This window comes from Tauraco erythrolophus, chromosome 18 (genome assembly GCF_009769465.1).
Source record: "Tauraco erythrolophus isolate bTauEry1 chromosome 18, bTauEry1.pri, whole genome shotgun sequence".
Classification (NCBI taxonomy): Eukaryota; Metazoa; Chordata; class Aves; order Musophagiformes; family Musophagidae; genus Tauraco; species Tauraco erythrolophus.
The window spans coordinates 12,721,532-13,009,889 of NC_141482.1; the positions used below are offsets into that span (position 1 = coordinate 12,721,532).

The 288,358-nt window shown below is 39.2% G+C and overlaps 5 protein-coding genes across 6 annotated transcripts; 3 read left to right on the forward strand and 2 right to left on the reverse strand.

Moving 5' to 3' along the window:
* The first annotated feature begins 77,240 nt into the window (after window positions 1-77,240).
* Window positions 77,241-189,249, forward strand: PHACTR3 (phosphatase and actin regulator 3). The gene is made up of 13 exons (XM_086623164.1): window positions 77,241-77,343; window positions 136,251-136,412; window positions 137,290-137,367; window positions 141,573-141,755; window positions 146,201-146,404; window positions 150,307-150,568; window positions 151,544-151,791; window positions 158,523-158,676; window positions 178,648-178,703; window positions 182,881-182,942; window positions 183,803-183,943; window positions 185,685-185,761; window positions 189,072-189,249. The coding sequence occupies exons 1-13, from the start codon at window positions 77,241-77,243 to the stop codon at window positions 189,247-189,249; spliced, it is 1,908 nt and encodes a 635-aa protein (XP_086479290.1).
* Window positions 189,250-189,818: 569 nt separating this feature from the next.
* On the reverse strand, window positions 189,819-220,837 carry SYCP2 (synaptonemal complex protein 2). The gene is made up of 44 exons (XM_086623165.1): window positions 220,814-220,837; window positions 219,983-220,123; window positions 219,612-219,740; window positions 218,567-218,671; window positions 217,978-218,002; window positions 216,943-217,028; window positions 216,028-216,116; window positions 215,434-215,468; window positions 214,652-214,794; window positions 214,523-214,575; window positions 213,456-213,501; window positions 213,133-213,228; window positions 212,599-212,659; window positions 211,869-212,017; window positions 211,457-211,531; window positions 210,849-211,004; window positions 209,690-209,789; window positions 208,411-208,529; window positions 207,350-207,422; window positions 207,193-207,250; window positions 206,327-206,460; window positions 205,910-206,010; window positions 205,529-205,647; window positions 204,762-204,792; window positions 204,091-204,155; window positions 203,926-203,983; window positions 203,231-203,286; window positions 202,652-202,700; window positions 202,356-202,530; window positions 201,892-201,959; window positions 200,296-200,472; window positions 199,313-199,499; window positions 198,625-198,875; window positions 198,340-198,510; window positions 197,433-197,523; window positions 196,713-196,874; window positions 196,286-196,413; window positions 195,524-195,618; window positions 195,337-195,436; window positions 194,517-194,575; window positions 194,098-194,176; window positions 193,608-193,664; window positions 193,191-193,261; window positions 189,819-189,912 (listed from the first exon to the last, which is right to left on the reverse strand). The coding sequence occupies exons 1-44, from the start codon at window positions 220,835-220,837 to the stop codon at window positions 189,819-189,821; spliced, it is 4,341 nt and encodes a 1,446-aa protein (XP_086479291.1).
* An 8,036-nt stretch (window positions 220,838-228,873) lies between these two features.
* On the reverse strand, window positions 228,874-230,190 carry PPP1R3D (protein phosphatase 1 regulatory subunit 3D). The gene has a single exon (XM_009982729.2). The coding sequence runs from the start codon at window positions 230,175-230,177 to the stop codon at window positions 229,254-229,256; it is 924 nt and encodes a 307-aa protein (XP_009981031.1). The 5' UTR covers window positions 230,178-230,190; the 3' UTR covers window positions 228,874-229,253.
* Window positions 230,191-232,514: 2,324 nt separating this feature from the next.
* FAM217B (family with sequence similarity 217 member B) lies at window positions 232,515-235,760 on the forward strand. Of its 2 annotated transcripts, none has more exons than XM_009982753.2 (4): window positions 232,515-232,713; window positions 233,876-233,987; window positions 234,078-234,163; window positions 234,557-235,760. In XM_009982753.2, exons 1-4 carry the CDS (start codon window positions 232,619-232,621, stop codon window positions 235,746-235,748), a joined length of 1,485 nt encoding a protein of 494 aa, XP_009981055.2. In that variant the 5' UTR covers window positions 232,515-232,618; the 3' UTR covers window positions 235,749-235,760. The 2 variants fall into 2 exon arrangements, with proteins under 2 accessions (XP_009981055.2, XP_086479106.1); XM_086622980.1 differs by having other exon boundaries at window positions 233,882-233,987.
* A 925-nt stretch (window positions 235,761-236,685) lies between these two features.
* Window positions 236,686-254,819, forward strand: CDH26 (cadherin 26). Its single transcript, XM_086623166.1, has 16 exons — window positions 236,686-236,745; window positions 241,268-241,438; window positions 243,141-243,263; window positions 243,720-243,881; window positions 245,131-245,278; window positions 246,599-246,765; window positions 246,936-247,064; window positions 248,430-248,615; window positions 248,767-249,035; window positions 249,611-249,753; window positions 249,998-250,231; window positions 250,767-250,994; window positions 252,174-252,298; window positions 252,712-252,786; window positions 253,834-253,917; window positions 254,610-254,819. Exons 1-16 carry the CDS (start codon window positions 236,686-236,688, stop codon window positions 254,817-254,819), a joined length of 2,514 nt encoding a protein of 837 aa, XP_086479292.1.
* Window positions 254,820-288,358: the final 33,539 nt, after the last annotated feature.

Genomic DNA, 288,358 nt, shown 5'->3' on the forward strand with positions numbered 1-288,358 from the left:
GAACTGACTAAACAATTTGGAAGTGCTTTAGTGTCTTAGTGTTTTCTTTGGTGTTCCAGGCCTGGCAATCTGTATTGGTCAAGCAGTGAGCTGCCTTCACTTACCAGTGCGAGCCCTTAGCTATGCAAATACTTTCCGTGTAGATGTGAAGAGAGTTGGAGCCTCTTGTCATTAAAAAATAAATGTGCAAACTATTGAAGCAATATAAATATATATTGAATGGCTAGTGGATTAGGTGAACTACATAACCAGAGTAAAGCAGATGTAAAAATCAAAGCCCAGAGGCTCTTTTAGAAAATTCTTGGAACTATGCATGTATTTACGCAATTCTGATACCATTAAGATGCAGTTCCCCAAATAGATTCTTTTTAAGCCTGTACTTTGTTTCCCTGTATCTATCACAGAAAAGAATTCCGTTATTTTCACAATGAAGCCAGTTTACAGCTCCTTCTGATGTCAATTTGGATAGTCATGGGTCAGCTAAGGGTCATGTTTTCAGTGTTTTTAAGACACTACCATTAAGAACCAGATTGAACTGAAGCATTTGAACTCTTAAATGTAAATCCTTTATTTATACAAATCTGATAATGAATTAAAACACCTGTGCCACATCCTGAGATTTGTCTTTGATTAGCACTCTTTCTTTAAGCAAAAAGACTGAATAATTTAACTCTATATTTGGAGGAGTACAGAAGAAAAAAGAAAGGTTAAGGAGAGGAAATCCTGCATTAGAGTTTAGTAACCCCCAAATCATAATTCTGATTCTGCTACTATCTCATTATGGGATCTTGGGTAAATTACTTAGGCTCTTACTGCATACACTAGCACAAGAGCAAGACCAAAGGCGTGGTCCATGTTAAGATCCCTACAGGCCCAGCCCTAAGCCATGTTTCTCTACAAAGAATTTTACTTGTAAGTGCTCTGGTCGTGTTAGAGAACACGTGAAGAAGGATCAATCTGTTTTGGTGGCATTGTCACTTTTACCTCTTTGAACACTTTCAAGGAATTGGTCACCTGTTGCCTACCAGGAAAAAAAAAAATAAAAAAAAAGAGTCTACAAAACATTGCCATACTGTACCTAGAGTAGCATGCACACATGAAACTAAGTATTTGGTTCTGGTGGTCATTCAGAATAGAACTAAGGCACATAGAAAGTCTGAATAGCTCTTTCCTTTGGTTACGGCTGCCTGTGCACTCAGGTGTATATTGGTTGAACTGAAACAATGCTGATATTGCTTTGGCTGGTTGGTTCCAGTCCCCATGCATGCTTCCAAACAGAAGGGTTAGAAACATTTTTAAAGGACAGCTGACATGTTATTACCATTATCTAAAATGAGGAACTGTAGTACGAGATAGAAACCTAAAGAAAACTAAGCAAGGGGCTTGAGGTATTTGATGAGCAACTCACTGGCAATGTATGTTCCATGCAAGAATTTCGGTGAAAAACAGTCCAGAAAGTAAACTACCGTACCTAGTGTTCACTATAGCAGCGTGCTCAGAAATGTCTCAGTATTGCAACATCTGTTACTAGTACCAGTGATATTAAAATGTACATCCTAGTTGTCCCACATCCAGCCCCTGAGGTACAACTTTGTGTATGATCCTGCACATGTTCTTGAGCACAGCACACAGTGTAGCATCAGGGAAGCCGTTCCACTGTGTGCTTACTAGAGAAGATGACAATGTGGGCACTGGGCTCTCTGATCTTGATATACAGAACTATGCTACCCAGGCAGAGGATTCCAGAGGAGTGCATTTTGCTGCAACAATTATTTATTTCACTGATGTTGCCAATGTGTTCTCCCAAATACCACAGAGCAAACTCAGTAAACGTGTTTTGCCAGTCACGTGCACTGTCTTCATAAATAGTTCTCAAAGCATTTATTTCCACATATGCAGCACTATCAGTAATTGTTTTCAGAAGGCAGTGCCTGCTTCCAAACAGCTTCTACCATGCCTGCCTCACTGTGTGAAAAGTATCCTTTTCAAAACACTGCCTATTGGAAAAATGTTAAGTTCCAAACTCCCCTTTCCATGTTTTCAAGAAATGCTGATGAAGAAAGGACGTGGCGCAGCTACAGTTGTCTGGAACAGAGAGGCCTCCAGCATCTGTTGCCTCTGCTGCAGAAAAAGTAAGTTCAGTACAATCTTTCAACAACTCTTTTTTTTCCCACAACTGCCAACATTTTTGATAAGTGTGTTTTTTCTCATCTGGCCTGAATAAGGTATGATTTAAAAAAAAACAACAACAACAACAAAAAAAACCCCAACAAACCAAACCAGTTTCTAATAGCACTTTCATAGTTGAGTTGTCTTAACAGTATGAATTGGGACTTTAGCCATCCAGAAAGTCCCTAAGTTAGTCAACTTTTATTTTTCAAGTGTTCTTCTGTTTATACACAAAATAGACACTACTTTTTGCGTTTCATCTGCTTCTTCTACTGCAGATTCCACTGTTTGTAGATTTCATTTATGAAAAACAGCCTTAAGATGTGCTTGGTTTTCACTTAAAAGCCACAGGAACATTCTATGTTGTACAAAACACCACATCATCACTTTCTTGAAAAATTCCTCTGGAAATTCTTAATTTCTGTGTCAAACATGCTTATCTATTAATGTGCGTGCATCCAAAGGATCTTCTTAAAAATCTCGTTTCTATCTCAAAGATCCTTAACCATCCTCCTCACACTGCTTTGTATTTTATACAGCAGGGATATTAACTCAGTCCCTCATGATTAAACAATTACCTTACTGAGGAACCTCACTTGATATGTTGTTAGCACTTGAAATGTACTTGTAAATAATCAGCTCTTGTAGACATAGAACTGTATTATTTATTCTGTTTTCTGTTATCAGCATCACAAGAATGGTATTGCAAACCAGTTATTTTTCCAGTTTCTCAACTACAAAACATTTTGTTCTGAACTATACAGACAAAACTAATTCTGCTAACTGTCTACTGCTGCATCATCCCCACTTCTATATAGGCAAAGAGAGACCTCGTTCAAATCCAGGCTAAGCATCACTAAAAAAATGCCTCACAGATAACCAAGGTGGGGAGGAAATCCTCAGTGACATCACTCAAAGTTCATCTGTTACAGCAATCTGAACACTAAACCATTAATTCTATGAAAACAGATCAAAAAGTCTGACATCTTATGGATTTGTGTTTTTTAAAATAAGCTTTGAAATGTAATTGTACACAATTTTTCTGTTAATTCCTCACACACCTATACAACTCTGTCCTTTTGTCCCCCTACAAAAACCCTGGTTCTTCACAGGATTTCAAGGCAGGCTGCCTTGAATTGGTAGATGGGTCATTAAGGACAAACTTGTGAATGAACGTCTGTTGCCTGACGACCTGCTTACCCTGAACTTGTAGGCATTTAAATGTATCTAAGATTATTAACTTCTCCAGCTATCTGTCAAAAGTGACAGTAAGAGCGGAAAGTTTGAAAAGTTGAAACGCTCACAGCATTTATCTAAAAGGCAAAGGTTTGCTTTCTATAGAAGTTAGTTAAAATGCTTGGAATTTCAGAATTGTCCCAAATTAAATATAAGTATATATAAAATAGAGGTATAACATATTACCTAACTAAATAGCTTCTTACACAGTCCTTCCCTCCTAAAGATAGTAAGTGCATCTCAAAACCATAATAAAATAATTTTTATTTCATGAAAGACAGCAGCTCGATCAACATAAAGGAGGAAGTTTATGGTTAAGAGACACTTTCAAAAAAATCCAAGATAGATGTTCTTTCTGTAATGCTATTGAAGTGGCAGCTACCCAGAGACTTCAGTCTTGTAGTTGTCCATAAATGACATTGCCACTTTCACTGTGTGACCATCTGTATCTTGGCATTCTCACTCTACACCTTCCTACAGGTCAAGCATCTACACTGGCGTTTTCCTTATTGCAAGACAGGCAAAGTTTCCCACAAATGAAGTTCCTGTGAGAGATATCTCATTGACAACAAAAACTCCTCTATGTGGCAGCAATATCAGAAACGTTGCAAGATGTCTTTGCTGTTGCAAAGTGTTTCATTTGAAAGAACAATTCGTGTGAATATAGTTTAATTTCTGTACTCCATTGTCTCTCTCCTCTGACACCAGCACTGCAGGCTAGTGGCAGTCCTGGGTTTGATTATGGAGATTTATTTATTATACCATGGAGAAGTCCTCATATGGGAATGATCTGTGGTCATGAATGATCTGATCTGGACTTAATTGATTTAGAGGTCAGTCCAAGAGTATCTGTACAACTATCCAAATGCTTGTGCAAGTTGCTTTCACATATTGTTACATACCACCTCACACATTCTGTTACATTTTTGGCATGCAAAAAAAGCACTGAAGGTAATAAAAATTCAGTTAGATTTAAGACAATAATATCTGAGCTAGGCAGGTCATGGTCTGTAGCTGTCTGGTAATAATAGCATCTCAGTACTTTTAAGCCTTGATTTTACATAGCAAACTTTTGGTACACCAAAGTTACTAGCTGCATTGCCTTCCACATCTATATCTTTTTCATCTAAGGAAATTAATTTAAAATTTGTGACTTTGTTTTTGAAAATCTAACTTTTGCGGTAATTCTTGAAGTTTTAAATGCAAATTTGGAGAGTGGAAAGGGGATGTTAAATACTAAAATAACCTCTATGATCAGTATTTAATTAAAACGTTTTTGTCAACATGCAGTTTTTGGTCCATTTGAGATTAGTCTCTAGAACAGGACAAAGATCATGACTGTATTCCATTTTTCTATTAAGGGCGATTATCTTCAATTACAGTCATATAGTTTATCCGACCCTTAAGGCTTCACTCATTAGTTTTGTAGCACACTTTACCCTCAAAATACTCAGTGCTAATCATGACATCCATTGGAAGCAATAGCACTACTCCAGTACTTAAATATCTTTTCTAGCAGACAAAGATACACAGAGGAAAGCAGAAATGGTTGTGCACTTCTGAAACATTGCCAGAAGTGAACCTATTCAGCCTCCTTGAGGACTGCAGAGATTCTACCGTACAGGCTAGGAGAACAATACTATCCCATTCTGACATGCCATAATTCACCCACAGCTCTCAAAGCAATTCACAGAAGGCAGTATCTTCATTTCTGTTTCACCAACAACAAACTGAGGCTATAAAATGGGCAATGCCTTTCCCAAACTCACCAACTGGAAATAAAACCCTTCCCCCATAAAGCTCTGTTCACCTCTCGATCTGTGAGGCTATCTCAGCAGTCTAGGGATCAGATCCATCTTTCTATTTTTTGATTATGTAATATCTTGCAGAATTCAAGTTTGCTTTGCAAATACTTCTGTATTTGTATAGCCTCGCTTGAATGCAGCTAGACAAGGGCATGCTCCACAAATACTACCAAAGCATGGGAAAAATGGTGCTCTTGAGACGTGCATTTTCAGAAAAATAAACAATAGCATGTAATTACTCATCTGCAAAAGCAGTGGACAAAGGCAATGGGAAGTAGCTGTCCTCAACAGTTTTGTTGGCTTCCAGAGCAGAGCATTATGCCAGCAAATGTTTCTCAGACATGCAACCAGTGTGGCACTGTACCTACAGCACTTCCACATGGACTGGGATTACAGAGGAGCTCAGAAGAAAGAGCGAACATTAGCAAAGCAGTAATCAGTCTTGGACAGAGCTTTAGAAAGAAAACTTAATAGTAAACAGAAAGGGAGCTCTATTTCACATTAATATTGCAGAAGATGTTGAGAAAGATAACCAAAATTTAATTATACTATCCCACTCAACTCGCATTAGCAGAGACTCCTGTTGCGTAATTTGGAGGGATGTGAAGTTGAATATGATTTCACAGCTGCAATGAAATCCCTGAGACAATAACTAAGGATTCTGGAATTCAGATTTAAGGTCAGTTTTTAAAGTCCTTTTCTCATTTCCTAAATACTTTTCATTTATTCTGAATAATCTTTAATCACTGGATCTTGGCTCTGAAATTCCAAAATTGCACTGAACTTGAACACACTATCTGAAATTCTTACACCGTGCTGCTGTCACAAAGAGGTAAGTACGAACTGCAAAAGGTACATTTCTACCTTAAGAAACTTGAGAGAAAAGAATAGTGGTCGAACGGCTGGGCCTGTGTTTCATGAGACTAGAATTCATTTTCCTCCTCAGCTACAGGCTCTGCAGGTGACTGAGCTGTTTGTGCAGCCCAAGGCTATGCACATTGATAGTTTCTGATAGTGTTACCTGCTGAGGCTGTACTGGTATATGTCCCTGTTCAGACGATGGTTTTAGCAGTTTTGGTTGATTCTTGATGCCTCGTTTAATCCAATTTCCAAATCATAAAACAATTCTTAAGCAACAAAAATAAAGCAGAAAGACTCTCTCTCACTAAAAAAAAACACCAATGCCCATAAATGGAGTGATACTTGAATAACAAGAGTGAGTTAAAATTCAAACTTTTGCTTAGGTAAGGAAATTAAAAGTTCTCCTTAACAATTTTTGTATAACCCTTGTTCAGTATTTTAACTGAAATTTAGCACTTGATTATGTTGTGCTAAAATGGGAATAAGCTATTTGTTTATTCACAGTGACCAAACCAATGTACTAATGGGACAGAAGTAGATATTGATTTAAATGATTAACAATTATAAGTGCTACTAATATAGTTAATCATGGTACCTTGGCACAAATAGTAGAAAACTGATTAAAACTATGTTTTATAGAAAAATAACCCTGTAGAATTAACTGGAAAAACATGCTCACACACTTTGTTTATGAAAACCTTTAGTCTTACCTGGTGACATTAACTTTGTACATCGTAAGAAGTTCTGAGGGCAAATACATTCAAGAAATAGGAGCTTAGAGACTACAGAAGAAAGGAAAGTGCTGTGATGGCACAAGGGACAAAGAATAGCCATGTCAGTGTCATCAGTACCTTGTATTTGTGTTGTTCAGGAAATTTTTCCTTATTGGTGATTTCCATGGAATAATCTTTCCAAATACAGGAAATATCAATCTATATCTACTGTAAGGAGTTCCCTCAATCTTCAGTAACAATAATGTAATTTCTAAGGCCAGACACAGAACCTTAAAGTGTTTTCACTGAACATAGTAAGATTTAGACATCACTAATAAATTACTTTCCTTAGCAATCTTGACTAGAAGCGAGGACCTGTGTTTATAAAGACTTGATAAAACAAATACATTATCTCTCATTCAGTAGGAGTGAAATGACCCTTCTGGAGGAATTCTAAAATGAAGCAGATGAAATTGCTTACACCCCTTACACACTGAGTACCAAAATTTATGTTCAGGTTCAGTGTAGACTTAGGAATTAGTAGCCAAAATAAGAATCCAAATAAAATTAGAAAAGAAAAATAAATGCATAACTTGTCAAGATCTGGAAATTGTGCATTTCCCAAAAAATAGATTACCAAACCCAAATTCTTCATTTTCTCCTCTTCCTCTATCTAGGAAGATAGCAGAATACAAAATTTGATTGTATATAGTATCTTTTCATGAGTTGTTTTTTTTTTTTTAGGAACATGAAAGGAAGCGAGCATTTCTGTTCTTGTTTTATGTTAAGAGAGAGGAGGAAAAAAAGGTAATTAGTAATAATTAGTGATTGATTAGTAATATGGAAACATGACAGGGGAAAAGGGCACATCATTCCATACGCAATTATGCTTATAAAAGCATTCAGACTGTCCCCAGCATACACACACATTCCGAGAGACTCTTTGGTGTCTACTACCTCATGAACAAGATGACTAGCAGCAAAGATATGCAGATGCACATCCGGGGGATGGGCCTAACCAAACAGTCCACAATACGGACTACTGGAAACAAAACTACTAAAGCCAAAAGCAAAATTGTGTTTCGATCCTGTAGCTTACTAGCGACGTTACCTTGTCTTTTAGACAACCAACCTTCATTGGTACCTTTGAAAAACCTCTCTCAAAAGCAGCAGTTACTTCAGGCTCATTGCCACTGGACGGTTACTCTATTAGCCCCATGACTGCACTGTGCAGACTATAAGCAGAAGCGGTAACAGAGGAGAACGCATACTGATCGTACTCCCACTTTCTGTCATTCCTGTTTCTACCGACTCATTCTCTTCCATCCTGGCTTGGGCAAGGAGTAAGACATTGTCTTCCTTTACTAGCACATGGGGATAAATAACCATTTAGCTGCATCTTTCAGCTGTACTTCTGCTAAGGCTTGATTACTGGAAGCATCACTCTTTGTAGTGCTAATTTTAGGGACCACATCAAGCCCCAAAATCACGGATAATCGGAAGAGCTACCAAGTTTAAAGCAGCTTTATCTTAGTGTTCTAGCACCATAAAGCAGCTAGTCCACTCCAAAGTGTAATGCTCCCAGGCCTGCTGCTGCCAATATTCTGTGGGTTTTTTTGAAAAAAAAGAAGTAAAAACTCTCAGGAAATGGCTACTTCATCTGCTCTTCTGAGTCACTCTCTCTTTTTGGCTTTTCTTTAACCATGAAAATGAGAGAGGGATGTGAAAAATGGGGAAAAGAATGAAAAAAGTTAATCATACACAAGAATGACTATAAACTGTTTCTATTAAGGAAAAAAATATTTTTTATAATAAGGCTGACAGTTTTTCACAGCTTTTTTTTTTTTCTTTTCTGTTCAGTCATAGGCACTTTGCCACAGAGCTTTTAGTTTTAATAGCAATTCAGTCTACTGCTGAATCTTATCTAAAATAGAAAATCACAGCATGATGCAGGGGATTGTATTCTGCTTTTGATTTATTTTGTTGTAAAGTTAAAATAACTCTACAGATTTTAATAGGACTGCATTGGAAAAGACACTGGGAATCTCTCTTTTCTATGATGATTTTATTTAAAAATAAATGATCAAAACTCTGTTTTGGAGCTTGCATTTGTGCAAACTGCCAAAATGAACGCACTTACAGTGAGAAAAGACAGCCAGCAAACAGACTCCTGAAGATGGCTTTCCCTCACTGCATTTAGATGCAACAACTTTCAACACTTCTAGAATTTCATCTCCATGAGGATCAGGCATCAATGTGACTTTTATATTCACGTCAAGTAAATTCTCTCAGAGACACAAACTAGGGAGAAATCCTGCTCTCCTCCATAAGGAACAGCATTAGAGCAGACTTTTGTCCAGATGTAAACATTTGCTACCGTAACAGACAAAAGCACAGGCAGACAACATCCCAGCACGGGTTTATCACAGACCATACTCATGGGTATACCAGTAAAGACATCTGCAACATCAGAGTTTAGAAATTATGTTTTTGAGTCACATTGTAGGCTTTTTAGTGGGTTCTATTGTTACTTAAGAGAAGACTCCACATGTCCTGCATTGAACCCTAGCTTATTAAAGTCCAAAAATGACCTAAAGGCTGAACAGACACGCTTTGATTTATTATTGATTTATTATTTTTTTTTAACCCCCCCCCCCCCCCCCCCCCCATATTGGCAATTACTGGCTTTTAGTAGTTACAACAGTGGGGTTTTTTTTTCAGGTATTTCCTTATTTCTGCAAGAATCTCAATGAGTTTCCTCACATACCTACCTACATGTGCATTCCATATGTGCTTTCTTCCCTTCTCAAATGTAATTACTGCAGTAGTTTTTCTGTCTTTCCAATACAGAGCTATAGGATTACAGATTGCTGCACTTTTAATTAAGATGTAGGTACTGATGTGATTGACAGAATCATGACAAGGAATCATTTATCAGAAGCCAAGATTAAGATTTTGATTTTTTTGTATGAAAGCTGGGACATAGACTTTTGAAGGTGATCAGCCTGGCCTCTGTACATGGCACTGATCTACCATATCATTCTTGACTTTCCACGTCGAGCTCTCAGTCCCTAGATGCTATCCAGGTTTAAGCAATTAGTACAGCACAGGATAATCTTGGTCTGATCTCTTGTTCCTATACAGTGTCCACTAAGAAAGTGATCCATAACTGTTAGTGCTGTGGCAGGGCTCTTGGCACAAACAGTCAAGGACAAATGCCAGAACTCTCACTTTCGATGTGTGCAGCATCGGAGCCTATCTAGGCGGCTTCCTTTGACTACTACTTTTCTTCCTTTCCATCCTGATATTTTTTTTCATAGTTTACTACCTCTACAGCTGTGCTTATGCAGCCACTTGTGGGACCACATGGTGAACTAGATCTGTAGAAGGAAGACCTTTTTAAAGATACTTTATCATGCATTGCTGACATTCGAATTGTAAAATAATATTTATTTTAGAGGAAACCTCTGAAGATCATCAAGTCCAATTTCATGAATAACTTCAAAGTTGGAGAAAATGCCAAGTTTAGATCAGGTTGTTCAGAACCTTATCCAGTTGAATTTTGAAAATCTCCAACCTTCCACAACTTCTCTCAGGCTCTATTCCAGTGACTGAACACACTCACTTGGAAGAATTTTTGTCCTTCTACCTAGCTAGAATTTTCCCTGCTGTAACCTGTGTCTATTGCTGGTCATCTGTGTGTCTCCAAGAAGAATGATAGTCAGTTTTCTGCATAACCGCCCATCAGGTCACCACAACAGCCCCTGCAGCCTCAGCTCCAGGCTGAACAAACCCAGCTCTTTGAGGCTCTGCTTGTATGTTTGGTACTTTAGGTCCTCAAGCAGTAGCTGGCCCTCTGTAGGAGTTCATCAGTATCTTTCTTAAGCCTGGGATCCCACTCAAGCCCCTAGATGTGATCTAAAAGTGAATATATGGGAATAAACACTTCCTTGACCCTCTGGCAGCTTTCTGCATGCAGACAGCCTTCAGCTTCATTGACAGAAATGAAGGAACAGTAAAATTCAGATGTGTAGGGATGCCTAAAATGTAAGTTTCCACTGAGACTTAATTCAAAACTTATTGAAAAATAACACAACCTTTCCTGACTTTACCCAGCGTTCATTTAAATCCTCTCCAGGGCCAAATCCTGCACACCCTAGGATTTATCTGCATGAATGCATTTAACTCAGAACAAGATGCATCAAAGCAAAAAAGTATTTTATAACTGCTTTGATCAAAATGTGTCGAAATGAACCATTGGTCTTCACTTTACCACAAATCCTGCTTCCCCAAAAGGAAGTGAATTTTTCCCTAAGGACATGAAAGCACTGTAAAAGGGACAGAACGGATTTCTGCAGTCTTTTGTGTTGCTACCACCTCATGAGGTGGGAAATAATTGGGCATGTTGGTGTACTACAAAGGAGAATCTGGAACTGCACCTGGTCTCAAGCTGAACCTGAGACAGACAACATCACACTTGCACCAAAACAGTAATAGTATTGATAGTTTTGGATGATGGTATTGCTCAAAAGATGCATGAAGTAATCCTTCCTCTTCTGCAGTGCTGTATCTAAAAAGAATGCTCAGCATGTAAAGAATGAGCCCAGAAGAACAATGACGATGGTCTAACATCTTTGCAAACACAACTTCAAGAGCAGAGTGAAAATTTGGAGGTGTTCCACCCATGCCTTTTCACATTGTTCACATGTTCAGCTAATCCTTATGCGGAATTTCTTGGATTTATTGTGCACTGTTCTCATACTAGCCTCCACTTTAAATCAAATAAAAATTAGACAAACCTCTAAGTAATTTAAGTTTAATTAATACTGTTCATTCCTCTCTGCTTTGCTTGCATGCATATGAATATGTGCATATCTGGTTTAAAAAAATATTGTCTACACAGGTATTTCACAAACTGTCTGCAGGCAGAGAAAAGCTGGTTTAGTGTAAAGAATACACAATCAGGGAAGGACACACATGGAAATAGTCCTCAGCTATGTTTAAGCTACTGCAAAAAGAAAGGCAGTAATTGTTTTCCATGTTGGCTACTAGAATGGTTTTTAAACGACAACAAATCTTATTCATGTCGAATATTATTTCAAGGCTTCTCTATTCTCGTCAACCTGGATGCCAATAGCAAGCGAGCAAGAAAGCCAAGTCCTAGGAGGATGAAGATAACAGAATCACTATGATGCTCTAAGAAACACTCTTTTTGGTACACCTTCATTCTGTGCTGTGCTGCTTCTGGGTCTGAAAAACAATGTGGCCACCATATGTTATAATGCTTGTCCCACCCCATGAGATTAAAAACAGTTTTTCATTCATGAGATTTCTGAACCATATTAGGGAAACTGAAGATATCCGTGTTGTTGTGCCTTCCTCCTGTATGAAGCCCGAGTTCATAAATGGAAAGGAAACAGTGATTTCAGGCTCTGGCTCATCATAGTAGGTTTGTTAATCACAAAGCAGCTTAGTCTAGGAACATTTACAACACTAGAATTTTTGAGAAATCTCAATATTCTTCCATAAAAAACAAGTAAGACAGCTTAGCAGCAAGCCATACAGTACTACAATTACTTGTAAGCAGATTTGATTGTAAACTTAAGAACTAAGTAGAACTGCCATGATTAAAAAAGCCTTTGTCTAGACTTCTGTTTCACACCAGCTGCAGGGTGACTCAAGTGTGACAGTAGGGACTGAAACCGAGAAACAGGGTGCCTAATGGAACACCTGAAATAACGGGTCAGTATCTGCTACGTGTTTTAATGCCATGTTTGCAGAACATCTGCAGGAATAAAGAACCTCACTGAAAAGCAGGAGAGCAGCTTTCAGTCTGGTTTAAGTATTCTAAATGCCATGTGTGGAGGCTCCTTTTTCGTCTTAAAAGAGCCTTGTTTGGTAGAGCATGCAAGGGTTTCTGGCTGTGTCATGTTAATTCTGCATGCTTTTTGGTCACCTGATTGTTTAAGTGCAGCAGAACCCAAAAAGTAACTATTTAGGGCTTCTCTATGATGGACAGTTTGCTACTAGAGCAAACTAGAGAGTTTTCTATAGTATGTATAGATGTTTTCTTAAAAGTGAGGTACTGTGTTGTTTTAAGTTCTACTTTTGGAAAAGAGCTAGGAAAAGAGAAGGAAAAAGGGAGGGGGACAAAGAAGCTCTTTTTTCATAATTCTTAGGTAAGTAACTTCACTTTATGGACCCTGGCCACATAAATGCCTGTCCTAATATCAGTAATCTACTTCAAACACTTCCCTACTGTTTCTCCTTCCCTGTGAGACTTCGCAGAGTTTTTCGCTGCTTAGGAAGCTTCCTTGGTAAGAACTTTGACTTTTGTGCTTCTCATAATCTTTGTGATCTACTTGTGCTCCCAATTTATCTATCTAATCTGACACTTTTTCCTTCCATGACCATCTGTTTATTGTATGTGTTCAGTACAGGTAAGTATTAGTCTACTGTGCAGCTGAAGGCTCTACAGCAAAATAACCTGGCTTTCTTATTATGAGTCCCTGTTACGTGATGCTCTCACATTTTCTGTGACAGATCATATCTTTTCCATATATATATTTTTAGTAAATCTTTTTTCTCTGAATTAGTAAGATTAACGCATAGAAATATATCAGTACAGAAGCGCTGGATGATCTTGGTTGTAAATGACATTTATTTTCCTGTTTTGTTTTTCATAGTGCTTTGATCCTACAAACATCCATGGACATACTTTCTTCATGTGAATAGTCCTGTTGAAATCAATAGGAATAGCTTCACGTATGAAGTTATGTACCAGCCTGTGTATTTGGAAAATGAATGCTGAAAGATTCAAGTTGCCCAGAAGTAAGATGTTAAAATCCACATATGGCCTCTTTGAAGAGACTAAAGCCATGTTTTAGGACTACTACAATTATTTTTATTTTCAAAATGTAAGCAATGACTTCTGGAATACAAAGCTCAGTTAAAATTGAGGTACATAAAGGTACACGGATATATAGAAAACAGACAGAAACATTTCAGACTTACAGCTCAAACAAATATACTCTTCATGCCTCCGTACCAAAATATATCTAATCTCAAATATTTTTGCATGCTTCATTAAAAGCTGCTGTTCTCAGCAAATTTCAGCATTGCACAGGTAAATTCCATAAACCCATTACTTCCTTGGCAAAAAGTTCAAAGACAAGATAGGGTTTTGTTTCTTTGTTTCAGGTCAGACTGTTTCACCTTTCATCTCAAAAACAGATTGGAAAGCTGATAAATGTAATCTGCTGAAGGAGTTATTTGTAAACTTTTTTTCCCCTCTAAAGCCACTGGAAGGTTGCTTCTTTTCAGAAGCATCATCATGTACCTTTTGAGGAAAAAAAGAAACTGTACCTGAAGATGTTAAAATGACAGGCACTTCAAAAGTTGCTTAAAGAAAAAACTCCGGTTATAGTAACGGCAATTTGTTCTTACACCATGCAGTCACTTTCGAGACCAAGCTGCTTTGTGATTAACAAACTTAAGTTTTCATGCCACCTCTCTTCTGCCCACAGAAATTTCCCAGGAAAACATCACAGCATCTACTAGGCAACCACAGAGGGCTCGAGTGCAGCAAAGAGCTACCACAGCATACTTATAAACAAGGCCAAGGATCACCACAAGTAATTTTATAGAAATACAATAAATTAAATGTTTCAGAAACTGAAACAAGATAAGCAAAGACACAAAGTAAATCCAGAGATGACCCCAGCCCCAGATGGCTGACGTGTGGTAATGATCATTTTCAATACTCAGCAGTAGGGCAGGCTCTCTTTACCCGGCAAGTAGACATTTGATTATTCAGTATTTCATCTCTAGTTTTCTTTAAGTTCTGTACTTTCAGTTTGCTTACAGTGCTGTCTGCTTTTCAGCCTAGGGATGGATGAATTAACCTTAAAATTAAAGTTAACTAGCTCAAGTACTGAAAGTGGCTTAGCCACAGCAACTCCATGTCAGACTGCTTGCTTGCTTTCTCTGAAGTGTTTCGTTTTAAATAACGTATTGCTTTTCAGAAACAAGAAGTGTAGTATAATGCTGCAGAGAATGGAACTGCAGGTGTTGACCTGACCTGCTGAAGGAGATCACAGCGAACAACAGAGGTTTAGAGCCTAAGGCCTCAGACTGGAACGAGCACGCTACAGAGCTCTGTACCAAGAAAGGTGATGGCTGGAGGCTTAATGGGGCGGCCTGAGAAAGACCATGAGCAGGGTCAGGGAGGCAGTTTGTTTAGGAATTGTCACACTATTGATCAACATTCGTCAGAGGGTACGCTGGACTCGCCACTGGTTTGGCAATTCAAAGTCTCTAACGTATAACACCACTTCCAAACACTCTCCTGCCTTGCGATCGGCATGCTGTCAGTGCGAAAGCATGACAGGAGACTGCCCTGCGTGATCTGCCTGTATAGCCCACAAAAAGCAATTTTATGGAAAATCGATGAAGCATTATAATCAAATTACTAAGACTTCTTTTAAATTTTACAGACTCGTCACAGGCATTGGCATTATATCAATTCCAAGCCATCATTCTAACAGGACACAGGAGAATTCCTCAACAGCTTTGTTCTCATCAAGATGTTCTTTCCAGCATTTGGTTGCCACTGTGAACTCTGAAAAGTTGATTAGGTTACAGGGTATAGATGCATTTCCCACCCTTACATCTAGAAAAACAACTCGTACCATAAAATACATTTAAATATATATAAAATGGTAGATGCAGCTGCCAACACTTAGTTAATCATTTTTTCTTTGGAAATTAACCAAACCCATCTGTGTTTGTAACATTACCTGCCCCTCCTAAAACCGTAAGACTAGCTGTAACTCAGAACTGAGAAATGCATTCATTAAAAAAAGCAATAAGCAAGAGCACTTACAGAAGATTAGATGCAATATAGTGTAATGATGAAAAAGTACCGCCTTACATAATAATCTGACAAGTCTGTTGAAAAGTGTTTTGTTATTTTTCCAATACCTGATGTTGTAGAATATGTAAAATGCAAGGTCTTGCTCTTTCGTACTTACAATCTGACTTCAGATTAGTCTACTGGGAATCACCAACAAGCATGAGCACATGAGAAAAGCTATCTGTGTGAATGAATGCAAAATAAAAAACGTTTTCCAGTACTTGGTACTGAAATGTTTTGAGTGGTTATGACTAATTTTGCAGGAACAGACACTCGATGTTTTAGAAAATTCCGTCCAGAAGATTATATCCAATCATACACTCTGTTAATTGCTCCGGATACAATTACTATTTTATTCAGTGTACTTTATCAGGATGTTTTTCACTGTTAATTACTACTATATCCCTAGAGGCACTAAATGACTAATCTTGCAGACTTCATTGAGACTCCTTGTACTATTCATTGAAAGGAAGATTCTCAAAAACTAACCCAAGCATTATACTCTGCAAAGTTCCTTCTATTTCAATAGGCTTCGGATCAGAACCTGAAAACTAAATAATTCTCCTCTAGAAAACTCATAGTTTAGTAACTAATTTTAGTTATTTTGATATGTGGTCTTCACCCAGGTCCACAAAGATTTTCCTGTGGAGATACCCACGTATATTTGCAGATCTTAGTTAATGTTTTTAATTTAATTCCAGAAATTTTCTGTACTTTTTCGTCCTCTTCTGCGCTAAAGGGGTCCATTTAATCCAAATGATGGTCAAGCAAGTATCCATCCTTACAGTCAGGTTCATACATGCAATGTAATTTACAAAAGCAGCTAAGGGACTTGGGAGCACAAATTCCTTGTGCTGTTAAGCAGCTAGAAGCTTTGAAAAGGCCCTCCCCTGAAGCCAACCTTACCACAACATTAACATCATAAATAAGGCAGTGCCTAGAAGTTCCCTAGTAGCAGCTTTGAAGGGAGTCTTAAAAACCTGCTGTATCACAAGAGCAGCTGCAGGAAGATATTTTTAAAAAATATATACAATATCTGTTCACTCTATAAACACAGCTTATTACTGTGTCAAAAAACGTGGACATATATTGCCCAACACAATTACTACCGTTTTCTGTACGAGAGATTAAAATCAGCGTCTGAAGACAATTTAAGGTGATTCAATTATGTTTAGTCATAACCTTAACAAAAGTATGAAATGAAAATATTTTTAAGATGTTGCAAAGGATTTCAGAAAGTTTGTCACAAATGTAAAAAAAATTAAAATTTTGTATTTGTAAAGAACTTGTTCTCTCTCATGCCAGAAACGTCAAACTCTTTGACCTGATAAGAAAAGAAAAAATTAAGATTAAATACAAACCCTCAGAATAAAATGTTACAGCATGTTAGCATCTACAGCCAACAATATCAGTGATAGCCTGATGGATGCAACCAAAGAATAGCTGTAGAGAGTTCAGTACCACTGAGTCTTTCATGTGAAGAACATAACACACTTCATAATCACTGATTCAAGACTGAGAATAATCTGCATTATAATTTCTAAATACATTTATGGTATGCTATTCAAAAACATTCATTCAGAGCTTTAACTAAAGTACAGACGTGTCAGTAACACATGTCCATAGTATGCATGTGCATTTGGTGGAAAAGAAGGGTTTTGCATTTTTGCCAAAGGAAAAAACAGAGCAAATCGATTATCTCAAATTACACAGTGGGATTAACTAAAAAATAAATAATAATGAAATAGAAGTTTCAGACTTGCTGCCATTGGCCAAAGTATTTTTCAAATCCATAGTAGTATTGTAATAGTTTATTATCCCATTTCACAGAACAAATATCTACAAAGAATCCTCCCCAACACAGAATTTATGCCTTATGGGGAAGACTTTTCTCAGGAACCAGTTCACTTCAAACCAAAGGAGGAAGCAGGAAATTAGGATCAGAAAATTATAATAGGACAGAAAAAAAGAATGCTGTAACGTAGACTGCATACCAATAAAGTTATTACAGATGGATCTAAACAAACACTCAAGGAGTTTATCATTAAATGTATTGGGAGATCAAAACCAAAAAGTCCTGCCACATTTAAACAGACTTTCCACCCTGACAGGAATCCTGAGTAACATTGCTGTTGGAAAGTGCTCTGTAACTGCTTTCAGAATCCTAATTTTGCTAAAGGTTTGGGCCTAGTTTCTCTGTGAGAGCTGCTGCTCTCACTGCTACAAGAAAATAATTTCCTTGGCTAACCACACACATCTTATTTTCTTAATTCTGGTATTTTTGGCTACATCTCAACCTTCCTTCTTCTCTCTGACTACTGAAGGTAATGTTATCCATCTCAGCTTAACAGCAGTGCAAGAAAAGTAAGAGAATCTGATTAACAACATAGTGAAGCCTTTTGTTCAAAAGTTATTTATTCTGTGGAAAAAACAGGGCTCAGTCCCATAACCTTTGTATAAGTGGGATATTCTGAAGGCTTATGTTAGAGTACAGATAATCTCTTTCACTTCAGATAAACAAAAAAAGAGTATAATAATTAAAAAAAAAGCTAGACAGGAATATTAAAAGCTTGCACTACATTACAGTCACTTTCCAAGACTATACATAACCTAAGGCAAAAGTTGTTACATAATGAAATCCAATGACTTATTTGCATTTCAACAAGACAGGTTTGTTTTTTGCTGTGGGAATATTTATGAATGATAGACACAATGCAGAGTAATACTTGGCATACTGATTCAAGGAGAAAGAATCTGCCAGAGAAATTTGATTAAAGCTTAAAAGTCAGAATCAGTGTTAGATGATTCACTTAGTTCATCAATATCTCTGAGAAGCCTTGATACAGACTCACCTCACCTCAATTAGAAATGTAGTAATGCCCATACAACATTCAGCAGAATTTTCTCTAAAATCTGGACCACAATCCAAAAATTGGAGAATCCACAAAATTCTTTGTTTTTGAGAATATGATATTGGATGAGGTGCCTTGCCCAAACAATCCTCCAGTAGGATTTAGTGGTAGAGAGGAGGAGGAAAATCAGTTGGTTGTGCTTAGCTTAAAAAAACCCAACCAAACACACCATCTTTTATTTTAAATCTTAGCTATCCTCACAGAAGATTGACACAATTAAAAAAGTGAAAATTAAAAAAATTTGCTATCATTCCAACCAAGTCCTAACAGTTGTTTCTCCATTTGTGGGTTTCATACCTGGCTTTTAGAGAAAATTTGTCTCTTTTTGTGGTGGGAAAAAGGATTTTCTATATGCTTAAGATCTTTAATTCAGCCTTACTTTGGCCAAGCCTGTTAATTGCATTATCTTTATTCGTGTTTAGATTCTGATTTTTCCTCACTTTTTTCTTTAAAGAATCCTCTCTCAAGAAAAACGTCTCATTACTAATGAAGTATTTGCAGCACATGAGTCTAAATTCTTTTTTTCCTCCCCCATTCCTGTCAGATCAGAAGATTTCTGACATCTGAATAAAATATTTTCTTTGAAAGTAAATGCTCTAAGTTATGCCAGTGCTGGGAATATTCCTGCTTACAGCTGTAAGAAATCTACCTAGTGAAGACTGGGGTATGCATCACAGAAACAGCAGCTGGGGCAGGGGCTTGTATAAGGTGGCCTACACAGTTTGCTGCTCTGAGAAGAGTATTTCCAGAGCATTCTGATATTTATTTTTAAATCCTCCTCCCTTAATTTTAATGGCAACCCCTTTTGCTTACTTTCTTCAGGCCCAGTTCCTTACTGAAATATTATTCTTCTCACTCTGATGGATTTCTACAATGAATGAACGTGGCCATTTCACAAAGTCTGGATGCCTTGTATGGAGAACTGAGCAGCACATTTTATCTGCTGGGTGCTGCAGAGGCTGCGAGTGCTGATTGACTTTGCATCACCCTCATTTGCATTGTGTTGGTCTGGACTGACACTGCATGTGTGCAACACAGACACGGGCACTGACCACAGGTATGACGTGTACGTGGTACTTTTAACGCCGACACAACACATTATTCATCAAAGCAGTGCCCATCTTTCTGAATACCTGGCTGCCAGGCAACCAGGAAAGCAGCCAGTTGGTTTTTTTCCATATTTTCACGACGTTACATATGCTTTTTGTAATATATGTGTGCCCTCTGGGTATCCTCACTGGGTGCCGAAGTGCCTTCCTAATTTTGTCCCTTTGTGTAATACAGGAACTCCCATGCTGCATCCTAGCACTAGCTGGTGGGTCACACAGCCTCTTTAAAACGTAGGCTTGGGGCCAGGCCCTTGCACTTATTGAGTTTTGTAATTTTTGCAGTTCCTTAGTCAGCTCATCCCTTCAGGCAGTTCAAACATGTTCAGCTCTGCCTGTCACCAAGCAATTACCTCCAGTGCTCTGAAACAAAGCAGTCTTCAAGTGCTGCTCTGTGACCGTGGGAAGAACTAGGTAGTAAGCCATCAGCGTCTCTTGAAAATGAGCTACTGCTTGCCAAGGAGGTGCACGGAGGACTAAGTCAAGTGTGATTGAAAGTACAAATGCACCTGCAGCAATAGTTCTCTCAGTTTTATTACCATCATCAATATTGCTCAAAGTTGACATATTCAAAGAACAGAACAGGAAAACGTCTTACAAGATGCAAAACGGCAATAGGCTTTTCTGGGAGAACATGCTGGAACAACTCTATCTTTCAGCATGCAAAAATTCATGGGACGCAAGCCCTGGAAATGTCAAGGTACGGTATAGTGATACAAAGAATTTTTCAAGAGTTGTTTTTTGTTTGTTTGTTTTTAAGCATGCACCCTGATAGATGCCACAAATTAAGGATTAAGGAACTAGCCCAAATCCAGTTAGATCAATGGGTGACTTCACAAGAGTTTAGACCAGGATTTACATCTCAATTCAAGACAGCTTTAAAGTGTGAGTTTAGCTTTCGCAGGAGAAGTTCCACCATCTGTAGCAAACATCTAAGGTGACCTTGCTGAACTGGAAGTCATGCTAGGCTATGCTGCCAGAAAGGACTGAAAAGGTACCTTACAGCAGCTTGTATATTGTGTAACGACTACATACTGAAGACCTCTGCAGCCACTACGCAACGTGAACTCCCGCACTGCTTTGTCTAATTCTTCACGATCGACTTCAGCAGCCAACAGACCACCCACCGGGCTGAATCATGGGCAGGGCAGAAGGAAGCTCAGGAAACCATTCAGACACTTCTTTTGCAACTCCTTTTTCATAAAAGCCGAGACTGTTCTAGGTTGAGTCTTGGTTTAACCCCAGTCGGCAACTCAGCACCACACAGCTGCTCGCTCACTCCTCCCCAGTGGGATGGGGGAGAGAATCAGAAGAGTAAAAGTGAAGAACTCATGAGTTGAGATAAAGACAGTTTAATAGGCAAAGCAAAAGCTGCACACACAAGCAAAGCACAACAGGGAATTCATAGATTTCATAGATTTCATAGATTTCTAGGTTGGAAAAGACCTTAGAGATCATCGAGTCCAACCATCCCTAATCCCCATTAAACCATATCCTCAAGTAGCTCATCCACCCTATTCTTAAACACATCCAGGGATGGGGACTCAACCACTTCCCTGGGCAGCTTATTCCAGTGGCTGACAACCCTTTCAGAGAAGAAATACTTCCTAACATCCAACCTGAATCTCCCCTGACTAAGCTTATGCCCATTTCCTCTTGTTCTATCACCCATCACTAATGTAAAGAGCCCTTCCCCTACCTCCCCACCATCTTTTCTCAAGTATTTATAGGCCGTAATCAGGTCTCCCCTCAGCCTCCTCTTCTCCAGGCTAAACAGCCCCAACTCCCTCAGCCTCTCTTCATAAGTTTTATTTTCCAGCCCCTTGACCAGTTTAGTCGCCCTTCTTTGGACTCGCTCCAGGAGCTCAATATCTCTCTTAAAGCGAGGGGCCCAAAACTGGACACAATATTCCAGGTGCGGCCTCACCAGTGCCGAGTACAGGGGCAGGATCACTTCCCTGCTCCTGCTGGTCACACTATTCTTGATACACGCCAGTAAAAGCAAGCTGCTCATCAAGAAAAGATGGAAAACTGCCAGTAATGGAGTGACAAAAAAAGAGTCTACTCATTAAAAAAAACAACTATATTAAAGCAAGGCAACTAACATGCACAAACTTTCAAATCAATTCTCAAGATTTGATCCAAACGCACTCCTGCAGCCCACTCCACTGCCACCGCCAACCTCCAAGTGCCACCTAGCGGGCCGGCAGCTCCCACCACCCCCGTGGAATCGGAGATGTATCCGCACAACCTTAAGGTTACAATTTGACAGGCTAAAAAGTCAGGAAAAGGGCATCAGAGATTTCCGTAAGATAATTACACCAAATAAAGAAAACTGAGTTTTAGGTTCAGACACAAGCATGCGATTCCCACAGAATCCCACAGAATTCACACTCCAATCCCGCTGTTTGGAGCTGTACGAACAAGTCGGAGAACTGAGCGTTGTACAAGAAAAGCACATTTTGCACACTGGCTCTGTGGTGAACGCTTATGGTCTTCAACTTACACACAATAGGGATGTCACCTATAGCATAGTTTACTATAAAAATCTCAAGTTACAATGCTATCCTAGAAACAAGACTTACTGAGAACTAATAACATGGAATTCTAAAATTCATTTTCCAAAATACAAAATAGTCAAATTTTTAAAAGTGTGAAAGAAGTCACTATTGATTAAAACTCTTCTCAGTCTAGTCATACGTCATTAATAAAAACACAATTATCAGGAAAGTTGTTAATAACTAGTGGTACCTTGCAGTTTTGGAAACTCATGATTACCAACCCAGAGAATTTCTCGTATAATTCCAGGTCGATAGGCAACCAATAATGCTGAAGACATATCACTACTAATACTGAGGTTTTACTTGAGATCTGCTTCCTTCTCATATGGTACTTTCCATTAAATATTTGACCTCATCTTGATCACCTGTGTCCACCTTCAGAGCCATGTTAAGATTGCACCATCCTTTTCTTAAACAGGAATTATCTGAAGTAAAGGCAAAAGGAAGGCTAAATGAAACAAAAAAACCCCAAAAAGCATCTTAAAAAAAAGCCAAGAACGAACTCTCAAATACCACTAGAATAAGGAGGTTTATCACAGTATAGGCTAAAGATGAATTACTTGGATATTCACTGCACATTTTACTGAAAGTCCTAGAAATCTAACAGCCAGAGAAGGAAAATTCCTTCTGTACTACAGAATTCCTTCTGTACTAGGAAAAAACTGAATCTCTACCAACAGTATACATAATTAATAGTATACACTTCGGGACAAAAAGCAGGAAAACAGTAATAATTTCTTTTTTATTGTGTAACAATGGGAATAAAAGTGCATGTGTTATATGTGTTACAAAATTTCCAAAGGAAGAAAAAAATTCTCAGAATCAAAACAACATTTGAGCTCCATTTCCTCCACTGGAATCACTGTACAGGAAATGAAACGTTTAAAAAACAAAAAATCAGTGAAGTCATTTAGGCTGTTCTTAGAGATGGTTGTGTTACCAAAACTACTTTTACCTCTATATTTTACTAGATTTCCATTAGAACCTCTTTAACATTTACATACACTTATTTTACTCAGCCTGTTCCTATAAGCAGCACAATAACTTTGTTTCAGCTTAAGAAATGAAAAAGAAATACTGAATTGTGTCAGAAAGGAAATAATATAACTGGAAAAGATCCCTGATTCTAAGCTTCAAGAGGACAGAACAACTACACAATGTGGAAGCCTGCATATACTGAAGGGTGAAATAATCTGGAGTGGGAGCAGAAAACAGAGTTTTCCTCCCAGAATCACATTTGCTTTCTACTTTTCCCTAGTTTTTCAGCCAACAATACTTGTGGAAGTAGTTTGTAGTGAATTCTTCATAGAAATGATTTTGCACGTGGTCGTTGCCAAGCAAGTGCCTTTGAGACTAATTCACAGTTGATTAGATATATGACCTTAAATGGGTCGATAAAAATATCTCCATTAATATTCTTTAAATCTATCCAGGGTTTCTACTTACTTAATTTCTGAGCACACTACCTAAACTATCAGCCCTTTGACTTCATCTTCCCCTCCTCCTTTTCTGAAGATATACATAGATTTTTAAACAAAGATGACTTATGTAATCATAAAAACAAACAAGGCAAGCAACCTTCATTATATTTGAGATAGGCATTTAATTGGTAAACTCCATTATACGTAATGCATAAAATATTTAAGATCAGGAAAGAAAGCTATAGCCAGCATACTGTTAGCCTGATTCTAGAGTCCATATAAAATTGTAAATATTCATCTAAAGTCCAAGTCAGAGAAATCATTGGTGCAGTTCAAAGGTGTTCTATGGAGTCTTTTGGAAAATTACTCTTCTTCAAAAAATAGACTTACAATAAAAAAACTTAAATATGAATCAAAATCTGATTGTTTTTTCATTTGCATCAGTTTTCCACCAGGAAAGAAAACCGAGCATTTCAAGAAAATCAGAATCTTCAAACAGGACCTTTGACATACCTGAAAATCAAATTTTCAGTGGGAAAAAATGTTACAGTGTCAACCTGCATTGGTTGTAAACATCTGGTTTGACTTGTTATTTGATGTGTGACACATGACTTGGAACATTCAAAAAAGCTTCCACTCAATAAATCAATGTTCCTACTTTAAGAGTCTCAGAGAAAGTCCTTATCACATTGGGTTAATCATGCAGGTCTAAAGTCGTCAGTGTCATCCTGCTGAGAAAGTAACATATCAGGAAGAGATACATGTCACATCTTAATTGCAAGGGAATTATCTGGATACACCTTTTTCTCTGCACACAGTGTTTTTGGATTAAAAAAACCCAATAAATCTTTTTCTCTTTTTTAATTTAAAGTCTGTTACTTTTTTTTAGAATTGAGAATTCTAGGCCATTGCTATAACATAGTCTTGTGAAAAACACTAAATTCTCTATATCAGCCGCAAAAGTCTGTGCCACTGCACAGTTTAAGACCATTTAAAAATAAACCAGTCCAAACATCACAGATTAATAGCACAAAAAATAGGCACTACTGTGTTTGTGAGACAAGAGCTGACCAAATTTCTCACAATTTTTCCACAGCAAAATGAAAACAAACAACAAAAGCTCTAGCCCAGAACTCTGATAATGTCACTGACCATAACCCATGGCGGGGGGCGGGGAGGGGGAGCGGTGGTGGTGTGTGTGTGGGGATCTGTTAGGATGTTCCAGGGTTTTTTCCTCCCCTAATCAAAGTTTTTATCAGCAACAAACATATTAAACAGCATGAACAAACCACACAGTAAAGTGATTATACAAATAATTACTTAAAGTTATGAAGTAGTTTAAAGAAGGTTTGGACCTTAGTTTTTGGTACATGTTGAGAAAATACTTTGCATAAATAAGTATGAATACTTAAGAGTCTGATAAATGGATGGATGTTTTCTGATCACTGCCACAAAAGAACAGGAAATGGTGTAAACTTTGCAGTAATGTCAGTAGGACGGAGGAGAGGGCAGAGCAATTCTTGTACCTCTGAAAATAAACTTCACCTAAATCCTTTGTGAACTCTATACAAGATATGAAGCAGCAATTTTGGAAAAAGGAAACCTACGCTTCAATATCCGCAATTTTTGCAACCCTCCTGAATCTATTTCTGTTGATTAAATTATTTTAAAGTTGTTTTACTGATTTTGAGTAAAAAGAGAAAATATATTATAAATATTTACTGTGTGTAAATGTTATTACACTTTATTTCTAGACTTTAATAAAAACTTACTAGTTTTCTTATCAATCTTGTATTTCTGTGTGTGATAACTCTGTCAAAGATTCTTTTAGCCTTACTGGCAGATGCAACTAGTTACAATATTAGATCATTGTCTTTCATCAAAAAATAGCTTTAACGCATAATTCTAGCTGTATTTAAAAATCTGAAATAGATAGATAAGCAACTTGCATAATACCATATGAATACTCCTTGTATGAATTTTTTCTGAATAGGATACAAGAACTTTTCATTTTTTAGGACTGACTCCACTGTAGAAGCAAAGAAGATTTTATTTCTGTTCTTGAGTCTTTTGCTTGAAGGGTCACAAAAGAATCAGCTAGCAAAGTATAATCACCAGATGAGTAAAAATAAACAACAAATAACTTCATTATGACTGGATTCATACCATTGACTTCAGGGAGAATACTCACGAGTACAAGTTAATGTAAATAAGATTACAAAGCCAGATTTGAAACATGCAGTTTTCTGACTACGCTGTATTTTTGGCACAGTAAAATTCTAATACAAAATGACAAATTTATCACGTAGTCTAACACAAAAAGCATATCATTGTGTATCAGCCACTCTGCAGTAATGCAAGGTCACTTAATCTTTCCTTCCCCAAGAAAAAAAGCTACTTCAAGTCACATATTTATCATAATACTGTGGGGGAGGAAAAAGCATCAAACAGAGAATAGCAACAGAGACCATTATACTCAATAACTTGTTTGTTTGTAAAGATTTAATTCCTGCATCTTATTCATGCATCATTTTACTTTCTGAAGGCACTGTGCAATATAATGCTGTACAGATTTGACATTTCAGTTAGACTTATACTATGTATTTACACAATTCTAAACTCCATTTCAGAAGGATACAACGATAACCAGCCACGGATCACACAGATCTCAGAGCAAAAAATAAATACCCTTTTCCAATTTTTACTTTCACTGGCCTGTCTTTCTTTGTTTTTTCTAGGATAATTAAATCTAGTAAGCAGTTGCTTGAACTAGGTAGTGTTAACAGCTGACCAAGCAAAGCAGCAAGAAAGTGAAATGAAGGCTGCTTCTCTCACTGCTTGTATTAAGTCGCAAGAAGGTCAGGCAATGACAGCCTCAGCACACCTCCTCCTCCTCCTCAGGCCCACACTGCAACCCACAGTGGGCACAGAGACAAGAAGCAGTATTAAACTCTCTGCATCACATACTGAAAGCCCATACCTTTTCTCCTGCAAATCCACGATATGTGGGCCAGCATAACTAGCTATTCACATGATCATTATCTTATGCCATTATTGCTCACCTATCTCAGATGAGATTAAAGCTGCATTCCATTATATTCCATATAATACATTCTATGTATTATAAACATAGAAAAAACCTGTTTTGCTTTTTGCAGTCTAGAGACTCACAATAACAGTAAGTGTTTATTTCACTTATGTAAAACTGCGGCTCAGAGAGGTGAAGTGATCTACTTGCTTGGAACCTAAACTGGAAACTAAAGCAAGGCCTCGAGACACATTCCATTGCTTTAACAGTAAGGGCATGTCCATTCTTGTTGGGTTCTCCTAATAAATGCAGGAGGTGATTTCCAATTGTATCATTTGGTCCTTAGTTAGTTATTCGTTATTGCAGCCACCAGAATGGACAGAGAAAAAGGAGCTTTCTGAGCATCCTGAAACTAAGCCAATATAAAGTAAGTGGGAAACAGAAAATTAGAAAATCTGACTATGGTATAATGTATATACATTTATACTTTGGAGCACTAAGCCCCTTCTCTGAATTCTCAGCTCTCCCTCAACATTGCATTTTCAATTCCAAACTTTAAAAAGCAGCAGAATGTCTTGTTTAGTGTTGAAAGTTTTTCAGTTCTATAAGTAAATTTTAATACAAAATAATATTCAGATTGGAAAAAGGAAAAAAAAACCCACAGAAAAAAAACCATAATAATAAATCACTCTCCTAGCCATTACCTTGATTACCAAGGTTTGGATTAATTTGGAAACATACTGGACCAAGAAGCACTTTAAGCATTCTCAGTTAAGCCTGAAAAAACTGAAAGCCAAAAATAATAGGTAATGATAGACCTTCTTTGGCTCAAATTTGCTTTCTACTCTGTCTGCTTTACAGGCTGTAATTGCTGACTTTTTCCACCAAAGACCACTACTGATCCTTATTTTTCAGTCTTCCTGGAAACGTGTGTTAAGACACTAGGGACTTCTGAAAGCTTGAGGGAAAGCTCAATGTTAGACAATGTTTGCTAATGAATTTCCAAAAGGTACTTAAAACATCTCATCATGCAGTTTTCAGTCTTCCTTCTCCACAGTGCTTCTCTGAACACAATCCTTTGTTCTCTCTCTGTAGCTTTTATAACAGATACATGTTTATTAGGGAACCTAATAGACTTGCATAACAATCCTGCCCTTCGTAATCATTTACCATTCCACGAATCATTGTGCTGCACAAAGGCTGTTGACACTAATTCTGAAGTTGCTCATGACTGGCACAGCACATCCTCAGAAACCACAGGAAACAGCTGAGTGTGGGCATCCCCCACCCCAACAGTCTCTTCCCCTCCTGGAAAACAAACTGCTTCTGCCAGTTCTGGAAACTACTGTCCCTTTCCACTCCTACCCCCCATCACTGCTGGTGGTGACAGCAGCAGCAAACACCTATAGACACCTATAAGGCCTGATCAGCAGGAATAATAATTCAGCCATTACAACAGCAAACACAAAATACAGAGAAAAATCAAACACGTAAAACCTACAAACATTTGAGTTTTACTAAATGCCTACAAGCTGCACAAGCAGAGCTGCTGCTCACAATGTAAACAAAAAATTGGCTACAGACTTTTCAGAATACTTTGAAATGCAATATATAATGCAAGATGCATACGGAGTTATTACAAATTAGTTTGCATTATTTGAAATGTTTAATTTCCTTAAAAACTAAGGCAAAATTTAATACCATCTCCTTTTTTCTTAATAGATTGCTACTTCACTAAATGTCATAACTGAATGGCTTAAGTGCTGAGTGGTGTAGGAACTGTGCAATACGACATTCTTGGCACCTATAAGCACGTAGCAATTTACATATAAAATCTATTCACTCATTATTATCTTTGATTCTAAAGTGACAGTTGCATAAAACGTACCTGAAGTTTACCAAAATTATTCTAGGGAAAGGATTTCATGCTGGCTAACAGTTACACAAATTCTTTTCTTGTTTTAGGCAGTAGGCCCATATTGGTACCGTCTCTCAAATAACTCAGTGCACTTATTTCCTCTCCATGATCTCAGAAAGGAGAGCTTCCCACTCCAGATGATAACTCCATTAAAGATCATGAGGGCTCTGAACGCCCTGGGTACTGGGGCGCTTCAAGTTGCATGCGAGTAGCGCCTTCCCTTCTTGGCTTTGCTTTCTCCAGTTATGAAATGCTTCCTTCGCATTTTGTTCCACAAAGTCTGGAATTCTCATCACTGATAGGCTCACCCCAAGGATAAACACGTATAAAACAAATATAAATAAACTCAGTCCAAAATCAGCAAAGTATTTTTGCTGAAGACCGAGCTTCTTAACCAGACAAAGAACTGGATCTGCATTTTGGGAGTAAATGGAAAAATGTGAAGGGCTTTGTTTTGTGGGTTTTCTTGTTTAATTAATGAAAACATAGACACTGGGTTTCATCTGCTTTTCAGCTCCCATAAATATGCTGCTGGTTTATATCTAAAATCAATATTTTTTTATGGTATTTTGACAGTTCTTACATTAGGATATTAATTACTTCAGATTATTCATTTATGTTCATTTCTAAATAGATGAAGAGTTAATGCAATTAACACTTAGCAATTTTATCTAGTTAGCATCAACTACAGTACAATACCACTCAGTACTACACATTTCAGAATGATTATTTAATTGTACTGCAGAAGCTCAAACACTGCATTGTCCAGATCTGTAGCAATAAAATATTCTGCCTCTGGCCTGCCAGACAGACTTGAGAAGGTTATTTCACATTGCTGGACCAGAGTTATTCCAGGAAAAATGGCAATGCTGATACAACAACATAATGAAATGCTTTGAGACCTACATAGGACAGGCATCTCCTAATCAATGGATATTTTTATTTATTAATTCACTAAGGATGGATCGAAGATACAGTAGTTGTATATCAGACTGAAAAGCTATTTCTCACAGAGAATACTTGTTCTTGAAGCCCTCATTTGTTCTGTCTATTTTCTGACGTGATCTACTTGATTAATTTGTTATTCAAATGTCAAACTACTTTTAAAATACTTCATGCACAGTGTGGATTCCATCTGTTAGTAAAAACATCGTGTTTTCATTTTTTAAAGCTAATACAACATTAACATTTGCTTTTATTTTACTATTATTACTGGTGCTTTTAGACTCATAGTATGGCACATAAAAGTAAGAAAACTAAACTCATACTAATCCATGTGTCCCTTGCACTAAAAGACCCCCATAAACTCCACATCAAAGCAGAAACAGCATCTTTACCCATGTTTGAGAAAAGGCCTGACTCTTTAAGGATGACTTCGATTAATCAGAGACCTGGAATTAAAAAAGTGATGCCAAGAAAAATATGCAAGTAATGAGACAGATTGTAACATGAGCCCAAATTCACTAGCTGAACAGGGAACAAAGACTAAATCTGCATATCATGTAAGCTGATTTAGCTACTTTGCCACCAATGACAATATATGCTCACTGAATATTTGGCCCTAATTAACATACAATCTCTTTTTTGAGCAACCTTTTCGAAGACTTGAATAGTACTACTATAAAATTGATTTAAGTAAGAGGCAATAGTGTTGAGAAGGAACTGAGAGGGGATTTTGGGACAAGGCCTCAACTACAAGAGCAAGAACAGGCTAGGAACTCACTGGCCAAGTAGCAGCTCTGCAGAGAAGGAATTTTGGGTCCCGGCGCAAGACAAGCTGAACAGAAGTCAGCAGTGAGCCCTTGCTGTGGCAAAGGGTAACCACGTAAGTAAACCCATAGCCAGCAAGTCAAGGGAAGTGATTGTTCCCCTCTACCTAGCACATGTGAGGCTGGATCTAGATCTGGAATATTGTTTCCAGTCTTGGAACACTCATTACAAAACAGAGGAGCAAACCAGACAGTCTAGCAGAGGTCACTAACACAGTGAGGGGACTGGAGAACATGAGGTGATGTGGCTTTAGTCAGCCTGGTAAACAGAGGCTCAGGAGCAACCTGCAGTCTTCACTGCCTAAAACGGGTGGGATAAAAACAGTTTGGCTCCAGCTTCTCTGTTAGAGGTGCACCGTGAAAGGACACGACACAATTATCACAGGTTGCAGTAAAGGAAAATTTGATTTGCTACATGGAAACAAAAATTTCAGGCTGAACCTGATTAAGCACTGGAACAAGTCTCCCAGAGAGATTAGAATCTCCATCCTTGGAGACTTTCAAAACATGACTGGACACAGTCCCGAGTAACCCGATTTAACTTACCAAGTGGCCCTGCTTTAAGCAGGAAGCTCAAAGCCTGGATAACCTCCACATATCCCTTCCAGCCTAAATGTTTTTAGGGTTCTGTTATTTCTGAAGAGGGATTAGATTTCAGTAAATATATATATACACAAGAGATCCTTGAAATGCAATCATAACATTGTTGCTTTTACATTTGAGGGAACTAAGAGCCAATTAAAACATACAGCCTTTCACTGTATGTGAACTTAGAATGACCAAACATACTTCTTTATAGGTAAATAATCACTGAAATTCTTTTAGAACACAGTGTATTCAATTATTTTAATAAGAAACAATACAGCACCTTTCTTCTGAGCCTTCATTCTGGCTCTTTCTGTTCCTGTAGACCCTGTTGATAGTCTAAAATTTACAAAGGAAAAAAAACTTCTGGGGACTAAATAAGGTAAAACTAGAACAGAACACATTCGATATGCAGAACTATCACGACATTGAGCTGAGAACTTGCTTGGCGATCTGGCTGCCTAACTCCCAAGAACCAAAGGAGTTCATGGGTCACCTTCAGTAGTGTTACACCAGGACCACAAGTAAACCTCAGCTGGGTGGAATGCTGACTGGGAACTCCTCTCTCACAAAACAAGGAGTGAATGCATCCCACTTAACGATTCAAAGGGACAAGAACTATTGTCCTATTAACCTCACCTTTACATAACTGATGCTCACGATTTTGGAAAAGCATTGGCTTAAGGTCTTTTTAGAGAAGGAGATGTTTTGCAGTTCCATATACAGGTGGGAAAATTGTTTCAGCACAACCCATTCTTCCAGGATGGACACACACAGAGGTTCTTGGCCATATACAAACTATTATATAATCCAGGCATGGAGAGAACAGCATATTCCATTTCTTCTAACCAGGAAGATGGAGCTATTGCGTACAACAGGGATGCAAATTGTATTGTGGATTGACTCTCCCACTTTTCTTCTGCACTAACAACGGAACAATTTGATTGAAATTACACATAGAAACATGCAGAACATTTATTTCTGTTCTTTACCCTTTCCTATGAGTTTTCAGGGCAAAAGTACAACGCGTGAGTAGAGAAAAGTGCTACATGAAAGCACATGCCAGCGTGTTGCGCTTCTTCATAACTGAAAGTTACTCAAGTTCACTGATAGCAAATTTAGAGGAAATATTTCTTTTTATTAACATGCTAATGTGTTGCTGTTTTCTACATAAATTCTTACTTTGTCTAAAAGCCAAACTCTTTATCATCAGCCTATTTAAAACATTTATGTTCATCAGGTCAATACCTTGCTGAGACTGATCTACAGAAAACTCATTAGTTTAACAGGTTTATTTTTATTACACTTCAGTTCCTAAACTAACAGTGTTTTCTCTGTGTGAAGTAAGTAGCTGTGGTTAGGTAATCAGAACTCAAAGAATTATTGCTGGTATGTACCACAGGAAATTAGTAAGATCTGGATGGTTTCTGTGCCAAAAATCATTGCTAATACAAATGTTTCTTCATTCTGGGACATGAAAGTAACATGATAATTTAACAGTACGGTGTAGCACATACATATTATTGGAAACTTTCTGTATAATTCGTGATAACCAAAAGACAAAACAAAACACCTATAAAAATCTTTTAGCTTAGCTCTGTAGATAAACTATTCCAGATTACTGTTCTACATGATATGTATATTTTACGTATATAAACATATACATACACACATATATGTACATAAACGAAAACGGCTAAATGTCTCATGCTTTGAGAGAGTTACCTATGCTAAGAGTTAGTAGTTGTATCAGTTTACTCCTTCCTTACTTTAGAGATAGAAACTACGAACAGAATGTAAAGTAACAGTGAAATGTATTTCACAAAGCCACTGCCATCTCTCAGGTGCCTCATCAGTTAGCATAAGCCTCCTGGTAGGGCAAACAAATCAAAGATATTCCATTATGTGAGCTGAGAAGGGGATAAACACATGATAGTAGAGAACGTAGCAGGGAATGTAAGAGGTAAAAGACAGGAGTACTGCGAAGGCAAATGATGAAACATCATATTGTTAACTCAAAAAAACAACCACCCCAAAACCACTGATGAGATTCTGTATTACAGGGAACTCATTGCCAGCCACTATTGTGAAGTCTAAATATAAAAGAATGAAATAAACTTGAGGGTACTCTTCAATAGGCTCAGTTGAGTAAGATTAAAAAAAACTAAAAATATTCGGGTTTTAACACTGCAGTACTGACAGATATGACTGAAAATTCTAGCATTTGAACTGCAGAAAGACAATGTATACTTTTAAGACAAAACTCTTAATAGTTATTATTCTAAATACATATAATTTTAAAGAAAATACATTTTTTTTTCAAGTCTTAAAGAAGCAATTGTGTTTTGTAATGTATCTTTTCATCTTTAAATTTCCAGTCCAAAACAAACAAACAAAAAAGTGTACCTAATCATGCTGTCCACATATATCACCCACAAACTGCCTTTGATTTTTCTGGCCAACTTTATTAATTCTAGTTAAGTGGTAGAGTTGGTTTTTTTTTTGTTGTTTTTTTTTTTTTTTTTAATGTAACTGTTTCTAAAGGTTTGCAGAAAATAGTTTCTGGTCATCAGTGCCAGAAATTAGTGCGGTCTGTGTGTGAACGGGAACACACAGGTATCTGTAGGTCAGTCAGAATATAGGCAGCGTGAACTAGAGCAGTAAGTGCTCATTGCCCATCTGCTAGTCCAGGAACTCAGAAAGGAGCTGTGGATAGAGTGGGGATATTTTGTGGGTACGCAAAGAAAACTGGAAGGCTTTTGGTCACTGAAGTGAAAAGCATTTAATAATGAGAAGCCAGGGAGATGGGTAATGCCATTAATACAGTCAGTATGGAAATGAACGGAGTAAAACTCCACAAGAAATGAGACTGTAGCAGTTCCACTTTCTTCAGAGCAATTCACTGCTTGTGTTCACCCTCGTGTGATTTGGACTGCAAACCAGAGAAGTGTCAACAGAACCAAAAATAGTTCTACTGGCAGGAGGTCTGCTACACAAAATTGGAGATCTGCTAGAGAAATTAAGATCACTGACTGATAAAGTGGCCTTCCAGATCTCCTTAGAATGCAACTTTAGGAAATCCAAGTTCTACAAAGCAAGCTTACTACCTTTAACTGTTCTCTTGTTAACACAGTTTACCCTGTGCATAGCCCAGTAAACTAAACCTTACCTTTGCAAATTTATAGAAGAGATTAGTATTTTCCTGCTTTTCATTATGTGTTTTTTTTTTAATTTCTGTTTTGGTTTATGCACACGACAACCTGGCCTAGGCATTGACAACAGACATAGACAGTTCTGCAATTCATCATGTCAGTAAACAAATTTTTAAAAAGTTCTGGTTGGCCAATTTAGACAATAAAAAGTCCAACAGTGAGAACTGAGCAGAGCTTAATTTATATGCTGTCATATCATTCATCACAAGAACATTAACCTTTAAACTATGGCTAAAGCAATTCCAATTTCATTACTCCCTAGAGGATTCACCTTAGTAATACTCTGCAACCCCTCTAGGCTTTTCTGTGTAGATGTAGGGGGTCTTCCTTTGATCTTTGTCCTCAGTCGTAGAGAAGAGGCAATAGCCAACTCACATTTTATGACTGACTTACAGCATTAAGCCCAAGCTAATTCTAGGAGCATATTCTTCCTTGTATTATTATTTTTAATCCTATTTCTCATCTCTACCTCCTCTGATTCACTTCTATAATTTATCTTTATCTCCCCAAAGCAAACTGAATTGCATTTTCCCAGTGAAAAAAATGGGCTTAGAAATTCTTACATTACATTGATGGCAGCAAGAACAATGGAATAAGATTCAACATGAACAAGCTTCCTTTCTGAAGCTGGTTAGTTGCTTCATTTCTCAGTGCATATAGGAAAAAAAAAAATCATCTCGCAAAGGGGATGGGAGAATACAGCTGGCATGAGGGAGCTTCCTCACTTCCTCATTTGCAGCCCAAGTCAACTTACCAAAGCTGGCATTTCATGTTTACAAATAGGCAGCTGTCATCAAAAAACTGTTTTGATGGCATCAAATGAGCACAAGGACTTCTAGCACTGACTCAAGGTTGGGTAAATTGATCCTATACATAATCTTTCAAAATATAAGAAATGACAAAACTGACAAGCAACTCTTTTAAGACTCCAACGTATTAAAGCGCTGTTTTTTGAACTTGTTTCTTGATTCATTGCAGTGGAAATCTGGATGATACATTTCATAAAAAAGTACTGAATTGGCAGTTTGCAGGTAAGAAACATTTACTGCCTTTTTGCCATATACAATGCTTTGAGACCATCTTCTGGATTCCAGCAGTTTTCCTATGTAAATTAAGCCTAACTTACAGGACTCATAATGCAATCTCTAGGACAATAAATCGACTCTTTTCCTCAAATTCAGGAAATAAAACATATGGAGCATATTCTCAGATACATGTCTTTGATAGTTCACCCAAATGACTGCCTTGAAAATCACTATGCATGTTCTTAAAATATTCAATACATTCACCTTGTTCGAAGAATACAGCAATCTAAGGTGTTACACAAAAAATCTTTTAAACTTTTTCCTTCAAAAGTTTCAGACTCCCCGTAAGACTCACTCACATTTGTATTTTCTGTAAGGGCCAACTGATTTTTCTTCTGTAAATTGTAAATCAAGAACTGGCTGTCAGCTTGGTAGCATTCTGGAAATCTTCGAACAGTAAGATTTAAACTCAAGAAAAGATTAAGGTTCTGACAGTGTTGTTGTCTTGAAACCAACTGTCTTATCACACTCTGCCCCTAGTATCCTCACCCCTTTGGGGCCATACCTGCATATGCTTTTATATGCAACCACCAGCTCTCAGAAGCAGCAATGAATGTAAGTGTTCACAGAACTGTACCCTTTGAAATGAAAAAACATGTCTGGCTTGATGTTGTTAGTTTCTTACTCTGCTTCAGGAGATGTTAGTGACAAGGATGGTTTGAATTAGATCTTCTCGAAAGAATTCAAGTGACAAAGATCAGAGTTAAACATCACACCAACTGACTCAGCCTCATTATAAACATGCAAATCAAGAACAAGTGCACTAAGCCTAGTAGAACTGCTCTGGATTTATCACTGTATTTATTCCTCTTCATTAAAAGATTTCATTGGTTAGAAATTTTCAGTTAATTTTAGCATCAGTTTAAATTTGACATCACCCTAATGCTGAAGTTACAGTGACGTTAGAAGCTGCCACATGTAATCATTTTTTTTTACAGTGCCATAAATATCTAGTGGCTAGAAAGTACATGGCTTGAACTTACACTTAAATTACCTTGCATTGATCATCCCATTAATAGCTTATGTACATAAACTCTTAAGTTATTAATGCAACACACCACTTTTCTAATAAAAATGTATTCAAATAAAATAAATCTAAAAAGATCAAGTCCCAGACGGATATTGCTGTTGCTATCAAGTTTGGAAAATTTAGCAACTTAAGGTGACTCTCCAGGAATCTTCCAATGCTGAAGAGGAAGCAGCAAAAACGATTGCTGGAAAGCAACTCCCTTAGACATGTACAGGACTTTTTTTTTTTTTTATGCATGCATGGCAAGCCCATCCTCTACTTAATGGTGCTAATGAGTAGATGCAATCCTCCTTAGCTTCCCAAGGTATCTCTTTCTCATAGAGATCTCCGTGGTCTTCATAATAGTATTCTTTGAGCATCTCTCATAGCTGTCAAAACATTGAGCCTCTGATCAGCTTGGGAGAGATTTGTCGTTGCATCTATTCTGCAGATCAGGGACTAAGACACAAAGACTGTCTACTGTAACAGAAACTGCAAACTCAAGAGCAGATTTATGCAACCCAATCTTCTTGATCTTAGGTGCTTTCAGAATACATTACTCTTTGTAAGTGTGGCAGAGAAAACACCTACATCAGTTGTAACAAAATCTGAGCTCAGGATATTTGCTTGGAGACTGATTTTTTTTTTTTTTCCTGCCTGCTCTGCAGTCCTGCTTTAGTCCGTTTTCCCACACATGGCCAAAACTTCTGCTAAGGCAGTGAGCGTACTTAGACTTCTAGAAGATTGCTGGATTGAGCATGGCAATGTAGTTCACAGGGAAAACTATGCCTTGAGAGCAGTTAAACAGCAATACGTTCAGAGATGCTTGACTATGAGTGTAGAAGTAGCTCCTAGTGTAGACACATGAGCAATGTGCTCTGCACAGTAACTAACTTGCTCAGAGTGAGCTACCAGAGTGCTCGTGCAGGGTAACAGAGCCTTGCCCTGTCCAAGGTAACACGGGTTCTGTGTAATTTGCTGAAGCCATGAAGAAAGCCACTAGATTTAGATATCAAGACCTTAGAAGAATGGCTATAAGCTCCTTGTTACAGATATCTTACAGGATTTATTTGCCAAGTGTAGCATGATGTGACCCACTCTGATGCTAATGTTAATAGAAAAAAACCTAACCCTCTACTGCTGCAGGGGTTGCTTATATTTCTCTTTTTTGGCTCAACAGATAAAACTTCACTTGTGAATTTTAATTTATTTCCAAAGGAGCGAAAAATTACTTGTGCACACCTGAGTTCCCAAGATCAGGTCTGAAGTTTGTTTAAGTTTTATAGTAGTAGCCATGATTTCAGTATAATTAATATGTCAGAGAGAAGTTCCATTATTTACTGAGACTAAACATGCCAGATGCCTTCACTTAACTTCATTCATGGAAATATTAAAAACAGTGAAAGGTTAAACAGGATATTAAAACTTTTCCTCTCCTCAAACACACAAGGAGTTCAGTCATGTGATTATGGTAATTAAAGTGACAAAGAACAGCTGAGCTCAACTGAACTAGTCTGGAGTATCCCACTAAGGAACAGATACTGAAAAAGGAACATCTAGTAGAGACCTAGAAGCAAAGCAATGCTTGATTTCAGAAACAGCTTGTTCATTTTCTTCAGCGTTTAATACAGCCCTTCTCACACTTCGATGCTGAAAATACAATCCTAATTAACTTCACATCTGAATCATGATTAGACTAAATATTCAAAAATTTGAGAATGAGCCATACTGTAAGATGCTTCCAAAATGCCACAAAGAGTTCTCATGCTATATCAGACAACCAGAATCCAGAAGCAGAAAGAGTTTTGGTTATGGAGCCACAAACCATGAAGGTGAACGTCACAGGCAACACACATTTCTGAATGAGCTTCAGTTACTGTGCATCATAAACACAGCATTCCATATCTGATTAGACTGAAGTTAAGTGCTAAAGTATTTGATACTAGATCTTAAAACTCAGCTTTGTCTTTACAGGACTGAAAGACACAACTCCCTTTAGCTTTCTCACACAGTTCTATCTGCGAGTAGAAAGAGAATATGAATTTACCCTGCAAAGGCAGTTATTGTATTCCCAAGTGCATAGGCGATGTTACGCTATTTTCTCCACTCCCTGAGTGTGAAGTATCAATGATGGGCAGAAAGGAACACAAAAGGACACGATAAAAACCTGAAGATTATGTTCTGGCAGAAAGAAAGTAAATTGACTTTTCCAGTCAATGTCAGTTACATCCAAACAGAAATTTTTAGAAAAAAATAATAAATGTAGCTTGAAGACACTTTCTTCTTTATACTCAAGCATAAATAAATCTTAAATCTTAGAAATGAAAGTACTTTTGCCACTCTTTAAATAAATAAATTGCTAAGTGGCACAGGTCACATCTTGTCCACATTGAAATTGCCAGCAAAATTTCTTCTGACTTGAATGAATTTAGGAACTAGCTTTTAAAAAACAAGGGTGGGGAGGAAAAATAATCAGAAAGTATCTTTGTAAATCACAGGACTAAAACTGGCAGCGGTCACTCTGAAAGCATCCTGCAGCAATATACAGAAAAATGAAGCTGCTGATATTATGAAAAAAATCCCAAACTGCAGAAAATGGAGGTTGAAGGATTGAAGAGTGACACTTCCACTCTAAAATGAAGCTGCAAGAGCCACTCTACAAGTGGCAGAGAATGTTTCTGCCACTTAAGATCTTCCCTTGAAATTAATTATTGCTTTCATATATGTGTAACAGTCAGATCTTTGAAGGACTCTAGCTCATAACCTATAGAAAGAGAAAATATAATTTCATTTAGAAGAATCATGTGTCACAATCACTGTTACAAGTTTCTAATTTATTCTAAGTCCTGCCAACTGGATGGAAAAGCTTTGTAAGGTTTCTGTACTTACTACACATTTGCACAATTTCAGCAAGATTCATAAAATACAGAAATAAATCTGATTTAGTTAAACCATGAGAACTTGGACCAACTATCAGTTGTATCATTATAGACTTTTGATTTAATTATAGGAGTTACATGTTATACAGAGTCAGTCTCTTGAATTTTCAAGATCTTCAATATGTGACTTTTTAAAGTCAGGTTACAAATTCTAGAAAATTGGTAGATTTGTGCATACCAACAGCACCAAACTCTCCTGTACTCTAAGTTGCACTCTATGTTGGACCAGAGAACAAACAAGAAGATTATTACAGCAAAAGCCACAGGCTGTATTGTACCTATTAACACAAAAGTTACTAAATATTAGCAGCATTGTTGTGAAAGGAAAAACTGAACAACTGAGTGGCTACATAGGCTGGAAAGTTACACAACTGGAACAGAAAGCAAGAATTCAAACCAAAGAGAAACACAGGGCAAGAACAACTCAAAAATTAAAACCATTTAGTTACCAGAGCTGTAACTTACTATGTTTGAAGAAGCAGCAGAACTAATTTAATTTAGATGAAACATGCATAACATTTATCTTAGTTAGAAAGCATCTTAAATAAAACTAACAAGAATACAACTATATTGCAGGTTGCAAAGTTACACATTATCTGAAAACTGCAGTAACCACTAGTATCCTTAAAAAAAAGAAAAGTCAGCATCTTCCAGGAAAGAAGTATGAGATGCTGAGCAGAAAACAAATGTACTGAGTTTTGCTGAAGTGCTTAAAGAGAAAGAGGTAGAAGTTGTGGAAGAAACTTCAATGCTCTGGCTGGACTGACCACAGGGGACTTGTGGCAAGCAAAGACCATTTTATTAATTATACTAATACCGAACAGGGTTCTTAATACTTTAGAAAGGTTCCTGAAAAAGTAGAAAATTCTAAGATTAAAAAAACTGAGATTAAGCATGTAGTGGAAGCAAAAGGCATCACAAAATCCTATTCCATGCTTATAGTAAGGAACTCCTAAAACTTGTAGTGTGGGAAATATACTACTCTAACAACAGACAAACATGTAAATGACAGATTTGATAACTTTTCTGCCTTCATAATCTGACTAAAGAGCAGAGAGATTTTTGTGTCATGTTTTAGTTAAACATGTATTAAAGAAAGTGCCATTACATATGAAAAAGCATTCTTTTTGAAGACTGATATTTTACCCAAACAAAAGGAAGAATATTTCGAAAGGGGAAAAAAAAAATACTTTGATGGGCTAAAAGGTTTGAAAATTTCTACTTGTGAAAGTTTGCATTAAGGAAATGTTACAGGTTTTCAAGTAAAACAAGAAATGCTTTTATGAAAAAAAGAATAATATAATTGAAAATTTAATTGATTTAATTTTAATTGATAAACAGACTCCAAGAAGCTGCATTGAAAAAATACAAGAAATAAAACCAGAAGGATGCTTCCCTTTGCATCCATAGCCCAGCATGTTATTTGCCATTGCAGAAGGGATTAGGCAATTTTGCTGCAGCAAAGCAGCCATGGGATAAATTTGTAGAATAGAATTGTAGAGAATTGTAGCAATTGAAGGCCTGAATCGTACACCTAGTAGCGTGCTTTCACACTGGGTATAATTAGATAACTACAATTGGTGCATTTGCCATCCTTCACTTACAGTTTCTAAGACAACTGTAAAAACTCTAAAAGGCAAAGCAATATTAAGGTAGAATCAAGAAGAGTTCCTTTGCCACGAGTGATAACAGCAGAAAATACAGAAAGTTTTCACTTAGAGGGAATGGACACGTGGCCCCAGCAGCCTGAATTGCTGAAAGGTGTGTTGGGAAGAAGATGCCAGGCTATTTCAATCCACTGTCTCCAATTGTGCTGTAGCTCGTTTGGCAGGACAGTTGTTTGGCTGCCTTCAGCAATTTATGATCTTAATTTGTATTTATTAGCAGATCCATCAAAATGTTCATCTCATTTTCTAGCATATGTATTTTCTTAGAAACAAGCTGTCTAAATATTTAGTCAACTTGTACTGCAACTGTCATGAGGACAATTTGGCTTTTTGATTTCCTCTTGTCTTAGATAGTCTTGAAAGAGGAGAGATTGAAGGGGTCAGTAAATGTTTGCATTTTTTTTTTCCTAGCAGAATTTATGTATTGAATCACAATTATTTTATTATACAATTATATTGTATTCTTAACAACTACCACAAATGAAACTTGGACTGTGGGGAGATGCCATAGCACATAAAACCTTAGTAAATACTGAGTTACATATCATTGCACAGGAAAGAACAAGTGAATCAACCAAACATAAAGCCAGCAACCTAGCCCAAAGTATAACACAGACTAATGTTCATGTAAAGAACCAGGAAAAAAAACTCTCAATGCATTACACCTACGTAATTAGAATTGCATAACAATTCACAAGCCAGAAGACTTTTGTACTGTGATTTTTCCAGAGGTCATTGAACCAACAGCCTGTAATTCAGTTGTATACAACAACATAAATGGAAAACAGTTGCTCAATTTCATGTTCTAAAGTTTGCCCTCCTGTATTTCAGTTCTACAAAACTTGAACTCAGAAAACTTGTCTGTTTGTGTATTTAGACCCTGTGACTGTTTCATGAAATCAATTAAGCCAACACTATTTACCAAGATATCCTTGTCCCCAATAAAACATGCACTTACGTTTTAAAATAACAAATGCAAAGTTCAAAAGGACTCCTGTGGATATACAAAATAAGTATAGGATTTATGAGAAATTGATGGGAGGAAAAGATGTTTGTTTAACTATCATAGGATGAGATATTAGCCTGTCAGCTATGCATGTAAGACGACTAAATTTAATCAAAAGAATAGCTCATTGCGTTTTGTTACTTTATAAAAAGCAGTATTGCAGATGATTGAAGAGATATTTTAAACAAGTCAAAAGCAGCAGTTGGAAAACATTATAATTAATAAAATAGGTAAAAGCACACACTGTTCTTGTGAAGCATTAGTAATCACAACAAATAAGATACTAGGTTACTATCATAACATAAACTAAAGCAAGTACTACTAGGATACATTTAGCAATATTTTTGCCCTTGTCCTTACATTATTAAGGAATATCAGAGTCTCCTTTATTTTGTCTTGTGAATAAGAGGCACTAGAAGGCAGCATTGGTTGTTTGGTGCCTTCAGGAAATCTGGTTAGCTTTAGATGCACAATAGCATCTTGGGAGGCAAGAATGCTGGTTAAATTTGTAACTTCCATTATGAAGAAAATCTGAATCAGCAGCATTATCTCCCTCCCAGATAGACTAGAACACCTCCTACCACCACATTTTCAAGTCAAAGAATCCAACATGAGAAATACTGTTTCCAAAAAATCCAAATATTTCAAATAGTTTTTTATTTTTCAAAAAAATAGACAGGCACTTGTTCTAACTCCAGGCAATGACATGTGCTGGTCCCAATTCTGAGAATAACTTCGGCTGCTCAAAAAAAGATAAGGACATTCTACAAAGTCCTCTTAAATTTAGGGCAAGTGCTATCAGGGAGCATAAAATCCCAACATCCCCACTTCAACCCAAAGGTGCCAGGCCTATCAAAGTTATCAGCCCTTGAAACGCATGGCGGAGAATCAGCAGGTCCCATGACCCTTCACTTCAGGTGGGGCTACTTGCACTTCCAGCTTTGAGAACAGGATTACGGAATATTTACGGTATTCTGGCAAACAAGCCACCAATCCTGAAAATCTACCATTTTTAGCACCCTACAAGATAAGCAGGGAAGTTTCTGACAGATACATGACTGATGATTAGTGGAAGTGTGTTAAAATATGTACATTTTTCTTCACCAAGCCAGTATTTTTCAAATAAAACTCCACCTATTTGATTAAAAAATTGCCAAGCTACCTACTCAGAATAAGTTTTGCTGTATCACAAGTATCTTTGTTTCCAACTCTTCAACAGATACACTTCTGCAGTTTCACATCAGCTCTCACTAAACTAGATTTCCAGTGAGAACTCAATTGGCCCAGATATTTTCCAAACAAAGAGCACTGATAGATTCACGCATTACAAACCTAAATCCAAATGTTACTTCCATGCAGAAAGTATTCTCTCCTAGTGTCACAAAACAGATGATGCCATCTTCTCCCAAAGAAAAGCGCAATTCTGCAGAGACTGAGAGGAGTTTCCCAGTGGTCACCTTGAACCTGTTTTCTTATTTTGTACATTGAGTGCTATGTTCTGCCAGGTGTTTGCTACCTCCCTCATCAGTGAATCTTCACTTGTATTTTAGACCTTCCACCTGGAACAGAAGTCCTCTGAAATTCCCAGCTGCCTTGCTCTCCATATTCCAGTTTGTCCTAAGGTCTCTCTCATTTTCTCTCTCCTGATCTTAACTCATCTCATGACAGAAGATACAAATACCTGGCATAATATATAAATTCCTTTGCCAGTTTAAAAGCAATCATTTTTCAGTTTATCATCCTCTACCCAGAAGTCACTTAATTTTGAGATTTTTTTGTTTTGAGGGTGTGGAGGTGCGGGGTTTTTTTTAATATTATTATTTTCCTCCACTCTAGCCAAATTAATAATTTGATTTTAAAGGTCATTCTGGAAGACTATGTACAATAAAAATAAAATTAAGTATGTCTTTAAAAAGTAGAGTTCAGACCTTCATATCTAGGACTGATAGTCAAGAAATTCTTACAGCAAGTTCCTGATATCCAGTATCAATTTGAATCTTCAAGTGTTCAAATATTACCTTTGCCTGGCTCCTGTATTAAAAGTCTACAATCATGGCCCAGCATTCACACATAATCTCTTCATACAGATTTGTGTTGCCACTGACTTTAAGATAAGACACTTTCTGATAAAGTTGTGTTCTGTCCTCTTTGGGTTTTTAACCTTTTGAGTTGGTGCCTGGCTTTCTAGAATAACTGGTTTTGGATACTTGCTACAAGAGGGGAATGCAAGTCAAACTATGTCTTACAAAACCAACATTCTTGCACAAAGGGTCCATACTGTTCCCCTGTGACTCACATGATCTGGCTATTTTTCTATAAAGTCTCTTAAAACACGAGGGAGAAACCTCTCAAATTGTGGCTGAAGCATGTTGGTCACAGTCCACATTTTTATCACCTTTATACACGCTTGGTTGTCAAAAGGAAAAGTATCAGGTGATGACTACTTATTAAAGCACATGCAGCAGCATGTTGGGCATGAAGACTTTTCTCAGCTAGTTAAGATGCTGCTGACATTGGTCTTTTATCCCCAGTTGCCTACGGGCTCCCTAATCAGACTCTCTTCCCCATCATTTACAGCACTAGCTAGTCACACCAGTAACAGCATGTTTAAACTATTTTGCTGGGGTTTAATTATTGCATTTGATGACACCTGCATGATACAATTTCACGCTGTTATGAAACATTAACCGCTTTCTGTACTATAGAATATAACACATATTCAAGAGTTGAAAAAATAATGCTGTTACTGTCTTTATAATGTCTTTTTTAACCAACAATTTTAGGTTATTTTCCACACTGTAACTAGCTAGCGAAACAAGTAGCATCAATTCTTTGCCACGTTTTCTACACTGTCCTGGGCTGAAATTTGCTAACGTCAGCCATATATACAAGCAGCAGACATCTAGTGTTCAGATCTTTATCTCCTACTGAAAGTTCCTGATTCAGTTTGGAAGGACTGGATGGAGGTCTTGCTCTTCTGAGATCAAATAAACACATCACCTCAGTTCACAATCTGCATGGACCTCGGCTGTACCTTGCTTGGAAACTATACTAACATGATAAAATACATTCTTAAGCTTTTTTTCCAGGAAATTAATCTCCTTCTTAAAAACTGAAGTAGGTCTATGCACATGTATTGCAAAGCCACATGTTAAATAGTGGGTTGCTATGATCAGTAGAAATAGTGGTGCTTGGTTTCCTAAGGTGTTGTGTCTTACTGGAGTGCAGACTGATGGGCAGCTTTGAAATTCCACTAAAGAATTCCCACTGCATCAGTATCAACTCTCCTACCTTGTCTTCTACAGCTCTTCTCCTACTGCAGTTGCTTCAGCTTCTAACTAAGAGGGAACATTCTTTTGGAAAAATGAAGTACTGATATTATGAAAAATAAATACTTGTCAGTGCACATATGTGCATTTAAATATGAAAAATACACATCAATTGCCCTAAAATAAAGCAAGTTTAATATTCCAAGATTGAAGGGGAAAGGGCAGATTCATATAACACATTTGGAAACAGATGGGTAGTCAATGCAGATTACTGTAGTTTCAAGACTGAAGAATTAGTTTGATGCATTTTTTAGCCTCCAAGGCATTTATTTCTAAGATAAAGCGGATGAACTAGTGACAAGCATACCTGGGAAGAAGTATCTGGAATATTTTCCTTCAGGGTTAAGATGCAATCTATAAGGCTTTCATAGACAGAAAAAAAGAGGAGTGTTTCTCAGCCAAATACAAAAAGGCTAAAAATCTTAGTTATACTGGAACGCATGTGAAAAATCGTATGCTTTGAAAAAAGATGCAATAAAGTAAGCTTAGATCGAGTTGGAAGGAAGTAGAATAACATTGCAAGTATATAACTAGAAAATAAATTAAAAAAGGGTTAGGTAATCAGACCAAGGTTATGTAACTCGTGGATTAATTCTGTAGTAGTTGCTTTTGCTAAATTTAAAGTACTAAACAAAATGTTACTGACTTTTCTCATCTCTCTTTTCCGAGTGGGTGAAAAAATAATCCTACTACTAATTCCAATACTACACACACACACAAAAATTCTTGCTTCATTCAAAAATAGTTAAGAACTTCACTGTTAATCTTGATACAAATTTTTATTTGTAGGTTTTTCCTATGAGAGTAAAAAACAAAAATATTTTCTTACCAGAAATTAATTTAAATTTGGAAGAAAATCAGTTTAAAAGACTTAATCTATTGTAAAACAGAATTTCGATTCTCTTCCAAATTAGATTAGTAATATCCTTGGAGACATGTAAGAACTCCAGCCAGAGGCAAGCCGTGTTGGGACAGAGAGAACAGACATTAAAAAGGAATGCTGCCATCCCACTTCAAATAGAATATTTTTCACAGTGAGAATTTTGTTTTAAGAAGAACAGATACAGACAGATGAGAGCTGTGAAAAACTAGACCACCAGTCAAGTAAGGAAATCTTACAGAACAAGCCAGAAGATATGACTCAAGGAAAAAAAATATAGAGAAGGAAAAATTCCGCATGTATCAGAGGATAGAATCAACCCGTTATGGATACCAAGGGAAGGAAGAACACTGACAGACATTTCTTCCAAAAATGTTTCCACTTAAGATAAGAGTGGTAGCCAAGTTGATAACCTTGCCAATAGCAATTTACAAAACACAACCTAAAATGCCAGCTTTGTTTTATGGTAAAATCAAATTTAAAAATGATGAACAGAAGCCTTCCTCAGATAGTAATCTAAACAGTTTGTGAAATACACTGAAATGCCATGGCTGCGTTGACTAGAACAATAACCTCTTGCTACCTTATATCTCAATTATATTTGAGACATTTTCCAACACTTAACAAATTAGCATATTTCTTTCAAGCTTAATAATTACTTCTGATGTCTATGAACAGCACAGGCTGTAATTTAATTCTCTGATAACAGACCAAAAAAGTGCTCTCCTCCTCCCCATCCCCGAAAAAGTGAAGTTTTCCACAAAGGAAACAAATAAGAGATTATGTTACTGTCTCAGAATTTCTCTGAGAATTTCTGAGTGAAATCCCTTCCTTCGCAGTCAGGTTGACAATTCTTTCTAACCCAAATCTTTTGGCTATAAAGCAGAGGAAACACAAAATATGAAATTCTATAGATATCATTATCTTAAAGTGCTAAGAATATACTAGCATCATTGAGCACACAAAAAGCAGGAAAGCCAAGTTCTGAAAAGCAATCAGCACAAAATTAAAAAAAAAAACATGTTGACGTTAAGTCTCCATAAGATGCTATTCTCATTTGCAAAACAATTAAATGTAACTGGTTTTATATTCTGAAGAAATAAACAATTTTTAGAGGTCAGCCTATAATGAACAGCTTATAACATTCCTTAAACCAATGGATCTCTAAACAATATCCAATTCCCAGAGTATTAGGATAATATTTTAAATCCCTTTTTGATCTCAGCAATTGTTATATGCAGCTGACCACAAAACAAGTACTCAGGAAGATCCCATAAGTGTCAAGATGTGTCAAAATAAAGAATTTTGATAGAACTATGTGACAGGAAAAGGCCCTGAGGAACCTAAGCTAAATCTGAGGTTGAATCTAACTTCCAAACAGCTTTGAGCAGGGGTTTGGACCAGATGACTTTCACAGGTCCCTTCCAATCTAAATTATTCAAAGATTTTGTGTAAACTCAAAAATTATTCCCAGAAATTATTTTTAATAGATTACATTTCTGTATGATGTGATGGTTTCAGAAACCTAGTTCCACGCATAATTATTTTAAAATATTGAGATATAACATGTATTTTTTCTATTTTGCTTCTGCTAGCCATTTACTAAGAACTGTCTCTTCACTAAAATAAATCAAGGCCTTAGGGAGTTATTCCATTGTAAGTTACATGGCATTATTGGCTCATCTTCATATAAAAGCCTCCAAATAAACCTCTGAAGGAACTATCACTGGATCTCATAAACCTTCCCTAGACAACAAGCAGCTAAATAGAACAAGGGCAAATTGTTTAACATGATTGAAGTCTATTCAACTTTCACTGCCATCAAGTGAACATTCACATTCTGGATTTCATGTTGCTGCCCCTCTCACAACAAACAGTTCAAGACACTATTCAGTTAAAAAAAAAAAAAAAACCACAACCAAACTTAACTTTAGACACTAACAGACCATATTTTAAAATATTGATAAATAGGAAGACTACATAAGAGTAAAAAACGTATTTTAAGACTCCTAATCTGAAAAATATAGTAAGAAAGACTAATGATCAGTAGTTACTCATCTGCACAATCTTTCCAGGAGAAAAGCTTGCATTTTTCAAGACAATACATGCAAATAAATCTGGAGCATGAATTCTGCAATCTGATGCAGTCACGGGCTAATCTCATGTCTCTAGGTTCAAAAACTCACAACTATTTCTGAAATTCAAAAGATTCACCCTCCAGTTCCTAGGTCAAACTCAATTTTTCCTTTTTTTTTTTCAGTCCTAAAACTCTAGTGTCTAACCTGTGTTCCACTTCCACTGAATCATCATCTTGATCCCAAGTACTGCCCCTGCCATAAGACCAGGGAGCAGGTTCCTCTTGTGGCACGCTTACAGAAAGCAAGCGAGCGTGGTGTGCATGAACCATGCAAATGACAATTTTTTTCAGTCTCCCGGAAAAACAACAATAGTTCCACAACAGTCACTTCCATGACACCCCTGCAGAAGTGCCAAATATAAAACCAACAATAATAAAATGTTCACATGTGATTAAAATTAAAATGTCATTCCTGGTTTTTAATATTTAGTAGCTAATATTAAAAATATCCCTTGAAAAATAGAAATACAACGCTACAAATTTTAAAAAGCCTTTCATCTTATTCATAAGAAAGTCCAGCTAAATAGAATGAACTCTATTTTTGTGAGGACAAATACCTGAAGAATCAAGAAGAGGACAGACCAGTTTGAATAATTGTAAACTGTCAACAGGGTTTAGTTGCAACCAGTCACTTTAAGAAGATCCGTTCGATTTAATTATTAGTCACCCTAAAAAGACAATCTGATTTAGGCACGATTTCTGCTGCCTTTACTTTTTCAGTCATAGCAATGAAGACTTAAAAATGTAGACAGGAGAAACATAATACGGCTGGATTAAAACAAACAAACTACACCATTCATCCCATTTTTCTTTTGAATTTAACAGAAATTACCACAGTTTCACACTTCTACAAAGATACACCTTTTAACAATAACTAGAAAAGACTGATTGTGCCAAATTGTGCTTCTGCATAGGTAGGTTCATTTCTAGGCAGTTAACTTTACCACATTAAAGCTTCCAAATTACAAGAAAGTGCTGAGAATTTATAATATCAAAGTAAGGTTTCTTAAAGGAGCTGAATACATAGAAACAAAAAGAAAAAAACCTTCTTTGGTTTTAAATCTTAATCAAGTTATTTATAAGTGTAATTATTAATTCTCATTTGGTTCAAATAGAAACCAAACAAACATAAAATAAACTTAAAATGGAACAAAAACCCCACAAAGACAGCAAGCATTTAGATGCTTAATCATGCACATAATCAAAAGCTAAGAGCAAAAACATCAACCACAATGAAGTCAAGACGTGTTAAAAAAAATTACCATACCTCAAATTCTTTTCCAGGCTTTGTGTGCAGGTTAGTTGGCCCTCACATAAACTCACCCTGAAGCTCAGCTGTGAGAAAGAATATTTGATGGCGTGCACCAGGCCTCCCCAGAAAAGCCCTGCTCTATGCAGGCTCTCCTGCCAGCAGAGCCATGGTCACTTTCCCAGTTAGCATGGCTTGTCTTATGCTTTTCACTAGCTCTTCCAGAGTTCCTTTTCAACATATTTTCAAATTCACTTTGCAGGAGACTCTTTTAGTTTTCTCCTCATGGTTCTTCTTTACATGTGTATCCTATGCCCAGGGCCATGGTATGAAGACTTAATTGCCAGATCCAGGTGCCACTTGAAGCAAATGAGAGAGCTGATTAGAAGCAGAAATACAGCTGGCCACATTCACAATGGACAGCGGGATCCTCATTTACAATCACACCGACAAATAATCCCAAACCTGCCTTAAATTTAGGATTTCAAAATGTTTAGCATTTGGTGAAGCATTTAGATAGAATGATGGCATTCGCACTTCTGTTTTCAGAAAAACCACCTCAAAACCTTTATATTGTGAGAACAGTTTCCAGCTTGGTGTGGAATCACTGCTGTTAAGACTGTATTATTAACAAACTGCTTGTTTTGGGGGAGACTCTCCCTGCCTTGAGAATTAGGAGCAGCCTTGCCATGGCAGGCTCAAAAAAACCCTCTCCTTGCCAACATGTTTTTCTGCCATAGATTTGCCAGTTCGTCACCATTTACAAAGCACATATAATGGTCCTGCCAGGAACGGCTGTCAGTATGGGAACAACACCTCCTGCCTAAGGCAGCAGACTGCTGACAGCAAGACAGGCCTTGGGAGGGACTGTGTCCCACTTCACTTGTACTGGACTCCTGCAGAACCTGGATGGCATCTTTTGTCTCAGAGGAAAGGGTCAGATCATACTGGGTGGCAGTGACGGGGGATGGGAGGAAGAAAGAGAACTAGCCCTTTTTTCTTTATTATTATTTCCTTTCAGCAGCACAATTTACTCACCTACCCAACCAAGCCCCACCCGCTGGGGTGATTAGTGATGCCCTCAAGCTTTGGATGGCAACACTCACTTTTGCCTGCACGGCTGAAATTGTTTCCCTGTTACTACTCTAGACTGCGCTCCAATAACAAAGCCACTGTTTGTCCGTAATGCTCTTAAAGGATATTACTGAATCTACCTCATACATAGGAGGTGGATGAAAAAACTCAGAGAGAAAAGAAACCTCAGGAACCAGGTTGTCTGTAAAATCCCTGTAAGCTGCGTCAGTCTACACCAGTGAAAATTTACGTTTCTTTAAATGCAAGCCAGGTATTCAAGGAAGATTAATGCTTTTGGCATTATCTTAGAAGGTTCTACTGACCATTTTTCTGCTTTGTGGCTTCTCTCTTTTGCGAAAAATAACCAGTTAAGATCAGTGCAGAATACTGATTCTTCCACTGATCTCCTCAAAAACATAACACTCTTCTCCTCGGAAAAGGTAGGCAAGAGGGAGAAAGTTGAAAAGGTCCAGCAGACTAAGATATGTTATGCGTGCCCCTTTTACCAAGCCATCAGTGACCTGGTATAACATGAAATCTGAGCTGGTTTATAGCTCTCACCACTGAAAACATGTTTTCCTCCCTTACTATGCAGGCTCTGAAAGGATGAAAAATGACTAGCTAGAATCTTAAATGCAGTATTTCATTTAGAGAGGAAAAGGTAAGATGCTTCTTTTGAGACTATGCAGCCCATAAATTTCAGTGGTATCCAAACATTGCCATGTTGTTTTACTTTACATTTTATCTTACATTGGCATAGATGCAATATGCATACTCAGTGCAGAAGGTGCTTGTAATGTAGCAGCAGAATTTTAAAGTACCAGGCATGGAATCAGTGCTCAAAAGACACATTCATTTTCATGGAACCAACATGCAACTGGTCCTACTGTGTACTAACACTCAGACCTAAAGGCTGTAGGGCTGCACCAGCTTCAAGGCTAGTGACACCAAAGGACAATGAATTGTAGCTGTTCTTTCCCCTGGATAGAAACGGAGATGACTGCTAGTATCTTTCCTTAACTTCTTCTCCAGCAATTCAACCAAACGGCAGCACCGAACCAACCAAGGCTCTCTGAGAACATAAAGAAAGCAAATATCAATAAAGACACAGAAAGAGTCAGCAAGTCAGATGTATGTGGCTATACTAATCGCCTGCACCAGGATGTTTTTGCATGTACAGTTTTGCAAGCCAGCCTGGCATTTTACCAGCTGGAGAACTAGGCACGAAAGTATATACAAAGCCTTTAATATTCAGCTTTCATACTGAATTAGAACCCAAATGCTTAGGTCATGGTTTACATTTATACTCTCTTATTTATAAACAGTGTCTATGCTTGAGTTAGAATGTGCAAAAAGTATTTAGTCAACAAATATGCTTCATAAAAGGAATCTGAGATTTTAAATAATGCTTTTTTCCCTCTCAAATTGAGAAACTGATACGATCCTGCTATGTCAACCGAGCACCTAGTTTCAGTCAAAAGAACTAATCTTCACCTTCACACCAGCTGCACTGTAGCCATTTCTCTCATACTACAGCAAGACATCACAGGGAGCTATATCAGAAATATAACCTTGCAAAATCCCCTGCTTTCAGTCGAATTTCCTGAACTAAGCATACAAACACCTTCGCTTGTACAGGGAAAAGGGCAAGAACAGAATCAGCAGCACTTCAGTGGTTGCTGGCTATTAAAGTGGTTTAACTTTATCATAAAAGCTGAAGTGCAATCATTTTTGAGGTGAAATTTTTCATTCAAAACATTTTTTTCTCATGCAGGGTGCACACTCACAAATTAAATGAAATAGAATAGAATGAAATACAATAAATTTAGGTTCACTAAATTATTGAAGAATCTGCATTCGAGGAAATTATGTAAGTAAAAAATATTTTTAAAGGTGTTATTGAAATTATTTTTTTAAAAAAATTACCTTCAGAAGTTTAGTAGTTTATTATGGGAAAAAATATAAGGGCCTTTAATTTGAGCAAACTGGAGACAAGGTACTTTTCATTTCTAATGTTTCCATTCAGCTGGTGAACCAGGAAAAAAGTTATTCCCAAAGCTTTAGTTGTAACAAACCAAGACTAGAAATAAGTCAACATAGTATGCTGTTCTTATTTCCCATCCATTGTCATATCATTTATATTTTATATGTAAAAAAGGATTTATTACGCCTATACCACTTTTGTCTGGAAATCTTACACTACTCTAACAGAAATATTGAAAACAGTATTTCTTTTTTATGCACACAAAGAAAGATGCAGAGGATAGGAATACACAAAGAAGTTTCTGCAGAGCAAGCAAGGGTATAAACTTGAAGAGCTCCAGTTATTCCATGAGAAATAGATAAATGCACATCCTCATCCTAAAAAGTAATTATTTCAAAAGGGGATAAATTCTTGTCTTACCTCAAGAGGTAAATGTGAGGTGGATTATCTTCTTGTCCTGGAGTAAGAATGTCTGTTTGGCAATGCTGCCGAGAAGTTGATGTATTTCAAGTTCACACAGCAGTTTGCCCTGCAGTAAGTTGTTTGTGTATCCCTAAACAAAAAGACTTGCCCAAGGTCCGTGACAAAGCCAAGACAGAACGGTGCATGTTCTCCGGGCCCTGCAGCTAGCTGAATGATTCTTTGCTACAGCGGGCCAAATATTGCAGTTTTCAAAGCATTTTACGCAGTTCATCAGTGTTACTTGACAAGTTATGTTTTAACAGCTTTCCCACAAAATACCGTAACTAACACTGGTTATTTTAAATTTGCTTTTAAGAAATTTTGTAAACTCACTTGAGGACATTTGAAGAGTTCTCATCATCACACTGTAGACCATTTTGCTACAGTGTTGTTACACCTTCATTAACAGATGTATCTCTTACTTCATGCACGCTGAAATGTGGCCAAGAGGCTGTAAAACTTCCAATCCTGTACTCAATACAGTTCATACACATAAGATTGAGAATTTTTTGTGATATAAATCTTAGTATAATCAGAAAAAAAATATTTTTAGAAGAGCTTTGATTATCCTTAATTGAAATTTCCAATTTATGCACAATTTAAAAAATTATATTTCTCAAATAAACTTACACACTGAAATGCAAAAGCTACTTTGTGGAATAGACCAGCAGCACAGATATGTAATTAATGTAGCATCTGCCTTACTTAACATTTGTTATAGATAGAAAATTTTTGTAGGCCTTCAGTTTGGTTGCTATCAGACGCTTCCCGTCTCTCTTGTTTTCTTCCTGCCAAAAAAGATTTTTAAGTACGGTTCTTGTAAAAAGGAAATAACACAGATGATATAAAAACTTCTGCTTTTGAGGTATTTTATCTCTTTTCCAATAGCTTCAAGATTTGGATGGAGAAAAGAACAAGGAAATATGGAAAAATGAGGGTGATGGGTATTAAAGTAAACAATTTAGCTTTGCAAAAAGTAGGTTTAAATGAAATTGCTTCATCATCAAGTCTTAAAAAAGGCTAAGTGAGTAATTGCCTATACTAGCACTTACAATACAGCTAAGTGCTATAGACTATTTTGGCCCAAAATCATGATAAGTTGTCTTAGGTCATGAGAAAAGTGTGAACTTTAATGTATTTCACCTCACAAGGCAAAAACTTCTGCTGCAGAATTTAGGCCCTGGCTACCAGACTGGAAATAAAGCTCAATACTGAAGTCACAGCTACCTGTTGGTTTGGAATTTTTTTTTTCATAACCTTCATGTTTTACATCTTACTCCAGAGAGGACTGAAAAGACCTAGTCATAAAGTTTGTCACCTTCTCCTTGCCAGCTACAAACTTCGCACAGTCCACACACTCTACATGCTAAAAACTGTGAACAAACCAGCTCTCAAGCTGTAACTATACTAAATGCTTACAAATTACTTCAGTGCATCCACAGGGAAATCCAAGCAAATGTACCCTAATCTAGTTTATTCAAGCTGAGGATCTGTACTTTTCCCTTCTAAGGAAAGAATGTGAGCTCAGGTAGCACCATCAGTTCACCCAAAACTGCTGCAATAATAGGGCCATTTACATTGGATTATCCAAATATTTTCAAATTAATCAATTTTTGAGTTAAAAAAATAAGTCTTGAAGACTGCATCTTTTAACTTGAATCAGATGTGATGAGAAACTCGCTATTTACAGCACCACGATGGACATAAACCAGCCTTTCTCAATACTAAAAAGGGAGGAATGAGAAGATCACATATATTTGATCCATGATAAACCAAGTGTTTCCTTACATCAGTCAACTAAGTATTCTCTGACACAAAAGTCATGATCCAGTTTCCAAATCACTCATTTCGTGTTTTGGGATAAGTTTTGGCATACTTGCAGGAAATCCAGAGCTCTTTTCTAGAAGATGTTCTGTTTGGCTACTGTACAGAAGAAACAATTGAAGATTCTATCAAGGAGATTTTTCACTAAAATGTTGCACAGCTTTAAAAATGTAATTTCCCACTTTTTAAATAAAAACTATTTTAAAGATACAAAATTTGATATCATTTGAATCCTTAACTGTGTACAACCTTTTCTCATTTCTGACTAACCATAGTACCCAGTGTCACGAATTCAAAGACTGATAAATACTCTTTAATCACTGGCTCCAGGCAATAACAGGCCGTTAGTCCGACACCAGCAGGCCCGTATGCAGAACGGCATGCTGCAGTTTCCAGGTGCATTTTGAAAGCACGTGGTGTAGTCAGATGCAGGCAGATGATGAGAGCACACTCAAAAATTCTCTCTTCAGTTACAGACGAAAGTAGCTAGTTGGTAGTTCTCAAGAGACTGAGCACAGTCCAGGTATGAAACTCCTGAGCCACAAAGTTCTAAGCACAGTTTTTCTTCCTTCCGTGTCCATGACCACCTCATGCTGTTTCCTTTGCCTGACAGAACACAGAAGTCCAACTCACAGCACAAGGCTCCCTTATTCCAGGTACTGGGCAAATGTAAATTTAGTCATTAGTCACTCATAAGAGACAAGTTCCGTCTCAAAGAGTATTTTCCCAAGCGCGTTATGAAAATCATCTGTGTTAGCTCTGGAGATGAAAAACAGTCAACACATAAAGAAAGTGATAACAGGTACGACAGAGCTGAGTGTAACAGCTGGATGGATCAGCAGCATGTTAAGTGCAATATGAAATTCCCAGCTCCCTCAGTGTTCAGTTAAGAATCCCACATCGAAAAGGGTAGAGGACTATCCAATTTTAATATTTCCCCTCTGTTTATAAAATAATATTTGGGCAGATATCTTTCTGTATCCATTCTTGTAGAGGTTTTGCTCTGCCTTTTAGTTTAACTTGTTTATTTCAGGACATGTCAAACCAGCTCATATAAAGCAATGAATGAGAGTTCTAGAATCTTAATTTCCAGTTTGCTGCTAGATATTGCCTAATTGCAGCAAGTAAAAGAGAAAACACTAGAGGATAAAACCGGAAAAAAAGAACTAATTTTGTTTTATACTGTAACTTTTAGATCTTAAACTATGCAAATAAGTTGCAAAGGTTCAGTGAGATGAAGCAGCTGTTTGAAACATCTACTTCAGCAAACATGTGCTTCTCCGGGGCAAAAATAAATTAGAAAATTAAATAAGATCTCCGAGCTAAGGGAAATGGATTGCTTTCACGTATCTTCTCTGATGGTTTGGTGTTTTTTTTCTGCCAGTAAAGGTGCTATTTTAAGGTTGTAATTGGAGCTGGCTCGAAAGCAGCTGTGAAAAGAAACGTGTTGGTAATTTGACCAAATGAACTACAAATTCTATGAAAGCCAGCCAGTTTGAGTAACATCATCAACAGCATTATAGAGCCAGTATCATTTAGTTCTTAATTTTAAATCCTTCATGTTTCTGATTATAGTCATTTCCTTGACGTAACACCCATTCAGTGTAATTACAACAGAAAGCACAGAAGAGTGGCTTTCTCCAACTTGTCATGCCAGTTTTGCAGTCAAGCTCTTCTCAAATGCTGCTTGTTGGCTACTAGTATTATGTGATGATCATGAGAGAGGCATTTGGAAGTTTCTAAAAGGTATGCTGTACAGGCAGTTAAGTTGACTCCCTCCTTCTCACAGTGCCTCAGTGATTACTTCTCCTCCTGCAGGGCTTCTAATAGGTATTTTATTATCAGAGTAAATCAAGAAGAATGACTCATGCTTGATGGGAAGTAAGGTAAGTCAGTTCAACACAACGCTATGAACCATAGAAAGTCTTAAATCGACCTCAACCATTCTGAAGCTTTAACAAGTGGCTCACGTGGACTGTTCTCTCTGCTATAATTTTCAAAAATACAGTTCTATTCCAAGAGTCACAAAATAACAAACGGTCCCACACGTGCTTAGTTTGAGAGAAGGTATAGCAAAGGGTGCTTTGGCTAGTCTCCTTAAACTTGTGGGAAACAAAGTGATGTAAAAAAGAAGGAAGGAAATGAAGAAACTATAGCCTTCTAATTTTGATACTGAATCCTATTTGTTCAAGCTACAGACCTACTAAATTACCTAATTTTTCCTTTGCTGAGTATTTTTTTTATAGCGTTTTATCCTGCAGTTGCTTTTTAACTCTCTGTAGTGATTAATACCAGTTACTTTACTCGCAGTTATACAGCATGACACATCTCAATGTCGGGAGATTTCTTCCCAAGGTTGAGTTAAACAGTGGCTTTGGGAAATAGGCGTGTTGAACATGGCCAGCTGGTGTTAAAGTAGCACAAACTGAGTTGTTTGAATATGAGAGTCCCAAAGACAAGTGATGCCATTACTCTTTTCAGCATAGTGTCCCATGTGTATCGCTTTTTTCCTTCAAAGACTGGAAAGTGGCCCAAGTCAGGGCTAGCCTTTGGTCTGTTCTGTGCAATATGAGAAAAAGTATCTTAACTGATGATCATCTGCTGATAATTTTACTGTTAGTAGGTACAAAGTACATTTATTGAATGTTAAGCTAAAAGCCAATAGTCTCATTCCATTAGGTGTATGAGACATTTAATTGCTCTAACATTTATCAAGCAGCAACAGTATGGATGTGGGAACCTTTACGATTATGGTCACATAGTTTCAAACCCCAGTTCTTATCTAATTCGGGAGGTAAAGTTTTCCAGTTTTCAACGAGCTGTGGGAAGGACACATATGTAGTGATCCTGGCTGGAAGACAATTGTACATTGAGGAGCTAGAAAGCCACATAACAGCCTGAGTAGGGCCAGGCCTGTGCTGTGCTGTGCCATGCTACAGGTACAGCGTGGCTGGCAGGCACGTGCTGTGCTGTGCCATGCTGCAGGTTCAGTGTGGCTGGCAGGCTTGTGCTGTGCTGCACAACTTCCCTGGCCACAGGATGAACTCAGCTGATGGTAACAGCAGAGCCTGCAGGCAGCTCCCTCTCAGCAATGGTGATTACACCACCTGCATGGCCTTTCTCTTAGATAAAAGCGCAGCATGAAAACATCCTTTGTCAGTAGAAATAATGAATGCAGTTGTTTTCTTGTAAGAAAATTCAGTAATAGCTTGAATGACCAAAATGGAACAGCTGCTTCTATGGGTGGGTTCTGCACAGCATGCAGGTGCTACAACACTCGGGGTTCCGAGCATCTAAAGGAACATAAGATTATCTGTTATTCTTTCCTTATAGTGTTAGCTCTAATAAATACCATTTTAAGTGACACAGCAGCTGAGTGTTTTTCTTACTGGGATCATGAGGGACCAGCACCTCCTGGTGCAAAACACATGTATCTGTAGATTACACCTTGCTCTCAGTAAGAGATCTGTGCAAAAGTATGCACATATTTATGAATTACACGGACAAACTCATTTCCTTTTTTTTCTTTTTGTGCTAAAAGAAAGCTAGTAAGATTAGAAATTTTCAGATAGCTCTGACATATTCCATTGATCAGACAACACCATACTGTCCCTATGTCCCCTATGTTTTGAGCATCGTTCTCCTCAGAAAAATATAATCACTTCTGCAACAGAACATTTCAGGAGGACTGGACTTACTCTCATCGTGACCTTAGACTACAAAAGTTAACCCAGTATTGAGGAGAATAGCTGTACATCTTACACCAGTTTAAAACTGCAGTGCCCTAAAGGGAAATATATAAACATATTTTTCAAGTCCAATGAAGGTTTTGGCTCCAAGGGTTTGGCAGAAGTAGAACAGTGAACGTTTTATAACTTGCCTTTGCATGTATTATGCTATGTGAAGGAGTTCAAACATTAACTAATGAGGTCCACAGGAGTAATTTTTCTAGTCCCTAAGTTTGGCATACTGATACTTTCCTAATCCTGACACTTGACCTCAAAGGATGTATTACATGCCATATTATTATGCATTAACACTTAACAGTGTTATATTCTTCTTCCTGTCAGTTAACTTGAAGTATCTGGTCGTCTTTTCTCAGTGGCAAAACCTTCTCCCACTGGCAGAAGGACAGACACGCAAGACCCTAAAGCAATTGTCTGTCATGTCGCTGTATACAGCCTAACTGCTGTGGTCCTCCTCAAACGTGACTGTTGCAGTACATGGAGTAATGCTATTGGTGCACAGAGTGCCAATATTCCCTGAAGTCCATGGAAACTTGCAGTCACTTACGTAATGTCTTTTCAGGCAGCTTCGTACTTCCTTGCATCAGTGATATCTCTGGAAATCCCGGTACATCTATATCGGGACAGATTCAAGACCTGGGGCAGCCTAAATTAGCAGTGATGTTCAATTCTCAGAACTTCTCCTTAGTTCTCTGAACAACAGGAATGGCATCCTGCAACTACCTCCTATCTTTCTCTCCTTGCCTGCTCATGTCCCTTTTGAGAAACTTCCAGGCCTTCAGACTCTGGTCCAGAGAAAATCCCTGTCCTGCTATGCCCAACAAATAGGCACAACACATTTTCCTTTGTCTTGTGTCCCACACTGATGAAAGGTGCTCTGTATTTATAGACATCCTTTATGCAGCAATAGCCCTCAAGAGGAGAGGGTGGCTCTTTGGGGGAAGAAGGTGGTGGTGCTGCAAGGTTTACAGTTAGGTAAATTGATGGCTTTTCTTTATCTAGTTACTTATCTTTGTGGTTCAAGCAGGCAAGGAAGGTGCCAGGAGAATGAAATATTTCTCAGACAATAGATTGATGTGTTTGTTTATGGAGGAGAGGGGAATCCTAACAGTATGCTGGTTTAAAGGGGTACCAGCTACAATCAAATGCCTTCCAAATTCTATTAAAAATGCTGCACTGGAGAGGTTATGGAGAAGAAGGCTTTGTGAGAGGGACACAGCAATCTGAGAAAGGAAGGAATACAGATTGCACTCAGGAAGCTGTTTTATTCTCACTCCTGGGAGCAACGTATAATGCAAATTTTAAGAGAGAGGTAAAAAGAAAAGCACTTTTGTGGTAACTGATTTTAAAACAGGAATTCAAGCACTTTGAGCGAAGCAAGGTTTTTTGCAGAATGCCTTCAGCTACTCAGTTATGCATACAACAGATGCTTTTCTCTGATGGAAAAAAAAAAAAAGGTAGAATCTATTTCTAGGCCTTGAAGCAAAATCAGGGAATATGGGACATGAGGAACTACTGCAGTTCCTGCAAGAATTTTTGCAGTCAATTCCTAGAAAGAGTCCAGATCTAAGATTTTCTAGAGAACATGGGAAAATTCCTAGAAAGGTTCCAAACCTAGGAAGGGAAATTCCTAGAGCAGCACAGGAAGTATCTCAGGTTCTAGATCCAGGAATTTCCATAAAAAGTGAGAAAATTCCAAGAAATGTAGGTCCAGTAAACCCTAGGTCTCAGTCCAGGAAGTCCTAGAAAGGTTATACATTCAGGAATTCCTAGAAAGGCCAAAGAAACTTCTAGAAAAGATCTAGACAAATTACTTCCAAGAAAGGGCTAGGAAATTTCTCAATTCAGTAAATCATAGCATAAGTCTCAATATAGGTATTCCTAGAGAGGTTCTTGATCCAGGATGTCCTAGAGAGGCCACGAAAACCCATAGAAAGCCCCAAATATTCCTAAAAAGTTTACAGACCCTAGATTTAAAAAAGAGACTTGGAAAATTCCTAAAAATCTTCAAGAATTCCTAGAAAAAACTAGGAAGAGTCTTACAAAACTCCCAGAATTCTAACAAGGCTTTACAATCTGAGATACTGAGAAAGTCTGAGAAAACCCCTAGCAAGCTGCAAGAGTTCTTAGCAAAATTCTAGACACTTCCTTTCTCCAAATTCTTAGAATGCCCTGGAGAAATCTACTAAGTGACAGGGATTCACAAGAATGCTCTACACACAGTAGAGCCATTGCAGTAATTCCTAGAAATACATGAAACACCGAAGTTCCTGGAATGCCCCAGGGATTTCCTGTAAAACTCCAGAATTTCCTAGAAATTTCAAAAGAGTACAGGGCAAATTCCTAGAACGCACATGGAAAAATTCCTAGAGAGCATCAGGACATTCCCACAAAAAGAAGTTCTAGAAAGCTTTGGGGAAATTCCTGGAAAATTCCGCAGAATTCCTAGAAGGCACTTGACTGTATTTCTAAAGCCCATTAGAGAAATTCCCAGAAAGCATCATGGAAAATTGCCAGAAGGCCACCAGGAAAATTCCTAGAAAATACCTGTGCTAAGTCCTAGAAAGCAGGTGAGAAAATTAATATAAAGTAATCTAAACACAATAAAAAAAAAAAAAAAATCAATGGACCATCATTTCTTCCTCCAAACCCACACCTCGACATTTTAAAGATATGGAGATAAATCAGGGTTGAGCAAAAAAACCTCCACAGTCCTCAGCAATTTTCAGAGGATGGGAAACTCTTTCTTTCCCGGCTGCGTGAGTGATTGAGCATCACCTACAAAATCCATTAAACATCATTTGGATAGCTACTTCCTTAGGAAATTAAAGCCAGATTTCAATTTTTTTTTTTTTTAAACCTTTCTATATTAATGGATTTTCACATATTTGCCTGCACACCTTAAAACACAAAAAGCTCCATTAATTTAATCTATGTATTTTGAGAGTCATAAAGAGTCATTAATTATAAATTCTGAAACAGATCACAAGTTCAGTACTTTCAGCTACTTCTGAATATAAAAATAGTTCAATCAAAAAGCAATAATGTAAAGTGTATAGGCACAGACTTTCCTACTGAAGCTAAACCAGAAAAAAAAGAAAGAAGAGTTAAATATGAACTTTGGTTAATGTGCATGCAAACCAATGCAAACATACAAATCAATCACCTAAGTGTATGCTCTAATCATGAGGGAATATAGAAAAGCTCTCTTCTGAACGTGTAACCTTCAAATCTTTGCAGATTTAGTAACTTCTATGAGATGTCATGGATTTTAGTAAACTTCGCACTTCTTCAGTCATATAGACTGTAACCTGAATGCTGTTTACTCCAAGCTACTTAAACAAATTGTTTAAGTAGGTTTTACATTTCATCACTTGATTTAAAGCCAGTAACTCTTTCCATATGGCCAAATGACTTCCCAGCTAAGCATTCTGGTACTCTAAAAATAAACAGAAATGTAGTCTCTCTTTAAGTTTCTTCGTAACTGGTGAAGAAAAACTACAAAACAAACAAACAAACAAACAAACATACAGGGACACCTGTGATTTGAATTTCTTTTTTAATAGTTTGGTTCAACTGTCCTATGACAGTTGAAGCAATGTGGGCTTTGTCACCAAGTACTTCAAACCAAACCTGTTTCAAGTTTAACACTAGCATAAACAGGCTGGCAAACTAAGTTGGAGATCTGCAACTCAATGTAGGTTTGTTTTTTTTTTTTAGTCTGGTCTATTTAGGTTCTTATGTGATGAATACCATTGCACAGGTATGGTCTTCCACACCACCACAGGTTCCATTTACACAGCTGACCCTAATGTTTAATCTCCTCAGAATCCAGTTTACTCCTCTACAGCTGCTCTGACTTGATAATGCTGACAGAAGAAGTAAAATTTCACACCAATGTAAGAAGTGGATCTGTCTCTCAGCACCGATTTATTAAGTAAACACCATTCTGCAGCAATGCCTTTGCTGACCACAGCCGCACTAATCACTTGGTGTAAACAGAACTGCAGACACGATGATGAAAACTTTGGACTTCTGGGCTGCTCCTTATCTTCTGAGAAGATGCTTTCTTCCACAATCACTGCCAAGTTTTAAGCTACAGCCTTTCCACCTTCCACTCATACAATAAGCTGGAAGATACCAATGACTTAAACAAAAAAGTCCTCCCAAAAATCACAGAAGAGCTTTAAAAGTTACAACGCATAAACATACCAAGGTCTCTGACAGCTGATTTCAGAAGGTGGTATGAAAAGAGAGAAAAAAAACACCTCAAGGCACAGGTACTTCAAAAGGAAAGAATAATGCAATTTTCTTTTTGAGGAATATGGGAAATGGACCATAAGAGACCTACAAAAATACAGTGTCAATTAGATAAGGAAACATCAAATACTAGGATCAGGAAGAAAGGAGCAGATTCATTCATGGAGCATTTTGCCTTTAAATCACCACTTCTAAGAGTTTGCTTATGTATTTTACATAGATCCACCCCATTCATGGCTTGCTGAATCATGATTTGAGGTAAAGGTTTTTCTAAGAACTAAGCTAAAATAGAACTAGATTCACCAAAGGTTACCTATACGGCACACATCAAAGCATCATCATTTGGTCTGATGGTAAAACCAGCCTACACGTTAATTACTACAGTGGACTTTTCCTGGCTACGTTACAGATCCCTGTGAAACTCTACCAGGCAAGAATTAAATGATGTAAGAAGTCCTCACCAAGAGTAATGATTGTGTAAAATGAAATGCCAGAGGTGCTAAAATCTTTGCTTAATATACTCTGTTTTGTGCGAAACACGAGAGGATTCTTTAGAAACGTGGTGAAGAAAGCCTTTCATATCTAACCTCACATTGTGTTCCTGTATTTGGGTACCACGCCCTGCTTTGGAAAAGCCACAATCACTTAGTGCTCTCTAGTGGCTGTCAGTCAAAAACCTCTGCAGGCTGCAAACCCAGGTTTAAAAATACACAAACTAATGAAAATATTCAGCTGCCCCAGTAATCAGCCACAACTCACGGAAAGAACAGGGCTCCTGACAGAGAGGATCAAATCCAGTACCCAGGTAGCCCTGTCCATTTGCAACAGCTTCTAGAAATGGGCTTGAAACACCTTTAGTTACAATTAATCAGAGCTGATACTTCGCATGCGCATCAGAAAGTAAAAAAAAAATATGTTTAAATGAGAATAAATTCAGCACTTTAGTACATCTCCAGACTTGTTGACCTTACATCTTTAGCAGCTCACTGAGGAGTAGACAGTGACTGAAGGCACAGACTCAGGTAACGTGATGCAGAGAAAAGGTGAGTGACAGTTACGTGTCTTCTTTTTCCGCGTGGAGTGTGATCACATTCCTGCATGTTTAGTAAATTGGTATGAAGCTGTTTTGAAAACAAACTCTATCACCTTGTTGAGATACACAAGCTGGTCAGTGGATGTGAAGAGAGCTGGAGTCAGAGTTTGTAAAATTATCTATTAAGAAATTATCAAGTCTTGGAAGATAGAAGGCACTTGTGTTTGCTTCAGCCTTCTGCACTGACCAAAGCCTTGCTCTTTTTCAAGGACTGAATTCCATGACAAAAGCGCAAATATTGATGTGCTTGGAATTATAAAGAAAAAATTTAACACAATTGATGATGCTCTAGTATACTGTGTGCCTCACCTGTTGGTATCAAAACAGGGGATCTTTTGACTCTTTAACTAACTCCAGCCGTGCCAGAATTCTTCCTCATCCTACAAATGGTGGTGTGAGGGGAAAACCATTCCCTTCTGCTCCATCTAGACTTTCCAGCTGAGACAACCACACTGTAAAACGGCTGCCTATTTTGGGCCATTAAAACGGTACTATTACTGTGCTTAAGACACAAGTCACAGGCCTGGAGCCACCAGTCTTCTCCCTCTCCCTGAGCTTTCCTCATAGGAGCTTCATGTGAAGACAACGCAGAGCCCAGGGAAAATCATGAGTTCTGTGAAGCTGAAGAAAGAGATGATGCAGATGAGAGTTCTGGTTCACTGGGCTGACCTTTCCTGGGAAGTTCAGCTCAGCATACAGCCAGCAAAGGCAGCTGTCTGGAACCTGCACACACCACACCCCAGCCAAAAACAAGACAAAAAGTAAGTGTTGGAATTGCTTACTTGAATTTCTATTTCATGTAGAGATTCCTTAAAAATGTATTTTTAGGTACATTTTCAAAACTGAATGACCAAATATTTGTCTCTAAGAACTTCACAGTATATTTCTTGAGTCCAAAAATACAACAGGTCAGAATACGTTAAGTGAAAGGCAAATTGTGGGAGCATCCAAGACAAGCATGATTTTCCTTAGTGTTGAAATACGAGGCATCCCAGACAACTAACCCACATTTCATTTCAGTGCCAAGTCAGAGCAGGAGCCCAGGGACATGTACTCAAAGAAAACCCAACCCTGAACTATTTTTAGTGTAGCACAACACTAAAACATAAAAACACAGCACTTCTGCTGCTACCAGTGTTGAACTTTGTCTTGTGACCAAGAAGAAAATAAACCAAGGAGCACTCCAGTGTGATTTCCTTGTAATACACATAACTTTATTTTCTTAACCTTTCAGAAAGATTTCTCTACAGCTTCTTTTAACTATGCTTTGGTTCTACTTTTCTACCACACTGTAAGATTTGCAAAGTAATTAAAACATGTGAAAAATCCAATATGAATAGATATTAGTCTTTAGAATCCTAGAAAAAGCAAAAATTTGGTTAAGTCTGCCAGTACTTCTCAGCCTCCATCATCACAATAATATAACGCCATAATAGTTTGGGAAATTCCTGAATGCTAATGCAGGGGAGAATTGCTTCTGTCATAGATGACTTTCTCAAGATCTCTGAAGTCGCTGGTATATTATAGTCTGTCAGGAGACTATTATCCTCTGCCCATAATAACTGACACATTTCCATAACCACTGGCCTGTTAACACTGCTGTTGCAAAATGTCTTACTAAAGATAAATCATACTTCGATTTTTTTTAACTTCAGACGCATAAACAAAGGCTAGATGGCAAAATTACACTTTAAAATAATTACATAATTTTTATGACTCCCTGGTAGGCACACTCATAATTTCCTCTATACAATAACGTTTCATCAGTGTATTCGCTCAGCTCCATCAGATATTTATTCAGTCAAATAAAGCACAAATTGCTGAGCGTAAAACCGCTCCCGAGTGCTCGCAGTATCACGCATTAGCTCCATGATTTCCTTGACAGCACAAAGGATTGCAGACTGCCAATTATAATTAAATAGAGCTCCCTATGGTCTTAAGCACAGCTCCTCATGGCACAGGATAGGAAAATGCAGGTTAAAACCCAAGAGTAACACAAAATATACCCAAACCTGGTCCTAGTAACTGTGTTTGACAGAATTGGAAATATTTCTGAAACAAAGACATTTGCGTTGGGCAGAATACACAAGCTGTGACGTCTTTACATTGTCAGCTAGCCTTCCATTCAGGAAACACAGTAGGAGGCCCACACAAAAATTTAAGTACATATTGTATCATTCAGATGCATATGCATAACATCTTTACAAATGGAGAAAAAGATTCATTTTGACATCTTCAGTTCATAACGCATTAATAAACAGAATTTTTGTAACAGCCACAAAGCCAAGGGAGAAAGAAGACAAAATGTTAAAATAATTATTGATTTCTGGATGATTTTTGAAGAAGAAAGCCTACTGGCATATTTCCTGACTGATCTAATTAGACTTATTTCCATTTTATTCTTTCTGGGGAAAAAAACCCTACCACCATCAGCAAAAAAAACCCTGTTTGCTACTTCACTAAGCAAGGGTATAATTAGCTAATTATAAACACTATGGGTCATTCAATCTCTTAGCTGTATGGACATGTACCTCCGATATACATGCCAACGTTTCTAAGAAGCCATTCATGTACATAATTATTTGCATATTTAGCAAAAATTTGTGTTCCAGGTCTCTCTACTTCAAATTGGATTAGAATAAAACATTTTTAGACTATAGTTAATAATAAAAAAAAAACTAGTTCTGCAACTGGACCATATAACTTGAAGGATGTGGCCTTGTAAAATTAATTTGTAGGAGAGAGATAAAATATCTATGTGGTTCAGAGACAATACGAAATTGATTTGGGGAACTCTTTTCCAATGCAGGTTTTTTATATCTAGCCCTAGAAGTATACATTTTATAACAGTAAAAAATGGCCTCAAGTTGTGCCGTGGAGGTTTAGATTGGATATTAGGAAAAAATTTCTTCACCAAAAGGGTTATCAAGCTTTGCAACAGGCTGCCCAAGGAGGTGATTGGGTCACCCTCCCTGGAGGTATTTAAAAGACGTGTAAATACGACACTTAGGGACATGGTTTAGTGGTGGACTTGGCAGTGCTCAGTTAATGGTTGGACTTGATGATGTTAAAGGTCTTTTTCAACTTGAATGATTCTACCAATGAGAGGCACCTACCAGGGACAACCTCTAAGTGAAAACAGTAAGACTCTTCCTATTGACTTCAAAGCGGTTTGGATCAAGCTCTAAAGCCCATTCCGTATTCCAGCTTTCCCATGTCTCTATTTTTAGTACCACTCCTGGTGTTGTTTCCAGTATAAATTGGCATGCTTTCCCACTTACTGAACACTGCTGTACACTTGCACAGTACTGTCAGACAAGTGTCTGATAGTATGGGGATTTTCCTTGTTGCTCTGGCTTCACATTAGATTATGTCAATGGCTCTGAAACCCTGGAAGCAGCTGGGGCTGTTGGCCTTGCAGCGTGCAAATTCAGAGCCAGTGTCCTTCAAATACACCGGACTACTTCCTTAAATCCACGCCTCACCTCAGCATTTCAGAGTGTTTCCCGAACTCGGGTGAGTGATGAGACTGCTTTGTTAGAATGTCACTTTCTGTGTAATTACACAATAGGAGGACTTTACCAACAAAACCCCCATAAATCATTCTTGCACAACACCCTCTGTTGAGCTTGTAATTTGCAACCCTGTCACTTGTGCTGATGCAACTCTTCATTTGACCATACAGAAAATCCGATCACGGACATAAACCAGGTTAGAAGCAGCACTAAAGAAAGGGGATTGGGTTTTAACTGTCATCTTCTCATTGATTCCCTTTATACCATAGTCCCACAAATACATTGGCACAACTGAGGCAGACAGCAAACTCCAAAGCACAGAACAAGCAGGTTGAAGTAGAAGTGAAAGCAAATTACTGTTGAAGTCACTGTGTCGTGTAACTACTCTGTGTTTTAATCAACACGGTAATCCTAGTGAAGAAAGACTCCTGCCTTTTAAAGACCAATTAACTAGCTCGTATATGCTTATAAATTCTGGTTCAGAATTTGGCAATTAAGTTTATCAGATACAGTGTTTGTAAAATCCTACTTGCACTTTTATTCCAATGTAGCACTTGGCCTGGAAAAGGGCTTTGTAACAACCATCTGAATTTTGACCTCACTGTTGAGTATGACTGGCAAGATTTACATTTTACTTGTTGGATAAAGATGTTAAAGGATTTGTTTCCAAAATACATGAGATCAAAGCTGCATGGCCTGAAAGTGTTCACCTGATTACAGTCTACTGCTGTTTGGAAGCCAGGCTGGCAAAGTGTATTTTACAATAGAACTGCAGTACAGAAATTTCCACGATTAAATTGTTCTGACTTTGATTATGACAATATCATAGTCTCCAGCTTTGAAGTCATGGAACAGAAGATCCATCTAATTCTGTCTTGGGCTAACTTTTCAGGTTAAAAGTTTACTATTAGAACCAATCCTGGAAAAACAACCGCTACCTCTGTCCATCAAAAAGTTATCTTTAAATTGCTAAGAAGCCTGCCCTTCCAAAATTTGCAGCAAGATGGCATCTGCACCATTAAGAAATGGCATATTAAACTGCAATACAGTAGATGAGCAGATGGTTTTAAGATTGCTTGCTGTCATGGCAACATATACAATTGTCAAAAAAAAGGTGATACTTAAAAAGTAAAAAAGTTCCTTTTTTGCCACAAAATGATTCCTCAAAGAACTACTTCTGCAAAAGTGCAGAAACACAACCTCCGCAGCAACAATCTTACTGCACATCCACATTTTGCCTAAATGAGGATGAAAACACTACATTAAATCCTTACTTCACCTCTTAGAAAGCAGTAACTTTACTATGTAGGAATGGTATTCAGTTGTAGTTTTCCTTAAAATTAAACCAAAAATTCCTGGAAGTTATTTGTAGCTGTTCTGCTTCCGTTCTCAAGCCTTGCTTCAGGAATTGGTGAGCTAGAAATTGAATGGATGGAACCATCCCTAGGTTTACTCTATCCCAGACACATACAAAAACTAGCTAACACACAGAAGCACTCGGAGAAGTAAGCACATGTACCGTAGACCCTCCCATGAAGACAAGCCCAAGTTAGCCCCTAATTATATGAGGTTGTGTCCTCTATGAGATGCTTATAAATCCTGACGATTACAGTCTCCACTAGATTTCAGGTCGCCAAGAACAGCAAACCGTGATTTACTGAAGGAAGCTGTCTCACTAGTTTTACATATCCCTGGTGCCCAAAGTATTTCAACTCAAACCGCCAAATTTCTTGTTTATCATGGTCAGTGTGTGAAGTATCAGACAAAGTCCCATGCACAAGAAGTGAAACTGATACACAGACAACATTCAAAATACCATTGAAGTAGATGTTGAAATTTATACTAACACGAACAGAATCAGAATTTTGTCCTGCAACTCTATCAACTCTATGTTCAAGATTCCTCAGCTCTCATCCAATTAGCCCAGAACACCAATTTTCTCTTTCCGCTGCTGACAACTGAATGATCTTTGCTGTTTGAATTAATTTGAAAAAGTTATACATCAAAGTTATTCCAGATTTGATATCAGCAGTTGAGATCTGAATCAGAAAGTACTGTCTGAATACAATACCTAATAAAAAGAAAGGACATCTCTGATAAGGGTACAAGTTATTCAAACTTATCGCTGAAAAAACGAGCTGTGTTGATTCTAAAATACAAACACTTCCAACAGCAAAGCATAGCAAAACAAAGGTTTTTCTTTTTCATACATATTTTATTTCCTAAAGGAATTTAAGTGTTCAAAAGAGTTATTAAAAAAGTCTACTTATTTTCCAAGCAATTTACCACTTGCAAGGAGACAGCAAACATCACTGCAATAATTACAATATATTTGGCTACCTTGCTCCGTGCTCCCATATCACTTTCCCTCTGAGAGATGAAACCCAAGATCCAATGATACGAGTGAGATACATGGAAAGCATAGGAGCTGCAGCAACCTGCATACTGTATGTGTTCTAGTAATACAGCATATGCTGATCTTATTGAAACATGCCGACATAAAAAAAATTCAGTGTACTAAATGTAGGGGCTTTATGGTGATTACTAATGCTTGAAATAACGTGTACAAATATGATTTGCTCAGCTGTTCATTGTTCCATACACCCTAAAGAGTCTCTCTGTTCCATAATAGACAAAAGACAGAATGTGAAAAAAGGACTGGACTGCAACTATGGATAAACCTAAGTGATCTAAGTGTTAATTTCTAGCACCTACATAAACACAGTTTCATGTTTTCTCCAAGAGTCTAGGGGATCACACTGCAGCTTAGAAGGAAGCCTTCCACACCACAATTCCATCCCAAGCACGTGCCCTCCTGTTCTTAGGACAAACTGGTCACAATTACGTAAATCAGACTTTCATAAGCAAGTGGCAAGCAGTTGGTTTTTTATAATCCAAAAATCAATTATTAGCAGATGCTAGATGTTAGCCATTTGTGAACCTCCCCCACTTAGTATACTAAGTTGAAATGCTTACATCATTCTTTTTGTTAGTGAAGAGCTCAGGTACTTCAGGCATGGCATGCAAGATAAGAACTGGCAAAGGAAAAGAAAGCTTCTGATCTTACTGCAAGCAGGCAGAACGAGGAACGGAGTTAAACAGAACAGCCAGACAGCAGCAAAGCTGCCACAGCACCTATTAATGCCTGTAACAGTTTCAGGATCACAGCCTCAGAAGTATGAAATGGAGAACCGTGTTTTTCCTAATGAAATCTCAACTGGATGCAAAGCATTCCTCAGTATTTCTTCTTTGCTGGTGACTGGCAAGCTGTCCACAACACCTTCTTGACACTCATTTCACTAACACTGCCAAGCTGGGATTTAAGGGTACTTGGGCAAGTTAAGACTGTTACAAACCATTCACTAGTATGTACTGGGTATTTTTAGTGTGAAGAAAGTCCTAGATTTTCCCAAAACTCAATTAAGACAGAAATCAAATACCCACCTGTGGATTGTTAGCAAGTAAAGGGCTAAACAAAAAATAAAACACACTTTCCAACTGCTTGGAAATCATTGGGAAAGACACCTTCCCTCCTCCCCTTATTAAATCACACAGGGAAAAGTGTCTTTAAACAGTTGATACGATCAAACTATTAACTAACAATATTGGTAACAGTGTTATATGGGCCTAAAACGTTTCCATAGAAGGAGGAACTTGATCCTACAGAACTACAGTTAAGCTCCAGGGTCAGGTACCTGCCGAGCTGAGATAATCCTGGTTAAACTCATCAGCAAAACCCAGGACCAAGACTGTTGGGCAGAGGCTTTCCTCATCTGCTGCCCAACAGGACCGTGTCGCAAACCCCACGGAAAGCACCAGCCCTTGAGCAGGCTGTGTTAAACCCTGGTAAAAACTCCACAGGAAAACAGGGAGGAAATCCTGCCCATGGGGCGTGTACCTCTGAAGGCGCTGCCTCTCCATCCCGGGAGTGCTCCCAAAGGCCCCGGGCTCCGGGAAGGGCGTGAGGGCACTGCAGCTCCAAGAAGACACTGTGCCACATGTGCCAGTGAGCGTTCAGAGCCACAATGTCTCTGTGGGCGCATGACAGGCAGAAGAAAACCTCCCTCCCAGTGAGCCAAGATGTCCTGGAGATTCGGGCCGGATCACACCCATCCAAATGCGGATCGGGGACATCAGGTATTTTCTTGCCCTTCAATATTTCGAAGGACAGCCTACTGATTCAAAGTGGGATTTCCTAACTCCAACGGTGAACTTTTCCTGGGCTCTCACACTGCAATTTTTGTATTTACAAACACCAATTTCTTTAAGCTAATTGTATTATCCTGAAGTCCAAAACCTCTACCACTTATGTTACAAATGTAATGAGAAATACTTCACTGGGTTTTCCTTTATTAATTAGCAGAGCTTGCAGTGTCTCAGTTACACTAGACATGACTTTCAGACCTCCCACATCTGCAGTTTCTCATAGTCTTGGATATCTGAGACCATGGAAAACTTTGCTGATTGAAGCGAGAATAATAAGGAACTTCCTGCCATATGCCTTCTTAAGAACACTGTGTCTGTAAAAAGAGAAAGATGCGTATGCAAGAATGTTCATTCCCCAAAAGGCAACGCAGAAAGGAGGAAGATTTGGACCTGCTATGGATGTGGTATATAGGCCAGTTTTCCTCAGACATATTGAAGTCTAAGGGTAACAAAAAATGGAGAGGAAAATCAGGTTCATCCCTTCAGAGTTCGAACTGGCACAAACAACACTTACATGGCACATCACGTCTAGTCTCACTGGCTTTGACAGCGCTGCAGGAGCCCTCCACCGTCTTCCACACACAGCTGCCTTTTCCTTGCTTCTTACACGCAATTATTATGCGCAGTAATCACATCCCTGTAACTCTGTTGGCCTTGGCACGTCACAGCTATGAGTTCCCTCCCTGTAAACGGATACATTGCTGTTACTATTATAAGCTGCGTAATTTTGAATAACTGACATGAGAGTAGATGTTCACCTTCTCATTGTCATTGCACTGCTACCTAGAAGGACTTCTGTGAGTACAGCTGTTTGTGAAGAAGGCAGGCAGCTGAGCTGACTCATGACATTTTTCCCTGCCTCTTCCTTTCCTGTTCCTTCACTTATAAAATGACAGAGCAAGCACTAGAGCTGTGAGAGAGAGCAAACATGAACATCAGATGGGTGATTCCTATAGTAGCTCTTGAGTATCAGAGAGGTTAAATGCGAACGTGTACATGAAGCCACCAATTAACAAGTCCCTGATTCTTACTAATTTTTTTATTTACTTTCCATAGTAGCAGCTACATCATCATGCTTTGGAGAAGACATCTTTCAAGTCTCTGTACTTAAAAAGTTCTGACTGCTGGATAATAGATAATACTTTTCCCACTGTCATATGTTTATATTCTTGACAAATACAAGCTCAAAATAGGCCCTATGTCCTCTTTACCAAGAAAGCATCTGAGGGAAAAAACACAAAGTAAATTGAGACAAGAGCCTTTGCAGCATGGGAATGCTCATCTTTATTGTTACTATAAGCATACTGAACTACAACAAGCTGGCATAAAACCTAAACACCTAGGTTAAGGCTCACAAGCAACAGAACAAATGCTTTCTGTTGCTGCATCTAAGAAAACTGCTCCGAGAAAGGCTATTTTCTTGGTCATCAAAACAATTTTAACATGAAAGATGATATTGTCAATCCAAATGGATCCTGAACTCATTTTTCTAAATAACAGTGCAGAAAGATGATAGTTATGCACAGAGATCACATGTAGGCTTCAGATTAATGATAATGAGGTTGTTTAATATTCTGCCGATTCGAGAAAAACAGCCCTGCCATGACTCACCTCTTTTCTTTCTCCTCCTTTTTTAACAAAAGTTAGGATTTCTCTTTATATAACTAGATCATGAAACAGGAGTTCAGCTGCCTATCAAACAGAAAGCAAATTAATCAGATCATACATACCACTTATATAATTGCATTTTAAAAACTTTTATCAAAAGGAAGACATATCAAAGGGACATGCATTGGTCTGGTTGTGGAATACACATCAAGCTAAATAAACTTTATTTTCTCTTTTGTGTTCCTGTGTGGACATTTCATCTTAAGAAGTATTTTTCTGCAACTGAATGGATTCCAATTGCAGAAAGATCTGCCGCTAAGCTAGAAAAATCTCATCATAACTTTTCATCGTAAATATCAAAGGCTAGAAATCCTCTGAGAGAGAAATAAACATATCAGATCTTTGTAATTTCTGGGAAAATGTTGCAAACTTGTTTACCACAAGACTGCTATAATGAAAAAATAAGCCAAATAAAAGGAGAATCATGTTTCTACTAATAGTCATTCTGATCCTGCAAATATTTTTGTTTGTGACATTTATAGAATTATACCAAGTAGTAACAGGGAACTTAAGGAGAATTTTTCAAGTGTTTAGTACCAACAGCTAAAACCAGGTTTAGTTTCACCGCAGTTTCAAAGAGATTTGCAAATCAGAACACTTACAATATATTGGTTGATACATGCCTCCATTAACTTCTGTGTACTTCTCTGAAAATGCTCCGTTCCTTTTGGCATTGGTCCTTCAACACAAAGAAAAGACTTTGCCTTACAGTCTTCCTCTCAAAAGCTTTGTCCCCAGAGGAAAGCAGAGCCTGCTTCAAGGTAAGGAAATGACAAGTGCAAATAGACACATCATCATCATTATACTCTAAAGTGAAAGACACGCAGATAATCATACTTTTACACAGGAGACATTATTTAGCAACAAAGGTTTAAACAATTTAATACAATTATTTTTTTTTTCCTTTCATCCCCTCTCTCAAACATGGTGGTGGTTCATTTGGAAATAGCAAGGTGGTCTAGGGACAGCTCCATCAGCTGCCATGCACAGCACCTAGGATTTATTCCCAGGCTGAGTGTCTTGATGCTTGGTTTGGCAGGAATGAGAGAAAATGAAATGTTTTCACTAAGTTAAAACAGCAAGGCAGATTCCATCCTTGTTTGACTGGTTTCTATCAGACAATATTTTAGGATCCAAAGGAACCCTATAAAGTGTCCTCTACAGAGGCAATCCATATGTGAGTTGGTTAAAAATACATCAGTCTCATCTTCTGTGCCTTTATAAAGTACTAAAGCTGTCTTGGAGATGTTCTTTCTTGGGTTGAAAATATTTTAATATATTCAATCTTGTACAAATGCTTAAATCTGATATGGAACTTTTCAACTATATATGTCATCCGAGAACTTAGTATCATTCTTCATTGCCAACAGTAGGTGTGTCAATTAGTACAGGCAGACTTGCACAGAAATCACTAGAAACTCTCAGCATTTTCTAGCGTGACCTAAAAGCTATATAGAGAAAAAACATTTAAAACTTGCTACTTCCTGTCTTTTTAGGATTAAAACCTTATCTGGCTTATGCCACTAGGAGATTTCTTTCTCAAAAGCTGGGCCCAGTACCTACATCTGACTGTGCTATCTGTTTGCACAGAAAAAAAAAATCTATCATAAGTCATTTCTAAAGTTCATGACTCCCTTTCAAAGTTGAGTCATGGCAACTCAAAAGCTTGGCTCAACACAGAAAGGAGTACAAAATGCATCCTGATGTCTTTAAGGTATACTTTTAACAAGTGTTTGGATTTATTTGTTTGTTTCCCTGGGAATGTTTCATTGCATGATAAGAATGGTTCATTTAGCTGTCTTTTTGGGATTACAATGAGCTGTGTGACTGACAAGGCTTAGAAGAAATTACAATAACTGATACTGAAAACGTGTCAAGATGGCAATATTAAGCTCTCAAAAAAAGCCTAAGCCACTTACAGAATGCCCTTGCTACCTTAATTTATTCCACTGCATTATGATACAGCTTAGATGACACTTCCACATGATACTTTTTCCTTAGGATCTGCCTTAGACACAGGAAGAAGGGCAAGTATTCATTGAATGAGAAACTCTGATATTTCGCTTTAAACAGTTTGTTCTGTTTCTGTTCTCATGAGAATATTCAAACTCACTGCTGGATGCAGCAGCTTACCCCAGCCATGGGCACACATGACCCGAACAGCCACTCTCAGGCCTCGTTCAAATGGAGTTTTTGAAGAATTTTCTTATCAAGTCCTACATCAAATACAGGCCTACAGACTTCCATTTTTTTGAAAAGGCCACCAAGTTGACCAAACCTCAGGGAATACATAGCACAAAAGTGACTCCCAAGTGAGATGGGTGCAGGTGGTTAACTTTGAAACTCCTGCTTCAAGAAAAAAAGGCAAAACCAGGCATCTGTGTGATAGATGTGATGAATTTTGGATTAAGAACTCCCAAAATGCATCAAAGGCAACCCCACAGAACTGCTTCATTTTTTCCTGCTTTCAGAAATAGCTAAAACACATTTGCTTCATTAAGATACACAAAATGTTTTCCATTTATTTCTGTAAAAACACACGCATGAACAAGTGACTGCAGTAACAGAAAATTTTCTGACACAAAGTTTCATCCCTAAAATTTGACAAACTTATTTCTGCCTTATGATAGGAATTCAGTCAGCTTCATGTATAACCACTGCTGCCAAGTCAGCCTAAGGAATCTCCTTGGAGGTACGCGGATTCCGTAATGCTGGTTCCGTACAAAGACCAAAGCAATGTTTGACGCACACTGAACACCACCCCGCCACAGTGCGAGGAGAGAACCCGCATGATCCCAACAACTAAGCATTCCATAGGACTTTACCAGGAGAGCAATTAAGTGTCTCTGTTTTTTACAGGTCAAAACTCCGAGACGATACTACCCAGAGCACTGGGTGCACACAAGCAGCAAGATGGGGAGGCGTCACCTTTCATTGAAGGAAAAACTCCACAAAAACGGTTATTCCTTTCAAACAAATTCCCAAATCAAACTCCTTAGTCCGAGTCGAAATACCCTCGATCCCCGGGGTCACCGTGAGACACCTCGTTCGCCGTGAGACCACCCCCAGCCTAAGGGGCGCCCCGCCATGCCCCAGCACGGACCCGCCGCCTCCGCGGAAGCTCCGCGGGAGCTGCCGCCGAGCGGGACGCGGAGCGGAGCGGCCAGCCGCGACCCCTGCGCGTCCCGCCGGGAGGAACCGGCGCCTTCTGATGCGAGGGGGAACGAACCGCCCCCGCGCCCAAGGGTCGCGCCGGTCCCTCCCGCCGGGCGAAGCGCTCCGAGGGACGGGATGGGAGGGACGGGATGGGAGGGAGCGGCGCAGCCCTCTTCCCCATCCCGAGGGCGTGGCGGCCCCTCCCCACGCCCCCGGCCACGTGCTCCCGGTCGGGGCGGAACCCCCGGACCGCGCGCACCTGCGGCGGCCCCCGCCTTTGTGCAGTGCAGGTGCAGCGTCCGCCCGCCCCGCCGTGACGTCACACAGCCGCTCGCGGGGCACCATGGGAGAATCCCAATGTTTTCCAACGGATGCGCTCAGCAGCGCGGCGGCTTGAGGCGACTCCGGGAGCGGCGCTCGGGGGGTCGTCCCGGGAGGGGGCGTCCCCGGAGGGGGCGGCGGGGGGCCGGGCCGACGGCCCGCGCCCTGGCTCTTCCCGACGCCGCCAGGCAGCATGGCCCACCCCCCTGAGGCGCCCGAAGCTGCCCCCTGAGTGCCCGGTGCCGGCGGAGCGCCCCGCCGCAGCCTGCCGACGGCGCCGCGGAAGATGCTGCCGCGGCTGGTCTTGCCCGGCTGACGCCCCGCCGCCGCCGCACCCCCGTCCCCATTGTCCCCCGGCCGCCTCCGGCTCCATGAGCGCCTCCTCTTCCCTCCGCCTCTGAGCTTCCCGCCCTCCACCTCATGGCTGCATCGGAAGAAGGGACCGGCTGCTTTCTCCCGCGAGGCAGGTCGCAGAGTGACCCCAGCATCCTCACCGACCCCGCGGGCCCCGGCGAGCACCCAGGTAACGGCAGCGCGCGGGGCGGCGGGCAAGGGCGCGCCGGCATCATCCGCCAGTTTGTGGCACGCCTGTCCGCCGCGGCCGGGCAGGGAACTGGGAAGGTCTTTTCTGCAGTAAGTGCTGAAATGGTGCAGCTGCTTAGCTCCGAACAGGATTCCAGCGGGGCTCTTCCCGCGGCTTGGCGAGCGCGGCGCTCGGCCGCGGAGCGAGCGAGCGGGGGGCGCGGCCGGCGGGACCCCGGGGCTGCCCGCGGGCGGGCGGTGGGCTCCGCCGCCCCGGGGGGCAGCGGTTACCGCCGCGAATGAGGTTGACACAGAGCTCGTTTATTGCTTTCGTGGGGCGGGGGAAACAAGGTCTGATGAAGCAGGCTGTTTGCATGGGATCACCATGGCGACTCGGGGAAGCAGAGTCATAATTAAATGCTCGCTCCCCACGAGAAGGTAATTTTCGCTTCACAAGAAGCATCATCTTCTCATGAAGGGCAGGCACGGAGCCTGCGGCTGGGGAACACAGCCGAATCGCTAGTATGTAAACAGAATATTGTGATTAGCTTTTTTTTTTTTTTCTTTAACAATGGCTAATGATGTTTTCAGCTTAGCTACACTTTGAGGAATAATTCTAAGTGTCTGTTGGTGGAGACTTGGTGACTCAGTAATTTTGGATTGTTAGAATCTAAGCAGTGATGACCCCTTTAGGAAAAAAAAAAAAAAAAAGAACAACCACATCGCTTTGATGTGATGGGATTGCATGGAAAGGCACAACAACAAGCTGGAAGCAAAGGCCAAGAGCCAGTTTACTCTCAGTTTGTCTCAATAGGTGGTCATACAAGAGCTGGAAGGTTTCTTTATGAGGAAAGGACAATCAAAACAGCGTAAGACAATGAATGGGATGTTGATCATCACTGCCCATTACACTGCATTCTAAGCCCAGAAATGGGTTTGGGGTTTAGGGTTTGGGTCAGGCACTATCAGCCTGGAAGAGACAGTCCGTGAATGCGATTTTGGATTCAACTTTAGTTCTGGCCTTTTTCAGATTACTGAGTAAATAAAATATTCCAGGCTCTTTTCATACACCTGCTATACTGCTTCCTTCTGAGTCAATGAGGATATTAATATTTGTAACTATTTTAAGTTCTTCTATTTATTTGTTTTATCAAGCAATTCTGAGCACCTTGCTCTGGAGTGAAATACAAATTAAATTAAGGCAAACAGTAGATGATTTATCTCTGATGCCCAACTGTTCCGATATCCTAAGTGAAGGGAACAAAGGACTCTTCTAACATGAACTGCTCGACTCACTCCCAAAGGGGCAATCTTGACTGAAAGAGGAATGTATGTTTCTGTCATTTGATTTCTGGAAGCAGAAGTGACTAATGAAAGGAAGGCATATGCAATCTCAGTTTTAATTCCTCTATAATATTTTCTGCTAATTAATTATTTTGACCTTTGTGAAATATACAACAAAGAAAGTACACAACATGTCTGACATATAGACAAAGATATAAACATTATTATGCTTTTTGTGAGGAGAAAGAACTATTAATACTAAGTAGCATTTTTTTTTCCACTAATACAGACTTCATCAGATAAGACAGTGTCCCATTGCATCGCAGAAGCTATACTAATACGCAAGAAAAGATGTCTTTTATGGTATTGTGTTGTACATACAATATGTGGAGAGAAACAAAAGGTGATAAATGCATATGGTTTTTGTCCAGGTAGGCATAAATAGTTGGCAGTAGAGTTAGCACGTTTGATAAGCTTTTCAGGTTTTAGATTTGTTTATCAAATAGTATCAAACATCTGTGTGCTTCAAAATGATAATAAAATGAACACAAACTACTTAATTTAAATAATATCAATTTAAATAATATTTTACCCTACAGTGTTGTAAATAACACTTACTATGAGCAATTTCATACAATCAGCTACTCAAAAAACTGAAATACGATTTATACTATTGCGAGAATTACACATGCTAGATGACGTAATTGTAATTTATCTTACTTTATTATTCTGGAAAATTCTATCACTGGACCATAAAATCTCTTTTTAGCTGACACTGAGTCATGTAAACATCAAATTCAAGGAACTCAGGATGAACAGACTGTGGATGGCAAGTGTTAGTTCACCCTCCTATTGCTTTCATTTACAATTTTTTTGATGAACTATTGCTTGAGGTCAAATCTCAAAGGGAGTTTCCCAGTGAGAACAAAGCTGAAGTTTGTTTTTTTAGGGTTTTGTTTGTTTGTTTGTTTGTGGTTTTGTTGGTTTATTTTGTTAAAGCGGACTCCGTCTCCTTCCAGCAGGAGCACGAAATAACTAAGTAGCTGGATGGTTCAAATAGCCTTAGATGTTGATTTTGGAGAAGTTCTGGGCACTCGAAATCCTGACTGATACCAGCAGAAGCTGCAATTACTCCAAGCCTTGAACAATCAGGGCTTCACGATAAAGCTTCTTATCTAGTGTGCTTTTCTTCACAAAGCATTCACTGTAGAAATGAAAAGCTATTTTATAACCTTGATTTACTAGAACAGATGTAATCTTTATAGACTACGGTGAATTTTAGCACATGTAAAAAACTTTAAAAATTAATACACACCACTATTATCTTGCTAAATGTTCCCGTAGTAAATAAGATAAACAAGGTGTTCAGTGAACTAGACTAGAGGCAGTTAATAGCTATTTAGTCTAAACCAGAGATACAACGTCACTGATTTAGATCTTTTACATGCAACTTAAATTAAACAGCAGCTCCTTACAATGATCAATTAAGATGTCACAGTCATGGTCTGAGAAGAAAATACGGACTTCAGTTATCTGAGCAGGCAATGTCCAATTGTATAAGATTTTGTCTATAAAAACATGGCTTAATTGATTGTAGATCTGGGGTTAGCTCTGAGCTGAAAAACTGCTCTAGTAAATATCACATTCTGCCATAACATCAAAGGGAATTTTTGCAGGCATTTAAGAAAGTTTAAAAATCATAAAATACTAGTTAAGTTCTAATTGAAAAAAAAATTAAAGGTCATGGAAGATGATTTAGGTGGCAAAAGACAGCAATCATAAGAAAACATAATGAAAGAGGGACTTCATTAGTTCCAGAGATCATAGTTTTTGCCTTTCCCCTTTCTCTTTCCCCTCCTCCATCTTTCCAGGTAAGGATCAGGAGAGAAAGGAGAGTCTAAAGAGAGAAAGGAGTATGAAATTCACAACAGATTTCAGTATCACCATCTATTTGAGAGACAGTTGCAGGACGCCAAAATATTGCTCTCATTATATCCTTCCAGCAGTCACAGGACGTAGAAAAGATTGACAATCTCATTTGATTTGTAGTCATAAACGATAGGGCTCCACAGACTGTAGGAGAGCACACCATGTCAAAACTCTGTGTTACTTGAGGAGATACAGACAACCATGACAATGTGTGAAAATGTCACACCCCCTCCTTAATTTCGGGATAATCCATTTAAATTTGTATAAGTATACATTGATGCCATCATGTTTTGCTCTCTGTGCTGCTACTTTTCCTTCCTGGCACCATGCACTTAAAGAACGCTTTCTCAGGATTGGCATTACTGAGTTCTTCAGGGGACCTTGCCAGTGGTCCACCATGCCTTCCTTCTCCTTCGTGGTAGGATCTGTACCAAGGCAAGGAGCTGTTGTGGTGCAAGCAGTAGTGTTAGATGTTGTTAACAGCTATATTAACACAATTTCTTAGCATTCTCCTTGGAGAAGACTGCGGAAGGGGGCTTCTCGACCTCTAAACTATTTGTTGTGTGCTTCGAGATCTGACGAGTTAAAGCTACTTCAGTGTAGTTGTTCCAGAGGTGTACAACTGTGTTGCTGCCAGACACTAGATCCTTTTTTATTTATATTGATACCACTGTGCGCTGAATTAACTCATTAGAGCACCTTCATCACTGTTTCTAGTTATCATAATTCCAAAGTTTTGTAGCAGGAAACATTCTTGTAAGTATTCTTCTAGGATGCTAAAAAGAGAGCTGAGGCGTTATGTTCCTTTTACATTGTCTCTCTTTGGGCTGAAGGATAACTGTAACCCAGCAGAGCCTCACAGGCAATATAAGGACATCAGCCATCTACATAATGCCTAGGGAAACGCATAATGCAATAAACCATCAAGTATAGGAATACACTATACTGGGGCTTTTTGTTTTTTCCTTTGGTTTCAAAGCTGTAACAGCCTGAATAGACTGTGCCACTCCCTTCGTATGCCTGTCATTGTTTTCTCATAACTTCTTAGGGTTGATTTATGCTGCTTAAGATTTTAATTAACACTCGTTGCTGACATATTTGTTACTTTAACAAGTTTGCTGGGTTTGAGTCTTGTGCATAGTGTTAGGGGGCTTGTTAGCACTTGGAAAGCTGTGCTTTTCCCCCTTAATCATCAGGACACTGGTAAACTGCATGATCATAGAATCATAGAATGGTTTGGGTTGGAAGGGACTTTAAAGATCAATGATGTTGGAAGCTACTGGCAGGGGAGGTTTGAAAACTCAAAAGTAAATTAAAAGTGAAGTATAGTGGGTTTGGGCTGCAGATGCTTGTAAGGAGCAAAGGGAAGGCAAACAGAAACAGGGGTACAGATGGAGCACAGGTAGATTGGTGCCAGCTTTCTAAATCTGCTCTGGTCATTTTTGCTGCAAATCTATTCGTTCCAGGCCCATAATTCAAAAAATCTTGTAACCATGTGCTTAATTTAAAATATGTGCTTAAGACGCAAGGAAATTGATGGCAGAGTGAGTGCCAGAGCACAAAAAGATGCTGGTGATGACCTGTGGGTCAGTTGACCAGTGCTCTCATCCTTTTGCAGTCATTTCTATCGCTGCAACTGATATCAGGGACTTGTAGGCTTATCTGTGATGGCTTTTGTTGTTGCATAAATTTCCAAATTTGATACTAACACTTGAGCCAGGCCACCTGTTAAACATTTTTTTTCCCACCAGAAAGATTTTGATTTCTATTTCATTTTCCTGTATCAACAAGTCTGTTTTGTTAACAGTTTGTTCAGCCTGCGATATATTTCTTCTGAAACAAGACGTGTACCAGGTCTCCTACATCCTTTCCCAACACTATTTGTTTGTGACCAAAATTAAGTAAGCTAGTCAGTGCTTTTGCTCCAGTTTATGACTTAACCCTGTGTTTCATATATGTGAAGCTTTGTGATATTTGAAGTTCTCTCATTCAAAGTGAGAATGTTTCTGTTCAAATCCAACCAAAGGGCTCCCAGCAGAAACTTACTCCTCCACACATAGCGGGGAGTATACTCAGTAATATTCAGTAGAGATTAGAAACATGCACGATATTAGTTTATTTAATATCCCATATTTACTTTTACATTGAAATCCAAATTTCACTCCTATAAGGCTCCCCAAAACATTTGTGATTTGTAGGAATGTAGAATTAGAGGGTTTTTATGGCACAGCACCAGAAAAATCATCACGGTATTAGCAAGTACTGCAATGCGAGTTATGCTTTAACAAACGGTCTGTTGTGCTTTTGGGAAGATCTTTTTCTTTCTCATCAAATCCCCGGTCCCCTGCTGGTCTGATCTAACTGGACCCCAAGTCCCTGTGATGCAGAGAAGCTTCACTAGAAGCACAGAACTCCCTTTCTTTCTCTGTCCCATTGTAGACAACCTCCTCCTACCCCAGCAGCCCTCCTCCCTGGTGCATGACTCGCCTCATATGCCTGGCAGCTCTTCTCCAGGATTTTCCAGGGGGAGAGAGCAATCTCCCCACTTCTGGAGAGAAGAATGGGGCACTTGGGCAAGCTGCATAGATGGGACTTACTAGATGTAGATTCTATTGCTGTGTGTGCATAATTTTGGTACTGCACGTATTTAGAGTTGTGGTGTCATTATGTTGCATATTACTCAACAAGATGCGTACTTCACACAAACTGCTTTATGCTGGTTGCCTCAGTATTTTACTTACTAAAAATCTAAGTTCTTTTTTTGGGATTCAAGGGAGAGCTTGGTGAGGTTATGTTTTCATGCTACTTTTGCAGCAGTCAAACGAGATCTGTTAATAAGTATGCAATTCATGTTGAGGGTTGTTCTTAGGCTTTTCCGAGATTTGACTGTTCCCAGCGTTTGGAGACTTGTATTTAGCCAAATATTAGAGTTCTGTAAATGAAATTGAGACCTTTAATGGGAAAAGAAAAGCGTTTTACAGTTCGCCCTTCTCCTAAATCCCAAGTTGGCAAGTAGTTTGTTCTTGCTGAAAAGATACTTAAACCATGTAAACCTCTTTGTCCAAGAGTTGGAAATACTGATTATACACCATCATAACCTAGACTGGATTTATGAGAGTGAGGTCATCATGTTGGAAATACCTGGTGTTGTTTTAGGAACTTGTTTTTCATCTGTAATTACCTCTGCATTCCTGAGTAATAACTGAGGGTCCTGTTTTCCTCCTAGCTTTACAATCTTTCTGAGCAGAAATATTGGACAGAATCTCACTTTGAAATGCAGAAGCCTAAGGGACCATCACACAGTGCAAATGAGCACTCTGCTCCCACGTTACAGAGCCCCAGTGCACTGCTACTCAGATATTCCATATGCTTGTTGGCTCTCTTATTCTCAGTGCTACCAGCAAAACCCTGGGGACTGGATAAAGGATTGGATATAAACTTGAATATCAGAGTTAGAGTAGGCAAGTCTATCACATGTCAGTGAAAAGCTTTTTCACTAGTTACCTGATCTAACACTTTCTATTATCCCTTGTTGAATCAGAATTAATTTATTAGTTCTAGAATGTCTTAAATATTGTATCTCCCCTAGTTCCTGGGAATCCTCTCTCATGCACCAGAAAGAACCTAGTTCTGGGCACACAAGTTCTTTCTTCACACTTCATGTTGGTTGCCTACCAACCATAATGCTATACTCTAGCATTAAAAGCAGCAGGGATATGACATTGCACACTGTGCAAACAAGGCAGGATTGATTTTTTTTTTTAATTATTTTTATATTGATATCTAAATAATACATTTGCACCTTTAAGAAATTTTCAGGTCTTATGTGTACAATCATCGAAGCAAAATATATGAGTGAAAAAGGCTTATTCAGAGTTGCAGTATCTCGTATATCACACGGAGTAGTGTTACAGGTCTCTAGTATACTCTCTACAAAGGGCGTTTCTGTTTCCCTCCTTAACTCTTCAGATATTTGCATGCATCATAAAAGAACTATCACAGATTATAAAAAGGATTCAGGCTCAGATTCTCCAAATACAGATATCTAGTGTGAGAAATACCTATGGGCTGTATCTGAGATAAAGCCTGATTGCTGCCAGTTGCTGTGCAGAATATAAAGAGAAACTATTCCCACTTCAAGTAGTTTGCAATCTAATTTGAAAAAAAAAAAACAGAAAATAGTGAAAAACCTGAAGTATTTCTTTTATTTTACATATGGGAACTTGAGCTGTAATTAATGGCCTTCTCTGAGTTTCTCTAGGAAGCCAGTGGCACCACTGGAAGTTGACTGGATTTTATAATGCTCAGTCCCATGTCTTAACCACAGAAATCATACCCAGCGATACTACTGTTGTGGTGAATGCAGCTTATATATCTAGACGTTCAGAGTCTACTGGTCAACTCATGGAAACAATCGGAAAGTAGAAGAAAAAATATTTTGTATGGAAAAGGAAATTGTAAGGTTAGAGAACTTTGGTTTTATTTATTTATTTATTTATTTTAATGTAGCTGCAATTTCTTAATCTATGGCTTCCAGTGTTTCGTATTACTAATAATGACGAAAACTGTTTAGGCAAGTACGTGTAGGAAATTTTGTGAATTAAGGAAAAAAAAATTTCTGAAACTCTGCTTTTTGCATAGTGTTACACTGGGACAGTTTATTTAAAATCACGGGCAAGTCTGGTCTCACCTGGAGATTTAAGACAAGAATTTTTGTTTGTTAAAAGTCTTTAGAGATTCAGTCTTTGTGCTGAATATTGTTTCACTGAATAGGAAAAAAAAGGAAACCATAGGGTTTTAATGAAAGGTGGGCAGGGATTCTAGTTACTTTTTAGTACTTCTCCTTCCTCTTTGCAATTGATTTACCTTCTAATGACTGTTTCTGATACGAAGTAGAGGTAACTGGGAACTTGACAGAGGAAAGTTAAATCAGAAAATATGTATTTGTCCACACCTTCCTGCCCAGCTTTGGGCGGGTACATGTACACTAGTTTCAGTAAGGACAGAATTTAAAGAAAAAAAAAAAGGGAAAAAGAGATCAGTAACCAAGCATCCCTCTCCTAAGTTAGGCAGAATGGGCATTTAAGCAGAATGGAAATGGTTCAATCAGCCAGTCTACAGACTACTGAAATGTACAGCTCTCTTTAATGCTACACGCTTCATTTTAAAACAAAAGTAAACTCCAAATTTGATTGCATACAGTAAGTACAAGTACTCAGACTGAATTTGCACATATAATAATTTGTGCACACGATTAGTTGCTTCTCTGTGCAAATAAGATAAACTCATATGTCTGACAAATAATAAAAATACTTCACACTTCAGCTATGAATGAAGATGGTTTAAGATTATTCAATCTATTAATGTTTGCACCACACTTTGAAAATGTAATGAGTTGCATAATGCTAGGAGTCATGTTTATATGCAAACTTTATTTTAGTGAGTAGTAAAGTAACAGTATTAATCTTTCACAATCTTTAGTTTTGGAACTCTGTTTCAAGACTGCCCAAGTCGTGTTGTACTGAACGGGCTGCGTTATTTATTTATTTATAACATTATGGCTTTTTAAAACCAAATCTGTGGCTTTGTGTTTTTAAAATTTAATATGTAGGATTAATTACCCTGGCTTCTCAAAGCAGGTCGGATCTATAAATACCAAAGAGTAAGTAAAGCTAAATATAATACCTTAATTTTCCTTCTAAATGTAGCTGGACTTTGTGTGATAATACAATAGATTCTTTGTGCCCATTAGATCCCACACTTTCGTTGGCAATTCAAGTTGATTTATAAGCTAATGTATACACAATTTATACATGCCCTAGAGAGCACATCATATAACCACTCGACACAGGTCAATAGCTTCATGCTCGAGTCTGCATAAATATTTCAGTAAGATGATCTGAATCAAAGGGTACCTTATCGTGCTCTCTGTAGTTCAGTAATGTCCTGTATCGCACACGGGTCACGCGTGCGGACCTGTGATTATACCTAAGGAGAGGCATGTCCTTGTGCAAAAAGCACTTCATGATTGTTGCATGTAATACAAGACAGTTCACGTGTTAACTTCCTTATTCTATTTTTTTTTTTTAACATCCTCAAACTGTTCTGTTGCTGCATAACCAGCAACTGGATGTAGATCACTGCATTATATCCAACCAGTGAAGCCTTCAGCCTTTTCTGAGGGCTGCTACATCCCTCAGGCCATGCAGTCTTCCCTATGCCTTGCCCATACTGATCTATTGTGAATGCCTGTCACATTTCATTCAGTTGCTCACAGAAGTCTGCATCTTACCTCTTAACTAAAAGCCTGCGCCAAGACTTGGTTTTTTAAGAACATAAGAAGTGCTCTGTTGGGTCAGAACTGTGGTGTATCCAGGCTAGGACAGTATTCTAGACAGTGGCGGCAGAAGATACTATTCAGGGAGAGCCTACTTGCCTAGTCTTGAAGGGTGAGATGGGCAGAAAGCAAAGGGTGGCTGAATGAACACACATGAACACCAAATAGAAGATTCAGGGTCAATCTTCTGTGTCTGACTTCAAATAACGTACACGAGTTTTGATGCTTTGGGTAAGTTTGCTCAGCATCTAGAACCAGCTGGGGGTTCTTGCTTGGGGGAACTCAGACAAAACAGTGGAAATCAATGTCCAAGATAATTTCTTGGCTCCTGCAAGTACTTTTAAATTCTTCCATCATGAATGGTATGAATTTGTGTGGTATATTTAGATAGAGCAAACATTCTCAGCAGAAAGGCTAGCTATTGTTCTACAGCAGATGTACACTCTTCCCTATTTCCAGGTCTTGCCGTGTAAGAGATGGAATGAGATTGCTCTGCAAGGGGTAACTAAACCAGAATACCTCAGTCTCCAGAGTTAAAATGCTTCCAGTTATGTGTGATGGGCAGAGCTGGGGAAGACAAGAGACAAAAGCAGATGACAGCAAGTTTAGGACTGGAGCCTGGAAAGTTTCCCACACAAATACTTAGTGTCACAACATTATTTCAACTGGACTTGGAACTGTGGTGAGGGAAGGGAAATAGTTGAAAGATTTCTTCTCAACCAATACACGTTATGGTCGGCTATAATGGCCACCACTAAACATCCACTTGAGGGATCACTCGATCACTGTAAGCGTTGCAGTGATGTGTTCCCTGCATTTTGAATCAACGTGGCAGAGTGAGACAGGTGGATTGAGAACCTTAAATCCTGCCCATCACAATTTGTTTCAGCAGCAGAGAGAAAATGACGATACAAGTGAAAACCACTCACTCAACAGTGTGCCGGTCACCTCTAACGATAGCTCAGAGCAAGGAGGGATTTCAGGAACTACTACAGAAAAGGGGGGAAATGTTGTGCAGACTTTCACTGGCAGGTCTTGGAACTCACAGTAGTTGGGATTGTTTGACAATTTCAGTTCTATATGCTTGCCTTCTCTCCAGCTACCTAAATCCTCAGTCCCTTTTGGGTTTCTCACAATGCATGACTGTATGTAACCCTGACTTAATTGGGTTTCTCTGAAGTTTATGCTTTGCAGATGGGACTTTTATAAATTTGTAAGCTCTGTACGTATAACGATGGAAGAAAAAAATCAGATTTTTTTTTTTTTAATTATAGCAGCTATGCAGACTGTGTAGCAGCTTTCTGGGATTGCAGAGGTTTCAGGAATAAAAGCACCCTATTCTCAGATACAGCAGTTCAACTTAACTTCAGCTAAAATGTTTTCTTCTATAACAGTTGCTCATATTACTTTGCTGTATGTTACAGTACCTAAGCAGAGAATAAGTACTTGTATTATAATATTAGCTAGGCAGAGAAAGCTCTAGAAAAAAGAAAATGGAGCCTAGTCCTTCACTCATACAAATTCTTCACTTGTTTACCAGGAGTTTTAAATGCTTAGTTTCTTGAGTAACTCAAGATAAATAATGGGAAAATCAGAACTGAGATAAACTATGTATATCACTTCAGATTTCACATGTGAGATGCTCGACTCTAGAGAACCTAGCAACCTGTAACACTGCTTCCTGCAAGTGAGGCACAGAAGAGAAATTACTTTCATCTGGGAATCTCCTACATTAAGGAACACAATAGAGGTCCTGAAGAACACACTATTTTATTGTAAACTACTGATAATAATTCAGAATTTAGTGGTGTGATACAAAAAAATTACATCCTCGCTAAAACCATCTCTGCTAGATCTGTAATAGAGCAAATATCAGCTGTTGCCTGAGGCTAGTTTAGTGGTTAACTTAACAGATGACATGATCAGATGCGTATTTTGTTAAGGCAAACACAGGGTATGTGAACAACTGCTGTCAAGATAGATGGCAAATAGACGTCTTGCCGTTATTGTGTATGTTTTCTGCTGTAATTCAACCAGAAGAATAAACTGGAAGGAAGCCAAGTAAAAGATTATTTTAACAAGTAAAAGTACAAAGAACTGTCCTTCAAAAATCTGGAACGTTGTGCGTGAATAGAAACATTTTAAGAAGGAGCCCTATCTTGTAGTAGAAATGTATTCTGTACCTCTCTTCTTTAGTCCAGGAAAATACCTTTGAAGACAACACAGGCTGATCCAGAAAACTGGCATTCCTCCTATCTCACTGAGTTGGTGCTTTCCTACATTCTCTTGTTCTCCTGTGAAAGAGTAGAGCTTGTTGCAACTTTTTTTAAAATTTATTTTCAGTCTGTTTCTTCTACAGTATTTTCACTTTTCTGCTGTCTAGTCTGAGTTCATTCTGGTAGCTAGCTTTTTTCTTCTGCCTTAGCAAATGCAGCAGCCCTCTTCTCCAGATGCCTTTCTCCCAAATTACGGTTCTGGAAATAGAATGGGTGTTACTACTGTAACAACAGAGAATCCAACAAAGCCTGCTTTCCTATAGTTTCAGCATTTTCAGTCCTCATTTTGATCTTAAACTGTCAAAAAACTCATTTACGACTTATAATTTAAGATCAGATCCTCTATTGTCTAAGGAGGTGTCTCAGGGCACTCACACCATCTCTCCTGTGTGGATGCTTTGGTGCATAAGTGGAACTGACCTCACACTGAGACTTTTCCTACAGGTAGTATTTAATAGGGTCACTAGTGTCTTTTTTCAGGAACTATATCCTTTGTTGAAAGTTGCCAGTAAGCTCCAAAGATATTGTGGGTGAGATGAAAAGTGATTAAATAACCCTTTTTTTTTTCTGAAAGAAGAACCTGGAAGCAAAAAACAGAAGCCAGCCGTTTTCAATAACTTGCTGTTCCATTTATATTTTTGTCACTCTTGCTATTATAACACTACTTCTAGGATGTGTTTAGGCTTCATTCCAACACATCAAAGGTTTCTGGTTCAACCAATCTCCTTGAAAAAAACTGCGCTATGACCTGGGGCATTACTCATGTATCTTATTTGGGAGATGGTGTTTTATATAATCAGCTCTCTTGTGTCCTGCATCTGCAGAAAATTCATTCCACTTCCCATCCTGGAATTTAATATTTATCTATTCCTCTACTGCTTTGCCTGTTGAGCATTTTAGATATATTTCACAGTAACTTATTAAAAAAACCAACCCATCAACACCCCTCACTCCCCTAGCCGAAACAAAAACCACACTGCCAAGAGCTTATGCATTTTGAGATTGCGGTATGTTTGACTGCTCTAATTAAGTGATTTTAAAAGAGTTAAGTTGCTGAACATGCTCTTAGCAGCTTAGACATCATGAAAATATCAGCAGAAAAATACACCCTAAAGTTTTGAATAGGCATGTATGGAATAATGTTTTCACTCAATCTAAAGGGACGGATCTCTCAGCAGGAGAATACACCTTTATACATATACATATATATGTGTGTGTTTCTCATCTATTAAAAGAAATGAAAGGCTATTTCTGGTGGGTTTAATTAATTAGTTTTTAATGTAAATCCCCTCCCACTCTCCCTAAAGAAATTCCCCTGCAATTTGCCATCAATGCATTGCAGAAATCTTTTTCAGATCTTGGTAGCTGATGGAAAGTTGTCTGAGAATGAAAACTACTTTTGAATAGATTAATCTAAATATAGGTATCCAAGTAGGAAAAAAGCAGAAGTAGGTATCCTAGATCTTAAAAACTGACTTTCATTTTAAGTAGTTTCTTGAGGAAAGAGGAGAACCTCAGGTATTATATTATACCTTTTAAGAAATACTAATTTTTAAACACCGGAATTATTTTTTTTCTGCTGTATGTTAGTGATCTGAGTTTTAGCCTGATAGTGTCTGTTAAAATGAAATTATACAGACTTAGAAATATATTTTCTAACAGCAAGAGACAAGTCTAAGCACATCAGAACCAATGGGAATGCATGCAGTTTAGGGATTTTGTTGTTGTTATAGATCATAATATTCTCGTAACACAAGAGAGATTACGGAAATATGGCATAGTCTTATTTTGTCTGACATTGTAAAGAAAGACAGACTTAAAGGATTAGTCTTGGTAACTCAGCTGTTCCTTTGCAGCGTATTGTGATATAACAGGAAATAATGCAGTGCATATCCTGAACATGAAAGAGAGCCTCTGGTCAGAATCTCGTTAATGCCAGGAATGATTTAAAGCTAGCTAACAGCCCCAGTTTTCCGTCCCAGAAATGACAACGCAAGATGTGACGCCTCTTATTCTTATGCTACATAAGAGCATATCATGCATATGATTATGCCATCATTCAACACGACTAATTCCTCAAGATTCACTTCTCTTCATTGTTAGAAACCTGAGGACAGCACAAGAAAGCAGGATTAGGTTTTAGATAGGAGCTGCTACTTTGACAAGCAATGGAACTATCTAACTGCTTTCTTTTCCAATGTTTGTTGAGAGGGATGGGCTGAGGAGGCAAAGTGAACTGTTTTTCACTCAAGTAAGCTAAGCACCTAATTTACACATTCATTGGACACAAAGCTTCGCTCCCTGTGCTAACAAATCACCATAATGAAGCATTTGCACACCCACACACATTTATACACATGCTGTTGCTCAGCTTGCACCTGCAATGATGGTGAATAGATGTGTGATTGCATGTATAAGTTGTTGAAAGAACAGCTACTAGGCAAGGTCTATATAGCTGTAGTGAGTGGCTGCTTTTTTTCTCCACATTGCTGTGGTTGGCAACTTTCTGGAAGCTGTTTTACCATGTAAATCCTGCTCTTCCATTATACAGCTCAAAGACTTTTCCAGGGAGCCGCTACCAGCTCCACAGGTGTTGGTATTGAGTCATGAAAATGTTGGGTAACTGCTCCATGGGCTCATGTCTCTTGCAGAGTCAAAGAGCTGTGAGTCTCCCAGCTCCTGACTAATAAGCTCAGAGCAAGGATAAGTGCTAGAGAGCCAAAGTTCAAGCATGCTCAGATCCTACAGGTAAAGGAAGTTGTGTAGAAAACGTTAAGAACTGGTACTGGAAGATTCCCCTGAGAATAAGAAATACTATGTGCTGAATTGTGCAAAATTTGTCTTGTATGTGTTGCTAATGGCAGTACTGTATTTCCTGGCTTACAGCTTCCAAGTTAGATCTTATGGTCACTTGATACCACAAATCAGTAATCCCATTTTCAGAGGGGCCACTAAAATGCTGAAGTCCTACCACTTCATCAAACATCTACGTCATGTTCCAAACTTTAAAATCATGACCATTGTTGTGACATTTTTAATTATACCTTTTCTAAAGCAATTTTTTTTGTCCCTTATTTCCCTTGCAATATACCTGTGCACAAAACAAAATCATTGATAACTCGGATGTTTTGTGTGCTCTAGAAATAGCACTAAGATTCTTCTGTAGGCATTTTAGCCGTTGGAGCAAGCCTGACTGACCCAGTGCTCCTGCTCTCATCTCGTCATTTGGATAGCTTTCAGGAGTTATGACTTCAAAGCAACAGTTCCAAAGTAGTATGTGTGGAGTGGTTTTAAGGAGCTGCTTTATTTCATTGTTGTTCTGCCTGTAACACGCTCTGCCTTCCAAGAGGCGAGAAAGGCTTCATCTATTCCACTGCCATCTAAGTCTACTTGAGGTGATAACCTTGTTATTTAGGATTGTTTCTCATGACAGATGGGTTATTTACAGCAATTGTTTCCCAAAGATGTACATAGTGTCATTTTCATAAATTGTCAGCAGCTTTGGGATTGCAAGTACCACAGTGTATTTGTTTAGTCTTCCTCATTCATCTGTAAAGCAGCAAATTCGAAGTGACTCCAACATCAGATTCCAATAACGGTGATGTTTGAATAGTAATTATATTCTTTTTGGAGTTTTGTCTGAAGTTTAACAGTTCTAACTATACTTTTTTAATGGGCATTTCATGTCTGTGTTTCAAACCACTGTCCATCAGTTTGGTTGACTGAGGATAATAGAAACTCACAGTGGCACATCTAAACCAGTGCATCACTGCAAAACTATTTGCAGGGACTAAACTGTGATTCTCTCTCAAGTCTTGTGCCATCATATAAACCATGGCCATTGAAAATGGATTTGGTATGCATAGTCACTGTTTAATTGTAGTATCTCCTAAGAAGGCTATTTTATATAAGTGAAAATAATAGTGTAGGACAAGTAAATGGTTTTCTCTAATAAGCAAGCTATTCTGATTATCCTGTCCTAATAGCATAATTGCATTCTATATGGTCTCTCCTCACCAGTAACTCTGATAATTGCAGTCTACATGTGGTCCAGGTCCTGATGGGAAAGGAAGGGGTTTGGGTTTGAGGTTTTGTTGTTGTTGATGTTGTTGCTTATGTCTCTAGGATAAGCTCTATGATAAGGGAAAGTAGCCATCAGGTTTTATTAATTTTTCAGTTTTTACCATTGTTGCTGAAAAAATAATAATTGCAGCCTTTAAGGGTAGGGGGACATGGGAAAAGGAGAGGTAAGGAGGGGATGGGAGCTGTCAACTGTTTAGCTTTATATTTTGGTGTGTTTTCCTCTCAACGTACTAGGTGAAAATCACAACCCAAAGGGTAGTCGGAACTTCCCACATTTCCTTTCTTCATGGCTCATGTCATTGTAAATCCATCAAGCCTGCAGTCACATCCTCAAACTACTCTGAGTCAGCTTAGGAGAGGCCAACTTAGAGCACCAATTTTGGCCCTAATATCCTTATATAAAAAGTTGCTCAAACTTCAGCTCTATTTAGGACTGAATTTGAGCCGATGAAGTACTACTGTAAGAGCTGTTTCCCTAAATTTAGAATGCAGAGCTGAGGATGAAGCCATTTGGCCATCATAAGAGGTGAGAACAAAGCTTTTAGATTCGAGAGGATTTAACTGTGGAGTAATCTTGTAGAAGTGCTTGGGCAAATCTAGTCTGATAGTCCTTAAGAAATTTTATGGAACCATCCTCATGTTCCATTTTTTTTCCATCAGAAAATACATTTACAGTTGTAACACTCATTCTATTTCCAGAATATTCTTATCCTCCTCTCCTGAAAAGGACTCCAGAAAACCCAACCCCAGCCAACGTTTGGCCTCCCAAAAAGAAGAAGAGCTAGGCAATTATGTCTGTAAAGTAACTAAGTTATTGCTAATGGTTTTATGCAGAAAGTGCTCAAATACTCAGACCACAGACAGCGTAAAAAAAATATATATAACAGCCCTAACAGAACACCCAAGGTTTAAAGGGCCCGAGTAACCCATCCTGATGATGTGACTAAGCCCTGATGGGAAGGACTGGAAGAACAATTTCACTGCTATTGCATGTGGAATTCTTGTTCTGTAAACAGCAGAATCTCAGTTCTTGTGGGAATACTGCAGTCACTTCAGGAAGAAATATAGTTTGCAATTTGTTAATTCATGATATGCACTTTGTTTACTATTTAATAAGAGATTTAATGAAATGGCTTGGGGACTGAAACAGGAATTTTCAGCTATTTATAATTTTGTAGCTGATTTAACCATTCACCTAGAATTGTGATGCAGAGCAAGTAATTGCACATGTTAATGGCGATTACAATAACTAACAGACATAATTAAGCGGTTTGCATATGCACTCATGGGATTTTTGTGCATACAAATGATTTGTATCTTTCAGCATCTGATTTTACAAATTTTCTTCATTGTATGTAAAAAACCTCTCTTTTATATGTTGTTGCCATGTCTCTCCCATTTTGCACAATATATTATACTAAACATTCAAAGCATTTAAGCACACGATTACCACTGATATGTATTTCAACCAAATGGTTGCAATTGACTGACTGCTTAACCAGATTGGATGAATAATGCTTTTTTAAAAATCACAGACTGATTCTTATTTGTTTGTCTAGTTCTTTGGTAGATAAAGGACTGTCTTATTTACTAGAAATATACAAATTTTAGAAACATGGTTTTGTATCTGAACTTTGAAAAATCCCTTTACGTGTCTTTGGGGCCTTTCTTGAGAAGCTACCTGTGGAAGAAGCTATTTACTAAGGAGTTGATAGCACAGAGGCCAGAATTTGCTACACAGCTTTTCTTCCTTTGGTTTTGTTTCATTACCTGGATGTTCCTTTGTTATTTTAATTTTTTTTAAAGACTGAATAAGTCGGGCTACTAAGTGATTACCCATCCCTGCTCTTTAAGTTTCTCAACAGTCACTTTATTTAATATTGTCACAATGGTTTTAAATGTGGCAAAGGCAGTGATTTTGAATTGGTAAAGATAGGTTATTGTGCGTTGGTTAAGACAGGGAGTGCTTATTCTGCAGCTGTTCTATTCTTCATCTCCTCCGAAACAGAAGAGAACAAAGTCTTCTCATTCCCATTTACAAAGGGCCAAATTTTAGCTTAAGTGGCACCCAGGTTGTCTGAATGAACCAGAAACACGGGCACTGCCATTATGCTGTCCGCTTTCACTTTGGATTTCTCCACACCCAAGACGTGCCAGTTCCTTCCCAGAGTAAGCCAGGTAGACTCCTCTAAGAAATCATAGCTGATGTGACTCTTTGGTAGGGTAAAGGGATCCAATCCAAACAGGTTTTTCTCTGTATATCTTCACGTTTGGAAATTTTTGCTGAGATTAGCCTGAGGTATCTGCATAACCCATTTCACTACGAAATGGAAAAAAAAATCAGAAAGAATCTCCTAAATTCAGAGAACCAGTTTACATAGGAGGACAATCCAGAAAGTTTCATCTGCATCAGTTGTATGGTTTGGCAGTTTTATAATGCATCTAGAATTTTTCAGGGAGCAGAATGACTCACTGCAGAAGACAGAGCTAATGATGGTTAAAGAGTTCTAATGATGCCTTTTGTGTACAAACAAAGTACAAATCCATTATATTCTGCTTTCCTTTTATTAATTAGTAATTCATTACCCAATGCACTATCAATTAAGACTCTCTGAAGAAATTCTTAGTATCCTCCTGTTCCTTTTATTCATAATAAATGTATCAGTCTCTGATTAAATGCCTGAATTGTTAGATCAGGTTTAGAGGATGCAACACAGTCTACCTCTTTCCAGTATGACCCAAGGTTCCACTGACATAATTAAAGCATGCTCCAGTGGACAGACCAGCTACCACAGTGTGCATTCTCAGTGGTCTTGTCCAAACTCATAATGGTTATGGTTCAACCTAAAATTAGTCTCCAGTAGTGTGTCAATATACACCCTCCAGGAGTGTCTCAATATGCAGATGTCTCTGAATATACTGATTCAGCCTGCCCTGGAATGAAGCAAGCAATAGAACCCAGTAACAATCCATGTTTATTAAAATCACAAATTCTGATTTCAGAGCATTTGTGACTAGATGAAATATTTAAATTCTCCCAAGCAAGGCACCAAATAGTTGTGTTAGTCTGGGAACACACTCAAATGGTCCAATCGAGTCTAATTTGGCTAATTCATCCTAAAAGTTATAGCGGTCTCTCCCATTTAACAAAATTAGGAAACATCTGTACAAAGCAAGGTTTGAATAACCAAGCGTATGTTTTGCACACGTGCAAATAAGCTTGATTATGATTTGCACTCAGTCATAGAGTGAACTGACATAAGGTATTGGACTAGAACTGAGCAATGCCGCTTGTGTTTGGCTGCTGAACTCATCCAGTACATGTTTTGAGCACTGCAGAAATAATCAGGCAAGAGCAAGTTGATGATAGTGTCAGGAAAACTGTAATAAAATAAAAGGGAATATGCAGACAGAAAGTAAGAAGGTGCAAATATATTACTCGTCAGGAATTACTTGCTTAGCTGTAATAGATATAATAGAATCAAACTAAAACAGTAAGGACTATAAAAACAAATTTGTGTCACTCTAGAACCTCATTTAGTAACTACTAATCTTCCTAAACTTACTGCCTTCTCAACCAGTCAAAACCCCCAGACTTTTGCCTCCGGTTCCCCAGGTGACCTGTAATACCTTTCAGATTGCATTTTATTTAACTAATGCTGACTTGAACAAGTTCTGTCCTTCTCAAAAAATACAGAACTGGCTAAAAATAAGAATTAGAGAGAAAGCTCTCCTTTTTATAGTCACAGTTTGAATTTCATGCATGGCAGTAGCTCTAAGGCACTGAAGCTATTAGATCATTTTTAGTTCTACCTATTATGTGAGCTGCTTTAGAAGGGAGAAAAACCCACTCAAATATATTTAAAGATAAAAGCCAAACATGAAACATAGCATTCTGAGTGTATGCCAGCGTCCGCATCAATGACATCCATGAGCCAATTGCATTCTAAAACAATCACACAGAGCCTGAATTCACAGCCTGACTGATTACAATAAAAACTGCCAGAGCTAATGTGTGCAGTTGTTGAATCTCCATTGTAGTGTTGAAAGATGGCAGTCATACATCCCAGTCACAGGGCTTCATTTTGTCATTCGTTTACACCAGTTTTTACCAGTCACAACAGTCTAGTGCAAAGGGTGGCTTTGTACTCAAATGGCAGAAGGCTGTTGTAAGGGGAGCCGCTTAGTTGCACACCCATGACTGGGACCAAGACACGTTTGGCCACCTGTGACTTCTAATGGGCTAGATTTTCAGCTGGGAGAAAATGGCTGTCTGCAGTGCAATCGGGATAATTAACTCAAGCTGAGGAACTGGTGTGTTCTCTTTTCTTATCTTTCACGTTCTCCCACATACACCCTCATTATCTTTAAAATGTTTTAGCTGCTTATACTGGGCAGGGGAGAAGAAGACAAGCAAAGCAGCTTCTTGTCAGAGTAACTACCTTATTCTCTGTTTCAATTGAGATGATAGACCTTTGTATCCTCAACTTCAGGAATGCAATCTTGAATTGCTGTTGAGGAACCAGCCTGGAAAAGTCATCCAAATATGCATATTGAAACATAAACTGAGCGGGGTGTATGAAAGCCTCTGGTCTGTGGCCTTTGCAGAGGGCCACTAATTCTTAGAATGCAGTTATGAGCATTGTGTCCACACCTGTATTGCAAGCACCATGATGCCTGCTGCACTTTCTGTGCAGGTCTGGGATAATGGGACATCCTCCTGCAAATGATGCTGGTTAGTTCAAGCTCCTGGGCAGTGGGGAGTACACACATCAAATGACAAAGTTGTCAAGCTGCTTATTTTCTACCCGTATACTAGAGGCAGATGTTTACCTAATGAAGAGGTAAGGAGACAGCCTGTTGTGGTTTTTTTTCTGAAGTCTCTAGAAGTATTTGAATCAGTTGTGTAACTTTTTCTATTGTATTTGTGCTTCCATTTATTTCAAAGAGATTTGGGGTGCTTAGCGCTTCATAAGGTTTTGAACACGGAGTATAAGAGGAATGTGGAATTCAGACTTTGGAGACCACTCCTGCACAGAGCCCTGTGAAACTCCACAGGGGATGGTCTTAGAAATAACCACTGCCTATTAGCGTTCTGCTAGAAGGACTGCTTGTGATCCAATATGATATTTAATTGTTTCTTATGCTTTCAAAACCTGTGGGTAAATGGGCTGTACATATTTTACATACACTGACTACTATTTTTTAGCCAAAGGTATTTTTGCTTCAAGAAGCTCCCATAGCATTCTGATTGGTGTTTTCCTCTGGTCTGTTACAACCTCTGGGTTGACTTAATGCACTAATGATGTCTTCCTGAGATACTTCCTTTACATGAGTCACACATTTGTGAAACAAGAATTTGAAATGTACAGGGACTCTAGTGAAGATCAAAAGAATCCATATCTTAAATTTTGTCTTTCATTACTGCTATGCAAATGAGAACAGAAAAATATTTTTGCCTGTCCTCTGCATCATGTGACTTTATACACAAGGACCTTCATTCTGTAGATGTAGTAGAAAGATGCTAAAACAGATTTCTTGTTAAAAACTGCCATTCACTCTATTTTTTTTAATACAAGAACATCTGTGTTTTGATGAACAGAAGTCATATGTTGCCAAAGTAAAAGCTGAAAAGATCTTTTAGTTTCCATTGAAGAAAACAGTTGAACTTCCATCTACTTCAAAGAATCCCTATAGGTACTCCTGGCCATTTTAATGGTTCTCTCTAGTAAATCTGAAGGCTGCAAGATCAGTTGTCATGGAAACTGGCAACAGATGACTCAAGAAAACAAAATTAAATGTTGGCTTGATATCAACAGCTAATCTAGTGCCCTGCCAACTGAAATCACAGTTAACACGAACCATGCCTAACAAGCTGTGATTTGAACACAGTTGCAGCCAAAGATAGAGTTTCTCACCCCATGATCAGGAGAACATTTTAAAAATTGGAACTAATGAGGGGACCCAAGTTTGGGAGCAGTGAAACTTAAAAAACCATTGTTTATAATGGTAGAGTTAGAGCCTTAACAGCTATAAATCAGTTTCTTCTTTGATCGAAATCATGATATCAAATTAATTACCATTTCAAGATCTGTCTTAGCATTTTCAGAATCCATAAGATTGATTTGTGCTGGGACACAGTCCAAAAATTGTTTCAAATTGTGATTTTAGCACATCTGTTATCTAGAAAATCCAATTCTTATGCTATAAGCTATTTTGCAAAGGAACATCTTTAAGCATATCATTTTTAGACTTGGAATTTAAAGAAATAAATTTTTTTCTATAGGATCATATCTAACATCTTTTGTTCATCATCAGTAGACTTCAAGGTCTAAAGGGCTACATTAAGGACCGTAATTCAGAGAATATATGAAAAATTGTCTTTTATGTACAGTGATGGAAAGTACAGTGTCAGTTAAGAACAATCCATTAATACTTGGCACCTCCTAGTGACTGTTAAATTAGCCCATATGGAGTGTAATGGAAAATAGAACAGTCTTGAAATAACATAAGAGTGTGTTTAGAGCTTGTTTACATAAACATGGACTATGAAAATCCATGCAGTTTAATTTATGAAAGTGCAGTGGATTAATTAACTATTAAATTCTATGTGGACACTCATATCAAGAATTAAAGTGAGCTCAATTTAATTTAGCCTTATTCTTTTCTGAAGTAAATGAAGCTAAATTGAATTAAGATTACGGTAATTCTAAGAGAGAGTATTCATGCAAATTTGGTGTGGTTTAATTAAGCTACTCCAAGCACATACAGTTAGGGAATTTGGATTAGATTGTGTAAGCGTTGCCATGTTAAAAAGTCCTTAGATTCACTTAAAAGGACAACGTTTAGACTGAAATGTCTTTGTGTGCAGTACTGAATCAGTCTGGTTGCTTAAGTAAATGTACAGTGATTGACTTTTCTCTTTGTTTTGGGTTTTCCCATATGCATTATTGCAATGTTCTCTCTAGTGATACTACACAGAATCACAGAATGGTTTGGGTTGGAAGGGACCTCAAAGATCATCTAGTTCCAACCCTCTGCCATGGGCAGGGACACCCTCCACTACACCAGGTTGCTCAAATCCTTGTCCAACCTGGCCTTACATATTCCAGGCTACTGCATTGGGAACGTTTTCTAACTTTACTGCAATTTTGGTTTTTTTGGACTATATGTACCAGAATTGTCTACCACCACAACACAATAATCTACACAATTACTTTGAAGTTTTAGAAGTTTTATGCTGTCAGTATAGCTTTGTTGTCACGGGTGGATTGCCAAAGTCTTGTTCAAAATCTGTGACAATTTGTTCTCTAAAAAGTAAAGCACTCTTTGGCTTGATAGGTAATAAATCCAGTAGGACTTCATTTGCCTTTTTGCATTTACAAAATACATAGAGGCCTTCTGAGTTAGCATTTCACATGCATCTAGATCAGTTTAAGATCAGGAATAGATTGATCTCAATCTAGGCAATGCATCCCCATGTTTCAAGTCCACACTGAAATAAGTCAGCTAAACCTACAAGAAAAGAATCTCTACGTTTGTGAAAGACTACATATATCTGTTGAAGTGAGTGAAAATGTATGGCTGCCTTGGTCTGTATATGGGGGGCGTACACACGATCTGTTACCTATGACATCTTTCTTCTCTGGAAGATGAAGTTGAGGAGCAGACAAGGAGAAGGAGAAGAAGAAATAAGCTTTTGTTGTAACAGTGCAATGCCCTGGTTAGTGAGTGTGTCTGAGACATTGCACACATGTTGTAGTCTGCTTCTCAAAAAGTTAATTTGTGGCTGGCCTATCATGAAGCAAAGAGGGGGTTGTGCTACAATATCATGTCTTCTGAGATTGTGCAATTTATGATCTTTGTTCAAGACTGTGCCTAAAGGCATGATTTAGCCCATATATTGTACATAGGCAATTCAAAGAAAAATAGATGGAAGTGCAGTGCACAATTCCTCTAGCTTTTCATCCACCACACATATAGGTAGCTGCATTGTGCATTGCTAAGAGTAAACAATGTTGCAAACTGTACGTCACATCTAACCATTTGCATTGTATTCCACATAGAATGTTCTATAAAGAATTTAGTTAATGAATAAAATTTAAGGGTAAGGTTCAGATTTTTTTTTTCTTCAGAATCTTTTCTGTCAAGATTGCTTATTTCCAAAAATTAGTTCAAGATTGGTCTGTATTTCTGATGAGAATTTTGACTATTTAATGAATCAAGGTCATTTTCTGTAGGTTGTGTGTAGTCCTGAGCTGACCTTGGTGCTCAATATTTGGGTGGTCTTTGGTGCGCATGGCTGTGTCACTGGTGCTCCCAGTGCCACAGGTGTCTGTGAGGATATATGACATGCTGGTATATCTTACTTTTGTTGGCTGAATAATGTAGAGCCAGTCTCACATTCTTATAGCAATTTTTGAGTGAGGCTGATGAAGAGAGGCCCCAAACAGCAGTCCATGAAAGCATTAATAAAGATTTAACAATTCATCACGTGCTGATTTGGTTTAGATCTATGGATATGCATAAAAATATTAGCCAGTTTAAGTCTTTGGAGCAGTGAAAATATGGTTTCAAGGCTCTGGCCTGTGCAACGTACTGTATGATTAAATTCAGTCTTTTAATGATTTATCCTGTATAGGAAGTACAGAAGTCCATGTTTTCGGAACTGACTGCAAACCAAATATGTACTTTTACACAGTGTGCAAATCGCCTTCTCATTGATTATTCTCTTGAAAGATCATCACAATTTAAAGTGAAAAAGCAAGAGAGATTGTGAAGTAAGGCTCATTTAATGTGAGAAGAGATAGGAGAAAATCTTAAAGGGAATTGCAGTTCAGTGCTAGTGCTTTTTGACATCGCTCTTCACTTTCTTTTATGTTGGCTGCTGAAAAAATGGTCATTCATATTTCAGGTGATATGCTCTGTGGTGATGAATGTTAGAAGTTTGCAAGGATCTTATTTTGACAGATAGGAAGAGAAATACATATTGTGTGTGATATTAGATAATATCTGTAAAGCATCCCTTAAAAATATATTTGGAGGTCAAACTAGTGATTTCAATTGCAAATACAAAAATTCTTCCCGAGAAGTTCAACAATACCAGCTGTTGGTTATCAACAATTGTTCCACTTCTGTTGGTTGTATTTTTTGTAATGAGCCAAAATGAATCTCAGTTACTCTAGCAGTCTAGAATAGTGGATAATTTATAGGCTTCTAAGCTTTTCCAGCTTTAGTCAAGTGGAATTTTCTATTGTGCTTTGGTGTTTCTGCCTGAAGGTCAAAACCATACATTTGGGACATCTGTAAAAATATAGGTAAATAATGGATGGATGTGGACATGGATTTTATTTGTAAGGGTTACATAAACATGTCATAGGGTGATTCATGTTGGAAGAGATCGCAGAAGATCATCTAGTCTAGTACAAAGGTTCTTTGCAAGGAAGAGTTTCTAGTTTCTCAGAGGATGCAATGGTTGGAAAACAAACTAAATTATGAAGTTATTTCTTGTGATTGCAGAAACAAGTGTACAGCATGGTTACATTTCTTTATTCTGTCAAATACTTTAAGATGAGCTCTTATTCCTCTGGAAATCAGTGTCAGTGAAATAAAAATATGCAATGTTAGGTCTTTCACTTCTTTTGGAGTAGTACTTATGTAGAATAAGTTCAGAGTCAAATTATCCACCTTTCATTCATAGAGTAGTGCTTTGCCGTGTAGATAATCACAACAATGGTCAAGAGAAATAGGCGTGGTTTAGTGACGTGAGTGAGTAATACTGGCAGAATCTGCCCGTTGCGTGAATTGCACCCTGACCCTGTCACTCAGAGTAGCTGTACGTACTGTCACCGCAGCTAATAAGCTGCATCAGTGACAGCTTTACCCATTGCTAACATTTCCCATCCACTGTATTCGTTTACAGGATTATGATGAGTATTGATAGAAAGCCCTGGAGTTCCGACATTAGTGCAGCTGGAACACTGCATTTATCATTCCTCACCTATGCTGTTAAGACCAGGCTTAATGATTTTAGTAATAGCTCAGCATTACACTGAGTGGCTTCTGTTTGAAAAACTAACCATGAAATGGAGCTAGCGATAGTATGCTGTTGAAATAATCATTTCAGACCGATGTAGAACAGGTACGGTACCACATATTCCCCGTTGACTAAACTATGACTCGAGACTAGTCTTGACTGTGCTGGGAATAAGCAGCTGTCTGTTCCTGACCTCTTAACATGGGGTGCCTCATCTTCTCCTCCATCTTACCCTCACAGGGTAACAAAGAGAGTAGCTATACGAAATCACATGTAATAGATATAAATACTAAGAGAAAACATATTTCAATTCTCATCTTTTCACCGTTTCACCGTTTCCCCCTTGCAGTAATTTCTGGGCTTGGACAGGGTTTTATACAGTTCAGTTGCATAACAGCCTTGCAGTGAACCATTAAATTGTTTACACATACAACAAATTTTTATGACAGATGATAAAAATAAAAAATTACAAAAGGCCTTATTGAGAAAACAAAAGGAACTTATTACCACATTTAAAACCCAAAAATATCCTAATTAAGGCTGATCAAGAGGCACAGGGGTAGTGGTATATGAATTTTGTAGCTTTTAAACATACCTTTTAGGGTGTTTTAAAGATACTTCCAGGAATATGTTGGAATGTCTTTTTCTACTAACTATAACATTAATTCCAAATCCGAAACAGTTATAATTATTGAAGTAGTAACAAAGTACTCCAAGCATGTTAAGTGTATTTAAATGTAAAAGGCTTTAAAATAAGAAAGATTTCTTCAGGTTCGTTGCAGAAGGATAATAAAAGTTTCGCTCTGCAGTCTTTCTAAATCTAATCTCAAATTTTCTAGTTTAAAGAGTATTTCCAATTTTTATGAATATGCCTTTTTTCTAGGTATTCATTAAATCTGATAGAAGGATGTCTCAAAATTGAATCCAAACACAATTTATGAGTATTTAAGAAATACTGAATGAGTTATAGTCCTAATTTCGCCTAATTTAAAACCTGTTTAAGAGGAATTCCTCAAATGCCAGTTTTTCTTCAGTGTGTTTCAAGGAGTCTACTGATTCTATTTGAAGAGTTCTAAAATTAGCACTCAGCATTCTGGTATACAGACAAATTTTCACATGATCATTTTTTCTTGAAAAATTGGAATTGGAAGCAAAACACCTTGCATTTTCAAGAGTTAACCTAGGTAATTTGCCCCCACCCACCCCTTCCTCAATGGAGAAACAAGCTTGTCAGTATCCATATAGGGTTTTGTATGCCAAGTTTCTGCTATGTCAACTGCTCAAGTCATTACCTGGTAACTCTGACAATTTAATCTCTTTTTATTAAAGACTTTTAAACAAACTGCACAATAAAGGTGGAATGTTGCCCAGCTTCAATGAAAGGGGTCACCATTTGGTACCAGCAAAGAATATCTTATATTTTAGCTGTAATCCAGCTAAATCCAGAAGATTTATAATGTCATAAACAAACAAATGTTTTCTAGCATAGAAATACATTGCCAGCTGAAATGTAGAATATTATAGCCAAAACTATTGCCACATGCACACAGTTTTACATGAAACATTTAGAATGCTTTACAAAATTCACATACTTGAAGTATGTTTGCTAAGAAAAGCTTAACAAAACCTTAGTTCTCCAGTACATGGAGAACAGCGAGGTGTATGAAGGGAGTTCAGATTCTTAAAGAGATATTTTAAAAAGGTATGAATGCACTGCAGAGATTATTTATTCCTGCCATGAGTTGCTGGAGGTGCTTCGTATATGGAAGTGTAAACATGAGAGTTCTGAGTCTCACGCAAAAAGGCAAGATTAAAGTCTGGGTCATGTTAAGGAGGAAAAGTTCTATTTTGTTTATGGCAATGGAAAGTCTGAATCTGAAGTTAAGCCATTCCAAGCTTTGGGAATTTTTTCCTTTAGCAAGAGTACAAAATATCAACTTTCTTAATATGTTCATTCATTTGTTAGCTGTCTGTCAAAAGTTTTGACTTGCCTTGGTTGCTGCAGTCAGCCTCAGACGCCCTCCAACATTACAGGTGTGGCCATGATGCAGCTCTTCCGTTGGTCAACAGCCAGTTCTGTTGGCCTAAAGAGTAATGAACCAGAAAAGATCCGTTTAATTTTTCAGCAAAACATTTAAGAAGCTTTTTGCAGATTTTCAAACTTGTGTGCCTAAATTTCAAGTGTTTAGATGGTTAGCAAACGTGGGTTTAAAACTCAAAGCAGCATGTTTGCGCATAAGACATCTCAGTGACAAATGAATCCTCTTAACCTTGTTGAGACTACGGACTTAAATTTGAGCACATGTTTAGGAACTTTGCTGGGCCAGAGTCTTTAATTTTTAATAGAGATTTTGCTTAATATTTTTTATTTACATTTGAAAGTTAGGCCTTTGGTTGTCATAGCTTTTTCCAGAACTTTAGTAAGTAGAAAGGATGAATTCTGTACACAGAATGGCGTTTTGACAAAAGACAAAAATTGTCTTTTTTTTTTTTTAATTAAGGACTTCAATACAAGCAAGGAAACACACTTTTAGATACGAGGATGTTTGTCCTTTTCCTTGTTCAACTTTATCTTACACTTTTCCTTACTTTACGTTATTTACCTGCCCAATTTTAGCATTCCTTCATTCAGGAATCATTTAGGGAAAGGCTGGTCTTGCCAGCAACAAAGTGAAGAGACTTACAAGATGATTCAACATCCTTCTTTCTCTTTTGATTCAACACAGAAAGATCATGAGACTTTGCAGCACATGCTTGAGAGATTATAATAGGAAGAACTTAACTGAATAACAATTAGATTAATGGCCAGATACTGATTGATGGGCCAGGATAATGCTCGCTAGCAAACTTATACTAAATACTAAAAAAAAAAAAAAATTGGGATATTTTTTCAACTTGTCATTGCATTTAATTCTCTAAGATATTTAATCTCGTGTCATATTACAGATGTAATTACAGAAAAATGATCAGGAAAGCCAGACTTATCAAAAAGCAAAATTCCCTACTTTCTGGGCTCACTTCCCCTCTAGAGTGAGTCAGATACTTCTGAAATGCAAAAATTATACTCAGAAAATGTAAGAAAGCCCTTAGCTAGAACATATATATATATATAGTATAGATATGTATAAAAATTTTTGACCTAAGTTATGCCATTGACATTAATTAAAAGACTCCTGATGATGTTATTCGTCATGGAAACAGTACTTCATTCAACTTGTTGCTTAAAGCATCCCTCAGGGAATAAGTAGCAGGCTGTCCCTTGAATTTTGTTTATGACTGAAACTCTATGCCTCTGTTTTACATATGTTCATTGAATTAAAATAAATCAATCTTATATTGTCTATATGAGTAGTGCACTTTTTTCAGAACAAGCAATTTGCCTGAGTTACAGTGGATCATTCAGTCACTGACCAAACGACTCCGGAAGATAAATGTGGGAGGTTGTAGAAGATGCATAACAAGACTCAATAAGAGAAAAACCTGTTAATATGTATTTCATGAGGCAAAGCCCACTGTGATTTAGTATAAATTCATAAGATTTTTTGGAAAATTTTGGATTTTGAAAACCTCCCTGGATTTTGGAAGTTCGCTAGCCATTTTAACAGCAAGGGGTATGCTAAGTGCTCCGAAGTGGAATTGTTTGCTAGAACACTATTTCAAGAATTACATGACCTAGTATCCACAGAAGCAGACAGTGCTCAGTTTATTTTAAAAATATTTTCTTTAGAACAGAAAAAGTATAACTTTGAAACATGGGTTTAATGTCCAACATTTCAATCTACTAATAAATGTAGATTGAAATAATACTTCTCGTTAGCGAGGACAAGATATTTCTGAGCAGTCAATAAAGAGCTGAAGGAGCTGCAGAGTGAGATTTCAACAAAGAGCTGTGAATAGTGATTATATTTGAGAGTGTGCAAGAATTCTGCACCTGTGTTTTGGGCAGTTCTGTACAGACACCTTGCAAGCAAAGATCTCCTCAAACAAGACCTGTTTTTCACTTTGATCTTATTTTCTGCATCATCGGCGTAGATTCCTTGGACAGAACAGTCATTGTGGTTTTAAGCGTGCTTTCGCCTTCATGCAAGAAAGCCAGTGGTTTTAAATTTAGATGGTAATAATATGTTCCCAGTGACAAAATAATGTACAAAACCATTCTGAGATACAGCTTGCTTGAAGCTGAGAGCAATGCAGCCGTTCGCTGAGAGTCCTCTCTCGTTTCTTTTAAATCTAGAGCATCTGCCTTTCCAGAACACTTCAATGTTAAGTCTCCCTAATGATGGCATGTAGGATTGCAGGAAGGAACGACTGTTTTCCTGCGTTCTGGGAAGTGTGGTTAAGACTGCGTAGGGAATAATAGGAAATTTAAATACTGTAGAAAAAAACAGTAGGGGAAAAGCCCAGAACAGGCTTTCTCTACTGTAATTTAAGCTGGAATCTTTTCAAACAGTGCTGAAGCAGTTTGCTGACAGTGCAATGAGACAAAATTGCCTTGGGAGAATGGAATCACAGGTTTGATGTGGTAGCTGACCGAAATTTACAGTGGGGTTAGAGGCACTTTAATGACCAAAACATCTCCAATGTGCTTGTTTCTGATGTTAAACCAAGTCTGGAGATCCCCTCCAGCATTTCCAGTGAAAAATCCCTTTTGGCTAACCAGTGACTTCCAGCTTCTTGTACAGCACAGAAAAAGAGAAACTTTTGCAACAAAGAGAAGTTGATTTGCAGATTTTCATCTGGTTCTTCATTTAGAAAACTGAGCCCAATTCTGAGCATCGCGTGGGTTTTCACAGTTGCATACAGTACTCTATTAATGATCCAGGCGCCTGTCAGTGAAGACATGATCTTCATGGTTAAAATAGGAAACGCATTCGTCTGTTTTACATAATACAAACAGACCTGGATAGAGCCAAAAGGGTCCATCCTTCTATTCCTATGCAACTTGAAAATTGAAAAGTGAAGGAGTTTCAAGAGAGAACAGTAACAGGGTGGAAGGAAATAACCGTTTTCTTCCTCGGATTGAGCTGCTGCATTCTGTGCTCCGAGCAACAGCAGCACTCAGAGGTAAGTAGCAAGGATTGGAAGAAATTAATAGAAAAATGGGTAAATACTGATTTCCTGGTACTGATGCCTTTTTTTTTGTTAAACTGATCTATCATGTTTACTTGGAGTTTTAACTGGGGTGAGTGGACATTATGTACCCTGAAGCTTTGAGCATTTAAAAAATATTTCTGAGGTTCTATATCAAGGGTATGCAGCTAGCTTTTAGCTTAAGGAATTAGGAGTCCTCTGTATTTTGCTTGTGATACAATATGCAAGAATGTGTTATCTCTGTGGTCATTAGGAACAGAGAAAAAAATGTCATTGGCTATCTTTTAGCTGAAGAAGTAGAATTGTTCTTTCATACTTTATGCTCCAAAACCCATACATTTCATAACCATGAATGTATTCCTCCGAAACTAGGAATCTGTCATGATGCTGGCAGACTAATTGCATAACTGTTGATTACAAATGCTTCATTTCAATATTGATGTATGCCCTTTTCCAACAGGGACAGAGATTTATGTCCACAGTCGTGTTGCAGAGAAGCTGGGGGGGCAGGTAATGGGGCATTTTTCCCACTTTTCCCATTTTCCCAAGTGTCACAATGCGTTTTAGTTTAGACGTGTATTGGATAGCTGATCTCATTCCTCCTGGAACTGATGAAAAAAGGAGTTTCTCTAAAAAATCCAACAGTGTAAAAAGTTTATTTCTATAAAACCTTTAAATCTGGTCAGGTAATCTAACAGTAGTCCAGCATGCCTATGATTACATTTTGCGATGTAGTTTGAAGATGCAGAATGTTTTTATGCTACCTAATACTTAAGCCATTGACGTATATTCATTTTCAACCTAAAACTGAAAAAATTGGTTGAAATGTATTATTTTGTAAAATATGAACTTTTTCAATAATGTATAAAACAACATGTTGAGGCATTCAGAAGGAGATCCCTTGTTTTTACAAATTCGGATGTGCATTATAATTAAAATGAAGTGCCTGGTGAAATTAAATTCACATAATTAAAAAAAAAAAGTCATCAATTCCCTTCCTCTCTCACTCTTCCTACACATTATTCATCTGGCATGTGAAAAGCTGTTCTGTGGCTTCCACACAAAAGCAAAGCGAAAGGAAAGCCAAAGATGTTTTAGTTAAATAATGATTATTCTTCAGGATCCTTTTAAAGCACAAAACAAAATGTTCTTCAGATACTGGGAAAACATCACATACGTAGTTTCAGTTAATTACATGTTATATACCGGAAAGCCACTATATTAAGAGCACATTATTAAGATTTTAAAGGCAAGCACTAAATACTTAGGAAATGCCAGAATTATGGTTGCCTATGCGACCTTCGTCTGGTTCCTTGTGCATACGCGTTATGATGCAGCCTTTAAGTGCATGATCACACACATTTTTCTCCAGTAATCTATGAAGGCAGAAGTATTAATATATTCAGAAGCTTTTTTGTAGTGCCTGTCACTGCAGTAGTGTGATACTGTAGGGCTCCACGAGAGCCCCGAGTGGTGTGGGGCTGGTGTGTCCATGTTACATAGTTGAGGAGCGTGCAGAGCATCAGGGAGATTTAAAAATAGTGATTTTGACTGCCTCACTTGAGCTGTGCATACTATGATTTTCCAGAAAGACTAGATAAGGCAGCATTTTGTATGCTTAGAGAATAATGTCTGTAAAATTCTGTTGTGGATTCTTACCTACTGGAAGATTTGCATGTCATCCCTAATTTCAAGATGAGTGCCCTTTTTAAATGGCTTTTTCCTTTCCCCCACAAGCAGTCTGGCAGACATAGGAGAGAGAACCCAGTTCTCCAAGGCCTTTTCCATCTACCTTTTTCCACAGTTCCCTGACCCATTCACAACTTTTGCAGCAATGCCATCATGCAGTTTCTCAGTGAATGACTGCCTAGTAAAGACTTCAGAATGTAAATTAAAGCAGCCCCAGACCTTCTGGCGCACAGATCGACATCACTGTTTCATCAGCAGTATTTCAGACAGTAGATAACAGGGCAACTGAACTGAACCAGCAGATAGAAATGAAGATGAAACCTTTACGAGCACCCATCAGGTATTTTTCAATAGAGAAACAATGGGCCAAAATTTTGGATTCCATTTGAGACTCTGGACAACAGTGTGCTTTGAGTTTAACTTTTTTCTTTCCCTTTAAATCTCTCCTGCTGAGTTTTGTCTCTATTGAAATTTTGGCTCCTAATCTTTCTCACTTTTTCGTATTTCTAACACTACACTTACCATTCCCAGGCACAATTTTTCTTCTCTTAAGTCTAAGCTGGGACAGAGTTTTAGGACATATGCTTTGAAGGCAAAGCCTCTTAGGAAGTTGTTCTGCCTTTAGCAATTTGTTTCCATGTAGTTCATCATCCTGCCCTCGGCTGCTTGTCCTTCATTTCTGCCCACTGAGTGGTTTCTGAGGCAATGTTGTGAAGTGTAGCACTGAAACAACCGAGGTTAAGGGGACCCTTTAAAATAAAAAACTATGCACATTAAAGTGTTAAGGAGACTTTCAGTGGCTCTTGTGGGTAACATCTTTTTTAAGTAAACCTCCCTTTAAAAGAACAATATGATTTTTGCCATTGCATTGACAGTGTTAATCAGTAGATTGAATCTGTAATGTGTAATTCTAGTAGCACCAGTCTTCATACCTGTGATAATCTATAGTGGCTATGTTGGAAGCATTAAATGTTATACACAAGAGCATGCTATGAATGCTATAGTATTATTGATATTATGGCTTGACAAATTATATCTGATTGATTAATGGAGGTCAGATGTGTAGAAATCTTTTGTCCACCCCAGCCCCTTGCTTATGCTGATAATCCAGCACTATTCAACAGAACATGATCTGTGTAGTTTTTGGAGGCTTGAAAAGGAGTTAATTCATAGTAGACCTCATTTGGGTAGCATCATGGTATTTACTTCAGCATGGTCTTGTCGCAGTGACAACTGCCCAATACAACTTCAGGCTTGTGTGGCTGGAACACTTTTCCTCACTCTGCTTGTGGTGGTAGAGGTGAACAAATCTCAGCTGAGAGCAGGTAAAAGACTTCCAGTTTTATCTTACTGTTTTCCTGTTCTGTGGTTTTGACCTAAACACTGAACAGGCTTTTGCGGTAAAGAGAGTGAGTGGAGTGCAGAGCTGTTTGGAGGAAGAAATCTACTAACCTGGAGAAATAAAAATGTTTTCCTTAATGAATGGAAGTAATCTGATTAAGCACATAAAGTATGAAAATCCCAAAGGCCTGTGTGGTGAAGTGAATTAGATTGCTCTTTGATTTGTAGCAGCCACTTTACCTTATCATTGCAGTTTGCTTTTTCTATTTCTAATCTCCAAAAGTGAGGTCTAGGAGAGGGAACTTTGCGATGGTATGACATTTTCCATCCTTTTTTTGCACCTCAAAGTAAAGACTCACTTTTCACTAAAGCAGCTGGTAAGGAACCTAATAGTAAAAATGCTTTAACTGAATAAGATGAATGACTGACCTGATTTAGACAACAGTTCCTACTGTGATCTGGGAAAATTTTCTCATTGTTTCCAAGAATTGAAAAAAAAGGTTCTATTTTAATGTAAAAATTTTGAAAATCATGGAATTTTTCATGGCACAAGGAATCCTGTTACTATCTATTTCTAATGTTTATGATAGCATTTTCATTTTATCTATATTTTTTTACTTATATTTTACTGGAGAGTCCTTTGGCTAATCCTCAGTTGATATAATCAATAACAGATCAACTGATTTCATAAGAGCTGTAACAATTTATAACACTGATAGAGTGTTGTAATTTGAAAAATTATTTTTGAAAGTGCTTAGTTCTCTGTGGTAGGAATAAGTTTTGTGGTTAGAATACTGGACTAAGGAAAGGATCTGTTCTATACCCAATCTTCAAAACTGGAAAAATCATTAAAATCTGTGCCTCAGTCTGTTTTGTAAAGTTTAACTAACCCTTTTTTTTTTTGTATATTTAAATTGCAATCTCTTCAGGAAGATCTTTTCTTATTTGTCCATTATTTTCTTGGTTGTTTTTACAGCTTTTATCTTGGAGTTGTTGTAGGACTCAAAAAAAAAAAACCCAAAAAAAACCCATGCTCTGCAATTTTTACAACAATAATTTTTGAATTCTAAGAGGCAAGCTGAAAAAAACCCCACCCCAACCTTTCCTTATTTGACATGATTGTAGAGAGTATTGCTGTAGATAAGCCTGAGTTGTATACAAATAGGAGCAGGTTTGCTGTAAGTAGTGATCACACAATAATCTAAAGCAAGAATGAAGATGTCAGAGCTACCTCGCAGCAAATGTAAATTTAATCTTAAGATAAAAGCATATCAAATATACCCAAGTGGCTTATTGCCAGAGATGCTAATTAGAAAAAACTGTAGTATACACACAGCCATTTGTTCCAAACGGCTCCTCAGGGACCAGGTTAAGGAGGCCGTTCTCCTGTGTGGTTTGTTCATGTTTACAGACGTTGTTAATATTTGCATAACCATGCCAGTGAAAAAATGTGTTGAGTGAATGAAACAGACTTAAATGTGACTCTGGAAATTTCGGTTTTCAATGCAAAAAAACTTGCAACAATTCAGGAGTCGAAATTTTAAGGAAAAGCTGTAAATTACAGACAAGTATCAATAGTAGAAGATTTCAATTCCCCTCATATAGCCCAGATCACTACATCTTCAGGACAAGGCATGGGGATAAATAATTTTGGACACAGTAAATGGCTGCTTCATCAAGCAGCTAATTTTAGGACCCACAAGAAAATATACCATTCTGAGTTTCATCTTGAGTGGTGCTCAGGACCCAGTTCAAAAGGGTTTAAGTGGGTAGCAGCCAAATCTCAACTGGGGGGAGCGGGGGAAAGGAGGCCCAGTGCGTCCAGCATATGGGTGTTTAATTTCTAGACAAGGAACTACATAAAAATCAGGTGATTAGGTAAAAAAGGAGACCTTAAAATAGACAGTCCGAAGAGCACGATGCCTACAAAATGTCTTTAAGTTGATAAAAACATACTATATTTGAAACCCAGGTGAGATATATGCCCATAACTCAGGATAAAGCTGTCCTAAAATACCGTGAATGACAGTGGGAAAGTTAAGGAGATACTGTAGGGAAAAGGTTGGCATCCAAAAATTGAAGTTTGCCCAAATGAGTAGAACAGGATCACCTTAGAAACTCTGTGCATCTTTCTCATTTTGCCCTCACTAGCACTGCATGACTCTAAAGCCATCGGATTTCTGTTTGCCTAAAATGGCACAGAATAGCTCCTGTCACAGGGAAGGCATCCTCCTGCCAAAGCAACAGCCAGGAATGTCCTCTCCATTAAACAGATATCCATCCATTATCTGAAGAATCCAATGGACATTGCAAATGATAGTCATACCTTTTCCAGTAAATTAAATTACTTCTCTTTTACTCGAAGAAGATAAATGAAGCCCAGAGGGAGGAAACAGGTTGCTCAAGGGCACCAGAGAAGTCAGTTGCAGGACTGCACTGAAACAAAATCAATAGTACTCCTAGGTTTGGGATATCTTGGCCCATGCACACAGATGGTCTTTATGAAAAGTGAGGCAAGAAATGTAAATAGTGTCCAATTTATGGATAATTGTCTGAAAGAAACCAACGCTGAAGCACAAATACCGTAAAACTTGGGGTACAATCTTGACCTGACAACACTGGGTGTGTTAGAAGAATAATTAATCTTTCCCAATAAGGATTTACTAAAAAACAAGTGAGCTGCCCCTTAGCAACATTTTTCCTGATATATCCACCAAAGCTAGTTCTGCTATGAGCCACTCTCAGTCATAGCAACGCCATAATTATTTTTGCTAAGCATTTAGCAACTGCGTTGCCACGTGTCATTACAAATAAATAATGCATCTTTGAAGTGACAAGCAAGGGAAGTGTGAATGAGGAGTTGTTAGAATCATTTCACCTGGTTGGCAGGCGACCCAACCTGGGCAAGGGTGCTGCAAGCTGTCATTGGGGACTGGCATGAACAGAGCAGCTGCCAGCCCAGAATGTGCTGGAAAGATGAATAGCTTTGTCAGAGAGCTTTTGCTTATCAAAAGCCAAAGGAACAACACAAACCTGATACCATAACAGTGTCCAGCAAAGAAAAAACTGATAATTCCCTAGCAGAATCACGAACCATAAATGTCAGTAGACCAAAAGCCCAAGGGGAGGCTCTGCACATCAGCTGAGAGCAACCTGACATTCCCAGCAGGACGAGCACCCAGGTCCCTGGCACACGGTTCCGATTCCAGCTGCCTGCATTACAGATGTGTCTTCTCACAAGGTCTCTCTGACTTGCAGCACCACTCGTTAGATAGCCGTGCTGCTGAGGGAAGCACATTGCTTGTGAAGACTGCACCATAGCCAGTCCTGTGCCTAGCTAGCCAGTCACTGCTAAGCCGTGCAGGTCAGGAGCTATACTGCTGGAATTTCCTAGGAGAAGTTGCTGAAAGGTCAGGGGCAGTTTTATAGAATCATAGAATGGTTTGGGTTGCAAGGGACCTCAAAGAACATCTAGTTCCAACCCCCCTGCCATGGGCAGGGACACCTTCCACTACACCAGGTTGCCCAAAGCCTCATCCAACCTGGCCTTGGACACTTCCAGGGATGGGGCAGCCACAACTTCTTTTTTTTTACAACTTCTCTTTTTTTAACAACATCCTTTCTGCCTCTTGTGCAATGCAAAACCACTAAGCTCTGAGAAAAGGGATCCATGTACCTTGAGCCACAGCAGCTCCTGGCAGCACCTCTCTGCCTTTGCCCCACGCTCTCACTCATGTTCTCTTACTCAGCGTTACTCAGCTTCTAATGAGCAGAGGAATTCTTTCTCTCCATTCTGCAACGTAGGTGCACGTGCTGCTTTCTTACACCTATCAAGGCTGGCTGTAACCTACTTGCTCTGGTAAGTCCAGCTCCAGATTTACAGAGAAGCTGTGCAAGCAGATGTCTCGGTCCAGTTAATGTACAGCTGTGAATATACCCTATGGGCACAGTTAGGACAATTATGCATGCAAGCTGGATAATAAAACCCCAAAAATATCTAATTAAACATGAATTTGCTACTATGCAGCAAGTAGAACTGTGTGAGTTTATAAATAGTGTACATAGATCTCCCTTGCTGGATGACACAGGGTTACTGCTGTGAAATTTTGCAAACCTTTGAAATCTCTGCAAAATGAAGCATCGTCAGGCAAGAATAGAAAGAGATGACAAAGGGAGGAGGAGTCTGAGTAGAGACAGTTGTGACAGAAACGTGAAACCGGCCTTATTAACAGAAAGCTGAATTTAAACCTGCGAGTACAGGAGAGCTGCATTTGTGATCTCTCATTATTTAAATAAAGTGTATCACGATGACTTCTCCAACCACACTGCCTTCAAAGATGTTTCAGTTTTATATAGATTGTCTGACATTTAAAAATACAAGTGTGGACAGAGTTGCTAATATATTTAGCCTGGAGAGCTTCATTTTGGTTATCTCTGCCTCGAACTTCCTCTTATAACATTTAATAGCAACTTCATTCCTCTTGGCTTCCATGAAGTGGGGATTTTAATTTATTTGTATTGATGAGGAACTTTTCAATATCCTCTTCCCCTCTTGTTGCCATTACAGAGAAGAGGGCAATGATTTTTAAAGGAAACTGGTTTATGTCTAGAACATGCAGAATTAAAAAGATACTGGAAAATGCAGCATAATCCAGGCTCAGAACTCTAGAGACCTAGTTAAAGAATACCTGTTAATGGAATTAATTTTTCTTGCTCCACATACACAGAGCAATGTATTTCAGGGAATATATAGGCCTACAATATGAAATCAGAGTCGATTTCAAAAGCAGTGTAATAAAATTGTAAAAACTTGACCTGACGAAAGTACTGAGTTGTTTAAATATCCCGTGATTTGTTAATTGTACAACAAATGCTTGGCTTCACCCGTTGCACAGTGTTGGAAGAGAAAAATGCCACATGTGACTAATCTGACAGTTACTTGTAATTTTTATTGCAGCCAGCCCCCTCTCAACCTTCTGCTTCTGGTTAATCTATATATAACTTTGCTGCCAAGTGTTACTTTAAAACTCAAACAAAAGACAGGATTCAAATAGGAAGCATGGAATTTAGATATGTAGCACGGGTCACTGCCATCCCATCTTCCCCTGAGGCTGCTTGTGCCAGCTTTCTCCAGATTTTGGGCACCAAAGTCCTTCAGATTTCCTTCCCCAGTCCTTCCCTGTTCTTTAAATCTTTCTACAGAAAGTTCATCTCCCTCCCCAGAAAATCTTGAGATTTTCTTAGAAGTCATGTAACTTAAATTAAACCGTGGGTTATGGAGCCTGTTTGACTCACTGTACCAAGCTCTTCTGAGTAACCCGTGGGCCAAAAAATTAATTAATTTCTATTGTCTATTTGCAAAATATATTAATGTTCTTCAGGAAGATATAAGCTCTGTCACCCACAGAAAACTGAACTATCAGACCCTGATGTTATTTTTGCAGCACTGTATTTTTCTCTAAAGGTAGATCTCAGTCTATTGCAAGATTATCCAGGCGTGATCACCAAGCACCGTACAACCTAGGTGGCACTTTGGAAGAAGAACAAATGTATTCAAGTATCAGAAACTTCAAGATTGCAAATTTATGGCTTTCACTTTTGGAGAGTAAGCCTTGAAAATTGGATCCACATGCACTCTAATGGTTCAAAAACCAGACAGCCGAGAAGATCCCGGAAACTTCTCCCTTTCCCTTGCCCCTCTCCCACTTAAAAAAAAAAAAAAAAAAGGGGGGTAGGAGGGGGTGCCATTTTCAAGACCATGTTACAATTCAGACACCTAGCACTAGTAATACAGGTGAAGGACTCTCTCCCTCTGTCAGCAAGCCAAAAGTCTTCTCCCTTTTAGTCCCAGAGCAATAGAACGGGGCTGTTTGCGTGGCACAGGCACAGTGCCCTTTAACTGTCGGGTTACACCTGCGCTGCCACTGGGAGTCAGTTACAAACAGATGCACAAAGTTGAAAAAAGCAGCAGGATCAGCTCAGCTCTCCCATTACCCCAGATAACGACAACTTCTCCCAGTTTTTCTTGTTTCTCTTGGGAAGAGGAAAGATAGGTGATAATTCCCTTTCAATACAGCATTTAACAATCATCTGGAAGGCGATAAATGCTGTACTTCAGAGAGATTAGCGCAGCGAAACCCAATTGTAATGGATAAAATGAGACTGCAACTGCACCAATCTGCAAATCCAGACATCCTTGGAGCTGTGTGAATAACTAGTATTTGACTACGCTGGCAGTTCTGAAAAAGTCTTTTAAAAATTTCCATTTGAAGGAAATGTTCAGCATTTCACACTTTAAAGAAGGAAGTTGAAACAAATTGTTTTGTAACAAAAATATTAATCAGAGTATTTTTGGTGGTGGAGAGTAAGAATACTCTTCAACTCAAAGGTGTTACTGAAAAATTTCATCGAGAATATTTTCTCCAGCTCTAGCTTTTGCTGTCTCCAATGAACTGATGTCATAGGTAAAAAGCCTTTGGATCTGCAGAGTTGTCAACTAGTGTAGTTTTATAGTGAGTATCACATTTAGACTTTGAGATTATAAAATTCTGGAATTAGGAAGCTACGAAGAATCTTCAGATTTCATGTAAAAAGCTGAACATTTTTTTAATCTTCCTAGCTGCAGACAAGAAATGAGGAGGTAGCCATTAGGCTGGAAATCCTTGAAGGCAAAACAAAATCCAAAGTTAATCAATCAGTCAATCAATCTTGTGATTCTGGATCTCTGACTCATGATTTTAAATAGTCTGAGGCGAAGAAACTGCGTTTGGCTTTCCTTAAAACAGATGTTTACTGTGGATATGCACTTCTGTGATTATTCAGAAAGCAATTTATGCCAAAAGACACATTATATTATTTTCTTCCAAGCATACAATAGCATGGAAACTTACCAAATGCCATTATGAATGTCAGTAACTGTTACTTGCACATATAAGACACAAACATATATCTGTGATTCCATAACTACTAAAACACAGTTTGATGCTTTTCCCATTGGGCTACCTTTTGGAGTAGTTCATTATTCAGTATTAAAAATTCATAATAGAAAACACATCCTTGAATAACATTTAGATTTCAGGGACCATCTGTAAATGGGGGGCTAATCTAGAAATTACTCACGGTGTGACTGTATTCTGCTCTACATAGCTCTCACTTTTCTCTCAGCTGAGAAGGGAGCTGGATTCATGAGCAAACCCAAAAAACAACCCTTCCTCCTGCCCAGAAAGACAGAGCCCTGTTTGAGAGGGGAGAAAATCCCAGGAAATTTGCATTCCTTATCAGTACACAAATGAACATTGCTGAAGATTCAAAATAACCTTTGAAAGATGCTTGAAGTTCTTTGAATGAAATATTGAACAGGGGTCTAAAAATGAACTCTGGTTATTCAAAGTAAACAGTGTAGAAAGAAAATTAGTATTATAGTAGAGGAGAAAGGAACTGTTTACTTTTTATGTTTCTGCTCATTAAAAGTGTGATTAAATGGAAGAGGGCGAGATGAGATCGACCATGTGTCAGGTATTTCCACTGAAGACAGCCAGGCAGCATCGTATTTGCCTTCAAAATAAATTCCCCTGTAGCTGTGCATGCTAGTATGGCTCGGTTTTATTAAATGTCATGCTAGAAACTATTACCTTCCTGTGTTTGTGTGAAGTAACTACTGGTGCTATCCCATCTGTGCCTCAACCCTCATTAGCCTCTGCTCTCATTTTCTACAAAGATTAATCTATTTTGAGGAAAATCATGGCAAGAAATTATGCTTGTGTAGCAAGGTCTTGGTCTGCAAATTGTGGGAACTGTGAAGTTGTCCTTCTGTTGCAGTGAATCTAAGGCCACAATGTCAAAGAGAGAAGATGAAATGAGTCTGCAAAAAGGCATATATTGGCAATCTTTGGTTTTGCTTGTGGAACTGGGTGGTTACATGTACGTAGTCAGAACTGGCCAAGAATATAGCCATTATATGATTCATACATACAGCTGTGGCGACTATACATCAAATTAAGTCTAAATATGCACATACTTCATGTACAGCTGCTCACAACAATAACTGAAAACATTTCTCTGCAACTCTCAGTGCAGTTATTCTACACGACATTCAGATCTGTTTAAAAAAGCAGGTACATTATGCATTTGTGCACCTGCAGCTTGCGCTCACTCCAGATAGTACTGACCTCACAGCGTCTGGATTCTTTCACGTTTACGGCAAAATAAGATATCTCATGCCACTGGGCAAGTCTGTGGAACTTCCTTGGCCCGTGACAGCAGTCAGAATTTGCTGGACTGCAGGATTTAGTTGAAGAATCTAAAAGGCAGAGTGCTGGACCAATGTTCAGAGGTGAACGTTCTCTTTCCAGCAGTGATTCAGCCTGAGACACATCACACTACACGTTGTGTTTTAGCTTTCCTACTTTGTAAAGCACTTTTGGTATGTACTTACAAAAAACTGTTACGTAAGACCTGGCTGCTACATTAACATAACACTTGGAAAACATTATATTACTATAGGATACTAAGCTATTTCATGTGGGTTTTTTGTAATTTTTAATGACCATAGAGTATCCAGGTTAGATTGTGGAACAAGATGGTGAGGACCACTTTACTGAAGAGTGTGTAAGTTTCAAGTGGCTTTACAGCTGCATGGTATAATTTATTTGCTGAGTGCCGAAGTGAACCGAGGAGGAAGACAGTTGTTTTCCTTCTTAAATGGTGAAAACATAAGTTAAACCTGCCTTTAGGCAGGCTTAGTGAACCCTGCAGCCACCCTGCAGCGTTTTCAACAAATAACAAAAGTTTGCAATAACGGGAACATTTGTTGGGTTTTTTTTTCAGCTGGCTTTGCCAGTTTTGGCTTGGGAGATGCTTAACTGTCAAAGCTTTTCACTTTTAATGTTGACTAAATAGCAAGTACCACTGCCTTTCTGCCCTTGCCCTTCTGCCAACTCCAGGGAAAAGAAATAAAAAGAGGAAACACAAAAATCAGAGGGAAAAAATCAAGGAAAAAAAATACCAGGAGAGGTGAGGTGAGCTGAAGAACACTCTAAGGGGAACCGTTATTTCAACTCTATTCACAATCCTTTCACTATGCATTTAGGCTCTCAATCATTATAAACAGGAATATTCAAGACTCTAATAGATGTGAAAATTTGGCTTCTAACTTGTGCCTTCTCTTATTTTGTTTGGAAGTCATCATACATGCTACTAGGATGAATTAGGTGCGTTGTTGAGAACGGGTTAGAAACAGCATGGCTGAGCTAGTCAAACTTTGCACTGGGTTCTGCTAGGGCACATCTCCTAACTAGCTCAGTTGGATTTAGATCTCCGATGCTGACTATGCCACTCTAAAATGAAGCTCCCAAACCCTCTCTCACTCTGACCTACATGAGGAATAGGTATTTTATAACCAAATCCATATTACGAGCAGATGAACTGATTTTTTTAGAATATTTTGTATGTAATTATGTAATATAATGTTGCATATATACATATATACTGCATAGATGCACTGTTCTGTGGTGTGTCTGTACCTACATATCTACTGAATTTGGGGAGGGTGGAGCATGCATGCGTTTGCAGTGCATAAGCAAAAAGCTCAACGCCAAAACCAAAGAAATGCAAACCTGAGGAAAAGGGTGGTCTGCTCTGCGTGGAAAATGGCCCTGTTCTGCATCAACATGCTGCCTTGCTGCGTGCAGCTGCACAGCGTAGGCTCATGCCCTGCAAAAATACTCTCCTTGCTGTTTGTATAGCACATAAGCTGCTGTTGAAAGTTGAGGTCACTGAGCAGAAGTGATCTAACAGAGGACAGAGCCACCATGTGATGTCTCCTTTTGCTTCTTGCCGCCCAGACCGCTGTGCTCCGGTGGCAGGCAGAGACGTTCCATTAGTTTCACATCACCTTCTGGCACAGACAGGCTCTGCCATCGTATGAGAGGCTGATGTTAACACCAGATCTGTGCATGATTGTTTTTAACAGCAGTGCTGGTTTCATTGAGATCAGGCACGGGCAAACGATCATATTTCTGTCAAATCAGCCAGAGCAGTGATACAGAGTTTATGCCAGCTCTGTGCTTTTATGCCAGATTGATGCCAACTGTGGAGAGACAGACAATGCTCCATGTGGCATCCTCAGAGTCCTCTAGCACAATGCTTCGCTGTACATTGTACAAATATCTCATTTCCCTTTCCTTATTAAACAAAAGAGAGAAAAATCATAAGAAGTGTTTTATTTTCGGCTTTAAACATTCTGTTCTGGGTTTGGTGGTTTTATTGTGAATCACATGTTTTGGGTAGCATACCCATGTGTTTTTGCAAATATGATCACCGAGTGATCCCATCAGGAATGCACAAGACACATAACACTCATAACTCCAGAGTAAATGGCTAGAACGGCACCTGGACCATGTGGTCAGCATGTGAACAAAGTCACTGAGCGCCAGCACGTGGCAAAGAAGTAAAGCCTAATGGATCAGGTGCCTGGAAGCAGGATATGAGCTATTCCGTATAAAATGTCCTCTTTAAACTCCTGGGGAGGTATTCTGTTTGCTGATTTATTGCGACAGGAATCGTAGTCCTGTGCCCGCACAAAATGTCATCACGGCTAGTATCCATTTCATACCTCTGCAGGAAGATCCTGGGGACAGACCAGCACCTGCTCTGCTACTCAGAGGCCATTTAGGTCAGGGTCGGGCCTCGCTGGAGCAGCCTGGGGAAGTTTTGCTGCTTCACTAGCTGTGCCTATTTCTGTGCGCGAAGGAAAACATGTGGGTTTCAGTGGTATCAGCCCAGTATCAGCCCAGTATCCTCAAATCTGCTTCCCTCAGCACTAAGGGACAAGTTGGGTGGGCTTCTAGCAAGTATGCAGCCACTGCATGCAACTGTGTGGAGAAGGGATGACTCGTTAATCATCCTGCCTTATTTCCAAATAAACGTATTTATTTTAAAGCCACTATCTGAACTCATCATCCAAAGGCTATATTGATAGCCAGATATCAGAATCATAATTTTTTGTTCTTTCAAGCTTCTCCCCAGTAGCTTTAAATAGAAGAATAAATTTTCCACAGAGAAACTTCTATTAATAGCATTAGATCATTTCAGCACTTGAAAGGAAGAAATTAGTTAAGTTTTTTAATGTTTTTTATAATACTTTTAAAAATGTTTCAAGTCTTTTATTGAGCAGGCAAGAGCATCCGCCTTCAGAGTTTTAATTACTGGAGAGAAAAAATTTCTCTCTCTTTCTCTGAGTTCAAAAAACAAAAATAGTGAATGAGACTATGTGAAATGGCTTAAAATAAACATCTTCAAACAATCTGGTCCTATCTGTCAGCTCTTTCTCATACTTTGATAATCTCCTCTCAGTTGTTGAAACAAACTTACACAGATTGCATAGGAGGCTTGAAGATGATTGAAAGGACTTCTGTTTATCTGGTGCAGTGAATTGCCAGTAAGAGGTGATGTTCTGAAGGGCAGTCTCAACAAATTTCCTCACTCTATTTTCTCTTAATGGAGAAAATTTGGCCAGTTACACTTCCATGATCTCACATTCCAAGATCTCTCCTTGTTCATTTAAGAAAATGAGAGGAAAACAAGCCGTAGGCTTCTCTGCCTTTTCCAAATAAACTTTGTTATCCTCTTATGTAAAACACTAAGAGGCTATTCCAAGTGGAAAAGAGCTTTATACACAGCTTCACTTAAAAGCAAAAACGTAAAACATGTTTTGTTCTGCAGTCACAGAAATTTCAGTCATTTGTTGTAATGAATGGGCAACGTCAGAGGAACGTATAGTATTTTTAGCTCTGCTTCATTACCCAATGTGGTAAACAAATCCTGAACACTTGTAACGTCTAAAAGCTGAGAAGAAAAGCTTTTCCTGCGTAGTCTTGATTAAAGTCAGGCTGTTATTGTCCAGAGGATCAGTAAACTGTACTGAGCAGGAAGAGATGGCTGCCTGCAGGATAAGCAGTCACATCTGTACAAATGGTGAAATGATGGCAAAAAACCAGAGTTGGGGGTAAAAGCAGAATGTGTATGGAGAAGAGGAAGGGTAGCCCAGAGAGAAAGGGAATAGTCTCTGATGGGGAGATGTAATTTCAGTGCGACAAACTCCTTGTCTGACCTTATGTTCAGGAATTCAGGATTGAAGCTCCATGTTAGAGGCAGATAAGCTCAAGTTAACGTGACTGAAACAGGGCAGTACGCAGCATAACAATACATGCCTGTAAACGCAGTAGAGCTGACAGGCACGTTTGCTACCAACATCCTCTGTTAATATGTTACACAACTGTTATGTTCGCTCTATAAATCCATTTGACTTGCCAATGAATTTGGCATATGCTTGAGTAAGCTGATCTTTCTTTTTCTTCTCTTATTGCACAAGATCCTTGACCTGGTTTGATATCCTCTGCTCAGTCTAGACATGAGCCAAAGTATGAGGGATCTGCCGTATTCTAAACAAAGTTATGGGATTTCAGAATGAAAAATGGTTTTCTGCCATGAGCTTCCCCTGTTGCTTCTAAATATAATATTATAGGTAGCTTCAACAGAGATTTAGTTTGGATATAACGTACACTATATAGGAAAGAACAGGCAATGATGAACATGTTAGCATGGAATAGCATGGATCAGCGTGGCAAGCACTGAACACCCTTCCAGTTCTTATAAAAGCCTGTGGATTTCAGAATTTCTTGGAACACCACAGGATCAAATTCAAATTATGCCTAGACCAGTGAAATTCAATACCATCATTACACAAAACAATCCACAAAGTCAACAGCAGTCTGAAATCTGTGCAAATGCCAGAGAACAATGGCATAAATTTCAAGACAGTGTGATATGGAAATTTTTAAATATCTTAATTTTCATTACACTCATAAGGAATCAATTTTTGCAGCTAAGATATTGTCACTTCCTCTATTAGTTCCCATATAGATTTCTGGCACAAAGAAGCTTTCGGGAGATTTTTACGGCTTTTTAGTGGTATACCCCAAAACACACAAAGGCTTCCTCGTGAGGAAGCAGTTATTATAATATTGTGGGGGGGTCTTGTTTCCAGCTCTCCATGACTCATGCAAGCAGCTGAAAACACATTTAAAATATGAAAGCTGCAAAGAAACTGAGAAGAGGGAGTAGTTATTCCACTTCTCTTTCTCTCGGAAGAACTAAAAAATACATAAATTTAGGTCAGACAGGGTAAAAATATTCCATGCTGTTTTTCCTTCCATACTGTTTGGACTTTGTAAGACTTAAAAACAGGCCCAGGATATGGTTGAAACGAACAAGACTAATATTTACTTGTTTAATAAAAACCTCATGCATTGAAATAGAAATTCAGTTCATATTCTATTGTGGTTTTAAAATTAAAGTTTTGTCACAGATCTGGTTGCCCCTTTTGCATAAAAAAAAAATTAAAGAAAAAAGAAAAAAAAAGACAGAAACAAGAGGAAAAAGTCCAAATATTCTTGCTGATGAAACGCAAACGTTAGAAAAACATTCACTAGATGATTTCTTCTCAAAAACATGACCCAAATGAAAATCAAGAGCTGGAGACCAAAGAACTACTTGGGATTGATCATCTTAGAAGAGCACGTGAATTTAAAACTTGTTGACAGTAAAATTAACAAAACTTGTCTGTGCAAAGGCAGAGCCTCCTGACATGCTTTTAATTTTGAAAACAGTAGGTTTTTTTGTTCTTTTGCATAAGCACTGACCAGCAGAATAGAAGTGTAATCATGTGCTCCCTAGACACACTCAATATCGTAGTCTCATAAATTTTTTTTTTTTTACACCATTACATTATAAATCAAGTCTGTAAATGTAGAACCTGTGCAATCTTACCTGTTCGGACAAATGTGCAGAACAGGATTTTGATCAGCAATTTCTATATGTGTGTGAAACACGGTACAGAGAAAGTTTGTTATACCAAGGCAGATTTAACCTGCTCCACATCCACTGTGCTGTCCCTGACCCCTAAGTCGCCTTGAGAAAGCCATGGGAAAATTTATTAGTGGGAAAACTTGTTAGTAGGAAAACCTTGTGCAACTCAGAGTTGCTACAGCCTCTCCTGTTTCATCTGCAGGCTGGTCTAGGGTGAGCAGGACAGTGCCTGATAGCCACATGGTGACACTTAGGGAAACCTTCCAGGCACTTCAAGGCAGATGTGAGGAACCTTTACCAATGCTGCTAGTAGAATTTTAAATGCAAATGCTGCTAGTAGACTTCTAAAACATAAAAAAAGCGCTATTTCTCAGCAGTTACCATTTACATTTTAGTTTAGCTCATGGCATTCTTTGTACCTACTTTGAGTGTGTTTGTATGCTACCTCCTTCCTCTGTTTATTTCAGTTTAAGGCAGTTCTTTCAAAGATGGTGTAAGCACTCTAGTCATTAAACATCACACTTGTATGTACTATTGGCTAATATTCCTAGAGATACTAACCATCTGCAAACATACTGGGGAGGCTGATTATGTGACATTTGCAGTTGTTGTAAGCAGTACAACTTACCTAGCCCACAAAGTTTCTCCTTGAAAAGAACATGGATATTAAAATGGTATTTAAGACATTGCTTTCCCCTTCTTTCAAATGTAACTATTTCAAGAAATTAATATAATGCATTTTTGGACTTGTTTTTTAGCAACAGTTATCTAGTTTGTGTGGAAAGAATGTTTTGTGAAGTCAAAAATTAATACAAAACTCAGTTCTTGCACTGAACTGCATAAAGACTCACTTCAATTAATGAAATCAGTAGAACTCTGACAAATGCAAAGCCCTTTCTCCACTAAATTCAGTGCACTATAAACCTTAGAAAAGATCAAGCCAAAAGAAACTTGTCCATCTGTGCATTAATTTGCTTTTTCTGACACAACCGTAGCATCATTCTAGCAAGTCTGAAATTGTCACTATATCGATTTTGTTAATTTATGCATAGCAATTTCATTGATGCTAAAATGTCTTGCTGGAAGGGTCTGGGAAGATATATGCCATTCTGGACACAGAGATATATAACAGACAAGTGTAGTATATGGACATTTCGGCTAAGCTGTAGTATGGGCTAAAACCCAACACGAGGGAATTTTTACTTTACCAAAAATTTAAGAGCCAAAGTCTTGATGAAAGTTAGTGGCTTTCAGTACCACCAACTCATAGGAATTTGCACGTGTGTTTAGGGGTTTTGAATCTCAATTTAGTAAGAGAAATAATGATCCTTATTCTTCCTCTGGAAAGAAAATACAGGAATTCTTAGTTCATTTTTGGAAGGATGGTTGTTTAGTTTGGTTGGCATTTTTGTTTTTAAAAAGAATCTTGTTTCCTTTGCGCTTGGTTGGGGAAGAGCTCGTTCTCTGTCAAGTTAGAGTCACGGATCACACGACTTAAGAAATGTAGGCCAGAAAGTGTTGAGTCTTCAACACCAGCTGTTCACAGATCCACTTCTAATAGGCTGCATTACTTGCTAATGTGGCCACAGCCAATATATTACGTTAGCAAAAGGGACAGTAGTTACTTTTCATAGTTGTTCTCCCTGCTTGGCTGCTGGGTGGCAGAGAGAGTTAATGGACAGAGATCGCTGTTCTCCTGCCAAATTCTCATTTTGTTGTTGCCATGAGGGACATTGTCTCTCTATTCTTCTATTTCTTACACAGGGCAAGGATTACAACTGAGTAGTTTATTTTTCCTAGCTCCTATAATACAAGAAAAAAACAACCTGGAATTGAGTCATTCCAAGAGCTGCAGCAGAGACAACTTTATATATTTTGAGCAATTTCCATGTTCTTTCCTTGCCCTGAAGATCCCGACATTCCCATTAAGAATAGTTTGTGGTCTTGTTTCAGACAAACAGTGATAATTGCCACAGTAAATCTGATAAGCAATTGTTTCTCTTGGCCCTTGATCAGTGAAGAATTTCATTTTAGAAGGCATATTGCTCTGTTAGCACTTTAGAGATTGTTAACCAGACACCATCAATTTGGAAGCAGAATCTCACTTTTTAGAGTATGGACCTCCAAGGAACTCATTGAGTTTTAAAGGTACTCAGATCTCTACAGTGAAGCATGTTGCAGTTTCATTAGAGCCGTGCTGTAAAGCCCCTACTGGAGCCTTGAGGTGGTGCCACGGTAAGGAGCAGGTAATGTGAACTTTAACACAGGGCTGAGCAGGTGAAAGTGTCAATGCCCGTGGGGACTTGGTACTGTCTGACTGCTTCGTGTGTATGCACACACGTGCGTGTCTGTTCAAGGATGCTGAGGGCAACAGAGGGTTTGTGGTATCTTGCTGTCTTTTGAAGACTGCTGAGCATTTAGTATAATTGCCTCTTTGGAAAATACCAGTAGACAGTGGGATAAATGGATATTTAAAAACAATGCTCCCCTCAAAGTATTTCCTACATGTGTCTCATATTAACTGAATGTTTCATGCAGCAGACCAAGCCATCTCCAAAAGTATTTAACCATTCATTCAGGTGATATGACCTCCTAAAAAGGATTTCATCACAATTTACATACCAACCAAAGGTAGTAATCGCTGGCAGCTTTATAACAATTTTACAAGGAGCCAAACTTGGTGCATGCTCTTTAGACAAAAGTTTAATTCAGTCATCGTGCCTGTTTCCTGTCTGCCTTTCTCTGTAGCTGTTCTGGTTTATGTCATATTTTTGTTGTCAAAGTATTTCTTCTTCCAAATCTCTGTCTTATTGTGTATAGCAGGCCTGCAGTGTGCACCAGGGACTGTTGACTCATGTGTGTTCGTTGCCAATGGCTGTAAGGAAAGTGAAAGTGCAAAGCAGTGGGAGTGATAAAGGGGAAAAAAAAAAGAAAGGCAGATGCTCTTGTGTTTCACAGAGCAGAAAGAATGTTTTCTATCTGCAGTAGTGGCATTGAACAGTGACAGAGCACCAACAGGGAGCTGTGGTGCATTTGAAGGAAGAAGGAAATTATGCCTTAAATTACAAAGGCATAAAAGTGCATAGGACATGAGGATTTGATTATTTCTCTGATATACAAGTTTGGGATGGATATCAGGTGAGAGCTGATGGTGTGACTGACAGACGTATACTCCCATAAACAGAAGAAACTCTGAACAAGTCAATTCTGGGGCATGAATCCCAGAAAAAAGCAATGCATAGTTCCCTGTTAGCAAGCATGGCGCTCTTACACCCATAACCTCCCTGGGTATTACCTGTCCCTCTAAATGTAACTACTATCAGGGATAAGCTGCAGTGAAATGGATTTGAAGGTGCCTCTTGGATTCAGCACAGAGTGCGTTTCAGTCTGCAGACTCCCTGAGGAAGCTATAAAAAACATCCTTTCAACAGGTTTGCAGCAAGGCTACAGCTAATTAAACAACTGCAGGTGATGAAACACTGGTCCTGCAGTGCAGACAACAGCTTTACTACTATGAGTGCATGGAAAGCCTAAGTCAAGCCGTTCCTTTACTTCCTGGGCTCGACCTCTCTGTGTCCTGCAGAACAGCGGCTCTCCAAGAGGCTTAGGGAAACTACCCAGTCTTGGAAATCTGTAACATGCGTGTGGTACGAAATCCTTTTCAGATGCAGGATGGACAAGGCTTGGTGCACAGTCTGGCTCCTGGCCCTCTGCAGAGGACTTAATTTAAATAGATTTTTTGTGAATTTCAGGAGATGCTGCTCTGTCTGGTGCCTGAGCAAGCTCTCACTGGGTGAGAGGCATGCAGATGTTAACTTTCCCCTCTTGAAAGAAGATGCTGTACAGGCGTGGGTAACTGAGTTGTGATTATACAGCAGTCCTTCATTAGGCTCATTTTCTTACTGTTATTTAGTTCTTCCTTCTCCAGCTAAAGCTTGTCGTGGGTTCCTTTACACAAACACTGAAAAACTTATTTTGTTAATGAATTGCTAATGTCACACTGTGCGTAGTAAATCACAGGAAATGCTACTGGGACTTGACACAATGGTCCAAAAGCATGAAAGGTTCCTGATTAATTTCTTTGCACCATGGCTCATATGGTGGTAATGCTGTTTGGTGATATGTCAACTTCCAGAAGGAACATTTTCTGGAAGAAATCACAAATCTCAAGGATATAAAGTGTATTTTTATCTAGGAGATTTAGCTGGAGTTGCCACTTCCCTGCTCTCCTTCCTTTGATAAGTATAATCTGTTTCCCTGTTCATTTCAGCTAAAGCTTGTTTTAAAATCCAAGTTCTTTGAAGGGAGGCTCAGCATGACAGAATGGAAATGAACTTCCTTGGCAAGCACAGCCCCCTTCTACCACCCACAAATTATGTTTTGCGTTTTTTTTCCCCCTCCTTCAATTAAAGAAAAATGTTAAATCATAATTTAACACAGTAAAGAACAGTGGAAATTATAGAACAAGGATACAAGGCAAGCATTCGAGTATGAAGTGAAAACGGAAGTTCAGGCTCTGGAGACCACATGAAGGGTAGAAGGAAAGCACAGTAACTTGCAGTTTTATGCAGGGAAGTATAAAAACTTCATCAGGATTCATGCCACCCAGCTATAAGAAAGGTGATAACAGCCCAAAAAGAGCCTGTACTCAGTGGAAGCTGAACCCAGAGCTGGTTTGGGTGTGATGTCATAAAAGACTCTATTCTATTTTCACCTTGACTTCCTGTATCTCCATGAGTCTGAAGTCTTCACAAATGTACTATGCCAGATTTCCCCCCACAAGGTAACTCCATGAATGACGTAGTTGTCATGTGGATGAACCTGGCCCATTATCCATCTGCTTCCTTATAGGATTAAAACAGGTGAGATGAAATCCAAGGCGGGAAACCATGAACACAAAGGATTATAGTTTTGAGAACAAAGAGATAAGAATTCAAGCCATTTTTACTTTCTCTGTTGACCATAAAAAACCTAAAATTTTGGATAGGTAAATGTCTGAATTTGCACCTCGATCCTGTAATTTTCCCTGCTTTGTTTCAATATTTTTCTGGTGTAACAAATAGGATGTGTTAGAGCAACAATCTACGTCACGTCAGCAGTTATGCATCCAAAATTAGCTTATGATTACATTCAATAAACTACTACAAGTACCTTGCCTTTTCTAAGCAACTAAACTGTTTGGAACTAGATTTTCTGTTTTACAAAGGCTTCTGTGTAAATTTTTCTAAACCAAACCAATATTGAAACATCCACAGCTCCAAATTAAAAAAAAAAAGTCCTTAAAAATTAAATAAATTTCAGGTTTATCAAAAGCTTTTTTCTTATTTCTAATTTTACTTTCTGATTTCTAAGTCGTTCAAAATTGGGAAAATCAAAATACTGTATGTTCAAAAAACTGAGATGGAGACTTCGAACTGCAACATTCCATTGCAGTTTTCTTTCAAAGAGAGTCAAGAAAGAGCATGTCTGCAGAAATGCAGGTGACAGAAAACATTTTTAGAACAAGGAAGAGCTCCGTCACAGGAAATATCTAACTAGTGCAGAAAAAAGCTCTTCAGTTTGAATTCTGCTTCTCTGGAACATAGCAGGAGTGTTCAAAGGCTCCTAGACACAACTAATTTACCCCTATTCTGCATATTCACTCATTACATTCGGTTCTTCCTCTTTTAAGATGCTAAACTAAGGAAAAAGCATTAGTTCCTGCTGCTAATTCCCTTTCCCAAAGCTCAGGATAGTCCCAACTGTAAAACCAAGACGACCTTTTCCCTTCTTTTCCCTGCAGGTTTCTCTCACCAGACAAAAAGTACCTTCTGTATGGAGCACATTTTGTAGAGCAGTGCTGTTTCTTGGCTAGCCCCACAGATGTCTGGCGTGCAGGATGCGGGACTGACCAGTAGCAGACACGAACCCTTTAAAGCTCGGCTCTCCCTGTGATAGCCTCTACCAGCCTGTTTAGGTAGGCACGAACTGGGCAGCACTGGAAGTCAGCAGTGTTAAGGCACCTCTATCCCAAAAGCCAGAAAGGTCATTTTGATTGCACTCCCTGTCTCTACCCTCTGGGGTGGACCAAAGGGAACCTTTTTTCCTTTCTTAGCTCTGTATCCGAGTTGCAAAGACGGATGCAATGACAATAAAGGGGAGAACATGCAGAGCTGCATTACAAACCGATTCATCAGAAAACAGAGCACGCCTGCCTTACAAATTTGCCTGCAGCTCTTGTCTGCTGTGTTATTTTTAAACTGCCTGCAGGTTGCAGATTTTTCAGTGGTCCTTCTCCTAACAGTGCACACAGAGGATTTAGCAAGGCACAACTTCCGTTACCAGGAATTTAAGTTACCAAAATTCCTAGCACATTAAAATTCAGCGTCTTTCATCTTCCCATAAACTTCTTGCTGCAATTTACGTATTCACAAGAGGGCATCCCGTGTTTCTTACAGCCTCTCCCTGTGGCAAGGTCAGCATAACTCAGCTCTGCATTCCTGATGTTCCCAACTGCCATACATCAGCCTGTGGAGTGCAGCCCTCAGTTGCTGTAATCAGCAACCCAGGCATCAAGCTACAGACTCTTTGGCTCATCATGAAAAACCCAAGAAGATGGACCCAACTGGCTGAACCCAGTGCTCCATTTCACAACACTGATCACCGAGACAGGATTGTCTCAGCACCAAAACCATCTGCTGTACAAACGAAGGCTACGTGCAGGCACAGGGCACTCTTCCGGCACACATCCAGGACACAAACTTCACAGTACTCTCAGCAAACCTGCCCCGCTTTTGTGGGAGGCTGGATGGGACAGGGTCAGGAGTTGACTTCGGTAAATGAGAGAGCCTCTATGTGCTGAAAAATGGCACAGTCCATGCACAGTTCCTACAGAGAAGGGACTAACAGGAAGAGCAGTCTATTTATGTCACCACAATATTTTAAAGAAGAAAGCAAAGGGACATTTTTCAGAAACACTGATCACCACAACTGCTGCTGATGTAAACAGAAGCTGCAGATGCTCAGACTTTCTGAGGGGTCAGACCCTGCAGCCAAATGTAATGCATATTATGATTTATTTCCTTCTTCTCTGTTGCCTGTATTATTTTGCAGCCCAGAGCAGTACTGCAGAGCAATACCTGTCATGTCAGAACCTCTCCTCTCATCTGATTTGGGATGTCTCAGACATCAAACCATTCGCACTCTTGACCACTGTTGGGAGCTCTAGAAATTATCCCAGCTAGCACTGTTAAGAATTACTTGCCCAGCATCCTCAGCAAGGCCACAGACATAGTCATTTCCATCCCTTTGGCACACACAGAGGTGACAACTGAGGACCTTGTTTTGGATCTGGAGCTCCAGCACAGAAGCCTTTGCCCTCAATAGGGTACAGCAGAGACTTGAAAGTAATTTTGATATGAACAGCCAACAAGCTTCAGTCAGAGCAAAATCCTCTGCCCCACAGGGCTGGTGGCTGTCTCCTTGTGGGACAGTGTGGGACCAACTGGTCTGTCTCAGCAGGGATGGCCAAGCAGAGCCTGGCCTCCCACTGTTGGGTAGGATTAGGTTGCTGTGCTGAGGGTTAAGCTTGTGCTCACTTGACCCCGTATAACAACTGTCCCTCATCCTTCTGCGTTACACAGCTAGTTATGCTGTTGCTTATTCCCCCCTGCTGATTTGGAGAGTATCGATTTGGCTCTTGACTGTTTATATTTTGCAGACATCCTCTATGTAATTACATGGCCTGGCCCCAGGCTGTCAGACTCTGGGAGAAATAACCGCATTATTCCACAGAACAGTTAGCATAATTAAAATATTGACTGCAGATTAAAAAAATGTGCTGAATGTTTCAGAGTGGTTGGAGGGTTGGCGAGTCTTGGCAGCTTGTTGGCTGCAGGAACTGGCTGATATTTAGGCGCGCCTTCTCCTTCGGTATTCATTGCTGTACGTGGGAACTGCGTTTTGTGCTGTCAACTTCTTATCTCCCAAGCAGCCAACCCACAACCAAGAAAAAATGAACTGACTGGAAATGAGGAGCTCCAAGGGCTTTCTTGTGATTCTTACTGCCAGTGAGACCATTTCCTTGTTATTTATGACTTCAGGACATCTGTCTCACTGTGTCTCTATCTATTTTTATTTGTGTCCATCTCTCCAAATGCTTAGTGTAGGAACTGCATATGGTGTGAATGTACCAGGTGATAAAACCATTTGCTTAAGAACTGTCTGTACCATATGAGAAGCATTAATAAAGTTAAAAGCCCACAAAAACCTCCACTGAAACATTTGTTTTAGCTACTATTCCTTCTGTGACATTTGATTTCTATCTGTCTTTCATCTGTAATCAAAGGCTAAAGCATAAAATCCCGATATTTCCACAACCAAGAGGGTAGAAGGGGATGGAAGAAGCCCAGTTGATAAGGCTGGTAGAAACTACAGAAGCACTGATTACTACAGGGCAGTTGGGAAATTCTTAGTGCCTTTGCAATATCTCTCCATTCTCTTTCTTAGAGGAATATCTGGGATAATAAACATTGCTAGAGACACACAGGTTTGGGCTTGAAGGACTTCCTGGTTCTGTCTACATCCCTGCTATCTGGCAAAAAGAGTAAAACAATCTCATGCTACCAATGTTAAACAAAACATGTGGATGATACCTAAACCACTTTGCAAACAACTGCATCCTGAATGAAATGCAGTAGGATCAGTAACTTGGCAAGGTACTGCTTTAAATCAGCTGCGTCTTTAATCGTCACTTCCACGCTTGAGAAATTCCTGGAATGGTAGGAAGTGGTTGAGCAGCAGTGCAGTCTCACAAGTGAGGACAGGGATGGCTGAGCTGACGCTGTTCTACTCCACTGTAGCTTGCAGGGACACGGGTCTGATTTACAGTCTGATATATAGCTCTTTTGAGATGAGCTATTTTTGTGGTCATTTCCATTCCCACTCAAGGGATGTCACAAGAAATGGCCAAGTGCTGTTTGCTGAGACTTCTATTACAGCTTTAAAATACTCATAATAACAAATTAATAGCAGATCTGCCCTGCCATTTTCCATTCTCATCACCATATCTGTAATCAAGAGCAGCTCTACTTCTTCAAAGATAATTTCTGCAATAGTTCTGTTTTGAATACGCAATGAGGAATGGAGCATGATATCTTGGCACTCCAGCTGTGGTCTGTAGGCTACTGCCCTCCTTCTGTGCCAGCCTCATTGCTGGTTTCTGCTATTCAATTAACCCCCAAACTGTAAATCATAAATATCACCCAGGGTAGACACCATTCTTTCAAAGGCAAAAATATATTTTTACATATATTTTAAATCTCTTCTAAATTAAACCCCAAGACAAACTCTGTGGAATGAGACAAAGATGCTCTAAATTCAATACATAGAAAGAGAAATTCACTGGGCATACACAAGTGGGGGAGTGGGAGCAGAGGTAATTGTTACAGCCTTGTCTCTGTTCTGATAGTTCACATGGCCAAGTTTTCAGTTTGTCTCCACTGAATGATTCATCTCTATTACCAGCATTTTCAAAATTAAATGGAAGAGGAGGAATGTGTTCATTCCCCTGCTGTGTTTAATAATCTTCCAAAAATTGTTTCCTGTTTACTTGGAAATCCCCACCTCCATGGTGTGATTTAAGCATTTTCACCCTGTTAACTTAAAAACAAAGCCTAGAAGATGCTGTATAGTTTTTATCTTGCAGTCATAAAGCAATTTATGATAAATGTTGTTGTTCCAGAGAAAAATTACTTGGAAATGTACATATGTTCATAGCTCCACATTGCTCATTTAAGTCATAACGGGTTGTTGAAAAAAAATACAGATTGTCATTCAGTTTTTATTCACGTAACATGTCTGATGGCAGCTTCTCTTTGAACAATCACTGTGTTGGTGCTCAAACACAAATCTCAGTAAAGACATCAATAACCCCATTTATGGAACTGTGCTGCTTGCTTTCATGGTACTGGCTAGCACACAACTGGGAATAGTCAGTACGTATTGTTTCACGCAAGGCTTGCCTATAAGCAAAACTTACAGTGTATGTTCAAGACACAATATTAAAAATACCTAAACTGCTTTTCCAACTGAAGCATTATCTCTGAATTCCTGTGGCTTGGTTGGACAAAAGGGGAAGAATTTTCCCCTTAGCTTCCTCAAGGAATAAATTTGCACAATAGCTCTAAGATTTTACTTACGTAGCACATATCAAACAAACCATTCTTATACAAAAGATTTGCATTAGCTCACACAGGTCAGCGTCTTCTGTGTTAGCTTATATGAAAAGAGTTCATTTAAAAGGCAGCGATATCCCGTGGCCCGAGAACAGAATGGGAAGCTCGGAATCTAGAAGGGACCTGAGCTTTCTCACACTTCCTCTCAGCTTTTCGTAAAGGTCTGAATTTTTCTGGATGAACGTTACGTTTACATGAATAACTTGAGGCTGCATGAGCCTGATTTACAGATGTTGAATTTCTACGGCTCCTATTAAAGTTATTGGGAGCTTTCAGCTGTCCACGTTTCAGAAGGCTGTGATGCAGCTACATGCAGCCCTTGGGAAGGAGAGTAACACCAGTACCTTGGTGAGCATCAGGCAGGGACAAAAGCAGGAAAGCAATGGAATAAAGCATAGGGTGTACAGATCAGCCCGTCTCCTTCTCTATGGGCCTAATAGCCCTGATTATCCCATGAGGGATGGCATCAGTGGAGATACTGAAATATTTGGCATCCAGACAGGTTCTGTGCAAGACCAGAGTCAGGAGAGCAGCTGGTAGGAAGAACCGGACTGGCACAGTGAGGCTGAACGCCTTTGGCTGGCATCCCTCAGCCTGGCCACCAGCTCCAGCAATGGAGACTCTTTCAAAGTCTTGCACTGCTTGTCTGGGTGACTGGACTGCATGCTTGTCAGCTGTTGAGCCTCCGTTTGCCTCCCCCTTCTAAGTCTGTGCTGAAGCGTCTTGTCTAACAGCTGGCTCTTCTCTCTCTCCCCCTCTCAGATGAGATGGAGCAGTCCCCTGCAATGCGTTCTGACTACTTGGTCTCAGGGATTCGAACTCCGCCAGTGAGGAGGAACAGCAAACTGGCAACACTGGGCAGGATCTTCAAACCATGGAAGTGGCGGAAAAAGAAAAATGAGAAGCTAAAGCAGACATCTGCAGGTAGGACAAGAGAGTGATGCTGCACAGAACAAGGCTTAGCTTGGGTGAAATTTGCTTACATAAGAAATCTATGATCTAAAGGTAATTCCGAGGTTTCAGTGTGTTACAGATTAATAATATTTAAGGCTAGAAAGAGCCTGCATATGCTGACTTCTTGTATAATACAATACAGTACATTTACAAGAAAAGGTCAAAATATGAGAGTGAAGCACAAGCCTCAACACAGACTGCTTTTCACAGGCTGGCCCTTCTCCAAAATAGGCTACGTTTATGGCCCCAAGTATCATCACCCCTTTTATTTGGGGTGAAGATTATATAGGTCACAGTAACATTATGAAAAGTGACAGGAGGGAGCTACAGCGTGTAAAATGCCTTCCCTCAAGCAGCTGTCTCTGCAGTGAAGGAGCCCAGCACACAGCACTGCATGGTCTCGCTAGTCTCCAGGGATGTCCCAAGAGATCAGTAAGGAGACAAACTCACTAGCCTTTTCCTAAGGTAGGACAGTGCCATTCCCTCCACTTGCCCTGATAACTGTGGAGTGTCACAGTGAAGGACACTGCTTCCTGAGGCAGCTCCATCATGCCGTATTAAACAGCATGAAGGCTCTAATATCCCCGTTACTCCACACTCAGTGTGATCAGACAGTAGGTCAGATCATAAATTTCAGCTCTACGTGTGGGTGATTTTACAGCTTTTTTAACAGAGGAAAAGACACAAACAGGCTGACCAGTCCCTGCTTGCCCTCAAAAAATCCTTGCAATGTTTTCCAAGCTCACAGTAGTTGAGACTGGAGGGAATTTCCCCATTGCATCTTTCTCACTCCATTATATGAATATTCTGTTGTTAACTGGTGCTGTTATGCTACTACTTCATGCAGTGCTGGAGAAGAAGATGACAGCACGACAAGGTCGGGATGAACTCATTAAGAAAGGTCTTCTGGAGATGATGGAACAAGGTAAGTAAAAAATCTTCACCTTTTTTATCAGAGTCTTTTTCAGGACAATAGGAAACACATAATTGCAAAAAGAAGAAACCTAACAATCAAGAATAAAAAGGAAAACCTTCAATCCAAACATAGAGGAGAATTCAGTATCTGAATTAAGCGTGTCTGTCTTCAGATTCCTCCCTGCCGCAATCAATCCATGCAGTTTAATTTTTGATGTGTTACCATCTTGAATGCAACTCCATCTTCACTTGATTTGTTCATGGTGCAGTCTGAGCTGGTACGTGTTTTGTGCCATTGCTCTAAACCTAGCAAAATCCTGCTGCCAAGAAAGTCAGTGAAAGCTGCTATAAATATAAACTTAAACATACAAATACTTTCAGCTGACATGTATGACCCATGAATCCAAATCTCATCAAATGATACTAATCTGATGTTTTCAGCCATCTTACCAGTAAACCAAGTTTGTGACAAAACATATTACCATTTTGCCTGGTTTTCATTCACGTGGAAAAGTGAAGCATTTGGTAGTGCCATTCTAAAGCTTTCCTGAGTACAAACCAACTTCAGCAGAAGTCGCTGAATGAAAGATGGTAAAGCGTCAGAAACATGCACGAAGGACTGTGGTTCTGTATATCCCTGCTCCAAAGTCCTCACAGATGCTCAAGGGAGACAGAGATCTGGGTGACTATTCTGTGAGGTCAAGTGAGCTCCTACGTTACAGGCAACACTGCCATTTCTACCTAAACAGAGATGAAAATAATAAATCCATCTTTACTTTGAAAACTTTGTAACAGAAAGCACTGCCATGAAGAAAGATTGGCCTTTTGAGTTTGACCAATCTGATAGATAGAAATTATGTTCTTTGAAACCAATAATTGAGTTTCTTTGTATAAAACAAATGCCATGCCTATAAATAGCCTGTGGGACAATACTCAGTGATGCTATGCTGGAGTGTAACCGAGCAACTGAAGAGTCAGAAAAAGAGCATTTTAAACAGGTTTGTTTTTTTTTTTCACTGCAGTAAAGCAATTTTCATATTATTTTATCAGCTATTTTAATGTGAGTTTTACGTTCAAGTTAAAAAAATAATCTATCAAACCATCAGCTTATTCTAAAATGGAAGTTTTTAGAAAGCTCATTTTTAATTCCTGTCCATTGAACTCTTTGTGTCTCTTATAATTCTAGATAATTAGTTGCCCTAGAAGAATATTAGCACTATTGGGTAGAAAAATACACCCCATTTCTGCTAGCAGTATGGAAGTTTCCCATAATCCGTGAATTTGAAGACATTCATATCTAGAGCTTTGCAAAAGAACAGTGAAATAAAGCTTCAGTAGACCACATTAAAAGGTGATACTAATAATACGTCAATAAACCTCTTGCAGGCATGAAGAACTGATTGCAAAGAAAATAGGTGGTGCTAAGATGCAAGATCATTTTAACAAAATTAAAATAGTTTAAATAAATACACATAGTCTGGTGAGGAGTGATGACAAGCTGTGCTTTTAAAATGCAGCTGCAAACAGACTGCTCACCTGCCTGCAATAAACTTGCATAGAGCTCCTGTAAACATCAAACAAATTTTCAGCAGCACGCTGCTGCCCAGAAAAGCAGGATAGCTAACAGTCAGTTGAAGGACATTGCAGCCACCTGCAAGTTATTTTTCTTTACGGAGTCTTATGAATCTCCAGGGTTATTTTATTATATTATTAGAAGAAGCAGCTTATTAACTGGAATAAAAAATTGACCCAAATAATTCTCAGTAAATGATTAGTGCCCTATTTGGACTGTGCTGAAGTAGCAGCAGTTTCAAGGCTAAGTCCTCCTTTCTGCAGTAAGTTGCAATTGTCAAAGCAGCAATATTAAGCTAAAAGGCAGCAGTAAATCCTAAAATCCTTCTATTTCATCAGGCTCTACTCCACTTCCAGAGACCTGATTCCTGCTCGCTTTCATAAATAGCCCAGACTGGGACGAAGCTCTAGTCTCAGAAAACTCCAGACCTGCTTCATGCATTTGCAATAGCTGTGTCGCAGTCTGGTTTTGTAGCACAAGATCTGTCAAGAAGCATTTTGAACCGGACCATTCAGCTCACAGCAAACCATAAAGCTGGTGCAGAATCTGCACCAGTCTGTGAGCAGCCCAGGGTGCAATCGCACCGTCCTCGCTGTGGCGAGGAGTCATCCTGCCAGGTTGTGTCACCCTCTCTCCTCACACAACCCAAACCCAGCTGCCCGGACACGCTGCACAGACCAACTGGCACAGCCTGGGCCTCTTCTGTCCTTCTCTCCTCTCCAGCTCTGCTTACGCAGAGAAAACACCAACCTGCCCCTTGAAAACTCCTGCACCTGAAACACAGCTTCACTCTAGGGCACCAGCTTGCACCTTGTAAGAGGTAGTGGGGTGCAGGGTCTGGCATTCAGTGGGATCCATTCCCAACTAAATTATAGCTCCTGTTCTTCTGATTGCTTTGCAATACCCAAGACTCTCTGCTGCTTTCCTTACCAGTGGATCTAAGGGCTGTGCTTTCTCCTGTCCCCAGACTGTCTCTAAAACAAGGCATTGGGGCCCACTGGAATCAAAGCAGCACATCCACTGAGATCTAAGCGTGAGCTGATCACTTCTGACCAGAAACATCCCTGTCGTGAGTCTCAGACACTCCTTGACAGAAATTATTTGACAGGGCTGTCTTCTGCTTGCCGTTACTTCATTAATCATTACGCTTTCCATGGGATCTGAGGGAACTCATGTCTCGGACTGCAGTTTCCTTGTGGCACAGCTGTCAGCAGATTGCCTTTCCATAGGATGTGCAGAACGTGCAAAGCAGAGTTACCTTGAAAACATTTAGGGAGCTTCACCTGATATTTGTCTGCATTGTGAGCACAAAGCTGACCAGATGTAGCTGTGCTTATGGCAGAGAGAGATACGGGCTGCCGGTCAAATATTGCAGGCAGCTGTTAATACACCGATGATTATGTATAGGCTGCCTTCACAATGAGCTGAAATGTAGGCGATGAACTTTTTCCCCCTCCCCTTCCCTGTATCATAGCAACTGTGCTACTGCAGGGGCTATTTTAAGAACAGTAACTTTTCACCAAACGTGATTATGAGGCAGACTGAGCGAGCTCAGCGTACAAAAATACTGCATCCCTTTCGTAGCATCTCTGGGCCAAAATCTGATACCCTTCCCCAAAAGGGCAATCAATTACTCTGCAGATTGTCCAAATAATATAGCTGTGAATGCTAGCTATTTTAAATCAATGGTCAAGAAACTTGTCATGACATTGCAAGAAAGCGTCGCCTTGTCAGGAGCTCCCAGAAAGGAGTGTCTAGGGCTGAGAAATACGAGTTGGGAGGTCAGGAGTGGACAGCAGACATGTCCATCAGCATGGAGCATTGGCTAGAGCGGGAAGTAATTGCTTTGGTTTGCAACAGTAACATAGATCTTGTAAATTCTGAGAGAGTCATGAAGTGAAAGGATAGTTTGTATTCTGAGGACTCTTTCCTGAATAGGAGAAGACGAGAAAAGCTTCAGTCATCAAGATGCGCACAGCTGCAGGGATCGCTGCACAAAAATGTTTCAGAGTAAGCAAAGGGAGCAGTTTCTAGGTCTGCATGCAGAGGGATTTGAATTTCTGATCAGCTCAATCAGACAGGACACGCTTTTCAAAGCTGAGTAACTAAAACTGTGCTGAAAACCCACAGCTTGGGAGGGAATATTAGCAGCTTTGTCCTTGGTAAGGCTCCGGCACTACCGCTGGGGCAGCTGGATGGCAGCGTGTTGTGCATGGAGCCTGGCACAACTCAGATGCCTCAGACCAACCTGTGCATGTGCTGCAACATGAGCTCTGCTCATGCAAGGAATTGCCTCCTGCCAGAAACCTCTGATTTCCCACGCTTCTGCTCATCTCCGATGTAGCAGGTGCTTCCAGAGTATAGTGGCCTTCCTGTACGTGCACAGTGCCCATTTACCCAGGCTGCTGGGTGCCCATAGGAAAGGGTGCCTCATTGAGAAAACTGGGTGGATATTAGTATCCAGATGGGCTGGTCTCCACAAGTTTTGCATTACAGATGCTCAACACTCTTAGAGATCAGGTGCTGATCTAAGACAAATCTCAGTCCCCTGAGGGCTAGCAGCTTTGAGACTCACTCTTCTCAGGGAGTTTCAGCTTTCACTGCTCATGGTTTAGCTAAAATTAAATGATTTGATGTTTTAGATACCGAAGGCAAAGCCTGCACTGGTGACGACAGCACGAGAGCAACGCAGAGTGACCCTCCAGCTCCTGTGTGCCAGGCACTTGCCTCAGAAGAGGTGCAGCAAGAGAGTACAGTAGCAGCCACAACGAATGTGACCTCTCTTGGTGAGGAGCTGCATTTGGATGAGCTGAAAGAAGATGCAGGTATTGGGTATAAAATGTTTTCAAAAAAACTATAAAATATAAAGAAATATTTCTGCTAAGCCACTCTATGAGGAGTCGAATATGTCAGTGCACTAAAGGGTTAGAGCACCTTGTTCAGCACAGCCCATGCTGGGTTGGCAATCAGTACTTAAAACCAGTGATTTTTTGATTTTTGAGACTGCTACCAAACTGAGGGACCACACAAAGCTTTGGATAATGGGATTAGTTGGATTATGAGATGATCCAGTCTTGGCATGGTGCCCCTTTGGTATTAGCAGTGACTGCTGTGAAGCTGAAACAAGCTTCTCTTAAAAACATTTCCTAAACTTCTGTGCCAAGCCTGAAATTGTTTGTTCTGGCTCAAGAGAACAATGTCAATACACAGCCCACACTGTCCATATCATCACCTTGTCTACAACATGCTGCAAGCAGAAGTGAAGTTCAATACCAGGAGCACAGACAAGCTAACCCAAACTCCTTTCATGCAACTGTGCTCCGGTGGAGCTCATCTGTGACAGCAGTTCCTCAGGACCAGAGCAGCCAGGCACAACCAAGCAGATGGAGGGTTTCCGTTCACTTCCTGACAACCAAGAAGTGCAAAGCTGCAGAGACAATGCTTTATCCTGGTTTGTGAGGAGTGCCATCCAGTGATTACAGATCTTCCTGACCTCCGGTCAATGTTTACACCTTCTCCATCTTCCCTGGTTGACTTTTGTTCTCCATCCCATGCCTTCATGACCTGCTTTCTGTGGGGTGCCAGCCACTGGCCACTTTCACCAAGCCCACCCCTACCTGCTGTTGTTTGCTGAGCAGTGCTGCCTGCTTATGCCCTCAACCAGCTTCAGCAGCTCAGAATGGAAATCATTCTCTGAAGCACCTGTCACCTTCTCCATTTCAACTATATGTTATTTCATCAAGAAATATCCCAAAGCACTGTATGTGAGCTTCTAAAGATTTATCCTCTCTCTTCTTTGTCTCTTAAAATAGAGGTGAGATAGAGAATTGGACATGGATAGCTTCTATTAATATCTGCCCTTCACGCTGTTTTCCTTTCCCTTCAAACTCTATCATTTATGGCTGTGTTTGGTTTTGTATCACCCGAAAAAGTAATTGATTCAAAACCCATTCATCTCTCTGTTCTTACAACAACCAGATGAAGATCTTAACCACAATCCTTCAGGCACTACTATTATTAGCAATAATAATCTTTTCTAGAGCATTTCATTCCATATCACTAAGGAAATTTCTCTCTGAACTTCTAATTCTTATCATTAGGACAGGCTATGCTGGAAAGATGGTGCTAATAATGTATCATGCATTTAACCTTATGGTTCTGCAAAATCTAGTACTGTGCTTTAAAATTTACCTTACGCTGCCTTCAAAATTGTGTATTGAGGCTTTCAAAATCATCCCAGTTTCTTCTGTCTCTTTCTCTATCCTAATTCCTTTTATTGCCTCCCTGGCACAACCTTTCATCTCTTCTGTATTTCTTTTCCTCCATTTTTCAGGTGTCTTTTTTCCAGGTGTCAAAAAATACCAGTGGAATTACCTTCTCCTGTCTCCCTGTTCTCTGGTACTCCACTCGTATTTGCTGGAAATCTTCCTATCTCTTTGATAAGTGGCCTCTGGCGTTTAAAATAATTATCGTTAATCTAGTCTTTACGTGCTAATTTATCCCCATCTGTGCATTTTAGCGTTCCTGTCTCTAGTGAGTCCACCTTAAGGAATTCATTGGGTAGGAAATCTCTTCAAAATTGTCAGAGTGCATTGCTAAGTCTATTATAATGTTGAGTTTATTATAGCATTTGTCCTTGGGCTCAATCATTTCATTCATATGAATTTGTGGACCAGCTAGAAACAAAATGAATGTATTTGCTTTATACTCAATATGTCATATTTGATCCTGAGGATGTGGGGTGACAGCCAGGGAGGGGAAGAGAAGGGAACAAAAGGAAATATTTGTAGACTTCATTTTTGGTTAATACATAGAAAAAGGACAGCCCAGGCAGAAGGAGGGCAGTTTCCCCCACCTAACCGAGCCAACGGGCTTGGGAGCAGTCCCAGGGAGAGGATTCCTACCTAGTAGAGAGATGGCCATGAATAATTAGCTACTCTGGCAAAGAGTCTAGTGATGAGCACTTGGAGAATTTTCGGCAGGATAACATTCACTCTGCAGCATGAAATCTGTTCATAGGTTTGGGTACTCAAGACTTGGATCTGCCTTCAGACTGAGTCAAACATGTGCTGTTGTTACCAGCAACAACCACAGAAAAACATCGAAGCACACCGTTCTTTGTAGGGAGTGTAAAATGGACATTCTTTAGATAACAGTGCACAGTGCCAGTTTGTTTTTGTGACATCAGTCGCAGAACAAGAAGGAGTTCAGAAGCAAAAAGACCTGACTAAGGAGTGGTGTGTTTCGGATCCATCTTCTCTAAAGGAAAGGTCCCACTGCAGCTGCTCCACTGCATCTGTGCCAAACAGCACTTCGTGTCACAGGGAGGTCTGCTGATTTTAGTGAAGTTACTGCCAGAAGAAAATATTGCTCTACTCAGGGGAATGCACTCAAACCTGACTAATTTTCCTATCAAGCTACTAACATCTACTGGAGCTCTTGATCTTTGTGTAATGTAACACATTAGCAACTTTATTTTTCTTTTCCTCTATTCCACATTTTGTCTCCTATGCAGCAGGCACAAAAATGCAAAGTGATGTCAGCCTGGAACAAAGCATTTGCCTAGAAGCGTATTTAAAAGAAAATAATGTCCTTCTATAATTCAGGCAACTATCACATATGGCAGCTTTCCTATCAAGGCAAATTTCATAAGAATTCCCGTTAACAATGCATATTTATTCTACTTTCCTGTCTTTTTTGAATGATAAATACTCAGTCCTCCTCTTCTAGGCACATTCATTAATCTATTTGTCAACAAATTAAATGCTATTATCTTGCCAATGCTATTGTTTCCAATTGCCTGAGTGCTCTGGTGCCTCCCCATGCACTCTGAGCACAAGGATGCTGAATGTTCATTAGTACAGAGAGTTTGTATTCCAAACCAGACACAAAACTGAGCCAAGAAAAGATTTGTGATGTGGCAGCTGTGGGGCCCACTACTGTGAGTTTTTAGGAGATGCTCTAGATCGGTTTGGAGAGAAAGGTACTTCCTTCAGACAGTCCATAATGCCAAAAGTAGTGGTATTTGTCATTTATCCAGTCCAAGCAGTTTGGACCTCTCATGCTGAGGAGAGACTTAAACACTGATGTCCCCATTTGGATGACTGTTTCAACTTCTAGGACAGGAAAAATAACCCTTATGGCTACTGCTGAGCCCATAGTGGCTGGAAAAGCAGTTTGGAGAGAGCCTGGCCACGGCTGGAGTCCTGGGTCAGAGTCAGGCTCAAGCCTCTCTGTGGGTCCCCATGTATATGCCAAGGCGGAGATCAGGGCATGTGACACAGTGTGAAAGTCTAACAGCGAGGTACTGTGTGAGTTTAAGCTCTGCCAGAGTCAGCTGGTATTGAGCAGGATTTAAGGATGTTAATTTTGAACTTCATCAGTGGAATTCCACCTATGCTCTGCTTCAGCTTTGTGCCTTTCTGGATCTGTTCCCCTGTGCCCTCATCACAATCAGGTCAATTTGATGAACTGCTCAGTGATTCAGTCTGCACTCACTTTAAGAGCTAAGTGCTTTTACCATCTTTCAGGAGACAATCCTGAAATGAGCACTGCTTCACCATCCCAAAATAAGGCTTGAAGTGATTGAAGTTTATCTTAAGTACTTCACCCATTCTCTGTTTCACACTAGCTGCTGAGATCCACTGGCAAATCATTTTTACGGCAAGCTTTTCTTGGTTGTCAACTTTAACCTCAGGAAAGATTCAACAGTTCTGGAGTCAGGTGCAGTAAGAGAAGACTTGGGATACAAGTTGAAGTCATGTATTAAATAAGATAAAAATTAAATTGTCAAAGTAAATGTGTACAACAAACAGTTGGAAAGTCAGCTTTCGTGCAACATTACTGGTTTGATACTCTTTGCCCTTTGGCTGTGTGTTCCTAGCACAGATGAGAACTCGCTCAGTAACTGCCACTGCAGTTGCATGCTGTAAGAAAATTCATTACAGTGCTCAAAAGTTGCTTTTCCTTGCTGTCTTCATTATTGAAAAAAAAAAAGAAAACTGAAAAAAGGCTTTAAAGAAATAAGGGAAGCTCAGCGTTTTTCTCAGGAACATCAAAACTAACATTTCTTCAGTGTCCTCATACATTTTATTCTTTACCTGCCTTGGTTGGTTGGCTATTTCACACAGTAATTATTTTCATTATGGAAAAGAAGTGCTTCTAGCTGTATGTCATGTGTTCTGTTTTTCTGAATGTTCCTGGCATTGTCCCCTGGCCTATCATTATTACTAACTTCATGTTCCATTAATTTTACTCGTCTCTCTACTAGCCAAGAAACCTTCAGCACCCATGGAAGAATTAGAAGATGCCAGCCTGCCAGCATCTGAAGACAGTCCACAAGCCTTACTTGTATCTGAATCCACAGATTCCCCCCAGAAACAGACAGAAAGAAACCCAGCACAGCTTCCCAGCCCTCCGTTGCTCCCAGCGCCACCACCTAAGGCCATCTCCAAAATCACAAAGAGCATAACAGGTCAGTGATTACTGCTCAGTAAGGATTTTTCCATCCCTTATGTGTTGTTCACCTACACAGCACAGTATATAATTTTTTTCTTACATCTTTTTTTAAGCCTACTGCCACAAACTGCTGTGAATCGGGCTGGTTATGTTGAGTGAAGGGAGTGATTTGCATGAACTGAGTGGTCTTGTTGCCTGATAACAACGCACTGATCTTTGTACTTCACACATTTATCTGAATGTCCCAGGGGATTGTTTGTTGTGAGTCTATTGCACTAAACACGTGTAAAAAAAAAATCAAACCAACTGCAAACATCTGCTGAATGAGATGCTCATGTCGATATGCCATAAAACACAAAGAGGACTTAAATGTTTTCATTACCTAGACCTCTGCTGGATAACAGCACACAGCCAAAATCAAGTTCAAGTCAATAGGTCTTGCAGAGATTTCTGTCTGAAGCGTTTGCTCTCCAGGGTAGGTCTAAACTAGAGCTATGAAATCTGGTCTAGCTGCACAGAAGCCATGTAAGTGATACACCTGGCTCCCACGAAGCAATCCTTTGTGCCGGACTTCATTGAATGTTTCAAGAGCAATTCCTCTGGGCCTGATTTTCTAATGTATTGCCAATGTTGTTACATTTCCCAACATTCTGGCACTGTAGAAAAGGTGTTAAAGTGAACATGATTTTAGTTCCAATTTCAGGGCCCCTACATATGGTAAAAGCAGTTAAAAGGGCCTTATTGCAAATTGGAATCAAGTCCTGACATCTAAATGTCAGACCTGTTGGATATTTAGACTTTTAAATGACAGCCATTGTCTCAGCCCTGATTTGCATCCACACTCATCTACTGGCACAAAGAACAGGGTTTTCAAAGTCACCAGGAAACAAAATATCAGAGGGGCATTGTGACCTGACCACTGGAGTTCATAGAAAATATTGGGGTTTTGGATCTTTTTGAGGAAAATTACAAGTATTTGTTTCCCGTGGAAAATATCCATATTTTGTCCGTGCTTAAAAGCCATAAGAGTTTAAGCAGGAGCTGGATTCAAAATGGTATAATGCTTCTTGGAAGCTGCTGTTCAGGTTACTTCAACATTCTGTGCTACAGGTCAGGCTCTCGCCTGCCTCTTCCACCTTCTGACGTGAACAGCCACAACCAAAACACCCCTTTGACTTTGCCCGACCTACAAGAAGGCGATACTCTGCATGAGATGTAGGCTATTGAGAAAATCTAACCCACCGAGGGTGATGAGATTAGAGCTCCACCGGGCACTTCACAGTGTTTTGAGTCTAAATATTTTGCTGCTTAACCAAAGTATTTCCTCTGACATCTAAGGTATTCTGAGTTTTGGTATTTCATTCTCATCTAAATTTTCCACACAGAACAACTCTTCGTTTTCTCAATGACTCTAATAATTATAGACCCTTTTCCAATGCTGATTATACATTTATTTTTGTGTGGATGTGGAGGCAGTGGTAAGTTAAGAGTAAACAAATACTGTAAATGAGTGAAAGGGAATACAAATGTATGGGGAGAGAGAAACAAAGAGCAATTATGGAAGAAAAGGAAGAGGTTGAAAAGCTCTTTTGTGTTTAGTTTTTTCCCCCTTAACAATGTCAGAGATGCTGTTAGCAGAAGAGTGAGGAATAAGCCAAGTACCAATTAATCACAGAGAGAGGGGGAACAGGGCAAGGTGCCAAGACATCACTTTGCAAGATTATTCACTGAAGGGCTGTCATCAGGACAAATCAGGTGTGATCTAAGGAAGCTCTCCACTCTCAATATTGGCCCAAGCTGCAATGAGGACAAAATTGGCCCATGACCTGTTCCAGGAACAAGCAGGTATAAAGATAAAACAAAGTCTCGTCCCTTCCTGTTTTAGGGTTGAGCTGAACTCAGGGTTCTTGCTCTGAGAAACCATGGACACCCTCTCCCACTGTGCAGTGGTATAAAGTGACTTAAGAGCTGTTTTTTCATCCGCTCAGGCCATGATTCAGTCGGCAATGACAGATCACAAATGTCCTCTGTGCATTCCACAGCAGCACATAATCAAAATCCCCGTGAGTGCCAAAAAAACATCTTTGCTTATTAGAGGTTGACTGTCTTCTGGGTACAGCAATCATCCTGATCTGCACAGGAGGAGGTCAGGGGTGGGAAGGTGTCTCGTTGCCAAGACAATGCACACTGGACACCTAGACACCTGAAGAAATGTCCTTGTGCTTTCAGACATTTCAGATTTTAAATAGGACATCTTTTGGACTAGCTTGACCCCTGTCTCCTGAATGCATAGACAGATGAATGAAGCTGTCATGATTTGTTAAGGTTCTGGGTTGGAGGGAGAGAAACGTGCAAAAACGCCTTCCAAAATTGAAAATAATGTTAGACCTTTTTTAGAATAAGAGAGAAGATTTTACTGTAGATGCAACTCTCCTCATTGAAGGATACTGTCCTCCTCACCCCGCAAATGTCAAAAAGAGACCAGGCTTAGTGTTGTCACTCTCAAACTTTCAACGTTTGATTTTGGTTATGGCTACAGGAGCTCTTCTTCCTACTTGGGCTTTTGCTGTTGTCCTCAGTAATTCTGCCCTCCAACCTCCATAAGCCCAGCTCTGTTTGCAGTGCTGCCCTTATGGGGCTGGACCAGATTTCCAGCAGTGAACTACAGAAAAGGCATGTACTTGGTAACCATCATGCAGGAAGTTGGGTCTGAGAGGAAATCTTAAATAACTCAAGTGAATATTCAAACCTACTTTTGTCCTCACCAGTTTTCTAGTAAGTTACCCTGGTAATAGGATCCAAATCCTTTTTACATGAGTATTTCAGGATAATCCTGGACTGAGCAGTTTTTCTCTGTTATGAACTGAAGGATCTAAAAAGTAAGTGAAAAAAAGAAAATATTTTGTGAAAACAAGTTTGTACAAAAGCTCTACATGCTGTGCCAGTTTAAATTCCTGTTTAAAACACTAGATGGCAACAAGAGAAAAGAAATACTCTTTTATATGAAGAACTCATTGCCTTTTCACACCCAGACTGAGCTACTGGTGTAAACACCACCAGATGCCAGAGGATTGGGATGGAAATAAAAGGGTAAGGGAAAAGGGAAAGAAAACTGCAGAACAGAAAAACCAATCAGCATCTTTTTCAGGCCAGATGTTCAGTTATCTTAAGAGTGTGAAACTACCAAATTTACAACCACGGAAATGACCACTGTGTTCTGGACTCAGGTGCTAGAGAAATGTATATATGAAAGTCTATTTTCCAATGAATTGCTTACATTACATAAGAAATATTTGAATCTGGGGGCAAAAGAAGATTAGATTGCTCCATCCTTCTTTTTTCTTCTTAGTGCTCAATACCACATCTTTCATTTGAATTTCATTTGGCAAGTTATGTTATGTGAGCATTATCCTCATATTATAATGATTTTGGCATTTCCTCAACTGGCATATGAAAGACAGAGGTCTGAGCTGTGCAGCAAGCACAGAGGAGCAGATAATAGACACTGGTACATTTTGTCCTGACTGGGAACCACAGTGCATAAATTTTAATACAGTCTGCCAGAGTCCAGCAGAGAAAGTGCTAGATCAGAAAGGCACTGCAGTACAAGCCACTGGTGGTTAGGAGGAACAGTACTGGCAATCGAGAACGCATTGGTGGGCTGGGAAAAGGAGAATCTGATACTGAGGGAAAGAGGGGAAATGGGAGAGGCATCTGTTTCGCTAGATCGTAATCTGGACCTGTGTACTATGAGCCTTTTGAATTCAGTTACTCAGCTTAAGCAGTTACCTCCTAACAAGAACAAAACATCATCATTTTCCACTGTTCAACACGACAAATTAATTTCAGTGCAGACTCTGTGTGCAAAAAAATAAGAAGCATTACACAACCTCTTACCCTCTTGTGTTTTGACCGCAGGAAGTGAAATAGATGACCCAGTCATGAAATCTCCTCCTTCCACCATCCTGAAGAATTATGTCATTGTTGGTTCCTCCCAAATCTCAGGACAAGCTGCCCTCTTCCATCCCTCTGGCCAGAAAAGTTCAGATGCCCATGTCAGAGGACAGGTAACAACTCCAACTGGTTCCCCTCACCTGGCTGCTGTCCACCTGCCTTTACCTCCCAGCAGAGTCATTGAAGAACTCCACAGGGCTCTGGCCACCAAACACCGGCAGGACAGGTACCTACAGCCTCTTGGCTATATGGGTGCATGAGGAGAGTCATTCCACTAAATCATTTTTTTCCTGGGAAATGTTCCTACTCTGTTATTAGCATTTTATTTGCTCCTACAGCTTGAGTTTGCCTTCCTCTTGATGTCACTACTTTGAATATCCATCTCTGGTTAAAGTGCTTAATTTGGCAGTCACTTCAAAGTATGTTCTTCCTTTATAAGGAGGCTACTGTGACATGGAAGTAGGTTTCCAAACAGGTCAAATACTTTGATAATCCTTGACTGATTGCAAAAGAAAATCTGCTCACCGGATACCAAGTTAGAGTAGCTAGGGTGTATCCTGCTCTAAATATCATTACTCTGCAAATGAGAAAAGCTACTAATTCAGTATCTGTCTCTTGGTTTATACCTAAGCATATACAGTATCCATTTTTAATACAAATGCTTGTGTGGGAGCACACTAGGTGCTTTATCTGGTTTTCATTATAAGCCCTCCTGTGCGTTGGAAGAGGACATATAACCTTTTCCATCAGAGCTTTGGAGTAACTTAGTAACGTTTCTCAATTCCATTAACAGCTATTGTCATGGGGAATAGATTCATATGATATTATTTTCAGGACCTGTTAAACCATTGTCATGATCATAAAATATCAGAATGGTAATACTTCATGTCGTGTGTGTTTTACATTAGAAGGACGTGCTGTGTGGGTTTTTTTAATCAGTACAGTATAACATGTGTCTATATATCAAAGAAACACATTAGTCCCTACCCTTCCATACCTTATTTTTGTGACAGAGATAGATCTGCAGTAGCCATTTTCAACAGTCTTGGGAATACCATTCTGTGTTGTCCCATGTTGAGCTCTCTGCCCCAGCCTTTACAAGCTACAGGGCATTCTCCTCATTCTCATGTCATGTTAAGTTCCTCCTGCAGCAATAAACCAGTCTTTTGTAAAAACTGGGCTGTGCACCTTCCACCCACAGCTTCCATGGAAGAGAAAGCAAAGGCTCTCCAAAAAAAAGAGTGGATGTCCGTCCATCCCGAACATCTAGCATTGAGCGCAACAAAGAAAAGGAGAACTCACTGAATTACAGCAGTGATTCAGAAAATAAGCGGAACTCAGTAAAAGAGTCGGATGAGAACAAAGAAAACATGATTATGAACTCAGAGCTCAAGGACGACTCTGTTTTTTATCAGGATGAGGAAGTTTTGAATGATTCCGTTATTTCTGGTAAGGAAAGTCACTTACTATATTATAAAGATGAACTATTGTAGCCTGACTGAACACTCTAAACAAGGCAGCATGCAGAAAATATCGAGCAGTATAAATTCCTCTATTGTCATATCAACTTTTTCAGGGAATCCTGATGAAAAGCCAAAGTTGAATTTGAGTCACAGTGACTGGGATCGTGTTTGTCTTGGCAGGTACTGCACACTACGGTGAGGTTTAGAGTTATGTCGATAAGTTGGTGTATCAGTACGCTTCACCCTTTCAGCCACTTACGTACCCTTTGAACTGCCACGGGTGAATGGCAACACTTGCAGCACATCTCACTGTCAGTAGGCAAAGCTTTCTGTATACCCGGTGCCGATGCCAAGGATGTGTTGGAATTGTCCCATTTTAGGACTATTATTCTAGGGCAGTGATGGCACAGTGAAAAGTGGGAGAGATCAATGAATCCAGGAAGGACAAAAATCCGGAGAAAATACCTTAAAGAAGAAAAGTTGCTTCTCTATTTGGTCCATTTTACCCTTTCTTGAGACATATAATAATCCTGAGCAATTATTTAAGTGGACATTGGCAAAATAATCAGCTGTCATTATAAAATTTATTTTTAGTTCAAGATTTTAATGTTTTCCATGATAACAAGACAAAGATTCAGTCTGAAATGAATCCTTCAATCTCTTCATCAATGCATTAAAAGAAGGCAGGCAGAAAAAAAAATCATCAAAAAATGATTGTTATAGCCGATCAATGATGAATTTTGAAAAGTGCCTATTAGAAAGTATAAGGCAGCAGACAGGACACGAGTTCTGCCCTTGTGTCTTAAGACACCTAATAACAGAATTGACTACTGAGGCAAGTCAAAAGAAAAGAGAATCTCCTGCATAATTGCTGTGCATTTCAGGGTAACTTAAAAAGTAAAATAATCTTGTAAGTTCTATCTCTTTTTTTCTAGCTATGTGTTGTTCCCAATTATAAAAGTGGTCTCATTTGGTATAAATTCTAAGAGGTAGAGGCATCCAGGCAGAAAATGTTATCCCCTACTAGTAAAAACAAATCTGAATGTTTTACTGTTGAAGATGAATACTCTAAATATTCAACAAATAATTATTCACTGTCTGCGAAGAAAGAAATTATGATGATAGAAGTGCATTGGTTAAATAAATTTTTGGATAATATGTGAGTACTACAAAGATGTAAAAGCTGGATGGAAAAGCTTGTAGGGCTAATTGGTGAATATAATGAGATGAGGCTGATATGTTCTTGAATGTTTTAGTGAATAAGATTAACGGCCCAAATTTAAAATGTCACAGGCCAGAACCAAAACAGACTTGCTTCCCTGGTCCTTGTGATGGTGTGCTAGTGATAGAAGTGCATTTGTAGGTTTGTAGACAGCCAGCTAGATGCCTTATCTAAAGGGCTGAAAACTCAAAGTTTTGTTATGAAATTAAGTGCTGCAGTAATTGTATACAGATTAGTGTTTATCTGCAGATGTACACTGAGGGCAAAAAGAGCAAAGACGGTTTATCATTTGATAAAGATGCCCCAGATATGAATACAACCCCTTTTTCCATGCAAAACACATTCCAACTTCAACAAAAGTAAGTTTTAGGAAGAATTTTCTCTCATTTCTTTGTTTGTAGCAACACAGCCCTCTTCTTCATAGTTAATTTAGTCTCACCCTTTGGCATTCGAGTTTCTTCACACCTAAACTTCAGCCTCTGCACCAAGAAGCCCATTCCATGCACCCCTAAAACTTAATTAAGTCATCATAAGACATGAGCTTTATGCATGAGATCATTTTATTTAAAATGGCTGAAGATCGTGGACTGCCTTGCCCTTGCAGGTTGTATATGTGCATTTACAAAAGACCTGATTTCTTATACGAACCTGGTGCTTGCTCTGCTGATGTTCAAGTTCAGGCTCATTTTAGGGGCGTGACAAAAACCGAGGCCATGCAAACTTTCAGCTGCTTGATGTCTAAGGAGGCTGCTGTGGATGGGCACATGGCAAGCTGGGCAACACAGCCACTTAAACCACAGTAGTCCTGGTGTGGGATGCTCTAACCTCAGCCCTTCAGGAGATAGCCGCTTTGGGGATGCAGCCAACACCCATTTACTCAGCACAAGCTGGGACATAATACGGCATTTCTGGTCTTGACACTGGGTGGCACTGCTTGTGCCAGCGTTCATTCAAATGCATGCATTCGCGTCTCAGAGAGGAGCGAGAGCTGCAGTGGAGACAAGGGATCGCACCAGAATGATTTCCTGAAAAGCTCCAGATTTTTTTCTAATTTAAAAAACCTGGACTGGTCTGCAAGTCAGATGGTAAAACTATCCATTAATCTGAAGTTGCTTTACAATCTGTGTCCTGCCTTGGCACGTCAACAACTTTGCTGTTGCTATCACGATGCAGAGCGGTGCATCGGTGCAACAGCCCTATGGTTACAGGAAGATTGGTACAGGTCACAGATAACTCTGGAAAAAGTGAGGAATTGTACCTTGGCTTTCCATTAGCACCCTACTCAATAAATCATTGTTTGAAACCTCCAAAAACACAAGGCAAGACTGTAGCCTTGTGCACGGGTTTAAAAAATAACATAAGTAGCGTGTAGGCCACAACTGGTAACCAGTGCAAGCAGGGTCTTTCCGTAAGCACGCAGTGTTAGGATTTGCCTTTTGCTTGACAGAAACAACAGTAAATATACAGGAAATTAAATATCATGGTTCAGTTGAATTAAAACAGGAACTTTTGTCAGAAACCTGCAGAACAAGCATGAAAAGGGTGAGAATTTTCAAAGCATTTATTGTTGACCTAGCTGAGGTGCCATAAATCATGAAACAAGCCACAGCCAAGATCCTGCCTGAGATACCTTGGTCATGGGGCAGACCAGCATTGAACACGCCTTATTGACCAGGAAAAATAACCCTTAGGAAGAAAATAAATAAGGGTATTTGCAGGTTCACTTTCTACTGAGATAGTGATCAGGAAGGAATTTGCCTCAGGATGCTGAAAATAGATGTAGGAAAACTAGTTTGGGGCTTTATTTCTTCTTCTCTGATTTTGTTGTATTTATTCGTTTATTAATTCTGAAACATCAGAAATGAGTTTCTGCAGGAGGTGAAACAACAGAACTGGCCATCAGTGGGCTGGTCAAGATGAAAACGGATGAATTGCACAGTATTTCCCAGCGTGTTTTCCTGAAGGGGATAACATGATCTCCGTCTTTTCACTTTGTAAGGCAGGTATTATTTTTCAGGAATCAACACAATTGGTCAGGCATGGGGAGTGGCTCCTTAGACCAGCAGATCAGCTTAATCCAGATCTCTTGCATTTTTATTTGGTGAAATACCCTAAAGATTAATCAGTGCACAGTGCATATGGACCACGGGATTGGCTATAGCATAAGCCTTTTAGAAATCCAAACATCTGGATGAAGTGAGCACAGCTTATCCTGAGTGGGTTATATGCTCTCCACTCCTCTAATACAACAGCAGGATTTGGGTTGAAGTTGAGATTTTTCAGATATGATTTGTGTTTTTAATTTCACAAAGTAGTAGACTCTTTCAAAGTGTACAGCAGAGCAACCTGGGAACAGTCAAGGCCCTGAAAAGTCACTTCGTTTTACTTTGTTTCGAGTAAAATGTTGCATTGTTCTGTCTCATTTTGAAATACAAGCCTCTAGGGCATACCCTGGGCTACCTTTAGCCAATGTCTGCACATCAGCTTCAAAACCTGACTCCTTGCAAAAAGGTCCAGCCTTTTACCTGCAGAGCACTGGTTTCAGCTGGCCTTCAATGAGATGAGGGACAGCAGAAAACAAGCCCTGACCTCATCTGAGCGAATAATCACTGTGATTCTAGCCCTTGTCCTCTCTCAATTCAAAGATCAGGTATAGTGTGGTATGGCAAGTAGTTTTACAGCAGCTTGAAGGGAGTAGAAATAGTCCTGCACGCTCATACTTTGTCACCAATGAATGGGAGAATAACTGTTTAGGGTGCATCACCGAAATAACCTGTGTTGACCAACTCATAGAGCTGCCTTGTTCCTTCAGAACAGTTCTGGTCAGAGATGGACACGTGCTGTGTAGAGCGTACATGTGTTGCTTTCGGTGCACCCAAGATGCACTGAGCTGCCTGCAAACGCCCCGCGCAGGTGGCCAGCACGTGGGCAGCATGTCTGCCGTGCGCTGGAGACATGAGGCTCCATGTGCACATGCAGTCTCTCTGCAGCAATCTCCTGACATGAGCAAACTCCTCTTATCGCCTGTTTAAAATTTCCAGATGAAAAAGAGAACATGTTCAGGGATACTCAGGAGTTTGCTAGCTCCACATGTGCTCCAGGTTTTTTCCATAAGGAATTCTGTTGGTTCCTGGGCTATACGGATCGAGCACTGCAAACACTCACTCTGCACCCGCTCCCAGTGAGGTGGAGGCTTGAAAAACCTTGAGAGAGTCCCAGTCCTGTGGCTTTGTGAGCCAGGTGTTTCTGCTGGAGTCATATATTCAGTTAGCAGAAGGCTCTGGGTGGCAGCAGCCAAATGGTTTAACTTCTTTATCCCTCTGTTAAATGTGTGCCTGCCGCTTCAGAAGGCCGTGTGCTTTGTTCGTTGTGTTTGCAACAGACTTTGAAAGCATTAGGAGGAAGGTGATAAACCAGGGTGCAGCTTTTAGACTCTAAGCAGGGTTTTGAGCTGATTATGCATTTTAAAAGTTTAACTTTACATCACTGCAAATGTCAAGAGACTAGTCCTCGTTCACACAGGGAGACCATAACTGTTCTCTACCCCAGTCTTCCCAACGTGTATGTGTGAATGTGGTGTAGACTCCTCCCCTCTGCATAAAGAAATTTGAGATCCATAGTGATGATAATAATAGCATAGGCCCACAGATCCCTAGCAAATAAAACCCCAATATTTGGGAATGAGAATCTATTTAGGATTTAGTATCTCGTGAACCTCCAGAGTATCCTTTAAAAAAGATACCTTAATCCTATCTCAAATGCCAAACAAAAATACCAATTAAATGTCATTTTCTTCAAAAATGAGGTGACCTTTACTAGAAAAGGTGAGGCATTAAATAAAAAAAGCACCTTTAAAGTAAAAAGGAACCAAAACAAAATAACGTCCTACTACACACCATGCTCCCAAGATGAAGCAAATGCAAAGATTTAACTGTAGCTCCTGTGTACCCTGACAATTCTCTGAACCCCATCTGACTGGTGCTAATCTGCAATGATAGTTTTCAGACTCTGCTGGAGCCCTGGGCTGGACACCAGTAAGAGCCAGTACAGCACAGCAGAGGTGTGCAGAGGTCTGGTGTAAATTTACTTGCTTAGAATCTACCTGTAACATGTTTACTGGAAGACTGCAGTCCTACCAGTATGACTCAGCAGCTCACTGGTTTTAATAGCACTTCCCTCTTCTTCTCCCTCCATCATAAGCAATCTACCCCTCACCGAAACAGACATCAGTGCAGACTTTCAATCCGCATTTGACAATGAAGATGGCTTTCTACTCTGTAAGCAGTTTAAGTTTACAGCCACTTTATTCCATACTTTTACAAACACACAGTAAAATGGCTTTATAAGGTCAGGAGTCTAATTTTCATTTGTTTAGCCTGCTGAAGTCGAAAGAGTTCCACCAGAGATACAGAAACACTTATGCTCAAATTCGGTCTAGTAAGAGTGAGAGAATGTCTCCAATGTCATCAGAGGGGCAGCATCAAGGACTCAACATCCAGCACACCAAAAAGCAGTAGACTCTTACTCAAAACAGTTGCTCCATGTTCTCCTATGAACAGTTCTTTTGTAATGACAATTCTTTAGGTTCTCTGGTTTGATGGAAAACGTGTTATATTTTTATGATAAGCACAACAGGTCATGCAATCACGGTAAGTATTTGTGCTTCTTACTGCTCGAATGCCCAATTAAGTTGCCAACATTCTGCAAATCATCATAAAACCTGGCCTATTCTTTCATTCCTTGGAATATTTGCCCCTGCTTTCTTCAGAGAAAAAGTCAACAGTATAGTCTTGATTGCTAAATGAAATTCTGTTATGACACACTGTCACACTGGACAGGATGTAGACATACATAGTGGCCTACGTTTAGCGTTAAAGTTACACACGGTGTTCGATGACAGTTGTGATTTTCTAATTTCTAATGCCAGAAAACCAGAATGACATTTTTTATATATTTTTATATGTATGTGTGCATGTGTACCCATGCCAAATAACAACTTCAATTGTTTCAGTTACCGTAATCTGTTCCTGGTTCTGCCTGGTGACCCAGAGATAAAGGTGTACATGTCCCAGCCACTCCTGTCACTGACCAATCCAGTCCCTCTGCAAAGGAACCACGAAATGGTTCAGGAAATAGGTATTGCTCTGGGTCATAGGGATGCTTAGAGGACTGAGGCAAGATGTATAGCCTTTCACTTCTAAACTACTGATGTGAATCATGTCTCAGCTCCAAATAATTTTCACCCGAGAGTACTGCTTTCTTACAATGGGTAACAAAGATAACAGAGGAATATGATCCCTCTGCATTTGTAATCAGTTTTGGTCCTGAGCCCTGCACAACTGTAGTACTACTTACTTATTTTTATGCATTCAACTGCTCGTTGCACACTAACATACAGATCGCTGTTGCTCTGTAGGTTTCCTGCTCTTCACATGTTCATGTTTCATCTCCAGGAGCTGTCTTTCTAATAACTTTCTTTTCAATGCATGTCCCAGGTACTTTGCCAAGAAAATGCAAGAAAGAACTGCTGGCAGTAAAACTACGAAACAGACCAAGTAAGCAGGAGCTGGAAGACAGGAATATTTTCCCAAGGAGGACAGATGAGGAAAGACAGGAAATTCGGCAGCAAATTGAAATGAAACTCTCAAAGTAAGTCTACGTAAGAACTGGGAGGAACCTCACTTTACAATGGAGTGTCCTCTGAGTACTGTCAGACAAGACACTGTCGCCCACCCCCAAGTCCATTTCCTGCAGTGAATCATACGCAAACTAACATAGCACATTTTCAGCTGTTAATCAGCCACATGAAAAAATGCTGAACTCCCTCTTCAGTCAGGATTCCCTTGATTTCAGTAGAAAACAAGACAGAAGTCCATCTGGGAGTCAAAATTCTACCTGCAGCTCCACTGATGTAATGGAGGTTTTGAGGTCCTCCAGGAAGGCTAGTTCTTTAACAAAAATAGTAATATAATTATTCATTAACCTGATTCTGCTTTGTCAGCACTAGTTGAATTTGAGGATAAAGGCAATTGTTAGAGCTGCATATTTATTCACTGGAACAAGGGAAAGCTGCTGTATGCATTGGTGGCTGTATTTCTGCTTTAAGGGAGAAGCAACTTCAGCAGCGTTGCCCTCACATGGATAAGGTGTTTGTCTAAGCCCAGCTGCAGGGATGGCAGGGATGCTCTGGTTTTGATCAGTAACCAGGGCAACAGGGTAGAGCCATGAGAGACCCAGCATTACTGTGGCATGTAGCCTAAAGCAAAGATTGAAGGTAACAGTGAGGCTCAGACTGCACCATTAGGTTTTTGTGTGTGTTTTTTTACAAGCTACATTTGGATATCTGCAAACATGAATATTTTAGATGAGACAAAGTGGATTGTTAAATAATCTGTGCTGCGCCTGCCCACATTGGGACAGTGAACACTGCTCGCTGCCAGAATGCTTGGAATCAGATTGAGAAACATGAACAGAAGTTCATTTTCAAGGCTTATTAAATATTAAACATCTCAAGCCTCTCCTGAAAGAAACATTTATTGATTTTTAGGCTAGCTCATTCATGTGTGTGCATTTGATTAAACTTTTACCTCAGGGGACAGGGAATGAGAAGCACGCATATGGATCATATCACAAGTCCTAATGGACCGGAGTTTAGGGAGGAAAACACCATCACCACACTTGTTCTCAGCTAAGAAACAAGCTGCTGAATGAATATAAATGAAATTTTGGATGCACTTCATTATACCCCTGCAAAGTTGGAGATGGAATAATCACCTTCCTCCAGTCTCAGTGACTGCTGTTTATACTTTGTAGAAGGTACTGCTTTACACCCAAAGGAGAACAGTGCATTGCACCAGTGATTGCACAAGACAGAGCAGGTAACAGTCCCTGTTGCAAAAAACTTGTACATCCCATACGCATAGAAAACACCACATTACCATTTACATCAACTTTCAAGAGTTGCAGGCAGAGCAAGTCATAGATATGCCACATTAATACCCATCATCTTAGGAAGGAAAGTGTCATGGACCTTGATCATGGCCTTGATCGTCTTGACCTTGCAAGCCTTGTGTATTCATTTCAGGGAAATATTTCAAGCTGCACGCCGATACTGTTAATTCCAGTATTTTGGCTACTCAATTGCTCGTGAAATGTCTTCACAGGTCAGGAGCCTAATTTTATGGCTCTAAAATACACAAAAAATTGTTTCCACCCCACTCTGTCCCTGAAACCAAGTTAGACCATCACAGAATATTCACCGAGATTATCTTATATCCAGCCACACCTCATGTTGCTGAAATGCCTAGGTGACATGATTTTCAATACAGCCTGAATTCTCTCAGTGTCGAAGGTCTAATGGAATTGCAGCTTCAGGTGGTATAACTACAGGCTTTATCCCTTTCTTTTCATTTACTGTTTAGCTTGCTCAATAATGAGCCTAAAGAAGGCATACCTGAAGTCAAGTGTTAGCACAAGGAGTTTAAAAGGAAACTGCTCTACTGCTGAAGAAAAGGGCTGGTCATTACTAAAAACTAGGTAATGCACTGTCTATAGTTAAATGCAGAGAAAGAAGCCTCCATACAGTCTGCCATAGTCTTATGGAGCAATTTGTGGTGCAGGCTATTAGTGTCATTGGTAATGTCTAGAATATGGCTCAAAGCCATCTTTCTTCCAAGTGCTGGAAGACAGGCTTTCATTTAGCTCCTTCCTCCTGGAACATGGAAGATTCAGCACATCTCGGGGAACAGACGGTGCAGAGATTGCTGGAATAGTCAGGCATGGCAAAACAGATTGGAAGCAATCTCCCACACAACTTCCAGCACATATGTGCACTGGCAGAGCTCAGCTCTTAACTCATCCGTGAGCGTAGAACATGACTGTGCAAACAAGCTCAGGTGGTAGATGCATGCAGGAAAACATTCGCCGCAGGAAAAGCAAGTATGTGTCCATAAAAGAAAGAAAGTGAAAATGGGCACTGGTAAAGGCCAAAGAGCCAAAGCCCTAGAGATATCTTTCTCGAGTTTCCGACTAGGTCTCACCACCCAAAACCCAGACCACTCCAGAGTCCTCACTCAGAGCACAACCTGGCAGTAGTGTGGAAATGTAACCACACTGGGCAGAGTGAAAATCTTGCATGAAATTTTGAGGTCTTTAAATCCTTTCATTTTACTGGTACTTGTGCAGCGTAGTCTCTTTGTGACAACTTGGAAGTTTTCAGCTAAGGAAGGTACTGCTAAGCATTCAGATACGAAGCACCGACTGGGAAATGAGATCAAATAGAAATGCCTGTTCTCTATATGATTTTGCATAGTAAGAGCACGTTGCTGCTGCACTAGTAACACTTTGATAACAGCGATGGGACTTGCTGGCTCAGTTATGGATCCACAGGTACCATCAGGTTATAGACTCGTGCTTTAGTACGCAAGAATAACGTACTTCAGGCAGATTAGCAAGTAGTTACTCGACGGCTGTCTGCATAAGAACGGCAACTAAACAGGCAGTTGTTTTAAAGATCAATATTTTTCAGCATGTTTATAGGGATTTGAAAGTCTAGAGCTCTCTAACACTTTGCCTCACTCTCACAGATGACACAGCCTAGCTCTGTACTCTGGAGGGAAAGCTGTGCTGATGTATATAATGTGCAAAATATACCAAATGATAGCGTCTGCATAACTTCAAAAATGGGGAGACGAAAGAAAAACATTTTCTCAAAACCGCTGTATTTTTTGAACGGTTCAGGTTGTAATACATTTCAACAGCAGTTGTAAATCCACTGCGAAAACTCTCTGATATCATGCTGAGTGGTTATGCAGTCAAAGCTAAAATCCCTATTTTTCTTCACTTTCCCACTCATTCCATCTCAAAAGAGAAATTGAGGAATTCTGTTTTATCTTTTGGGCCAGATTCTACTTTTACAGCAGTGCAAGTCCACTGACTTCAGATTTGTTATTGACTGACAGCAGGGCGAGTACAAATTCAAGTATTCATTTATGTGCATTGCTGCTTTTGAAAATTGTATTTCCCATATTTCGTGCTCCCAGCCAATTTAGTCTACCACTTGTTGCCATAGAAATACGTGCTTCTCCCTCCTCCTCCACTCAAAATGGCAGTATTCCATTTTCCCCAGATTCCCCTTTCCAGTAATGTTTTCTCTTACTAATTCATGCATCCCCAGTGCCCCAGGCCATGGCGTGCATTTGCAACGTTCTGCTGTGCATTAGGCAGCAAGGCCCCCAACAAGTCTTGTTTGCTCTGATTTTGTGTTCGGAGTGCAGATAATAAGCCCTCAATGAAATTCAGTGAATTGAGAGCTCTTTGTGTCAAGAGGCAGAAGAGACATTTGCAAGCACGATTATTTGCAATAACTGCTTTCTGTCTTACAGTCTCACTTTCTTCTAGAAGGTGTTTACGTTGAAACTTGGAGGAGTAAAATAGTTGCTAGACTGAAGAGTGACGCAGGAAAAGGCTGTTTAATTAAATTTGATATCTCACTGCTTAGAAAGTTAATGTTTGAACTGTCTGGGTGGCTGGTATTTCTCAAGTATGCCTTGGATAACCACAGTTAAAGAGATTATTACTTAATGTTTCAATGGAAACATGAATTCAGAAAAGATTATATTGTAATTTTCACTTCATGTTCTGTTTCACCTCCTTGGATATTTGCATAAGTAGACACGATGTACTAAGCAGCACTTAAAAGAATACGGAGACAGGAATTCAGATACAGAAATGTGAGAATCAAGAGAGTCAGACAGGAAAACGATGGTTTTGTGGACACAGAGCGGAACGAAAACTCGAGCACCTAAAATTGATCTTTACCACATTGAAAATCTTGGCATGGATAAGTGGATCATGCTGGGGCAAGGTTTCTGGGCAACATAAAGCGAAAAAGGAGGTATCTTTATTCAGTACTTTACCACATCTGGAAATCTCTTGTTCTAGTGCTGTCCTGAGGTTCTTGGAAAGACATTTTCAAGTTGACTTGCCCAAAAACTGCAGACGTAGCTAAATGCACGCTTAGGTTAGACCCTGGTTTGTACCTCAGCCTCATGTAACAGAGCATGAAGTTCACAGTGCTGCTGGAGACAGAACAATACCAAGAAACCAGTCCAGATTTGCAGCCTGAGGTCATACAGCGTGACTGTTTAACACTGAGCCATCATGAAGGAAAATTTTACCTATTGATGAAACGAGAGCTGTGGCTCATTTCCCAAGAACGGCATGTCCAGTGCCACATCCTCACAGAAACCTCTCAGTGAAGCTTTGCTCAATAAAAAGATATCGGCCCGCCAGACCAAGAGATTCAGTGGCAAACTGGGTGGAATTCACAGAACTTTAGGGAATACTTTATTTGAATTTGACCAAAAAGGGGTGGGGGTAGAAACTACTAGTAGCCCTAATGCAGAAAAGAAGTAGGTGCTGAACTGACCCAGTTTGGACACTATCCTAAATTCACCTGGAGATTATGGAGATTTTTTGATGAAACTCAGACTGTGCGCAAACTCCTGCTCGCTGAACTAGGAGTCGGGGAACTGCCCTGATTTCAGAAGGCTGGGAAGACTTGGCACAGATTTGTTCTGGAGACAGACGGCAGGGGCAGGCACAAAGAAAAGATCAGCCATCGCTGCTAATGAGCTGTGTACAATTCAACGCATTTCACTCTTATTTGACAGGAATCATCCAGGTAACCTTGTCACTGGTGCTAAAATAACACCAGTGAGCACAGCGTGGGTGTCTGTGAAAGCCTCAGCTCCTCGCATGAGACGGGAGCTATCTATAGCAATTTAATTCCAGGGGCGTGTGTGTGTGCCGAGGGAGTCTCCCGTTCTCCTGGCTCTGCGCTAGGCAGCAAGATGAGATGCTGGCAGCGGGAACCAGCTGGGGGGTTGCTGTGGGAGATTTACATGTGGCTGCAGTATTTTATTAACAGGTTGCACAGTGCCCAAGTGCTTTTTAAACCTGGTGCTATGTGAGGATTTGGGATTTTTTTTCTTATTTTGTCCCTTTTCCATTATGGGCTCAGCTTTTCAGGCTAGAGAAAAGAAAAATATTGCGGGGGATGGGGAGGAAGGATTGGAAAAATGGGGGAGGTGCATGTGAAAGCTGAGAGTTTTTGGAGCTGTCTCCAGGATTTAGATGTCTGGATCCCATAGGCATTAATATTCCCCTATGCCCTTCCTTAGTTGGAAATCTATTATGGACTCAGTGGCAGACAGCACTTGCTCTGCAGTCAAGGGGGCTGAGTTTAGTGTCTGCTGCGTTACTCTGAGACAGTCTTAAAGGATAAAAATTAGGAGGAAAGGGAGAAAGCTCAAGTTATGTTAATGTCTCCAAGCAATGAGTCAGTTTAGCTTCCTGTTTACAGAGCTTTTTAGGTCCAAGGGAGCTGCAGTGCTGCTCAAATACATGTATTAGAAGAGGCTCAAGTACATCTGTACATGCCATACCGTGACTACCCTGTCCCTTTCTCTTAAGGACTGAAGAGCTCTTGAGAAAAGTAGACTTTGTTCCCTTGTAGGTATCACACTTGCAAAAAATAGAATGAACTTCACTAATGTCAATCTCTGGTCAGCAAGTAACAAACCTAGCCACCCTGAGTGTGTGATCATAACAGACCCTCTGGACAGAAGCTCTTTAACCAGAGGAGCTTGCTTGCTTCAGTAATGAAGCACAGTGCATGCACAATTAATTATGGAGCACCCTATCAGCTCTGGGCAAGAGCCATGGTCTGCAGCTGAACCAGAAACAGCAATTTGCTGTCTCAGACCAGCCCTCAGCACACTGGCAAGAATTTTTGAACACACTAATTCATTTAAAAAGGGCTGCAACAGAGAGGACTTAGTCCTGTGTGTCAGTTTTTGATTTAAACATGATGCACATGACTCAAAGCTGCTCTCAGCACAGGTTTGTGTCCCTAAAGATTCAGCACGCACCTCCCGTTGCAAACATCAGGTATTTACTTTGCGAGAACATGGGGAAGTGTCATTGCAGAGGGCAGTTACTTCTGCACAGAGACAAGAAAAAGTTTCACATGTCTGGGGCACAGCTGATGAGAGATTGTCTTCTGGGAAGACACGAACTCCTCTATTCTACTTCCCTGGCTCTGGTACCGAGAATTCACAATCGGGCATGTTTTCCACATCACAGTGAAGGCAAGGGCAGCAGGTCAATGCACAGTAGGGAAGGGAAAAGCAGAGCATCAGGTGTAAACAGAGAGAGGAATATCCAGGGCTTTTTCTGGGACATAGAGTCAATTCCTTGAATAGGTCTTCCAGCATAAGTGGCACATGTGAAAGTAGAAATAAGAAAAAAAAACACATCAGGGTTCAGAAGGCTGTAATGTATCACAAGGAAGCACAGTTATGTAAATAAACTTGCAGGAAAACTGCTAAAGCAAGTGTAATTAAATAAGGAAAAAACATTTTGGGAAAGAAAATAGTGTGTTTGTTTCGCCCTCCCAAACTGCCTACAAATAGCAGCACGTGTTCAGGCTCAGATCCTCTCTCAGAAATTAGGCACCGACACATGCCTGAAGATCTGGGCCCCAGCCCTGTAAAGTGACAAGCAGACATAAACCAAACCAGAAATCTGCAGAAAGCCAGTAACGCTCTGTGATGCTTCACCTTACACTGGATTATGATTCAGGTCCTTCAGCTAGTTTGGATCTGCAGCACAAGTAATTACGGAGAGAAATTACTTTAATTTAATTTGCAGAGCTTAATCGATAGGGACTAAAGTAAGCTGCTGTGGTTGTCACAGCCATTTGTGCTGTTTTATGACAGAAACCTGACCAGAGGAAGGGGCTGTAGCAGTTGTGAGCTACTGGTAAAACAGGGGTTGAGCCGGGATTCGGGCATTCGTGGTGGCAGCCCTCACCTTTGTGGGGATGGGCACTGTGTTACTGAGATTATTTAAGATTAGGGTTTTTTTTGTTTTAAACCTGTTAATGAAATTCAGAAAAAATGTTTTATGCACTTAAAGCCAAACACTTAGTTAAACAGAAGCAAAACAGGATGAAAAGTGTGTATGTGAAAGTCTGAACTGGCATAAGCAAAATCTCAGCCAGAAGGGGGTTGGCTGCATGCTTTTCAGTTTTAACGTACCTAATTTCAGACTTGCCACTTGAAAGCATATAGCAACAGGGAGAGAAGGATAGTTTTGGTGCTGTGTTGATTCTCCTCCCTGCCCTCCTTTTAAACCTAACCAAATTTATATGCAGGCTGGATATAAACGAGTTTAACCACAACTATTGCTGTGAATTGCCTGCAGAATACATAAGCAGACGGAATTCACTTCTCCCACAAAATCTGTAGTGTGGCTTTAAGTTTGGGGAAGGGAAGAGACAAAGGTTTTGCACTGTGCAGTGTCACATTGGCACACACCATACCTAGGGGGCATACAGCTCCTACCGCAGCAGTGTGTCAGCACTGATTTACGGGGAAGTGTTGTCAGATGAGTCATTTGCACCTTTGTGTGAAGAACTCGAGCGTGTTTTTGGACTCTCTTCCAAGAACTGGCTCACCACATGTGATCCAGGGAAACAGCCATCAATACCCTGCACTTGCTCACCCTCCAAACACTGTTAGAGTTACTATAGTTTCCTCCTCCTGTGGCTCTGAGCACAACATCTGTAGCCTGGTTCATTCAAGATCTTAATTCCTCCCCAGAATCGGAGGCTTGGGCTTGCTGCTTTCATACAGGAAAACTGGGTCAGCCTAGCAGAGTTTCTACCTTGTTGAAATAACCTTAGAGAAGGCAAGGGGGTGGGGGGGGAAGAAATATTTAGAAAATAGGGAAAGGGGAAGGAGAGAAAACAGGTCAGAACAGAAGATCATTGTTTTTAATCAATCATTACTCAATAAATATTGTACAGTCCTATTAATTATTAAAATGTAGTTCTAGCTAAATCTTTTTGATTCTATCGCCTGTGCCCACCTGGCAAGCTGCAGCTGTATAATCAGGTCTCCTGAGGGTTTTTCTGTTTATTTGTGTAACTTGGGACCTTCCTGGGTCAAACAGAGCACTGCAAGTTTCCTTTAGTATCTGTTTTTCAGGATAATTAAACCATCCAAGTGGTCAGCGCACTACCTTGATCTCTCCAGACTCTGGAGAGTCTTTTTTTTTTCCTAGAAAGCACTCCCATTTTCTGTCTTTTTCTTTAGCTGTCACATGTAACACACCAGAAGACAAAAAAGGACTCCCAGATTTATCAATCCATGTTCAAGTATTTATCCAGTGAAATGAAAAAGACACAGACTTCACCTTTGAAGGTTGAGGACCTCCTTCTGTTCAAAGTCTGGTGATGGACAGGACTATATCAAGGCACCTAGGAAGCACACCTGCTTGAGCAACCAGCAGGATGGTGAATTCTGAGTCTTAAATCCCTTTGGAAGCAGATTACTTCTATTTAGTTAGTTTATTATACAAAGATGTGACAGTTATTTTGTTCTGTTAAAAGTAAACAAAATACTACCTGGCCAAGAAACAAACGCCACAAAAAACCATGACTGCCTCACTACTGGAAAAAAGCCCTCAAAAATCAAGACTACATGGCTCACAGATGAATGGCCATTGTCATTTGCTTAAGATGATAATATGAATTAAGCAAATTAAATTCTGAAGGAATTAATACTTCATTAGTTTTTCAGGAATCATGTTAAAAAAAAAAAAGCCAGCATCTCACAACAGTCTCTACGGATAGCAGCTGGTCTATTGCAAAGAGATCAGGCTAATTTGACAGCATCTGCAAAAGCCATGTTCTGGCCAGGCTACACTGCAGCCTTATTATTGTAATTATCACAGGGAGCAGCTACAGTACTTCCAAATACCACCAAACAGGAAAAATCCTCCTCCTAGAGAAAAGGTTAAACGAACCAGTACTAATGTGGTAAGGAAAGTTGTAATTATGGGCGTCATGTCATTAAGTTTAAAGAAATCTCTTTGCAGCCTGTTTACGACATTAAGAAAAAGGTGACAGAGAATGATAGGTGTGTGGAAAGACCAAGCTTTGGTCTACAGGGATGATCAGAGCAGGAAGCTCAGGGTTAGCAGGGACTTTCTGGTAGATAGAGGCCCAGCACTGAAACGCAACATTGCCTGTGGCTCGCTGTGCATCAGCTGCAATGAAAAACCCATGCCAGAGAAGGCCAGAAAGCAGCAGAGATCCCTGCAGTCGGATAGCAGGTGTGCAGTCATACATACAGTTCCAGCAGGGACTGGCTATCTCAAAAGCATTTGCAACTTTAGGAATCACTACCATTTAGTTGTTTTTTTCCTTAGGGATTACACAAAGCCAAGAGAGCACTGTATTTTCCTTGATTTACTCCAGTGATTAAGAAAGCTATCCCTTGGCAAAAATCCTGATATTACAACCAGTCTGCAAAGTGCAACGGGATGCCCGCTCCTGTTTGGGTTTGGAGCTGCTGGGTTCCAAGGCTCACACAGCTCCACACCACCAGCTCTGGGGTGAATTGGCAGGGAGAAAAGGCCTGTTCTAGCTTTGATGAAGTCACTGTCACCTTGCATTGCTCTGCTCAGCTTCCCTGTCCTGGCAGCCAGAAAGCAACTCTAAGGGAAGACGGATGCGGTAAAATGGAATCCTTTCCCGAGAATACCAAAACTTCACAAAGATCTTCTGTCACAGCCTTTTACTTTGACAGTGTACCTCGTACCATAACAAATCATAGCAGTAATGTCAAAACTAAATGCTCAGGTCAATAAGAAATGTTAGATAATGAAATTCTTACATTTTATTCAATTGAGGAACCCAGATTTCAAAAGCTCAGAACGTTCTGTCTTGACTGAAATTTGCCAGCAACCTCTGTTTGGATTTACGCCGCCATAACTAAACACAGGATCCTACACGGAACTAAGGAGGGTCCTGAAAAGCTTTGAGGAAGAGCAGGCAGAATAGGAGGATGACATTTTAAAATTCAAGTCGTCTCTGCATTTTCACGTAAGTTGGCCTGTCTGTAGTGCTCAGGGTCACGCTTTGTGACATCAAGTGACAAGTCACAGTCCTCACACAGCCCAATTTAAACCCAAAGAAAAACAAAATCACTACAATACTATTTGCAGTGGGAAGTGAATAAACTCCTAGGGGGTCTTCAAATCTGGTTTTCCAGACAAGACACTTTGCCACGTTTTCCTATTCTGTACAACAGAGATAACCGTATAGATCGGCTTTGCAGAGCACCAAGATCTGCTGGTGAAATAACTACAAAATAGATGATTATTCCTGTCCTTGCAACCAGGGAACTCGCACTGCAGAGTGCCTGGGCCACATCTTTGAGTTGTCAATGGAATCTCTCATTTCACTCTGCATGTTGATAGCAGGAACACTCTTTGCATTGAATATCAACAGATAACCTCCACAGAAATTTTGAAAAAAGCAAAAGACTGAAATAAAAGAAATGGCAATGCAGTAAAGAAGCAGGATTCGGAGCACGCTGTGGGCAAAGGCTGCGTGGCCCTGGCCAGCCTCGGTTAAAGACAGCGCGAGGGCAAGCTGATGGGCGAGCTCTGTGCTGAAAAACGCTGGGCTAACGACAGCGCACGCGAGAAACGGAAAATAGTGCAACAGATGGTGATATGCTAGCTGAAGGCAGGGATATCCCATCCTTTCGGAGAAGCTGTGTGGGTGAGTGACAGGAGAGAGCTCGAAAGTCCTTGCGTTGCCAAGGAGAGTGTTCCCAGAGAGATCCCTGCAGTCGGATAGCAGGTGTGCAGTCATACATATGGTTCCAGCAGGGACTGGCTATCCCAAAAGCATTTGCAACTTTAGGAATCACTACCATTTAGTTTTTTTCCTTAGGGATTACACAAAGCCAAGAGAGCACTGTATTTTCCTTGATTTACTCCAGTGATTAAGAAAGCTATCCCTTGGCAGAAAGCCTGATATTACAACCAGTCTGCAAAGTGCAACAGGATGCCCGCTCCTGTTCGGGTTTGGAGCTGCTGGGTTCCAAGGCTCACACAGCTCCACACCACCAGCTCTGGGGTGAATCCTCCCTGTTGCTCTATGCAGCATCTTGCAATGGCAAATACGCCCGCAGGTGTTCATCTGCCACTTAGCAGACTGTGAAAGGGTCCTTCACATACAAATCTGGGTTACAAAGAACAGAGAAGCGTGTTCTTCAGAGCCCGCATTGCACGGGGAAATTCCCAGCAGCTTGTATCCCTGGCTAGAATGGCCATTCTCAAATCATTCTGCATTAAATGAGGGGGTGGCGGAGAATTTACATACAGCAGGCTGGCCAGCTGTGCATACCAATATTTCTTTGTCTGCTCTCAGCAAATCCAGCTGTGGTTTCTCCCAGTGACCCAAATCCCATAGTTGTACATTGCAGTGGCATCTGTCGATAAGGGCAGCTGTTTATAGGTTGAGTGGACAGTATTGCAGGAACTTAAATCTACCTGTACAGCAGTGAGCATTCTAGCTGAACTCAGAACGTTCTGGGACAATTCCATCCGCATACAGTATCTCTGTTTGATGGACTCTGAAATGTAGCTAGTGCTATGGTCCAAACTGACATGTCTTTCTGTCCTTCTGTCTCTGTTAGCTCTGACTGTGATGCCTGAAATCGCATTCCTGGCTGCCCAGGAAGTTGAGTCAGGAGCCTACAGACACTTCATTTCTTATAGGGCTCAAGAGTGGCTTGGCAACCCAGCCTCAGTCTCTCTGGAGGAGATCAAGCACAAGCATTGTATTAGGCACTGTTTATACAGAGCGAATTGAAAACCGAACTTATTTTTTTATATTTTTATTTATTTTTTAAATTTTCTTTTTTATATATCATTACCTGGTGAGCACCCAGGAGTATGCAGCAGTTTCACTAGGAGCCTTGGAAAGTCTCAGAAAAGTGGCAGTCCCCACCACTGGGCTAAGATTTGCTTCTGGTCTACTAGTGATTGACTTGCAGACTCCCCACTGTTGCTCAAGCAGTTGTTGCCAGAGTTGATTTTAGTATCACTTCATCAGTAGCAGATGTCATTATTTAAAATAATACAATGGTAATACGTACATAATGGGATAGAACTAAAACCCTGGGATTTATATAATTCCTTTTGTTTACTTGTCCTGAAGCATCAAACCCACAATGTTCTCAATTTGCCCAAATACGAGATGTAACATTGCTTTTTTTTTTTTTTTCTGTGGGAACACAGGGCTCCAGAGTTTTACTCCTTCAGAGGAGAGAAAAAAAATTTTTAAAAAAATCTATTGCTTTGCAATGGAACATTATTCACCACTTTCAGTGACCTGCACAGCGTGACCTAGACCATAACCAGCATGAGGTTTCAGCTGGAAGACACTTCAACATACATTTTAATACACAGCCTTGAGCACTCATCAGCCTTCAGCAGAGGAGTTGCACTGGCAGTCTGCACCACTTGCACTGTTATTTGAAGAGCATGTTCTTTCAGCAGTTTTTCTTGCTGAGCTATTTTTAGCTTGAACGTATTCCCTGAACCAGTTCCCTGCCCAGCTGCAAGGCAAAGCAGAAACGAGAGCAGTGGTAGTGCTACTGAAAGAAACACTCATCAAATTACAAACTCAGTGCAGAGTAATCGGTCGTACATTCCTCACCCTAATAACTAAGTGTAGTTCTGTTACAAACTGGACAGATCCCCTATCTAGCAACTCTGTTAAACCACAGAATAGAGAAGCAGATGGAAGGGAGAGGAGAAAGCTCCTGTTCTGAAATAAGCAGCTGTTATAGTTACACCTGAATGTAGGCACCTTAGTTCTGGTCTATTAACTAATAGCTCAACTGAAAATGAAGACTCTTTGTTACGTCGGTCCTGGAATGTGCCACAGCATCCTCCAAGAGTCCCTAAGTGCGTGTTGAGAGAGGTATGAAAGCAAAAGCCTCCTGAAGGTGATGGAAGGATGTTCACCATCTTCACTGAACTTTGCAGCAGGCCTTTGAACTGAGATACAGGTTCTGCTCTCCAGCTGTGTCTGGCCTTTCTTCCCTACACACTGAGAAAAACTATGAAACCAAAGGTCAAATGCAGTGGGGCTTTCACAGGCAGTGAAAACAGTGATTCCTGTAAAGCCTTCTCCATCTGAATCCTCTCACATAATTAGATCCTGGCTCTGTTGGTGTATTTCAGCCCACACAGTGCTTATCACTAAGTAGCACTGTGCAACAGCAGACCTGTCCCTGAACGACCTACATCCTTGTGACAGTGGGTCATGCTGGGCAAGTATGTAGTTTTTATTCCAACTGAAATCTGAACTCCTCATTGCAGGGCTTCTGTAATAGAAGTTATAATGATGGACAACAGTAATTGCCTGCGAGATGAGTGACAACATAATTAACTCCACTCCTCCTGACTTGCAGCCTTGAAAATCCAGACAGAACTGAAGGCCAAACAAATAAACAAGATATGTAATTAAGGAAACATATACAGCCTCCACATTTATCCAGTATCTTCTACTGGACACCCAAAGGCAGTTTTCTTATTTGGATACTAAAAATAGTTTCTGAAAGAACAAAGTCACAAATATTGGGCAATTTTAAAGCAGTAAAGTTTTTGCATGCAACTCACAGAATCTAACACACGAGCTCAACCTTTTCAGACTTCTCTTTAGCCTCCTAATATCCGAGAATGGCAACAAGTTCTCTTGTGCTGTTACAGGAAATGCTGGCACATCACTCAGCTACACGTTTTACATGCTCCAGAATTACCTTGGGGTAAAAACAAGTTTGTGTCTCAGTGTCTGCCTTCTAATTTTGTACAGACTGTAAAAGGCAAGTCCCTCCTACCAAGGATTTACTACTACCCATAATTGTACATTGCAGGCAGTACTGCACTGCCACAGTGAAGTACGTGGGTGACTCAAAGCCCTGGCACATATCCTCTTCACAGCTACTTATAGGAAGGATGAAAATAAACTTCTTGTTGAATTGAACATGATGTCCTGATAATAGAGATGCCAATTTAGGAGGCAGAGCCTTTGCCTCCTGACAGGCAGCAGACACAAGCTGCTTCATGAGGAGCAAGCTCAGGGCACTCCCATTTCTCCTCCCTTTGCCTGGGCTGCAGCTCTCCTGTGGGATTCTCACCACCACCACCCCTCCCAACCACCTGCAAAACTACCTGTCACAAGAGACAATCAATGCAATCACTGCTGGCTACAGCTTGCTTAACTGAGGGCTGGATTGATTGCTCGCTTGTTAGTCCAGAGCCCACAGGCACCTGCACGTGTCCAACTCTACCCAGTCTAGCCCTCCCTTTGCAGAAGATTATCAGAATCACATGGATCTAACTAAGGAAGAGCAGAAAAAAAGATTCCAAAGTATATGTTTTGGTTTCAGCTACAAATCTAAAAGAAATCCAGTTTTATGACAATCATACATACAGATACTGTGCAACAGACTTCATGCAAAAATATATTTGGGAAACAAAGGAACGCATTCTGGGAACAGACAAGAAACCCCATGAACCAAGAACATGAGCTTTTTTGCAGTGGGTTCTGCTGAACACTTGCTAGGGTCTGTCAGGCAGCTGAGACTGCATCCTAGTAAGAGGAGCTGGAAAGGATGGACTGTGTGAGGTGTGGGAAGTCAGTGTAGCCCCATACGCACACAGGCGGGCTGTACCTGTTCCAAATTTGTCTCTCATCAGCTATTCTGCGCCCATACCTGCATGCCCACAGCTTCCTGTGGCTTTGCTGAGATGCAGTTCCCACAACGGACAAAACAGACATTGCTAAGGTTATCCATGAGGACAGAGAACTTGGCAGCGTTTCCTGCTTGTAGGACATACTGCTGCGTTGCCCATCTGATAGCAGACCCTGGGATCCTAGTGAAACGCAAATCCTCAAACTGCTGAGGATTTAAGTCACCTGTAACTGTCCAATACCATCAACCTTGGTGTAACGCTGGTCCCAGGACATTAATTTCCTTGAATGTGAGAGAGGGAGAATCTGACTGTGAAGTAAATATTGATCTACTGATCAGCAGTCACAGGCACATGTGAGAGTCATTGGGCTCAAGAACATGTGACCTTGCTCCAGAGGGGACAAGCAATTAGTAGTTTTTCCCTTGAAGCCAACTCCAGTGTCAGCACCCGAGGTGCTTTGAGACCAAGAGCGCACATGGCTGGACCTGCAGGGTGTTCTCGGGGCAAACCACAGGGGACTGAGCTCGTCTGCAATGACCTGCTCCTCTCACCCTCAGGAGTAACGGTGCAGAGGACAAGGCAGCAGGCAAAGCCTTTGGCTTCTGAGAGATGGAAATACATAAATTTATCCAGTTATATTTCAGAGCTCAAATTACTGGAGAAAACATTCTAAAGGTAATCTGAAAACACCCCCTGAACACTCAAACTTCAAATAGCTGAAGAACACCTGGTGCTTGAGGATTTATGCTCACTTCGCGCAGAACAGTAACACATAAACTTTGTTATTTTTCTAAACTTAAGAAATAACAGTCCATGTTGTGTTGTGTGTCCATGTCATGCCCATTCCCTCAGATTATAGTGACTGCTTTAGCATTATGAGCAAATATTCAGATTTTGGTCTCTATCCAAACTTGGAGAATCACTGACACACGTACAGCAAACTATCTGAACTGTATCCAAACATCGTTTTCAGGGAAGCAATGTTGGTGCCCCCAGTTCTGCTTGGTTTCCCTGAGGTGCTGCTGGTTCAGCTGCACTTCCTTCTGCTCTTGGCATTTCTTGATTCAGGCTAATGGGGAAGCAAATTCCTGGAGCAAATACTCTTTAACATAAGACCATGGCAACATCAATGACAGTTCATACTGTTTTTTTACGCCATAGGAGATTTTTACATTTACACCATGGGGGATCTGGGCAAAGATGAGACTTGCCTGCAAGTTACTTGAGCATTTTCAAGAAAGCTTTCAAGATCCTTCCAGAAATGGCTGGATCTATGGAGGTGCTCAGAGGGAGCACCCTTGCCTCAGCAGACAGTGCAAAAATACCCAAACTTAGATTTTAATGTTGTCCAAGAACACAAGAGCATTAATTGGATGCTTTTCCCAAAAGCAAAAAACCAGATATGTAAATTTAAACCAACTGAAAAGGAGCCATTACTGTGTCACAACAGAAGTGGTGCACTGCAGTGGTGCTCCCAGGGGAGCGTGCAGTCGCCTCACTGAGGCGAGTCCCACGTGGGGCTGGGAGTTCCCGGCTGAAAAAAACAATTAAACAATTCAAACAGAAAGCACAGGACTCACCCAGTGACGTCCACATCAGCATCGCAGCAGTGCTGGAACCTCACACCCGCCTCAGACCTTCAGGTGGCTCTTGCACCACGACAGAGCAGTATGGCACCCTCGGGGTGAGGTCCTACAACCACCCACACTCAGGTGCAGGTACTTTGCTGGCCCCACAGGAAATGAGCCAGGACCTGATTTTGCTTCTAAATGGCCTGCAGCTGTGTATGGCAAAGCCCTCTGTGTGCAAAGCTTGTGGAGAACATCCACAGTCCGCTCAGGGTTCAGTTTTCAGCCTTCGGAAAAGCTCCTTTGTGGCAGGTGCCTGCTTCGTCCTCTGGGATCACACTCCAGCTTCCCTGCTGAGATGCAGTTTGCTGATAGCTGTTAATTCTGCTGGAGTTTATTCCCTTTAAGCATAAGATCTACGAGCATCCCCTCTCCAGAGCCCTTGTCTCTCAGTACTCGCTTCCCACGGGCGCTGTGAGGAAAGCCGCCATCTTCCCTGGCCATTTCCCTGACGCACTGCCTCCCCGCGGGGCCAGACGGCCTTCTGAGGGAATGCACCCAGTCGGCACGCAGGGGACGATTTCTCGTTCTGTCGGTGGTGGCATTTCGTATTTTAACAGCTTGGGAGAAAAAAAAATAACCCTAAAAACAGCTATGCAAAACAGAGCACTAGGGCGCGTGTGGCCCCGCGGTGCCGGGAGAACGGCTTGCCCAGGCAGAGGCACAAACTCATCGGAAACGATTTCTTGCTTAAAAGCTCCCTTCAAGAGGGACGGGCTCTCTTGGCAAAGGTGACCCGCAGCTGACAGGAGCCCTCAGAGATGTGTCTGCTCTGAGCCGGGTTGCAGGTGAGGTTTGGAGGGAGTCGGCAGCGTCAGGCAGGACTGTGAGTGTCCCCCTGAGGAAAGGAAGCACGGATGGGGCCACTCGGACCCCCGGGAGGGGATGGAACACTCCCCTCCATCTCTCCAAGCGGCTGAGCCATCCCAGCAGCACAGGCTCTGCTCACGCAGTAGATGATACCCATGGCAGCCGTTGGTTTCTCGCTACGACAGACGGCCAGGCGATCAGCGCTCTCCGCACGCGGGCACGCTCTTCCCCAGGCGTAAAAAAGACCCTCCTGCAGAAAGCACCTCTCGTGTCCCATTTATTCTACACAGCTCGGCAGGGATGTGCCACCAGCCCTCGCTCCCGGCTGCGCCGTGCTCTCCGCTGTTCCCCTCGTCACCACCCGCAGCGCTCGGCGGGGGCACGGGGGTCCCTCACCTTCGCCCGGAGCCCAGCCACCGTGTGGCACGGCTCTCGGCAGAGAGAGCAAACTGAAAAAGGGCTTCCAGGGCTGCGAGAGGTTTCTCCTGGACATAAAAACTAGTGTAACAGCTAGAAACAAATTGTTCCTACACCTTGGTAGCAACAGTGTCAGTAGTGTTGCCACTTCTCATTGTTCGATCGTGGCTCTTGCTGTATTTGACGTCTTCACTGTACCCCCGCTTCCCAAAACCCTGTTAGGGTTTTATTTCGAGGAAAAGCCCACTTCTAGTTTCGTGGCTATGACAAAAATCTTAGAAGTGCAGTCCGTATCTCTGAAAAACTCTGGAAAAAAATGCAATACCCTCTCATGCGTGTATATGCCTGTGTATATCTGCACCTTTTCCTTCTGTTGTGGGTAAAGCTGAGGGTGTGCACAGAAATATGTTGTTGTCTCGGGGCACCTACCATGAATTTATCAAAGCCAGAAGGGAAAAAGGTCTTTTAAATAATTAACCATCACACATACTGTAACTCTCTCTCTCTCTCTCTCTCTCTCTCTCTCTCAAACTATACAGAGCATTCATATACATACGCATTCTCATACTGCTGTAATAATTTCTGTTAGGCTTTTAATCCCCCAGTTTAAAAGGGGCCTCTGAAATCGAATGTACAGATCCTGGGAGAATCTACAAATCTCGCATGGAAGGGCTGTAATTAAGAATGGCTTGAGAGAGAGGCATGTGAGCAGCGGGTCGGCTGGACCTTTCATTCGCAGATAAGCTCTCCGAATAACTCATTCTTGCCTGATTTATGTTATAAAACACACATTAATCTCTTTCAAACACAACCTAGCCAGAGTTGTAGCGTTTTTGAGATATACAGGGAAATGAGTGAGGAGGGAGGAGTCCAAGGGTAATAGGAATTAAAAATACATATTTCAAGCTTTTAATAGGGCATTTCAGCATCATTCCTGTTTCAGTTTGGATTATTACAACTTCCACTGCTGGAGTATCTGACTCACTACTCCAAAGAGAAATCCAGAAGAATGACAGTTAGGCTGTAGGTGTTTCTAAGAACAAGAGCTCATCATCTCAGTTTTCTGCTGGTGTTACTTCATTTTTTCATCTCTTGTATATTTGATAAAATGTAGATCTTGTTATAGCATCACTTTATAATCATTCCTTTATTTCCTATAAGCAGTAGAGGGATAACTATTGTGGCAGCGGTTTGCGGTGTGGTCCCTGCTCTGAGTATTTCTTTGTCTCTGTAACTTCATCTCTGGCTTGGCAACATCTGCTGGAGAGGAGACGATGAGAATCCTTAATGTTGCCAGATCGCAAGCCAGAAAACATCGTAAACTCTTTTCGATCTGCTTGCTGGATTCTTACTTGAAAGCTAGCAAATGCAGCACGTCTGTGTATCTGCCTAGGGGAGGGTTCAATTACCTGAGATTCTCTGCAGATATTAGCAGTGTCTCGTGGGGAAGTCTCATTTAGTATGCAGAATAAAACCGCTGTGGCACTGATCATATGATTTGAAGACTCAATCCTGAAGCAGCACTACTGAAAAGGGGAGGTGGAACTGCATAAGACACTCCGTTCAGACAGCGTGAGGCTGTGAGCAGCACACGAATTTTATCCAGCAGGCAGGAGGGGAGCTGCCGGATTGGTCTGTTAGATGTGTAGTCGGGAATCACAGGAAAGCTTTATTTCTGGCAAGTCTGCATTTTGTCAGGATGCACCACTGGTGTTACTAGAAAAAAGGGAGCCCGCTGCTACATGAGATTAAAAGGCAGCGATAGCTACAGAAGATCACTGTGAAACTCATTTGATACCTACCTTAAACACCTCCTCAAGAGTGAATTTGACTGTTGGAGAGCACTGGTTCCAACTGACTGTCTGGAAAGTATGCTGAAAAGGATGCACGTTCTGAGGAAGCATTGCACTGACAGCAGAGCAAACTAGAGGAGAACTTCTACCTGCATTGCTGACATTTGAGAAAAATAAAAGAAGAAAGCATTCTGGTGCCAGGATTCGTGTATTTTTTTTTATTCCTGGTGAGGGATTTTGCAGTCCCCTCCCTGAGGGAAACACCAACCAGAACTCAGAATACTGCGGACTTTCCAAAGAACAGGCATGGTACAAAATGTGATTTTGGTGTTTTTCCGCAGGCGACTCAGCCAAAGACCTGCTGTTGAGGAGCTAGAAAGAAGAAATATACTTAAACGTGAGTATTTTTTTCCTAAAGTATTTGATATGTGTTTGTTAAAACCAATGATTGCATTTCTAGAACATATTATTTTTAAGCAGACAAATTCATTCATTGGGATTATTTCTGTACCTAGAAGTTTTAATTTTTCATGTCCTGAATTTCAAATACTGCAGGCATCAGAATTTACAACTTGATAAAGGCATGAAATTTAGTACAGAAAAGAATGAATTGTTCCAATGTAGGCTTTAAAACAATTTTCACTCTGATTACACTGTTACGAATGTCTAAGAGGGGAATACAATCTTGGTGTCACACAGTGCAGTGAGAATTGAATGGACATTTTTCAAGATGTGGATTGCCATGGCAATCCATACACTGAGTACCACCCAGGCTAAAGTGGAATGGAGAAAGCACCCGTGCAGAGGTGTGATTCGCCTAGCAAGCACGTTTGTTCATATCGTTAGAGATCTTCCCAAAGACACGTCAAAGAAAGATCGTTCTGAGTTATTAGAGGGATAGTTTCAGGCCTCTTATAGGTGCTGCCCCAGGGCAGTGTTCTCAGCATCTCTCAAGAAAACACAATGCAGAAACTTGCAAATCTTTTCCTAAAAACTGGTGTTCTGACCTGGAGATCGAACAAGTGATGAACATAATCCCTTTCCTTACAAGTGCTGGGAATCCTCTAAGTTAGGGGCGGTGAGAGAGAGCTTTGAAATTGTCTCCACTATGAGCCTCAGACAGGAGAAAGGGGGAGGCCATCTGCTTGAAGGAAAAGTATATTGCTTCTGTTGTTTTCATGGTCTATTTAGTGTTGAAAGATAAAAACCAGAATGAAGTGAACAATAATTTGTTTCTCATTAAGTAAGCATAAAACATAGAGCCACATAAGTTTATGTCATAAAGCGATGCTGCCTATGCTATTTAATTAATATTTAATTATTAATGTGATTTTAATTCACTAGGAAAAAAGTTATCTACATTTTGTTACCTAAAATTTAATGTCTCAGAACTTTCATTGTAGTTCATAGAAAAAAAACCTTATGCTCTTGCCATTTAAGTTACTGGGGATTTTGTTTCTAACACAAAGGAATTCCACAGTCAACTTATATTTATCAGTATTTTCAGTACTGTTCCAACACATACATCACACCCCATAAAATTAGATGCATCTAACACCGGCGTAGCTAAATGAGAAAAAGGGCACATTCTTTCCAAATGCAAATGGATGATCTTGGCCTGACTTCACCTGTCATCTACAAGAGACAAGAAAAAGCAGTAACCCAAGATTCTGAAATATGTGGGGCCAGATTTTCAGGAGTCAGTACCTAAGATCTCTGAAAATCTGTTCATTTGTTTTTTTTCCTGGCTAAGGAAGAGTTGATCTCGGCTGAAAAAATCTGTTCCTTTATGTTTACTTTTTGAAGTGTGCTGGTTACATCCTTAATCTGGGTTAAACTGACCAGCTTTAATAATAAAAAAGTTTGAATACATTCATATAATGAGCTTAGAGAGGGATAAAGCAGAAAGAAGATAAAGCAGAATTAAAGATATTTCCTGAATGCCAGCTAAACATACTGGTCTAGATTTGTACCTCATTTAAAGAGCTCCCAGCATGGAGCAAATTTATTGACTTCAGTTCAGTCGCTCAGGCTTTGTCCAGGTTCAGCTGAGATCAGAACCACTTCTGTTTTATTTCCCTCTTCCATTACACAAAAAGCTGGGGGTCTGGTAACGAGCTAAGGCCATCCCTTGGCTGCCTCAGTTGTCATCTGAAAAGGCTGGACAGATGCAGCAACTCTAGTCTGAGATTTGAGTGAATCTGGAAATTAGTAAAGTCTCCTTTTGTTAATAGGGATATGGACGTTCTTATCATGGACCCTGGCTTGGGTGTGACGTGCAAAGCTGTAGCAGTATAAATGCCCTTCCAGTGAAATCACTACAGCCTCCTCCGGGTTGTAAGGGTTTGCACAGCTGCGCCGTGAGTTTCCTTACATCCTTGATGTTCATAACTTACACTGCTAACGGAACAGTGCTACCCCCAAAGCTGTGTTAAACACTAATAATTCACATTTCCTCAACCTCATCAAAATAAGGAGCAGACTGCAAGTGCCTAAGTGCAACTACTGTGTTATTTCAAAACAAATCTCACTAAGATTAAAAAAAGTGACTTCTTATCTCTCTTAGGGATGTTTCTGAGATGAAAGCAGTACTTAAAAAGCAAACTTGAGGCCAATATTTTCTTACAATTTTGTTGATCTTCCAAGTCCTTTAACTATAGAAACACTGCTGGTTTGCCACGAAGCATGGAAAGCATATGAACTGAAATCACGAGCCAGGTGTTCACATGTTCTTCCTGTATTCAACAGAAAGCTGACATCCACATTCAAGAAGGCAGCATCTCTTAAATCACACCGTAAAATCCTCAATTCACTCTTAACACCGGGAATTGGTTTAGGGTCACGCGCAGCTAAGAGTCCCCTGAGTAATTCACGGAGCAGCAAAATGAATTCCAGTGCTGCACGTGCCCCTTCCTAATTGGGAGCGTCTCTCTACTGAGATTTATGAAACCAGCCCTCACTAATGAATGGATCTAAGTGTGGGCAGAGTGATATTTATGGGAAAACCTCTCTGGTTTGTCTTGGAAATAACGCTTGAGTTTTGTAATGCCCTTACTAGCATTTCCTACCAAATCTCATTTTATTTTTTTCTAAAAGAACTGTTTCTTGTATTTCTTTCACTATACTTTTTTAGTATTTGGAAAACGCATTTTCTGATCAGAAATGAATATTTGTGGTTTTTCTTTAGGAATTCTCTCAGTCCACATCACAGTCACATCTTAAAAGGCACTATACTACAGAAAATTCCCTTCTTTTAATAAAAATATACAGATAGAAATATCTACTCTACAAAGGCTGGATTAAAACTGAATGAAGCACATCAGTAACTTCTGGCAGGTATCTCAATCTCAGGATGCTCCCTGTGTTTTAAAGCCTGTTCTCTTTTTAAATATCGCAGCCTTAAATAGCTGCTCCTCCCTGCCAAAGCACTGGTTTTAGCTGGCCTATTCTCTTTTGAATTTGTGTGCCTTACCACCAAACTGTAAGATAGCCCATTAGAGCATTTTAGATCATTTGATTTGCATTTCTACTATAGCCAGTTGTGGCTATGCACTACCATGTTATTTTAAATCGATACTTAGGATCGCATTTCAGCGTAATCTAGTGAGCGTAAAAATAAGGGAGAATACTTCATTTCTAAAAATACCATTCTGGAAACTCATCTGCAGTGCTAGTGTTCTTTCAAGGCATATTAAAAATCACGTGTGTGCTTTAACACTGGAAATGCCTAATACGAGTGGTGTAATAAACGTCACGGTAGTATCTGGAGACTCCCAGAATGGTTAAATATTTTTCTCTAGATCTTCGGCTTTGTTCGGGTCATAGGCTTATGCCTTAATTTAGTAACAGATAGTGCTAAGAATAGAAACGCCATTCCTTCGTTCCCCGAGGCAAAGGATGTATTTCACACAGTGTCACAGCACTCTGCTCTATTTTTAGAGCCAGTGTGTAGGAGTTATCACGGCCTGAATGTTAATAGGCACAACACACAGAAGAGCTGGCTCGGGTTGGGATGGAACGCTGCAAAAGCAAACCCCATGAGGGTGAAGAGGGTCTAATGTCAGTGGCATGTGCTGAATCGCAGAGAGGAAAAGCATGCCAGTCAAAGAGAACTACTGGGCAGCGTGACCAGCTAAAGATGTAGCCTGAGAGTGGGGTTATGTAGGAAAGAACATACTTTCCCTGGAGCTGCTGCAATAAGTCTTTTCAGCATCTAACGGCAATGAATGGCTCCAGCAATATGGAGAATAAAAAATGACCATCAACTGTGGAATATTTGGATTTTCCTTCTAAAGTTTATACAATTGGAAAGTTGGTGTGGCTGCTGTTGTTTCATTAAATCTCCTTGGAGCTGGAATTTAGAGCACAGGAAAAGCTGACATTGGCACCAGTACCTTGTCCTTACGGAGAGGTAACTGTTCTAAGAGAGAAGCAGAGAGATGTACTGAGCTAACAAAACCTACAACTAAGAACCTGCTACTGATTCTTCTGTGCTCTCATTTTTATTGCCTGAAACTGGAAAATACCAAGACTCCTCATGAGGAAAGTAATCTTTTTTTATATATTCTTTGCAGAACGAAATGATCAAACAGAACAGGAGGAAAGAAGGGAAATCAAACAGAGACTGACAAGAAAGGTAAAATCTTGCAATCCTTCTATTAGTTTTCAGAATCTTAGCAAAGCCAATGTAACATCAACCAGCCAGAGAGGTCATTGTTACGCGGAATTTCTCTTAATATCCATCCTCCTCTGCAGTGTCTGAGATAGTGGTATCTAGTAATGGGAATTATAAAAATATCTACCTTATCTCAGCTACATGAGACTCAGTAAAATATTTACATACAAACTTTAAATCAGAAAATGTGTACTCGCTTGCACACTGTGTACTTTGCAGCTCTATTGCTAGAAAAAGACTACTTCGTTCTCGGTAGCAATCAGTAGCAGAGCTGACTCCCTGCTGAGCACCAGGTGTGCTCTCACAATAAATTTCCCTTTCCATTTAAAGTATTCTCAGAATCAGGACTAGATCTGTTATTGTTCTGTTCCTAGGAATCCCTACTGGATTTAGAAGCCAAATATACTGGTAACTTGTTAAAGCCAAATTGAAATTCTTACAACAGGTCCAGTCCTGAAACCCTGACACAGGCAGCCTGCCACTGGCTGTAGCAGAAAGCCCCTGCAGCATATGATATTGCACATGGGTCATAATAAATCATGATTCCTTTACATGTTGCATTTTATCAATATCCAGGTTAAAACATTTTCCTCTTTTGTCCATTATAAAGCTACTGTGCTGTAGCCCACAACTCTCTTCATACCTTATTATCCTCCTAACAATCCTCTGGAGGATTACTTTCCTGGAGTTTCCAAGGGTTGGAGTTTTTTCCAGATACATAAATGCACACTAGGCTAAGATGGGAAGCAGAAAACGTTGCACATTATATTGATGTGTTTGTTATTAACACTGGTTTTATTTTACAAAACTATTTAATCCAGCTTAACCAGAGACCTACAGTTGATGAACTAAGAGACAGAAAAATCCTGATTCGGTTCAGTGATTACGTGGAAGTGGCAAAAGCGCAGGACTACGACAGGCGAGCAGATAAACCGTGGACAAGACTATCAGCAGCAGATAAGGTACTGGCACAATTAAAATGACATATAACTGCTTCCTCCAAACCGTTACATCAGATCCTGCAAAGACATTTCATCTCTGTAAATGTTACTATTATGTTTTATGCTGAAACCACACTGACCAATGCATGCTGTCATAAAAAAAGCTGTTTATAAAAATGCCGGTTTAGTACTATAAAGGCTTCTACTCAGACCAAAAACTGATAGGAAAAAAAAAAAGTAGACACGATCTTTCTTAGTGCTTTAAGGCTGCAACTCAAAAACATTTCCAGCCAATGCACTATTAAAATTTATCCTCAGAGTGGAACTCTTGTCCCAAACATGCAAAAATCCTCTGCTATGTTTGCAAACATGCAAATATTTACTTTCCCGTTTCCTGTGAAGGCTCAAATAGCCACTTAATCCCACATTTTCACAAGCATAAACAAATACTCATTTTGTTCCATCACATACTTGCCACATAGCTGATTTACATCCTAATTTAACTCTCACGTTTGGGTACTTGAGTAGTAAGAAAAGTGATTCAGCACGATTCCACATAGAACAGTTGCTGAATAAGTTTTGCATTTTCAGAGCTGCAGCTCGCAGAACAAGTAGGGATGCTGAGATAATTACTGGGCAAAATGGGAAATATAGGACCGTTACTTACTGCTTTGTTCTGAGGTGTGGAGATCAAACACTTCATTCTCCATTCCAGTGTCTCCCCAGTAAAACATGCAGCAAATGGTTTCAGAGGACTCAGAGAAAAGGAACGGTACTACTACAGTAGCTGTTCTCCTGAGCTCACTGAAGTGGTGACTAGGTTATTACACATTAATCAACAGAATAATGATTTTGTATTTTCCTTGTGTGTGCTGGCTATGTACTGAAATTAGGCTTTTCCTAGTTTTACTGGTTTTATATTGTTAACCGGGCAGGTTTATAAGCCAAAAAGAAAGTGACAAAGTTGAATTGCATATACTGGTGGCTTACATCAGGAATTTGACCATTGCATTTGTGACTGAAAAGCTTCTCTTTCAGAGTAGACAAATACATTATTTTTCCTCATTTTCCTTTTAATAAGCCAAATCTCTGATATAAAACATGAACAGGGGTACAAGCTTCATCATTTTAAGTAGTGAAAATACGACACACTAAATGTATAAGAATCTATGAAAGCACCAGCACTTTCCAGTTCACTCGCAGTTGACATTTTAACAAAAGAATGCTCTCGCTTTTATAGTCTTAAATTTAGTTATATTAAGCACCAAAAGAGACTATTTTTCTTCACTTATGACTGTGCAATCCTATGGATACAGGTGACAACACAGTCTGGACTGGTATTTGCAAGTTGTGATAAGGCAAACAGTCTGATTTTTTGGTTAAAAATGACACACACTGGAATTCCATAAAAGCCCGTTGGCCAGCTGGTCAATTTCTTGGCAACTTCTCTCAATCTTTAATAAATTTTAACTGGCATCTTGTTAAATGTGAGACAACAAGCACTGTGGTTTTATTCTCCTGTCAGAACTGCTTCTAGACAGAAGTGACCCTGTCAGCAACCAGTAATGAACAGTAAGAAGCGTCATATCACCAGTCATATAACCTGGATATTCAGCATCTCCACTGGCATAGTATGCTTTGCTGTACCCATATCTGCTATTTCTACTTCCGAAAACTCCTGTTCTGCTTGGCAAGTCAGGTATTTTATCATGCTTATAAATACAAAGGTATTTGTTAATGTTGTTCTATTTTCAATTCCTAGGCAGCCATTCGGAAAGAGCTAAATGAATACAAAAGTAATGAAATGGAGGTACATGCATCAAGCAAACACTTGACAAGGTCAGTTTTCCGGCTATTTATTTCCATTGCCTGCTAAAACCAGTTTGCCTTAGTCCTCAGTCTGTAGATTTTGCTCTTAGATGCTGAATGTGGGAGAATATGCAAAGGAAGCTTTATTTTAAAAGACAAGGGAGGCATTTATCTTCCAGTTCAGAACCTGGCTTTTCTGATTTTTATTTCTTTTTTCTTTAATTGGCATGTGCTGAGAAGCCCCCAGATGTTCTCCAGAACATCACTCAGCTTGTATTCTTTGTACTGAAGATTCAAAAGCTGTGACAAAAAATTAAATATAGGATATAACATAGAAAAAAAAAAAATTTAAAGTAGACTAACAACTTAATACACTGTAGAGAGGTTTTTGATTTAAGTGTACTTGAGTGTGGAACCGTATTATCACAAGCATTGCAGCTTCCCTGCTAAAAAATACAGAATTCTAATACCATAACAAGACATACACGATGCCCACAAGAAATGCGTTTGTTCTGATGGATTCAGCCTGTAGATTGCGGTGTGCCTCCCTCGGATGTTGGTCTAGTTGCCATTGGAAGGAGCGCAGCACTCCAAAGCACAATTAATGGCAGTCCAGCAGAGAGAACTGGTCTGGACTCTGTGCCTCTCTGAGTGGTTGGGCCAGTGTGAACCTGGTCAATCTAGTGCTTGCTTCGTGTGCCAGCACTGATGACAAGTACTATGTTGGAACATGCGTAAGAACATTCATTTCCTTTTTCTACGTCGGAAGAAATGAGAGGCTGACTCCACAGCCGTTGTTACTTGCAGAAAGACCTTGTTAGTTAGAGAAAAATTGAAATAGCAATCAGTTGTTTCCTACAATTTCCATTAGGTCTCTTGAGCAAGTCCAACTGCACTTAAAACACAATTCCAGGAGGAGCTGGCAGCACAGTGTGCTCCTGCCATGTCTGTACGCGATCTCAGGTGTGCTGGCTGCTAAAACGAGTCGCCCAACGCTGCACTAAGGAGCTCGCTGTGCAGTCTCACACTCTGGAAGGCTCACTCCAGCAGTGCCTGGGCTCACATTTCCGTGCTTATTTCAGAACTTGGAATGAATTCCAGCTTAACTGAGCTTTGGATGTTCAATGAAAAGATGGTCTATGCAAATAGCCTTGAGTCATAAATGCAATGTACATCGATCTAAATGCTGTATTTATGTAATTCTAAACTGTTTATGCAATTGTTAGGGCCTGTTTAACATGACAGGACTCAGCCTCAATGTTTGTAACAAGACATCACTGCGCTGACAGAATGAAACACAGCGGGACAACAAAAAGAGATGATTGCAGTTTAAGTCTGAAAGTGAGATGCACCTTCTCTAATTGCAGCGACCTGGAGAGTTTAAGTAGATTATAATGACGTATTTTTTAATTTGTTCAGGATATTAGGAGTAAACAGCCTTACAATTTACAATTAGTCCTAAGGCATTACAAACAATTGAGAATTACTTATCTCAGCCCAAAGAACAAGCCTACAGAGCAAGAGTATATTTATTCCAGACAGACTCTTAAGACTATCATACATTAAACCACCAGTATGTCCTCATATTTTCCGAAGCATCAGCTCAATGTTGCTTAACTCTTACAAAATAACAACATCACTGCCCAATAAAGAATATTCCTACCAATGACAAACTGTGGCTTAATTCCTAAAAGAAAAATAAACCCCCAAATCAACCCAACACCTATATTTGCACTTGCATTCCCCAATAATGTGTAAACTGGTTAGACGGGGCCCCAAGGACCCTAAGTGCACTATGGTCATGGTATATGTGTGGAAATGTGTTGATGAAAATTAAGACTTGAAAGTTGCTAATATTCTTCAATGCTGTTACTGTACCTTTAAACAGAAAACATGCTGTTTTTTTTTTAAAAAAGCACACTTTTTTGTTACTCTAACATAGAATTTTAAAAAATTGTATTTTTTTTTTTTGTAATCTCAAAGTGGTTTGAGAAAGGTCTCTTATTTCTCCTAGATTTCACAGGCCATAGAAATTTTCTTCTGAGAAGAATCTCTCTCTACTTTTTGATATTGCTGCTGAACACGCATCAGGGAACATATCAGTCTTTCCCTAAAGTTCAGTCCGGGATACCTGGATGTTTATGTGAAAGAAGGACTCGCAGGTGAAGTCTCTGCAGCACTTACGGACAGGAAGGAACACCGGAGACGTACTTCGCTCTGAAGTCAGAGGAGCGATGGCCTGTGGAGCGGGGCGATCTGCTGAAAAAGGCTGGAGTAAAGCTACTTGAAAGAACCTGCTACTCTCCTTTCACACGTGTTTTAAACTGTTTGGCAGTCTCTCTTGGAAAAGGAGATGTTGTGCATGTACAGGCTTTACCATTCCAAGGCCTCTGACATAAACGGACATGACACACTGTCATTCAGTATTATGTTGACAAGACATTTTGAACTTACCACAGATAGTTTGTAAAACACTTAAGTTCATGTTCTAAAAACTAATTTAATGTATTATAATTTCATTCTTTTTTATATAATGTCTAACAGAATCACAGCTGCAAGCATTTTTGATTCCTGTTACTTTTGTTCTTTAATTAAACGACTACTTATTGCAGGAAATGAACATGTTTCCTAAAGCTCTTTTTTTCCCAGGGACAGTTGGGAAGGGAAGAGATTACAATTATTATGCAGCAGATCACACTGCTGCTTTATCAACATAGAGTCTTCAAAAGGATGATCTTAACTAAGGTTTTCCATCTTGTGGAATATCCATGTTTTGGACCAGATCCTAACCAGTATAACATGATTTTCATTCCACACTGGTTGACCTTCTGGCCCTCTAAAGGACAATCAAGTTCACTGTTGTTCTCTTTCAAAATCACTAAACTGGACAACCATAGATAGAAATGTAACAATGTACTTTTGATGTTTAACAAACAAATTATTTTAATGCTTTCTTGACAACAAGAAGGAAAGTTACTAAATGCTAATAACAAAGCAAATAAAACTGGTTGAGAAAAGCGTAAAGCCAGACATTCTAATAATGCTTGACATCTAGAAGCATCTGACAATTCTACTCAAAACACTACTAAAAGGGAAAACTTAGGAAAAAAAACCCAACACTGATAGCTGGGAAGCATACCTGATGAGACAGCAACAAAATGGCACATACGCTCGCACGACAAAAATTTCTCTGCCGGGATCTTAACCGCTCCCCTTTTAGGAAGTTGTTCAATGCCAAAAACTTGAAAGAGGCGCTCTCGATCTTGCAGCTCCATTGAGATGGTCTCCATGAAGCGTGAAAATAATACAGAAAATACGGAACGTAAACTTGTTTGTGCAGGCTTCTACTCAATTGCTGCGAGATGGTGAGCGGAATCACTGCAAACTGCGGACGGACCAACTTTGGATCCTCCTCAGCTGCTCAGTGTGGGGACGAAATAACACGAGGATTTCGGTGCTATTCTTCAGGTGAACTACCATTGAAGATGGAAGGTGAGAACATGCAGCCCAACACTTAAAATATATTTCAGTGAAGAAATTAAGAGTTGTGGCTAGCTGTAATTTTATACAACTCTCTAATGTTTGACTTAAGTGACTACCACTTGAAGACTTGAATTGCCCAATTACTTGATCCAAATATTTTTTTTCTATTTTATAACATGCTGGCTTCCCACAGAAACATGTAACATTATAACTAGCCTTTTAACATATGGCTAATTATATTTATCAATCATTTTAATTTTATTATTAATAAAATACTATTAAGTCTAAACAAGAATATAATGGTAGTCCAGGTGTAGTATACAAAAAGGGTAAAGAGAAAGGAGTGCAAAGTGTCTTCAGCAGAAGAACCATTTCTAGTTTGAGAACAGTAGATGACCCACTGTTACCTGCAAACTTGGCTAATGATCCATGAAAGTAACACTCCTATTTAGTAGTGAAGCATGCTTTCACTGGTAATAAAAATATTGTATAAAACATATGAAAATGATGTTGAAAAATACAATAAACAAAAATATTTTAAGGGTAACTTAGAGCAGCTTTTTAAATGTCAAGCAACGCCTATTAGCTGTTTTACTCGCATGACTTAACCATCTCGCAGCCATGCAGCACTGTGCTCCGCGTCCTTCCCCGGACCACAGCTGTCCTTCCGCCACGTCCCGACTCTCCTCCGCTTCGCTCTGGTAAGAGACAGACAGTTGTGACTACTTAGAGTCACACACCACCACGGTCAGCTGGCTACTGCCAGCCCACTGGGGGCAAGTCCATGAAGTTATTTGGAGCCTGCATGCTTTCACTGGGCCACGGGTTTTGCTCAGGTACTGCTGGAACTTAGGATGGCATCCGCTGAAGGCATGTTTACCTTAGGGATGCTGTTCTCCTTGTGCTGCTTCTTCCCAAAATTTAAAAAAAAAAACCCACAACAGGCCTGCAGTGCACAACTCCTATCACTTCATTTAGGTGCCTGCTTTGAATGACCGCTGGGGTTTACCACAAACTGAAAAAAAGATAAAAAATAATGCAATTTCCCTACACTGAACTTTGCCTTTGCGAGCACTCCCCTGTGATATGCTTCACATTTTTGCATTTGTTAAATTTGATTGTACCTGCTCAAAGTTTTTAGCAGTTAATGGGGTGGGATTAGGACTAATAGGTGGACAGAAAAATTTCATATTTCTATTTTATAATGAGTTCTCACTAAAACTAGCAGTTGCATTATTTTTCCAATATGCACTCACTGTACGAAAAAGATTTGAGCCTTGCAGTGCACTTCTTTAAGTTTGAGAAAAATACTGTTTCATACACAGATAAAATTCAATGAGACCAGTAAAAAAAAAATCTTTACCATCTCATGAGGTCCATCTAGTGGAGATGACAGTGATCACAGGCTCAAAAAAACCCCAAACCACAAAAATCAGAGGCTCAGAAAAATTAAAAAAGTATGAAGTACACTTATGAAGATGGGATGAGTGGACTCAATTATTTACTGGCCATTTCAATAGAATAATTTCCAGAGAAAATACAGCAGTGTGTTTTTAAAATTAATTCATATTTCATTTATAACTATTTCCTTATACAATAAACCATTTCCCATCAATGAAGTCTAAGAACACCAATTACTCTGCATTCCACTCTCAGTGCACACTGGACAGAAATCCATGACATCTGATTCTGATCTAAGAAGCTGCTTTTTTTTAAAGATGATATTTTCCATAAAGGATAAAAGCAAACTTTGTTTCAAAGTCATAGATTAATGTGAGTTGGTAAGAACCTAGGGCCTTTCCCAAGGTTATTAGGTCCCAGCCCCCGCTCTGAGTGAGGCAAACTTTGGAATTACAGTAGGTTGCTCAGTGAGTGCGACAATCTATGAGCATGGACTTTTCTTTTTCCTTTAATTTAAAGACAATATTAATATAAAGATACAGAAGTAATTTAGAAATCCATAGATTTTCCCATTTGATTTGAGGACCTCTGTCAGAGTTCTCTACCTTAACTTTAGCTTAAAATTCAATTTTAAATCAGGCAATTTTTCTCTCTGAAAATAAATAAATTTTAGGAGATGGTTACTCTCAGGAATAACGAAGGATAAATCAAAGATATGAAGTCCATGCAGGACAGACAGATTACATGGGCAAGCCAACAAAGTGTCAATAAAACGAAAGTGGTGAAGTATCATCTAGTGGTGAGGTCCAGCAGGGAACTTCTACTGGATAAGCATTTTGAAAAAATGACTGGTGAGTTTGAGGGAAGCCAAACCCAACATAAGACTTAAATAACAGCCAACAACTTAAAATGATGAAAGCCAGTCTGTTAGACTTTTCTAAAAATATTAGACAATAATAATAGCAATAGAGTGTAATAGCTGCATTCAAAACTACCTGAAATGAAAATAAATAAGAGTTTGGGAGATACAGACTGAGTGGTTTCTGTAACATATGATAAAAAAATGAGATTAAAGAACACTACTGTAAATAAAGATCTGTGTTGATAATAAAAGCAGACAGGAAAACCAGAAGAGTTCAGAGGGCACAAAGGAAGAAATGACAGAGAAGTGTGTAAGATGTTAAAGACAACCAAAGGACAAAATAAAAGGTATCATGGAATGCAAACTAAGGGCTCTAAGGTAATTAAGTTGTGAAGAGCTGTTACCCCAAAATTGACCCATATATTCTGTTGAGACCTCTGTGGTCCCAACATCAGCTACAGGCAAGCAGGTGGCCTCTTCAGCCGTGCTCCAGCAGCTGTGGAGTTGGGTCAGGGTGGTGCTGAGTGAGCTCAGCCTCCTGAGATGCCAGGAATGTTCATCTGGAGACAGTTCCATGGCAGAGAGGCAGTTCTGCCTGGGGCAATGTAGCCATGCTCCTAGACATGACCATTCTGTGAGGTGTTCTCTGTATCTGTTACTTGATCAGTTTGTTTTTCATCTCCATCGGTTAAGGGAACTTAAATGAAAAATATTAAAGGTATTGTTCTGAGCCTGAAAAGCCTACAGTCACTAGACACAGGATTGCAAGTTAAAAAAGATGGAAAGGTTGCTAAGGAACCATACAATGCAAGGTAGTTTTTTGTTTAATTTGAAAGCAAATTAAGAGAAATATTAGCTTAGAAGTTGCACATGACAAATATTCAGAAGAAACTTTCTGGTAGATACACGGAAAGAAAGGACAAGTGTAAGTTGTGACTCGCTGGTTGTTTTCCAAGGAAGTCTTCTGAAATCTCAGTATGTGGAATAGATTGTATCAGTAGGTAGGATATATTTCTGAGCTACAGACAGCAGACCCTCTTGCTATTTGCTGTCATGCACAAAATATTTGCACAGCAGTAAGTTTTATTTGACTGATGTGCAAATATATATTACTGATTTTAAGCAAAATAGTAATGACATCATTTCGTTGAAAAAAAAGACAAAAGACAGACAATATGTATATTATATTTTATTGAAATATTTAATACAACTATTTGCAACGTAGTTCAACCACGAGCGTTTAGAGTTTTGTTTTCTCTTAGAAACTGCTATTGAAGTCTAACACCACAGACAAATAAGACTAAGATCAAACCAGGCAATCCCCCAATTTCTGACAGTATTCTGGACAAGACAAGAGGTATTCTGTACACACAGATCCAAAACATAGATTGATTCAAAGTGAAATTCGAAGTGATTTCTCTGCAAGTCAGTTAAACAACCTATAAAGATTGTTAAAGACTTCTTAAAAAATAGCATGTGCTAAAAATCCAAAAATTTACATGTTGCATTTTAGCAGATTCAGCAAAATAATTCCAAATCTCACATATAAAATAAGTTTTATCCACAAAGATTTCAATAGTATTATGGAAAATATACTTTCCTTACAATAGTTTCCTTGAGTGAAAAAAAAAAAAAAAAGGTTGTCAAATTTTACATTATAAAACAGTGTTTTATATTCACCTTGAATTTCAGGCAGGTCTCTGAAAACGTTACTTCAGAATTCCATCTTCTGATTGAAACAATGTCTGCAATCCTCTGCGCACGTTACACAGTTCCTCTTCTTGCTGTGCAAAAAGCATCACAATTACATTTATCACACACTTAAAAAAAGGGAAGATTTTATTTGAAGTATTGTAATTATGGTGCATAGTGTGTGCTGCTTTCAACATATCAGACACGGTACCTTCCTCTTTCATGTCAACATTCAACATACGAAGACTCAGAACTACAACAGTATGTCCACTTTTCTCACCCAGATAAGGTTTGAAGTGTAACATGTCAGTGATACCTGGATTCTGACTCATTTTTATTTTTGACAGGGGACTAGGAATTACAAGTTTTAGTAATACAGAGTTGAAACAGCTATACTTAAACAATAAATAAAAATGAGGACAAAATAAGTTAATTTACCATTTCTTTGAGAAGTTTCTCTTGGAGTCCTTTTAGGTCTTCTTTCATCAGATGCATCTATAAGAAGATAACGAATACATCTTTGCTACTTATAATTGGTAACCCATTTTCTAGAGGACAATTACATCCCTAAACAGTTTATAACCAAGACATCTGCCATTAGGCATCCACCTGCCTAAGGAAAGGGAAGCGTGTTTTAAATTTGTTCTTTCTTGGATGATAACCCTTGTAAACAAAGCCACAGAATAAATCTTGCAAGTTTCCCAGATAACTGCACACACCTTCTAATGGGCGAAGTCTAGGCCTAAACCACTGAATGTTGTTATATTAAAAGATATTTTATGACAATGAAAACCTATAAAAACACTTATGTGACATTAGTACAATGCTGAGGATAAAGACTTTCTTTGGAAAAAAAAGTCAATACTGCTATCTGTTGGTAAAATTGAAGAATTATTAAAAACCAGAAAGAAGCAAAATTTCATCATACCTCTGAAGTAAAAATATGTTCTTCATAGTCGACAGTATGGTAGATGTTCTTTTCAAATGAAGTTTTAAGAATCTGAACTCTAAAGAAATAAAAGGCAGTTCAAACAGCTTTGCTACGTATGAACTTTCCCCACATCATGAATACCTCCCATTGTTTGAAGTCTCTTTGTACTTAAGAGCACAGATGAATACAACCATCATTGCTACTGCCAGAATAGTCCCTCGGGTATATGGAGGAATTTAGATGCAGAATAATGACATTTTTCCTGTATCATAATATTTTAATCTCCTTTTCTCAACTCATCTACCATCTCTATTTCATGGAAGAGACAATTTGCACAGAGAGTAGTCGTTAGCCTAACTTTCACCTCAAATGAGCAGAACACAAATCTCACCCTGGGACTAACGAAGCCTACTAACCTCTGTTTCTCGTTTTTCATGTATGTACTGAAAGTATGTGTATGTTTTTTCCAAAAGGCCTGGAAAGAAAAATATTAATAGATGATAATCAGTAGGAACTAATATTTTCTGAACTAAAGCTGACTAATATCGAATATGAATAAAATAATCTACAACCACAGACTCAGCACAGAACGTGTAAAAGTTACAAAGTCAGCACAGAAGCTTGAAAAAAAAAATATAATAAGCTTAACTGCCAGGATGAGGCACTTCAGGAATTCTAATTTCATGGAACCAGTTTCACCAAAAAAATTTGTTCTGCATAAGGTTTCAAAACGATGAAAAAGAACACGCATAATATTTTAATCAGGCTTCCCATATAATTTAAGCCGTGCCTTCGGCGTAAAAGAAAACAGTGATTATAGATTTGTGTTCACACGAAAATTTGTCTATTGATTTTTACGTTATAGCAAGCAGCAGACCCATAACGTCAACTGGCCTGTCATGGAACACACAGCAATTCCGGTGCAAATGCCACGCGCTGCTCCTGAAACACAGGCCAGCTGAGAAAAGGGCTCCTGAAGTGAGGGAACAGCCCACTAAAAGCAGTGGTAGTGATTTATTCCAGGGAGAGAAACATAGTGGTGATCTGGAAATTCTAAGAGCACAGCATTAGCCAGTCCTCACACCTCAAATTCATCATTTGAAATTTGACTCAACTTTAAGCAAAATAAAGGCTTTTAAAGCAGACTCAATGAGCTAAAGTTAAAGATGATATGAATAATCTACGGATTCCACGAGAATTTGTTTTTCTCCATGATCAAGCAATTAAAATACAAACCGAGAATTCTTTTTCCATGTTTTTCAGGGACTGAGAATCTTTTTCAAAATTCTCAAGTTCCTCAAGGAGGGCAAAATGAAATTTGTCCAGCTGCCTGATCCTACCAAAACAAAATGAGTTTCTTTTAGAAGGTATTCATTGCACTTTAAGGGTGGTTTAAAAAAAAAAAAAATCTTTCATTACAGACCTGCATTCATGAAGCTGGTAACTCATTGTTGTCAAATGCTCATGGGCAGCTCTTAATGATTGCTTATTAAAATGATCCATTTTCTGTGAGCGGCTCTATGAGGATGTTTTAAGATTAAATTCAGATTATTTTCACTTCAGGAAAAAAAAACCACCTGTAGTATGTTTAGTACTGTAATTGCTTAGTGTCACAGATCACACTGAGCAAAAAACCTTTTTTTTTATCATCTTCCTCTTCTTTAAGGAAAAGCTGTCTGTTCATGAAATGTAAATAAACATAGGTTTATGTTTCTGATAAAATTCTACCTAATTTAATTAGAAGTACATTATTTGAAAAATATATTTCCTCAAAATGGAGAAAGTACACATGGAATGAAGGATGTGTGCTTACAGCTGCCTTAGATAAACAAATGCCTTACTCAGGGTCATGCTTTCCTTTTACAAATAAATTTAATTCATGGGTTTGATAATTTGAAAAAAATCAAAATGCATTATGCTCATTACTTTAGATACATAAGCTTGTTTTGAAAAACAGATGAGAGAGAAAATAAATAGGCCTGGGAAAGAAAATCGTTTGGCAGTCAGGTACATAAAGGAATTGAAAAAGGCATAAAAAGACAGTTGAATTCTGTCATTTCTTGCCATTCTATGCATGTAGCCATTTTCATGTCCTTTTAAGCACATCCTGTGGTGTAAGACAAGCTGTCAATCACATGCCCATGTACCCACACAGACAGCTAATATTGTGTGTGAAATGTCTTGCCTCAATTTTCTTAGTAAATTCTTTCTGGAGCTTCTGACATATACTGATAGTCGAACAACCAGGTTCCCAGATTTCCCCATCCAAAACAGAGAGCTCATTTACAGATGTAGTAGATACGCTTTCAGACACTGGAAAGGAGTAAAAAAAGGATAATGTCAGAAATCAGTATAAGAAAGTATCCTATGCGGAGTTACAACAGGGCCTAGAACAGCCTTTGCCATATAGAGACTAATTTCACCAATTAAATGGCTGAGACCAGTTTCTATTTTTGTATCAATTTTCTGACTTTTTAAATGGATATAGTTTTATTTCTTTTTTTAAACACGTAAAATGCTTTTTTATAGATATTTCTTTTGCTAAAACTTTAATTTGGTATGTTATTTTAAACTTTTGCACAACCATAGTCAACTTTCCCTCCATAACCAACCTCTGTAAGTAACAGCATCATCTGTTTTAAATAATTTTCTAGGCTGTAATTTTGTTCCTCTGTTTCTTTCCTTTTCCTTCTTTTTGCTTGTTTCTGCCTCATCAGAATTGCTTTCTGTATCGCTGCGGTACCTTCGTTTGAGAAATGTCTGTATAGTTGGCCCTTTAATAAACATGAAAACCATGCTTAATTTTAGAATTATTTAGAACAACAACACAGGAGGATAAAGAAGAGTTTATTGACCTATTGGATCCAAATTTAGGAATATGTGTCTTGGCTTTAAAGCTCAAGAACTATATAAAAATTAGGCATTGCACTTATGGAGGACATGTTCAGTAGATATGAGAAATTGATGGAAATTAACAACAGGATTTCAACGGAATTCACGCAAGACTCGCTCATGAATGAGATTCACCTTATGCCCTCTTTTCCTGATAATACCATTATCCCCACTTTTTTCCCAGTATCAGAGGGAATGCTTCTAAGTCTTTTCTTAAGAGTGTAACTAACTCTTTACAGTAACTGCATTTTGGAGCCAAATTTTTGGCTTTTTTCAGGGTAATTAAAACAGCAGAGAAAATGAGAAAAAGCATAAAAATGGAATAATACTGAAAATATATACAAGAAAAGATTAAAAGACTTGGGCCATGTTTTTATGCCAAATAAACATTTTTCTTAACCTTTATGGAGACACATAGCAAGTTTATTAAATGTTTGTACCTGACTCATGAATGGGGCCATAAGGTTCTTCACTCCAAGACTGTACTTTACTTTCACTGGAAGCAGACGATGGAGATGGCGGTGCACAACCCTAAAGGAAAAGTCACTGACTTATTAGCTTCCAAATTAAAGCACTTTCAGAAGTTTTCATCAGAAATCCACATTTATGTTGCTTTTCATTAAACCAGGGACACAAACACAACTATCATAAGAAAAATAAATTAAAAAAAAATAAAATCACTGCATGAATTACTATCAGGTCTCACTAGATGAAAGAATAAACAAATTCTTCACCATGTTAATTAATGGCAGCAATAAGTCAAATGACCAATAAGGTCTAAATGTTTCTTGCAACAGCACACAGACAAAACCATTTCTTGAAGGAGTCATTGGTGCTTTTTTCAAGAACAAATGTACTTAAACATGCGGTTTGAAGGTCTACAGCAGTTTTTGTTTATTTGCCAATGCTACAATAGTTGTTATATTGAGTAGCAAATTCATGCTAAAACTATGAGAGCACTTTTTCACCTCAAGAGTTTTTCCATGCAGATGTCTCAATTCTTTAATTTGTGAAAAAATGTTTGCTTTTTATTGAAAGTCAAGAAGAAAATATTTACTCCCTGTTATTTTTTAAGATATTAATTATAATCGATCTTGTTGGGATACATTTTTTTCCTTGTATCCATCAGATAAATTTTTAAATATTTAAGATAAATTAGGAAATTATTTATCTTAAATATTTAAAAATTACCTAGCAGGATTTTCCAAGCAGGTCCCCAGTAAACATTATATATAGTGTTTAACATTAAGAAAGATACATTTCCCTTAAACTTCACTGTCTGTGAAGTTTATAGAATAGATTAAAAGCTGCAGCTCTCTTTGAAGAGCAAAGGATTTAGGAACATACCTCTTCTTTACTTTTGTTGGCAGGTTTAGTGACATCTTGCAGTTTTCCTTTAATAGAAAGTGTGTCTGAAAAGCAATGTCTGAAACTTGAATCTTCATTATTATCATGCTTTTCAGATACAGATCCTGTTGCATGTTTTCCACGGACAGTTTTATATGTTGTTAAGCTGAGCTACACATTAACAAAAAAAACCCCAACATTATTGAAAGGAGATGTACAACAGCATAAAGCAGCCGAACGAAACAATTTTGGTTAAAATAATGGTAGAGTAACTAATAGTCTTACCAAAGATGCTTCAGTTAAAACTGGTGAGAAGCTTTTATTTCCAAATGATAACTTTTTCGCAACCATCTCAGGAGACTGATTTAGATATGTATTTTGAATATTCTTTTTTTGTGGACAGAAATTATTGGGAGAGATTCCTTTCTCAAAGTTAAACATTTCCCTTTTTTCTACTGTTGACTCCTGAACATCAGGTGATCTTTCAATATCAGTATGCTCTTGAGTAACATCTCCTTCTGATACTCTTTCAGCACCTAGAAAACAGTTACTTAACTGTCAGTATGAGAAATGAAAGGAAAAAAAGGTAAGTTAAAGCCCCATATTGCTAACTGTTCCAACTCTGGGTATTTGCAAGTCTCGGATGTGTGGAATTTTACTCTAAGTGTTGGCATACGACTTGCCACACTTGCACTTTTTGCACTCTCCACATTATTTTACCAGTTACCAGATTCATTCTAACACTATGTGTTGCACTTCTATATTATGCTGATGTCAAATAACTGTACCAACCTATAAAAGTGTTTGTGACATGTTAATAACTTCCTTAAATTATGTGGTACACACTGAATTAGGGGATATCTCTTATTTTAAAAGCACAAAATAAATCTAAAATTGTACTACTGTGATAATCCTCATTTAACCTCCAACTTTTGATACAGGGTTGCTATAAATTAAAAGTTAAAATACCTACATCTCATTGTCTCAAGAGATGCAGGACTCTCAGACGAAGGCATTTCAATTTCCTTTTGTTCTGTAGAATTCTTTGATTTAATAAAAGCTTTATGTGCATAGGTAGCTACACTCTTTGGTTCCACAGACACAATATTCTGGAGTTCCTTTTGCTGATTTTCATTCTTGTTTTCCCCATTCATATGTTTCTATTAAAATACAAAGTTTATATAAGCACCATCTGTAAACCATATAGAAGTGGATATATGTGCAGGTAAAGAGCATATTATCTATACGTACCACTGAACAAGTAGAAGGTCCAAAAGGGAACATCATTAGAAATACTAAAATTCATAAAAATATCAGGTGTTCTAATATCTACAAGCATTGAATTTGTTTAATTCAGCACCCAAATTCCTACTTTTCTGAACTCCTTAAATATTTGAGGCAATGACTGATTCTTCAGGATTTAACCAGTGACTAATTACAGACCTATCCACACACGTTGAAAAAAAAAATGTTTTCGCATCCAACATCATTGCTTAATTTACTAAAAATCCTATTTGGATATTCAGCAAACGCATTGACATACCCTCTATCAAGTCAGCATTTTCTATTTTACTCAGAATAGCCACAGCACTATCAAAATCACATTATCTAAAAGAACAAAATTCAGCTCACTAAAACCTTCCATTTAATAGATGTTTTCAAACTATCATGATGTTTTTAAAATACAGGACACTGTAGTTCTTTGCAGCAGAATAAATTTCATAAATACAAACTGAAATACTATTATGACTGAGAAGATTATTTAGGACTGGTTTTCTTAGCAGCTAAATACTCATAATTAAAAAGAGGCACTAGTAGAAATAATGAAGAAAATTCAGTTCAACTTGCACATGTTGGGCACTTAAAATTCAGGAGTACCAAGTACAAAGTAGACCAAAGTTTATTTTGAAAAATATGACAGAAGTGGATTTCTAAGAACAAAGTGCAACTGTCTACCTGGTTTTTTGACTTCTCCTTAGGGGTGCGTGCTGAAAACTTCTTTTCACTCTCTGACTCTGAACTGGAAGGCTCTTTGTAATTTTTTGCAAATGCTGCTCTTCGAGGGCGTTTTTGCCTGGTGGGTTGTTCTATTGTTTCATCAGTTCTTGAATTCTGTTTTGCACATTTGTTTACCTTTGGAAGAACAAAAACATCTTCAGTTTATATCAGAATGTTTAATCAATAAATATATAAGAATAAGTGGCAGGTAACTTGGTTTAACTAATTGAAAACCATCATTTCAAAACAACTGAAAAAGTTTAACGTTACCAAAGCTCAGAGTCCAACCATCAGTCTGCTAAGCATTTTGGGAAGATAATTTTCACTGTAGATAGGGTAGAGCACAGTCAAGAATGTAAGAGTCAAAGAAGTGAAGGGGCAAAATAAATGCCATTTTTGAACTATAGCAAAGCTGAAACGGGTTTCCAAAGCTTGCTCTCCGAAACATGTGCACATTTGAATTAGACCGTAACTGGTGTGAAACAGAACAAAACCAAAAGCCTGCACAGTGAGCAGGAACCAGTATCCTTGCTCATCACCTCTGAAACGGTTACCTTCATCACTCGACTGGAAACAGTCTTCCTTTTTATCTGACCCCCCTCTACACCATAACTACTGTCACTCTCTCTACACAGCAGTCAATGTGCAGAAATAGAGCAAAGCACGTTCTCAATGGAAGAACTCCAGTGACCTGCCACTAGAAGGGATGTAAAACGTAAGCGCAACACCTCTCAGACTAGGAGAGATAAGAATTCTCTCCCACTACTCTCTTGAAAAGTCCTCCATGCAACACATACGCTTTCCCAGCCTCCTCATCTCCAGTCTACAGTGAATTCCTGGGCTTCAGATGCTCTCCACCTAAGTCTACGCAGTAGTGGAACCCTACCTCCTCAAAGTGGGCACTTGGAACTTGCTTGGGTACATCTGGGGAATTTCTCTACTAAATAAAGGACACATTTTAGTAAGCAGACTAATTCATCATCAGGCAATTGAAACTCTCCTCAGTTTTGAAGCCCCGTTCAGAACTGAAGCCCTGTTCAGTTGTGATTTGAATGGACGAGACATCACCATCAATACCTCCATGAGGTGATCGTATTTTCATATGCATGATTTACATTGACTGCACGTATGTAGCTTTAAGCTACTAACATTAAATAGATTTGAATAATTCTTATCCAGTTTCAGAGACCAAAGAGTAGTCTGGAGGGGACAGAGGAAGGTTTTGGGGTTTTTGGTGGCTTACAAACATCTACAAGTACCTTCTGGCTATTAAGCAGTAGACATAAACAATAATTTTAAGTAATAAAACTTACAAAAGCATCAATGTATAACAATAATTCTAACTGATAGCTAGTATTACACCTGAAATACCAGCTACATACTATATAAAAAGAATATAGTACCTGGATAGAACTCACTGTATTTAGCAAACAATCTTGAAACAAGCATGGAGAAATTGCACGTATTTATGAAAAACTATTTAAAACCAGTTTCTGTAGTGAGTTAAGACATTTTGACTATGTATTACAAATCTAGGTGCAAATTGACATTTACCTTTTTCTTACTTGCATTTTTGCCTTTAGGTTTATCCATGTGGCAAGCAGGTTCAGAGAATTTATCTGCTGTTACAATACACAGAGTTAGAAAAATCAGCAAAATATTAAAATGTTTGACATTTAGAGTTTTAGCTATAAAATCATGGAATTACTTTTATGCCCACAAACTTACTGATTCAGTATACTGCTTTCAGCGCATTATTTTAAAAAGCTAAAGGGTTTTTTTGTTAACAACAACCTCTGCCTGTTCCATCCTTCAATAATTTTCCACATTAAAACACAGACTTTTTTGAAATTAACCTTAATAAATTATTAAAACTAATCTGAAAATTCCTTATGCTGAGAAATAAGACAACAAAAATATATTGTATCTGCAACACAGCACATTACATGCTGTGCAGTACATTATCTATGGACAAACTTGTTGCAGAATTCTTAAGAAATATGAAAAAAGTTTCTTACTTTTGCCTGTGCCTGTTTGTTTCCCTAGGCTTTTATTTCTACTGTAATCAATTAACCGGGCTTTGGATTTTCTATTTGATTCTTGTAGCCAACTAACTTCTGTCTTGCTGTCATCACCTCTGTATTCTGTGTCTGTGTCACTAAAGAGATGTTTCTTGTTTTGATTGTTTCTAGTCTACAAAAACCAAAAAAGTTCTTAAGTTATTGATTTACTTTTAATATACCTTTCACTTACATAATTGGTATTTAAAAGCAGGAAGACAAGGTATACTGACACACAAAAATCTGAGCCTTACTTTTTTTCTTCCTTTTACTTCAGTACTAGTTTTACTGTTACCTGCGTTCCTTAATGAGAAAAAGAAAAAACAGCTTGAAACAATACATTTAAAAATACTTGTTCTAAATCTTTCTACTATTCATGCGAATTGTGGATTGAAGTTTAAAACAAGTGTACCTACTTTTGTTTTCACAGTCATTTTGGAAACATCTGTTCACCTTAAACCCCAAAGGATGTGCTTATTTGCTAATGATCAGTAAGAACATACAGTATTAAAATGTCCCTTTGCGGGCTGATCACTAACAAAAAACAACTCCCTCTATTCAGGAGTTTATATCCCCACAGTGTTCCCCAAACGGAACTAAAGCTGTTTTCTTCATGAAACACTTTCTTTCCTTTTTATCAGCTTCACAAAGAAAAATCATGAAACAGCCTAAGAGACCACAGCAGTTATGTTTATTGCTTGAAAAAACAACACAGTCAAGATACTATTGTCATGCATACATTCCCTGGATTTTCACAACGGAATGCTGGAGAATGCAGACAGTACTATTCTTCATGATAATCAGCAGGCTATGGCACAACACAGCATCCCTACCGTTTTTTGTTCGGATCTGTATGAACACTCTTTTCAGTGACATGCGATTCTTGGATCTAAAAATGTAAATAAATAAGAAACAAAGGTTTTCATTTGTTATAAAATTTAAAGAAAATTAAACAGGCCTCAGACAGTAACAGCTAAGGGCTTTTTTCCTCAGTTTTTACACTCAGCAATCAGCTTAGAAATTATCTAAGAACAGAGCTGATAGTTAAAACCAGCTGGAACTAACTGAAGCTTTCAACATCTCAAACTCATACATTAGTTTTTATGCAATTGCTTCACTACCTTCGCCAATTCAGCAGGCTCCTTTAAGCCATAAAAACCAAAACCATCATTTTCTGTCAGATTTTCTTTTTACTCAAACATCTGGGCAAAGATGTCTTTACAATGGGGATTGGAAGGATGGCAAGGACACTTTCAGGACAATAGGATAATTTAAAAATAACGACACTCCTAACAAACGGATTCATTCTTAAATCAGGAAAACATTGTCATAGCTTTAAGTGGCCAGAACCTTAGGATAGCATATATCATTATACATTTGAATGGAGATATTTCCATGGCAAACTTTTTCCCTCTACTTAGTTCAGTGATATAATTTGAATTTTTACATGTTAACTATGCTTTCAGTAGACATAATTTGACTGAGCTCCTTTATAATCTACTCAGATCAGTTTCAGTTATATTCTTACTCCAAGCTTTATCGTAGGCTCATCAAACCCACTGATGTTAAAGTTGTAGACATCATCCCTGTCAAGCAGACACAGAGATCAATTTTGTGAATGGATTAATAAACATTTCACAAAGTTAGGTATGGGTAATTAGAAATTTGGTTTGAAAATGTTTTAACTACTTACATAATATGACCAGTAGTCATATTAAGAAAAGCACTGGTTTTCAGGTTTCTACCCTGAACTTCTTCCTATACACAAATAAAAAGTTAACTCATACATCAAATTTGGACTATGCATTCATACACAGTCATCTCAAAAGGCAAGTTCTTCATCAAGAACATATGAAAAAACCTAGCAGCCCCTCAGACTTCCACTTGATTAGCAACAGTACAATATGGACAAGGGGACAAGAGCCAGTAGAAACTAAATCTTTTAAACTTTATCCTTCAAGGATATCAACAGAACTTCAGAATTTTTTCCCTCTAAACATTCAAGCTAATTTCTGTGTCCTGGCTATATCCCATTTAAGGATTCTACTCTCTCATTTACTATAATATTTTTATTCTACTTAGCATTGCCATGTTCCATAGGAACAGATTCAATTACATAATCTGTGAACAGGAATTAATTTGTGTTTCACTGGCTGATAGTTGCCTGTAAAAATATTATTCTACATAAGTAAATATATTAAAAGTATTTTAAGTACATACAGTCGACGTGTAAGTAACATTAACATCTACAGCGATTTAACATGCAGCGATATTTGTGAACTTCCACTTCACATCTACTAGCTACCACCATATATCTACATATATGACATGAAAAAAGTTCCAACAAAAGCAATAATATTTTACCTTAGAGAGACAGGATTTGTTTAAACGTGGCCTAAAACGTAAGGATACATTTTGTTGAATGCGAATTAGACTACATGGATTACAACACTGCTTACATAATTAAAAGCCTTATCAAACACACCACATTTATTCAGGCATTTAAATACAAAAACGAGTGGATGAAAAGATAGCCCCTTTCATTTGTGTGATCTAGAAACATTCGCTCCACATCTCACAGCTATCCTGCAGGGACTGCATGTCTTCCAAGTGCCTATCCAAACAGTTCAAAAGGTGACACAGCCTGACTATTCCAGGCCTTGGTCATCCAGTTACAAGCAAACATGGAGAGCATGTAATTCTACATAAAGTCTACGTCCAAGCAAGGTAAGACTAATTTTTCTTATTTAAGAATTTGTTAAATTTAAGCTCTCTAACAGTCAACTCTTTCAGGAAGAGAGAGCTAGGAACTTTAGATAATCAGAAAACTGATGACAGAATCCACGTTTGATGCCCAGATTATGATGAAGGATGGAGACACCCAACACATGCAGCACCCATGAAGTATCCCAGCTAAATTCTCTGCATGAAATGGCCTTTGTAGTTATTTCAACTACTGCAACTATTTGCCTACTAGTATCCTACTTTTTGGTACAATAGGGTTTATCATCAGTGAACAAATAATTCAGATGAAAGCAAGATAGGAAATAACTGTAGACAGAGGAGGAGATCACAGACAAAGCCACAGGGATAAAAAGAATAAGCACAAAAGTAAATAGTTCACACCATACCTGTTAAAACCCAAGGAGTCTCTTGCTTTGCTTTTCTCATCAGTCTTTACTTTGTATCTGTCACTGATTTGACTAATTAGTGATTTTGTTGCATCTGTCATTTCTTTAGATTTTGTTTTCTATAAAAATAGAGTTTAAGACTCAACTTTTAACCCATTCAACATTTCTTCTTAAAAAGAAATTCAGAGTAAACTAATCTTAAACAGGTCACATTGAAAAAGTAAACAGTGAAGCTGAAATTATTTCATCCACTTGGTAATAGTGGAAAGTCAATTAAAAATAAGTTTGTGACTAAATGAAAGTAAAATACAAATTTTGAAACACTGAAAATTTGACAATTTTCTCAATCACAAGACAAAGAAACGAAAGTAAAACTCTCACCATCTTTGATTGTTTTGGATTTGCAGCCTCTTTTCTAAAGAGAACATCAGGTTCCTCTTTTGTAAAATCAGAATGGAAAGATGTTTCAGACACTCTAGCTGAAAGAAATGGTTCAAATGACATTTCAGTAGCAGTTTAAATAATTTTCCCTCTGAACTTAACGGTTTCTGTTCCAAATGATTAACACTCTGACTGTCCACTACGTATTTTGCAATTTTCTTCCCTCATTGTATCAATTTAATTTTCTTGGGTTTTTTTTTTTCCTCTTGTTTAATTTCTTTGTTTATCTGGAGAGGTACTTCAAAAAAAATTGAATAAAAAGCAGTTCCTTCACTAACAATAGAAACTAATACAGGGGAAAAAAAAAAAAAGAAGAGCTATAGGTTAAAAATTCATCTCAAACATTAAACAGTTAAAGTGTGAACGTACGTGCCAATGATGGATTTAGCTTTTGCTTGTCACCAGTTGTTATATTCTTCTCAGGAACAGAGCATGCTCTTTTTTTCCACATTCTGGTTTTATCAAAAGAACTCTCCAAAAGACCAGACAGCCTAACAAAGATAAAGTCATCTTATTATCAGTGAACCGCAGAAAGTGAGTCTTAATTATGACAAGCGTGCATCACAAAATAGGAAAATAGTGACATCTTGTAGGTATCAATGTGTTTTACACTGTTACCTACGCCTGCTACCATTGTTGAATTAACCAATTCACTGTAAAATGGCAGGGTCTCAGAAACAACATTTATTTTTAAGTCAACTTCAAAAAGGTAACAACATCCTATGGCCATCATTAAACCTTGAACTTAGATAACTCTGTGGTGTGTCAAATCCACTACATTTTATGGTACAGTTCACTTATATAAACCTGTATGTCATTTGGACTTTATCTTCTGACATAATCTAAAAGAACCACTCTCCTTGTAACTACTGAAGTTTACTTAAACTCCTACTCTGATCTTGTTAATGAGTACTATTGTCACAAACGGATTCACCAATTTAAAGTCTTTGATTAAGACAACAGAACAGGATTGCTCATGAAGTAGTCTTAGCAAATACAGGTAAGAGTGCTGGTTTGGTGCCATGAATTTCAGAATAAAAAAATAAAAGAACATAACACAAGCGACCTGACTTACACAGCACATAGTTCTTTACGCAACTTTCAGGTAAGACAATTAAATTCTGCCATTTTCTGCAACTATGCAACAAAATTCTGGCATTGAAAATGCTCCCTTCAAAGTGAGTGACAACAACAATGACATGGTATTCTTTTCCAATACTTACAAAGGTTTGTTGCTTCTCCCTACTGGCTGAGAATCAGGAACAATATCTAACGCTTCATCTAAATGAGACATTAATTTGGTATCAATTATGATTATGAAAGAAATGGATGAAATTATTTTAATTTTAAAAGGACTATCAATACTGTAAAATTACTTGCCTAAAGTTTGCTTTTGCATGGGCTCAATTTCTGCGTCTTGTAGTGTTTCTAAAACTTCTTCAGCACACATTTGCTACAGTGAGATAATACCAAAAAGAAAATATTAGTGTAGGACTATAAACAGTATAACCTCATAAACTTGCATTTCCCCTAATAATATATGAAATTATTTTTTCATTCATAGAAGTGCTGATTCCAGTAACTTTTCAGGTAGTTTTGCCTCATTTTTGATACTTGACTTCCTGATCTTCTGTTCTGTTTCACAAAATTCATTGTCTAGTGTACATCTTTGCCCACTCTAAAAAGCACAATAAATTAACACTGACAATTACAATCCATAAAAGCAAAAGAAGTTAAATTCTCCTAGAAAGTAACACTAGAAATATTCTAAACTACACATTCTATATGTTAAAGTCTTTTTCTAAAAGCATGGCTAGATCAAAAAATGCTTCAGAATCCCATAGTCCAGGATTTGACCTGAATCTGACCCAGAAAGACACTCAGAAATAAAATAAAAATGTTACTTTGAAGTCTTTGTTCAACTGAAACAGAAGCAAAAATACATATATTCAAACTGCAGTGCAGTGATACCTAGGCAGTTTTGTCTGATTTTAGTGAACGCCTAATCAAAAATGCACTAAAACCAATGGTATAAATACTATAACCTGAAGACCATAACATTTCGCAACTATAGCTGAATTTATTCCATGTTTTTAAGAGAATTTCAAGACTGCATAATTAATGGGAGATTCTGTGCAAACACCGTTCTCATACTATACACAAAGGAAGAATTGTGGTTCTAGTAAAAGCAACTCTGGGGTCAGAACTGGTGAGCGAATGCAAATTTAGCTAATTTTGTAAGAGTTCAGTCTGACTTCAGACATATTAAACCTGAAATCCAGAGGACAAGAAAATCTTATGAAATAAAGTAAAACACATTCTTTTCTAAAAGTCAGTTGCTGACTGCAAAACTCTAGCTCTTTAAAATATGAGTTAGGAACAAATCAGAATAGAAATTAACATTATTCTGAGTAAAACTTAGCTCCAGATGACATGCATACTCCAGTAGGTTCTTGATAGAAATTCTTTGTTCTGCTCTGATTTACTGCATTGTTGTTAGACCTTTCAGCAGAGCTTGTCATTTCCAAAGGTAATTTAAATCGTCCTTTACAAGGAGTGGCTGAAAACAAACCAGAGGCATGTTAGAATTCTACCCTTTCTTCTGTTACGATTGCTGTGCTCTCTGTGACATCAACATAAAGATTTTTTTCCCGTGATCACATCTATTCCATTAACTTCAAAAACAGTTGGCTAGTATTTTTATCAACTCATTATGTACCTTACATAATTCTATTAATTTCAATTAAGTTACATGGAGGTTAATAAGCCCATAGACTGTGGATGTCTGGAGGCAAGCAATAGTCTGGCTCTGGTAGAAAATAGTTGGTCACCTATTTGAAGATTTTACTGTAATATATTTTTGCTAGAAGAGACTGTGTGGTTAAGTCCCAAATAAAAAAGTTACAGAAGTTGTCTGTCTTGTTCCATCCTAATCTGAAAATGCTTTCTTTTCCAGCCTCTGTTACTCTTAATTTATATGTGATACATAGGAATACAGACTAAGGATACTGATGCTCTTGAGACAGTTAAAACAAGAAAATTTAGTTTGTTAGTCATGTTGTTCTGCCACGAGTTGCATCTCCAGCCTCTACTGGTCTTTGTCTGACGAATCTCTCCCTTGTAGAAAGTATTAAATATCTGTTACAGTAAGACACAATTTCCTACAGTAAGTAGGAAATTGATCACTCCTCCTTATGGTAAAGTCTCTTCCCTATCCTTTTCTCTGTAAGAAGCACTTTCGACGCAAGCATGAGCAGCAGTGGATCCCACCTTCCTCACTTCCAGATAACCAACTGCCCCTTGAAGAAACAAACACAGTTTCTAAATAAGAGTATAATGGAAGTGACAGATGTACACATTGGAGAAAGCTGATTTTTCACCACAACTGCTATAAAAGAACTGACTGCTGAGAATTCTTGAAACCAAGAGTATATGAGGAGAGAGATGAGAAAACATCAATGTTTTAGGTCTTCTGATTGATCGCTGCCTTCTCAGCAGCAGTAACAACGACAGGTGGCTTTCAGCTGTTTTGAATTCCTGCACCATGTCTATGGACCAAGAGCAAGCAGCCTAGTTGAAAAATGTCAACTTTAAAGCACATGGTAGGGAGATTTTAAGGTCTACTTTTCATTTCCAGCTCTGCAAAGGATAGCAATTCATGCTTATATTTCAAAGACAATTTATAGCATATTTTTACCCTGAAAGTTCTTGTAAACTTACATGTGCTAACAAATAGCAGTGGACTCCTTGTGGAAAATCTTGTCGTTCCAGGAATAAGCACGGATGCTTCAGACACTTTCCTTTTACAAGAGGTAGTTATCTTGAGGAACAGAAAAAACTTGACCATAACATACAGATTCAAGGATGAACACACACGCTTTTAGAAAACCTATTACAAGGGTCTTTTGGCACTTTCCATTATTGGAATAGCAGTTGCTGCACACATCAATGTAATGTGATTTTCATGCAGTTCCCTTTTCAGAGAAAGTTCACCAAAATACTTGAATTGTATAAATACTTAAAACTAATGTTTTTAAACTGAGATCTGTGATTGTTGTTTTCTAAATTAATTCAAATGAAGTACGGACAAATCCTGTCCCTTGTTAACAACCAGAGTAACCGGTACGATTCCTAGGGATTTCTGCAAAGCCATCACATAAGCTACAAACCAGCAGAATCTCAGGACAGGTTACCAGACTACTGCCAGAAAGACACATTGCATGATAAAGACACGGTGACACTGCTTCATCTTTTCTCCCATCCTTAGCCTATCTGTAGTTAGTCCTAGCATAAGCATAAGACATTTATAACTTCAGAGTGATTGTGGGGCAAAAGCAACACCGGGCTTCATGAATTGGGCTCCTTTCAGTTTAAACCAGAGTCAGCTATGCATAGGAGCAGTCCCATGAACCTGTGATTTGAATAACCAGGATACAGAATTCATCCTGACAACCACATTGTTTTTGTCATCATCAGTCCCTGTGAATGTCAAGCCTCTAGGACTTGTCCCTAATTACAGCTACTACTATTGCTGATCACTAGCAAGGCTCCAGAGGCTACACCAGACCTTTGCACATCGTAAGGGATCTAAGCATGTCCTAAACACGTTTATCTTTAAAGAGAATTCTCAGAGCATAATGGTCTGAAGAACGTTAACAATTGCTTTGTAATTTTGTCACATTGTTATAGTTTCAAAACACATAACGAATTAAATGGACTTACATAGCTTAATGTGAAGTCACAAGAAAAACAATCAAATCCTGTATTAATTATATTCTGACTCTATAATAATAGTGTTTTTCTATTATTAAACATTTCTCATATTTTAATTTACTTGTATTTTTGATGTACTCCTCTCTGTTTCGATAATCCTACTTACCGTGGAGGAATCGCTTCTGCCTTTTTCTTGATCGTTATTTTTATTCAGAGTCCTCAAAGATCCAGGAAGTTGCTGGGTTTTGTACTTACTGAGTTTCCCCTCTTCTTCACATTTTTCTTCCAAACATGGTGACACCTGACTTTCTGGTACCGTAACCTATACAGTATTTTGGATTTCTAAAATTTTTATACAATATTTGGATTTTATTATGTTTAATATTTATACAGACACACACAGAGCTACTTCTTTACTCAAAGTAATACATTCCTCACTGTAGATTTTGATACACTTCATGACTTATATACTTCTAGTTTGAAAAGCATCCAATGTAACTGTTATTTTTGCTAACACGAATGGGTTACCAAATCACAATTCAAATGAAAGAACTTCCCTTGTGTATATTCTATGAATTGGATATTAATATTATTATCTCCCCAAATATACAATACATATTTAATAGAAATCACTTAACTGGTTTTAAAGTTATCTTTACTTACCGGCATTTTAGAAGTCCTCAGTTTTATGGTGAACAATCATAAATTAGCTAATAATCAGATTAAATATGAAACCCAAGAAAACAACCATCTCAGTATACTGAAGCAAAATACCTGTGATCCGCTTTCATCAAAGATGACGTGTACAGCTGTTTTGGCAACTGATGCGGAGTGCTTCTTACTAAAGCCCTACAAAGTGAGTAGCCATCTATGTCAAATATACACTTTCCTCAATTTTTTTTTAAACAAGAAACAAAGAAAATATTTAAGGCAGACATCAGAAGTGTCTGAAATCAGATTATAGGGGAAAATAAGATTCTACAAGCTCACAGCCCGTTCCTCACAACTTTCTCAGTCAGAGCTCAGGGCCAAGTAGTTTGTTACAACCAGTAAGGAAAAAGCTATGGCTTGCTAAAAACTTTTTACTAAATTAGTAAATTCGTGAGAGAGGCAAGCATAAATAGATACCAAAAATCACAGCTATGACAATGTTTATACGGCATTCAAAAAGGTGTGTAAATCTTACCTTACATTTACTAAATCCATAAATCTTTCTGGTTACATCTTTGATTTCCAAGATAGAATCGAAATATAAAAAAATTTTCTCTCCTTCTTGATTACCCACATTCATTGGACTTTTTAGATCTATTGTTAATAATTTCTTTGAATCTTTTTCTGAACAAAACAAAATTTGGAAAGTAGTTTCATTAAAATTTAACAATACAGTGTTTGTAAATACATGAAACTTACTTGTGTTCTTCAGTTCAGCAATTAAGATGTATATTAACTCACTCTAAGCTACAGTAAATTTTATTAGTGAAATAATTCAACAATCAATCTTTTAGAAATACTTATTCTGTATATTATCCTGTAGAATTTTCTTTGAAGGTCATTTACTATAGCTGCAGACAAATTATAGATATTTACAAAACAATTCTAATCAGTTTAAAAGAAACATTATTATGGCTTGCTAATAAATTTTTTACTAAATTAGTAAATAAGACATTGTCTTATGCCTTATTTTGCATTGAAATAACTATAAGACATTACTTTAAAATTATTTTAATAAAATCACAGCTGCATGCCTAAAATGCAAATGTGACTGCAGTGCAATTTTACCTCTGATAACAACAGTACCTACAATGTTTTAAGTGAGAATTTTGCTTTGCTGACAATTAAGTCAGTATTTTAGGATTAACCAATTTGAAAACCCAAGTTAGTGTGTAACAAAAGATCACATTTTTGAGTGCCAATACCTTCAAGGCTGTACAGGTCTACCTCTTCTTCTGGTATAATGACTGTTTCCCACTGATGATCCTTATATGAAAAACACATATTTTTAAAGCTAGAAAAGCATTATATTACAATTAAGTGAAGTGCAGGGATCAGAAAGTTTTTTCAGTGAGGACAAATTTTCAACTTTTTAAATCCTTTGTTACAAGGAGCGTAACATTGACAACAGTAAACAATATTTCAGAAGAGCTACAGTAGAGACATTAATCTAAACAGTTGAGTCTCACCTACAAAAATTCTAATTGCAATTTTGTAAATGTCCTCTTGTTCATGTGTGCATATGTTAAACTGTTTGCAAACTATTAGAAAGTCATTACTTTGACATTGTTTGATTTAAACATGTACATCGAATCTAGATTTTTTTTTTCTCCCCTTCACACTATAGATGCACACATAACTTCCACATGTTGATGTGAGGAAATAAATTCGATACACTTAAAAGAATGTGTATCTATTGCCTCCGAAAGATCTAGTATGACAGGGAAAAATTAGCTTACTGCATCATCTGCTGCCACATAGAAAGATATGCTTCTGCTGCCAACGTTGAAATCAATCCAAAATTCTTCAAGGTTTTCATCCAATGGTATCTGTAGCTAAAACAAAAAAATTAAGATAACAGAGTATAAGCTGAGAGCAATGATTTATACTCGCTAAGAGGCTTTGTGTTATGGTCTGACAAACTTTACCTATATGTACATCTGTATAGTCCTGAAAAAAAAATTACTTACTTGATCCTTATTTTTTCTTAACTAGAAGGCAAAAAAATTCTTCAGCTGCACAGATGAAAATCTGTGGATATATGATTAAGCCTGTAACTTACCTCGTATTTATCAAGAGCTGCTGATAGACACGGATACGTGAAAACTCTGTAAGAAAAGGATATTTCATCAAGTATCCTAAAATGCAGTAAATAAATATTGCATATCAGAACACGGCAACTGTGCTGTGTTTTCAGCACAAAACCTGTGTGCTTTAGAGACTAAGCAGCCACAGCAACCAGAAGAGCAGCCACTTGACTGCATCTCTTCCCCGAAGGAGACAGCATGAAATTTAATATATCCTTACAATTAAAGCAGTGGTCTCAGACCTCGTCACTACTTTCATACTTCTATCTTATCTGCTGATATTTGAAGAACAGTATCCAAACTGAACAGACACCTGATATAAACATACCAGACAATCTCTCTCCTGCCATGACATATCAAAGTAACATGCAGAGCACGTGATCGTATAGATAAGGAATAAGCTCATATTTTCTCTTCCTTTTCAGGTCCTATTTCTCTAGCAGATATTCTCATTGATCATTATCTCAAGGTAAATATCCTAAATCAATAAATAAAGGAATATATACTAAGAGATTACTAGCTATTGTTATATGACATGTTTATTGCAAAATCCCGAGATGGTCATTATTTCAACAGAACTAAATAGAATACAAAAAAACCCTAGCTCCTTACAAACATTTATTAAAGGAAGTGTAACACACGCTTTATATTGTTTAAGAATCTTTTCAAATGAATGTTCTTTACTTAGTGAACAGTTTCTTCAAGCTGTTATCTAATAATCTGAAACTTACCTTATGTTTGCCTTTTTCCAAATATTGGAATTACATAAAATTAGCATCTTGATAGAGAAGATAATATCAGTGACAATGTGCCAAAAGATGGTATTTCTTTACTATTTAATTTATTTTCTATTTAATATTTTAAAATATATTAATTCTGTGTGGTTCCTTGACTTTATACCACAGCAACATTAGTCTTATTTGCTTGTATTATTTTAATTCAGTTTTCCAAAGACAGTTTATGTGATACAAAGATTATTCCTCATGAATGGCTATAAAATCCAGAAAGCGAAAATATATTAGCTTTAAAAATTCATTTTTACCTTCTTTTGTCTCCAAGCATGCCGTTCACTTGGTTAAGAAATCTTCTGCAATCCTATTAAAACAGAAATATCTTGAGGAATTGTAGAACAAAAGTTTACCTCCCTGGAAATACTTTTAATGTGACTTACTGTTTCAAACTCAGAATCTTTAATTCCTTTAAATGCATTGGACACAAACTCCATGGAAAACCACTGGCACGCCAGTTCTCCTCTTTGTTTCTCTGATATCATTCTGCATAAAGCTTCTGTAATGGCTACTTGCAGGTCATAGTCTACAGCACAACACATTGCACAGGAATAGTAGTTTTAAAGATACTAGTGATGTGAAAAAATATCATTATGTAGGAAATCGGTACAAGAAGTGCTGAACATTTCATGTTATCTATCACATTGTATACAAATACGTAACCCATAACGGACATATAGATAAAGAACTAAGGGAATAAGGATGACTAAGCAACCTCTGTTTCAAAATGAAATTTCAACCAAACTTTCAAGGAATGTCAGAGCAACACCAGGAATATAAGCAAGAGATAAGAAGTTTTCAACTTTCACCTGGCTGAACTGGGAAACTGTTGGACACCAAAGTGACCCCTGAGAGACACTATAGTACTACTAAACATGGCTATCAGTTCACTGTCCTCAAAGACTGACTTCCTCATCAGCTTTTACTATTTTAAACTTATATTCTAGAGAAGAAAAGGACTGAAAACTTCAAAGAGTTAGCCATACACTGCATACATCTGAAATGGTCTAGTTTGCAGGTTGTTTTTATGCAGTATTTGTATTTTTCAAAGGACTCTAATTGCAACATTCTGCAGCTTCTAAATGTCTTCTCTGGATTTTTAATGGGTCTGCATGTAATTTTTAAGAAGCTCAAGACTAAATTGTTTATGAAGTCCCACGCTCACCTCCAGCATCCAAAATTCTCCTCCCCATGTCACTCCTGCCAAACAAAATAATGTATAAAAATAGGACAGCAACATAAAGGACAGAAGAAAAGTTTATTTAATTACAAGCTTTCAATGTATGAGACAAAACCTTGATTCCACTAAACTATTAGACTTCAAAGGGGCCAGTCTGTTATGCTAAGGATATGCATTGGAAAGTACTACTGGAGAAGTGAATCACATGACATATCGTTTTAATTCTATTTATTTTTTGAAATGCTGCAAAAAAATTCTGAACGTGAATAGCTTGTTCTTCCAGTGACTGATTCACTGTGCCTTACATGCATTCTTATAAATAAGAGTTTAATTATTTTAAGATAACTGGGATGAGAAGAAGCCTACCCCAGATTGGGAAAGAGGTAAATTCAGGTTTGTAATGGAGACTAATTAATGAGAACACCTGCCCACAGCCACTACCACTGACAACACAATAGCAATTGAACAGTGAGTTAAACAGGGACCAAGCTGCACGCGTTATAAACAGCCTTAGTAAAAACTGCCTTCCCAGGTGTGCAAATGATGTAATGATATGAAAATTAAATTAAGATTATTTACATGACATGCAACATTTCCTTTGTAGAAAATATCTTCCTCCTGGCATCTCGAGGCGTGTTGTCAAGCATCAAATTAAGTTTTCTAACTACCTAAGAAGAGCGGGGAAAAAAAGGAGTAAGATTAAATATAAAATAAGTTGTTAAAGTTTAAGTTATTCTCATTTTGGGCCCTTGTAATATATTTCATACTACTGAAGAAAATAACATGCTTAAATAATTGGAAAACAAGAAAGGACAATGTGTTCTATCTGACCTTAAATGGTATTTATCTTAATATAACTACCTCTATTTCAATAAATCACATTACCTTTAATGCGAACATCAGTTGCTGAAGTTTCTTATTTGCAGGTTTAAATATAAGAAAAAACTTTGAAAGCTAGAGTTCTGTCTGCAGTTGATTGCTGAGCTAAAGCCTACCTTAAATTTGCATTAAAAAGCCCTTCCTGTGGGGATGTAGCCTTTACAGACTTTTTTGTAACTTTGTTTAGAGAGGAAAAAACACCTGAAAACCTGAGGTTACAAAAATAAACAGCAGAAATTTGCTGTATACTAGAAGGTATAGAAATTTCCTTCAAGTATCTAAAGAATTTCCAACCAACAATCTTAATATGCTCTATTACGGCTGCTATAAATAGGATTATTTTCTACATTTTTATACAGCTTTCTCACCAGAATCTTAATAATGCTGTTTTGTAATTTACCATCCAAAATTAAAATTACACGTCAATAATCTGAACCTCTCCCTCAACACACAAATGACAACAAATGTTCTCAGAGAAACATTAAATCATCCTTCTGATACCAGAGCACTACAATATTCTCTTTTTTGTAGCATGTATGCAGTTAAATTACTATTTTCACAAAATCTGTTAATACACTAACCAGAAAACTGTTGCTTAGAAAGAAAAATGCTTACCTCATGCTGAACATAAATACTAATTCTTACATCAGTGATGAGGGTACACGTTCTCAGAACAAAGTTTTCTAGTATTTGCATTTTACCTAATGAACAGGAAAAAAGTAATATGAAGAGTTATCAAGAGTGTATTAGGGTGCCCCCTCATCAGCATTTGGAAAAAAGATTCATTTTCATTTAAAATGAAATACAGTAGGCCTTCCTTTCCATGTAGGATTACTCCTGTTTGAAAATAAACATCTTAAGCTTCATGGTTAAACGCAAGAAAAAACTGCTACTTCAACCTACAGTAAATATGGCTTTTTATGATGTTTCTATTCCTGTGCATCACTGCATAAGTCCCCTGGGCACGAGATAATTATTTTTAAAATATAATCAGATCAATTCAGTAACTTAGCCCTCTGAGACATAATTCAGACTCTAGAATTTATCTTCCCAGGGACAAGGAAACGAATCTTTCATTTTGATCGTGACAGCACAACAGTCTGTAGAGACTTTCTACCTAGTGCTATTCTGAAGGGTAAGAGCAGCGAGGTGTTCATGACCACAAGGTCAATAAAGAAGGACCACTGTGCTATGCTGAGCTATGACAGTAGCTCAGAAAATGTTCTTTTTAGGAAAAACTCAGTTCAGTTGCCATCTCTGAGGAGACCAGACTATTCTGGTTTGCTATTACTGACATCGCCAAGTTACAAGGGCATTTTTCAGTAGAGAAACCTCAAATTAAACAGTTACAGTTGACATTTAAGCGTTTTTTCACATGAACAAGAAATATAGTCCTTCGTGGGCAGAACTGCCCTCTTGGGGATAAGCTCTTTTCTGTTACAGTTTGTTAGCTGAAGCATATAGATCTGGTGGTAAACTTACATCAGAACAAGAAACTTTGTACCACCCTCATCATACGTGTTCTCAGAACTACCTTACCTCAAGATGGCTCCACAAGTAGGAAGAGATATTTTAACACTGATAACCTTAAAATGTTCTTTTCAGAACACTTCCAACTATGATGCCTAAGGTACACTTTTTTAAGCTCACCTTCAGGTCTGCTGTCACATATCGCCTACAATAAAAGACAAAACAAAACATCATTTTGATACAGTAAATATTACAGCAGAAAAATCAGGTAACGTACCTAAAGCAAGTAATCAAAAAGCATTCAAGATACTAAAATTACTTCACCTTTCATGAAGAGCATGAGAGACTTCTTCTAATACCAACTGTGGTTTCCCTAAACTATATTAGTTAAATTTATGGAAATTATTTCCCCCAAAAATTTTATTAACAGAAGAATACTCACAGATATTATAAACCTAGGGTCCTGGGATTAGCATACCAATAATTCATGTTATCAAAATAAGACCAAGATGAAATTTTTTTGTTCATTGAACACTTACATTCTGCGGGTTTTTTTTAATTTTATTTTGTGATGCTAATCATGAACAGAAAACGAGTGTGAATACAGGCAAACTATTCATCCAAAAATAATCTGTTTCAGAAACTATTGTAACATTAACTGTAGAAGAATATTAAATAGAAACACGTTTGAAAGTCTTTTTTTTGCTAAACTAGTAGTAATTATTTTGGCAAATACACACAATGTATTTTATGATCGATGTATTTTTACCAGCAACACGTTGAAGAAATCTTCAGCCAGACTTATAAGCATTTCATTCTTTCCATTTCCTCCGCGGATCAAAATTCCTTTTACCTTTTCAAACCAATTAACCATGTAAAGGGAAAATAAAAGCAAATCTATTTTAATAGCATGAAAAAGGACAATAGTTTGTATTATACTTAAGTAAAATTATACAAACTATACAGAGATTAAAACAACAGCGACACTGTTACCAGTACTTTAGCACCAGACTGAAATTTTTCACTCACACTAAACAAAGACAGGTGATTTCAAAATAATATAATTTCTGTAGCTGACTCTCACACAAAAACTAGAGATCTACTTTTACAACTGCCATCACGCACAAAAGAGCTGAAAACAGCTAACAGCTGAAGGAAAAGTGTGTTTGTAGGTGTGAACATAAAGTTATTACCACACTTTTTTTTTTTTGAATTAACGCAGTTGAGTAACACTTATCTGACATTGCCATTAACTTTCTTCAGTGAAATCTCCAGTGAAAGAAATAAGGAAGTGGTGTCTGTTTTTCAGTATACTTATTATGTTGAGTTACAAACGATTAATGCATTTAACATGCAGGTTGAAACAACACAAAATAATCAGAACAGCACTATAATCTGTTGAAAGAACATGTACAATATCGCTGTTGCAAGTATTAACAAAAAAAAATATTAAATTGCACCAGGAAATTCCAATTCTTGACTCAAAAGTAGTACAGCAAGCTCATGTAAAAAGATATCATCCTGTTGAAATTAATTATATTTACTAATAAACTGAATAATAAATAATAAACAATTATGTATTGCATAATTTGCAAAGTCTTCACTGTGGTAGAGCAGCATCACTTTATCAGAGGCCATTTTCAAAGAACATTTAAATTTGAATCATGTTTGTTACGGGCAATTCTTTATTCAGAAACAATGAATGACCAAATTGAATGCTAAGCTGTTCAGCACTGAATCATTGCTTAGGCATGCCTTATTAATTTTATATATGTATTTTCAGAAGTTCATGTATGCTTTATGGTTTTACTTATCCTTCCAATAAGACCGTGTTTTATCATTGCTGGGAGCCCATCTTCTCCTGCTATGCTGACTTTTTCCCCACATTTCTGAATAGAATTTAGCAAAGTGGAAATGCTTTTGACTTCTTGTTTGTCAAGTTCCTGAAATTGAAATGATAACGTAAGCTTTAGTGTACAGTTCTAGAAGAATCTGCACTTCATCAACCAGATGTCTTTTTGTTCTCAAAAGCCACCTTCATTGCGGCTTGAAGTAGAGATTTCATTCTTAAATTTTATTTCAGTTTTTCAAATCAAATACTGGTATAAACTGAGTCAAATGAAAAAACTTTTTTCTGACTGTTACAATGGCAGTATAAATTATTCTGATGTAATGATTACAGTACCCGACACAGAAGTTTGTCTAATTTGTTGACAAACTGGTTGCTGCATTTGTGAGAGACATTTTCACAGTCTTCTGTTGCCAGAAATTCTTCTAATAATTGGAAATTTTTTTTTCTTGTAGCTTCATCAATTAACTTTTCAAACTGTCAACAATAAAAGAAAATAGAGCAACTGTATTACTGTATGCTTAACACAGATACTGACTAACAGTTTCTAACATAGGTTTTAGGCAATCATCTGTTGCATTCTAAGCAAGTATTCCGAATTCCAAAACCATTAAATGTAAAACCTAAAGCACAGAACACCATATCTAATGAGTTAATATGCAAGCACTTACTCACTGAGTTTTTAATTATTTGGCAGTTTTCCTTAATTGAATGGGTTTTCTATGCTCATATTACAAATAAATGCTTGCATAAGTGCTCATTGTGTTGATACACACTCCTTAGTATATTTAATGTTTTACATTTCTAAGTTATCTGTTAATGACTTTAAAAAGATACTAATATATTTGAGGACTACTGCCTTCATCAACCGCTTCACCACCGTATTCTTTCTAAATCAATTAGAGCCAGATTTCAACATTTTGATCTTAAGTATCATCCCAACTGATTCATGTATGTCAAATACTTATGATTTATTCTCATCAATAACAACTTCCAGTTCCTCTTGCTTTCTACCTAGCTAGTTAGCACTAACCTATGTCAAAGGAAAGTTTCTTCCTATTTGTTGCTACAAATGCAACTTCTATTTGTAATTAAATACCAGAAACAGTGCTTTAAGCTAGTAATTAAAAAAAATGAATACTCATATTCTGATCCATAAGTACCTACCTGCATCTCACTCCTGGCTGCCATTTTTGCAATTCCTCTACTCAGCTGCATAAGAAAGGAACAATCATCACTTGACCAAAACACAATTCACCAGCACAGACTTCAAACAGGTTTTGCAAACACAACAGTAATCAGTCAAAATACATTACGAATTCCAAAAATCATCACTAGTATAAATGCTATTTACAAAATTAAACTAACGGGGGCTATAAGGGAACATCCTTACATGGATAAACAATTGCTTAAAATAACTTTGGCAATGGCGAAACAGAGGGTGCTGCATGGACTCTCGATTTTTCTCAGCACGAAAAAAAGCATAAAGATGGCCAATTGTACTGTCAACACCACGTTATTCAGAAAAGTCAATGGCAGAACTCCAGAAGGGCCTCATTATAAAATGGTAGGTAAAGTAATTTAAGAAAAATGTGATAAATAGATGCAGGGAAAAAGCCTTCCTAATGGTGCATACAGTGACAGGCTCTGAGATGCATTACCACCAAAGAGCAAGATTTCAAAATTAGAGCTTTCTGAAAACATCATCTTACTATGCAAGAGCAGACAAAAGTATTTCCTTTGTTTTGAGAGTTAGCATGTAAAAAACCAACAAACTTATTCATACTTTGTATAAATCAATCTAATCAGCCAATCTACCAGATACAGTTCTGGTCTCGCCATCCCAGAAACCACACAGAATCAGGCAAAGCAAAGGGAAACAATGATTAAAAATACAAAGTTACTCCTGTAGAACAAACCGGGGACACACGCTAGTCGTTCCTGTACGCCTCAGTGATACAGAAATAACAAACACGGGGTGGTTTTATTATTTTTTTTTCCCAATACAGGAATGCAACAGCCTACGTGGGAGCCTTTGAAATCACCTCACGGGTCCCTTGTCTCCTGCCTAGTCGGAGAAGCCAAGGAAGAGCAGACAAATCCCTCCCAGGAGCCTCCTTCTCGACGAGGGAGCCGACACCGCCGCCCTCAACACCCCCGTACTGGCCGGCACCACCCCTAAGCGCTGCCTTACTGGGGGAACGGGGACGGTGCCCGCGGCGCGCCCCGCTCCTCAGGGGAGCAGCGGCCCCGCCGCACCGCGCGCCCCTCACCTCACCGCCGGCACAAACACCGCGCCGCTTCCCTCCGGCCAATCACGTGCAGCGCCGGCACAGTCCAGCCAATCACTGCCCGAGAGCGCGGCACGCGGACCAATCGCCGCCGGAGGTGAGGGGCGGGAGGAGGGCTTTCCCTCAGCCTCGCGCGGAGGGGTCTGCTCGCGCTGGCCTCGCGCAGCCGCGGAGGGGGCGGAGCTTTTCCGCGCCCGCGGTACGCGCCTCCGTCGGCGTTCGGGAGCGGGGATGCGGATGTGGATGCGGGTGTGGATGGGGCAGCGGCGGCGGCAGGGGCCGCCGCCGCCCCGACAGCTGTAACAACACTCCTCCGTCCCCCGCAGTGGAGCGGCGGCTCTTCCCGGCGAGCGGAGCCGGCGGCCGGCTGGCCCGGCGCCCCTGGCTCCCGCCCCGGCGCTCCCGACGTGCTGGAGCGCACGAAGCCGCCGCCGAGTTTTTCGCGCAGCGTCAGTCGCGGCGCTGGGGCGGCGGGGGTGCGGGAGGAGAGGGAAGCCGCCTCCCGCAGCGGGGAGGGACAGGCCGGTGCGGTGGTTTTACCGACGCGCGGTGAGCGGCGATGTCGGAGGACGCGCCTGCTGGTGCGATGTTACAAATTGTCTTTGTTGGCGGCGGGTGTTGAGAACGCTGGTCTCGGCGCGTGGCGCAGACGGGAGTTCCTGAGCGTGAGTTTGCCGAACCAGTGCAATTCGTTCATGTGCTTAATTCGGAAACATCGTCAATACCATCGAGCGCCTGAGTGAGTGGGACGGATACAGGAACTCGGATACACACCGGTGCTTGATAAAGGGCTTCTGCTGTTCGTGGTCTTTATGATACAGAGGAAACTGGGTGAAGTGTTTAAATGAAATCCCAACAGTTCCAAAGTGGGGCTTTACCTGTACTGGTGTGATACTGGTGTATCTGTCACCTCTGTCACAAATGCAGGTGATAAAATGTAGCATGAATCTCACGTATTCCAGTGGCATATGAGGAAGCGTATCCGTTCGTACCTAGAATAAGCAACAATAGTGGAGCATCTCGGAGAAGAATCACTTTTCACAGCAGATAAGCCTGCAGCAACTGTAAATAAAATAACGCCCCTGACTTTCTAAAATAAGAAAGAAAAAAAAAATGATACTATAAAAGGCAAAAAGGCTGTACAGGAAGTATTTAAAATACCACCAGATGTCACTGTAATTCAAGGAAATGACCAGAGGCATGAGAATTGGAATATCCACTGAGGACTTGATCCCATAGGACTGAGTAGTGCTGAGCATTTTGCAGGAGGCACGTTCAGCTGAAGAGATGGACTGCAGCACCAACTGCTGTCACATTTGGTGCTGGGATACTTTGTTAGAAGGTAGTGGGCGGTCTGGAAGAGATCTGTACAAGTACAGCTTTACTGAGAAACCTGCTAGGGACAAAACTTTGCATGAGGAACTCGGAGCATCAGAGGTTTTCTATAAAAACTGAGTTCTGAATTCTATTTTTATCATATGAAGCAGAAGCAATAAAAGCCAATTTACATACGATGCTTTCCCTTACCAGTCACGGTAGCATACACGTAGACTTAGACTATCCACACATTTTCAGATCTTCTAAAGAAAACAGCCTTATTCTGTAGCGAAAGATAAGCGAGCCATAAAGTGCAGGAGAAGCGGATCATGCACTCTCCCTCCTGCACTAGGCACACTGACGTGACTGGGAGGCTACTGTATGTTCATTTCTCATTCTCTAATGTCTGCTTTTTTTTGGTTTAGCAGAAGGGAGGTCAACAGAAAGCAGAATTTTCATTAAGTTACATATTAAACAGTCTAGAACAAGCAGTGAAATGATTTGGGCCACAGATAGAGCAACAACACTTAAAAATTTCAGAGAAAATGGAAGCAAAATTGTCTTTAGGGTAGGGTAGCACTATCTACAGGGACCCTTTTTTCACTACAGTAGCAGAAATATTTACCTTCATTACAGGTACTGGAGAAGACTGCACTGGTCAATATAACCAACCTTTGGCACAGCTGCTGTTGTATGTAGAACTGAGAAGGGTCAAAAGCGTTGATGCCAACAGTTTTAATATCAAGTGTCAGCTGAAATAGTTGCAGATCTGAGATCATAAGGAGAAAGCCCAATCAGGAAAGAAGTCAGTACTAACATTAGACTCATGTTGACAAATGACTAATCATTTACACTTGCCGTTCTGTGTCTTTACCAGGCAATGCTGTAAAGTACATACAACATTGTACTGAGCACTGATGATACACTAAATTAAGTACTGTAGTTACAACTGACTGTTAGCGTATTACTATTACTACAAGTTGGAATTTAATTTTTCTTTGTAACATAAATACAAAGAAACCATAAATTTGAAACTAAACGTGAAAATAACACCTATATTAAAAGTAATACTAACTACCTGTAAGATAAACCTGATGGTTGGATGTTGACAGCAAAAGCCAGTCCTTCTCTTAAACACGCTTACATGCTCCCCCAGGCTAAACCAAATTCACATAGTTTTCAAGTGATTTGTTCAAATTGAAGACCGCTATCTTTATCCTACGCTGATCTCCTGGTTAGTTTACACTGTGGTTGCCATATTAATTTCCAGGTCGTGCTTAATACTCTATTTTAGTGGGTAAAGTTACGACAATTAAGGTGTTACTGCTAGCTCTGATTCAGATCAGTAGTATAGCAAAATGGAAAAATTAGAGTCATAAAGACAAGATATTATAATACCATGCTCTCTAAAAGCACCCTCCTTTGTGCATCTACATGCATATATTTATAATACATAATCTGTATACTTCGTAACAAAAAGTGACATTGACATTCTTAAACAATTTAGCATAATACAGCTTTTCCCGTGTATTTAAACTGTGATTTGCAATAAGCATCTTTCCCTTAAGCAATTTTGACAATGCAGTGTTGAAGTTATTAACACTAATTAAAAAGTGGTAATATATGTCTTTATTAATTATGACATCTAGTTAAATGTCTCTGTTTTGCTTTAGAAGAAACCTGGCAACAGATTATTCAAATCTTGAACTGTATCAAGCAAATGCTTGATACTGATGGGAGATGCATTTCATAGAGGATAAAGCAGTTGCTGTGGAAATGGACACTCTTAACATAGCCCATGTAGACGGATTTTCAAGACACCCATGAGTGAAAAGAACATGGTTTGAGAGGAAAGACTGCTGCAAGGAAAACTGAAAAAACAAATGGAATAAGGAACAACACAACCGTGAGGCCCTGAAATGAATGAGTTAAGTACAGTCTAGAACAGCTTTAGGACGAGCTATCAGAAGAAACCCCCTTTTTTCCCATGAAACTCTATTAGAATGAAGTGGCAGCGTGCCTTTTTCCAACATTAGATCTTAATCCTGCAGATGCTGCATGTACAGGACTCTGAGGTGAAATACCAGCAAATTCCATGTAAGAAGTGGCAGCCCGGTCATTTTTGTAGCTATGTAGACTAATCACTGTATTTTTATCAAGTGCTGTTCATTTTTTAGCAACTGGAACCCACCTTTCTTTGGTGAGCATGTTGCTCTGTAAGTGACAACCTGGCACTAAGCTGCCTCATGAGTTTTCTTGTTAACAGGAGTACCACTGACAAAAACAACATAAAATTGTGAAAAGCTTTTATTACAATCTTTTGTGTTACAACAGCCATATTATCGTTTTTCAAACAAATTAAGCCCTTTGCAATTGTACAGCTCTCCACTAAAACAAAATGACCTTTTGCCTGGCATATGTGCTTTACTGATATACTGTGTAACGGACTTTATTCTGGACAAGACATTTAATCAGGAAAGACAACCCCTTTTCATTGACATGGATTCCATATGTTTCTTTAAAAAACATGCTTGAAAGAACCTTGAAAGTGTGGACTACTAGACATTAATTTACTGTATAACTATAATAAATACAGGTTTTTAAAAGTGCGTTATATGGCAATAACCGTTGGGAAGAATTCACTTTTACAAAATCCTCACTATAAGGGAAGTGCTCAATCTGAACACAGTGCAAGCAGTCAAGTTGTCCTGAGAATTTCTAAAGGTGGTCATAATTTTTACCTTCGTGACAGGTGCGTATTACTTAATGGCTTAATGCTTTTTTTGTCAACTAGAATCCTTTTGATGTTCACTACTGAATGTGACAGGAAAACCTAAGTGCAAGTTTCATCTTTCATGTGACAGGTGCCAGCAGTCGTGTGTGAATGTTTAGCAGCTTAATTCAGAGATACTCACAGTTCTGTTGTAAGGTAGGTCTGCTCAACTCACAGTCAGCAATGCCAGACAACTGGATTAGTAACAGCTACTGTCAGTTCTTCTCCAGCAGTGCAAGACAAGCAAAGAGAGAAAAGGCAAACTTGGAATAATACTTTAGTATTCAAGATTTTGCACACGCAAATACCCTGAGAGGTTGCAGAAGGAAGACAATACAAGCCAAACTCATATTGCTGAGACATTCATTTCTCACCCCTGTGACACTGCGATATACATGACATTAACCTTTAAACTGACAGCCTTGGCTTTATGCAATCTGTCCCTGCCTGCACTAACGCTCAGATTTGACATTTGCTAGCACATGAAAGAGTCTCTCCCAGAAGATGGCAACTACATCTTTCTGCCAGTAAGCCAAGTATTGCATTGGACTCCAGCAACACCCATTGTAAACTGGTGTCAAATACCGGTCTCATATAAGAGGGATTTTTAATGGTGTGCTAAAAGGCAGTTCAGGAAGAAATAGAATAATTTGGGAGGGGGAAGGAGTGGGGGGAACAATACTTTAAAATAGTGCCTTTTATTCAGCACAAGTGCTTCTATGCACGTGTGTTCGTTTTCTTCTTTTGCTGACAAGTACATAAATGTCAATAGCCGCTTCTATAGACTTTAACAGTACTGGATAAATTTTAATGGAATTCCTTAGGTGAGCAAGTTTCACCAAAGTAAGGGTATGCAACTTCAATTCATGCCAAGAAAGATTCTTCTGCAGTCACAGAAGGCATGTTTCAGCTCACGTAACTTGACATCCACAGACTGGCATAATTTGGCACAATCTGCATTAATGCTGAGAATTTCAGTATGGCAGAACTAGTCCTGCAGTGTCCTCTCTGCACTCAGCAGAGATGACAGTTTGTCACACAATTATAGTGAAAACATCTGCGCTGGCTATGAAGAGCAAAGGTTGACTAGTTCAGATATGTTATGTCCTATATTGTCATATGTCATTTAGTCATATGAAGCCCACCACAGAAGGCAGAAAAACCTTAAAATTAGATAGCGCCCCTTCTTCCAGGGCTCTCATTTTTTGTGCCATATGAGGAAGACTAGACTTCCAGTTCCCTGCATTGATTCTTCTGGGAGACAAGAGTTGCGGCCAGATGTCACTCCTCTAACCCAGACAGGGAAAATAATGCAGGTGGATTGAAAGCAGGCAGCACTCTTTCCTCTCTGGAGTTGGCAATTGCACCCCAGCCTCACCTACTCCGTCAGAACAATTTCAACTTCAATGTTCAACCTCCCAGCGCTCCAGTACAAAGTTGAAGCAGACAACACAGTCTCAATGGTTTCAAATAAGACTGGCTTTTCTCAGTACTCTGCAAGACTCATCATTCATGACTTCTGTTCCTTCGAAAGCCAAAGACTAATGGAACCAGGCAGCTTTGTCACTTGAAATCCTAGCTTTGCTCAATGGGTATCAAAACTGAGCAGTAACATTAAGTAGCCAGACACATGAATTTTCTTGGGGTTTCTGCACTTCCAGAATTACTCAGTAGACTTTTGGACTAATATATACTTGGCCATGGGTTGTTACAATGGTGATAATAGAAACAACTTGTGATTTTGATGAAAAAGCAGCAATCTGAAATAAGATGCCCGAACAAGTGACCTGATTTTTATAGTATAGTCCTAAAAAGTAGCTCTTCTAAAACATCCAGCGAGCCAGTTTTGAAAATTTATGCTACACTTATAAAGCTAAACTTTCCATGCAGTTATGAATATGTATGAAAAAAATCATAGACAATCATCTACTTACTAGATTTAAGCCTGCTACCAATCTTAAACCACACTAAATCCACAGACTGAAAGTGGCAGAGCAAGAAGCATGGGAAGACTGTGTTTACTGTGCCCTCCCTGCTGCAGAAGGGATTCTGTTCATGTGTCTATGTAAGCATCAATTTACCAGTAAAATCGTAATTTTTCTTTGAAGTTCCCACTTTGTGTTGCAAAGGATGCAACTCAGAGTTCAACTGGTTTATAATGAGAAGCAGTTGATTAAAGAATTTGAAGGTACTACTGCAGCAGTGCTGGGACACTGGGGAACAGGGAGCCAGGATTCAGGGTTCTGGTGCACTACTCCAAGGTTCTGTAACCAGCTCCCTGTATTGTGGGTTTTTTTTTGTTTTGTTATATATACACACCTCATCCATTTCTTGATTTATAAATTTACCTGTTTCAGGTAACAGTGTACGACCATCAGCATTCATTTAGTGCTTTGAGATCTTCAACTGCAATTGCGACAGAAGTGCAAAATTGCTCTCGTTTCCCTTAGTAAAAACAGGTGCCCAAGGCAAGGACGATTCCTGTACCACCACCTAGAGAGAAAGCTGACTTGTGCATCACCTGAAAAAGACAAAAACTTCCCAAGAAGATCTGCCTTACACAGACTTTGGTAACAATCATTCCTGCTGCCTACACCAAACACTGGAGATAAGAAAAGGCACCTTTTTTTTAAAAAAAGAAAAAAAGGGAAACAGAGGGGCTGATTGGACATTTTCATGTATGTTTTGCTCACAATAACATTTATAATATATATATATATAAATACAAGTACTTCTCTACAATGTCTGCCATCCAAATTATGCATAAATGGAATAGTGCCCAGACTTAGTGAGATAATATAAACGAAATTAGAAACAAAACCAGTAAAACCACACTGCCCATTTAGAAAACAGACAGTACAAATGGTAAAAATATATCAGTTAGAAATATTCTATGCAACCTAAAATATTACTAGCAACATGAAGTGTCTTGTTTAGCTCTCTGGTAGTTCTGATAATATCCACTGGAACCATTCTGCACTGACTCATACATTACAAGAAATCCCACGGGCTTCCAACGGATGTAACTCAATACACATTTTGGCCCTTTTTACTCTCTGAGAGGTTTAGAACAGTTTGTACAGGTCATTGGCTTCTTCCCTGCCCTGAAACTCTTTGCCAGGTTGGGCAGGTTTCAAACAGGAGGCTGTTGCCATAGGAGCAGAGAGCCAGGCCAAGGAGTGCCACTGAGACTACTGACAAGCTGCTCTGCATCCACTTCCTTTGTTCAGATGAAGTGGATCCAGCTCTCCTCACATTCTCTGGGCATCTTAAGGGGGTGAGTCCGGCAGGTAAGACTGTAGTTTTTCCCTCTGTTGTTATCCCAGTACTCCTGGCCGTTGACTTGGTACCTTGCTGCAAACTGAACTACAGAGGACAGCTGAAGGAGGAAAGGAGGCACAGGGAGAAAGAAAGTGAAAACATCAACCTGATCCTGCCCTTTTTTCTCAGGGATGCTACTGTGCCAATGAGCACACACTTCATGGAGACTCTTCCACTGGTTGAAGGTGTATCGCACCGACACCCGCTTCTCAAAAGCAACATTGCGAACCTGGATGGTGCCGCTGAGGCCCAAATCCGAGCTGGTCACTCGTTCAAGACACACCTGCTGCTCCTGAAGTCGCGAGGAGAAATCCATACAGTCCGCAGGCTGCTGGAAGTCGGGCACCAAGCACTGCATGGTAAACTCCAAGTAAGAGCTGCTGTACCAGAGGTCTGAGTTTATAGAGAGCCTGGAAAGGACATGCAAGGGGATCGATGGATCCTCTCCAGTCTGGAAGACTTTCACTTCAGTGAGCTCCAGGCCCAAAGCATCAGCAAATCTCACCCGGTTCATACGACTCTGGCATCCAGGAATTTGACACTGCACTGCGGCCCGCTTCCTTCTTTCGGGTGATGTAGGTAAAGATCTTGCCCGGCGGCGTATGATAGGCCGCAATGCTGGATCACAGCTGGAGGAAGTGCTGCTCTGGAGCTTGTTTGGCTGCGGCCCCCCCTTGGCTGGGGTACTGCTCCAAAGGGTCATGCTGCTATTTGTATGGAGTGCTGGGAGCTGCTGCTGCCCTCGTCCCAGTGCTTCTTCAGCTCGTAACATGTTCTGATAGAGATCAGAGAGGTAGCTGGGGTTCCTCCGAGGACCACGTACCTCCATTCTTAACCGATGACAAAAAAAAACCAGTGTTAACACTGCAGGTAACAACGAGCACTGCCTCTCTGAAGCACGTAACGGGAATGGCAGCCACGGAGAGTATTTGAGGTTATTGCCTCAGATGCAGCAAAAATCAACTGGAACAACGTAGCCTGCTGAACGAAGGGCAGAAACCTGGAAGCTCTTGCAGTAGCTGGAAGAGAACCAGAAGCTAGTGCCCTGTATGGAGAGATGAAGGAAGTCTCACTGGCTGGTGGTCCCGTTGCTCAGGCTGGAAAGGGATTCAAGGCTATCACCCGTGAAGCTGGAGGACCTGAAGCTCTCACACAGGCTTGAGACTGACTGGAGGCTGTTGTGCTGGGCACCGCAGGGCTCCAGGCTGTCGGAGAGGTCGCGGGATGCCCGGCGGTTGCTGTGGTGTGCCCCGAAGCAGCCTCGGCCGTTACAGACGGTGAGAGCGGCCTGCAGGCTGTCCTCGTAGGCGCCGACCGACGCCGCGCTCCCGCAGCAGCAGCAGGGACACTCCAGGCTGTCACACTGGATGCTGGGCGACTCGCCAGCGCTGCCGCGGCTGGGGAAGGCTTGGAGGCTGTCGGGCGGGAGGGAGCCGGAGCCGGGGCTGCTGCAGAGGCTGGAGGGAGCGCCGGGGCTGCCGCGGCGGAGGCTGTCGGGCGGCGCTGCGGGGGCGGGCTCGGGACTGTGGCCGGAGCGGGAGGGATCCGCGTTTGGCGACTCTACGGTCCACATCAGCCGCAAAGCCCTCCCTCCGCCCGCGAAACGCCGAGGCGATGCCCAGCCTGCCCCTGCCCCTGCGCCCGTCGCGGCGGAGCGCGGCAGCGCCCCCGGCCCGCCCCGCCCCGCTCCTCCCGCCCCGCAGTCCGCGGCCGCGCGCCCGCCCGCCTGACCCAACGGCGCACGCGCGGAAGCGCCGCCCCCCGCCCCTTCGCCGCACCAATCGGAATGAGCGGCCTGCGCGCGCCGCCGCTGCGCGCCTGCGCGCTCGCCGCCTGACGCCGGGGCCCTCCCCGTGCCCTCAGCTGCCGGCGGCGGCCGAGGCAAAGGCAGGTACCGGGCGGGGGGGGCTGGCGGGGCCCAGGGCCGGTGGTGGCGAGGGGGCTGGAGGGGGAGGGAAGGCGGAAAATGCGTGGAGGCGGCCCGTGGGTTAACGAGCTGCCCTCCGGTCGTCGTCGCCACGCAGCGCGGTGGCAGGTGTCAGCGGGAATCGCCGGTGCATCCCGGCAGGGAGCGGAGCGGGGCCCGGCTTGGCGGCCGCAGCGTGCCATCGCGGGCTCGGGGCGGCGGAAACAGCCCGCAGCCGCCCTCGCGTTACATCGGCCCGTTCTGGCTGGCGAGCGGCCCCGCCAGCGCGGGTGGCCGCGCGGTCGGGATGCGCGGGGGTCCCGGTGAGCCGGGATCTGCGCTCCCTCCTCGGCCAGGGGCGGAGAAAAGAGGCGTTTAAGAAATAGAACCGCATCAATGTAAATAGATGTAGACATGAATCCATAAATAGCATCGCAACGACACTGGAGTGGGCGAGGTGAGGTACTGTGATGTCAGGCATCTGCCACCTTCTGCAAATCGTATCTGAGCACCCTGCTGTGGGAATGCGGCTTCTGGAAAATCAAAGAATGCTGCAAATTCTGCTCCGAGGGTTTTTAGTAGGAGTTTATGAGAACTGAGAGTTTTGTTTTGGAAAAATAAAAAAATTAAGCATTTGATACAAAATTCGCATATATGAATATAGGAAGAGCCTTTTCTGGCACAAAAAGCACAACTGAACATGCCCAGGACGCGGGTGGTTGATCACCTGCTCTCCTTACATTAAGAGCAGGAACGCCCACCGCCGTTTGACTGTGACACTGGGCTCCAGTCAATGCAGGTCATGCTGCGCAGGAGGAACAGAACGATGACGAGCACATTACACAAGGAAAAGCAGCTCTTCTAGCGCTGCTGTACCTTCAGGTGTTTTCCTGTGTTTTACCAACAATCTTCCAGGGACGGGCTTGCAAACCTCATGGCAAGAGCCGGGCGCTTTGCGGGGCGGCGGGCGCTGCTGCGGTGTTGGGCTGTGCCGGTGGCTGCGGCAGCAGCCCAGTTTGCTGCAGTTGTAGAGGCCAACATGTGCCCTGGGAGGGGGCACGGCTCTTCTCTCGGTACCCCCATACCCAGGGTGCCGACAGTGCAGCGTGGGTCGGCAATAGCGACTGGTTCCCACTGGGGGAGGGCACTGTTTTCCAGGACCGTTTGTAGCTGCTTATGTTTATCTTACTGCTTTTAAAATAAATCACGTTGCGAGGAGTGGCGTGGTGTTTGTTTACTGCATCCCCAGGACGTGGTGATGTTTGCGTGTGATGCGCCATGTCTTGCGAGCCCCAAAGCCTGGTGTCGTTTGCAGAGGATGTAAAACCGATGGTGCAGGTACCCTGTAGAAAGAGTGAGTAATAATGGGACCAGGCATTCAAGAATATCCCTTACTGCTGCACAGAGAGACACAGAAAAAGGAAAGCCAAATCAATGAAAACCACAAGGGAATGGTAAAGTAAGGAAATTATTTTCTCTCTTTCCAGTTACAGAAATCTCTAAATACTGTAGATTAGTTAATAAGTGCATGGCTGTACTGCTCAGATTCTCCTGCTCTCCACTGATCCACTGCAACAGAAATGATTGTCAAGTGTGATCATGCATCACAGAAGTGACTGCATCGATGCTGGAGGCACAAGACTTATTTTCATTCTCTTATAAGCTCTTGAATTGGTGAAATATTTTTTTTTAAAACAAAATCGGACTATATTGACATAAAAACCATGAACAAGATGTACAGCCTGACAAATTAACTGAACTACAGTCAAACTAGATTAGACCGGAGGGTACAGTTTGCTTATTCCTGTTCTAAAATGACATTTCAAAGCTTTACTTTTTAAAATTAGTAATATTTCTTGTTTGTAGAACAAACACTGTTTTCTGATTCTTAGAGAATACACTGATTTAATGATTCTGTGTGCTTACACAGAAATGTATCTGATTTAATTGAGGAAATATGTATTTTAGTTTTAAGCTCTCTGGATCAGTAATGCCATTCCTTTTGCTTGCATATGAGTTTTCCTCCTACTAATATTTCCATAACCCTAGTATTCATGAAATGGTGAATTCTGTTTGTGCCTTTGCTGTGAAATAGTTTGTATTAATACCCAAATAGACTGTATGTTCCCTGCTCACTTCCACTCCTTAACTTCATAAGAATAATCTTTTAAATTTTGTTGAGAGTATGCAAATGAGAAAGGCAAGCAAGATTTGGCTTGCAGTAACCTTCATATTGTACTTTAATTTTGTTAAATTGCAGTAGGATCATGTACCAGGTACTGTAGAAATTAGTAGTTAAATGTGTAGTCTCTAATACTCTTTGCTATTTATTATCCTCAAAGTAACTTTGGGATCCTCTGATAAAGGATTCTTTTTAAGGGCCAAGTTCTGTTATTATATCAACTCATTGAATTACTCACTTTTGCAATAGTAATATAAAAATAAAAAGTGACCATGGCATAGTTCTGATGAACTTTAAAATAGTCGCAATCAACTTTCTCTTTTTTTTTTTAAACTGAATTGCACTCTAAACTTTTATTGTATTCAATGTGTATGATTCATCATTCTGATGATGGTATATGTTGCTCTTTATATGTGATATTCTGTTTAATCCTTGCTAGTTACAGTAATGGAAAAAGCCATCCAAGCGCCAAAGGACTAAATAAACCAATTTCTCATGTGAAATCTTCTCCTGGAAGATTAGGCAAAAATGTATCAAGTGCCATTGAAAAGGTAAATAATTTTTTGTTGTTGTTTATAGCAAAAGGGTACTTAGTTTATGTCAGCTTCTTAATAACCTCACGTACTTTTATATCTTTTCAGACTTCCCATGACACTCCAGATGGTAACCAACCAAGTATTTTTAAGAAGGGAAGAAACCAGCTGGATGACAATACTCAGTCAAAAAGGTAATTTTATGTTAATATTGTCTGTTTAATTTGTAGACATTTCAAACTGGTATATAAAATGCTTGTGATGAAATAATGGCTTCTCTGTTTTGCCTTTGACTTAACTGATACCAGAATTCAGCATTTATGAGGACAATAAATGTAAGTTATCAGTATGGAAACTTAGTGAGTTCTGAGGCAAAATCAGAATAAAATAAACCAAAAAAAGATCAGTAGTAGGCAGTGTTGTCTGTGCTAGAAAATACTAATTTTACCTCATTACTAAGTTTCCATGCCAATTTTAACTTCATTCATGTAGATCCGTGTCCTTGAAGGAGGTAGCAAGACCTTTGTAAACTGTTGTTTCAAAGACATTAATCATTCTAACAGGATATGATCTTTCTTTTTATTTAGGATCACAAGTGTTTGCACATCACTGCACAGAGAACAAGGACCAAAGAGGAGTCTCCCAGAAAGAAGACAAAATGAATCTTTTCTGCACAGGATCCCTCCTAGCATAAAGGGCAGCACACAAGGTAGCTTCTGTAGGGTTAGAGATGTCCCAGTGCAACATTTTTATTGCAGTAAAAAAGAACAGTTGGAAAAGAATCATGAAGAACGTGTTGCTGAGGCTGGTCCATGCTCTTCTAAATGGCAAGAAGCATCTGTAGATGAAATGTTTCTTGATTTTGAATCAGTACAAATTATTAAAGAAGATGCTGAAGATGATAGTGCCAGTGATCTCTCTGATTCAGAAAGGATTCCCATTCCCCCATCTCCCTGCACGCCACCAGAACTCATTCTCAGAGCTGAAGAAATAGATCCAGTTTGTTTGGAACATGTCTCTGATATGGGTTTTAAAGAATCAGAATATTACTACCCAGACTTCCTCCCACCTCCTTTCAACTCATGGGACTTGAAGCAACTGGCCATCTTTGTTAATGTAGAAGGTAAAACTGAGTTTCGACCAAAGCCAACAGGATTTCTTGAGAAATACATCGATCGCCTCTTGCAGCTGGAATGGCTGCAAATGCAGACTGTGCAGAATGAGAAAGGAAAGGCAGCCAAAGCCAGGCCACAGACTGCTCCCGGCTCCATCCGTGCCCTTAAAAGTCCTGGCAAAGGCAAACCTTTGCTCAGCCCTTTGCCTAACAAGCAAGTGGTTCCCCAAGAAAGTGTTACAAAGCTGCCCAGAAGCTATGCAGGTCACAGGGGAGATTCATACTGCGAAGAAAGCCAGCGGTTACGTTCTCATCCAGGTCCCTTGAAACTTTCTGAGAGAATGGGATGTGCACTGACTTCTCAGAGACAATCTGGTGAAGTAAGGAGTGAACTGAAAAAAAAAACAACTGCAAAGCAACAGCTTTGCAATATGCAGCCCTCTGAGAACAGTTCTAAAATTCAAAGTGTTGGTAATATCAGACCCCCTAAGCAAACCCCAGTATTTCATAGTTCAGCTGCCCCTGTCAAAGGCTTAAAAACATATGCGTGTACAAATCCAAAGAAAAATGGCAATGCCAACAATTATGTTCCTTCTAAAAAACCAACAGGGGACAGGAAAATAAAAACAAATGGCACAAAGCAAACATCATGCAAATTTAAATGAAGAAAAATTCATTAGAAAATGTTGATGCTTCTTGACTGCTAGAAAGCATTTGGCCAGTGCAGAAGGGTCATGTTTTCTTCATAGGAAGATCCTGAGAAAATATGTTCTCGATGCATGGTTCTAAGTCAGCACTGTTCATTTCAATACATTTGATCTTAAGCCAGCAAGGCCAGCAGGAAATCTTTTCCCTGAAGGCAAGTGTCTTCCATTGGTCTTTCCTCAAAAATATTTACAATTGCTCAATGAAAAGAACAATAGCAGAGTTTGAAAGTTTAGAGAAGTGTATAATTATAACATATCCTCCTGTTTGCACCAGTTGAAGTCCATTAAAGCTGTCGTGTTTATTGTGCTTACCTTGGTATGTCTGAGGGAAGAGGATCCATGCTCCTATAGGATGTATTTTGTGAGATGGGAGATGCCTTCTGATGGAGAAGGGCTCAACTATTTTTATAAAATAATGGAGCATGCTTATCTATGCAAAGTCAAACTAATTCTTCACAGAAGATGAATTGTATTTTTTTGATGAATTAGAGTTTTTGATAGGAAGAAGAACGGAGATAATGTTTTGAAATATTTTCACGCAGAAAGGATTCTTTTTAAAGGCAAAAAATTATTAGGGAGCAGACAGATTCAATAGCGACAGAATAAGAAAATGAAATGCATATTTTTATACCCAGAATCTTCACTGTGTTTACAGATCACTTTCCTTGAAGCTCATTTTGTCATTTAGGGGAAATGACCAAATTTCAAATTGCACGTAGATATTTATGACTAATGCAAAATAAGGTTATTACTAGAGACTCTGTGGCCTAATTTTCAAAACTGATAGCCTCTTAAAACACAAAAATAGACTCTTACAGGGTGAATTTAAAGGCTATTGTAAGTTCAAAGAAAGATATATTTTGATACAAAAGATATATATTTTCATTCACCCGCGATGACTATTATTTATCCCATGGTCCAGTCTACTTCAGTCACCTTGGCTTCTTGTTTCAAGGTCTGGTGAAGTGACACGGGGAAATACCCTACAGAGAGAAATTGTACAACCAGGACTGGGTCCTGTCCTCAGTCCCTCTGCTTTCTCTCGTGTCTATGAGATACGAGAGAATATGAAGGATAGGTCAGTGAGTATTGAAGTGTCAGTTCACCTGCTACAATTTCAAATCAATCACGTCAGTTGGGGGCATGATCTTGTTAAAGATGAAATTCTAGAGGATGTTTTTTACTTTCCTTTTAAAATGAAAACTGAGCAGCATTAACTTCATCCTCATCCACCAGTCACAGTGAACTGTTTATGAGACGTGAACTGAGGTCTGATGGACCAAATTTTACAAGTGGATCCTTCACATTGTGATAGGAAAGGGAAAAGTAGCAAATACTAAAGAGTACAGTATGTATATAGTTAAATTGCACTTCTCTTGTTGATCTCATCTTGGTTTTAAGATGCTTAGCTGTTTCTATTCTTTCATTGTGCCTACCAGATCTTCAGCTTTGTAAAATTTCAAAGCATGGATTTATATGTAGTTTAAAATGTGAGAATATTAATAAATGTAGTAATAAACGAGAGTATTTTACAGTACATAAAAACATTGCTCAGGAATAGTCTAATAAATATTTTTAGTGTTCTTTTCCTAGTTTACTGGAGACCAAATGTGAAATTTTAGATTGATAAAGGAAATAAATGTAATATACAGTATTATATTTCCATATTCAGTATTTGTGAAGTTACAGTTAAAATGAATTGTAGTTGCATGAACATTCAGCTCTATGCAATTAAAGTGAAACTTAATCTGACATGCTCAAAGATCAAATAAATTGGCTGTGTCAGAGGTGTGGTGAAACTTGGAGGGTGGCGTTCAACACCAGCAACTGCAGAGGACCAGCACATTCTATTGTTGCTATTTCATCCTTTTGTTTTGTTCCAGACTCGTCATGTGTTTCAGCTTTTTTAGAGGAAAGGTTCTTGCATCCAGTGCTAGAATTTCAAGCTCTGGCCAAATTCTACAAGCCTTCATTAGTCAAGTTTTCCTGATTTACATTAACAGTAGTGAAAATCAGTAGGACTGCTCTTGTCAAGAAGCACTACTGTAGTGCACAATTTTAATACACTGTTTCAGTGCACTATTATAAGCACCAAAAGCGAGGTAAGCAGGATCAAGTCAATAATTAGAATAGCATTTTTTAAGCAAATTCTGTTAGATTCAGTAGTAAATTTAGCATGTTATTATAGCACTGAATATTAGCGTAGAAGCTAAATTTTCCTCTGAAATGCTACTCTATATCGATGCTTTCCTAGATTACAAGGAGGCCATGTAGATACAGGCACGTTTTGCATGATCACTTCTTAAAGAATAAATAGTGTTTCAGTCAGCTTTGACCAGAGAAATTGGCACTGAGAATTTTTTTTCTCACAGACCTAGGAAAAGTGTAGTGCTTGTGATCTGATGGACATGAATCTGACGTTGGAGTCTAAAAAGTTAAGCAGGTAGAGATGGTGATGCCACTTAAAATAAGTCTGAATACTTGTTCATCATGAAGTCCTAGCTGTGATCTGGCCAAGTAAGTTTGTCTCGCATGATAATCACACAGGTCTAATTTTTGTTCATTGATTCAACACTTCTCACACAGTCTTCTTTGTTTGCCTGCAGAAATAGAAATTCTGTGTTTGCCTCGACAGTTCTTAGCATGAGCAGACCTGTCAGGGTTGGATTTTATCCTGCAGCACTTCTGCTTCCATTTTAACTTGACTACATTCTGGGCCTATAAATAAAAAGAGCTCCTTTAAGAAGAGGACTATGGTTTATGTTTCCTTCATTTTGTATTGATGGATATTGTCTTTAGAAGCACTTCTGAATATACCAGAAAAGTTTATTCCATCAAATGCATTCAGTTTGGAAACAAAATACTTCCACAGCACAGTGTTTATGTAGCTATTTATATTTTTTTCACTGTGCTTAGCAATATGATCATATGTGTGTCAAAGCCTAGCATCAATGATGCTTCTTGAAGAACAAGTTTACTGTGATGTGAGATATTTAAACAGAGTGATTATTTTTTTTTCTAGATAATTTAAAGGTTTAATGTTGTGCAGTATTACCTGCAAAACAAATACACTCAGGTTGGATTTTAAATAAACAGCCAGATTCTACTTCAGTTATACGAGTATAAACTTTGAACAATTCTGTTGTTTTCAATGAAATTACCCTGTTACAAAGATGTGAGGAAACAGGATTTTACTCCAATATGTATAAACTGTTTTCCTTAGTAATGCTATACTGTATTTTTAATGCATAACATGAAGAGTTTTAAACAAGTATTGTTTTTCTCATGACATGTTTCTTTTTTTTTTTTCCATTATTTGCATCTCTGCAGTGAAATACACACTTCCAGGGATGGGGCATCCACAATTTCTCTGGACAACAGAGAAAGTGTCCTTTCTGTGTTTCATTTATTGTCCTTTTTGTTTATTGTATCTTTTATTTGCTATTTAAAGGATCTTGTTGGAAGTTTGAGAGTATTTTGACAGAGTTTTTTTTCAGTCAGTACATGATACATTTTTTGGAGCTAATATAAAATTTGAAATTTCTACAGTATGAAATTGCCTATAATGTACTGGGGTTTGCCATATTTTAAAGGTATCAAGCCTTCGTTGCTCCCATTGGCATTCGTGGATTTTCTTCTGAAAAATAACTAAACAGACCACTCTATCTGGAAAGACTGGAACTCGATTAACTGAGAATTTGCAGCCCAGCTTTTGATGTTGGTAATCATGTGTTCTTATTTATTTGAACTTTTTGTGGATATTTTTGCTAGTAATTTCATTGGAAAACAATCTTGTAATTCAAAGTTACTGTATATTTACTACATTAAAAGTGAGATTCTGCCTCTTTGTTACTTAGTTGTGTTTTTTTAATCATCCACAAGATGGCATCTCTGAATTTTTCTTTCAGATAATTTCTTTATTGCAGTGTAGGATGGAGCTTGTAGCTCAGCATCTCTCAGCTATACTGCTGCTGATGTCCAGGCTAGGTAGTTAAAGCTATATGATTATTTCTACTCCACATGGCAGTCACCTCTGTGCTGGCTGTGTTAAGGCATCGTAACAGGTGAAAATACCAGGGAAAGCTTCATCATATTCATACCTGTTTTTTCTTAAATGCACTAATCAATGAATTTCACATTCTCTACTGTAATCTCCTGGACACTTAGAACATGATCCAAAGAACAGCAAAGACGTGTAGGTAGAGAACCACATTCTCGTGTTCGTAGTATACATGGATAAGTATGTTTAACTTAAATTTCACATGCTGCCTGTTTATATGTTCAGCTGAGACTAATGAAGAGGAAAATGAAGGGAGAGAGATTCAAAGGACAAAAATGCCGTTTCCTTTTGCCGAAAATCCCTTTGCTTTGCTGTTTTTGTAATCTTTGTATTAAGCATTACAAAACTTCTCTGTGAGATGTCGCACAAGAATTTTACAATCACAACGTTTTTGCTATTTGAGGTTTTCCTAATGTCTAAACCATCCTGTCCTGTGCTGCTGTTTCAGCCTATTACTCTGAATCTCAGAAGATCACCTGTCTGCCTTCCTCCCCACACTCACTTTTATTTAAAACATTGTGGCCTGTTTGATGTGATGTATTGCTTTTCTTCTCCCCTGAACAGAAGTTCAGTTCTTCCCTAAGTCTTCCTTTCGCAACTTCCAAAACACTAAATTCATTACTTTCCAGTTCTAAAAAAGAATAAACCTCCTTGTGCCCAGTAAAAGCAATACAGGAAAATGGAAAACGTTGTAAAAGTTGATTTCATAGAAGCCAGGACTTTCCCCATACCTTCTGCCACTCAGTCTTCTTTTTACATGGTTTTGAAAGACTTAATTTTTCATTTCCTGCTTCTTTATGTAGTTTTATTTATAATTTATTTTTCCCAAGCTGGAAAGGAAGTTCATCTTCAGGTATACAAGTTCATATTTGCTTGATGGCTTTTGGGTTGAACAGGACAATCTAGTGCTGTTTCTATCAGTTTTCAAATAAGCTTTTACAGAACTTGTTCTTGGTTCAAAGTCTGTAGTAATATAAAAGTAGCACTCCTGGGCATAGCAGATAAAAGTAGTTCCCATTAACTGTAAAGTTCCATGGTTGCATTTTTGAAAACAACTGTGAAGGCATTTCCAAGGAACTGTCAAGGAAAGCACCATGTTTTATTCTAGCTGTATAATGGCCATAAAACTGCAGTAATGGCAAATTTGTTTTGCGTAATACTGGAAGTGGCAGTTGTAAACCGACTGAAAAAAAAAAAAAAACCAAACAAACACCAAAGGAGGATTCAGCTTTGCTTTGAGTAATTTCAGTTTTACAGGACCAACTTTTTTTTTTTTTTTTTTTTTTTTTTTAAAAAAAAAAAATTGTTTGATGAGGCAGAAATACTCGCTTGTCCTCTGGGACAGCTCAAGCGCCAGTGAAGGCACAGGTCGCTCCCGAATGAAAACAACTTCCACTGTAATAACCCGTTTTATCAGCTTCCAAGGAAGAACGCACCCAGGGGCAGCCGGCCCGGCGTGCGCGGCGCTGCGCGGTCCCGCCTCCGCGCTGCCCGGGGCGGGGGCAAGGACGTTCCCGGTCTCCGTGGCACCGCTCCATTCCGCTGCCCGCCAGCCATGGAGCTGCTCGCCGCGCTGCTTCTCCTGCAGGTAGGTGCGGTGCGGTGCGCTGCGGTGCGCGGCCGCTGCGCGCCCTTCCCGCGGGGCCGAGGGCTCCGGCCGCACGGAGAACGTGCGGTGCCCCCGAGACACGGTGGCTCCTCTGTGCCAGGCACCGGGCTCGGGTCTCCTGGAAGTGGGTTTCCAGGAGTGGGGTTCCTCTTCTCCTCCTGCCAGGGATACTGGGACGTTCATCCCTGGGAGAGGGCACTGGTGCTGTTGGCTCTGCTGGAGTAATGACCCCCGGCAGTAATGCAGTGGTGTTTCCATGAGTGTTTCTGGGGGGTTCCTGGGCCTGAACTGGGTTGTTCCTTTCTAGCAGTGATGATGTCTGGAAGTGTTGGCGCACATGGAGGAGCGTGGAAGCCATAAAATACACAATTAATGCTTCCAGTATAATTAAAAGTGGCTACCCGTTCACAAAAGGGAAAACAGTTTGTTTGGGGAGTCTAGAACAGCTTGTCTGGGGAGTCTAGAACGAAGTTTAACCAAGCTGGCAAAGCTGAACCTGACACAAAGCTAGTAGGTACTCCATGCAAGCGCCAAGTTCAAGTCTTCCTTGCCGTTTTTACATTACAGAGGTTTTCCTTGGGTCATAGAACAGCTTCACAGAATAGCTCCAAGGCATTCCTGGTGAACCCCCATTGCTTGGCAAGTTCATAACCATGGCAATTTTGTAAGCACTTTGTTTCTTCAGAAATAGGTCACGGGGTAAAATTGCCCGGCCTTTGCCCAAGTCTAGGCAGGAAGAGCTCTGTTTCGATTTTTAAATGCCACTGGAGACGTTCGATGGAATGAGTCATAAAATCCCAAGCTTTCCAATGAAAGCAGTGAGAAGTAGGAGGAAGATCTACAAGTTACCTGGAGCTAATGGCAGCTGTGTAATCCGAGTACTGTCATACTCCTTTGTGGTTAAAGATTTTAAGTAAAAAGCAGTGTCTGAAGCTGATGCAGGAAGCTTGTGCTTAGAAAAGGGCAAATCCTGCCAATTAGGGTGCAGTCACCATTCTCAACAATTTATTTTAGTCATCTGGATTAGAGACACTGGTCCAGTGTTCATCTTCTGATAAATCAGTTATGTTTGGGGCATTTAGAGTCACATGACAGCCTCTGAGAATCCGAAATACTTCCCAGACTTAACTTTTTTCCAATAGTGGGTTTGTCCTGTCAGTACCAGACAACTTCTAAAGGAGCACTAGACAGAGGCAGACAGAGGTAAGTATTTTAAAAACTGGAGATACTTGGTTTGAGAAAAGCCATAGAGATAATAGCAATAACAGCATGGACTGTTAGGTGCAGTGTTTCTGGGACCGACATCACCTGACCAGAGAAATTAGAATCCAGGCTCTCACAGCAATTCATTTGGAATGAGATGGATGATATTTGTGGAGTTTCCAAGGTTAGATAAAATTTAATACAATGCTGTCAAAACTGGATCGATATGTTTCTGTGAAGCCAGATTCCTCCTAGACAACATATCAATGGTTTCTAGTTAACCACACTTCTCACAATCACCTTTTTTTTTAACAAGGTTACTGCTGCCAACAGTTTTTCTCATGAAATTGGAAATGTCCGTTTAAGACAAGCCACCCAAAAGAAGAGTATTCAGGTTTGTAGTTAATATTATATATTAACAGATACGCAACTGTTCATATGTAAACTGTGGCATTAAATACACTTCTTTATCCAATAGTGGATAGGTTCTTTTGAATTAGACAGTCTACGTCCTCTACAGCGTACAAAAAGGACCTGGGTCGTCACCACCATTGATATTCAAGAGGAGGACAAAGGACCATTCCCAAAATATGCTGGACAGGTACAAACAACCTTTTAGTAAAAGTTCTTGAACCTCACACAGATTGTACAATAAAATACCAAAGGTAGGAGAGGGCAAAAATTATGCCTGAAACAGCACCTTTTTTAAAAATCTTGTTTGTTCAAAGTTGTCTTAATTACACAAAATTGGGATAATTGTGTGGTGGGGGGGGTATAATGCTCCTTTCTATGGGAAGCTGCAGGCATACTCAGGGGAAAGAAGACTCTAGAGTGGGAGAGGTAAGAGGGTCATTGCACAGAGCTGTGTACCTGCACACTGTGCAGAGAACAGTGATGCTGCAGCCCAGAAAGATGTTGAGCTGGCTGAGACCAAGCCTGCAAGCAAAGTCCCATCTGCAAAGAGAAGGTGGGCAGGAAGTGAATTGATCTCAAGCCTTTTTATTTCTGTTCTGTCTTCCCTACTAACACTGTGTTGTGCTTCTTCTCTTTTCAAAAGCTGTTCAATAACAAGTCATTTAATACATCAGTAAAATATTTAATCAGTGGACCTGGGGTAGATGAATCTCCAGAGATTGGATTGTTTTCTATAGAAGATGATGCAAATGGACATGTCTATGTACATCGCACCATTGACAGAGAGAAGACTCCAACTTTTCAGGTAACACACTTTAAAAAAATACTGAAAACTGTTTGCAAATATTTATTTCTTTCTCATGGCTAAATGCTTCACAAGAATGAGACACACCTATAAGAATTTCAATTTTGATGACCTCCTTTTCTTATTTTGAACCTCTAAATAAATGCTAAGATGGTTGTCTCAGCAGAGACCGATAGGTAACTTCCACAGCACTATTAATTATAACCCTTTGTGGCATGTTTGGACTTCCACAAATATCTGTACACTTCTTTTCTATTTTATTTTTGGTATGACCCTTGATCATAATCTAAAAAATGAAAAAGTTGTCCTGAAATTTAAAGTATATTACAGCTGTAGTGGCCAGAACACTGAGTTGTAAACCCAGAAACTCCTTATCAAGAGAATGGAAGCAAACAGTTGAGCATTATAAAAAATCAGATAATACTGGAGGAGCTGCAAAGCTGTATTACAGTAACTTTATGTAAGAGTAAGCATATGTTTCTCCTTCAAAAGCAGAAAAGTGTTTGTAAGCAGTAAGTGTAATGAAAGAGATGTGATAACAAGTGTATGAATGAAATATTTGAGTGTGGGTTTGTTTTCCTCTTGAAAATCTTCAGTTGTGATTTCCTTATGTTTATGTGATGATTTCTGGTTTTGTCTCTGTGGATTAACTGTACCCAATTGATAGTTACGATTCCATGTGGCTTTCTGTGCAAGGTCTTGCCTTCCATAATGAAAAGATAAATTTTGTAGAGCTTTCTATTCCCCCTCACTGGACACATGGCTGTTCCAGGGCAGACGCCCTGGGCTTGGTTTTAAAGCAGAAATAAGCGTAGCAAAGGAGAATTCAGCATTCAGAATTGAATCCCCTGAACATTCTTGGATATGGAGCCGAAACATCGTAGAAATGCAGCTAGAGAAAACTGATTGTACTACTCAAATAAGTACTTCAGAATTGTGAAGCACATGTGAAAGCATTCTTTTGTCTGATCCCAAGAATATTTATGTATTTTATATTATGTTATAACCCAGACCCAGCTCCAGGAACGGATTTTTTTTTTTAAAGTATTATTTAATGCACAAGATGACCATTATGAATCTACTACCTGTGAAAGATGAAATAATGATTTAGTGATGCAACTCAAAGCCAAATGCTAGCCAAATATGACTGAAGCAGCTTCAAAATTGAAAGATTGAAAGTTTCTTGTTCCATTCTGATATGTAAATGATACTATTCATTCCATTCTGATATGTGTTGCTACCCATTTAGATTCGTTTCGATATTGTGTACAGAAAAAGTGGAGAACAATTGGACCACCCTTTATTTTTCAAGATGAAGGTTAAAGATATTAATGACAATGCACCTGAGTTTCCCAAGGAGAAATATAGTGTTACAGTAAGAGAGAACCACAGTAAATGTAAGTGCCATCCAAACGGGGGATACTACTGGTTTGTGTATGACTGCTCTCTTTTTAATTCCTTTGCCTTTCTTTTTCCTTTCTTACTAAATCTCTTCTCCCCAGGTTTTACTTAAACACTCATAGATTTAGGGACTAGTTCTTGTGAAGGACAGTTTCCTGCCTCTTGACTTCTTGTCTGATTAACCTCAGTGTATATTAGCATAATGTTGGAGACATTCTGGAAAAACTCCTGAGATATTTCTTCTTAGCTACAAGCCAAGACTTTAACAGACTAATTTGAACTGTGGGTCTGGAACCTGCACGTGCACACTGCTGCACAGAAGATAGTCAGACACACTGTTTTAGAAATACAAAGACTTAGTAGACATGTGGGCATGGTGCCAACTCCTCAGGAGCTGGCTGAGAGCTGGCATAAATAATAGTGAATGTTTTTGATAAAGTAGATTCAGGAGTGTGATAACTACTTGTCGTCCAACAGTACTTTAGGCAGATTTGCTACCCAAATGAGGTGGAGGCCAGAGTCTTTGCAGGGATAACCATAGCCACAGGAGAAGTTACAGGTTTTCTTAGGACTTCTGTATTCAAGAGTGCTTATGTTTAGCCTGTATCTGGGGTTAAACAGTAGCCAGCTGTTCTATTACCCAGTGACCCCTCTCCACTTGAGAAGGGAAATTGGGAAAAGGAAGATCTGTGAGTTGAGATAAGAAATATTTAATAATTGAAATAAAATTTTAAAAAGAAAGATAATATTGTATACTGACAAGTGATGTACGGTGCAATTGCTCACCACCCCTTGACCAGTGTCCAGCCTGTTTCTGGCTGGACTGCAATCCTGCAAGAAAGGGAGCAGGCTCGGGAGCAGAATGATGGGTGAGACCCTCCAGGGATGGTGACCATTGAGAAAGAGAGGCTGTCCCCAAGAAACTTTCCAATTTATAGCAAGCATGACATTACATGGTACGGAATACCCATTTGCCAGTTTAGGTGACAGTCACCCTGGCCATGCTTCCCCCAGGTTCTTGGACATCAGGGTGGTTAGCAAAAACGAGTTTAAAAGTCCTCGATCACTATGGATACCTGCATACCATGGGTGGCTACAAACTAAACCAAAGTGTTTTATCAACTTTGTTCTCACTGAATCGGGTGCTTCAGTCTTCTTAAAAATGCAGCTTCCTTTAGAAATGTAGCTTTTCTGAACAGAGAATTGATTCTATGATTCTATCCCAGCAAAACCAGGATGAAGATTCTGCAGGCAGGCCTGAGAAACTCCATGTCAAGACTAAACACTTCTATTAATGTCTCAATTCTTCATCCTAGATGAGCCGGTTTTCCAAGTTACTGCCTTGGACAAAGATGAAGAGGGCACTGCAAATTCTCAGGTGTCCTATTCTATAAGTATGCAAATGCCCCTTCCAGATGGATTCACGTTTAATATTGATCCTACCACGGGATTAATATTTCTGTCAGGATGCCTGGATTATAAGGTGATGTACATTTGGCAGCTTCTTACCACTTAATGCATGATACATGTTCACTATGCATTAATGAGTATAAGGAGAGGGAGAGTCTCACATCCAGCTTCGTAGCTGTGACTGGAAAAATGTGGGAACTGCTTCTGAACGAAGTTTGAAAGTTCCTTTCTTCTGTTTTTTAGACTACCAACTCTTTCAAACTTCTGATTAAAGCCAGTGACCATGGAACTCCCCAGCTGTCATCTACTGCAACAGTGAATGTAGCTGTTGAAGATGCAAACAACCACCTCCCTGTATTTACTAGTGATAATGTAAGGAAAAAAATTATTACTTTACTGAGCCTTCCTAAATACAGTTCAGTCCTTCAAACTCAATACACTCAGCAGTGGAAATAGAAACCCTGAGACGTTTTCAGAATCAGGCCAAAACACTTGCAAATGAGCTTTATGTGTTAGAAGAAATATCTCTTAAAAATGTGGCCAATAAGAGAATGCTTGACTATTGAGAGTGATAAACTGTTAGTTTTCCGTGTACAGCACTAGAAGGTTTTTGTCCCACTATTAACATAAGGGTGCTGACAGAGTAGCTTATTCCAGCATCTGAGAAGCTAAGGTGCTGATTGCAGCCTGCTCTTGAAAGATCCTAGTTTTGATCCATGAAGGCCTCAATGGCCCTAAACCTGCCCCCCTACAAACTCCATACATCTTGATGGGGCAGTCAGGTGTGGTAGGTTTCTGCTGGCATAGTCTGTGAGGGTGCTCGTAGAGCATTTGCTGTATGAGCAGGAGCAGTTGAGCTTGCTGGCAGGAAGAGGGCTCTGAGGAGTTGAAAGCTGTGGACAGGTAGACAGCTAGACTTGAATTCAGATAAGAGCCATCAGTTTTCATGCTCTGGTCCCATTAATAGCTCAGGTCCCAGAAAGAATGGTTTTGTATTTGCATGTTGACGCTGTCTGAGCATACGTGTTATTCTTTACAGCATTTTTAAAAGTCATGATGCAAGGGCAGTATTGTTTATGTATAACAGGCAAGAGTCCAAATTTTCAGATCTCAACCAGTGACCGACTTACTTACTTGAAGAAAATAAACACAAATTACATTTTATTACCATCTCATCTTTTAAGACGTTTTTCTGCCTTAGGTGCTTTAATTGGCATTTCTTAGCCTGTCATTGGTGTGCTAGTTAGTCAAGCTGGTGGCTACATTGTACCATCAAAAACTTAAACCATTGTGAAGAAATTACCTAAAATCTCACACATACTTCTTTCCTACAAAGTCAGGTATGTAACATGTGCAGACCAGTTCTGGCCTAAGCCTGTATCCACCAGTCTCTTCTATATGGCAGACAATCCTGGATGAAAAGCCCCATTGGCATTTATGGGCCTGTTGCTATAGTCAATTAGGAGAGATGAGTAATCTCCTGCTTTTAGATTAAGATCAGGTTCAGTAATAAGTTATTCGTGAAGTCAGTGGGAATGTGTTGGAGGAAAGTTAGTTCTGAAACTCCCATAGGGGTTCTGTGTCACTGAGTGGGGACACATGAACCACTGCAGATGACAGTGTGTGCAGAAAGTAGCTCCACATGGTCTGGTGGTGGAACTGGCTCAGAACTGGCTAACAAGCTTCTTCCTCTTTGGGAATAGAAATAGTCCTTATTTCTTTCCTTTCCTCTCCCAGTACCAGCTGCAGATTTCAGCAGGTCAAGAACATCCAGCTGTGTTACGGCTGCAAGTGGAAGATAAAGACTCTCCCAACACTCCAGCTTGGAGAGCAAAATACAGAGTAACGAAAGGCAATGAGAAGGGACAGTTCACCATTGAGACAGATCCGAACACAAATGAAGGCATTCTGAATATTGTCGAGGTAAGGAGCAGTAATAGATGAGCTACAGCATGGCAATGTGTAGTGTGACCAGTCTGATTACAAGACTGATAGTTTAGCATCTCAGCTGAGCTTGGTGAGCTCAAACCCAAAGGTCATAACTGCTAATCAGACTTTTGTCTGCGGTTTTCAGCCTCTCAGCTATGAAGATGACTCTGAGATGAGACTTGTAATTTCTGTAGCAAATGAAGAACCTTTCTTCTTGTGTAAAAATGGCATTGTGATGTTCTCAAGCCTAGAATCCACGAATACAACTGTGAACATCAAGGTCTTACAGTCGCAACGTGCTCCTAGGTTTCATCCTCCTGTACTTACTGTCCAAAAAGAAGATTCAATGAAGCCTGGGAGAGTATTTAGAAGGTATCCTGCTACATATCCAGATGATGTGCCAAATAATATAAAGTAAGTGGAGATGCTTGTAACTCTCAGAGTAGGAAATAGCTTAGGAATATAAAGAGGTTTTCGAGTTTAACTTGGCATATGTACGTATATGAACATACACATTAGATACAGCTTTACTGTTGATGACACTGCAGATCCAGACAGCTGGTTCTGTAAGATACAGTTTAAAGGTGCAGTCAGGCCTTGGTTGCTCAATGTTTCTGTTGTCTTCAAAGTAGCTTTGCCTAAAATCAGGTTGCATTATTGATATTTTACTTTTGGCTACAAAATTTTGATGCCATAGAAAGGACTAAGGTATGCTTGGCTCTAAGAATGGTAATCTGATGTGAAAATTAGATGCTTTCTTAGCCACTAGGAACAGTTTTGATGGGCCTGCACAAGGTATTGGGACTTGTATGGGAAACTGTTCACTGTTGAAACACACAGCTTGTTATAGCATTAACAAAAGTAAGCATCACTAGCAAGTAAAAATGCCTACAGAGCTCAAAAGGACAAAGAAGGATGCGATAGTTTTCTATTCTTCAAAATCCATTGAAGAAAATATGGCACTTGTAACTTTTTCCTTTCTTTTTAAGATATGAACTAGCCCGTGACCCAGATGGTTGGCTGAGTGTGGACAAGAATTCTGGAGTTCTTACTGTGGTGAAAGAATTTGATCAAGAGTCTCCTAATGTGAACAACAGCCTGTACACCATCATTGTTCATGCTATTGATGATGGTGCGTAGCCAGTCAGAAAATATTCAAGCAGTATTTGGACTGCTTGAGATGAGGTGCATGTTAGATACAAAATGATAGCAAGACTAAGGATCTCAGTGGAGAATGGTAATGCAGAACACCCTAATGTTTAAAACTTGTGTCATGTGTGACTAGTAGGATAAAACAGACAGAGATCCTGCCAGTGGACTGGCTTTTGTCTATACCCAGTTGTGAGTGTTTTTCTGTTTCGTTTGCTTCTGTCTAGGTATTCCACCACAGACTGGTACTGGCACCATCCTGCTTTACTTGTCTGACATTAATGTTCATATGCCAACGTTAGTGGCTCCTTCTTTAGGTGTATGTGACAAACACAAAGGGACGCCTGTTGTTGTAAAAGCTAAGTCTGCTCCGGTCCATTCACATTCTGGGCCATTTACATTTGAGCTGGCTGAGGACTCTGAAGATGTGAAGCATAACTGGACGTTAGGAAGGAACTTTGGTGAGTTCTTCCTTTTGTGTCCTTCATGAGAAGTTTGCTGTCACTTACATACCCTCTAGTTATTTCACTGTCTCTTAACTTTATGGTTTGTTACTGATTAGTCTCAGTGAGACTGAAAGGACATGGAAGAACAGTTTTCAAAATATAAAGTTACTGCAATTTGAAAAAGTGTTACACTGTTCTTCATCTCTGCTGGGAACAGGAGCAGAAGCAATGTGCTCGAATTGCAGAAAAGGGATGAGACAGCTGAGGAACCACTTCTGTGTTTGGTTAACTTCCTAATGAATTCTAGAGATTATCAGTGCAGCTATGCCAGATTGCAGCAAGACTGGGACAGACCTGTTTGTCCAGAAGGCTCAGCAAGGTGATAAAGTGGGATGTCATTTTGTCCTATTTACTATGGTGCATTAAGGCTGGAAAAAGTATTTGAAATTGGGGTGCAAATGAGTTTCCCTTTGTTTATCAACAGAAGGGACTGTAGAATGTCAGACTTCTTTCTATGAGTTTTGAAGTAATTTGCTTGTCTTCTTTTTAGGGGAGTCAGTCGAACTTCTAATGTTAAGAAGCCTCCCACAAGGTAGCTACTTGGTACCCGTCATTATTCAGGACAGGCAAGGATTTTCTACAAGGCAGAATCAGCATGTTAGGCTCTGCTTCTGCCCAGATGGGCAAACATGTGAAGATTCACCACTTCCACAAGCAGCAGTGAGTCTTGGAGGTGGTGCCATTGCAATAATGCTGACAGCTTTCTTATTACTACTGGGTAAGTAACCTAAGTTATGTGTGCAGGTTATCTGTCATCTGCCTGTCGGATCTCATTGCAATTGCAGCTCACGAACGTGTGCTAAAATCTGCCAGCCTTAACAGGAAAGACCATTTGCCTTAATGTGTTAGAGTGTAGTCACAGAGTGTAGTCAAGGTGCAAGCAGTTAATACTTGCCGTCTTCATGGCGCTTCCATTCACGTGTCCTGGTCCATGACCTGTTCTCTATTAAAATTTTAGGAAGGTTTTAGTTTTCCAATATAAGACATTGCCATTTCCATCTGGTAACCAAAGAGGTCTTTTTTGATAGCCAAGAAAACTTGAAGGATACTAGGCACTGTGATACAAGGTGTAATGCAGAGGAAGGTGGTATCCAGGGCTGACAACACAGGGTAAAAGACACTAGAAAGGTTAGTGAAACTTATCTGCACTCGTGGTTGGGATGTGAAAAGGTGAGGACTGTGTATTATAGAAAAGTGAAAAGGGAAAATAACATAGATGCATGGAATACTGTTGTATGAACAACAATAAATAGAAGTATATAACCTAAGAAAAAACGAAATAGCTCAACTGAAAAAACAGAAATTCGATGTTAACAGGTGGAATTTTTTCAGCTTGTTACTTGTGAAAATCATTATTATTTTGTGACTATAAGACAACTGGCAAAGGTAAACGTGTTGTTAAGCTGAACTCTAGTACAACAAAGCAAATATTCTTATTTGCATTGAATAAAATTGAATACTTGAGGTTTTTTGACATTAACCATATACTGACTAACTGAAAGTAAAGAATTTCTCCTGTAGAGTTACACTACTCAGGAGTTGCTTGTTATAGAGCTGCTTCCTCTGTAACCGTGTGTGTTGGTTACTGCTGAAGAGATGAACTACTGATTCTTTATCTGAAGTAAAAATTAATAGATTATCTGACCACTATTCCTCTGGCTACCTGTGAGTGATCAGTATGCCTGCTCAGTGCAGTGCTCTGTGAAGATAACAGCTCGGCTTTCTAAAGCAGACTAACCACTCCAGACCAAGCATTGCATCTGCACAGCTACATTGCTGGAGGTTTCCAAGTTAACTCCTTTGGAACTGGGGCTGGGTATCTCACTAGCACACTGTATTGAGCCATACAGATCTACTCACAATGCCCGTGTCACCACTCCCTTTCTTGTTCCAACAGCTTCCAGTATTCTACTTTGCCGGTTTTACATGTCGCGATCTAAAAGCAAAGCCATTTCTCTACTTCAAGAGAGTGAACAGACTTTAATCAACTACAATGAAGAGAGGAGAACGTCTTTGTCTCAAGTAAGTGTAAAAGCACATATTGACATTACCCCACCAGTGTTGTGTGGCTGAATCTGGTACTAGTCGTCTCTTTTATTATGTTTCCTCTGGTTTTGGTATTGAGCAAAATAAAGCTTTTTGTCACTAAGGATATCGGGGGAGTACTGTTCTGCAGGGACTGGATAATGCTACTGTGGTGACAGACTATTATCACTCCTACCATTTTTCAGTATCAGCAAGACCTTCCCAGGTGCCTCATCCTACTGATAAATCCATCAGATGAGGAGGCACATCATCTCTTGTCCCACTGCACATACTAGTGTTTTCAATGAGGGAGTAAATGAAAGTGAAAAAGGGAATAGTTTGCAAAAAACTGTGATCCTTTATAGCCTAGTTCAGTATTTTAGTAATGCAATCCCACTCCCTGTATGCAGGCTAAGCTGGATATTACAGATCGTGCTGCTCTACCACCTGTGTCTGTGAAGGCTGGAAAAGAAGTGATTGCTGAGGTAACTGCCTGCTTCCTTATGTAAATGCCCTTCTTCGTGTCACAGAAATTGGTAATCCAAAGAATGAGGTTTGGTATTAATAATATTGGGAAGAATAACGCAATATGGTTCTATTAGCAGATACTGTCACTTGTTGGAGATTCCACTGCTATTTGAAATACTTTGAGAAGTTTTTTATTTCTAACAGCTTTCAGTTTGAGACTGGCACTTCTTTTCATTAGTCATTGCTCTAAATATTTGGAGGTGTGATTTCTTCCAAACTTCTTATCATAGTACTTGAATTGATATGCACAAGATCTTATTCGGTTCTTGGTATAAGTGAAATGGAACTATCATTCTGCAGATAACTATCAAAAACTTGGGGGTCAACATCTTCTGCTTAACATACTGTGAAGGTGTGGACAGGATTTATGAGTTTTCTTATGACTATAAGATGTACTTCTGGGGGTTTGAAGGCTTTTGAGTTTATTCTGTGTTTTTTTTCTGTACTGTATTCTCTAACACACGTCTATTTTTGTTGTAAAGAATGCCTGAAGAAAATTCTGGTCTACATCAGTAGGTGACTGCCATGTGTTCTATTCATAAGTGTGTAGTGATCACCGAGAGACTCTTAAGTTGAACAATATCTGCCTTACAGCAGGCAAAGAAAATGTAAAGGAGTCTTTTTTATGTGTGTGGAAACCCAATTCCACAATCTTTAAGACTGTAGTTAGGAGATAGGATTACCTGTGTGAGTAGACATTATAAAGTTCTGAGGTCATGTTTGGTGCCATTAATGAAAAGGAATCCAATAAATTTAGAGGGAGAAAAATTTAATTACTGGAGATTATGAAGAATGCCTACAGTTGGTGACTCCATGTACACATGGAGTGTGTACTCATAAGAAACAGTCCCTGAACAGGCAAAGCTGCAATGTAACTGGAGAAGACAGCACAAGAGAAATGGATGTAACAGAGAGAAAGATAGTTGGATTTATTTGTGTCTGAAAGAAGTGTTAGAGGGTGACTTTATGCTGGTCAAACCTGAGATACTATGTTTGTCTTCCAGTATACCCAGTATGCTAGTTATGAGACATATCAAATAAGACACCTCGATTGCATCATACAGACAGTGGACAAAATACTGAGTCAGGTAAGGAATGAATGTTGAATCCCTCCTTTGTCAAGTTGGCTTGTAGGAATAGGAAAACAGGCTCGCAAAACTAGAAAGCTGCTATGGCTTCAGCTACACTCTCAGCCCACATCTAAGAAGCATTACAGTCGAAAGCAAGGGATATACTTGATGGGGAAACATTCAAGGCTCTTCCTTGTTGAAAATGCCTTGTCTGCTAGACTTCTTGCTGCCTCTGGCTGGTCACCCAGCGGTTACCTGTAACGAATTCTTCAAGACAGCGAAGTGGGGCTAAAATGCTTTCTGTTGCTGTGCAGGGTTAAAGATTGTTGCCTGCCCTTTCAGTCCTGTGCTAGCAGGGAAATCCTAGTTCCACTTGCCATGTCCTGTCTGGCCACTGCCCGTTCACAGGCCTGCCCTCCATGCCTCCTTGGGCCAGACTGCATGCCTCCATGCTGTCTTGTTTACTGGATAGCTGGCTGGCCCAGGGCAGATCAAATGCTCCTTTATGCCTCATTTGTACTCCAGGGGAAGTTCAGGCTCTGGCACTTACGCAGATGAGAGGTTCAGTACAACTTTTCCTTATCAGAGAAAGACTCTTCACTGTAACCTCCTGACTTACCTGCCTAATTTGCATACCATCAATTCCTTTACTGTCCAAAAGGGCAATAGGAACTTCCACGATGATTTTCGTTGTTTGTTCCTTTCTTTAGAAACTGTATCACCAAAACACACTGGACGATTATGGGGACATCTATGAACCTTACAGTTACGCTGAAGAAGGAGAACTAGAGAGAAGTAACTCCTTCTGCTCTGTCTCCATTGGCAGTGAGGACTTGCCTGTTGATTTTTTGACCACTCTGGGACCAAATTTTTCTGCTCTGGAAGAAATCTGTCAGAAGCAATTTCCATCATTCAATTAATGTAACTACTTTATGATATTGCAAAGGCTTCTCACAGAAGCACTGACAAACTCGGAAAAAAAGAAGAATCATCTGTGCTAGAAAGTGTTCTAATGTTTGCACCATGAGTACCTGGCCTGGCTTTTTATTCTTCTTGCCTACACTGTTCACATGCCTGCAGCCAAAAACGTGACGTGTCTGGAAGGTCTAACTCTACTCTGAAGAGATGATGGAGTGAATTTAGCGTGTTCTGTGCAGACTTACACAATTAGAAGATCTGATATTAAAGATCCTCAATTTAGTATGCATGGGAAAAAAACCAGATGTACTAGGCTAGAAATTCCAGCCAAAGTTCCATGTAGAAATAAGCCAGTTTTGAACAGAGAAGGCAGTTACCTCCTAGGCCAGTGCTGAAGTCCTCTCTCCAGTAAACAGTCTCTTTAAATCCGAGATTAACTTTAGTACAGTGCCATATGCATCTGACTTGATGATCAGATCTTTTATTTCTATATGACATTGAAACATGTGAGAGAAAGTGCACTTCTACTCCTAGTGTGACCATAACTGCATAATGATCTGAGAGGTCTGCACCATACTTGCCTTTTAGCATAAAACAGGCACGCACTTAGTGCCTGTTTGCTTATGCTGGCATCTGGTGGCTATTAGTGTTATTACACTGTTGTAAATACTCTAAATGCTAAGAAATTGTTGACAGAGGACGAGTTGTGGTTATTCTTTTCATTCAAATAATGACATTCTCTAAATTAGCTACAAGTGACCATGATGAAGAAATCAATGGGTTTCCTCAAACACCGTTGATAAAACAGGTGACATGATAAAGGATGGTATCAAATTTCTCTATCTAGAAACCACAGAGGAGTTACTTTTAAATTTTGTGGTTTGTACATGTCTGAATATGTGCAATTCACCTATGCTCAGTTGCAGTGCGATGGCTATTGATGTTACGATACGTGAATGAGGAAAGAGTAGCTCAGAGGATGGTATTCTGCCATTAGGTAAGTTATACAGGCAATAAGAGACGGAATTAGTCACAAATTTTAATTCTGTTCTATTATGATTCTGTGCTAAAAGAAAAATTCTTTTCCTAAGGCAAGCACTAAGTCTGGTATCTAAGGCGCTGTTCTTCTGTTTCGAAGTTTACTTAAACAATAAATTATGCTTTTGCTCAGACGTTATTAACTAATAATTCAAGGTTGGAATCTTCAGTCAAGTGTGATAAAGAATTTGGCTGAGTCACAGGCAGCTAAGTTTTCCTAAATGCCAGCAGCAGGATCTGTTTACACAATAAATCACTACTCCGATACACTATCCTTAACTTATGGAAGTTTAGATGGAAGGCTTCAAGTCAGGCCAGTGATTTAGCAGCACCGCTAATAACCAGGATGACTTTTTTGTTGCAAACTATGACTATATTGGTAAGATTAGAATTGTGCTGTGTTTTGCTATTTCTTTTGAAAATTACACATGATTAAAAATAAAAATGAAAGTGTTCTGTTTACTGTTCATGTAAACTTGTGTCAGGTCTATAGCACACCATGCTTGCAAACACCAAAACATTAGATGTGATCAGACCCACAGTTCCTAATGCCAGAAAAAGTTCTCTCTCTCTTGCATGGAAAAAAAAGGAACTGTTTTAATGAAAAGCCATTGTATAGCAACTCAGAACCTTCACTGGGGGTTCTTACAGTCACATACAAAGTGCCCATGCAGGTAGTAACATTCATTATTTCATTGGCTTCGAGGATGTAGAAGACTTATACGCACTAAGCTAATACAGCTTCCCAGCATCTTTGTGAGGTAAAGGTGTAGTGTTTAAAGAGCAGAAATTAAGGCTGAAAGAGCTCCTTGGTTGGTCACGGTCATATCAAAACAGTACAAAATCTTTAGTATATACAGTCTTGGAGCAAACAGCGATGGAAGTAACAAATAATTAGAACCTTCATTTTACAGGTAAGAGTCTGATACACAGAAATCATAAATCAGCTCCTATAGTAAAAGAGAGACTTACAGAATGGATCTAGATTTTCAGAACCCCCTTTTGGCACTATAATCATTGAAATATCATTATATTCATAATTCTTGTCAAGTCCTGTCATTTATGCAATTAGCTGGACAAAAACATTCCTCCTTTTTCTCACTAAGCATTTGCAATCACAAATTTGGTGACGTGATGCCCAAACTCCTGTTAAGAATCACATTGTTCATTGATCTTTTTATCTAACTGGTGGCTGTGTGTCCCATGGAAGTGCATAGTGAGGTGTTCAGTTCATTTGAATGATTGTTCTAATTTTTTAAATGTCACTTTTAGTAGGAAAGAGTACTTTGATGTAGAAATGACAAAGCATGCTACAAATGCCTAAATTTCCACTGAAACTGCTGAAAGCTTTTATGATCCCCGCTGCTGAAACAGACAGGTAATCGGTCGTGCATCAACTGAGGGTGTCTGGACAACAGCAGAACTCACCAGTGCATCCAGAAAGTCTAGCGTTGTAGGTCTGTGTCTCAGTTTCATATGACAACTACTTCTTTTTCCATCTGTGCATAAAGTTGGAGTTGACATTGTTCCCAAATGAGAGTGAAGGAAACCTAAATTAGTTTATTGATCTCCCATTGTCTTAAAAGCCAGAAACATCTGCTTGAGACACCGGTAACTTTTTAGTGGAGTTTGGCAGAAGGGAAGCCCAGGCTGATGAAGTATAGCACCACTACTAAATTACTACAATCAAAAAGGTATATTTAGAGGCTTTCATGAGACACAATGATTACTAAGTAGTGAAAATGAGGCATAAATTAGAGCATTTCTCACCTACCTCACACATTTGCATCAATCACACTTTTAAAGACACTATTGCAGGAAGCTGGTCAGTAAACGGCTCCTAAACATGTGAGGCTGAGGTCTACATCAGAAGACCCACAAAGAGGTAAGTGTCTGGAGGAGGCAGTATGTTTGCTTGTGCCACACAACACACCGAATATTGTGATGATGTCCCAATCATGCTTTGGGCCTCAGAACTGCTGTAGCTCTGTCTCCACTGCGGGCAGCAATGAACCACAGACTCTCAGTCACTTCAGGGGCTTTCAGATGTTCACATGAAGGTTGATGTGAGGTCCCCGCCTGACACAGACCCCTTCTCTGCCAGTGCCTCGCAGCAAACCTGGGCTGAGGGATGGGACCTTTAGTCAAGGCAACTTGACATATTTCTTCCTAAGACCCCTCTGCTGGTGCCTGGTGCCCCTCCGCCCTCCAAAGCCCGGCAGGCAGCTCAGGCATCACCCCCAGACCCGCACGGCAATAGCCATTGCTCAGGGGCCAACGCTGGGGCTGGTGTCAGAGCAGTGCTGTCTGTGCAAACACAGGTATATGTTATCGATGGCCTCAGCTTATGCTTTGCTCATACATAATGGCAGGAGGAGTGTGTGAGGCCCCTGGTTTGTTCAGGGTCTGCTTTAAGCTAAGTACCTTCATGGCTTGCTGTTTTGTAAATGCTGGTGATGGGCTATAGTGTTCCAATTACCTGTTCACAGCGAGAGGTCTAATCATGATGCCTGTGAATCCCTGTTACTTCTGGCCCCTGCTGTGCCCGAGTCAGTGGGAGTCCCAGCAGCACAAATGTTTATCTCTGCACAATCTTCATCTCTGTCTTTGTTTTGCCTCATTTATAAAAAACTTGCTTAAAAGTAAATGACACACAATCAGTAAAGAGGAAATTAATCACACTGGAAACCAAACTTCTGACACTGAGTTTTAAAGGAAACAAGAGAGACTGATCATAGGATGGTCCTACAGAGATGTCAGCACGTTGGCAATAAAATTTTTTTATCTCAGAAAGCATTTCCCCTGTTATTTCCTCTACTCTGCTGAGCAATGGCAGATCCTCTGGGATCTTTAGGCTGCGACAGAAGGAGTATGAGTTTTAATCAAATCTTTCTGTGCCAGTTTGGGGTCATTTTCTCTCTTCTGAAGGATGCATTTGTCCTGATTAAGGTATTACAAGAAGTTGTTTAAAGGACAAATAAAGGCGAGAGGTTTTCTAAGTGAAGGGTAAACCCCGTACTGAATGGGCTATAATTAGTTATTCTATTAATGCCTTAGGTGGTGTTGTATTTCACAGTCCTAATAATTAAACAGTTTTAGTAACTGAGGATTGGATTAGTGTTTTTAAAAAACCCATAGGCCAAGCTGAGGACTTTTCTCAAGGTTTTCTGAGACCAAGCAGGGAACAGATGTTGTAGCTCTTGCAGTAGTGGCAAAGTTTCTCAACTCGGTTCGCAAGCCACTGTCACCTTCGAAGAAACTGAAAATGGGCTTTTTCTTTCTTGACACATGTTGCTGCTGAAGACTGAGAATAATGAAAGAATTATGCCATTTCGAGGTGGCTTTCGGTTTTAGCCTGTAATTGCACTTGGATGGGAAAGCTGGTGATAGGGGAAAAGTGAGGGAAAACACATGCAAAGCACAGGCCAGCAGATGCTGTACTGTCACTGCCTTGTGCCATTTCTGCTCTTCACGCTCCCATTATCTCTCACTTTTCAAAAGCGATGAGAAATCTTCAAAACGGAAGCCTCTAATTTCCTACCTTAACTAACGCTGTTAGTGAAACATGGCACATTGACCTGGATCTGGCCAGGATACTTTCCTGCTGTCTAGGAAAACATAATTCACAATGCCTACTGTAATGACTTAGTTCTATCCTGAATGCACATTTCTTAGGGACTGGTACATTTCTCAAGAAACAGAAAGCACTTGAAAAAAATTGAATATTTAATATTTCAGATACCCACTTTGTTATGCTTATCACTTGTGGTAGGAGTCTACTATTTTCAGTTACGCTATGAGGTGTGATCTGAAACTCCAACTCACAAAATATGTTTTACTCTGAAGGATAGATTTCTACATTTCTTCTGCTCTGCCTGTGCCACCTCTCTTCTGCTGAGGACGCTGCAGTAAACACCAGTTTGCACGATAACCATTCTATGCTATGGAAAATGAAGTAAACTAAGGCTACAGAAGACAGTGGAGGCCCTTCAGCCTTTTTCCCTGTCCCCTCAATAGATGTAATTACCCAATGTGAGATTTGGCAAGAGTGATTAAATGAGTAAATAGAATAGCAAAGCTAAAATTTCCAGAAGCTCATACGACATCATCTGCTCTTTGCAGTTTCTTCTACCACTTGCATCAGAATAGCAATGGAGTGTGTCAGGCAGCAGAGTTATCTCCAGTACAATATTATGCAACATGACTAACATCTATTCATTCTTTCTTCTTACCCCCAAGACATGAAAGCACAGTCTTTTGAGAAAATGGGTCTCTCATTAGTAAAAATCAGTATAAACAGTATTTTTTCTTAAAACATAACTTCACTAAATGTATCAATATTGTTGGGACCACACTTACAAAGATCGTTTTTGTACAATCTACTGATTATTCATAATAGCTAAATATGATACGTTATTAATAATTCAGTAGTTTTTGGTTTGTTCTAAATTCTATGAAATAAGAAAGAAAATTACTTCAGGGATTCAATTAGCAAATTATTTCAAGACACTGCTGATTATTAAGGCTTCTTGACAGAGGCTTTTTCTGCGTAAAGACAGTTCTGTGGTTACCCAGAAGATGGCAAAAGTAAGCCAGTTATCGACCTTCCAATACCAAGCAGTAAAACTAAGGCAGGCTCACTAATACCCTATTTCAAAACAAATCTACTTGTAAAAATGTGTATTTTGATATGGTCAGTGGAGATGAGTTTTCTTTCTTAAGACATAGCCCTTTCCTCATCAGCATCATGAGAGGAAACTAACACTTAATAGCTGTACAACAGTACTGAGAAAAAGGAATCTGAGGAGGCCGACAAGAAAATCTTAAGCATATATTTTTGATTTTCTTTTTTACATTGGGCAATGTCCATTATATAGAAATCTTCCTATTCTTCCACTGTTTCTTTTGATGAAGAGACTAACAATGGCTGATAAAAAGATATCTCTGTATTTTTCTATCTATAGCGTACGCTGTCTAGCTCATTTCATTCTGTTTGCTTTTCCAAAGGGTCGTATTCACATAATTTCTAAAAGTGTAGGGCATATGGGAGAATCCATTTACACCAGCAAATGAACACTTCAAGCACGAAAAGAGAATTCATGATTGCAACTGGCCTTCAATACGTAACTTTCCACATGAGGAATTTACATACTCCAATATATATTTTCAGTATTCAAACATATAAACCCCATAAACAGAAAAGACGCTCTGCACACTGCGGTAATTGATACTTCAAAGAAGAAACAAAAATTAGGGAAGATCAGTTTTCCTCTCTTCCTTCAGTGTTTTTAAAAGCCTAAATTATGGAGAGAGAGTGTCAAACCATAATTCTTGATGATATAAGTGTGCTTGGGATTAGTATGAAATTTCCTAACTGGAAACCCGCTTTCTGTCACATTAGGGTTACTGTCCAGAAGTTAAACCATGGAGAAATGCAATTAATCAGGCAACCCTTCCTGGACCTTGGGTCAAATCCTGATTATGCAGATGCTGAAAGTGATCTTGCTGGACTCTGCATTCACATCTTTTTTTCTAGGCATTCGCAAAGTGACACAGAATGTCATAGTTGAAGCCTGCCCTTACGAATGGCCAAGAGCTGAGTTAGTAGAGTGGTTGCAGATCAGCTCTGAGATACAATAGTTCAGTTATGCAGGGAGGTTTGTGAACAGCTGGCAAGGCAACCGTCACATTTCTAAGTTCTGAATTAATTCCAAGAAAGTGAGAATGGTAAAAGGTCTAGGATTGGAAGAGATAAGCATATTAATATAAAAGAGAAGAAAAAAATATTAAACTTTCCTATTTCTTTCAGAACTGTAGACTTACCACTTCACCATCCTTCCTGATCTTCATCAAACATCAATGAATCTTACTCTACATATTGTATGGGCAGGAGTCATCTTTTATTCCTTGATAGAGCGTGAAACAAGAAATTTTCCCCCTAATTAGGACTCTGAGATGCTTCAACAATAAAAGCACTAACAGTCAGACACAGAACTACTACTTGGGCTTTTGAATTTTTATCCAATGTATTTTGCAGGATATCGGTGAAAGGGTATTTTTTATCCTGTAATATTTGCCTCCTGCATGGAATAGCTTCTACATAACCAGAGATAGGAATCTCCCATTTAAAAAAAAAATCTATGTTTTTGTTTTCAAACATTTAGTTTAAGAAACATCAGCTATGGCCAGGACTATCATAAAACCCACAAAACTCAGCCCAGTTCAGCTTGTCATGTTGCCAAGAATGCTGCTTAGATTAATACAAACACCATCGACCTATTTAATTGAATTGCATTTAGAAGAGATATGGAAAAGAATAGGCAACGTTTGTGTAAGCTGTACCAACAAATCTTCCAAAGAACATGTTACAGATTTTTAGATGAAGAAAAGAATAACAAATGTATTACAAGGCACTAGCACTCACTGTTTTTCCTAGGAAAAAGTCAACAAAAAGAAATGGCTATTAGTGTAGAAACTGGAGTGTATTCTGGATCCTGAAAAGCTGCTGACACAGGCTGTAACTGATGGAAAACCAACAGAACCTGTCGTGTCTGTATTACACTACTGACAGTACAGAAGATATTTTCATTTAGAAATTAATTTGAAAGCAGTAGTGACAAGTGAATTCCTATTTCTATCTACAGTGGAAAGAATTTCTCACTCCCGTGTCTGATCCTTCTTTCTGTCATGTTAGGGAAAATCAAGAATGATTCTAGTAAAGGCAGCGTGATCAAATGAAGAGAATGGAGAGGATGGGGCCTCATGCATTTCTTGGTCAGAGTATCCATGACTGTGACTGGGACATTCTATTTACAGATGCCAGCACTACACAGGAGAAACCATGTCTTGTTGAAGAGAGGATGTTTTGCAAAGTGTATATTCAAAAAGAGACAAATTTATGGAACTTGGAAAAACAAATTAAACTTTCCTAATGATGCCAGAAGTTGAGAAAGCTTGGACTGTAGAATCTGGGCAACTTCTCATTCAGATATTCTCAGAAATCACAGTATAAAACAGTGTCTCTTCAAATCTGACCTGGAATGAACAAGAATAAAGAATTCTGGAGTGACTCAACACTAAAGCTAAAAAGGCTTAACGCTACCTGTTAGCAGAGCGCTGTACTGGGGAGGATGTGATGCAAACCTAGACATAATTGTACTAGAGAGGTGCTGTGTCTCCGGAGCAACTCCATACATGGAAGAGTACTCAAACTGCAAAAATCCCTTTCCAAACACAGCAGTGTCTCTTCCCAAGAAAATCAGGACCTCAGGTGGAGAAGAGAGTTTGTGTTTGCATCTTGTTCCAACAGAACAGTAAAAGGTAACTGGAGCATGCATCCATCACAGGAGCTACGAAGCACTGCCAAGAGCAATAATTAAGACATAATCTAATTTTTCTTGCTTGAAGATCCAGCTGGCTAACTCCAAAACAGAGCCAGAAAGCACGCTACCACTACGATATGGTGGATAATGGGGCAGTTTTTCAGCTCAAGTTTCAGCTGAAAGCCTAAGCTAATATTGCTGTATACACCTAGTCATGGTGCTCAGAATGAACTACCCTCAGCATGAGAGGAAAATCAGGAAGCCAGGTGTCCCAGCAAGCTGATTGCTGATCTGCAACTCTGAAAATCATGCTTCTTGAGACTCCTCTGTGACCCTGGGTAAGTTACTTGCATCCAGATTTTAACGAAGTATTCAGCATCTAACTCTACTGGAATTAATGGAAATTAAATGTCAAAAATCTGTCTACTACATCTCTCCAGCTGTGAAATGGGAAGAATCCTTCCTGTCTCAAAGAACTACTTCCAGAGATTATGAAGTGTTTTGACAGGACAGTAATAGGAATTGTTTAAGTGTCCTAAACTGAAATATGAAGTTTTCCTTAAATGATGCTATGCTGATGTGCTGAATAAATATTGTCTTTGGGTTTTTTGTAATATTCAGGTTTATGAGCCAAATGAAAGCAAGGCATGGGTGATATTTTTAATGTGCTGGATAAATATTCAACAGGAAATGCGTTTTTTAAGCTAAAGATCCAATGTTATTTATAGTCTGTGCTTTTATGCAGAGAAGCTAGTTATATCAGAAATGAGGAGGAAGACTGACACCCTGCTATGAAGTTGCTGGATATTTGCTAACAAGACCATGACGAGGGTGAAACAATCATGTGCTTGACTTGAATGGAGAGAGTGGGAGCTCAACACCTCTGAAAAACCGAGATTGATTTCAGTTATCTCATTGAGGTTCAATGGTTAACTTTAGGCATTCAAATAGTTCATGTAAGATACTTGGCAAACATCACAGAGTGAGACATTGACGGAAACAGTCAAAAAAACCCAATCAAATCTACTGATTTAAAGTTACAAGATCTTTCAATGTAGGTGGTTTTAGCATGGCAGAGAAACATCAGTATTGGGAATTTCGTCTTACACTCAAAATGCAGACTGTATTCTTTGCACTTTCTGGATTACTGCTCTGCCTGAGTACAGGCAAAAGGAAATTGTGGCTGATCTTGCTGAATCTCAGCTAGAGATAGCTGAGGCACCATGGAATGGCAGAAGGTGGAAATACACAAAGGAACAAGAAGGAACACACCAATAGTCTGGCTGGATACTTGACATTTGAATTATGACAATTACACGCCTACTCCTTTATCATTTCTCAGCTCAGTTGTACCCTACTTACAAGGGCAACATGCCAAATGGAAGCCAGTGGGAGTTACACCTGAACACAGATGGAATCTCTGGTGCCGAATGGCCCACATGCCCTACCAAAAGGCCAAATCAAGTTGCTAATTCCATCTATCTCCTGAATACCCATTGTGCTCCAGGAAGGAGAGGAATTAAAGCACAAAACGAACACAATGAAATAAAATCTCCAGGCCTTAACTGCAGGCCAACCTTTCCTCTGAAAGGTTTTGGAAGAGAGCAGTCCTTACTGCTCCTTGCCTCAGACTGCCAGATTGTGTTTTCTCTGTTTTACTGGATGAAGACAATCCCTACAATCAACAAGTGGCAATTCACAGCAAAATCCAGAAGGAAAACTATAGTTCCCAGTTTTTCTTTTCAGCTATAATTTGGTTCATTGGCTCAGATGAAAAAAATGGATATATTTTAGAATCACATTCTGAGAATTAAGTATCTAGTTCCCTTACTTAGATTGGAATACCTAGAATGTCCTCCGAAAACGTACTTCCAGGTTTTAATTTCAGTTTATCAGGAAGGCTTACGTAAAGCCAATAGCAAGTGTCTCTCCAGTCCCCATGACTACTCAGAGGCTGCTCTTAGAGTCTTTGCTCTTGTATACATTCCATCTTTATGTGCCTCTCAAAATGAAAAACAGGCCAAGAAATTGCAAGGTGAATGAGTCAATACATGAACAATTATCATATTCAAGTGTTATCCAACTGAGTACCTTCTATTTAATTATGAGGCAGTAGAGTCAGTACAGTGTGGTGACATTGAGCATTATAGTACTGAAATTTTGTTACCATGGTGTGTTTTCTAAGAAGAAACTCTTTTAAGATGTAAATTAACTTTGTCTTAGAATTTCCCTCCCCACACCCTCAGTCAAGCAGTAATCACTGTTTATAGGCATTGTGTCAGAAGGATATGTTGAGCTGCTAGAGCAACTCAGAGACCTTATTAAGTGTTCCCATAATAGCTACCACCATCTTTATTTTGGCCCTATTGCAAAGACATCCAATTTCCTCTCTAGATCTTTGCACTTCTTAGCAGACATTTTAGTTGTCAAGGAACGTTATGCAATGACAGCTATAAAGTTCAACGTCCTTTATCTAACATGATGAATTGTGAAACAGACGTCTGTCCCTGCCTTTGGCCAGCCCAACTTGCAGGACAGCAGAAGTGTCTCTAAGCCTTGTTTGCTCCTTTTTCCAGACCTCACACCAAGTGTAGCTCAGCTGCAAAGGGAGAGTTCCTTTTGTGCACATGCAGATATTTATTAGAATTTGCTCCTGCAAATAAAGTGGTCCTATAAAGACCACAAGACAAACTGGATCTTTACCTAACACTCCAGACCCATCTCCATCATGCCTAACTCTTGTTTTTATGTCCTAACATGTAATTTAGACTCTCAGAGCTGGACAGCAGCAGTGAGATGATGAACTGGAGTGTTTTCTGGAATCAGACCTGTTCCTGGGGAAAGGGAGCTGGGAATAAAGTCTGTGAGGCCTTGGATCAGGCCCAGGTTAGAATCATAGAATAGAATCATAGAATGGTTTGGGTTGGAAGGGACCCCAAAGATCATCTAGTTCCAACCCCCCTGCCACAGGGGGGCTGAGCTGAAGGTCTGCTAAACAGATGTGGTCAGGGAGCGAACAAGAGGGAAAAGCTTTCTGGATGTGGGAAGATGGAGCAGGCAATAACATCTTTTAGGCAGGGACTTGTGATTGTAAATTCAGCACTACCCCATAAACAAAGCTGAATTTTCCATGGAGGTAAATTGTGTCAATTATCCTGATTTTGACCACAAAATAGTCCCTGGAAGACAGACTAGATTATTGTTATGGCTACAAAACAAATATTCTGTTGTTGTAAAGGGTAACCATTTTGTGCTTTTTGAACTGAAAGTCTATTGTCAATAAGTTACAGTCAGAATGCACAGTAGAGCCTGAGGGAGTCAGACACTCAAATGCCATTGAACTTCATAAACAGCTGAGTGCTTCCATCCTTTAGGTTCTTCTTGTAAATCCTTCCCTTAAGTTCCAAATCTGGCCCATAAACACAAAAATCTATTAGATTGAAAGAAAGCTTTGCAATAAAATATGGATCTATCCTAACTCCCTTGTTCATGAGGTGCCGATCAATATGTATTAAGTATACCTAGCTCTATTGTGTTGTCTCATCACTCGTAACATCTTTTAACCTTGAACTATTTTTACTTCTTAATTTCATTTTTTTCTTTTTTCTTTTTTTTTTTATTACCAACTACCTGAACCAAAGCTCTCTGAAATAATAAGAAGAATAATATTAAATCTATGGTCATTGGCTCAGCCTCTAAGCAAGGCATGTAAACGTGTATCTTTTTGCTTACAGGCAAATCCCTCTTGTAGAATAGTTGCAAAGTTTTCTGTGCAGTCATTTGAAGTACGTTTTCAGCTTCTAATCTCCCGCTGGAGTGAAATTCAAAGGACAATGGACTGACTAGATTTCCTTTCTTGAATTCATTTTGATTTTAGTCAAACTTCAGCATTTCTGCCTTTTGATTGGAGTCACTTTGTGCTGCCCCATCCATCAGAGAATCATGCCTATCTCCTTTTCGCATGGAGATGCCTTTTTGCTGTGAAAAATGAACTGCATGCAAACCACTGGGCACTTGCACCTCTTTGGTAACAGTTTGTCAAGAAATCCTCTCAGTATTATTTCCTGAGACAACAGTGCAATTTCTAGGGATGCAAATTGATCGCTCTGTCTGGCATGTTACAGAATCTTACATGCATTATTAAATCCAGTTTCTCCAAACAGTATTCTTCTAGTATTTGTCTTCGCACAGTTACTTAAGGGCTTGTTAAACCCCTACAAAGCACAATTTTCTAAGAATCACCCATGAAGTTTCTCTTGGTAAGGAATTTTTGACAGGTGCCTTATAATCTTTTTTTCCTGCTTTGGTTCACTGAGATGATTATCAGAAATAAAACTACATTTTATTTTTCTAAGTATCAACACGGTCACCTGCTTCAATACTTCTATTTTCTGATCTTAATCAAGGTTTGACCAGAGCATATCTAGGGACCCTTTAGCAAAAAATCCAGGACCTTGGTACTGGGAGGTGTCATAGTCACAGCTTTTAGATTCCCTGAGGCTCTTCACCTTTCTTTATTAAAACACTTGCATGACCATATAGGACAGCTGATGGAAGAACTCTTACTTACCAAATTTCCATACACTTCCATAGAAATTTCAGTCTATTTTCTACCTGTTCTGTGAGATGATTTGCATGTTGTGCGTCAGAACTGAGACATTGTCTCTGATGAAGAAACGCTTTTTTGTATTGCTGCGGAGTATTGTCTTTGTTCAGGTGTACTCAAGTTGTGAATTTGTGGCAGTTCCAAGGTGGTGAGTGTGCAGTAGGTGGCACTCACTGTCTTGAGGAGATAGACAGTATCAGTGCCTCTTTAATTAGAAAAAAGAAGGCAGCCTATCTTATCACTTGCAAAATTAACAGCTCAGAATAGGTAATCACTAACTGTGGATCAATTTAATTAGTGTCCTGTCAACGTGTGCAGTCACCCTTTTGATCTATATCCATATGCATGTATCTGACATGCATCTTATGGTTTACAAACCTGGCATTAAGAAGAGAGGAATTAGATTATCTGACTGAAGCCCTGACTGTGCCGGGGTTAGGGGTCATCATTTATGTTAAACTTACTAAACGTACATGCTATTGATGTTGTATTATTGCTCAAACATTAGAGTCATTCTCTGTCATATGTCTCCCCCATCAGAGATACTTGAAACAAATTTTGACAACACCAGAATATAGAAGGATAAAAGCCCTTTGTTCAATATAAAGTGGGTGCTGTCAAGCAATCCTTACTTAACAACACGCTGTTGGAAACCTGTGCAGATAACATTGAGCAGTGTAGAAGTCACTTCCCAGTTTGAACCACTTTTGTTGTAAGATACAAATACCTCTGTATTTTGGTAATCTTTGCCTGACAACTCATACAATTGTTGGAAAAACGTATCAGAGACCGGTAACAAACTCCAGTTGCTCACACTTAGCTTGATTTTCCAGGAACCTCACAGAAAAACTAAATTTGATTTTGTTTGATAGGTTAACTGATAAGTCTGGTATGAAAGTGAGTGCACACTGTTGTTTTGTACAAAATCATGACAGAAACTGATTTTGTAAAAGTTACATACAGGGTTGGTCAGAATGAGAGTCGATACTGATATTCAAAAGCTAGTATCAATAAAAATAAAGATTAAATCAGTAGGCCTAATTTGATTTAAGAGCAATATACATGAAGAGAATATGATTTTTTCCCCCTGAATGTCTTAATGAAAAAGACGATTTTCAAAAGGGTTCGATTGCTCCATAAATGAAAATTAGTAAGAGCTGAATTCTACCAGCTTTAACTGTGTTTAAGACTGCCACTAGAGCAGCTGGACGTGTAGCATACTTGTCAGTGATGAGAATGTTTTTTATGCACTGTAAATATAAAGCCTAATAACAGGGCAAAAAGCATTCTTTAAAATCCATACAAAAACCAGGAAAAAATATACTTGCCATATTATTTGTCCGCAGAAATGATTTTTAACTTATATTGAGGAATAAACCAGCCATGCAAACAGACGAGCTCTCAACAAACTTTTCCCCACTGGCTAATAGCCTTGTGCTTCTGGCTACTCACATGCAACCTATGACAGCTGAAGAAGGAGGGACAGGGATTCTCCAAGCTCTCTCTCCTAAAGAAAAGCTCCTGTGGTATTGGCAGACCTATTTTTCTCATTATTTATGACATGGTTTTTGAAATGGAAATGTGGACCAAAGGTACAATATGGAAAATGGGATGAGATTAAGGAGCTGGAACTTGGCTATCATACAGCACATGTCTTCACCACAGGCATTTGGGAGCATCTTTTTGTGACTGAAAAGAAACCAACCACCAACAATCGCTTTGTTGAGTGGGGAAAGAAAGCCCCTTTGTAGAAAATACAAGTTCTGATGTTTTATACAAACCTGATTATACTGTCTGACATTATTGATGTTGACAGTAACTATAAAGTGAATTTGGAGAGATTAAGTGTATAGAGGTATTGTCTGTAATTTTTAATAATCCCCTTCCCCTAGATTCTGAAGAAAAGGAACGTAATTGTTTTGGATGTATTAATGGAATATGCCTGTCAAAATAATGAAATCGAAAAAGCTTTTATTGGGTATGTATATCATAGAAATGTTAGCATTATATATCTCCCTTGTGCCAAATGTATTACCACAGCGATAAGTGGAGAAGCATCAACAGGAATACAGTATATAACGATGCTTAAAAATCCCACATATATTGACACTGATATAAAATTAACCAGGTCCATGAACCACATTCCACCAAATAAGTTGTAACACTTTCTATTAGCATGCAATATTTAAATTTTTCTTTGTTTTAAGTATTATTCTAATAGGAAATTATTAAGAGGTCTGGAATGCCAATTCAAAGTCTTTGATGTCAAGTGCAGCATTACAGTACTCATTTCCTCCCCTTAGCAAACTTGATCATGTGAGTTATTATACATCATACAGCTTTTCAGCTCGAGGCTGAGATTTTCCACGAATGATTAGTCAATCAGATACAAGACAAATATAAAATGAAATGCAATCAAATAATTGCTAAGTTTTGTAGTCAGAAAAGTACATAACAAGCATCATAATGCAGAAGGCTTGTGGGAGTTATAGTGGACCATAAACTATGTGGCAGTCAACAAGGCTATGTTATTACAGAAAAATATAAAATAAATACAGCTTTGTTGAAATACAGGTAGTAATTATTTCTAACCAGCACTAATGCTTCAGCTGAAGTATATTATCTCTGGATCTCAAATTCATGCTTTAGGAAAGCTGTTGGTAAAACGAAGAGAAGCCAGAGGAGAGGGACAAAAATGGCAGACGTGAACAAAGCACCTGGACCGGTTTGCTGAGGAAGAGAGTAGCGTGACTCTGTCCAGTACGTAGCACTCTTCCTGCTGAACCTGGGGAGCTGTGAAAGTCAGTGCAATGGAATTGTGCTTGACTGACTCTGGCTTCCAAGGAGGAGTGGATGTACAGGAAAATCCTGAAGCTTTCCATTCAATTAGTGAACATCCCTGCCGCTGGCAACAGGAATGAACTACAGCTGGTACCAAAGAGCTAAACTCAGATGTCATTTTGCCATTCGTATACATGTACAGCGATTTGTGCTTGTGTGTGTGAATATTTCAGAAATGCCTAAAATACTTGAAACAGTTATTCTGCCTCAGCCTCACTTCAGCTGCTGGCAACCATTAGACTGTTTGTCTCCTCTTTGTTGAACTGGCATTGCTGGGAGCAACACCACTGGCGTGACAATGATTGACAGGAGATGCTGCATTGAGAGGTACTAATTGGGTGAAACGGAGCAGCAGACCACAGCTCGCTGGCCAGTCTCCAGGAAAGGTGAGGAGACTTGGAAAGCGACTGAGACTCCCTGCTGCTGGGGAAAGGGCAAGGCATGAGGGCTGCACAAGAGAGGGAGGAAATGCCTATGTGAATTTGTAACCCTGAGCAGTGGCACAAGCCCAGGTTATCAAGTCAGCTGTTTGCCATGGAAGGGAATGATGTGAGTGACTATTCTTCTTGGATTAAAAAACGAGAATTACTGTGGTGCCTAAAAGCGTGAGAGACTTATTTGCATGCCTTTTCATCTGGAACATGTTACCTTCCTTTTCATCCTTGGTACTGTCACATTTTTCATACCATGGCTCAGTTCTTACTAGGAAATCTTCTGATGGACCACTTATTTCTTTATTTATCCCTGCATGGACTACAATTTCCCTTTCTCTTGGGGAGACACTATTCAGATCCCTCTGGCAACTACAGCAGCTGCTTAAAAGCAGTCAAGAAGGTACCTCTTAAAATCCAGTCATTTCAATAAAAAAATTGACTCTTCATTGCCATGACAAATATGAATGCACAAGAACAAAGTAAAACACCACCATCATCAAGAACAAGGCTTTGAGAACCTCTGTACCACCTCGTTATAAACGTAAATCGAAATGCTAGGCTTGATCCCTGTTATTCTCTCTCAGTTTATCATGGGAACATGGGCAGGCAGATCACCCTTGCTGTGGGAAGAAGGTGATGTAAGACAGTAAAAACATTGTCATGCTCCAGTACTAACAACCTGATTTTCCTTCTGTGTGGACAAGCTTTCCTTCCACATTACTGCCATAATTTCTTTATTCTCTTCAGATGGTAAATGTTTTGCAGCAGATATTGCATCTTTTTATTTGCTAACAAGGTAGCAGGACAGATGGCACACCTAAAGCGTACCATGAGACATATGTTTTTATGTAAGTACTTGAAGGTTTGCAGTACACAGGAATACATATTTATTTTTGCTAGCAAGAACTTTACATGAATACTGGTCAGCTGATGATCTGGCACAGCATTTATAATAATTCATGAGATGAAATTTCTAGATTCCAAATGGCTGACTAATTTTTGAAGGCTTAAATTAAAATTAGCTCTGCTACCCAGTAACAGGAGGATGACACGGTGTTTGTGGTCTTGTGCTAATATTCAGAGCCATGCGATATGGCTTGAAGAATGAAAGATTCCCGTAAATAATGGGTGTATAGACAATGAAATAAGACATTTAGCCTTGTCAGTCAGATTTCAAATGCCTCATGGTGGCTGAAAAACATGAAGGGCAGAAATTCTGTAAAATGCATTTGTGGCTGAGAACGAGAGAGTAAGAGAGGGAATAAAATAAAACAAAAACACAACATGCTTTTGGTTGGGGAAAAGATCAAAGGTAAAGGCAGTGCAATTGCTTTTGGAAATCTCTTCAGGAGCAACATTTCATGCAAACACCTGCTGGGTGCCGTCTGCTGCTCTCCGCATTTGTATGGTCTGTGCCAAGGAGACTTTTGGGGAATGTTTACAAAAATGTGCAAGTTGCTGATATAACATACCACAAAGTGAAAAGTTTTGTTATTTTATTTACACCAACCTCTTCTTTGCATGGATCACATTTTCCTATATACTCACAGCACACCTGGCATCTCGGAGTCTGAGTACCAGCAGAACCTCGCAGTGCTACTGCAGTACAAGCAATGACCGAGTATGGGTTTTTCTTAACTGATTCTTCAAATGAAACTAATGCCTTTCAAAATAGCCTCAGTGATCTCTAGGCTCTTGATGGTTTACAAGTGGAAGATACTACAAACACTAGCTAGAGTCACTGGGTTTTCACAAAGCACGAATCTGGACTGGTTTTAGGTATGTGTCTTCCAAGCAGAAAACAGAAGCATCTATGGAAAATTTTGCTAACTTTTGACATCAGGTGAAATATTTGACCTGGATGGCTTGCAATCAAAGTGGCAAAAGTAATTTGTCTTATATTTTCCATATGCCTAGTTTATCCTACTATTGAAATACATAATTTTAAACCACAAACGGTTAGTAAGAAATAGCTTTTTAATTGTTCTTTATCAGTGTCCTGATCGTGATTATTACATAGTATTTTACAGACAATGTGAGATCTGGGAGCTATAAATTTTTGCAGCTCCTGGATGAAATAGAGACACTCTGCAACAGGGATGCAATGCGTGAATACAAAAGCTCTTTTAAGTTATAAAACAAAAGCTGGCCAAGCAACCAAGCCTCCTTTTCATCTTCTTGTCAGTCCAGCTCAAGATGTAAATACCCTGAGTGAGTAATACATCCTTAGAGTGACAGCACTGGGCCATCACTCACTTGTGAAAGCCACACAAACTGTAGCTGTGACGGGCTGCAAGAGGAGATTGAAGCACTGCAGCTCTGCTGACGCCAATGCAGCAAAATGTCATCTGAAGTACAGAGGAATGGGTTCTCAAAGCAGCATTAAGAGTTTCAAGTCTTCATGTAGACTTCCAGTAGAAGGTGGGGGAGATGTCTAAACCCACCAAAAGGACATGAGACAATAGTAGTCTCTTTGGCCAGCAGGCCTAATAACAGGAGAACTATGCAACTGAAATGTGGCATACAAAGAGGAAAATAAGGACCTTAATGAAATATGAATGGTCTTTAGTGCAATGTATTAGGGTTCAGTAGGAGACATGAAATTGTATTTTTTTTACAATTAATTGTAAAAACGTACTGGAAGACCCAATGAACCTATCCATAGCCATAGGCTGCCATTAGGACCTGTCTGATCACAGAATACAACAGCGCTTTGCCTGTTGCTGAAGGAACCTTTTGCAGTAGCAATGAAAAGTTCTTCAAGCTGGTCGTTCTTAGAAAGATGTGACCCAGACTTGTTTATATACCTCTTCAAGGATAGGGTTTGCCTGGACGTACAGCACTTGGGTATCTCACCATCACAGAAATCTGAGTCTGATGTGTAGTTTGTGGCAGCCCTTTGAAAGCAGCAGAATAGACTCATAACGCTGAAGAAGATTCCCCATTAATGACTTATATGAGCAAAAGTTAGTCAGGGCCTAAAGGAACCCTTCAAAATAGATCAGATTGTTCTTCTGCAGGATTTAGGTCTAGTTGTACAGTTGTCATTAAGGTTGAAAGGCACCTGCATGCTAGGTAGATTTCTTGTACACAGTTTTGGCATGTCAGGTATTTTGCTGTTTTTCTGTCTCTGAAAGGAGCATTATAGCTCTCTCAACAATCACAAGAAAATTATCTAAACAGCCACCTACGTATATGTGAGGTCTCTAATATCTTTATTCTTTTTGCACAGATACAGCATAGCTCCTCTGTCTCTCACACTTTTAGGGTTTGTGACACCTCCTTCCTGCTTCACTGAATGCTCTCACTATGCTCCTTTGCCAGCCTTGTGCTCCCATTCGTCTTGCACGTTTTGGACTTCTTACCCGAGCAGACTAAGCAGAACAGCTGCCTCTACAGAAATCAGATTGATGCACATGATTACACGGACTGTTAACTTTGGTTTAAAAAAATTATTTACCTGCCAACACTCGCAGACACCTTCACAAACCACTTGCTGATGACACTTCTGTTCACCTTGGAAAGGACATGAAGTGAAGAACAGTGTGACACTCTTAATAGGTTGCCTAGAATTTACCACAGCGCTCGTGCTGTACGACTCGTGTCATGTCCAAGAAATACGACTTTTCTAAGAAACTGAAAAGATTTACTCAGGAAATAAAGTCTATATGTCTGTATTACTAAACAACTTGCATATCTTAATTTTACAGTGTTCCTCTCAATTCTGTGTTCAAAATACAGAAATTTTAAAGAAGGTAGCAAAATATCTACTCTGCAGTGTGAAACCACTTATGTCTCAATTTTTCTACACTTTCCACATAGTTTAAAAAGTACAATTTTGACAAATAATAGGAAACTTTATATCATTATCTTATTATGATCTGTCAGTGCACACTTGTGTAAGTGGACAAAAACTCTCAGAAAATTCAGCAGAGAAAAGAGCCTAGCTAAAAGAAGAAATTATCCGTTTCACTGGGGAAAGTATCCAGAAGTCTCAATTTGTTGAATTACTCTTAACCAAGATAGCATCCACTGGTAATTCTGCCTGGCTTTGGAAGTGTTGCCTGAGACCACATATCTGAGAGCTTCCCCGTGCCCTCCAGACCTCCTGCCTAGTCTTAGGGGATTTCTGTGGACTTTGTTACTGTTGCCTATCAGGAGTCTTACAAATTCCATGAGGAAGCAAAAAGTAATGAGCTTTAAAAAATGAACTTCAGCTTCTCATTTTTTGACCATACGGACCATATTCTCAAGACTCTGAAACTGTGAAGGCTGGAATTTTTTATTGTGGTGAAAGCTGATAAACCCCCCGTTCACTTGCCTCATGGGGCTAGGGATTAAAAAAACCCAGAAACAAAAGGATGAGTCTGAAATAGTGAGAGTTGGTAACCCTGGCTATTCTTCTGAAGTGGAAGTGTAATTATGAACATGGAGCTAATTTTGCATAAATAAATAAATACATGTAAGTTAACAGCTGTTCTGTAAGCCAGTGGAGGGGAACACACCATGACATCTCACAAACTTTATTCTAGTAAGTAATTTAACAGAAGATCAAGATAAAGACAAAGATACTGTACCCTAAAATGGGAGCTTCTGCAAAGAACAGTTTCTACAAAGCTGCAGTTGAACATTCTAAAAAGGTGGAATTGAGGCTTTCTAAATGCACTCCATTTTTAGAACGATTTTATTTTGATCTTGAAAGGAACATTTCTACTTATGGAAACTTTGTGATCTTCTAAATATGGAATGCATTCATTCACTGTCTCAGATAAAATGTGCCATGTTGGAAGATAAACGTCTAGGATCTCTCTAAAAGAAAACAAACGAACAATTGTTTTGCCTTTTGAGAACACTGTTTCTTTGTGAGAGAGATTGAGCTCTGTGGATCTTTTTAATCCTCATGAAGAATTTTGCAAATATTTGCAAGACGTCAAAAATAATTAGACAAAAGCAGTTTCACCATCTCTGGTATTAATAGTACATACATTGTAGAGATCAAAGGACTTCAGATCCTTTCTTGTAAATCTAAAAAAAACCAGTTTCTTTGAAGAAAATATAGAAAACAATAGTAAAGGAAAAAGAATGCAATACATTCTTCTATTAGTGTAATTGATTCTATTAAAACTGCAGCAGAAATAGGTCTGGATTAAAGGCAGTTGGTCTTAAACCTAATGAATTGCTGAGCTCCTGCAGCGTTGCTGTGTGCACTGAGAGCTGCTGATTCTCAGCAAATATTTAGAATCACTTGAGATTTGTCCACTGATTTATTTGTTCAGGGTTAATATCACACAATATTGAAATGATGCTTGCTGCTATGAAATATTTGAGCAGAAACAGAAATGATTCAAATTACACTTCTTTCAAAAAATATTTCTGTTCTGATTACTAACAATAGCTACCTTAAATGAAATTGAAAAAGGGGAAACTATCTGTTGTGTCTACAGCTGACTGCGTACCTTTGACAGCACTTTGTGTCTAGGCTGTCTCATGTTTATACTGCACAGCCAGTCAGATTCCCTCTGTTTGTGTAGGTGCACTACATGGCATCACACAATGTAACCCCATTTTAAACAAGCAGCATCACATTGTTTATTATTGTTCAGCTAGGTACACACTGTTAAAATAGGCAAAGAAAATCTAAGGGTAGATAAGGTATCTGAAATCCCTTTTATACTCTTGTTTTTACCTCTTCAGCTCACTATCTCCTTCTTGGACTATCAGTTTGCCATTGGATTCCAAATAAATTTACCAAACCATATTTTCTCCTCACCAAGACAAGTCTGCTACAAATCCTGACAGTACATTTGCAGTCCTGTTTTCATAAATCAAGAAACTGAGTGAGGTCATACAAAGAAACAGTTAAAAAATATGCACTTTGCACCAAAAAATCCCAAGAAAATTAATATGAAAGGAAAAAATATTAACATAATATCTGTCTCTGTCAGGGCATATTGGCTACTTACATGTGTTGCATTCATTGCACATATCAAGGAAAAAGAAAACCCACATTTCTTTCTCCCCCTGATCCATGTTCATATTTGTGGAAATCAAAACGAATAGTCCTCTGCTTAGAGTTAAGCTAGGTACATACCTAAATGTTTGCAGGAACTAGACCTCAAACCACAAAGAATAAGCAGCTCTTCCTAGAGTACATTCAAGTTCTCAGCCAGACAGCTCTCGTGTAACAATCTTCACTGTGAAAAATATCTTATTATAAAAACACTGAACTGCACTGTCTTTCTAGCATCTCTCTCTGCCACTAGCACTTCAGTGCTCATGGTCAGCATTGTGTATTTTCTTTGCCTCTCGTGTATGGACAATCTATCGCCGTTTTTAATCAAACATCATCTCTCATGTTCTGAGTACTTTGAAGATGTAAAGTGCAATTTAATTGCTAAGTATTACTACAAAATACAGAAGCTTCCAAGCGCCTACAGCACAATATGCTAATTCAGACACCACCCATTTAAGTAACGTTAATCATACACACATCTCTCAACTCGTCTTCAGTACATGGGTGGAGATATGTCAATCTGTCAAGATAGTAATTTATTACTACATCTGCTCTACTTATTTTCTATTAACTCACCTATCACAGCAACTTTATCAAGACAGAACAGAATCAAAATATCCACTGCTTCACTTTTTGTTATCAATAGCATGTGAAGGAGTCTTCAAAAGCTGTAGTTATTTGAGTAGCACAGGTCTAATGTTTCTGCTTTTAAAATACAAGAAAAGATAACAGAAGTGAAGGGCACAAGAGCAATAGCAAATAAAATTGCATAAATCTCTAAAGCCTTAACAAAAGATGACAAGAATGACACTTCATTTTACAGGAGAGGTAACTGAGGCACAGGATGGTCTGTTGGTGGAGCTACATGGCAAACCACTAGGACCTCAAGGCTCTAACTCGTCTTCTCCTAAATGTTCACGTACCTGAAAGCTTCAAATACGTTCTATTGCACTTTGATCGTCATGCTTGCATGCACAACCGGGATATGAAACTGTGTTTTAACTCTAGATAGAAAACACCCAATTCAGAATGAAGAGGGACAAAAATGGATGAGTAGAAGAACGGATGGTAAAAATTGCTGAAAGTACTCCAGAGCTCTAGAAACAACTGCTCCACAGCCTGAGAAGTGCAATTGCAAATGATTCTTCAGTACAAACTTCCAGTCCAGTCCAAGCCCTGTGAGCTCTGCTTTCTGTTTCCCATGGTGAACAATAATTGGCAGCTGAGGAATAGGGTAAGAACAAGGAAAGGCAAAGATGCTTCCCCAGTGTATTCTCTTAGCTACCAACAGGCAATATTCTCAACCTCATTCTTCTGTCACACTCTGCTGAAATTGGACAATGGACTTAAAAGTTACTAGAGGTATTACACAGATGTAAAGGATCCTCCATTTTCCTCTTCTTTTTATTACCACTTCCCTCCTCCTCACATGCTACTACCATTTAAGCGAAATCCCATTTCCATTTACGACTTACATTTAAATTTGAACTGAGGATGTGACCCTGCACCTATGGAGTCATTTGCTATCTCCTGTGGCATAAATACTAAAAAGTTTGAAGTGCAGGTCAGCAGGTAGCTGGTACTGTCCAGAAGAAAAGGGAGAATATGGTGATTGTATCATAATTTGTTCCACTTTTCTTTCTCCTGGGGAAAAATTAAACTCTGTCAGTTCTTCAGCCAGTACAGACTCCTAGGGTGTTCTACCCTCTGGATATAAAGCAAGATCAGAGAAGGTTTATTTTAGAGGCAATTTTGCACTAATGATGAGAAAAACTTCTGGAATATCTTTCCTTTATAATTTTCTTTTAAACAATCATGATTTTGTTCCATTTGAAACTTTAAAATTATTTTTTAAAATGACATGAAAATTGTTGATTCCAAAAGCTTGCTTACCCACTTTCTCAGTGGAAAGTAGGTAAACAAGGCAAGTGACTGAGGATTTTTTCTAAGTATCATTTTGCTAATTTCAACTTCTGACAAAAAATGTTTCTGCAAATTATGTTTTTGTTACAAGCAACATTTTTCCCCCAAAATAAATTGACTAACTCTAATTATAGTTTTTATATTAATGAGATGCTTTTCTAGGTGTTCATCCTGCTGGCGCTATTTTACATATTAGGCAGAGACAACCTGGGACCCATGTCTCACAGCGGATGATCTAGATCTCTTTTTGCTTATTTACAGTATGCCAGGCCTATAATGATGGATCAATTATTAAAACAATCAAATTCAAAACTAGAAACATTTGCCCATTATAGTTTCTGTGCACGCAGGCATTACTATACAGAAACATATGGCAGGACATTTAAAAAAATAAGTTGTTTTTAAATAATTACTGTGAATTTCTTTTAGTTAAAATCATGAGCAACAGAGTTGATGAGCAGATGCTTTATTAAGCACTTACCAACCACCTGTAGCCTGGGTAGGTATCAGAAAAAATCACTAGAGGTTTAGCAACTGCTTTTTGAAGTCACTTTAAATTAATAACTAACAGCTTGGCTTTTTGCTTCTTTCTTTTTTTTTTTTTTTTGCTTCACTGATTTCTAATCACTTGTCACCAAGTTGTGTAGGTGTCTTTGTCTTTTCTGAGCAACTGAAATCCCTGTTTCAACCAAAATTTTTACAGATACTTGTTTAAGATTCAACCACATAACCTGATCTGCTCAGAGTAATGGTGATGCACAATTGCGCGCCCCAGGAACACACAGGACAAAAAAAGACTGCTTGGAAGAGATGCAGTTACACCACAAAGAAACCTGCTTGCTATTCATGTAGATCAGGCTCAAGAAACTTTCCTGTCTAAATAAATTTACTATTGCTGGGTGTTATATACAGGTGTCCTATCTAGAGTTTGTTTCCAAAGCTACGTTAAGTGAAATTATAAGTCAACTATAGCTCCTTATTTGGTTCCCATCTAAACACAACATGCCTAAGCGTTTTTGACTCACATTGATTGACCTAAGATAGATTATGAACCAAAGCCTCATCAAGCACAACTTCTCAGCTGCTTACATAAGCATTAAGCAGAGTAGACCTGGCCTGGGTGCATTTGAGTGCAGCTAGTCTTCAGTACCTTTGCACAAGTCCCAGTTGAGGAAGAAGAGGCAAACTGCACCATGCAAACAGACTAAATAGGGAAGTGGAAGAGCATAGCAGAAGAAACAGCCTTACCCATCCTTAATACGTGTGAATAGAAGTAGAATGTCTGAGCTTTATATTCCAGATCACATAATATTTTATCATAGAAGGCATTCTTTTATAAATTCAAAGGCAATACTTTTTTTAAAAGTGGCTACAAAATTCTAACCGCTTTCCATAGTGACATGGAATATCTAGGATCTTTATCTGTACTAATTACCAAAAATAATGTATTCCAGAAAGTGCTTCTCAAGAGCTATAAAACCTTTCCAAATACAGTATTTCTTGAGAAGTATGACAGAAACATGTATCTACAGAACATGATAAATATTATTAATACAACAAACATGGGACAACCCAAACATGCATTGGATGTGGATACTGGATTTTTGGCCCCTTGCAGCAAGACTATGACTACCTGTGGAGTGAGGGCATAAATCTTCTAAGTGGCAACTGTGGTAGGCTCTTTATCCTTTGTGCTGGCCATCTGCCTGAGGAATTACAATCCTTTTCCTCAGCATAACTAGGGAAGATATTCTTCCCACACCATTCATTAACTCATAATTTTTTTTTCTTTTGCCCTTTGAACCTGTTTTGCAACAAGCCCTCATAGCATTTGCAACCTACTTTCATTTTTTTTTTTAGCCAATTTTGCAAGTCAGCTAGTAACTGCACTCTCTAGTACTCTTTATCACTGATGACCCATTTCTGGAGCTTGTCCTGCTTTGTATGATTATGACAGTCCTGAATACTGTTCACTGACACTGCAGGGAATTTCCAGCCATGACTTGTAAATTCTGACTGGGTGAGGGAAGATGGTGCACTGCTAAAGTAGCAATCTCTAAAAGATGATGTTTCTATAGTGGCATTACTGGTGTACTCTGTTAAACCTTTTAAAGGTGTCCTTTGGCTCCTTGGGTAAGCAAAGAGAAAACTGGAAGTGTGTCACGGTCGCAATCTGTTCAAACTGGGGATATTAAGCTCTGCTGAATACATCTATGATATAATTTGAGAGCTTTAATCAGAACTCCTAAAGAGGTGGCTATGTAAATATTATGCAGAGTCAAACTAATCACAGAGTCAGATATGAACTCACACCATGGTGTTTGATCCTCCAGGGCACACTGCCCTTCCAGTATGATTTCATATCCTATAAAGGATCTTTGGTGCGAAAACAAGCTCCCTGGATTCTTTCCCGTCCTCCCTTACATATTACACTTGCTATAGAACAACTGTAATTTAGCCAAGTCTTTATAGACTTTAAATGTCTTCAGAAACCATCTTGATTTTTGGCAACGAAAGAAAAAAACTGAAATTGCCTAACCATCTACTGATTGCAGCATTTAGAGCTGGCTCTAGTTCTCACTCTTTATTCAGTCGATATCTTAGCTGAGGCGAACACAAAATATAATTGTCTATGCTTTGTTAGAATTTCTAGCACAGGGCTTGTCTGTGTGCAATGGTCTCTAGCAGCATGGGATTAACTTGAAACAGCTTTGAAGTTAACCTGTCACCACGGCACATTTAAACTGTACATCAGGGCAAAGTGGGATGATGCAGAACTCGTCAGCATGAGAACAAGATGGAATAAAGTTTGTATTGTAATTAATACAGGCTATTTAATTGTTTGGGCTTATCAGAAAAATTTCTAAAGATAGGGAGAGTAAAGACACAAATAATTAAACTATGCTATCTGCAGTATCTTCTACCTACGAGTATCATTCACTGTAGAATTAATGAATTAATTAAACCTCACATGAGCTTTAGTGAAAGAAGGGAAACATGTTCAAAACTTTTACTGAAACACAAGGAGCTTATATGGTTGACATGATTATCTGAGAGCTTGGTGGCAAAAGTGAAGAGTAGGAGCTAAAAGCCGTGGCTCCCAGTCCAACTTACCACTCCAATGAGCACAGGTAATTTTATTGTAAATAGAGTATTCTGTTTTCCAGAATCATCAGTATAACATTGCTGTAGATTGACTAAGAGATGAAATGCCAAAGCAGGTACATCTATTTGTTTGCACTGTAGTTTATTACTGAGGTTGAATAATCATCTTGTTAAGTGGGCCTGGCAGCTCTTCAGGGAAACACAGCTCTTTTCCCATCTCTATCACAGATCATGGGAAAATATTCTAAATAACCCAGTGCCTCTGCAGGAAGTATCAAATTCCTGTCACAGTTTTATATAAGCGATGTCCTCTGAATACTTCTAATGCTAGGTAAATCTCACTAATAATTAATACATTAGAAGTTTCTATTTAAGAAAATAACCAGCTTCCTAATTCGATCATTTTAAAGTAACATTTAGTGATATCTCTATTTGCTGTCCTCCCATGAATAGTTACCATATGTTGGAGTTAATAGAAACATTGCATCATCTTTTATGAGTGCATCAACTTATCTGCAATTAAGTTAGATTGTCTAATAAAATTCCGTGACATTTTAGCCTACAGTTTATTTCCCAGTAAAAGGCTCCTCTGAATGTTATTGCCACAAGAATTCATGTAATGACTAAAGGTAAATCATTTTACTTCAGGCTGGACAGATGAATATGTCAGCAGAAAACAAAACAGGTAATAGATGAATATACTGTCAATGAGGCAACCGAGACGAGGAACTCTCTGAATGAGGTTCAGCCAAAACTGTACAATCCAAAAGGCTCCAGAATTGTTTAAAAATAAAGGAGAGAAATCTATGGAGTTAGAAGTTTTAGCTTTGTGTTACTCCCAACCACTGTAGAAGTGCTTACTGTGTATGAGACAGAAAGACAATGAAGGACAAAGAATTTGCTGAAGAAAGACTCATTCTCCTGACAATTTAACACCTTTTTTGTCCATACTTTTAGTTGCAAGAAATGGCAAAATAAGACACTTAATTTAGAATTTGATCTAAATTCCTATGCATTCGGAAGTTTGTGGTTACTCAGAGTCTAGTTTCTTGGAAAGTCTTACCACAAGCTACCAGATCCATCCAAACTACTTTGAGCTGGAGGTCCACTGAAGACTATAACTTTTTTTGGCTTCTGCCCAACTCAGCAAAAAGTATGCATATAGTGTTTTCTTTCCCCAAACAGAGCACTCAATGGGAATGGATAAATTCAGTGTTCCAATTGATCCCTGGCCTTGTTGAAAGCATTCCCAAAATTGCTAATTAATGCTTTGAGCAGACAAAATTGTATTTCTGGATATGGATATCAAACATGGCAAGACTCCTAATTTCCCTAAGGATATTTAGACTCTGAAAGCACAGACTGCTGCAACGGACCTTTCCTCAACACTGTTGATTCTCCAATTTAAAAATTCTCGCCCTTTGCTATAAAATTTACATGAGTCTACCTTTTCCTGAATGTCACACATTATTTATTTAATTTTAAACCCTTGTCTTCAAAAAGAAAAGGATAAGGGAGGAGGAAACTGGAGTTCTGTAAAGATTGATAGACCAGGATGGATTGCAGCCAAAACCTGATTGAAGAAAATCTGTCAGTTCTCCATTTAAAACTAAAAGCAACTTTCCAGCTGAGGATTCATCTTCAAACATGAGCCTAGTTCTTTAATGAAAAAGAGAGTGAAACACACTTTAAAGAACTGTCCTAAGAGACTTTCAAACAGTTTGAATTTGTCACACCAACCTAGATTAACAAATGTTATTGATGAATCTTTTGTTATAAGACAGATAATGAGCAAAATTCTCCATGATTTGGGGTTTTTGAAGGTATCTCTGAAATTGTTTATGAAGCAAGTTCATACATAAAATAGCCTGGTCCTCATCCAGTGGCATTTTTATTTTTACTTTAGACAACAATGTCCAGAGGAATTCTAGCTTGGAGAGAAGAGAAAAAAGGACAACCTACTACAAACAGGTTAAGATCAGTTTTGCCGTGGCATGTTCATCTAGATCTCAATTAAAGTGAAAATAAAATTTCATCATGTTGGAAGTCTGCAGGCAAAAAATATGTGCAGATATGTGTGTGAACCTTCAAATTATGTCACTGTGTGTTCATTACTGCTTTGGCTCTAGGAATTGAAATGGCCATGATACAAGTTATCTTTCTGGATCCTCAGAATGGACTTGAATGACCCTCTTACGTCACTTGATGTCATATTTTTTTCAGAATCCTACCCATTTCCCTGTTTTCAAGCAGAGCTATAGCAAAAAGCACATTGTTTTGTATGTAGGCCTTGAGCTTTCCTATTTGAAATGCATTATTTGAGAGTAACAATTTTTCCACCTAATACAGACCTATATACTAACTGTAGCTGGTGTGTTCAGCGACCACACAAAGACTAAGGTTTCCCTAGCTCTAGCAGAAAGTGGTGATTTAATGTCAGTAAATGATTGAGAATATAAGTGCTGAACATATAGTTCTGTGAATTATGAACACACCTTTAAGATGGAAACAGTATTGGTATTTACCCAGTCCCTTGATATGATTTCACTGTAATGTCATGATGTATATGGCAATTCCTAGAAGCCAGTCATGTCGGTGTCACCACTGTTTGACTTCTTTTACAGATGTATATAAATACTACTCCATGGAAGAGAGTAAAGTCACTTCAAGCTTATTAGAATAAGGGTTAACTACTCTTAGAGGAAATAAAACAGGCAATAAAGCCAAAGCACCTTCCAGTGTTTTGTGAGAAAGGTCTTCTACCATATCATTTCTGATAGTTTTATGATTGGAAGTACAGCCTCCTTTTGAGACACTTTTCCAGAAATGATCTTAAACTTCAAAAAGATGGACAAATATGGCTGTCATTAAACTTTCCCAATTCTCTCTCTGGCTTTCCATAGCATGGGATGAAAAAAACTTCACTGGAGACTGCTCATTGATGCCTTCTTGTGCCTTCAAAAATGAAATAACCAAAAAAAATTTGGAGGAAATTTACATTCCCAAGTAATCTTTAAATGGAAAGTGAGTGTAATTTTAAAATATCTCTTACTTGAATGAAATGATATGTTGTTATGTATCCCTGTAGGTAATTTAGTATATTGACTTTAATAAGGCATAATGGGTGTTTGAATCAGATATGTACTTGAATAATATTTGTTAACAAAAAAGTTTACAAGGTGTAGCCATTTAAAGGGAAGATGTATTAGCCATGAAATTAATAGATAGTCCCTTCCCTTTGCTTTATTCAATACAAGATGACAAAGAGGGCCTTCATTTAGTTCCTTATCTGGAATACTCTGTTATTCAACTTGGAATAATGTATCCAAATGATTTTTACACAACAATGAGCTGCATAAGCCTATCACTAATACTTAAAAGTGATGGATGTAAACGACCTGTCCATATTTCATCCTCTTGCAATATTTATTCAGCAGAAAAGAGATGCAGGGTGGGAAATGAACTTTACAAAGTAATTACTTTTGATCTTGACAAAATCTATTCAAAGGCCTTCAGGTAAACATCAGCTTGATGGGTGCACTGTGGTTTGCAACAACTATGTGTCATGCTTAATGGAATTGTGATGTACGTTAAAACTAACAGCTGGTCCGGGGAATTACAGAAAATATTTAGAAAAAACAATGTGAACAACTTGTAATCTATCCACTGGAAAATCAGCAGGAGTTGCTTTCTATTTGCTTTTATTTCTGTGAAAGTAAAGAGAATGACTTAAAACGATAGGAAAAAATGCATCAATTCTGCTTCTAAATGCAACTAGTAGCAGATGAAGAATACACAAATTAAAAAAACAATCAATGGTAGGACTAGATTCCACAACAAAGCAGTTATCACATCTAACACATGCCTGTATTAAGCCCCCTTGTCTTCAAAAGAACTATTCATATGTTTGTATGTAACATACATTCAAATGTTTTGAAAGACAGCTTGGAGAAGTCCTCTAGAGTTCTAGATATAATAGTTTTGTAAACAATATTGCTTTTAATATCTCCCAAGCCTCTTCCCAAAACAAAAAAAATGCTGTTGATGTTCAGAATATGATCAGTTCTCTGCCTTTTTGGGCTGAGAAAAGTCCTTTTTTTACCACTAGACTTATTAATATTTCAGTTAATTTCCATAGCTCTGCCTGCTCATTTGAATACCTGATCTTGTCTTAGGCAGAGTTTGCAGAACTGGTCAGCTAGATATGGCTGTTAGAAAAACACAAATTTGATATAATAGATTCAGCAGAACTCAATTATTACACAGGTAAATGATAAATCTACATCAGGATGATAGTTTGCTCCCTCAAAAAAAACTATCTTCATTTTACAAAAGAAACCAAAATACCATACATATTACATTTTCGTAAGGCCACAAAGTGTAGTCCTTTTCATCCGCCCCTCCCTACTCACGCTGGTACTGGAATTCTACACTAGCATTGACTGGAGTGGGATATCCAGATCATTGTGATTGTCAGTAGTGGACTTTTCTGAAAACACACATTGTGTGGTTCCATTGCATTCACTGTGCATTTACAGATGATCTCGCAGTCACAGGAGAGCAAATCTATCTGTCTACTGGGGGGTCATGAGAAAAAGACAAGTGTGCTGTAGAAAGAAGTTCTGATGATTTTCAGATGGGAATGTGACTGTTCAATTTCTGAAGCAGGTGCTAAAAAGGAGACCTTTCTGCAGGTACTCTTCCAGGCAGACTGACAACAAACTGGGCCAATCTAGCAGTTCTCTGCTCCTGACATGCAGAGTGTGTTGCTCCCCCTTCCCTGGCTCCCAGCCACACAATCAGGCTCCTCTTGTCCTGGCTGCAGTCCTTAAGTGACATTTGGTGAGTTAACTCAGTTCACTTAACCCACAGAAAATTATACTACTTTTTTTTTTTTTCCTTCTGGATTGATTTTCTGGATTAACTCAGTGAACTTGATCGGCTCACTAAAGAGGCGTATAGGCATCACAGCCAATATAAAGGTACCACTACTGAAGTATGTGATTAGAAACAAAAATCTGTGATTAGTGAGGTTTCTACTTTGGTGGTGAGCTTTTGGAGTTCAGTCCTTGCTGTGAAGTCACACTTTCAGTGCCATCACCACTACAGTCTTATTAGTACTTCTATTAGAAAGGCACTATCTTGGAAATTATGAGGCGCCATATCCATCCTGCAAACATCCGAATATATTGCTACTGGATGCTCGCTTTCAGTTTGAAACCATATGTGTAATACTGCTGGATGCTATTAAATAGTACAACAATCCACATTAAGTTGGCTGCATTCGATATTTCTTTACATAAAATTCTGAAAAGCACATTTGGATCATCCAGAATGAAAGGTATTCTGTAGTTGTAAGTGATTACAAATTGATGCTGCTTAATTTGAATAAAATTTATGGTGAACAACAACAGACTTTACATCTTGCACACATGCAAGCACATATACATGCAAAGAAAACTGAGCATAACGGAGCATTCTAAGGGGAATAATTAGTGTGAAATAGGACCACATGAAATTGAAAGCTCCATATTACAGTAAGCAACACTGAAGAAGTTAGTACAAAATGTTTTATATGCATATTTTCCTTATTATACTTTAAGCACACAAAAAAAGTAAATTTTGTTGCAGCAGTATGCTTGGTATGGTAGTTGTTTTACTATAATGATTTTATCCTCTCACTTCTTCATAAATAAGCAGCAATAAAGAAAAATTGGTCAATAAAACATTACTCCTTCATTTTTTGCATATGTTGCCTACTCTACGTTACATTCTCAGTATTACTAAATAAAAATCTTCTAATTTAATGATCTCTGTTATTGGTTGCTATGTGAGGAAACAGAGATGAGAATTTGAGAATGAAGAGTCTTCCAGATGGAGCTTACACATTAACATTTAATATTTATGACAAGGAAAGGCCACCATACAAAACTTTACATCAGCTGAATGAAAAAGTAAATTTAGAAAATAGGACTCACTGATGCTCAATTCCTGCTGTGGATGTTGCAGTCTGGGAAGTGAAAAGTAAAATCCGGGTTTCAAGGAAACTGAAAGAGATTCATACCTCGGGTAAAAATTTTCATGAAAATACTGTTTAAAAATCTGTGCTGTGCTGAGGTAGGGACCCTTCCATGAACTGCAACATTATCACACCAACTGTTGCACATGTGAAACCACCTATGCCCAAGGAGTCAGCAATCCAATCTAAGTAGTGGATAAAAGAAATAAGTAGACAGACAGATGGCAAAGTTCAAGTAAA

Bases quoted from the DNA above. Each gene is read 5' to 3' on its own strand.
- PHACTR3 (XM_086623164.1), top strand. From the start codon at position 77,241: ATGGCTGCATCGGAAGAAGGGACCGGCTGCTTTCTCCCGCGAGGCAGG. The intron at 136,413-137,289 runs GTAGGACAAGAG...TACTTCATGCAG, and splicing joins GCTAAAGCAGACATCTGCAG to TGCTGGAGAAGAAGATGACA. The intron at 158,677-178,647 runs GTAAGTCTACGT...GTTTTTCCGCAG, and splicing joins ATTGAAATGAAACTCTCAAA to GCGACTCAGCCAAAGACCTG.
- CDH26 (XM_086623166.1), top strand. From the start codon at position 236,686: ATGACTATTATTTATCCCATGGTCCAGTCTACTTCAGTCACCTTGGCT. The intron at 249,754-249,997 runs GTGCGTAGCCAG...GCTTCTGTCTAG, and splicing joins TGTTCATGCTATTGATGATG to GTATTCCACCACAGACTGGT. The intron at 253,918-254,609 runs GTAAGGAATGAA...TCCTTTCTTTAG, and splicing joins TGGACAAAATACTGAGTCAG to AAACTGTATCACCAAAACAC.
- SYCP2 (XM_086623165.1), bottom strand. From the start codon at position 220,837: ATGGCAGCCAGGAGTGAGATGCAG. The intron at 212,018-212,598 runs GTATTGGCACTC...TGTTTTGTTCAG, and splicing joins AGACCTGTACAGCCTTGAAG to AAAAAGATTCAAAGAAATTA. The intron at 194,177-194,516 runs GTTAGTAGGCTT...TTATTTCTTTAG, and splicing joins ATGAAAAACGAGAAACAGAG to AGTTCAGATTCTTAAAACTT.
- FAM217B (XM_009982753.2), top strand. From the start codon at position 232,619: ATGGGACCAGGCATTCAAGAATATCCCTTACTGCTGCACAGAGAGACA. The intron at 232,714-233,875 runs GTAAGGAAATTA...AATCCTTGCTAG, and splicing joins AACCACAAGGGAATGGTAAA to TTACAGTAATGGAAAAAGCC. The intron at 233,988-234,077 runs GTAAATAATTTT...ATATCTTTTCAG, and splicing joins TATCAAGTGCCATTGAAAAG to ACTTCCCATGACACTCCAGA.
- PPP1R3D (XM_009982729.2), bottom strand. From the start codon at position 230,177: ATGGAGGTACGTGGTCCTCGGAGGAACCCCAGCTACCTCTCTGATCTC.